General features: G+C 44.7%; 1 protein-coding gene across 4 annotated transcripts; it reads right to left on the reverse strand.

Annotated features, from left to right (window-relative positions):
- Positions 1-3303: 3303 nt before the first annotated feature.
- On the reverse strand, positions 3304-208561 carry LOC138582147 (zinc finger protein interacting with ribonucleoprotein K-like). 4 transcript variants are annotated; one of them, XM_069653174.1, is made up of 9 exons: positions 208417-208561; positions 157122-157248; positions 156633-156653; positions 137353-137463; positions 101987-102091; positions 59883-59993; positions 38935-39027; positions 25444-25548; positions 3304-8345 (listed from the first exon to the last, which is right to left on the reverse strand). In XM_069653174.1, exons 1-9 carry the CDS (start codon positions 208438-208440, stop codon positions 7309-7311), a joined length of 1734 nt encoding a protein of 577 aa, XP_069509275.1. In that variant the 5' UTR covers positions 208441-208561; the 3' UTR covers positions 3304-7308. The 4 variants fall into 4 exon arrangements, with proteins under 4 accessions (XP_069509275.1, XP_069509273.1, XP_069509274.1 ...); XM_069653172.1 differs by having other exon boundaries at positions 38935-39030; XM_069653173.1 differs by lacking the exon at positions 208417-208561 and adding an exon at positions 177110-177258 and having other exon boundaries at positions 38935-39030.
- Between the last annotated feature and the right edge of the window lie 1557 nt (positions 208562-210118).

A 210118-nucleotide genomic window follows, 5' to 3' on the forward strand; every position in this document is an offset into this window, starting at 1 on the left:
TCATTATCTGAGTCCTCATTCTAGCCTTGTAGCCTCATTTTATGTGCTGTCAGTATCTTCATGTTATAAGTCTTCCCAGTGCTGTCATTCTTTCCCCTATGCTGTCATTCTTTCCCCTATGCTGTCATTCTTCTGCTGTATTGTAATTATTTCCCAATGTGCTATCATTTCTGCCCCCGCGCTATCATTCTTTCCCTCCCATGCTGTCATTCTTTTCCCCATGCTGTCATTCTTCTCTCATGCTGCCATACTTATCTTGTGTTTTCATTATTTGCCCAACCTGTCATTCACCCCCTTCCCATGTTGTCATTCACCCCCTTCCCGCACTGTCATTCACCCCTTCCCGTGCTGTCATTCACCCCCTTCAGCTGCTGTCTTTCTCCTCCTTAGCTGTCATTCTCCACGCAATACGCTCCCATTCGCCAACCCCACATGCTGTCATTCTCTCCACCCTGCACTGTCATTCTTCCCACCCTGTGCTGTCATTCTTCCCCCCCGCACTGTCATTCTTCCCCCACGCCGTCATTTTTCCCCTGCACTGTCTGTCATTCTTTCCCCTGTGCTGTTAGTCTTATCCCACAATTGTCATGCCGCCATGCTGTCATTTTCCCACAGCTGTCACCCACCACACTGTCTTGCAATTAATAATACAAACGCCATAACTATTAGCTATGTCAATGCTTGTTATACATTGGGATTGCATTGAACAATGGTTTTAAGAACTTGGCCCACCAGAACGGATTTGATTTTAATAACATGTTGTATAGCCCATCAGGTCCCAGTGCCCTTTTCATGTCGACAATAACGTTCGCTATTTCTTCTTAAAAATTCGGATTTTCTCTGTGTTTTTACAGGTTTGTGTTTCCTCGAATTTCAAGCAATCTGGGGACCAAATTCTTTCGCTATGGAATCCCGCCAGCTCTTCTCCCCAACAGGCGTGTCTTGGATCTTCATTCTCTCCTCTTGTCTTTCATTAATTCAAAAGTTATGGGTGTCTTTAGACAGAACACCCTTTATCATCTTCTCATTTCCCAGCTGCCTACCTACTACCTTGTACGAGATTAGCCAGTTGTTGCATTTCTGGACTCATTTCTTTGTTTTAAATATAAAGTTATCTGGTGGTAGATTTTCAGAGTGCAGTTTCCTTATTTCTTTTCGCTGCTGCAATTTTTGTTTATTCATTGCGGGATCCCATTGCTGATAAGAGGCACTCAGCAAAATTCTAAAAACCTGTCTCTTTCCGTAACGCTGATTATGACCATCTAAGACTGCTGAGACCTTGCAACCTGATAACAAATGTTCAGAGAGACCCGAGCAATAACGCCACTGAATGCGGCTATTGAGTTACAAATACATTTTGCAGCAAATGCGGACCTGAAATCCGCAACAGCAAGCTTGTTAGACCAAATCCTCCTCACAGACACTCGCCTCTCTTATCGCCACGCTCACTCTCTACTCTACACCAACGCACAATTAGAGAGCAGCTACATCCCTCGATCAACTTCGGCCTAGCTGCTCACATACGAACAATACTTCATAAACATCTGAACACTCTGATAAAACGCAGCTATTCCACTTGAAATCGGCCTAGCTGCACACATAAGCGTCCTACACAGGCCTAACGCAGTCTGAACCCAGTCCTGGTAACTATCCTCCGGACTGCACACATTCAACTGATTTCAAATACCACCTCACCTAATGCTAGGATGAAGCCACCATAAGACAATCGCTCCAGCTGCACACATAAACGGCGCACCCAAGCACCCTATGACACCTTACTCAGTCAACTGATCAGGACTACGGCCCCGAGGGGTTGCTACCACCGCTTTGAGGTCATACCAATGATACATAGAGTGCTATATAAATGCCAAATAATAAATAACAAAACCAATTTTACCATGTTTAGCATGAAATAGTGACACCAAATGTCTTCTTGAAACCCCTTTCTGCAGATCAGGGGCATGTTTGAGCATTTCAAAGTGCATCCCGTATTCACTAATGGGATGTTGTTTAACATGCAAAGAAAACAGAGACATACCTCTACATCTTTTAAGAAAAGTCGCCTGGGGATGCAGAGTGCATGACAATGCCATGTATGACCATGCCATGCATTATTTCAATGGAATAGCAGTGGTATGAGCCACTGCAGCGCCACTTGAATTCCTAGAAATGTTAGCATTTCATAGTGAGAAGCCCTCTAAGGGACTCTGGTCCGCATTATAAGTATGGCAGTCCCCCGTCAGGCCTGACCTGCTGGGTTTCGAGGTCCCTGCCGGTATTGTCGTCACTGAAGCACTGGCACCAGTCCTATGGGACTCCACAGGAATGCAGATTTACCATTTCTGCTGCCTGCCGTAATGTCCTGGTGGCACAGGAAGTCAGGTGGCGGAAATGGTTTTATAGGGTTGCCGGTAACCCCCCGCCTACCAGCAACCCCATATTGAAGCCCTATGACAGTAAACTGTGCACTGGGAGCCATGTGGGTGCTGGAAGCCAGTCATCAGGCTCAAGTGCACGCTACTGACAATAACGTATGCAAAGCGGTTGGCCATTTCATCTTTTGCACGGCTGTCCACATTCCGTTTGCAGGTCATTTTGAGAATAATGTGACCTGCATATTTCTAAAACGAACACAATTTTTTTTTTTAAAGTGCATCCTCTCATTTGATTTAGTTTTTGAGAATGGCTCCCTGATTGCTTTTCTTGCAGGTCCTTTGATACAGGTTTTTGTGACAGCCTACAGTTTACAATGCTGAACACATTACCTTTTTAAAATTGCATTGTCACTCGTTGCATTTGCTTATTCAAATGTTAGTTGCTGTTTGATTGATCTGAGATTTGATTTGAGATGTTTGTTTTGCTATTCTGCGGCGCCATTGTGTTCCAGTGTGGCACTGTGGTCCTGTTCCAGGCTCTCAACCAGTGTGCTGGTTTTCCCACCAGATGAGATATGTGAATGTGCTTGATGTGAGTGGCATGCTTATGTTGGTTTATGAAAAACAGGAGTTGTGTGGTATCTTGAGTGTGCCATGTCATAGCTGGGAAGATGTGTGGAGCATGTTAAGTGTGAGTGGTTGGCGTATATGAGTTGCCCCTGAATTCCTGGTCTGGTGGGGGCTCCCTTCTTGATGACTTTCATGATGTAAGTGACGCACTTGAAGTAATAAGGAAGACTTACCTGTGTCAGCTGCCTCACCTGTGTGCATCATGCTCTTACACGGGTACATCAACACACTTGCTACAAAGCGTCTATGGTTAGGGCTGGCGCCTTACACAAGCACAGTGAAGAAAGAACTACATACATTTTGTTGGGCCTTTCCTCTGCTTTTAATACATATGGTTCTCCACACCAATGAAATGATTCCTATATGAGTCAGATTGCCATTTTCATATATGACATCCTTTCATGCAATGGCCCCCAACAGGGAATGCTTAAAAAGTAAGAATGGCTTTCTGGCTGTTATCATCAAAGTATACAATGAAGAAGTATACAGGTGATGCTTAAATACAGCTTGAGGGGGCATATAGAAGTGGATCCATTACAGACTTCCATTGTTTCGATGAGATGCATGCTTGGGCAAGGGTTTGATACTCCTTCAGGTAGATGTATAGCTTCTGCTTCCAAGGTCATAGGTTCAGTACCCCAAATTCCGGTAATAACGAATCTAACGCATAACACTTATTAGCAAGTTCCCTGAAACTGGAATTTCCCATATGTGCTGCTATATACACATCACATATTAGTATGATGTGAAAGGCATTCTTTCCATTCTGGACAAAACATTCGCCTTCCAGCTCTTTGGATGATCACATCATGGGTAGACATAGAGAAGGCGAGAGTATGAACATTCTACTTGAGGAAAGAAACTCATAACATTGACATTTTCAAAAGAAAGTATGATTATTGATGGCAGGACTAAATGTAACATTCCTATATCTAGATAATTTAAACATAAATTAAGTCCTTGGTTAGCAATAGTCAATGCTGCAACATTCTGCCTGACAGTCATGTTCCTACAATATTCATATCAACAACAACACTTCCCCAGTTTTCGAAGAACTATGCAGGAGCAATGAAGGATTGGAATCTCTTTAATAGCTGTCAGGAGACTGAATACTAGAATGATAAGGAGCCTATACCCCCATGCCCTGAGAAAACTGAAAACACGGCTGTTTATCTAATTCACATGGGCAGTTTAGTTTGAGGAGGTTCCACGTCAGAAAGTGTTTCTTTCTTTGTTCAGTGTTTTCAGTCTTCTCTGCGCCCTAATGCCCAAGGGTCCATGGTTGCGCGATATAAATGTCTTAATGTAAAGCCACAAGAGAGTAAAGTGAAGAGTATGGCATGCTAAGGGCTGTTGGTGCAACGGCACATGTGCAAAAAGCAGAAGAGAAGAGGAAGACACACACATACACACACTCTACATGCACACTCGTCCCTGAGGGGTTGCCAGAGTATCACCTCTAGACAACAGCAGTATAACATTGCAATAACTGGAGGTGTGGTTTGGAAGAGACCGCAAACGCACTCAGCAGTGTGTGGGCAGTGTGAATGCACAATGGTGTACAGTCTGGAAGAAAATATGCCCAAGTATTAATGAAAAGGCTGTGCTTCTGCACGCTTGCACAGCAATGCAGAGGGAAAGATTGGGAATGGCACTATGGTTGCCTGAAGAGAAATTGGGAACTAATGTCCATGGCATTTGTTTGCACAAAAATAGTGTGTGCAGTGGAGTAGATTTAGACTCTGTTCATGAGTGCTTCTTGGAAGAGATCTATGAACAAGCTGTGGAGTAAGAATCTGAGGTCCTGCGTTGCCCCGAACTTAAAGTTCAGCGAGAAAATTGCTTAAGGAAGGAGAGGAGTCGAGTCCTGTCGTATGGTCTGGAAGAATGGTGGATACATCTTCACATTGGCGAAAGTAAATCCCTGCTGATTGCAACGATGCGATAGCTTGCTCAAATGCAAATTCGGTTGGGGGAGACTTCTCCATATTGTGAGGATAAGACAATCGCAAACGATTGACTTGGTGAACAGTGAAGACACTGAACAAGAAAGCCACTTATTATATACGTATAGTTCTGAAAACGGAAGGTGTACAGAGCACAGAAATAAACGAGAACTAGAGAAATCTCCCGAATGGAGATATACTAAGGTCCATTTGCGCTAAGCCAAGAGAAAGTTTGCCATTTAGTTGAACTTCCTATTTTTGTTTTTGGACTCAATTTATGTATTTTAAACGTGTTTTTTTAATAAGTTAAAGTGTTTAAAAAGTTTTCAAAAAGTTTGTAAAAACTGAACGAAAATAAAAGAATAAAAAAAATTTAAAAAAAGAATCTGAGGTCTTCATTACAGCCCTGGCAGTAGTGGTAAAACAGGCAGAACGATACAAATAAAGCCTGTTTTACCACCAATAAAAACTTGGCAATAACATGAGCTGTAAAAAATGTCTGATTACAGTTGGAACACTGCCTGGGAAAGGTGGAGGTAAAAAGTACAGGTAGGCTCCTGAAGATGATTATGCTTTTTCTCTGAAGTAAAGGGAAGCGCAGGCACTTTTCAAATGAGCTTGTAACATGGACACACCTGTGGTGAGCTGGTGTTACGTTCAGGGAGGGCCGCTGGTGAATCCCTGCTGCAGTTAATGAAGTTTGATGTTTGTGGCCAGGCTGGCCCTTTGCAGAAAAGTAATTGGTCAATTTGCACGCTATAAGAACCGGTATAGCTCACAGTTTCATTATAGCCTGCAAATTTGCCCTTTGCTTTCCACAGCTCAGAAAGTTTTGCATTAACAGTGATTCGCCCTCCTCTAGTGGCCAACAATTACATTTTCCTACAAATACCGTCCTTTTCCGTTTAATAGTTTGTTGGTGAAAAGAACAGCTTACTATAAATAAGCATGACATGTTTTTGTCATGCTATTTTTCATGTTTTTTTTTTACACTTAAATATTCCACAAGGAATATTTAAATCCCCTAAAAACAATATAATAATTTTACATGAACTTTTTTTCTCTTTGGCCATGGGTACTAATAGCTTTTTGTAATGTTATTTTTCATGTTTTTTTTTAAACTTAAATATTCCATAGGGAATATTCAAGGCCCCCAAAAAACAATGTAATAAAAAATATATTTTTAAATGAACTTTTTTCTCTTAGGCCATGGTTCTAATAGATTTTTGTAATGTTATTTTTTTCGTGTTTTAAAAAAAATCAAATATTCCATACGGAATATTCAAGGCCCACAAAAAACAATGCAATAATAAAAAAATATTCTTTTTAAATGAACTTCTTTCACTTTGCCAATGGGTTCTAATAGCTTTATTGACCTTGCCCTCGGACCTACTCTCGTTATGGGCCTTCATATCTCGTTAAACTCTGTCTTCAGGGCCCATAATGCCCGGTACGGCCCTCGGGCGAGGTCTATAAAGCTATATCCAAGGACACTAGTTTAGGGGTTTTATTGACTATCAACTTGCCAGTCAACTAGGTCTAATTCCATTGGAGGCCTTATTAGGTTTAAGGCATCTTCCTGGGTTGATAGAGGTATAGTTACACCCTGAAACCTTTACTGGAGATGTGTGCTTATTCCAATGTATGTGTGTTGTTAATGAGGGAGTTAGTAATTGTTGAAGCTTTCTCTTTACAGAAGGTAGTGTGAAGATGGATCTGGGTCCATAAATCCCATGGCATTTCTCTGGCCAGTAATCTAAACTGACATAGGCCACTCCCTGATTTGATGAGGATTCAATCATGTTCTCTGTCTATTTGCTCTCTTGACATTAGCTTTCTGCGGTAGAGCACACTGTTTTACAAATGGCGTGCTTTATACACGCACACTTATTGGGTTTGCGGAATTACTGCCATTATTGCTTAGGCTCTCCAATTTTTGAATTCTTCGATCCAAATTTTGTTATCACTCCACACAATTATTGAGCAAATACTTAATGGAGTGTTCTTCGTCCAGATGTAAATTTAACATAAAAGAGGTAAATGAAAGTGTTTGTGCAAAATATATACTTATATATTTGCAAACAAATGCAAAGCATCATTGCTTCATATCCCATTCTCCTTTCTGTGAATATTTCAGATTTCCAATGTAGTGAGTATGTCAGTCAAGCACGGCATTTACAAACATCATACAACACATTATAATGCAACATGACAGCAACGGTTTCAATATTTTTAAAAACACGTTGCATCTATTACCGCATGGCCTTATATATTCTAAAACCATTTGCCTCTTCATGTGGAGGACGGAATATTCACCAATATGCACATTCAAACTTATACAATGAATAACATTTTACTCACTTCCCATGCATTAATACGAATTCTCGTTCATGTATTCTTTTGTGTTGTGTTAGATGGTACTTACGACTGAAACCTTTCTCACACTTTGTACATCGAAAAGGTTTCTCCCCAGTGTGTGTCCTCTTATGTCGAATCAAACTTACTTTTCTACTGAAGCTTTTCTCACATTCAGTGCACTGGTAGGGTCTTTCACCAGTGTGTGTTCTCTCGTGGATAGTTAAATCTCCCTTTTGGCTAAAGCCCCTCTCACAATTGTTGCACTGATAAGGTTTTTCTATCATGTGTATTCTTTTATGTATAATTAGACTTCCCTTCTGACTGAATCGTTTCCCACATTGATTACACTGGTAAGGTTTTTCTCCGGTGTGTATTCTCACATGTATAATTAGACTCCCTCTTTGACCAAAGCTTTTACCACATTCAGTACATTGAAAGGGCTTTGCACTCTCTCCCTTATGTATTCTTTGTCCTCTAGTGATTAAACCTCCATCAATAAATCTTTCCGCATGTTCAGTAGATGGGTAAGGTCGCTTGTCTGTGAATGCCCTTTGTGGTGTGCCAATCGGTCTTCTCTCATAGAAATTGGAGTCCCATTCCAAACACTGATACAATCTTTCTCCCATATGTATCTGTTCATGAATTCTAAGATCTCTCTTCAGCATGAAGGTTTTGTCACATTTGGTACATGTGTATCGCCTCCAGTTTTGCTGTGTGTTTTGTTTATATTCGAGAAGCTTCATGTTTCTCGCATTAATATCACACTCACTGTATTTATCTTCTCCCTTTGGATTGGGTGCTCGTTCAGGACAGTCATAAGCAGGATGACTGAAACCACTTTCGAGGTAATTGAGTTTCTCTCGGTCTGAGTTTTGATTAATGTGTGCTCCCAGTTGGTTGTTACAAAAAGTTCCAATCTCCGATTTCTGAAGTATATTCTCTTTGACCTTTCCCAGTGAAATATCACATGCCATAGTTTTCTCTGGACATTTCACATACACCTTTTCTCTCTTTTTTCTGCTCATAGTTACATCATCTGTAGGAATTAAATGACATATACATCATTAACTTTCTTGGAAGGAAATATGCACAGTACATTACATGTATTAAAAGAGCAATAAATGGTTCTACAAAGTGCATAAAGTGATAATACTGCCATCAGGCCCATGTTTCAGAACAATGGGTCATGCAAATAACTGAATATTGCTTAGATTTCACCCAGCACATTCTCTTTCCATATCATATCAGTCTTTGCTTTAATGTGCATTGTTTACCTGCAATGTATTGTATTGACTTATATCTGTAAGAGTTTCTCCCCCTAGTTCCTCCTGGCAATATACTCTTATGGTTTTTTCTACAACAATACTGACTCTGCCGCTTAAAAATGACTTGGCATAGTGTGGATTTCCCCTCTTTTTCCCCAACTGACCTCCTTGCTCTCTGGGCTGGTATGGGTCCTCATCCGACTCGTTTGGCTGGTTCTGGGTCTCCCTAACCCTTGATCTCTGGACTGGTTCTGACTCCCCCTTGCACCATTGGCTGGTTCTGGGTAATTCCCTTGCTCCCTGGGCTAGACTGTGTCCTCACCTAACATCCTTGCTCCCTGGGCTGTATATGGGTTCCCACCTGAATGCCTTGCTTCCTGGGATGGGGCTGGGTTCCTATCTGACTCCATGGGCTCCATCTGGACACCCCCTAACCCTTGCTCTCTGCACATTTTCTGGGTCCCCAGCGGACCCCCCCTTGCTCCTTGGACTGGTTGTGGGTCCTCATCTGACTACCTTACTCTGACACTGGGGGTGGCGGTTTGAGGGTTTACCATGTAGGGGAGGGCAAACTTCTGAGAGGCAGCAAAATGCTAGAACAATGCTGACCCTTCAAATATACTTCTGAATGAGACTCCTATAGCTTTACAACATGCCTATATGGCTTAATGCAATGCAGATGAAGAATTCCCAAGTTTACTTGATCAACAACCTTATTTTCTTCCCCCTCCCCTTTTTAGTACTGAGACAAGGAATGGAACACTGAGGATGATTAGAAGTGGGAAGCAAACACTGCGCTCTAGTCTTTCGAAAGTATTAATGAAGGCCGGGAAGTTTTAAACACACACAGCTGAACAAACAGAGAGAGACAGAGGCTGCAAGGAAACGTGGCTTGTGCGGATGCTCTTTGGGACGCTGAGCACGAACATTCAACACAAGGCTTCAAGGAGGCCGATGATAGTGGCACAAGAAGAGAGTGGATAAAGGGAAACTGACTGCCTTGGTGCGACCAACAGCTAGAGCTGTCCGAAGCAACTGAGAATAAAGCGGGAGCCGAACGATTGACGGGACCCACCGCCCAGTCAGTGCGTAGAAGGAAAAGGAGGGGGAAGGATGCGAAGAAAGCCAGAGCTGCCTGGTAAATCCAGAGAGGGAGCACGGGTTGACGGAGCGCTTGAAGACTGGTGTTGCATGTCCTTGACAGTAGAAAAAGGAACAATTGAAAGAAGTGGAGAAACAAATGGAAATACTGATAAGAAAGGGGCGGGGAACCGATGTTTGGGAATAGAGCCTGATACATATACTGACAATGTTAAAAAAGGGTCAGAGACCCGAAATTTGAGAAAAGAATCTAATAACAACACAAATAGTGTGCATGAAGGGTCAGTGTTTGAAAAAGATGATTAATTCAAATACAAATTTTGTTAAGAAAGGGTCAGTGACCCAGTATTGAAAAGAAATTATCTTGTGGTTCGAAACAAGAGTGATTGGAGACTCGAAAAGCCCTAGAAGGTTAGTGAACTAGGCAAAGAGTGAGTCTAGGACTCGCACAAAGGAGAGAAGTGAACTTTCATTTGTGAAACAATAGTGTGACATCCTGGCAGGAGAGTAAGCCAGGAGTGAGAAGTAAAGTGATAGCCTGTCAAGGGAGTAAATCAGTAATGAGAAGTAAATTGATATCCTGGCAAGAGAGTAAACCAGGAGTAAGAACTGAAGTCCTGCCAAGGCAGTAGACCAGGAGTGGGAAGGCAAACAAACCTGAAGTTGTGGATACAAAAGGGAAGACAAACCCCTTTTATGGATCGGCGACGAAATCACAAATACCGTGGCAGGAGAGTACACCAGGGGTAGACAAGTGGACAGAGTGTGAGGAATTGAATGCTATAAAGAACTGCATGCTTGAAGGAAACTCAGAGGAAGACCCATGCCCAGTTGAATCGTGATTAAGAGACATTTTTGAACTACCAGAAGGACTGTAGGGGAAGTCCCTTGGCTGGGGCTGCATCTCCACCTGGCTCCCTTGGTCCCTGGGCTAGTTATGTATCCCCATAATTTGCTCGCTGAGCTAGATCTGGGTCCCCATCTGACCCCACCCTCACACTTGCTCTCTGGACTGGTCCTGAGTCCTGAGTCCCCACACTCCCCCTTAGTCTCTGTGCGTATTCTAGGTCACTCACTTGCTCCCTGAGTTCTGGCTGGGTACCGGCTCACCTTTGCTCCCTGGGCTGGCTCCCCACCTGAACTCCTTGCTCCCTGGGTGGGTTTGGGTTCACTCTATTGCTCCCTTGACTGGGGCTCCAACCCCACCTGACTCCCCTGCTCCCTGGACTGGGTCTGGCTCACCCTCCCTCTCACCTTCCTCCTTGCTCCCTGAGATGGTTCCCGGTCACTGCCTTGCTCCCTTGGCTGAGGCAACATCCCCACCTGACTCTCGGGGCTCGTTCTTGGTCACTCACTTGGTCACTGGGTTGTGGCTGTGTCCCGCCTCACCTTTGCTCCCTGTGCTGACTCCCCACCTGACCTCCTTGCTCCCTGGTCTAGTTCGGTTTCACTCCATTTCGCCCTGGACTGGGGCTGCATCACCATCTGATGTCATTGCTCCCTGGGCTGGTTCTGGGACCTCATGTGAATCCCTTTATCCCTGGGCCCCCACCTGACTCCTTTGCGGTGTCTGGATCCACATCTGACTCCTTGGTATGGTGCTGGGTTACCGTTGCAGTGTGGGCCCCACCTGACTAACTTGCTCTCTGGATTGGTTCAGATCTATGGGCTGGTTCTGGGCCACTTACCTGCTCCCTGGGCTGAGGCTGGGTCCCGACTCACCCTTGCTCCCTGGGCTGGGTGCCCACCTGACTCCCTTGATCCCTCGGCTGGTTCTGAGGCCCCCATCCCACTTGCTCCCTGAGCTGGTAACGGGGTCTCAACTCCCCCTTGCTCCATGGCCAGGGTCTGGAACCTGCCTGACTCACTCCTTGGGTTGGCTCTGGGTTCTCCCATTCTCCCAGCTCTTGCTGCGACCTTCTGTTACCACTAGCTGTCCCATTCGTCAGTAGGCTCTGGGCTTCCTTCCTCCCAACCCTTCTCATCCCTGGGTGGGATTCTCCTTTCCTTCAACCCTTTGTAATTGTCTACCTGCTTACCACACTTTCTAACCATCAGTTATTATTTTCCTTTCATTCCTTCGTATCTACAAATTATAAAGCACCCCGTTCTGAGATTGCTACAGACATGCTTTTGTGCTTTGCATACAGTTTCAGGTTGAACCTTCTGATGCGTCTTTTAAGAAATACAAATTAAAATACAGTTTGTTCATTCTTTTTTAATTTAGATAATTACTAGACTTTCATGGCCATTTTACCTAAATGACTGCAGGTATACTAAGACCCAATCAGTGTAATCACTATTATTCTAATAGAAGACATTGGCCCTTATGGCGAGTTTGCCGGTCCGGATACTACGGTACCGGTAACCTTGCCGGTACCATTGTATCCGGAACAGCAAACTCTGAGTTGTGTTTGCGGGTGCCTTTCATTCTGCCAGGTCTGACCCCTAATGATTGGTGCCGGTGCTACAGGCATCCTCATTCCCATTGAGCCCTATGGGAATGGGGCTCAAATGGGAATGGGGATCACCCGATTCCGGCACCCGTGAATGGGCAATTACCGGGTCTGGCGGGGCCGGGATACCCCGGTAATTGCCCATTCGTGGATGCCGGATTTGTTTCGCAAGTTTGGAGGTAGCCTGCCTGTATTACAGGCATGGCTACCTCCATACTTGTAATGAGGCCCATTAATCTAAAAGGAGTATTTAAAATGCAACTCTCTGAAACGCAGCAAGCCACAGTAATCCCATCCAAAACATTTGGCTCATTTTCAAGCCCAATTCAACAAGGTGCAGTTGCAACCATACTATTTGCATTTTAAGGCATCCTTATCGGGGTGTCCGGTCAATTGGTCGACAACAAACTGGTCGACTGCAATTTGGTCGACAGCATTTGGTCGAATGCCAAATGGTCAAATTTTTTTTTATTTTTTATATATGTGTTTTGTGGGTTTTCGTGTGGGGAAAAAAAAAAAGAAAAAAAGGGGGTTGGGGGGGACCCCCCCAAAAAAAACCAAAAAAGGGGTAAAAAAAAAAAAAAAATTCGACCATTTGGCATTCGACCAAATGGTGTCGACCAATTGTCCTGTCGACCAAATGTTTTCGACCAATTGACTGGTAACCCCTTATCGGGATCATAATTAACATTGTTTTGGGATTTAAACCCCTAAAAAAATGGATGATTCAAATAATTAGGACAAAACAATGCCTATTCCTAAATCCCTAAAGTATTATTTGGGGATTGCATTGCTTTTCGATTTTTTTAGCCTTTTTTTAGAGATTTCACTGTTTCCGGATTTTTAAAAGATTACTTAGGTATTGCATTGCTTTTGGATTTAGTAAACCAAATGCAATAAACTGAATACAGTATGCAGTTCTGCATTTAGTGGGTTTAAATACGATATGATATGATATGGCATTTGTAACGCGCCTATACACAAGTGTTTCAAGGCGCGACGAGGCAGGGAGGGGGGAACAAGGGGAAGACAGACAACGTTCCTACTAGGCCAGGTGTCATTCAGACTGCACAAGTGCAGGGGTAGGGGGAAGGGAAAAAGTGCAAGGGGAAGGGGAGGGGGAAGTGCAGTACAAAGTAAGTAGAATAAAAAATAAATAAACAGGGCCAGCTGGTGGCAAGTGCAAGGTAAGTGCAGGCAAGTGCTGGGAAGGGGGGGCTGTAGGGATACAGAGACAGCCCCGTAGTGCAGGGGTTGCCAGGGAGGCAGTGCAAGTGGAGAGTGGCTGGGCCCAGGACCGAGGTCGGTGAGGGTGGCCCAGTTGCAGATTCAGTGCAGTTTCAGTGAAGAATTTAGCAGGGGAGAGGGAGAGAGAAAGCAGAAGCAAAGAGGAAGGTTTTGAGGTGCTTCCGGAACCGGAGATGGTTCTCCTCAAGTTTCAGGGAGGCAGGAAGGCTGTTCCAGAGGGAGGCCCCTGCCGCGGAGAGAGATCTACCCCCAGATCGTTGCTTCGAGAAGCGGCTGACCCTGAGGGAGTTGGAGACGGATGAGCGAAGGGCTCGGAAAGGAAGATATTTAGGAAGAGAGAGTTGAAGGTATTTACCATTTAAATGATTGGAAAATACAGTAATAATGTACTTTCATTACAGACTTTTGGTGGAAAATGGTGTGGCTTTGGTTCACTTTAGCCCATGGAGGGAGACAACGCTTCAGAGAATTCCCTGGTGATGGTTAAACATACGTCACACTTAATTTTAATGAAAAAAGAACAACAACAAAAAATCCTTCTTGCCTCACTGAACACAAGAAGTCACAGAACAGAGGAATTATGTTTCAGCAACCCGTGGATTCTCACTGTTCAATTGCATCCTTAGCGCTCATTCAAAGCGCGGCCTTGAGCCCCCTGCTTTTTTGTCTTCCACTTAATAGTAACTAATAAAGAATTACAACACAACACAATACGGTAAACCTGTAAACAACTGGGAAAGAACGTGTTGGGGTCACTGATGAAATATATATCAATCCAAGCTCATTTGTACAGAGTCTACACTAATCATTGCATTCATGCTGCCACAGTCCAACTGTATGACAAGGCAGGATTAGAAACAAGGCAAATCATTTCTGTAACTTGTCACGGATTTGAATATCCATACAAATAAATATTGGTCACCACGACTTTCTGAAAGAAGCACATGGTGTGGAATTGTATCGAATCACAATTTCTATGTCCCGTCCTTTTATTCCTTCCCCCTCTCCCGCTACTCCTATGTTCATCCGTTTTGCCAAATACAAAGTAGCCCAGCATTGCCACATTTAATTGAACACTTACTACAACCCCCTCTCTCTTTCCACAACTGTATATGCCTTGTACAATGGAATCATGTATTATAGCAATTTCTATATCTTACTCATTAAAGTCCAAATGCTTATTTTATATGGATTTACTGTTGAGCTGCTTTGCTTGCCAACAACTTTCATAATATTCTACTGCTTAGGGTTTAACAATTACTCAATTAATGTGTTAAGCTTATGCATTTTGTACTTTAGCAGTTCTTTTGCGCTTCTTGTTCCCCTAATGCTTATTTTATTAAATCACCGCTTGACAATGACTTTATTCATTAAATTAGTGAATGAATAATTTCATTAAATTAAGAGCTTTTTTTTAGTTCATTAAAAGTTAACCGAATTTCTCTACATAATATTGTGGTTCCTCCAGGGACCTCATTTGGGGGTCGCCACGGTTCGCACTTGTGACCCCTGAGGTCTCCCTTGCTACCACTGTGGTCTCCCTTGCTACCACTGTGGTCTCCCTTGCTACCACTGAGGTCTCCCTTGCTACCACTGTGGTCTTCCTTGCTACCGTTAAAAAAAAAAGTTTCTTTTTTGAAGCTCCTGGTCTGTGGCCAGCACCATGTGGCTCTTTGTTTCTGGAGAGACTGGCTTTGTTGTTCAGGCCTCTAAAAAAAAGGGGTGGGGGCGTCCACAAGTGTAACACTGAGCAGTGGCCCTAAATGAGAAAGAATAGGAATAACAAATAATTTGTCTTTATGGAATTCTATATTTATTTCAGGCACACTCCAGGGAGTGAGTCACTGATTTAGTCTGTTAATAAACACCTCAAATTCACAATGCAGACACACGTCAAATAACTATTTGGAGTAGGATAAGCATCCATTTAGAAAGTTTCAGTTATAGCATGTTTTGTTCTGTCGTTGTCTCTGTTACGATCATCACAAGACATTCCATCTCAGTGTTCTCAGTCACTTGACAAAATCCTTGTGCCTAAAAGCTTGTGTACAGTGTAGTCATTTTTGACCATAGCACATCAAGTGGCCATTCATTTCATTGTGCCACAATTAATGTTTTGTTGTAATGTGTCTATCTTTCCTATCTGCATGGAATTCTGTTCAGGAGGTTTGTTTGCATGTATGAGGTAATGAGTGCCCAGAGTATGGGATGCTGTGTGAGTGCGCTGCTTTCCCTGTGCTACTCTACATTTTTTAAGACAGAGTTATGAACCCTTCCAATGGTATGTATGTTGTCAACCTCTGAAGCCTGAAAAGTAGATCCACGGAGGCTTGACACGTGGCCAAATTTGCACCAGACCTGCAGATGAACTGGCCTGCTGTTACCAGTTTAATGGTATCCACTACAGGGTGTAATTTGCTTTCTGACTTTGAGAGCATTCAGACATGTAATTGCTAATTTTACTATGCCTGGTAAAATAGCTCAGAGGGTTGAGCGCTCGCTGCTGCGATGTGTGTGTGTGATCTGCAGGTTGCAGGTTCGAATTACGGCAAGGCAACCTCAGCCTTTTGTCCGTCTAAGGTTGATAAATGAGTACCAATACAGGTTGGGTTATATTGTACGTGTATTTGTTCTAAATAAAGCACTTAAGCGTAAGTGCTATATAATAACACACCATTATCATTTGGCCTTGCATGTCTGCTTGCATTTACAGTAATTTGGTAATAGAATATGGGCCTATACACACTGATATTAACGATACATACGGTGATCTATTCTTGTATGAAATGTATATCACGTTATAGTGATATCGTAACTATATTTTTCGTAGTGTACTTAGGAACAATGCTATGTGATGCCACTTCCTGTTTCATCAAGGGGTGAAAGGTTGTGTTCCATTGCTTCCCGTGATGTCACTTTGGGTGGGGTCAAATGACATCACTTCCTATAATGTCATCAGAGGTCAAGGGTCATGTGATGTCACTGCCACAACCCATGGCATTGTGCTGAAATTATGTCCCTGGGTTCCACTGCTTTTAATAAAACATTACTTGCAATTTACATGCTTCCTGATATTTTTCAATAGCTATTCTTCCCCAATTTGTCTGGCGATTTACTCGAAACACACAAGTAAACATTGTGCTGTAGTTTATGTCAAACACATACAGACACCTGGTCTCCAGTTACTCTCAGGCCCACGGGTATGTGGGCAACATTTAATTTCATGCCTCCTGAGCACCCTATTTTCACTCCGGTGCCAATGGCAATACTATCCTCAGAGGTGAGCCGACTGTGCAGGGTAAGGTGGTGTTTCCTGTGTTAAGGGACTCTTGCTTTGCTCTGGTCCTTCACTTGATCAAGTTAGTATAAGCAAGAGCCAGATCAGTAACCATTTGATAAACACTGTTAATAAAAACATTAGTTAGATGGGAGGGTGGACGATAAACCAGCAAGATATGCACATAAATATTGCTTGATGACTGTATCCTAATGAGCAATGATTCACGGGGGATATCATAATCAAATAATCAAACGGAATCGGAGTCGTGCAGCACTTCAAAGATGCTAAATATATAAAAGCCACCCCTCCCCCCGAACCCCATCTTTTGTATGACTAGGCCAATCAGCTAGAAATATTAAATAAGAGGGGGGGTAGAAGCTGCACATCATCGGGACCTGAAACATCGGAAAATCATGTTTCCCAAAGACAAAGCAGTTCAGGCGGATTCTCCATTAGTAGATCATAGATCTCCTGACAAAGCAGAGCGGGCATTAACCAAAAATCCTGACTGCAGCCAGTCTTGGAACACCTTATCAACAGGCTGTTCAGACAGTATGTCAGCTGCCCCATGTGGCTCGCGTGGCCAGCTAAAAGGCAGGTATGTATCCGCAGGTGCACGTTTGATCAGCTCCACCCGAGAGTAGTCGATGATATTATTTTTTCGGGATCTAAAACTATCTGGTAGGCAACGACGCGGGGACCACTCGGAAGCCTTGTTCTGAGCACGATCAGCACCCCATGACCCAGTCGGGACCAGAATGGGCTCAGACGGTCTTGCCTTTTGCACGCTTTTGGCGAGCATCCGGTATGCCTACTGCGCCCGCCTGCCTGCTGCACTGGCGAGTCTCCCGGCACATAAGTGCTCAGGGGAGGATCACGTGGCCCGCCTTGTGGGTGGTATAGCAGCCACTAAGGAAAGACTGCGGTGTACAAGGCAGAACAACTAATAAGAACCAACATTAGCAGCAAAGAGGACATTGAGGGGTCAGGGTAGATAAAAAAAAATGCACACAATCAATGGAGAAAATAAACTAAACCATCCAATTTCGAGCATGTAAATTCCCCTCACAGAGAGAAAATAAACAGATAGCCCTCCTTACTACCCCGCCTTGCTTTGCTTCCTCTGCAAACCGAGGCCAAGGTTACTGACATCATCTGATTATTTCAGCATTTATTCGGCTGCGGCTCTAGTCTTCATCAATGGATGGCTAGTTTGTGAATATCGTTTACTTCACTAAGTAATATCTTTTCATGCGAAGAAGGAAAGGCTCAGGAGACCATTACATGGGAAAGTTGTAGGTTCAAGAGTAGGCTTCCTTGAGACTGGCAACATCTTTTTACAGAATAGGAACGCATATTATGGTGGCACACGAGAAGGCCATCTGCAATCTTTGTGATGTCCATGGAAGGTGTCTCAGATTTGGCAGGTAAGGTTGGGGGGGGCGACAAAAAAGCCGTCTAAAAGAACACCATGTTCCTATGCTATGATGGAAGGCCTAGGTGTTCAGTAAGCAGGCTAAGGTGAAGGCGTGTATGTCTGTTGAGTACCATCGTGGATTGGTGATTGAGTGGAGCACCGAGATGGAGGTCCGCTGTGACTTCCAGGCTGGCGAGCTGAACTGGGGCTGCACTTGCCACGTGGAGGGACCCTTTACACTGTTCCCTCTAAATGCAATGCCTGCTCACAATTATTACCCAGACGTTATCATGGCAATACAATGAGGAGCACTGCTTAGCATGTAGTATCTACTAATTGTGCATGCAGTTTGAAGGTAGGTAAAACGACTCTTTATAATAATGTAATGTTTTATTATGTTTCATAATTGATTGTAAGACCCGTCATATATTAATTATAGTGAATAACCATTATTTGATGTAATGCAAGCTGGGACTTTGTAGTCCATCGTCACTAGTTAACTTTGACATTTCTGCTAATATCTACGTTTTAATGCTATTCGGTTGCCGTTTATGTGCCATTGTTTCATATTCTTATATTGAGGCTGTCATCACTGCTCCCCTCTAGATCCTTGGACCCCATTTAGAATAACAGCTGTGCAAATTTGAATATTGGGTTGCTCGGGCACATTGGGAATACCTCCTTTGTATCGTGGCACGCCTCTAGGAGCTTTGCCGTGGTCTTATTTTTGGTGGTCGGGTCAGGTAGCAATGTCCTCCCTTTATTCTTGAACACAGTAGAATGGACCACGTGTAGCTACGTCTCCGGGGGTGACTGTGGAAACGATGTTTAGGTTCCTCTGGCAAATGGGTGGAGTTCACGACCTCCACTGGATGGGGAGTGCAGGGTCTATTCCCCTCGTACGGATTGGTACATATCTGTAAAATGTGATAACCCACCTCCACTACGGCACTGCATTTTATTAACAGCTCCCAACACTGATAACACAATATCATCCCTCATGAAGTAGCCAAGCAGATATGGCTCTTGGAGAGCAGAGATGATATCTTCCTCCCTTTCTCACTTTCTCCTTTTGTGAACCTCATATTCGCCTTTACCCTGCTACCTCTTTGTTTTGGCACCTGCCAGTTCACTTGGCACCCTATTGCTATACTCCTTTTTTATAGGGGGTACGTTTAACATTTTTATTTTTACTTCTTTGTTTCATTGGTATTTTATAACGCGCCTAATACCATACCCAAGTTTGATTTCCAAGCGCGGATCCAGGATTCAAACCTCTGTTGCTCTGCTTGGTCTTGCTTGCAAGACCAGCGCATTGCCCTTGTGCTATCCTCCGTTCACCCTGCTATCCTCTGTTTACCGTGTTAGAGGGTGAAGAAGCTGCCGCATTTCTAGGATCTGCTTGAGCACATCTGAAATCCATCACACAACTTTGCGCTGACCAATTCTAGTACCATGCTATCAATGTAATAGAATCTACCTTCAAGAAAAAATCCTTGGCATCACCAAAAGGTTGCATTCCTTATTAACATTTCTTTGATCCACTACCAGCAATTACACACACTCCCCTACTGTCACAAGCATACACCTTTCACCTAAATCCCATTGTGCCTTTTCAATTAGTCGCTTTGTCTCTATTCTGTTCTCACTTCTCTTCTGCTTTAACCTTTTCCTGGCAGGGGCACAATAGGCCACTCTCCAGACAAGCCTCTCGGCCATAAAACCACTATGGTGGTGATGGACATAGTGTACATGATTATTAACATCAAATGCTTTGTTTATGTTCTATTCTTTCTTGGTGTTGCATGTACAGATTAGGCATCTCCTGCTACTGTTTGCAGGGTAAAACTTTAATTAAATGTCCAGCAATCTAAATGCCTGAAGTAGAACATCCTTCTGCCATTTTGTCTGTTTCTTAATTAATAAACACATCCTCCTTAAAGACAATGCTACATGGTAGAATCACAGCCATGTTTATTTCATAAGAATGTAAAATTATAAATGATTGAAGTCATTAAATGACATTAATGGAATATTTTGGTAAACTGAGCGTGTTACATCTACAACATGGGGGGCCTTAACTGAATGGCTCAAAGATGGCTGTTCTTTCTTTACGCTGCGTGGTTCCTGCCACCGTGCTGTGGTCCTAAAATGCACTGGGGAGAAATCAAGCACTAGGAAATTAGCCATGGACCCCGGAGGGATGAGTGAGCTGCTTGCAGCAGGTTTCATTTGGCGTTTCTCCCCGGTGCGTCCTGTTGAAGGGAAGAGTCTGTGTGAAGAGTCGTTGCGCCTTGAAACACCATATGCTGTATAGGCGCATTATAATACACAATAAATAAATAAATACAAATATCAGGCCCGGCAACTGAAGTGAACAAGCATGGCGTTGGGGGCTAGGGCTGCATACAGCTGAAAGAGCTGCTGAAGAGGATGGGGGAGTTCCATCCTCGGAGATAGCGGGGAGGAGGCGAGAGCACTTCCCCTGCTATAAGACTTACTGGGAAGCTTCTGTATTTTTAGTGGTGCTGCTGCACCAGGGCTGTTGCATAACACATAAGCCCATGGTGACTGCTGAGCCGGTGTGAGTGGTGGGAATCTTGGTGGATGGACCGTGGGAATCGATCTTCCACAGTACAACTTGGCTGTGCTTGGCAGTTAAAAAGGAGTCGCACCTGAGAGAAGAAGAATTATGCTATGGTTGGCGGTTCTTGCTGTGGATATAGCTAAGGGCTCCCAGCATGTTATGGGAGCCATTAAGACCCTCTAGCAAACTTTGAACAAATTGGAGAAATCTGAAGTGCAGCAGGGCCATGTAGTTGGTTAGCAACGGAAACTGCAAGCTTTGCGACCGTAATTGGATGCTGTCAAATAGAAGGTTGCCCAGGTTGTGGCAGAGCATTCAGAAATAGCAGAGGGTAAAGATGCAATAGTGTATTCTGTGATAATACTGGATATGAAACTTGAGGCGGCTGAGAACTTTTGGAGGACTGAGAATGTGAGGGTTTGGGGGTGCATGGCACCATTCTTCTGGAACAGTTTGTGTCAACTTTTCAATCACTCTGGCATTCCACAGTGGGCCCTCGGGAAGATGGGCAAGTTTCAGGGTAAAACAAGTGAATTGAATGCCTAGTCAAAAAGTAGTGTCACCAAATGGGATCACAGGTGGTGATGTCATGGAAGATAAAGATGTGGGTGAGGAATGAGGTTAAAAGGATTACCTCCCCCAACTTTCATGGGCCCTGTCCTTGTAATGAGACCAGGCAGGGTCAGGCATGTAGCTCGAACAATGTACACCTGCTACTTATTTACACTCCCTGTGAAGATAAAAGGTGGCACGCACAGGCACACATTGGGCGAGCCTGGGTACGAGAAGTAACAGCTCTTCTGAGGCTGATGCAAACCAGGCTGTGGAAGGCCAATGGGCTGATCGACATCTGAGAGGATCAAGAGAAAGCCAGGCAAGATTTCCATGCTTTCAGGAGTCTGTGAGCGTATGAAGAGCAAAGCCGAGCAAGCAGAGGAAAGAAACCTTCACGTTGCCAGGAAGCAGCCTGTGATCTTTGCGGGTGAACGGCAGAGTTGGGGAGGAGTATAAGAGGCATTTGTAACGACCTTGAGCTGCAGAAAAGAGATTAAAGAAATCCAATTAACGTAGCCGGTGAGTTATCGAGGGAAACAAAAGTCTGGTTGATGTTAAATTCAAAGTGACTGTAATTTGAAAGTTGAAGGTTGCGCGTGTGCCGATAAAACGTGGACGAAGACTAAGTGTTGAAAGACAAGGATACAGAGTAGCAGAGTGGTCTCACGAGAGGAAGTCGCACATTCGAAAGTGTCTGTGAAATGTTATGAATTTTGAAAGAGTACAGGTGGAGATCAAAGGAAACAGAAAGCTGAATAAAATGACGTCCAACCAGACCGAAACACGTGTCTGGGGTTGCTGTTGGTACTCTTGTTCAGAGGACAATTGCCTACAATTTTGGTGCTGGACAGCCCTAGGGCAGGACAAAGACTGATATGTTTGCAATATTTCTCCTCTGTAAAAGATAGTGAGCTAAAGACTCTGGGTAAGGTTCTCATAACCAGGACTAATGTCTGGCAGAGCGACTCCCAGGACCCCCCCTGTTATTTGCATAGTTTAAGTAACTTTGGGTCTCACCTTGAGTTACTAGGGGAATCCAGGCGTGTACCCTTGCTCACTATTCTTAGAGAGGCACAGCTCCGCCCTACTGATTAGGTCCAACCAGACCGAAACACGTGTTTGGGGTTGCTTTTGGTACTCTTGTTCAGAGGACAATTGCATTTTGGACAAAGACTGATATGTTTGGGACTCTGGGTAAAGGCTCTCGTAACCAGGACTAATGTCTGACAGAGGCATTCCCAGGACCCCCCCTGTTATTTGAATAAGAGGAAAGTGACATTTGTGAACTGTGAAATATGCCAAGAGGGCAAAAGTAAAATATAAGAACTTTGGAAAAGTGCCAAGAAGGCAAGTGAAAAAAAATAAGAACTACAAGTACCAAGAGGTATTAGTGCTGCAAGAGAAGATTGTGAATTTGAAGGATTGTTTAAAGAGGGGTCAAAGGTCTATGTAAATTCTTTGCAGTCTCGCAAATGTTCAACAGTGAAAAGAGATATGAGATAAAACGTGGGGAAGGGAACGTCTACAAATGAGAGACAGGCTCGAGCCCGGCAGAGGGAAGCCTGTGCAGAACTGTTACAAATTGCGAATATATGAACTGAGTATTGATGGCAAGGCGGGCAAAGCCTAAAGAAGGGAATGAACTACCAGAAGTTGAAAGCCTAATATTGAATTGTACCAGGAAGGCAAAGTGTGCAATACTGACAGAACTGTGCCATCCATGAATCCTTTGTTTTTTGAGAGACTCTCTATACCCTGTGGGGTTGAACCTGGGGAAGGGAGTTGGTGCTGAAGCCTTTCTAACATTTCCTTTTGAGACACTATTTTCATTTTCTATTCCCTTAACATATTTGATATTTTAAGAAGGAGGGCAAGGTTAGGTTTTCTTAGTATATGCCTTTTTATTTTGACCAGACTGACTTGGACGTATTTGTTATTTTTTAATGGTCGAGATTACTCCCATTTTAGAGCTAGGACCAGTTAGGAATTCTACCATCCCAATCAACAGTGTAAATAAAGGTTTTCAAAACTTGTATTCATTGTGTCTGTGTCTACGGCTCGATACCATGCCTTCCTCACAGTGAGATGATGTTATTATGGGAAGTGGTGAAGGTGACATCTCTACAACTGCAGTGTCGCCACAGTCTCTTTTTTCCAGACTTGAGCAAGTCTTTGAAGGAAATGCTGTAGAGGCTGTTGGAGATTAGGAAGGAGTTGGTGACCTCATCAGTGAATTGAGAGTGGTGTAGCAAAATAAAAGCCCGATACTGGTGAACACCTGCAGCTTAGGAACTGTTGCAGAAGATGAGATCTGGGCTGCAGATGTGTGGTGCTGCTGATCCTTCTCGCTGATACTGTTCCCGACTCTTGATTGTGGTAGTAAAAACCGAGCTTTATTGTATTGAGGGTTTATTCCCAAATGCTACTGCAGAAATGGCAGGGAGTGGTTTGGTGACCGAGACAATCAACACTATAAGCATTCAATGGCCTTGTTCAGTTGCCCTCTCTTCCCTCCCTCTCGCTTACTCACTGGTCTATATATTGGTCATGATTTCTCCTTATGCGCATAGCTTCCTTTTGACACTCCTTTTGTTTTTCCTTAACCTACGTTTGTAGCAGATATTTTTCTTTGAGTTTTGATGGCACTTCACTGACGGGGTTGCTTTGTTATTCTAAAATCGTGCTTTAAAAATTGTTTTGGAAGTTCTGTGTGCAACTTGATAACCAAGAGATGTAGACAAAAAAAAACGTAACATAGAAAGGTGACATGTTCGTTAATTTACACATTTTGTGTTGCAATGTTGATGAGTGATGTTCAGGATAACATTTTTCTTTACGGTACTGAAAGTGACGTGTTTTTTACAGGAAGCATGCATTATGTTTTCACAAGATGTATTAATTTGTTGCTAGAGGCATTCATGGTTTCATTGTGTGGGAAGCACACATACACACACCTGCTAGAGGAATGTTAAGAATGGACTATTTCCATCACTGAACATTAACAATTGCATCAGCATTCTATACTAGGAATTGAACCAGTGATGGTGAAAAGGGGGAACATTCCACGTGAAGGGAAACTTCAATTTTAATTTCGAGCAGTGCACATTATTCATTGCAGTGCTGCGGGATGACAGGTGTTTCTCACACAATAAGCACATCCGTAGGCCTTGTTGCTACAAACACTAAAACATGGTGGAAATACCAGCCATGTTTCTAAAAAGAATAATTCATTAAAGACACGAATACTTAACACTTCTAATTTACAGCAAAGGTATTGTTCCTCTTTCTCTTAAGCTCTCCGAGAACCTGCATGCTTCAGCCAATGAACTCAGTATTGGTTCATACTCTAAAGAGGCAACAGCAAAGTGGCACATCTTTGAGTGACAAATCCATTTCTTGTTTCCTTGGATATATACAACACTTACAGAGTTGGTGTAAAAAAAAAAGGACTCTCTGATCAATGTAATGTTTGAATAGAAACGTAATTGCCGTCCCACGAGCAAGCGCAGAGCAAATCGTAGACATTCACGGCCAATGATGATTCCACCGGACCATTGGTTTGCAACAGGTGGCTAATGGCGTGCATAAAATGGCAGCACCTATCAATTGCCTGTCCAACAACTGTACAAAACAGTTGCCATTACTTAGATTTACGTTGGCCAGGAATAGTAAGGTAACGATAAACCGCCACCCTCTGCTCAGGGTTGTACAGAGCATTGGCTAGGAGAGGACCTTTAATGCCTTGTCCTCATGCTGCATTTTGTGCATTTCATAAAAGTGACAAGGTCATGTAAGGCTCAATATACCTGGAATCACTCTGTTTTCAAGTGTGCTGACATGCCTAGGATCATACCATTTTCTCCAAACAGCGCAGCATGCAAAGGATCATACCATTTTCTCCAAGCAGCGCAGCATGCAAAGGATCATACCATTTTCTCCAAACAGCGCAGCATGCCCAGGATCATACCATTCTCTCCAGGTAGCATAGCAGAGGTTAGAAGCCATTCCACCTTTTGACAGCGCTGACACTTTAACCATTGTATCATATCTTCAACAAATAGGGAAGTGTAAAAAAAGGCCAACACTTTGAAACATGTTGATGCATTATTAAATATGTCTAATTTTTCTGTACAAGGCAGTTTCTCTATTATGCAAAATCCACAGTACACCTCAGTGAAGAAGACGTGAAGGCGGGCTAATGGAGTAGACTGTACCATCAACTTACCGGCGATGCAATGGTCTGTTCTCTCAGATTCACGATGGAGCATGGAAAAGTTGCCTGCCTCTTCCTTGAAGCTCACTGCATCTGTCAACGGGCTCATCAAATGCCCTGGAACCAAACCGAGGGATAAAGAGCTACAATCATTCCTACAGAATTAGATCATACTTGCAAAAGCCGAGCCATGTCCATATATAGTGATCCTTTTGGCAGTACTTCTTCTATACATACATAGATGCACAGTAATAACTGCCCCATCACATTGTAACACTGTGGTATGTATGGGGACACACACAGACTTATATATGCTGAAAATTGTTGTATTTTTTCCAGATATATCATGCACTATGTAGACACAGTGACGGCCAGAGTGTCACCCAGTAGCACATAGGAAACTTGTTTCTTTTCTTGATTTGGATTCGTCCTACCTGTAGATGTAGTCTCCCTCCTCACCTCAGACTTGTGCCGGACCTTCTTAAATTCCAGAAACTTCTCAAGACCTTCCTTTTCTTCTTCTCCTCCTTCCCTCTCCCCATCCCGTGCTAAACTGTCCACCTGCCACTATGACTAGGGCCTGGTCCCTTCAGAGTCATATAGGGACCAGACCACCCCACACCCATCCCTCCCAGCATCCTTTGCCAGCACTTGCCCTCAGGCGCCCTTTCCTGGAATATCCCAACCCAGTCCTCCTGTCCACTGCACTCTCCACCCCTTTCTTCTCCCTGGCACTTGCCACCATGGTCTAACCAGCACTTACCTGCACCTCACCCGTGGGGGTAGCCCACTCTTGGACTCCTCCCTGTTCCCCCGCCCCCTTTCACTTATCACCTTGCCATGCACTTGAACGGTAGGATTGTCACAAAGCCAATATAACCGATTCTCTGTTCTTTGTTGTTGTATTCTTATGATTCCCATGTTCCCCTCCCCCATCCAGCCTTGTGGCATGTGGAAACACCTGTGTATAGGCGCCTTACAAATATCCAATAAAATAAAAAAATAAAAAATAGGTCCTGACAATCATTTATAATATGGTGGCCTGACAAAACCACCTTGGGAATGTCTGCTTCTTCGTTATCTTCAAAGTGTCAATCCTTTCCCAGTTATCACTGATACACCATTTGCAAGACAGTGAGAGTTTGCTGCTCTACCATGTGCCCTCGCTTCCACTGCCATGGACACAACGCCACACATCCATGGCAACTGTTGTTAAGCGCTTTAGCGTGCCTGCAATATATTCCATTCCTATACTGTAGGCGTGTGCAACCTATGCCTCTCCAGATGTTTTGGATTACAGCTCCTATCAGCCATAATCTGCAAAGTCCATGGTGAGGGATCACGGGAGTCACAGTCAAAATCAGGCGGAGAGCTAAATGGTGCAGACCCATGCTGTACAGCATGCACACGTATGCACTGTATGTGCGACATCTCTCTGCACATGTACCTCGTGTGCTCAGGGCCCCAAAGATGTCTTTCTGGGGAGCCACTCTCAGAAATAGGATGTTGTGTATCAATGGGGCCAAGTGGGGAGTAACAATGAGCAGTGCCGTCCTTCCTTCTGTATAGGGACGCACAAACGATGAACCTTCTCTCTTCTCACTGCCACACTACTTCCCAATGGATGGACTGATCTGGTGCAGTAGTGCACATTAAGACCAACAGCTTTCTAAACTATGCTTCATTTTTCAGAACTGGGCAAGCCACTGTGATATTCGGCCCATGTACCCAGTGTAATGTATAGTGCAGTGTTTCTCGCAATACCTGCATCCTTGCTGCTAGCATGACTGTCACCTACAGGGTCGTGTGTCTGCCAGGGTTCCGCCTTATTTTCATCCTCTTTTCTGAATCTGTGCATTGCTGCATCTCGTGTATCTTCTGCCTGTCATTGGAGGCTTAGATGATTCTGCAGGCTGGGGACTAAATATTCGCCTATGTTTAAAGACTAGCCTCTGCGCTTCACTTGGAAAGCCGTCAATCATCCTGCACTGGCATGACCTGCGATACTGCTAAACACCACTGCTAATGGTATCTTTGTATTTCCTCCTCCCCCCTGTGAGCACACTTTTATCTCATCTTCTCCATCCTCCTCCCCATCTACCACTGTGGCACCACGAAGCAGCTTTTGTTCTGCAAAGTTGTACTTTTAAATTACAAATAAAGTAAAATTACAAGGAAAATGCTGTGGACCGTGGTCCACGGCAAATGACATCTATAGTGGTACAGCCCAGGACAGGAAGGACAGAGCTTGGTCCTCATGTGGTTAATCCTACTTCATGGACCTTACATAATCCGTCTCCATTCAGTCCCTGTGTTGATGACCAATTCACTTCCCTGCCGAAACCAATGTATGCAAGAGGGTGGGCTGACGCATCATTTGCGCTGCTGCTCAGTCCCCTTGAAATGCGCAGGTCACCTTTGTGGATAAGACAAGCTGTGTATTTCGTAAATTAACGCAAATGGACAAAATGCGGCCACAGCACTTATTTCCATCCATTTGCGTTCATTGTTATGTCCCTGTTGCAATATTTCCTCGGCTACAAGTATTATCAAATTGTAGGAAAGTGGTCCAGTATCCTTGAATTCTTTGCATACTGATGAGAAACACTACCCTGCTGGTGGCTCCACCAAATCACTGGCGGAATGTGCACTCCTGCCTATGACTCGCCTGTGCAGAGCTCATGCAAAAGACACAACGTTCATATTATCAGACTATGGGGCACCTTACGGGGTCCCAGTAAAATCCGCCACCAGGTGGTGGGTTATCAGCAACCTCCTAACACCCTTACTGCCGCCTGATATCCCGCTGCCACCGGGATATCAGAAATGGCGGCGGTAACGGTTACTCCCCGACTCCATGGAAATTGGGTCATTGAAGCACCCGCACTGCTGCTAACGTAACAGTGTCGTTGCTTCAGTGAGAGACATGCCGGTAGGGGCCTGAAAACCCAGCAGGTCAGGCCTGCCGGGAGGATCCGTGGCCCCATGGCGATCCGGAAAGGGTGGCGGTACGTTGGTATTTCCGGACCGCCATACTTGGAATGAGGGCCAATGTAACTCTTTTTTACACAGTGTGCGTGCCTTTAGCGCTGCCTTCATATTATCAGAAAGCAGTGCACAGTAGCCATGGCTGTTTTGTTGAGGGGGGGTTTCGTTCTTTTGTGCGGATTGCGTTAGCATCACCTTGGCTCTTTTCAGTGCAAGCTGGCAGTGCAGTGCTTTTTGGCCACCATGATTGATAAATTAGCCTGAAAAGCCATTATGGTATGACCTTGGAATACAGAGGTGGCGCATTGACCGGGCTCACCTTTGCAATCGCCTCCTTTGTAGCATTTGACACGGGTTATGTAGTTGCTCATTCACACACCCCTCAATTATTTGCAATGAGAAGCAATGATGGGGTTTACATCGCCCTCTTTGGCCATCCCAGCTGTACCCGCCTTACCAGCCCTCTCGAGTCCGTTTCCTTGCACTTCCACAGAGCTTTCTGAATGACGTGTTTTCGATAGAAAAGGCACGTGTGAAATAGGTTGTGAAGGCTTTTATTCTTCAGCAGGCCAACGTGACATCAATCATTGCTGCGAGGCTGCCCTAAAGGTTTAACCCATATTTGTATGCACTTGAAGGAAGCACGTGCAGCTCGTAGTCTACTGTTTACAGGGAGAACACACGTTTTTCCAAAGCATGCCGATGTGTGTGCGGAAGGCAACTCACTGTGCACTGCACTGTATGCATCAGGGCACAAGGCTTAACAAAACAAGCGGGTGCTCTGCTCTTTCAAATATGCTGCGAGGTGTGATCACATTGCAAGTGAGCAGATCTTAAATGGACATGTTTATACATTCAATTGGTCTTTCCCAATCAAAGAAAGTGCCTTTAAACATCAACACCCAAAAAATAATCCTAGTGAAGAGATTTACCTTGAATGTTGCTGGCAATGTTTAAAATGTCTACATCTTTTAAACCTAAAAATGGGTAGCTCCACGCACAGCCGAGTCTCAAAATGGGGCATTTCACACAAGTTATCTGCCCTTTCAGTGGTCTTGTGGTTATGTATTGCCCTCATCCTGGGGATGAATGCTGGTGTTCCCACTATGTCTAGCAACAAAAAAAAGAGAATCCTGTTTTTCAGTAATAGTGAAGGTTTATTCTTTTAAAACACTGTACGGAGTCCCCTGGAAAAGGCAAGGGCACCCACTAAGCATTTTTGGTTTTGGCGCATTTGGTGGCGCTACCGCCACTTAATGCCTAAAACATTGGTACTGAACAAGAGAAAGGAGAAAGGGGAGTTCAGGAGCAGTCTATGGAGTTGGCATGGCAACTTGCCGTAGCTTGGCGATGAAATAGCAGAAGCACCAGCGGGGCCTTATTTTTTCAAGGAGGGCTGTGCTTCCGCACAGCTGCAGGCAACACTTGTGCTGAGCTACTGATAATGTTACTAGAGCCCCGCTAAGCCGGAGTCAGTGACTTCCTGATATTTTCTAATGCATTTGAACAAACGCAGCAGCATATACTTTACTGCAAAAATACAAAGAGCAAAGTACAAGATTTTCTTTTTTTTTAATTGTTGTTGAACAATGTTTTGCGTTCTCTTCTAGGTTTACATGCAGACGGATGCTTTTGAAAAGTATGTGGCCTTGTCTGTCTGGGGAGCCAGCACTCCTCATGCAGACCATCGTTTGTGAGGACCTGAGCGCGCAGGGACCTCCCGGCGCTCAGCTGATATGCTAGCTCTCACCTCCGGTGAGAAGGAGACACAGAGCTGCATATCACCACGACCTTCGTCATTCTACGCGTGACATGAAACTGTAACTGTACGGAACTTCCCCTCAATCCCCGCCCCCCACTCCCAACGTCACTTCACCTGCGCCCAAACGCGGGCCAGCCCACATAAAGGTGGAGACCGACTGGGTCAGCCGCATGCGCAACATGACAGCGTTATCCTGTCCCGCGGCCCGCTACCCTCCAGAGACGAGATTTCACACGGATTGCCTACTCCAGCTTGTCTAAGCAGCAATGATAGCCATATGCGAGGCGGTTTTTCCATTAGTGAAATCAAGCTGTTGGAAAGTAGTCAGGTTTTCTGTCGCTGAGAGTCCATATGATCTCCCCTCAGAAAGAGTTTGAGCTTTTCCAGAAATATTTGACAATATTTCCATTGTTGCTGACTAGAAATGTATGTAATTATGGAACGACAAAGATGCATCTAACAGTATACGGGTCCGTGTTAACCACGCTGGCTTTCTTCGGGAGGAACTGAAGCGGCCATCTGCATAATGAAGAGGGGCATATAAATCAGCTGGTGCCACACTGCTGTGAGGCAGAGAGCATGTGTGCTGTGCTGCATGTGAATAGCCAGATAGTTTTTGCAAGTTTTTGCAAATGTGTTGGACCTTTGTCAACAGGTAAACAAATCTGGGAATTACAACGAATTCGACAAACATTGGCTCTCATTCAAGTTCGGCGTTAGCCTTGCAGGTAAAACCGGTAGGCTACCGCCGAACTTGCGAATTTTACCGGCACCCGGGAATGTGTAATTACCGGGTCATTACGGCCCCACTGGACCCGGTATTTGCCCATACCTGGGCGCCGGTAAAAAATGCTCCCCATTCCCATTGAGCTCAAAGGGAGTGGGGAAGCCGGATGCACCGGCACCATTCAGAATGGTGCCGGCGCATCCGACATGCTCTGCTTGCGGGTGCCGGCAAGCAGAACTCGTAGTTTGCCAGTACCGTAGTTACCGGAATGGCAAACTTGTAATGAGGCCCATTATCCTTTTCCACTGCTTTTTGCTTGGGAGCTGTTGTCAATACCATATTACCTAGGGTGATAGATGCAATGGCTGCAATACCTAGGCCTGAAAAGAGTTCAGGGAATTTAAAATATTCCACCATTTTATCAAGTACCTCCAAACAAGCCTTGATTGGTGCCAAACCTACCATATGCCCAATGTGCTTACGATTCCATCAGCTCTAAATTGTCTTTGACAACATAGAATATGGTGATATTCTGCATAGGGAAATGCCGCCTATCATATGTGTGCCCGAAGCTGCGGTTATTGCAAAAATTACAAGCTATTTATCAACTGGCAAACCCAGACTTCTGTTGTGTTGCGCTGGGCCATGTGGGTGGACATTGGCCCTGGCGCCTTCATTCAGTGATGGATGACTTGAGAAATGCCAATTAACATGCTTGTATTCTGTACGGTGTGCGGAGGCAATAAAGGATGACCAATCAAGAACATACGTGTAGATGAATGCACCCCCATGCGTTTTTAGCTATGTGGTGTACATAACAATATTATAAAATGTTTATTTTCAGCAACAAAATGAAGGGCACTCTCCTAGCTGTTGCTGCGGCAAAGGCTTGTATTGCTGCTGCATCACCTATTTTTCCTACAATTGTGCTCTCTCCGCACATTGTTGCTCTCTCTCTCTGCATGCTGTCACTCTCTCTCTCTGCATGCAATCACTCTCTCTCGCCTCACATGCTATCTCCCTTTGCTTGTGCTGTCATTCTCTCTCTCTCTCCGCATGCGCTGTCGCTCTCTCTCTGGCACACTTGCACTTATCCCCTTATTCTGTCTTCTCCAACTCTCACCTTTGCTCTCTGCCGTTACTTTTTCTCTCATCCTTCCTCTGACACTAACTTTTTCTCTTCCTCAATCTTACTCGCTCATATTTCCTCTTGCTCATCATCGCACCCTCTATCAATGGATTACTCCCTTGCTCTATTCCCCTTCTCACTCCATTGCACACCTGCACCAATTATCGCATCCTCCTTTAAAATGTTGCACTCGCCTCCTTGAACCCTGGTGCCTATAAATGCAAAATGCAAAGAACAACAGTAAACGCCAAAACTATTGGCACTGTCAATGCTTGTTAATATGTCTATCACTTTGGAAAATAAATACATCACTGATTGGCCAAAGGTCTGCTAGGACCGGCACATTATTGTGATCTATCAGCGATTCACAGGACATTGTGCTGCCAGCAAGGTTAACCCCCCGTTACTTAGCATATCAAAGAGGTGATAAGGTGACCAATTATCACAACAGGGCGTAGCGCCTCTTTGATAATTGCAGCTCTCTTGCAGACCACCAACCTACCCCTTGGCCATCCTTCCTAGGCCATCCTCCCGCCGCATCCAACTCTGTAGAACCTTGAATGCACCATGGACGCAGACCTGACACTTTCACACCACATCAACTCTGTGTCTAAATCTTGATATCTACACTGCTGCATTCTCACACGCATCTTCCCTTACCTCTCCTACCCTCACAGAGTCACTGCAATCATGGCTATCGTCCACTCCCGCCTACACTACGTTAATATCAAGCATCAACACTGCAGCTAGGCTCCTCCTGCCCTTGGCTCCAGAGAGCACATCACACCCACCCTCTGTGTCCTCCACTTACTCCGCGTCGGGCGATGGGCCACTTACAAAGCCATGTGCATCGCCCACCGTGCCCTCCATAAGACAGTCCCAGAATACATTCAACAGAAACTCAACCGATACCAACCAAACAGAAACCTGCAATCAGGCCCTGCAGTCCTTGTGATCCTTCCCTTCAAATCGAAAAGAATAGGGGATCCTCCTTCTCCGTCCAAGCCTCTTCAATCTGGACCACAATTCCCCTTAGCTTGCATAGAGGAGGATCACCTTGCCTGCTGTAGGGCCCTCAAGACCTGCCTCCTCCCCCGCATCCTGACAACCCCATGCCACTCTTCAGGCAATTTACCACCTCTCAGGTAGGCCGGAGCAGCAATGAACCTGCCATGAAATGTACTAAGCGATGGAGAGAATAAATGTCATGATGCCTACCTCCAAGGAGCCGAGTCCGACCCAGCAACCCCAGAGGCAGGCATCATTCCCCCCAGGGAAGTGCCAGCAGGCCGAAGCTGGGGCCCTTTGGACACAGTCCTGGCGCCTTATGCGCCAGGCTCATGTTGGACCCCTGTCCTGGCGCCTTAGGCGCCAGGCTCATAAAGCTAGACATGTGTTCAAGTGTTTCAATGTGCACTTACCTGATGCAGGCCATGCTGCTACATCCAGGCCCTCTTGAGGCCTGAATGGAACTACTTTACCTGTGGGACTACTTTCCACCTGGGTGTGGTCAGGGAAGGATACATACCTGATCGGTGGAAGGATACATACCTGGAACTTCTTCCAAAGCTATTTAAACCACGCCCGATCAGCAACTCACGCTTCGCGTTGTTCTGCTCCTCGCAGCTGGACGCTCACCGTGTCAGCTCCTGCATCTGGACTTCAGCCACGCCTGTCAGCATCCTGGGTCACCTGCTAAGAGAGAATTGGGGAGAAAGAAGACCTTACCTGCTAAAGCTGCATCACGGAGACTTCACACCGACGATCCTGAAAGGGAAGACATCATTTTTAAAAGCATTTCGCTTCGATCGCTGCAGCACTGCATTTCACTCACCTTTCCTGGGCACCTCCATCTTCAGCAGCGATCATCTGGATCCGCAGCCACTCCTAGAGCCTAGAGATAAAAAGACAAGAATAAAGGTGAGGGAAGGAAGGGAATAGGAAAAGCTCAGTTTCTAAGACTTACCTGTTGGGTCATACCCATTTCATTTCGGGTCCTGCCGCTTCCTGGCATTCCGGACCCCGGCCCCTATGGGGAAAAAAGACAAAGACATTGAATGAGCGAATGCAAAGACATTACCCGAACGCTCATCCAGAACTTACCTGTCATTTACTGGAACTGCACGTTTCACTTCGGGTCGGCGCCATATCTCCGGCATTCCGACCCCGGCCCCTAAGAGGAAAAAAAGACATAAGCGTTAGCGCTTGCTGCAATAAGACATTATTATTAAGCTTGAACTTTTGAACTTGCTACAGAACTCTTACAGCGCCTTACCTGAACAGTCAAGCTTATTTGAACTCCCATCAAACCTCAATCCAGTGAAGTAACTGGGTTTCAACGCGCCCCTGCATCAGAAGCAGGATGGAGAACTCATCCTTCCAGACCCTAAGGTGAGACTTCACGGGGAATCGTGGAAGGGAGCGGGAGGCTTGAGCATTATTCCGTCAGTAGGTAATACTCCCTTTTCACGCACAGGGGAATATTCCTGCGAGCCAGAGAAGCCAGAGTAGAGGGCCCCTACCTGTCCATCCTCAGAGTCCTGCGCTCACCATTGAAGAAGCATCAGCACTCGAAGCCAGACCTGCACCTCCGTGGGAATCAGGTGAGCGTGACAATAAACTCTAGCAGACCACAGGACAGAATCCACGCCACATCTACGAAACCAGGAAACGAGCCAGTAAACACAGGCATGTATCACACTCCATGCTTATGGAAGATAGCCGAAGGCACGACCACCCACCCGCACGCATCTGCTATAATGCACTACTTTAAGACACTTCGCACAACACCTCTGCCATAAGAATGCAGCTATCCCCCACAACAAAAATGTGGTCTAGCTGGACAAACAATGACTCTCCTGCACTCCCATACTCCTACCTTACAGAACCCATCCACATGCAAGCTCAACATGGGTAGCTAATAGGGAGTTGGCCACCCCTACATACTTCTGTATTGGCTAAAATACACACACATTCTAAACTCATTTGATGAATTTCCCATACCTTGGACTTCGGTCCCTAGAGGGTGTTCACCTACAGCGCTTTGAGGCCATACCAATTGGAAAAGGTGCTATACAAATGACAAATGATATTTACAAAATGTGCTTCAATACAGCACACTTCATGGTAATAGCAAAAAGGTGACCGTTTTGAAATCTGCTCTAAGTAAAGCTGGCACGGAGCGCTCAGCATATGGTCTTTGATAAACTGCCTCTTGGCGTAAAACTGCTTCCTTACCAGGCCTGAAAAATTCTTAGGGGGAATATAAATGAAGTAACACTAACAGATGTTTTGCATCGCTAGAAAGAACCACAAAGTAATGAAGTAAAAAAGAAATTAGGCGCTGCGAAAATCTACAAGAGGCTTACAAGGTACTTAAGGGCAAATCATGAAACGGTAAATAATCATACATCAAATATGAAAGTAAAATCGAAATAAGCTCAACAAAGATAAAACAGCCTAGCCAGCCTAAATGGTACAAGAATTTAGCAAAAAGGATCATAATAAAAGGACACCGCAGAGTGGGGGTAAACCCATGCCTACTGACAAGCTTTGTGAAAACAAAATAAAGAATTGAGGTCAATATGTGATTTTTTTTATGTGGTGGAACCCTAATTCTTTATTTTTGTTCACCATAGCTTCATTGGATTTTATCCATGACTCAATTAATCAAATTGAAAAATGGCACCTAAATTATACTTATCAGGATCCTTCGGACAATTCATTAAACACTCACGATCCCTACCTATATCACAATGTCTAATCCCAACCTCAAGGTGCATTACTTTCCATAAATCAAGGAAAAGGGGTCCAGGGGAGAGTTTCTCCCCACAGCAGTGATTGTGGGTTGCCATTGGAGAGGAAATTGAGTTGGTGTTTTTTAATGCGCCACGTGCAAAGTTGATGCTTCAAAGAGAGGTGAGCACAGGTTTGGTTTGACTGCAACCATCACCAAAATGTAAGTCTGCCATACATGCCCAATGCTTGCAACCTTCATCAACACACATGTGAGCAATTGGGTACTGCATGAATGAATAGATTGACTGACATGTGGATAACTCCAATATATTTAAGCCAAACCAATTGTTCTCTCCTTTCAATGATATTTGACACTTTATGCATAAACATATGTGCGGAAACTTTGTTTGTGTTTCTTAGCTGTATGCGAGTCCTGTCATGTTGGTTACATTAGCTATTGAGATAGGTTCCTAAGTTTAGAAAGTTGGTCTCTAGGTGGACACCCCACATTTTCATAGTAGGCCAAGAGCCAATTTTAATAGGGGCAGCTAGCAAGTTTGTAAGGAAGGGGAGTTGACTAAAATTGATATGCGTTTTGGCCATAGCCTATAGTAGTAGTGGATTTGATGAATAGTCCTTTTGTATCTACTTATAGCAATTATTTTGGACTACGTGAGAAGGTCACCCGAGATGGTCTATTTTTAATAGTGCAAGGCTGACTATTCTAAGATTACATATGAATTTAGCAATATAGCAGGCCCATTAACAGGGGTCCCTGAGGTTTTAATACCTAGTACAGCTCCAGGAAGCCGGGTATTATTGCAATTAGCACCCCTGGGAAATGTCCTGGGAAACTAATAGCAATGTATTTGTTTCAAATAATGAGCCGCAACAAGCATGCAACCCATCATGTGAAACAAGCATGCGACCCGTCATTTGAGATAAATACTCAACCAACATGGCCACCATGGAAATAGAAGCAAGTCTCTGACCGTTGCGGGTCAGGGTGTGAGAGGTGCGACGGGTGGCGCTGCAAAGCTTACTGGTAAGTAGGAAGTGGTGGGGAATGGTGGAAGGTGCAGGGACGCTGGGGAGAGGCATGAAGGTAGCGGGAAGATAGCGGGTGGGCGCAAGCAGCTCTGGGCTTGCTCAGAACGTGTATTATGAGATTCAGCCAGTGTTCCAAACTACTTTATTGGCTACCACGCCCACCCACGGCATCATTAAACTTTCAGTAGCAACAGTTAAAGGACCAATAGAGTGGATGACAAATGTAATTGTGTTTGTGATGATGTGACTATTGACTTATTCAAACACTTTGGTCAACTGAGCGGCGATATTCCTTTATTGCAGTTGTCTGCAATCTGCTGGTCTCCAGATGTTTTGGACTACAACCATTGATTATGCTGGCTATGTCTAGTGCAGTTTTATTCCAAAACATCTGGAGAACCAAAGGTTGCTGACCCCTGCTCTGTTGAAAACAAGCTATGCAGCCAATGTCAGCATTACATTTCCCATCCCATCTTACAGATTCATCATAACATATGAACGAAATAAGGTAGTGTAATTGTACATTTAAATTGCACTATGCTATGTATAGATATATATAGTGTTATTTTATGTTTCAGTATGCTATTATTTTTAGGAACATTTGTACATTGTTTTACTTTTATGGAAAGTGTTTATACTTTTGCAAAAACAAGTATAATAAACATTTTACTCATTTGATGAATTCTGAATGACAAATCCAACTTTGAGGAATTTTCTTAGTGATTAAGCAGGAAGGAAAAACAAAAAAATTAAAAAAGAATATATCACTCTATATAAGACGAGTGGTGGATGTGGGTGTGAAAGGCTGTGGGTATGGCTGCGCTCCTCGCATCCCAAGAACAAAGAATAATAGAAATACATATTTGATCAAATAAAGGGTAATTATAACCAATTAATCAGAATCATTAAAAAGAGAAAATGGTCTTTCTGAATCAAAACCATTGTATTCTCTACAATTACACTACCCGAAACCTACTTTTTAGGCACACTAATCTAAAATGATTTTCCCGGAATACCATGACGCCAGAATTGCCATCAAGCTGATATTATACTACAACCTTTTGCAATCACAGATGTGATGGTAAACACATTTAGTTCATGCACTTGCCCTTTGTGATTTGCTGTTTGATATGCTAGGTATTATAGAAAGGATTTCGACGACTAAAACATATATAGTAAAAAAACATATTTTTATGATAACCCCTAATGGACCTCCGTTACTGGTATACTGCATGCAATAGTTCCGCCCTGTTTAAATGGAAAAACTAAGCCCCAGTATTTAACTGGCTATGACTAAGATCTGCTTTAGATACTGTGCTTAACCGGCACACGGCAATGGGGATGTACCGGGGCATTCCGTCCCCGGCAGACCTGGTAATTCCCCTTTGCCAGGTGCCGGCAAAAATGACTCCCCATTCCCATTGAGTCCCATAGAACTCAATGGGAATGGGGAGGCCGGTAGCACCAGCGCCGTTAATAACGGTGCTGGCGCTACCGTGTAGGGCTGCTCGTGGGTCCGGTTCCGCCAGGCAGGTCAGGCCTGCCGGGCTGACCGGCACTTGCGAGCAGACCTTGTAGTTTGCCAGTCCGGTAACAACGGTACCAGCAAGCTAACCGGTACCATTGTTATTGCACCGGCAACATTTTAATGAGGCCCTGTGACTGTGTAAATGTGCGCAAATAATTGTGTTTTACCATATATTGCTATACTGAATTCAAATCCAGTCTCTAACCTATATGATACGATTTAAGTAGAAAAACTGTCTACTTCCAGGATAGAGTATTGTTGGTGTGGGTTACAATGACCATAATCATTATTTTCATCAAATGTCCTGGCTGTACAACATAATAATGGCAACAACTTAACTCCAGTTAATTCCTTTATAATTTGGAGCATTGCTAGTTTACCAAGTCCTGTCCCAAGTTATCTTTTCACACCAAGCTTTAAGCTGGAAGTGGAGAGAGTTGGACGGGATGGGATGAGAGTGATTTATTCCAGTGTTTGGTGAAGGGGCTGGAGGGTGAACCCGGAATAGATTAAGGGGACATGTCTTGGTTGATACGGTGTGCAATGATGTCCGCATTGTATGCTGTATGATTGTCACTGACCTTGGGCTCTTCCTGCAGGTTCTGGCTCTTGCGTGGAACGTGCATCGTCTTTATTCTTGGCCTCGGGAGCAGGTGGGCATGTTGCAACCAGTCCTGCTGCCAACACAAGAACATGTCAAGAAAGCATGAAAGAGATAATTGCGCATCTACACACACAATGAATGCATGATTTCTCTCAAGTCTGGCACAGCACATGGTTTAAAACACAGCTCCAAATTAAATGTAATGTGTGTTATTGTGACGTGTTTAAACTTCAGTGCAGCAAATCACACATGGTGTTGTTCTTGGAAATACCCCAAGGGGAAATTGGCTCGTTTAACATAGCTCTTAACTACTGGCAGATACAAATATTGTCTGTTACATTTTAATGGGCAGTAAGCAATGTCCCAAGTCAATCATGGGCTTTTCAAATGACTCATTGCCAGCTGAAATTCAATTAGAGCACTGAATTCAGGGAACATGCCTCAAAAGCGCCCGGACCATGTGACATGAAATGGAGGCTTCATGGCGTACTGCCTGAAGTCTGTGCCTTTCACATACAGAACGAGCCACTTACCGTAACATTCATTTTGAAGAGAGGTCCCGGTTACATTTTTACATTCTGTGTATGCTTATAAAATATGATGTTTTGCTACAGGAAAAAAATTGTAGAAAATAACTTTTGGAGATCAACCGAGACAAGGACTGAAAGCAACCGTCATAATGAGCCAGAAAACTACATACATTCTCTGGTGGCTCTTATGAACGTTTATACGTCGAGGCCAGCACGTTTGTCCCATGTGATCACCAAACAGAGGGCTCTTGAATCGTGTGAAGCAAGCTGCAAAACCAGCGGTAGAATGAAGCAGTGTCTTCCTGTGCATCATTCATCTGCAATAGAGTGACCCGTGTTTCACTGTTTAGCAAGTGGTTCCGTGCAGAGGATGTACCAAGCATGTACTCCCTCGGGCCTGCCTGTGCATCTTGGTAGGCATCGGATTCCGAGCAGCAGTGTGCTGCTGTGCACTCGAAAATAGGATTGGATGACATGCATTACTTACCGTAAAAGCATTTCTGATGGTTGTATCTGCTTAGATTCACATGCTGTGCATAGTCCGACATCCAGCGGTCTCTGCAGAGTATTGCATCTTGTTTTTCGAAAGTCAAAAAGGGGACGTCAACATAGGTGTGTCTGTAATACTATCCCTATAGTTACGTGTAGTGTACCCAAAATCCCTCACGCATCGAGGTCCCTCTGTTTGTATTTTTTCTGCCATGAGGGAACCTTATGACTAACGTGAGTGAGTATAGAAAAAAGAGAAATGAAGAAGTGTTAAAACGTCTATATTCCTACCATCCGAGCGGGGAGGAAGGGTGGGCGCATGTGAATCTAAGCAGATACAACCATCAGAAATGCTTTTACGGTAAGTAATGCATGTCTTCTGATGTTTGTTAATCTGCTTAGCAGAGGCGTTGCTAGGGGGGGGCTAAGGTGGCTATAGCCAGGGTCTTTTGGTTGTAGCCCCGGATAGAAGCTCAGGCGCTACAACCAAAATGCTAGCTAGCCCCCAGTCCCGCCCGTCCCGACATTATCTTAGCCCCTGATCTTTTCCAGACCTAGCAACACCCCTGCTGCTTAGAATCACATGCTGTGCATAGACTAGCGAGCAGTACCCGGAGTTGGAGGTGGGTTGTGAGAAGGAAAAGTAGAGAAAAGATGTCTTAGTACTGCTTGTCCCACCTGGGAATCAGATCTAGAATGGGCATCTAGACAATAGTGTTTTGTAAAGGTGTGTACAGAACTCCAGGTTGCAGCCTTGCAAATGGACTCAAGGGGAACATTTGCAATGAATTCTATGGATGCCCCAGTGCCTCGAGTAGAGTGTGCTCTAGGCTTGAAGGGCAGTTCTCTCTTAGCAAGAGTGTAACAGAGAGTGATGCACTGGACAATCCATCTAGATATAGTGGATTTGGAAACTGCATCTCCTTCTCTTCCTGCCAACACTGAGACAAAGAACTGATTAGTCTTTCTCAATGGTCTAGTTCTTTCCATATAGAACATGACCGCTCTGCGCACATCAAGAGTGTGCAGGCTCTTTATTCCCAAGTTTGATGGGTTCTGAAAGAACGTTGGTAGTTCTATAGACTGGTTGACATGAAATTTTGAAATGAACTTCGGTTCAAACCTAGGGTTTGTGCGTAGAACCGCCTTATCTTTGTGAACTGTTACAAAGGGATCTATTATAGAGAGCGTTTGTAGTTCACTCACTCTCCTAATGGAGGCGATAGCTATCAAGAAAGCAGTCTTAAGAGTGAGATCTTTAAGGGTTGCTTTATGCAGGGGCTCGAAGGGGGAGCCCATTAGCCTGGTTAGTACAACATTCAGGTCCCATCCGGGAGCTTGGTTAGATACAGGAGGGTGAATTCTTTTCACTCCCTCCAGGAAGGCTTTAATAACTGGAACTTTCCACCATGACACCTTATGTTGAGAAGTAGTGTAGGCGGAGAGTGCAACTAGGTGAACTTTAATAGAATTAAATACCAAACCTGAGTCCAACAAGTGAGTCAGGTTTAGAACAATTTGTGTGGGAGAGCAGTCAACGGGGTTGATGCTCTTTGATTTACATCAGATGACGAACCGTTTCCACTTGCTAGAGTAGCAGTAACGAGTGTTCAGTTTCCTTGCCTCTCTGAGAATGTCCATGCATCTCTGTGGGAGCTGCAAATGTCCAAATTATATGACCTCAGGAGCCAGGCTGCCAGGTTCAGGGTCTGTGGGCATGAGTGCAGCGTTGGCCCCTGTCCTGTGACAACATGGTACGGGCAGGGTAGTTTCACTGGAGGAGACAGTGACATCTCCATCAGATGAGCGAACCAGGGTTGGCGGGCCCACATGGGGGCAACCAGTATCATGGTAACTGGTTCCCGGTGCATCTTGTGCACTATCTTGTTGAGGGAAGTCTCTGCTGAGTCCGTCTGCCAGAAGATTGAGTTCCCCTGGTACATGTTGAGATAACAGGAACATGTTGTGTTTGAGAGCCCACTTCCAGATGTTCTGGGACAGCTTGGACAGTCCTGGACAGTGAGTGCCCCCTTGCTTGTTCAGGTAGTACATGGCCGTGGTGCTGTCTGTAAGGATCAGCACTGTTTTCCTTTGTATTTGTCTGGAAAGCCTTCAGTACTTTGAAGACCGCCAGCAGTTCCAGCAGGTTTATGTGTTTGGACGCCACACTCAGAGTCCAAACTCTGTGTGCAGTCTGATGGGACAGGTGAGCCCCCCCCATCCTGTGAGGGATGCGTCTGTGGTTAGAGTGGCTTCCACTGTGGGGGTGGCGAATGGTTTCCCCAACACAAGGTTTTCCTTTGACCACCATCGCAGCGAGAGAACCAAGGCCTGCAAGACCACCACTAGATCGTCCCATTGTCCGCTTGCCTGACACCACTGGCTGTTGAGCCACACTTGCATCGGACGCATGCGCAGGCGCGCATGAGGTACCAAATAAATACATGACGCCATCATTCTTAGCAATGGCATGGCTTTGAATACCGTCACCTCTCGACCGGCTACATATTGAGGGATCTGAAACAGCATGTTTTGGACCCTCTCATTGGAGGGGAAGACGAGGCCGTCCTTTGTTCGAATTAGAGCCCCTAGGAATTGCTTGACTTGGCTGGGGGCTAGACTGGACTTCTTCTCATTGATGGAGGAGCCCAGGGGGAACAAAAGGTCTACAGTCTTTTGGGTATTTGAGAAGCATGTTTCGTAAGAATCCCCTGTTATGAGCCTGTCGTCGAGGTAAGGGTAGACCGGAATGGACAACCTGCGCAGGTGTGCCACTGTGTCGGGGTTCCATTAGGTTCCTCTTTGTCTGGTCATGCAGCGGTCTCACACAGGAAGAAATGTTCCCGAATTCCCAGTAGATATGACCATTTACGTTCACCTCAGAACCCTGGTTCATCATTGTGTACGCATCCCTTCTGAGAACGCTATATGTTGCCTTGGAGGCGCTGGCACCCTTTGCATTCACATAGGTGCGCAGGCCTATGGCAGCGTGTTGTGCGTGCAGTCAGCTGATCTGTATTTAAGCTCTGCCCCCGCGCACAGCGGTGCTTCTGAATTTGTAATTTCAAAGCTATGAATCTTGCTATCTTGTTCTCAAGTCCTTTGAACCTCTGGTCTGCTCTGTCTTCTTTCTTGCCTCGTTCTTGCTACTTACCTGCTCATTGCTAAACTCGGAACGGCCACAGACTGCATTCACCTCATCCCTGCACGTCTTACCTGCTTGCTGCCAACCCGGAACGTCCACGGACTGCATTTGTCTCATCCCTCACGTCTTACCTGCCTGCTGCCAACCCAGAACGTCCACGGACTGCATTCGTCTCATCCGTCACATCTTACCTGCTTGCTGCCAACCCGGAACGTCCACGGATTGCATTTGCCTCATCTCTGCACGTCTTACCTGCTTATTGCCAAACCGGAACGTCCACAGACTGCATTTGTCTTATTCCTCACGTCTTACCTGCTTGCTGCAAACCCGGAATGTCCGCAGACTGCATTTGTCTCATTTCTCACGTCTTACCTGCTGGTTGCCAAAACAGGCCGGCTATTGGACTGCTTCAACTCCAACCATGGCTTACAGCTCAAAGACTCTAAGGAACTTAAAGGACAATAGCGCATTGGCGCAAGGATCAAAGGACTTAGCGCAACCGTACAAGGATCAGAGACTCGTTAGGCGTCCTCGTGCCGTCGGGAATAGGAAACAAGACATTGTGTTCCCAGGACTACCACTCCATTCCTACAATTTCATCTACAGAATCCATCCAGACCACTTATTGGTAAGCACACTACTATCTGGTTCTTCCTTTGTTTTGCTATCCTCTGCTCATGGTAATAGTTACCTCTCTTGTTTCAGGCTACTCACCAATCTAGCTTGGAACTATTCAGTCCTAGTCTACTTTTCTTGCTTGTGAGTATCTGCTCATCACCTTGCTTAGATATTTCATTGTCTTGAGTCACATGTTAATACTGGGTTAATTTCTCTTGCAGCCAGCTGTCTGTGTACCAGGGTGTACCAATATTTTCGGGCAATACCCACCTCAATCTGTCCTTTTGTACTCTTGAGGGGTATATTGTCAGAAAGACTTAATTGCATCACAATGTGTCAAGCCACCACTGCTGATTCTAGCCCTTGGGCCCTAACACGCTGCCACTGCCAGTACCTTCATGAATACCCTTGGCGCTGAGGCTATGCCGAAGGGTAGCACTTTGAACTGATACCGTTTGCCTTCTATCATGAACCTTAGGTATTTCCTGTGCGCTGGCAACATTGAAATATGAAAGTATGCATCTTGTGTGAGCAGGGGGATTACCTCCTGCAAAGTCACCATACGAAACTTCTGAGGTTTTACGAATTTGTTTGCTGGGCGCAGATCTAGTACAGGGCGCATGGTTAAATCCTTTTTGGGTACAAGGAAGTACACTGAATAAATACCCTCCTTTGCCTGGGATAGAGGCATGACCTCTATTGCTCCTTTTTCCAGCAGCAGTTCGACTTCCTGAAGAAGGATGGAGAGGTGTTCCGGTGATAGGCGTCTTCCCCTTGGGGGTCTGAATGTAGGGGACCGACTGAATTTGATGCAGTAACCGTGGGCTATTGTTGACAGTACGCAGTGGTCTGTGGTAATTCCCTCCCATGCTTGTAGGAATGATGTTAACCGGCCCCGACCGGAGATGCATGGCAGGGGACCCGAACTTTCGGGTCATTTGGTGTTGGTAGCCGGGGAGCCTCTGGGAGTGGAGCCCGACCTCTTCCCTTGCCACAATGTTGTGCTCTCTGAGCATACTGTCCACTGGTTCCCTGAGGGGAGGACCAGTTGCCGGCTGAGGAGTATTGTTGTTGATTTTGTCGTTGGCCACGAAAAAAGCACCTGTTGCTGTAACTTCGCTTATTAGGAGGTCTTGTAATTTGGTCCAGATTCCTTAGAGTTTTGTGTTCCTTCTTAGCTGTTTCCAGTGCGCCATCAACCGCCTTGCCAAACAAGTTTGAGTCTTCAAGGGGTTTGTTGATGAGGTACGCCTGGGTTTCTGACTTGAAACCTGTGTTTCTGAGCCAAGCATGACGCTTAAGAAGTACACCCTGGACTAGTGACCGGCCAGCCGTTTCCGCAGCATCTAAGGTGGTCTTGATGACGCTTTGGTTTACCTGAGTACCTTCTGTCACAATGGCTAACAAGCGGGTTTGCAAGGGCTCAGGGGCTTCTTGTAGGCCTTCGCGCAACAATCCCCATTAGGCATCAACTTAGCTTGCCAACAAAGTATTGTTGTTGGCAATCCGCTTGGAGAAAGCTGCCGAGGATATAATCCTTTTTCCCAAGGCATAAAGTTTCTTTCCCTCCTTGTCTGGGGGTGCTTCGCTAGTAGATAGAGGAACCCCCGCCCTTTTCCTCGTGGTGGTTACTACCAGGGAATCAGGTATGGCGTGACCCCTGATATATAAGGGATCCGACAGTGAGGGGCTAAAAAGCTTCTCTATTCTTGGTTTGACCCCTCTAACCAATGCAGGTGTGGATAAAGAGGGAACGAGGCGTCTCTTGACTGAGGCAAGAAGGGGTATGGCTTGGCTAGTAGGTGGTTTGCCTTAATTATTATCTCCAAAAAATCTACTTTTGGGGTAATTTTCACTGTCTCAATTTCAAAATATACTGCCGCTTTGCATTGCATTGCATTGAAAGTGGGTTGATCATCCACAGGTGATGGGTTCCTGACCGGTGTGGTCTGAGGAGAGGGCAGATCCAAAACATCAGGGTCTGTTGACGCCCCTGGAGACTGCCAGGGCTGTGGTTCACATATGTCTGGGTCTTCTTCAAAGTCCCCTACAGGGTCTTGTAGATCCTCAGTATTTAGGAATTCTTCATCTTCCTGAAAATGTGGGTCCTCTTCAGTGAGGTCATATGTATCAATTTCCTCCTCAAGTGGGCCCAAGAGTCTTGGATATTTGGCCCTAGGGTCTTCATGGAGTACCTCTCTTGGCCTTTTTGGGTATAACGTGTTCAGAGGTGGACACAAACCTATCTAGTCTGTCCATGCACGATTCAAATCTTTCCCTAGTCCACTGGGATAACCCTGAACGGTCTAGTGGTGGAAAGGTCTGCTCCTCCACCTCTAGGCGTCGAGATCTCTCCCATAGCATGGAGGATATGCTCACGTCGCCCTCTGAGAACCCTTCTTGTGGGCCCGACACTGGGGATGTATCTCTAGGTCTTCCTTTTGACGTGGGGAGAGGTTCTGGCGTACCCTCTGTAGATTTTGGCATCTCTCGGACCTTGTGAGCGGGTATCGCCGTCCGTTTCTGAGCATCAGAGGAGACTATTCTAGATATGCTCTCCATGTCTAGTTTGTCCGTCGAGGACTGGTCGTGAATGGTTTTCGGCGGTGCCGGAACCTTATCGTCGACGGACGCTCTCTTATGAGGCATTTCGCCAGAGGTTTTGGTGGTAGCGCTCTTAGTTGCAGACGGCCCAGTCGCTAGGCGCGCATGCAGCTGCGGGGAGGGCTGGCGACCCTTACGGTCGGCGGATGCTGCCGGTAGATTCGGCGTCTCCGTTGGCGCCTTCTTCGACTTACTCGAGGAATGGGCGTGGGTTGTGTGTTTAGATTTTACTTTTTCAAGTGCGTCAGCGTTGCCGGGGTGTACATCCCCATAAGTAGGACGTGAGCTGAACTTTTCGGGGCCGGGGACTGACGCAGAGGAGCGGGAGCGCTCCTTAGAGAGGTCGACAACCTCCGATACGGAGGTAGCGATATCACTATCCCCCTCGTCACATTCGGCGGCAGCCGCTGCGGGTGAGGAATCAGCCTTCGACATAGTGTAGGCTGGCCACCGCTTGACCCTGCGGTCCTTCAAAGTTTGTGGTTGAGGGGTAAGCAGCGGTTACACCGCTTATGCTTATCCTTTCACGTGAATTTGCCGTTACAACGAGGGCAAAATCTAAAAGGAGTCCTCTCCATAGCTGAGGATGTAATAAGTGATAACGACCCCGAAGGAAAAGGGGGAGAAAGGGAAAGGCATTCTAGAATAAAGCAGAAATGTCCACACCAACCCCCACTCTCCCTACTGTGTAGTCCGGCGAGGCCGGGCCACGTGTTCGGCAGCGCCGATAGAATCGCCTCAGTCGAAACCACCGACGTCGAAGATCTTGACTCGGCGGGGAAGTTGCTTAGCCGTCAAAAGAGGGCTGAAGGCGGTTGGATTAACGATAACTGACAAATTGACCAAGGGTCGAATAAATGGTAATGGCAATGTCTCTTACGAGCTCCGCATAAGGCGACCAGTATTCTGGGCGGAAAAAAAAGCAATCTGAGGGACCTCGACACGTGAGCAATTTTGGGTACGCTACATGTCACTATAGGCATAGTATTACAGACACGCCTATGTCGATGTCCCCTTTTCGCCTTTCGAAAAACAAGATGTAATACTCCGCAGTGACCACTGGATGTCGGACTATGCACAACATGTGATTCTAAGCAGATTAACAAACATCAGAAATTGGGATTTCTTCTGATTTCATCTATTTAGCAGGCACGTACTTACTCGCCTTAGAAGCAAGACAACACGGAACAGCACAGGTTTGATCCCCGCGTCCGCGCTTAGAAACCTCTGGGTATTAAGCACATTATAAATAACCTATCATATCATATCAATATTTGCAATTAAAAACCTTCCCTTGAACCAGGCATCAAAAAACAATTAGATAGAATTAGGCAGAACCCAGAGCCTATGCGTGGATTGCACGGCAGCCACTGACTGAGATGGGGAGGTGTTCAGGTGAAACCCCCTCTTTGAAGACAGAGGGCTTATTCCAACATGGGGCAGCAACAATCTCTAGCACATCTGATCTTTTCCCCCTTCCAGTAGGTAACCCGAGTGCAGATGCCAAAATTAAGATTTCTTTATGATATTGAACTAAATAAACAGTGAGATTCTTTAGTTAATTTAAATTCCTTAGGCCTACAGAAAGTGCCCTCCTGCTGATCAAACAGGATAAAATAGTTCCCTTAGATGACACTTAGTATCTACACCTTAATATATGTGTGCATTGATGTAACAGATTAACCCACATACACAAAATGAATGGAACAGTTTTTATGCTGATCCTGTGAGCAGGATGCCCAACTATTACATTGTTTTGATGAGGATTCTTCGACAGCTTTGTATGTAAGGCCATCAAAGATAAAATACAGCTGATCTTCGTATTAGCTATGTTAAGAGTTTCACTGAGTGAAACATTTACTAGATTTATTTCTGAAAGATTAAAGTGTGCTTTATCAAGCTATACTTTCTACACAGTTGCAGAGGACCATACGCATTTGTCATGTTTCGGACAGTGGGGAAAAAATGACAAAGCCATATATTTTTGTTCAAGGGTTTATCAAGGATTAGATACAGAATATGAGCTAAGGAGTACATTGAAAGTTCCCCTACCCAGGAAAACACAATCAAAAACCACCAAAGTCAAGATAGACTTCACCAGGTAGGTGTCATTTCCACTGGCTGTGACAGCCTGGTTACCAGCACTGGTGACAATGTCTTAGTTATTAAAGCACCCAGGACGTTACACAACCTCCCTTGTTCGAGCTTTACAGGATCCTGGAGTGCCTCAACCTTCTTGTTCCTTGATGGTTGAAGTCCCAGGGAGGTGGCAACCCTTCTTTCCTCCCTAGCATTGCAGGCTCATAGTATTCCAAGCCCTCTTACCTTATCTCTAGACACAGGCTTTAAGTCCTTTATCCCTTGACTACTACCACTCCTCCTCCTACTACAACTGTTTTTGAAAGTCCAAAATGACAAGCTTCTCAATTGTACCTGTCAGTGAAAGCTAGAAGGTCGACCCTTGGGCACCCAGACCAAAGCTGGGAGACCAGACCTGTGATGCTGGAAATGGATCGGAGGGACAGGGCCTCCGTATCCTTGTCCTTTAGTGCTTTTATCACGTATATTCTGTCGTGTTTTCCACGCAGGAGTTCATGTGGGACACCTGGTGGTGCAGCTCTCTCTTTTGGTTTGGTGAACCGACCCTAGGGATACCCTTATGGCACCCTTGGGTGGGAGTACAACTCTGTACTCGTAGTGTATGTTTTTGGGCACCTGTGGGTGGTCCACAGAGCAGGGGATGGGCTGGTGGAAGCTCTGTGCTGAATTGACAGGTGCCCTGAGCGTCCTCCATTTTGGGATGCCCAGGCTCTGTCATTGGAATCAGTGGATTCCTGATGGAGACAAGATGCCCGTAGCCTCTTGCCATCCATTGCTTGTTACCTTGGTTTTCCCGAAGTCCTGGGAAGCCCTGACTCTGTCCCTTCCCCCTGACTGGCTGTTGGGTGGAAGTTCCATGTATGGTAGTGTGGGGAAGTGCTGACCAGACGGGCTGGAGCCTTCCCAACGACTGTATGTTGCTGGTACAACCAAGGGGTGGGACCTGGGTGAATGGAGTGTGTGATGAATACGTATTCTGTGTTATGGGTGTCTAGTATCTGGTGTTTGACACAATGACTGAGACAGCCCTGCCCGAAACTGGTATGAATGCAGTGTGTAGTGCTGAATGGCAGAGTACTTGTCCGAATCCACATTCTGTTTTGTGAGTGTCTGGATGGAGAAGAATGGCCTAAGTGCACTGTGCGCTTGATTGGCTGACTGACTGCCTGAATGCCCTTCTGAGTGACTCGTTGCCTGAGTGTGACCCAGCAGAATGAATGGAAGATCAACTAGTATATCTGGGGGCCTCTCACTGCTAGAAATCGTTCAGAAGCGGAAGTTGATACTTGATGCTTACTCTCGAAGCCGAGCCGGAAGAAGAAGGTGAACCGCTGTTCCCTATCCGTGTAATCTGAAAGCTGCTGTGTCTTCAAGAACTGATCCAGGAGAGGACCTGGTAAGGAGACCTCTCCCCGAGCTACGAGGGGCCATCGTGCAACAGCTAATCTTTGACAAAAGCTTCATGGTAGACAGACCTACAAAAGGCTGCCGATCTGAGAAGGGGACCCCCGAGGAGAACAAAGAGAAGCACCAGACAGCCGTCCACCATCACCGACCACTGTCACCGACCGGAGCCGCCGTGTTTTTGTTTGCCTAAGAAACATTTGAACCAAGGACTTCCTTGTTCATCATCGTCGACCACTTTCTTCCTGCTGAAGAAAGTCAAGGCCGCCGACCACCAAGGAGAATCCGCCGGTGGGTTTCCCGCCACCCGAAGACCTCAGAGTCGCCGATGAATCTACTGAATCCAGCCGTGGTCATGTCCCGTTCGCGCCGACGACTCAACGCCTTTGCTGGCCCAAAGTTCTTCATTCACTCTTTGCGGCAACGAACACTCATTGTAGAGGCACACCGCATGGCTCTTCTTCCCAGGACGTTCACAAGCTTTCATCAACGAGCACCGTGAAGATCGAAGCTGCTCCCTCGACGACCACCGTTCACCTTTTTCTTCATCTCAGAAGTTCAACGACCCGTGGCTCCTGCCTGAAAGGGAGCGCACTCAAGGAGGGCCTGTCGATTCCCCGACGAAGAACTCTCCAACACAAGGTACATTTGGGTTGCAGAATTATAGAAGAAGATAAGACTTTAATAAGACAATATATGTGGACTGGGCTTGTAGTGCATCTTCATTTACAGGTTGCCCAGGTGGGGGGATCCTCATATAGAACTGTGTCTAGGTATCAGGGCCAGTATTCTGCCAATTCTCTAACCAACTTGTCTTCCTCCTAAATCTATGGTTGATACCGTTTTGCTGTGTTGATTCGTATGCTATTTGAACTGAGTACAGTTGATGCACTTTAATGGAATCAGAGTAATCATGTTACCACCTAGAACTGTATATATTTACCATTTTAGAATTGTCAGAGCACAAAGTGTATTATCGTGATTGTGTATATAACCTCGAACCTTATTTATGTAAAGAATGTGTTTTAACTAATACAGTGTGGGGACATTCGTTTGTGGGTGCTTGGGGACTACACTGTACTTAAGAACCAGCCCGCATCACCTCCTGAGAAGCTAGGCCTTGATTACTCGTCCATTGCCACCAACAATAGAGAATCTTGGCTGGGGTCCTCTGTGCCTCTCCTCTGCCGTATAGAGAGCAGGAGTACAGACACCCCCCTGCGGTCCTTTACAAGACCTTTCTCCTCTCTAAACATGCCCTGCTATCCTTGACTCCATTTCGTTCAAGCTGCCACCATCTGGGCCTGCCACAGGCCGTTCTGGCCCACTGGAAGCTGCCTACTCTGACTGGCTAAGTCCTGACCCTACTCTTGCATGCACTTGTTCTTTCATTTGCTTCCCACTTCCTCTATACAGTTCTTCACTGATCTCAACAGTGGGTCAGTTTCACTCCCAGATCTGTTGTTATTCCCTCCACCCCCTTCAATCCTGTTATAACCACCTCTTTCCCCCTTCTACTTTTATTAACGCTCCCTTCAATCTTCGCTCTGTTGTCAATATCTTCCTCTTTCCCTCTGATGTTATTCCCGACTAAAGGACAGTCAAGGTTTTACCTTGTACCGCCTACCCTCTGATATTATTGTTCCATCCAAAACTGCTGCAGGTTTTACCTCCTTCCCCCTTTCCTCTGATGCCAGTGCCTCCTTTCACTCCACGCCAGGTTTTACCTCCTTCCTCGTCTTCACTCCTCTATCCCTCACAACATCCTCCTCTTCTGCCACCTTTCCAGTCTCCTCTGCTCCATCCATATCCTGGCCTTCTTCCTCCTTCCAGTCTCCAGCCTTCACTAAAACATAGGGCCTCATTACGAGAATGGAGGTAGCCATGCCGTACTTACCGGCATGGCTACCTCCATTCCGGGTACCGGGTTCCCTGAATGGGGAAATACTGGGCCATTCCGACCTAGGAGGGCCTGGTATTTCCCCATTCAAGGAACCCGGACCCCGTACATCCCCATCGAGCCCTGAGAGGGCTCAATGGGAATGGGGAGCATGCTAACAAGGGGCCTGTTAATGACAGGCCCATTGTTAGCATGCTGGGCCGCTCGCGGGACCCGCTAAGGACGTCTGGTAATACAGACCTCGTAATGAGGCGGTAGGGGGTTAACGGTGCCGGCAGCTCTACCGGCGCCGTTAACCACCTACCGCCAGGGTCGTAATGAGACCCATAGGGCCTCATTACGACCCTGGCGGTAAGGGGTTTACGCCAGCGTTAGCTGCGCCGACCCCTTACCGCCAATTACGAGGTCCCTTAGCGCCATGGAGGTTTTAACACCCGCTTTTGGCGGGTGTTAAAATCCATGGCGCTAAGGGACCATGGAGTTAATTACGCCACCGTAATTTACGGTGGCGTACTTAACGCCTTCCCCACTCCCATTATGCCCTATGGGGCAAAAATGGGAATGGGGAAGGGTAAATGGGGATTGGGGACTTACCGCCCCGCCAAGGTCGGAATGGGGCGGTAAGTCCGCCAACCACCATGGCGTAAACGTAGTTTACGCCATGGTGGTAAAGTCACGGCCCAGGCGGTAACTTACCGCCTGGGTCGTAATGAGGCCCATAGTCTCCGTCTCCACAAACCAGCACTTTCAGGCTGGGCTATCTGGCTTACAAAAGTCTCTCCTTTCCATCCTTGGTTGGGACTTCCAATGAGGGCATGTACCAGGGAATGGTTAGGGACTCATGTCTGTGACTGGCTGTGGTCTTTGACTGCCTGTAACTACATTTCCACCAGATAAGGTTATTTTGGAAGGGCTATGGGTGTTTTATTTTTATTTTCCCACAACTTTCATACACTTTCCATTGGACCCATGGTTCCACGAAATAAGTGGATGGGTTACAAACTGAATTGGGCCTGTCAACCTCATTGAAAATGCACCTGCTGTGTTCTGCGCTGGCAGGGGCCTGAATAGGCACCTCTCCATGCTATTTAGGGCCAGGGTTGGGTTGTTCTGTGGGATTGGTGTGTGCAAGGGACCCCATAATATTTGGTCCACATTGAAAAGGGTTATGCTATCCCCAATGTGACTGTCTCCTGCTAAGCAGACCGGATAGAGGGAGAGTGCCCTATGGATCCTCCACATTTTGTCAACTGACCCCCAGGGCCACTCTCCCACCCGTTTGCAGAGCCAGGCATGAGGCAGATAGTTTACACCTATCAATATGCTCATTTTTAACATGCATTGCATATCTATGTTACTGCATGCTTTGCCATTGTATGCATTTATTTATTTATTTATTTGTATTTGTATAGCGCACAGCAGACCGAAGGCATCGTGGCCTTGTTACAGTGTTGCTTATACTTAGTTACATACATTTCAAATAATCCATCGGGGTGGTTGTTACAGTATTGCTTGTACTTAGTTACATACAGTTCAGGTCTGTAGGTGTTACATTGGACAATGTTATACATTTGTTACATACATGCATTGTGGAACAGGTGACTAGGAGAACAGATTAGTTGAAGAGGGCAGTTTTGAGTTTCCTGCGGAAGGAAAATAGAGATGTTTCAGCTCTGAGGTCGGTGGGGAGGGAGTTCCAGAGCTTCGGGGCGAGGAAGGGGAAGCCTATACCTCCTGCCTTTGTCCTGTTGATGCGAGGTATCGTTAGTTGATTTGTGTATTGTAATCTGGTCGGTCTGGTGGATTGAGATCTACATGTGACAGATAGGTATGAAGGTGCTGAGAGGTTGATGCATTTATGCATAGTCGTGAGAATTTTGAAGGAGATACGGACCTTGACTGGGAGCCAGTGAGCTGTCTTCCTCGCTTGAGTGATGTGGTCTCTTTTCGGTATGCTGAGGGCTGCCCTAAGAACGTTGTTTTGAGTTGTTTGGAGTATTGATAGTTTTTTTTGGATGTGCCGGCTAGGAGCGCATTACAGTAATCTAGTTTGGCTCCTATGGTAGCTCTGGCGATTGAGAGGCAGTTATCTTTTGTTAGGAATGGTTTTATTGTGTTGATAAGTTTGGTACTTAGTGCGGAGGCCGAGACTATGGTGCTGACTTGTTTGTCCATTGATAGGGTAGCGTCTATGTGAACCCCCAGTGTTTTGACTGAGGATAACACTGGGATGACACAGTTATCTATGTTGAAGTTAAGGTACAGCGGGTTGAGGTTGGAGAGTGTGGATTTCTGGCCTAGAATGAGAATTTCTGTCTTGTCCTCGTTCAAGCAGAGGCCGTTGGTGGCCATCCATGCTTGTATGGTGGAGTAGATTTGCTGTAGGGTAGTGGCATCTTGATGGTAATGCCCTGTCAGGGGAAGGAGAACCTGAGTGTCATCGGCGTAATTTGTGTATGTGACACCTAGTGCGTCCAGTTTGTAAAAGAGAGGCTTGGTAAAAAGATTATAGAGCGTGGGGGCAGTACATGAACCTTGTGGGACACCGCAGTGGATGATGGAGGGTGCTGCATGAGCTGTGTTAGAGAACACTTTCATGGCTCTGACCTCTAGGAAAGAGGTTACCCAGGATGCTGCGTCCTTAGAGAAGTGCGCAGCCTGCGTCAGATGACTGGTGAGTGTGGTGTGATCTACCAGATCAAATGCTGCGGAAAGGTGCAGGAGAAGAAGGAGTGCAGGCTTGCCTTTGTCAAGGATGTTAGTGATTTCATTTTTTAAGTCTAGAAGGGCGGTTTCAGTTCCGTGCCCTTTGCGGAACCCAGATTGTCTTTTTCCTAGGATTGCGTTCGATTTAAGGTATAGTTGAATCTGTTTGTGGGCTGCCTTTTCTAATATTTTCAGGAGGAATGGGACTGTTGTTATGGGTCGGTAGTTATTGGGATTAGCTCGGTCTAGCGTTGGTTTTTTTAAGAGAGGGCCCACCCATGCCTCTTTAAGGCTGTCTGGGACTATGCCTTTTTTGAATGAAGCATTGATGAATGCCGTGAGAAGAGGGGCTAGCGGTTCTGCGCAGTCCTTGATAATTTTGGGGTGGCACACATCACCCTTACATTGTGAAGGTTTGAGGTGTCTGAGGATGTCAAATGACATCTGCTTCAGAGATTTCTGTGAATGCGAATTTGGGCATGTTGCCAGGTTTGACATTAGGATGAGTCTGTATATGAGGGCTTTGCTTAGGTAAGGTATTGTAATGGTGAGATATCTTATTTTGGAGGAGGTTTATCTTTGCAAGCATGGCTGATTGAATGCTTGTGCACCATGCTTCGTCTTTGACGATCTCATCAGGGCATGTGGGTGGTACTGTTAATTCTTTAAAGATACTGAAGAGTTCTTTAGAGTGGGAGTTGGCAGCGGAGATACAGTGGTTGTAGGCTTCAGATTTAGCAATGAAGATGGCGTCTTTGTATTTTTTGGCTATGGATTTGAAGTTGCCTGTTGTGGTGTTGCAGGGATTACACTGCCAGTTTTTGAGTGCTTGGCGTTTGTCTTTGCGCAGAGTCTGGAGTTCCTCTGTGAACCAGGAGTTGGAGTGGAAGGATTTTTTTTCTTTTTTGTTTTCTAATGGTGCGACGGCGTTGACAGCTTTAGTAATGGTATATTTGAATATTTCTGCAAGGATATTTGGGTCAGAGAAGAAGGGAGGCGCTAGGCATGGCAGGTTAAGGTGTGCACTGAGGTTGTCCGCGGTGAGTTTTTTGGCACTTCTAGCTAAGGTCGCCGGTGCTGTGGTAGGCACTTTAGTGCATATAGAAACTGGGATGTCGAATTGGAGAAGGTTGTGGTCTGTCCAAAGGAGGCTAGTATTGGATGTGATGGCTGTGTTACAATTATGGTCTATGATCCAGTCTAGGATGCGTCCTTTTGCGTGAGTAGACGCAGTGATTTTTTTTTAGAAGCCTATGTCGTGGAGGTCTTTGGCTAGCGAGGTAGCAGTTTTGTCCTTGGGGTCATTGAATCCTAGATTAAGGTCTCCTATGAGTAATGATTTAGTGGATTTCTTAATATTGTTTCCTAGGAGGTGATTGACTTGACCTATGAAATTGGCGGTGGGGCCAGGTGGTCGGTATATGATATGAATATTTATTGTGCTGTTAGGTGAGAGTGCTAATTTGACTGATAGAATGTCAACATTCCCTTCCTCTTGGTAGGGTATGGTTCTAATAGATAGTGTTTCTTTGTGACTAAGGGCTACTCCCCCTCCTGTTTTGGCAGTCCTGTCTTGTCTAAGGATGGCGTACCCTTGAGGTACTGCTAGTGTGATGGCTGGGCCGGAAGCTTCGTTGAGCCAGGTCTCTGTGATAGCAAGTATATCTAAGTCTTGAGTGGTTATTAGGTCGTTTATTTCTAGGGCGTGGGCATTGAGGGAGCGTACATTAATTAGAGCGCCCTTGTATAGCGTGGAGCACAAGTTCTTTGTGGCTAGGGGCGGAGAGTCTGACATGGGTGCGGCTGTATGTTGAGAGTAAGAGTTGCCGCTGGGTGTGGTGTGTGTAGGCTTGGTGTTGTAGCGTGTAGCGGTAATGTCACGGTGGTGGTGTTTGTTCACTTTGATGGTGCGTGAGCTAAGTCGGCAGTTTCTGTGTGGTGTGAGTGTAGGTGTGGCCTGTCGGTGGATGTGGAGGGTGCGGGATCGGAGTCTGACCAATCTCAGGCTGAGGTTCGGCACCGGTGTGGTTATGTTTTGAGGAGTGTGTGAGGTCTTAGGCAAGAAGTCCATAGTGTGATGACGACTGGAGGCGTTGTGATAGTGGTAGTTAGGCTCTGGGCTGGGGAGGTGCGGTATGAGTATTTGAGTGAGTAGTGTGCATAGTAGACATGCGTGGAAGAGCAGGGAGTACATGCTGTAGGTGAGTTCGCTTGGCCACTAGAATGTGGGCTATAGAGGTGCCTATGTTACTCATAGGAAGGGAGTATATGCCACAGGGTGGGCTAGGAACAGTCAATACAGTATTCAGCAGCGTGGGCTGGGAGCAATCAATACAGTATTCAGCAGCGTGGGCTTAGAACAGTCAATACAGTATTCAGCAGCGTGGGCTGGGAACAGTCAATACAGTATTCAGCAGCGTGGGCTGGGAGCAATCAATACAGTATTCAGCAGCGTGGGCTAGGAACAGTCAATACAGTATTCAGCAGCGTGGGCTGGGAGCAATCAATACAGTATTCAGCAGCGTGGGCTCGGAACAGTCAATGCAGTATTCAGCAGCGTGGGCTAGGTACAGTCAATACAGTATTCAGCAGCGTGGGCCATATGCAGCTAACGCTGGCTGGGAGCATTTAGCATTGGCTGACAAGCTTGGTAGACAGGCGGAAGTGACTTACGGTTATCGTGCCTTCAGTATGGTAAGACTGTGCGCATCTGAGTCCATAGTCATGGGGTCAGGTGCAGGTGTTCATTCGTGAGTGCCTCCGTTAGATGGTGAGCAGGACAAGCAGGGGGATCAAGGATTCCACTAGTGGTAGTGGGGGAGGTGTGCCGGGCTTGGGGGGAGAGGAGGCGACAGGGCAGCATCCCGCGCCGTAGCGCAGTGGCGGACAGGGGCAGACAGGAGGGGCCTTAGGCTCACGGGCCTTCGGCTGCTTAGGGCTGGCTTCTGCCTCCAGTCCTTGTCACTCGTCAATGTTGCACATTGAGCTGCCTATAATCAATGCATTTTAGTTTTACGTTTGTGTTTTTCTGCTGTGTGGCTAGAACTGCACACTGCATTTTTAACAATTTCATGTAAAATGCAATGTGAACAGTTCAGTTGCTTTTCGAAAAGCATTTTCTGAAATTGCGGTGTTACTATTTGTAAGATCGCTTTGATGGCATGGGGTAGATGTGCCCTTAAAAGTGATGAAAGCAATTCCATTCATCATTTAAATGCTATATACAGATATATATGTCAGGCATATACAATGAGTATACGCGTGGCATTCTTTCAAAATAGTTTTACAGTAGAATCTCAACATACAAAAACAACCTGTGTCATTTCCAGAGTTCCGGGTGAAGATGTTGTCATGCTGCCATTTGGCCAGGTATTGCCTGTGGTTTGATCCACAAATAATCAAATAGAATATGTTGATTGGGCGATTGTTTGTTAGGGCATGCTGTAAAAGTACATTGATTGGGCTGTGCCGGATTGATTATCCGACAAGAAATCAGTCGCCAAACTGAGACTCTTTACATAGAATTGCAGAATATTGTTTCTGTTCATGAAATTAAAAGAGTGTTGTTCGGCATATTCTGCTCGTAAATGATAAAAACGTATGATTACCAGCTTGTTGTGAGACACAGGTAGGCAGTGTTAAGTATTAACTGATTATGGCACATGCGCCCTATCAGTTTTCGTAGTGTACAAAAAGAAGTAGTGGAACTATGTTCCCTGCTGGCCTGCCCCCGACCACGCCCCCACGAACCCCATCGCCAGGCCACCTCCCACGCGCATTCCAAACCCCAAACACACCCGCTGTTTAAGGGAGCGTTCTGAACTGCAAGTTTCAACTTCTTCCTACACCTATTTTAAAACTAAACGATTCTGGAGCAGTTTCTTTTCAAAATAAAAGTATTGGAACAGTAAAACTTAAAAAATAGAAGTAGAGGAGCACCGCTCCCAACCGCTCGCGCCCACTTCGAGCACTGCCCCTTCTACTTAATATTTGTATCCCACATCTTGGCATGTTGATCAACCCACTGCGTTGGAACATGTTATCTGCTGGGAGAGAAACGCGTTGTATAATTCGCAATGGCTGTCCAAGTGTAGAGGGTGCAGTCACAAGCAGCAGGTGAACCTGGGCAGACATCAGGCGAACGGACCAGTTCAGGGTGACAGCGATGGATGGCTTGGAGAATGTCAATGGCCTTCAGGAAGCTACATGTGAACGACAAGACCTCGAGAAGACTGACCTCACAGCTTAGGTAGATGAGGAGCGAGAGTAGGGGCCAGAGATGTGACAATTGTGGAAGTTAGGGGAGACATATTACATGGTGAAAGGGGTACTAGAGTGAGGCAGGACATCTGATCGAGTATGGGGCCTGAATACTTGCAAGAACGTGGGGCCTCAGTGAGCTAGAACATGCAGCAGGTGCTGGAAAGCAGAACAAGAGGGCAGCAGTTAATGGGGGCATTGGATAAGGAGAAACAGAATGCAGGGGTTAACCCTTTTCCTAATTGACTTGGGAAAACAAATCATGTGCATCAAATCACACATATTCCATAATCCTATGGTATTTGGCTTCTTTGATTTATTGAATTTGCTGCTAGCATACTGACAGGGGGTGCTGGAAACAGGAAGGGCATATAGAACAAATGAAATAGCTCACTGAACCTGGTCGTTGGAAGCATGTAGTGCTAAAAACATAGAACAAAACACATATCCCAATGATGGGAGGGGGAAGTTACACAGCAGCATGTTGTCATGAGGGATATTGAAAACGGTGCCGTAGGCTGAGGCGTTGCGCATGGTAGAAGGGTTAGCATACATTGGGCCTCATTACACGGTAGGCGGTAACCATGGCGCTATTAGCGCCATGGTTGCTGCCGGTATTTTACCGTGTCCGCCTTGGTGGATGGCAGAATTACCACCCTACTCCAAGGTGAGCGGGGGCGGTAATTCCCCATTCACCAAGGCTCTTCCCCATTCCCATTTTTGCCCCCATAGGGCATAATGGGAATGGGGAAGGAGCTCCGAGGTCCCTTTGCGGCACCCTACTTTAACGGCTGGTAAAACCAGCCGTTAAAGTCGGGTCCTGCAAAGGGAACTCGTAGTAAGGCGGTAGGGGTTTACCGGTACCGGTGCCCTTACCGGTACCGGTAAACCCCTACCGCCTACCGTGGAATGAGGCCAATTTAGTTATTTGAAATAGGTAAGACTGATGCTATCAAACTTACAGATAAAATGAGGAGCACTTACATGACCATAGTGGAGGGCTGAGGGTTGTATGAGTTAGTAGGAGGAATTACAAGGCAGTCCTTAAAGATTATTTTTTAAGTGAGCTGAATATAAAATTCACTATAATCTGGGGTACCAAAAAACACACACTGATGTTTGGGTAAACTTTGTATATATTATAAGTACTGTGAATGACATGTATTCACCTGTGTCAAAATTGGTGCTTTTCCTTCTCTCAGCATCCTGATCATCAATAAAGTACATCTCATCTTCTTCTTTAATGCGGAACGAAACAACTGACAACATAGCAGCATTTCCTGTGGATGAAAAAAGATAACATGTGTGTACTCGTAATCTCAAAGAGCTAAACATTGGACATTTAGGAGTACAGTACCACTGGCAAAAGGACATTTTATCTGCGCAATAACGCTGGCACAGATATTTTAGCAAAGAATGTTGACGATAATAGCTGCTGTGGTGTGGTGGAGTAAGGAGTCAGACAAAGAGGTGGCATGTTTCAACAAGTTGCATTTGAAATACCAAGAAAAGGGTCCTACCTCGCCCTTTGTCTAAGGGGTTATCCCTGCCTAATCAAATATAACTCGGGTGCTCGACGTTAGGGTGGTTGTCCAAACGAAAAGTGTCTGTCCTCTGCCCAAAACCTATTCTAGCCCTACCACTAGTCTACACAGGGGTTCATCATTCAAATGAAAATAGGGCCAGGAGAATGGCTCCCTTCTCCTGGTGGACTGGCACAGTCTTCATCTCTTTCACATCAACGTTTTGCTCGGGATTCAGATTCAACAAAGAGAGTATGGTCAGGAGAATGACTCTTCTCCTGACCCACCTCGCACAGCCTTGAGAGCTGTCTTGGGATATTCTTTAATAATAGTCTTCAAAAGTCTCTTCACTTCTTCCAAAGGACTTCTGAAGCTTGCTTTACAGTTCCAGCAATTCTTACCTGTCTTGCAATGTTAAGAGGATCATCTCCAGATATCTGTCTTTGTCCAGGACCCTCTTTAGTCCTATTTGGATTGTCTCTGTGATGAGGGAGATTCCTCCCGATGCACTGTTATCTCTTAGAACTTTGAATATCTCTATTCTGACAAGGGGGATCACTCCCGATAACCTCTTGACTCTTGGTTCATCGGGTATCACTACCGCAAAGAAGGAGATTATTCTCAAGTCTTTCTTGACCCCTATTTCTCTGAGTATCACTTCTGTGATGAGGAAAGTTACTACACAGGCTTTCTTGATGCTTGGCTCGCTGGGTATCACTACTGTGACGAGGGCGATTACTCCCAAAGCTTTTTTGACTTTTGGTTCTCTGGGTATGACTACTGTGATGAGGGAGATGGTTCCAGAGGCTTTCTTGACTCTTGGTTCTCTGGGTATCACTACTGTGATGAGGGAGATTACTCCAGAGGCGTTCTTGACTCTTGGTTCTCGGGGTATCAGTACTGTCATGAGAGAGATTACTCCTGATGCTGCTTTCACTCTCTGTTCTCCACAGACCCCACCTGGGTATCCTGCAGTTCTGTTACCTTGTTTGTGTTGGGAACATATGTCTGGTTATTACCGCGGTCCTTGGCGGTTCGTTGTTCGCTTGTTGCTTCTTTCTGGTTTGCCTGCGAGACTCAGTGAAGGCTTTGGGCTGGCAGGTCTTATCGTCGGCGTTGGACCGAGTGGTCCACCTCCCAGAGGCCACACCACCACCTCAAATGCACCGCCACTGAAGTGAGTCGGCTCCCTGCTGGCTCATGAGATTCTGCTGCTGCGTCCACTCTCCTGTGTCCTCTCTTGTGAGGACCAGCTTCTCTGCACAGATGACAGGTTCCTGGGCTTGAACTTCCCGGGGCTTGGCTGGCTCCTTGCCGGCTTCTCTCCCTTTCCTTCAGTCCTTTCTCAGTATTTATCTCTCCTAGCTGGGCCCACCTGTTAAGGATTTCACTCGGGAACACACCCAGGTCTCGCTTAGAATGTAGTGCGCAATGAAACCCTTATTTATTTGTGTCTATAAGTTCAATATTCTGAATGATATACCACTCATATCACACCCTTCTCAAAATACCCCCAGGTCACACTGGATCAGGAATCAGGCTAGTTTTTAAAGGTAAATATTTATTTATTTATTTAAACATTCAAATCACACATACATTTTAATATATATATATAATATATATATATATATATTATATATATATATATGGGGCAGCAATCACCAGGTGGTGACAATACAATTCAAAAATAAGTAAAGCAATTGAATTCACTTATGGTAATGCAGAATGTAAAACACAGGAAAAAGAACAGTTTTGGGTTGTGAGCAGATAGCGTTTAGGTTAATATTTCCCCCTGAAAAGTTCTCAAGGTACAAATGAGCAATCCTACACATATGTCATTAATCAGCAGGTATTCAGGAATGAAAGACAATGGGCCTCATCACGAGTTTGTCGGTAACCCTTAAATCCGGCGGTCGCGCTATTACCGCCGGATTTAAGAGTCCTCCAAATCAGGGCTTCGGCGGGTTTCTCCCCAGCTCTGAGCTGGGGGGAAATCCGCCGAAAATTTGCGCTATTACCGCTGGCGGGAAATCCCCATTGAGCCCAATGGGGCATTGCCAAATGGGCTCAGTGGGGAATGGGGAATTCCATTACCGCCAAACCAATGATCCGGCGCTAATAGCACTGGGGGGTTTGGCGGTAGGGCTAATACCGCCGGCGGTAATACTGCCAGTGTTACCGCCCAACTCGTGATGAGGCCCAATGTCTAGAGTTTACATGCAATCTTCCCTCCCCCAACAAGAGAGAAAACCATTTCTGGAAGTTGACACTTTTAAAATGACAGGTGAAAAATGGCTTTGTAAAATAATGCAAAATGAGCAAAAATGCATAAATGGATAACATTCTTAGGAAAGCAACACTAAACAGGTCCTAGCAAACATGAGGTACAATATCAACAACAGTACACACTTTAGATCAGGATGGGAGTTGAGAAACACTTTAAATGGGTCAAAGGCATGTGTAAACTTTGGAAAACTGCAAATTTGCGGCAAAATTTCACTATGCGATATTTGGAAAAAACGGGTCAAATACACTGTTCCATTGAGGATGTAGCTAAGGGTCTTAGGTATCAGGGAGAGTTGACATTTCGTTTCTATCTATACATTTGAAGAAGTTATGGAGGTTTTAGTGAGAGGCGTTTTTGCAAAATAGGCGCTAAAATGAAAACAGAAATTCGGTTTTAAAAATGACAGATTGGTTTCATTACAATATATTAATGACTATGAACAAGAGAATGCCACACATGAATCTTCACAGTTATGTGGCCAGCGTAACCCTTCACGTGGTGGATACTCAATTCCTTTCTGGGATCTACTTTAGTTACTCAAAATCACTAATGACTTAGGGTATGGTAAAACAAATCAGGAAAATCAGTGCAACAATGGTTTTGACAATACTAGGGTTCTGAAAGTAAAGATGGGATGGGTTGAGATTGGAATAAGACAAGGTAAATATACAATGGGTCACTGTTCTTCCTATTAATACTTACAGTCCCTTGTAATTAAAATGGACCGTCAAAGTTCTGCTCATCGGATCGGGTCAGGTCTACCGGCAGCAGGGCACCTCTGGAGGGATTGGATCAGTGGTGCGGTTCGGTTCAATTTTGGACTGCACCTCACACTGGATTTTGGATGGGCCCTTCTGGACCTGGCAGATTAACAGGACACAAGTTTCAGCGGGCAAGCCTTTATGGTAGCAAGCCAAACTGAATCAGAATTATTCTTTTGATTTTTGGGATGGTTGAATTTGGACCAAGCTAAAAAGAGTTCAGCAATGCTAAGGCCTGGAATCTGCAAAGAAATCTGGAGTCAGCTGCAAGGTGAAGAGTTCTGGACAAGATGAAGAAGTCGGGAACAAGAGCTGCGCGGAAATCTGGATGTGTTCTGAAAGCAGTGTGTCCTATGTGTTGTGAAGTTCCTATATTTATACTACCAAATGACATCACCAAGTTTATGGTGTGGGCAGAATTTAAAAACACACCCCCACGGCTGCGAGTGTCCACAGGCACTTGCCTTGTTTGATGGAATTTAGGATCTCCCACATTGATTTTGACCAAAATTTAACTTTTGCACAAATGTGCATTTCTAAAATTATGTACCTTAATAAAATCGGACATATACATTTCATATTTGACGTGCTATATTCACATTCAATCCCCATCTCTGTGCAAGCTGTCTTTCTTATTCTATGGAATTTAATCAATTTTAATCATAACAGTTTGGATTATTAATTTCTAATTCGGTACATCTCTGGGCGCCTATCAGTGGATCTTGTACATACAATCTTAGGCTTGCAACATTAATAGTTCTGCTACCATGAGGGTTTTTTCGTAACTTTGGTTCCTTAAGTGATGCAGGTTTCATCAATGTCTTCAAAGCAAAAGCCTGAAATTAGGTTAACATCTACCCATTTTCAGATTTATCCTTCTTTAGGTTGCACAGTTAAAGAGTTTCAAACTTAACCACAAGTACAGATTTAAACACCAAAAAGTTCCTTTGAACAGAGTTGTTTTCTTTTTCTCTCCTTTCAACAAACAACAGCTATCAGATCCCTTTGATCAGGATACGGTCTAGAGGGAAGAATCCTGTACCTCCCAAGCAGAGCCTGTCCTTTGTTCTTGGCTCAGACACAAGACGAATGTCTAATGAAGTCCATTGTGCTCCATATGCGAAAACCTCCAGCAGCCATTAGCCTTCCTGTAGCAAGGGGGTGTCAAACTTTCCCAGGCTGGCCACTGTCCAATCAGAATTAAGCAGTTACTTAACTCCAATACTGGGTTGCTTTAAACTCACAATAAAGTCTTTTCTTTAACACTTATAAAAATGAGCACAGTTTATAAGGGATTTGGACATTTAAAAGAATTAAGGCCTTTACAAACATGCTTTAAATAGGTGAATTTTGCAATTTCTTCAGGAAAAAGAAACACATTTAATCTGGGTTTGACATCTAATTTTCTTATGCAGTTGTCAGGCAGTGAGGCCTGGATTTCGCTGACTGTACTGGATGATCTATGGTTTCAGCACACTTTAACTTCAATAGTTAACTTGGAAAATGCCTGAAATTAGCGCCAAAACAGCACTTTGAGGTTGCAATTGATTAAGAAAAATTTATTTTAATGGCATTTTCGGATTTTAACCCACTTGTGTGGCCTTGATTCATGTGACAGGTAACAGCACCCACTGGCATTCTCCTGCAGGGAGTTTTTGTTTTGACATCAACTTTACCTGTGTGGGGCAAGGTGGTTCAGGCTTTTTGTGATTTACGAACCATGCACAGTTTTGCACATTTGGCGCCCACAGGGGTTAGCGCTTCCATTTTTGGCAGTTTCTTTCCCCCATTGGCAAAGGGGTGTAGGGTGGAGTATTGGCCTGGGTTGAAATATCCCACACACCACAGCGCACTGCCATAGTCTGTTGGTTGTTTCCATGATGTACTCTTCATTCCTACTCATGACCACCACTTCCCAGTAGTCTTAGAAAAAGGTGTGCTATCAGTCTTGTTCTTCCTCGTCTCCATGGTGTCAGGTCTCAAGGAAGGAAGAGAGGGAATGTTACAGTAGCACACAGTAGTATTTTCAGTGGCACTCTCGGCAGACTTTAGAGGTTTTGTAGGTTCAAGGACAAGAGGGTTAGAGAATTTCTCCTTATCCATAGGAGGGGAGTCTCTGCCTGGAGGTCCTGCATTCTACCACGCCTAAGGGGACTATTGGGTAGCGGCCTCACCTATGTAGCCTCACAGGGAAGGGCTCCCCCCTGTTGAGAAGTGACGAGATCATGTGAATCATCACGTTGCAAAGTGTGAAGCAATGATTCTGTAAGAAGTCAGTTTTGTTTCCAGAACTTCTTTCTCAGGGCTGTGCAGCAGCGGAGTCTACAGCTTGCTCTCTGGAGGTGCTGATTAGATAATGTGTATGTCAGTTTACTCACCATTTTTCTGGCCTCCGACGCCCCTCTCATCATACCATTCCCTCCCTGTGCCTCCTGTTGTTCCACTCTTTCACACTACTCGCCATGTTTCACCGGAACCCACTGCCCATAACAATCAAAGCCAACCCAACTGTGCATCTCTTCAAAGCTCTAGCAAAGAGGACACCAAAATTGAATGCCTTGGGTGAGGGAGCAATAAGGTCAGGTTGGAAGTTCAGTATAAATCATCAGAGAGAGCTCCAGTGACGGATTGCAGTGAGGCAGTTGGCAAAAGATTCCAAGATGGCTGAGGTGAAGGAGGGACATGCGAAGAGATGAATGAAGTCTTCCTAGGGCAGAGGTATAGAAGATCAGAGGTCCAAAGACTGACCCCTGGGAATGCAGACGGGGAGAGGGGTGGGATCAAGGTTTATTAGTTCCAAGAGATTTTAGAGGATAGATGGTCAAGGCAGGAGGTGATCCAGGCAAGAGCAGAAAGTGGAGAATGTGGAGGAGAGAGGAGTGCACAACAGTGTCGAAAGTTCCAAAAGGATGAGTATAGAAGGGAGTTTAGAGTGGTGGTGGTGGATAAATGCATGAGTGCAGCCTTGGTGGAGTGTTTACTATGAAAGATAGCTTGAAGTGGATCTCCAAGGCCATTATCCTCAAGGTACTTAGTGATCCAGCTGAAGAGCACCCACTCACAGACCTTTGAATAATGGGGAAGGTTATAAACTCAGCAATTATTTTCTGGGACGTTTGGGTTAGTAGAGAGTTTCTTTAATAGGGGTAAGACAGTTGCAGATTTTAAGGAGGCAGGGAAGAGACCAATGGAGAGAGAGAGAGGTTAAAGAGCTCACAGAAATATGGGCAAGTGATTGAGACTAAGTGGCTCATTATATGTTTGGGGGTGCAGGAAAAGTGGCAGTAAAAGTGGCAGTAATTTCCACCACTTTCCCGCACCACCAAACTACATGTTTGCCAGTGGGGGTTGAATTATTTACCTCCAGACAACAGCTGGAGGTAAATCAGTCCCCCACCAGCAGAAAAAAGCTGATATTACCAGTGCGGGTAATACTGACAATGGACCCCATGGAATTGGGATTTACCTACGGTTGCCGACACCTGCAATATCCCAGAAATTCCGGGATATCAGGCGCCAGTAATGGTAGGTCCATTTGCCGATATCCCGCCAGAATTACCGGCAGGATACTGGCAAACATATAATGACCCCTTAAGTCTTTGACCATTTGAGAATCAAAGGGGCTGATAGGAGCACACGATTTGTTGGCACTGCAAAGGATGGTTGCTAATTGAATAGGACAGCTTGGGAAGAAATAGTCAAGTAGAAGAGGTAGGTGGAGAGGTGGTGGACAGAGGGAAAGTTTGGGTGTGAGAGAGTGGAGGGCTGTGAGAGTGTCACACATTTTTTAAGATTTTAGAGGAAAGGTAGTGAGCATTAGCAGAAAGGCAGGTAATGGATATTGGCTTGGGAGGTGTGTGAAAAGATTGGAAGGAAAATTAAAGTTTGAGGGGATTATTGTGAAGGCAGGAGATTAGGTTTGTTATTTGGAAGTCCAGTGCAGAGTTTAGGGCAAGAAGGGCATTTTTGTGTTTGAGCATCATAGGTGACGATGCATGTTTTTTTTGAGGGTCTGACTGTCAGAGGTAACCCAAGGCTGAGGGCGGGGAAAGGAAGGTGTGAATGTGCAAGCAAGATAGTGTTGGTGAAATGGAGACATAAGTACATATTGAAAGTCAGGGAACGCATGGTCAATGTAAGAGAGATGGGGAAAGACACAGGAGAGAGGTCCTCACATTATTAAGGTAAGGGGCAAGAGAGTCCTACTGAATTTCATCTTAGTCAGTGAAGAGAGGAGATTAACAGAAAAGGAGGAGGGACCAAGATGCTGAGATGAACGATTGAGTGATCATCGGGGGGGATGGGGTGGGGTGGTGAGTGAATTACAGAGAAAGACAAGGTCAAGAAAGTTCCCACCAAAGTGGGTAATCTGGTCATGGAGAAAGTAGACTAAATGGTTAGATAATAGGTTGTCACGTTTAAGGTAAGTGGCTGCAATGGGCTTGGGGAAGTCCCCTAGCATGACTATGGGGATGTCAGTAGGAAGTGATTAAGAAGAAGGGTCGGATCAGATAAGAAGAAAATAGAGAGCCAGAACAGTGAGAGGAGTAGGCGGGAGCAGTTGAATAGTGGCATATCCAAAGGAGGAAGAGTTGATATAGATGAGGTTGAGGAGCAGTGTTAAGGGCTTAGTGATGAGGAATCCCACAATGCTACCCTTCCCAACAGGCTGAAGAGAGTGGGAAAACATAATAGAGTCAGTGTGATGACCTTCGAGTGAAGCATCATGTGGGGGGATCCAGGTTTCTGTGATAGCAAGAAGTGAAGGTTGCGGGTGATAATAGTCACAGTGGTCAGTTATGTAGGCAGTCTTTTTGCAGAGGCAATGTACATTCCAGATACCAAGTGATAGGAGGAGGGGGAGAGGAGCAGGTGCTGTGCCATAGGCAGGAGGGATTGATGAAGTTGGAGCTCCAGGGTGCACAGGAGCTTCTTATTTGAGGGGTGCAGCTGCAGGTGGGAAGGAGGGAGATTGGGAGGCAGGCGAGTGATTCAGGAGTTACACTAAGCTGATGCTGAAGGCTATCAGAGAATGGAAGGACAAGAGTGAATAGAAGGAGGAATAGAGCGAAGTCAAGATGAATGATGAAGGGTAGAAATACACAAGTGAAGACAATGGGCCTCATTACGAGGTAGGAGGTAGGTAGCCATGGTGCTATTAGCTACCCCTTACCGCATTCCGTGTCCGGGTTCGGAAATAGGGACTTACTGGGTCATTCCAACCTTGGAGGACCCGGTAAGTCCCCATTCCGGGAACCATTCCCCATTCCCATTCGAGCCCCCATAAGGCTCAGTGGGAATGGGGATGGAGCTAATGACGGTACTGCAATTTGCAATTTGCGGTACCGTTATTAGCTCTGAAGTCCCTTAACGGGTCCATCCATAACACCTGGTAAAACCAGGCGTTAAGGAAGGGACCCGCTAAGAGACCTCGGAATAGGGTGGTAAGGGATTACCGGCACTGGTGTCCTTACCGGTGCCGGTAATCCCTTACCACCTACCTCGTAATGAGGCCCAATGAAGCTAGTGTGAAGTACGAGAGAGAGACAGAGAGAGAGAGAGAGAGAGATAGAGAGAGAGAGAGAGAGAAAGAAAGAGAGAGAGAGAGAGAGAGAGAGAGAGAGAGAGAGGGTAGGTGGGTGAGTGGAAATGGAATGGGTGGATGGTTGGCCCAGGTGTAAGTTCTGAGTTGGGCTAGAATTGGAATATAGGTAACGAAAAGAGAGCTAGCAGGCCCAAAGCAGCATTTTCTTTTGGACCTGTGAGGTAACAGAAGCTTTGCAGGGAATGGATGATCTTGGCGAAGTCCTGGCATGGTCAGGGGTTCTGGCTCTCAGAGTTTACCAGCCCCAATGGGAAGCTGCCCTTTGCTGCTTTTGGAGCTTAGCCAAAGGGGAGACTGAATAACGGATGCAGTGTGTCACATGTCCCTTGAGTAGCCACTCACAGTGCTCCAGGTGGCTTCCACACTTGCAGTGAGCTGGGTGTTTTAGGCCCAGATCGCTTCGTTTTTCAGACAGGACTCTCAGATGGTGCACAGTGAGCATGATTATTAGATCCTGCAGATCCTCTTCAATCACTTTTTGACATTCATTTACATTGGCTCCAATCCTGCTCTGCACCTATTCTAACTGGAGCAGCTGTGTCTCAAACCTGGCACTGGATCTTTATTAGGGGGTCATTTCTGGTGTCCCTTGGGGTCAGCTATCTTTTCTGTGCCTGTGCATTAGCAATGGGTCCGATTTGGCCTTTTGCCACAACTGTAGACCTACCTACTGACTTTGGCCTGTAATTCCCACAACAAACTTTTAAAATGTACCTGAAACACCCCTAAAGTGACTTTTACAGGTTACTACCGGGACATTAATATCTTTCCTGGCCTTCCCTTGGTCCCTAAAGTGTTAGGCCAAAAGACTAGAATTTTAGCTGGTACTCCTGATTATGTGCATTTTTTATGTCCTGCATTACACTCAGGATTATGAAAATGCATTATTACTTTTCTGCACTTGTGCTGCTTTTGTATCATTGTCCTTTCTATGGGTGTCATGAGTCCATCTGCCTAGCACTATACGTTTAACCTAATCTAGTATTCCATCTTCCATATGGCTTTGGTAATTAAAGTGTATTCCCCTTTTTCCAGGCACCTCTCTCTCTCTACACACAATGTAAGGGTGTCGAAGAAGGAAGCTCACACAAAGGTGGCACAGACTTTACTATCCCTAACCTCTAAGAGGGGTTTCCCTGCCTCAAAACTAATACTAAAAGGGTCTGTAAAAATGTCAGTCAACGTAAATTCCACCGTCCTCCTCTGTCAAAACATACTTCTATCCCTCACACTTTATAACTAAAAGGTAAACTAACAAAAAGTTCCTTCTTTAAGGAGAATGGCTTTCTTCTTCTTCTTGGGTAAAGTTCAAAAGAGTGTTCTCTCAAACCAAAATTACCAGGGGCGATGATCTCTTGTGGGTTTCACCCAGTCCTTGCATAACGTTGCATCCAGGAGAAGGGCTTCCTTCTCCTTGTTTGGCTTCTTATACTATTCAATAGAACCGGGTGGAATGACCCCATTGCCCTGGTATGATTTGGTACACTTCACAAACATTGTCTCTTTTCTCAGTTCAGGACCAAGAGGATGCCTCCCTTTCCTTGGTATGCTGTGGCACAGTTCAACACAAGACCAGGGGGAAATACTCCCTTTTGTCTGATGTCTCTGGCTCAATTCTCAGTTTACAACCAAGAGAAGGGCTCCCGTCTCTTGGTATATTTTGGCACAGTTCAACACAGGGCCAGGGGGAATGACTTCCGTCCCCTGGCGACTTTATCAAAATGCCTGATGTGGTACCAGGAGAATGGATTCCTTCTCCTGGTATAGCTTGATATATTTGGTTCTCAATGCTTTCAATTTCATACACACTTTGCCACTTTGACTTGTTCTCAACAAAGTCTCGAATCCTGTTAGGGTCCCAGACCTTTCTCTGGTGGTCAGTAGTTTGCTCTGTCACGCTGTGAGGATGAAGATTTCCTCTGATGCTTCCTGTCCCTAATTTTGGGTCCCAGACCCTTCTCTGGTGGCCAGTGGTTTTCCTTCTCCCACTGTAACTAGGAAGATTTCCTCTGATGCTTTCAATCTCTAGGTGTGGGTCCCAGACCCTTCTCGGGTGTCCAATGGTCTTTTGTACACCACTGGGACGAGTAAGCATTCTGTGGATGCTTTCCGCATCAGCGATTCCCTTTGTGTTCCCCCGGGCCTCCTGTGATATGATATGATAAGTTATTTATAACGTGCTAAATACCCAGAGGTTTGTAAGCGCGGACCCGGGGATCAAACCTGTGTTGCTCCATGCCGTCTTGTTTCCAAGGCTCGCGTGTTGCACCTGAGCTATCCTCCCGAGACTGTGCCCCCCTTTACCTTGACACAGGGTCATGCACTGCTCCATTTCTTCCAGGGAGGATTTTTCCGCTATGGTGCTTCCAGATGCATTCTTCTTCGGCCGGGGGATCCACAGTGTTCTCTCGAATCTCCCACCTTTGCGGTCTCAGCATCTCTGTGGGACCAGTCTGTCAATTTGGCCAAGGTTACGCTACTGCTCTTCTTTCTGGGACAGCCAGAGGGGCCTGCTCCTACAGGGTACCCAATAGACTCTCTCAGCATCTCGCCAGCGTCTGCTGCTTTACCTGCTTCTGTTGGGATTCAAATCTCCCGGTCTCCGCACTCCTCGAAGACAACCTTCAGTCCATATTCAGTTTTCTTTATGTAGGACTGGTCCCGCCTCTGCCTATCATCAACACCTGCAGTGATCGCGGGGTGTGTGTGGGTGATAGGATTGCCAGGGCTGCACCCCAGGTGGCTGTCCTTGTCCCCAGAGGGGGAGTTCCTCCCCAGGAGGTCCTCCCACATCCCACATTAAACCACCCCTAAGGGGAATACTGGGTAGCTGCCTCACCTCCCCAACCTTATGAAAAGGAGCTCCCCCTTGGGGAGAACTGAGAACACCTTGTGAATCGTCACAACAATATATATATATATATATATATATATATATATATATATATATATATATATATTTTTTTTTTTTTTTTTTTTGCAGGGCCTGCGGTAGCAGCCTTGTATTTATGGTTAAGTTGTTCAACCCATCGAAAGACCAGTTTTTGGCCGGTTTATTACTTTTCCAACATTCGACGAATCCTCACCAAACTTTGCTAAAAAAGCATATGGCCACCTCCAAATGATTTTGCAAAGTTTGGTGCAGTTTCATCAAGAAGGGGGAAAGTTCATAGAGTGGGGGGGTCACAAAACATTTGAAATCTGAATATACATTGAAACAAATGTTCCTCATGCCTACAGCCCAAACCGCTGGATGGATTTGGACCAGATTTGCGCGAGGAACAGCGTCTTAGTCTAAAAAGCATGCATTTGCAAATTTGGTGTAGTCTAGTTATTTATTTTTTAAATGGCCAAAGAGTAGGTTGACAAAAATGTGTGATATCTGCATCCGGTCCACTGACTTAATTCCTGATTCGGTGTCCACGGACGCCGCAGGGTCTATTAGGGGGCGACTTGTTGTTCACGGAAAACAAACGCACACGCTGATTGGTCATTGAAAAACATGAGCTGCGTCAAACCTTTTGAAACAGTCACCATATTAGATCTGCTGACCCCCAGCTTTGTCTGCAGACATCGCAGCAAGAAAACACTCTGGAACATACATTTTGGGTTATTTTGTGGCTGGAAGGGTGGAGGACTGGAAAAAAGTTAAGATGGAGGCGTTGCCATAGGTGGAAAATGGCTGTGTGGGTGCCACCGAGTTGGCGGTCAATTTAACTGTTTGCGGCAGTATTCTGAGCTGCGAACACGGACATCTGTCTGTGGCCACCATTTGGCCTGGGAGGTGTTCTGTGTGTTGGTATATTCGTACGTATGTTATGAAAGTAGTGAGTGTGACTAATATATATGTGTTTGGAAGAAAAACACATATGTCAGTTGTTACTGAAGTGTCTAAAGTGTTTATACCATGGGTAAAGTGTATAGTTGTGGCCATGATATGATATGATATGGCATTTGTAACGCGCCTATACACAAGTGTTTCAAGGCACGACAGGGTTATAGCATGTTAGCCGTAGGGCATGTCTCAAATCATCTGAACACTGGCTATGGCCACAGTAATATGTGCATAATATTTATGTAATGAATATTAATATTGTTTATTGAATAATGTGGTTATTGGGTTTACAAAGTGCAATAAGTATCATATTAGGTATAGACACTTAGATTGTCATGGTGCAGGCACCCAAAACCCTGAAACTGGTGGGGCCATCCTGGACTTTGGCCCCCTTGGGGGCTTATCAGGCCCCAGCCAGACTCACCTGGACTTAGTCCTGGCGCCGCTGGCACCATGCTCATGGAGGTGTTAGTTACATGGTCCATTGACTTGGCTCTGAGAGGCTGAGCCATTCAGTTCAGGGTGTGGCCTGGAACTACTTTACCTGAGAGAAAGGATACGGAGAAGAGGACTATTTTCTTGGAACTACTTGCAAGGCTATTTAAACCGCACCCAACAATCTGAACACGCTTCGCGTTATTCTGCACTCCTGCAGCGTAACGCTCACCGTGTCAGATCAGTTCTTGCTTCCTTCTTCCAGGCCCGTCCAGAGTCTTCCATCCATCGGCACCTGCGAACAGAGAATAACAAAGTTATTTAAGCATTGAAGGCCTTACCTGCAGTACATCCAGATCTCATCTCCTGCTTTCCCACGGACCGCCGCATCTGCAGAACAGAACGAAAAGCACCCTCTCAGGTAGCTACTCACCTGATCGGCCCACTCCAGGAACTTCATCGGACAGTTCTTCACTCAGCAGCACGCCGCAGCTCGACACCGCCACACAGATCTTCTATTCTTCTTCCTGGACTTGCGCCGTACCGTCCTGAACAGAAAAGGACAAACAGGTTAGTCGCACATAGCAAAGGAAAGCTACAGAGGTGAACATTTGTGCGCCCAGCACAGCGCTATACTTACCGGCAGGAATCCTGAGCAACATTGTCAGGAGGGTCATCCATCATCCGAAGGTCGATTAACGCCGCACCTGTAAGACAATAACGGACATTAGTTATCTTGAACAGAAAGACTTAAAGGCAGTCGTTCCAAGCAGTTATTGGACTTACCTACTTACTCCCGGGCCTTCTACTTCAGCAACTTCCTTCGGATCAGTGACATAACTCGATCCAGGAAAGACTGTGAACCGCGCCCCTGCCAGAGTGTGCAGTACGGAGAGCTCGCCCATTAAAAAACAGAGGTGAGCCAGAAGAAGTGAAGGATAGACCGGAAGGAGGTGAAACCACTAACCAGCTCCCTTCGGTAGCTAATATCTCGTTTTGACTTGCAGGCTAACATATCCTGAAGGAAGGACTAAGGGGAGACGCAAGCTAGCATCACCAGCCAAGCAGAGCAGCATCAGGACAGACAGCAACCTACGCACACGAGCACGCCCCCGTGGAGACCAGGTGAGCGTGACATAGATATGGTGAAAAGGGTATATTTTGCGCTTTCCTGTCTGTAAAGAAAAGAAAATATAGTTTTAGAACACACTTTATGAAATACATTTAGTTACAGTTGAACACATATATTTAATGTTTGTGACCCTCATAAGTAGTACATCATATGTATTATGTTTGATAGAACATTTGTTTATGGTACAATGTTGCCTTCACAAATAGTAATCACCGGGTCATTGGGAAAAAAATCAAAGGTGGATACAAAAACCCATACAGTTGTTTTGCTTGTGACGAACTGAAGGAAGAATCTGCCTATTGCAACTGCTCTTTCTTTTCATGTGTAAGTCTGGTCCTTTAGCGTACTTGATGGTCCTTTTGTAATTACTCTACTTTCAATTTGAAAGTCTGATCCTTTAGAGTACTTTAAAGTTCTCTTTTTTATTGGAAAGGGACCTGTGTACAAAAATGGTAATAGTTTAATATGAATACTCTTGTTTAAAAACTGCATTTTTTAGCAGCATTTGATTGAAAGTTAAAAAAAATGCACATGTGAATTAGGATACCCACAATGTGTACCTTTTTTATAAGTAAGGAAAAAGCATGTGCAAACAATTTCTACAATATTAGTAAGTGGAAGCTTAGTGTGAGCAGGTGTAATATGTTGGCACTAAATGTAATCTGGTAGAAGTTCTTGTAAAATTGTGTAGGTATATATGTAGGGAAATGTGATGCATTTTAGGGATGGCTATTTTTAATAGCATCTGAGTAAAACACTGACAATGCATAGTTGTATGAGCAGGGATGGCTATTTTGAATAGTACTTGATAAAACACTGACAATGCATATGTGTATGAGGCGCAGTAAAATATGTAAGTTTCTAAAGTTAAGAAGAATGCACTTTGTGAACATTTTTATGGTAGAATGAATTTGTACTTAATGTGAGAAGGTGGAACATGTATGGTATCTGATAGCAATGGTTAAAAAAGACGATATTGCTATCGAGATGTATATATATATATATATATATATATATATATATATATATATATATATATATATATATATATATTCAGTAAAAAAACTTTGTTAAAGGGACGTTATGGTTAAGTTGCGCTACTAAACACCTATGAAATTCAGTGAAAAAACTTTGTTAAAGGGACGTTATGGTTAAGTTGCGCTACTAAAAACCTATGAAATCCAGTAAAAAAAGTTTGTTAAAGGGACGTTATGGTTAAGTTGCGCTACTAAAAACCTATGAAATTCAGTAAAAAAACTACAACAGGGCAGACACGGGGCATGAGCGGGAGGTGGGGAGGAAGGAAGACACGGGGCATGAGCGGGGGGTGGGAGGGAAGAAGGGAGACATGGGGCATGAGCGAGGGGTGGGGGGGAAAGAAGGGAGACACGGGGCATGAGCGGGGGGTGGGGGGAAAGAAGGGAGACACGGGGCATGAGCGGGGGAAAGAATGGATGGGGCATGAGCGGGGGGTGGGGTGGGAAGAAGGGAGACACGAGGCATGAGCGGGGGGTGGGGGGAAGAAGGGAGACACGGGGCATGAGCGAGGGGTGGGGGGTAAGAAGGGAGACACGGGGCATGAGCGGGGGGTTGGGTGAAAGAAGTGAGACACGGGCCATGAGCGGGGGGGGAGAAGGGAGACACGGGGAATGAGGTTTTTAATAGCGCAACTTAACCATAACGTCCCTTTAACAAAGTTTTTTTAATGAATTTCATAGGTTTTTAGTAGCGCAACTTAACCATAATGTCCCTTTAACAACGTTTTTTTACTGAATTTCATAGGTTTTTATTAGTGCAACGTAACCATAACATCCTTTTCAATGGAGGAAGACCACTAGCATCCTAGGTTCTCAGAGTGGGAACCCGGGGTGGTAAAAAAAAGATTTTTCTTCCCAAACCGGGACGCCACAGGCAGGCGTCCCGGTGTAGGAAGGAAAATCTTTTACCAAGATGGACACCAGGGCAAGGGAAGGCAGGGTGTATAAAGAGAACACAACAGGGCATCGGCGGGGGGTCGGGAAGAACAGGAGAGAGACACGGGGCATGAGTGGGGGGTAACATGAGGGAGACACGGGGCATGAGCAGGGGTGGGGGGTAACACGAGGGAGACATGGGGCATGAGCGGGGGGTGGGGGGAAAGAAGGAAGACACGGGGCATGAGTGGGGGGGAGAAGGGAGACACGGGGCATGAGCGGGGGGTGGGGAGGAGAAGGGAGACACGGGGCATGAGTGGGGGGTGGGGGGTACAGGAGGGAGACACGGGGCAAGAGTGGGGGGTGGGGGTAACACAAGGGAGACACGGGGCATGAGCAGGGGGTGGGGGGAAAGAAGGAAGACACGGGGCATGAGCGGGGGTGGGGGAGAAGGGAGACACAGAGCATGAGCGGGGGGTGGGGGGTACAGGAGGGAGACATGGGGCAAGAGCGGGGGCTGGGGGGGTACAGGAGGGAGACACGTGGTATGAGCAGGGGTGGAGGGAGAAGGGAGACATGGGGCATAAGCAAGGGGTGGGGGGAAGAAGGGAGACACGGGGCATGAGCGGGGAGTGGGGGTGGAAGAAGGGAGACACGGGGCATGAGTGGGGGTGGGGGGAAGAAGGGAGACACAGGGCATGAACGGGGGCTGGGGGGGCATGAATGGTTCGGCAGCGTTTGCGGGAGAACCGCCTTTACGCCGAGATCAAGAAGTGTTTGTTCCATGTTAAGGAGGTTGAATTCCTCGGTTACGACATCACCAGTAGGGGCATTAAGATGAGTGATATCAAGGTTAAGGCCATTTTGGAATGGCCCACTCCGACCACCGTTAAGGCCTTTCAGTCATTTCTTGGCTTTGCGAATTTTTATCGGTGGATTATCCAATCTTTTTCGGAAACAGTCGCCCCTTTGTCTGCATTGACCAGTAACAAATGTCAGTTCATTTGGAATGATCAGGCCCAACAAGCTTTTGATGCCTTGAAAGTGGCCTTTCTTACTGCACCTGTACTTCAACGTCCTGATCCCGGACATCCATTTTATGTAGAGGTCGATGACACGGAAGTCGCGGTAGGTGCAGCACTATCACAGTTATGCAAAGATTCTGTTTTTTTACATCCAGTGGCTTATCACTCACGTAAACTCACCCAGTACGAACAAAACTATACGGTCATGGAACGTGAACTTGTAGCCGTCAGAGACGCCTTCACAGTTTGGAGACACCACCTACTAGGTACTGCGTCTCCCGTACAGGTGTACACGGACCATAGGAATCTACTCGCCCTGCAATCATTAAAATGCACTAATGGACGTCATGCCAGGTGGCACAAATTTTCTCCATGTACAACTTTGTGTTATCATATCGTCCTGGTCAGTTGAATTTGAAAGCAGATGCTTTGTGACGGCTCCATGTTTCTCCTTCTCGAACCTGGGATGGTACTATCCTCTTAGATAACCAGGTAGTCTGCTCCTGTACACTACGACCTTCAATGAGGTCGTTAATCCAGGAGTGGGTAGCAAAAGAACTAAGCGAAATCAAAGACTACAACATGGATGTTATTAAAGCATTGTCATACGTTCAAGGCTGCGTCTTCATTCCTGATCAGGCTACGAGGCGTGTCGCCTTACAATGGTGCCACAATTCACTAATGGAGGCACACCCCGGTAAACGCAAGGCTATGGAACTATTACGATGTTGGTGCTGGTGGCTGTCTATGCATCAGGAAGTATCATCGCATCTATCCTCTTGTTCCATATGTGCACAATGTGAGGGAACTACTGCCAAACCTATGAGGCTCTTGCCGCCTCTTCCGGTTCCCGAAAGTCCATGGTCCATGATTTCAATGGATTTCATTGTGGAGCTTCCGCCGGTCATGCGCTATGATACTATATGGGTGGTAGTCGATTTCTTTTCTAAATTAGCCTTGTTTGTCCCCTGCAAGGGACAACCTACCGCTCCTGCTCTCGATGAACTTTTTTTGCACAATGTCTTCCATTTCTATGGTCTACCAGACATTACTGTTTCAGATCGGGCTACACAGTTCACCTCCTGTTTCTGGAAAATCCTCACTATCTCCATTGGAATTGAAGATCAGTATTCCAGCGCTTATCATCCCCAAACAGATGGTCAGACTGAACGCCTTAATGCTACTTGGAGCAGTATTTGTGTTGTCTCACTCTACAATACCAGGAAACATGGTTTTCAGTCCTTGTTCATGCCGAGTTTGCTTACAATAACTCCATCCATACCTCTACGTGTACCACGCCATTCTATGCTATGTTCGGCAAAAATCTGCGTGCGCATCCTATGGATTTAACTCCAGATATGACCAACACTGCGGTACACGCTTGCCTTCGAGATCTCTCTGCTGTGCATAAAGCAGTTAGACTCCATTTGACGGAGGCGCAAGAAAAAACGAAGACATATGCTGACGGCACCGTCAGGAGGCCCCTCAGTACTCTACTGGTACCAAGGTATGGTTGTCCACCAAGAACCTCTGCCTTCTGGGTAGTAGGTGTCTGTTACCTCGCTTTGTGGGTCCATTTTTGGTGAAGACGATTGTAAACCCTGTGGCTGTCAAGTTGGAATTGCCTTTGTCATGGAAAATACATCCTATATTCCATGTGTCCATACTTAAAGCTTGTGTTGAGGATACCATACTGCCGGTTTGACCTCCCCCTCTTATGGTCCAGGGTACTGAAGAGTATGAAGTAAATGCCATCCTTGACACCAGGGTCTCCAGGGGTACCAGGTTGTTTCTGTTGGTTTGGAAGGGCTATGGCCCGGCGGATTGGACTTGGCAACCTGCCTCTAACATCCATGCCCCGTTGCTTATGTCACGTTTTATGTCATCAGGGAGGGGGTGGCACCATTGGGGGAGGATGCTGTCAAGAAACTACAGCGGGCCAGGAATTCTGTGGGGTCGAAAACGCATCTCTCAGCAGGAGGTTCTTTTTCTACATCTGCCTCCCGTTTACCCAATAAGGCATCTGACCGGCATTGCCTTTGTATTCCCAAGTGCAAAACAACACGCTGTGTCTCTGTTCGGCAGCGTTAGGGGTTGCTGTGGAAACGCAGTCATTCCACGTTCCTTAGGTCACGTGTTTTTTCACGTTAGACCCGTTTCCACAGTGTCACATGGTCTCAGTTCCTTCTTAATTATGCCCCGCCTGTTTTTGAATTCACTGCTTCTGAAATTGTTTTCTGCAGCCCTTATTGAACCTTGTGTCTTTTCGCTCTGCTGATTTATGACCCGGCTACGTCTCATGGTTATCCGATTGTCTTGCTCCTTGTCTGCCCGGTATTCAAGAAAGCCCTGTTACGACTACTGCAACGTTTTTTGACCTGCCTTCTCTTCTGAATTTGTACTCCATTCTGTCTGCACTGTTACCGACCTGGGAATTCACTTCACCACGTATTCTGGTATTCAGGACCTCTGACGAGCAACCATTTGTCCTTAAACTCTGTGATTCGCCCAGCGTTTTTCCTTGCAACTCCACTCACACTGCATCCTCCTGATTCAGCTCAACTCACCTATATTGGAACTTCTTCACATCACTTCAACTCGGACTGCCTTATGGAACACTGTTAGGCGTCCTCATGCCGGTGGGTGTTAGGAGGACCATTTTCTTGTCATCACCAACCTCCCTCTGGACATTCACGTTTTCTAAGGAACTCTACAACGAATTCATTGGTAAGCTTGTTTTGTGTTTACTAAGTTACTGTTCATGCTATGGCTATAGTCATTTATTAGACAACCCACATTCCTTACTCATTGTGTTGTCCTTTTCATAGGATACGCCAGTTAGCATTCAAACAGGATTACTAAACCAGTTACAGGGAAACCCTGCTAGGCACAAGGTACAAACCCTATTGTCTTAATTATTGTTTTCTCAATTTACATTGTGGTGTTACCCTTGACTTTCCTTTGCAGGTCACCAGGATTCTGTGGCGTCCATCCATCTTTGGGTCAATAGGCTTCTCAGGCATTTTTTTCTTTATCCCTGAGAGGTACATTGGCAGAAAGAACTCGTCAGCTACACGGCGGGTTTAACTGCCGGAGCAGAACTCTACCTAGGAATATACAGAGAGTTCTGACAGATACTAAGATTGGATTTCCCTACCTAAACGAAACTAAGGATAGTCTATGTCAGGAAGTAAATGTATGTCTGTGTCCAAAACCTATACTTGCCTTCACATCTATTTGTATACAATGTGTAGGGATGTCAGCTTCAAAATCATAAGTGTTCAAATAACAGTTACAAACTTCTTCCAGCTCTGGGTTGGAAAGGATCTCCCTTCCCCACGATTCAAGAAAGTTTACAAAGCCCCAAGAGGGCGGGGGTGCCGGGTCGCTTCTCTGAGGTTTCAGAATAGTTTGCAAGATACCAAGAGGTTTCCCTTCCCCAAGGCTTCAGGATAGTTCACAAAGCTCAAAGGGGTTTCCCTTCCCCAAGGCTTGAAGTCTTTCAACAATTTCACAAAGTTCAATTCCTCAGTTCCAGTTCACATTGGGTTTCCTTCAGATTCACCCACAAGCTCTGTTGCATGTATTTTAAGTGGCTCTTTCAAAGGTGGGTGTCCTCGGTCTAGGCACAGGTGTTGGAACACACAGTCCACCCATTACATGTCACGTAACCGACACACCTGACTGGTTTCTTCTTCACCGGTATGTTGCCACTGTTTCAGTTTTAAAGTGGGATTCAGTTCAGGCTCCTTTCACATCCTCTTGATACTTTAGCTTTACTTGATTGCCACTATTCACATGTTGCACTTTCCCATATTCTTGTGGCTCTTGACAATACATGTTTCTCTCAAAACACACAATTCTGTGATATAGTTCATATGGCTCTTGCCAATGCTTATTCTTTCAAAACACACAATTCCTTGATATTCATATGGCTATGGACAATACTTGTTCTCTCTAAATACCCAGTTCCTTGATATTCATAAGTTTCCACAAAAACCGCTTTCATTCAGATCAGTATTCAAAATGCTTACTTTCATTTGGATCAGTATTAAAAAAGTGCTTCTACTTGAAATTTCATTTGCATTTTTACTTTGCATTTGTTTGTCGGGATATGGCTCTCCCAAATTAACCTGGTTTCTTTCCCTGCCAGGTTAAGGCTTTTCTACTTTCTGCTATTTCTTTACACAGGCTGCCTCCAATATGCCTTGACGCCCCTTCCCCACTTCAATGGACTCATCGGTCTCTTCTGATGCCTTTGGTTTCTCTCGCGGTTGACTGTAGCAATGGCTATGGTGAAACCTGCTTTGCTTTTGCTTCCTTCAGCTCCCTCTGGCTTCTGCGGTCTTCACTTGTCCCAGCGTCTCGGGTAAGAGCTCTGGTGAGCCTCATCTGGCTTGCCTGCACCTGCGAACACCCCAAAGCTTCTCCTTTGCTCTCGGCGTCCCTACAGCCTGCGGCTTTCTTGCTTCAGCTCTCGCCGGTGAGGCCCTCACTCCACCACACCAGCACTCACTCTTCCCTCTGCATGGCTTCCCCGAGAGGTTTGGTCCTTTCACGTCCACAGCCATAACCGACACCGTACTCCTTCCTGTATTGCGGGCATTTAAACATCCCGCTGAACTGATTGGCTCTCTGACAACTAGACAGCACATTGTTAGTTCTAGAGCCTTTTGTCTCTTTTTGTTGCTTCTTCCTCATCCCAGTACCAAAGTGGTGTGTGAAAGAGTGAATGTCAATGGGAAAATGGGGTTATGACCTACAGTAGCCCACAAAGGTCTGGGGGATTGAGGGGACTTTTTAAGAGGGAAAAGGGGATAACATGTATCATCGAAGGGTACCTCATCTCCTCCCTCCAAGTCTCCTCCAACCAGGTGATCCTCACTTGCATATCCACCCCCAGTGTCAGTATCCGATAGTGACAGCCTTTTCCTGGCCACCTAGGGGAGGATATCCTGGGGAAAGAAGAGAGGACACTCTCAGATTCCTCACACATCCGTCTGGAATGGCCTTGCCGCCCCTCTCAGACTTGCTTCTCAAATGTCCCCTTTTATCTTCTTCCTTCCCTCTCCTGCTCCCCAGCTAATGTCCCCCTCACCCACATTTTAATTGGCTGCCTGGTTCCTTCTGATTCATACAGGGCACCAGGCCCTCGTCGTCCAGTCCACCCCAGCTTTTTCAGTCTCCACTAAACCCCCCAACCTGCACTTGCCCTACCAGGCTGCCACCCCATGCCTTAGCCTGGCTGGGCCTACATCTCTATTGAGCCTCTCCAGCCCCTTCCTCGCACTTAGCATGTGGACCTTCATTCCCCATCACTCTGTGCCTTCCCCTGTCACTTGTACACCTGGCCCCCCTTAGTACTCCTCTAGCCCAGGGGCCCTCTTCTCCCCTTCCTCCTTCCCCCAGCACTTACATGCTCTGCACTCCGACCTGCACTTCCTTTCCCTCCTTAGCATTAGTGCATTCCTCTCTGACCAGCACTTCCGACTTTCCCACTCCTCTGTACTTTTGTTACTTCACTTGCACGTTGCGAATGACACAAGGCCTAGTAGGACAGTTTTTTTGTTACTCTTCATCGCTTCCCCCCCCACCTCTTTTGTCTTGTTGCACCTCAAAGCACCTTTTGCTGTATAGGTGCATTATAAATACCCAATAAATAAATAAAGAGATACTTGGTCGTGTGTAAAGCCAGTGAGTTTACAGTTATTTTTGGTACCATCTGCATTATACCTTAAAATCATTAGTATCACATATTGGTCATGTGAATGTATTTGTTTGACGATAGTCTGAATTGCAAAAGAACATAATATGCCATGATTTGCGTTTTGCAGAAGCTGTTGAAATAGAATGGATTCAGAATTTGGTACGGATACATACACAAATCATTCATTAGGGATGAAACATGGTTGCAGAGAGTGCATGTATGTTTCCACATGTATGAAATATGGAAGATTTCATTCAGAAGGTGGTAGCGATACTTACCTATGGAAGTGAAACAATACTCCCATGGCAGATCTGGCACCGCCTGGAAGGTATCTTCTGGAGAAAAATCTTGTCCCTCCCAAAGTCATACCGTGTTCAACGAATATGCTTTGAACTAGCCCTACAATCCATGCACTCCATCATAGCATGGAAATCATTGGATCTATTCAGGAAAACCTTATCTGATGAAAATCTTCCACCGAACAACGTATTAAGATCAAGAACAAAATCATTACATGACGCAATACTCAAAATATGGAAAGAGGCCTGTAAACAGATGATGGATAAAATGGAAGCTACATCGGAAATGCTGCTGCGGCGACCCCATGAAGTGAAAAAACAAATGCAGCACAGTGATTGGATCAAGACCATGAACAAGAAAACTCAATGCCAACTGACGATAAACTGTAAGTACGAAAGCAGAGCCCTTAATAAACTAAATAAACTACTATCATATCTGAACCTTTTTCCTTGTCAACAGACCCGTGATTTAGTCCTCCGTATACGCTTGAATTTGCTGCCAACAAGAGATGTATTATCGCAAACAAAGCAAATACCGGCTAGCTCTAATGTTTGTCACTTCTGTGAAAGGACTGGTCAATCAGAATCGCTGTACCATCTCATCATGGAATGCCCAGCCCTCGACAACGAAAGAAGAACCTACTTTGCTATGCTTCCTCCTGAAGCTTCCTCATTATCTAGCGAAGAGCGCTGGGCAACTTTGATGTTACAAAAGTCTTATATTCAGACTACTTGTAAAGAAAGGACAGCGTACCTAATTTATGTGTATGTATTATTCTTTTTCAAGCTCTCTGGCTCTGGACCTAGTTATCCTTGGCTGTGGTTCTTCTTCCCTGTCTTTGTCTTCTCTTGCATCAAATCGTCTTGTAGAGGAGAAGCCAAGTAGCTCTACCGGACGTTCGGCCCCTATTCTGCCTATATGTTGGCAGCCAGAAATTGCGACATGTGCAATACCAGTAAAAGTGCGTATAGCGCAAAAAGTCCTTGAAACAAGGTATCCATTGAGGAAACCCTATATGTATCCACAAAGAAATGATGATCTTCTGAAGGAAGTTCCGTAAGAAGTGTGAAAATGAATGAAGAAAGTACTGGTGACGTCATATGAAGTTGAGGTGACGCACACAGAAGAGATATAAATGAAGTAAGAATATAGAATCTATAGAAACCCGATGGCGAAGTAATGAAGAATGTAACATTTCACCCCTGAGATGATGATTGTATGTGCGGTGAGGCACTGAAGAAAATGCAAAACCAGTTTACAATTGTACAGACGCAGTAATGCAAGTAGACAAAGTAATCATAAGGCTGGCTATGTAGTGAATAGATTGGGGCGATGCGCCAATGTATGTACATAGGAATATATGGAATCTGGATGTTCCACAAATGTACTTTAGCAAACTTGGACACTGTGAATGGAAGAATTGGAAGTTTGGCACAGCAGCATAATAACTGACAGTGATGGAAGATTCAAGAAAGGCTTGCCTGGCCCAGAGTCAAGAATAGGGCCGCCGACAGCCTTGCCATGTACTCTCAAGAGGATACAATACGTGAGAAGCAAGCTCAGCTTTTGTTTGAGGTGTGCCAAGATTTCTTCATTTCTTCATTTAATGGTATTAAAATACAATGAAGAGCTCGAAAACGTGGTCTCCAGTCACATGATCGGATGAGAATAGATTTTGGGGCGAGCTACACTGAGGGCAGAAGATAAGACCATACTTCACTCCCTTTTATTCCCAGGCATAGTGAGCCTCTACAAGGTCAAGTTCAAAGGTATTAATTGAATGGCAGACCGCAGGAGTGATGATGGATGTTGGGCTAATTGGGTGGGGAGGCACCACCAGGCCAAACCCCCCAGCATGTGGAGTCCCAGTTGCGTGCTGCTAGCATATGGAATCTTTCAGAAGGGTACAAGTGTGCCAGCCAATAATAGAGGGCCACGTAGCAGAGAGCCCTATAGTTTGATAAGCAAATAGTATGTTGTATATTTTCATGACACGGAAGATGACTTGCACTTGGGATGGGCTTAGTTACCCACCTGATTTTAGAGATCCAATCACGTCCCTGTATTCTATTGAGAGTATATGTAGATGTTCCCTGTTACCCAATCACAACCCCCCATAGGTTTTTGTAGTTTGCCACATATCCTGACGTCACTCATGACAAATATTTAGTATAAAGGTAATGTTATTTATGAATTATGTTGAGATAAGTCTGTGTGGCTTCCGTTTCATGTCCGTTGTACTGCCTGTTTTAAAACAGCTTTGACTTGTGCCAACTTCTTGAGTCGGTCTGATTATTGATGTTTGAGTAAAATCTTCATCCCCATCCATATCAGATACTGTTACCTCGTCTTAAAGGACCCGTTGCACAGGTTCAGTCTTCTTTTAGACAGGAAGAGGTCTCACCTGGCCAGACATTGACCTCTCCAATATAGCTCCAAATGTTTTTACCATGCAGATGTACTGCTCTGTCCGTTGCCTTCTCGACAATGTATGGACCATCGAACCGCAGTTTGTACCATGCCGCACAACATTTCTAAGTAATACAGTATCTCATGGGTACAAAAATGGCTGTTTCAAAAGTCTCTCAGTTTTGTTGGTGCTGGTGTCGTCTTCACTGTTCTTCGACCTCTCGCCCTGCACCTGCATTTGACGAGAAATAAAAGACGCACTAGCCATCAAAGAAGCCACACATTCATACATTTAATCTCCACAAACACTGGATTTTGCATTACCACCTGCCAGAGCTGTAGTGGGAGGAGCCAGCGGAAGTTGCATGCGTCGTCCTGTTGCCACCTCATGGGGTGTTAAATGGTGGTCAGATGCGGGCTGATTGCGCAGTGCGAACAGTGCGAAAGGCAGGCAATGAAGTCATCCTTTTTTCAAAGTTACCTTTATCTTGGCAATTTTCTCCTTGAGCAGGCCATTCAGGTGCTCACACATCCAGTTCTCTTGCAGGTGATAGGCACAGGAAAATGTGTGCTGTATTTCCAGTAGGGTTGTGATATGCTCAAAGGTATCATTAACAAAATGAGGTGCATTGTCAGACCACAGGACCTCACAAACCCCCATCGTGCGAACACCTTTCTAATGAGGAATTTTGCAGTGCTGAGGGCGTCAGTTGTGAACAGGGACCTGCTTCGATCCATCGTGAAAACTGGCACACAACCACTATCATGCAGCGGTATCCCTGGCACACCTGGATCCAATCAACATAGTCTATATAGAGGTGTTGAAGGGATCAGTAGGGTGTGGTGTGGCTCCTCTCACTACACATAATGTATGTCCTGCAGCAAATGTTTTACCCGTCACACAGTTCTGCATAAATGCGGCTACATGCTCCGCCATATTAGGACCGAACCATTCTTCCCCCATGTTTGCAGCAAGTACCTCTTTACCAATGTGAGTAGGGTAATGCAATTGCGTGAGCGCAATCTGCAATAATGCTGTTGGGAGTACTAGTTTTCCTGTGCTTTCTTGTCGCCACAAGGCATCGGTGGGGGAAATTGAACACCCCTTTCTCATCCATAACTGTTTCTCCTCTGCCGGAGCCCTCCCTTAAAATTCCATCATTTGCGTAGCTGGTAATGTGTTTTGACCTTCTTTTAAAATCATGTTGCGCACACAAATACATTTGTTTTGCTGGGGTATTAAAGTCTGTTATTTCTGAAAAATATACTGCGCGCTTTGCTTCTGCATTTGCTCCTTCATTGCCCTCAGAGACTGCGTCCTCCACCCTTGTGTGGGCTTGGTATTTCACGACTACTAGGGCTACTGGGAGTTTAAGTGCCTCTGTGAGTCTGCCCAATATGTGCACGTGCTGCACTGGTGTGCCGTCAGCATGTCGGAAGTCCCTCCTCAGCCCTCGTGAAAGAGTGGATAGTAGACGTCACGTACACAGAGTCGGAATACACTGTAATGTCCTGGCCCTTGCACACTTCTAATGCTCTTATGAGTGCTACTAATGGTGCTGCCTGCGCTGAAAAATGTGAATACAATTTTACGCTTACTATCACTTCTGTTGTACCATCTGCTTTTAATGTCACTACTGCAGTTCCCGTATATCTTTCCCCTGTTGTCTGGTCTATTGTCGATGACCCATCAATATAAAGCACTTCTCCCCCCTCAAGAGGCTTCTTCCCCACCTTGGGAATGTCATCATACTGTTCCATGTATGTAGTACAGTCATGTACATAGTCTCCTTCCTCCACTGGTCCTGCTACAAATATTGCTGGGTTTATAGTCCTGCATCTTACTATTTTTATTGCTGGATTCGAGATAATCACCTCGTATCCATAGGCCCTTTGTGTGGTCAACGTACTCTTGGGGCTTTCGAGAATAGCAAAGAGGGTGTGCTCCACGTAAATTGAGGCTCTGCACCCCATAGTAATACTCACTGACTTTTCTACTGCAAATGCGAAAGGGGTAATGTCAACTCATCACAGGGTCCAAACCTCCACCATAGTAAGCCAACAGCTTGTGTCCTAGGGTAGTCCTCTGAGCAAGTACTGCAGTCATCAACACTCTGTTGGTGTCAGGAAAAATGTGTCACAGTAGTCTGGAATCCCTTACACTGGAGCTGTGCATATTGCTTTCTTCAGCTCTTCAAATACATCAGTCATTTTGTGTGTCCATAACAACTTGACATTCCCTTTCTGCGCTTCCTTGAGTCCACTTAACAGAGGTCTCGTGTATATGCTATAGTCAAACACCCACACTCTGCAATAATTACAGAGGCCTAGAAACTGCTGCATCTCCCTCATTGTCTTTCGCATCAGTGTTCTGCGAATCGACTCAGCCCTTTCTGGAGTCACCCTTCATCCGTCCTGGGATATCAATTGTCCTATGCATAGCACTTCCTTTTGGTAATATTGTAATTTCGTCTTGTCCACCTTGTATCAGTTTCTGATAATACTGTCAGTAAATACACTGCTCTTATGTATTGTATGGCAATGCTCTCTCTATGTTGCTTAGATCCATTTGAAGGAAGCTATTGAAAACAGACAGTGATAAGCAATACCCTTGTGGTAATCTTGTATGTTTCCACTTCCTATTTCAATATAGAAATTATGTCAAGTCTTTTGATTCTTCATGAAGTGGTATAGAAAAGAAGGCATTCTTCAAGTCTATAACCGTGAAGTGCGTAGCTTCGATTGGGACACTGCACGAATTGTTGCTGGATTTGGAACTAATTGAAATTCTGCCTATATTATCTGGTTCAGAGGGTGCAAGTCCTGGATAAAACGCCAAGACCCCGTCACCTTTTAGCCGTGTTACACTGCGATTATGAAGGGACCCATATTCCCTGCTTCACCAATGCAATGATTGTCTCATAAATGCCCTCATTTGCTTCCCTTGATATGGGATACTGTCTTGCCCTTGGTAGAATGGCTCCTGGTTTGAGCTTTATCTTTACTGATTCAACCCCTTTAAATAAACCAACGTCATGGGGACTAGTGGTCCATCAGACACTGGGCACTCGCCCTAGGTCTTGTTCGAGAAATGGTGGAGGTTGCTTTCACAACACTGCCATTCTCTGTGTTACTTCCCTATAATGTATTCCCACCCAATGTGCAATACACATGTCAAATATCACCTCACTGTCTGATTTATCATTGTGGAATAATTCCTCATCTGTCATGTCGGTCAGTCTGTATCCTTCCCCTACCGCAATCTGTGCCCTCCACGATCGTCCTGTGTCGTCAGTCCCATGCAATATTATCATCTTGTGTTTCACTATGACCTCGATTTCTATTGGGTTCACCTTTCCTTCCTTCTCGTCTAAGGGAATCTCTGGTCTAAATAAGAACTTGTTCAGTATTTGTAGCAACCTCCCCTATATCTCTGGAAGACATGCAATTAATAATTCCACCCCTTATGAAAACAGTTCAATGTCTACTGGCACCCCCCTCTTTGCCATCTGATGACAATAAGCTTGCATGAGTTTGCTCACATTCATGTAATTAATTCCTGGTGTTGACCACACTATGACAGTCACCCCTCCCACTCTTGGCATGGGAGTCTGCATCTGCATTGTGGAGTCTGCATGTGTTGTTGCTTGTTGTTCTGTTGAATTGGTACTTGTTGCATTGGTTGTGATTGCTGCACATGCCCCTGTGACTCTAATGCATCCATCATGTGCTGATATTGTTTGATTTGCATGTCCTGGGTTTGCATCTGTTGTGGTGCGTATGCCTGTGCTTGCATGTCTTGCATGCACATCTGTTGTGGCGCATACGTCTGCGCGGACATGTGGGCTTGAGTGTGTTGTCTGTTCTGCTCAGGCTGGTACATGGGTCGTTGTTGCATTGCCCCATTTTGATATATAGGTCCTCTATCCCTGCACACTCTAGCTATGCGTCCTTGTCCGCAAAACCAACATACTATGGGACCCCCATTGGCCTTTGCTGTCCCCCTTGAAACCCTCCCATGTTCTGCTGGATAGATTGTCTGAACACTCTTTCCCAAGTCATCCCTCCTCGTCCTCTTGACCACTGGTGCATATCCAACTGTCCTGCGTAACCCCCTGCCAACTGTGGCCTGTTCTGCACGTGCTGTGTAACTACTCCTTCTCTGTTTGTTAACACCGCCCTTTCCATAGTATATTTTGATCATTTTTTCTGCACTCATTTTGCTTCCTCTTATTTCCTCTCCTGCTTTTTTCTCTCACACTCTTGCATTAATCTACAATAGTACACTATGGTTAGCTGGATCTCTGACCATGGTTTAACCTCCATCCCTACTAGCTTCTTAAGCTGCTTTTGCACTTGGTGTGGTAGCCCCTGACATAATATATTATAAAATAATCCCACCATTTTGTCCCACGGTTCCCTCGTCTCATGACGCCATCTCTCTTGAATATGCTGAATGTATTGAAGTGGGTCTTCGTCCTCACGCATGTTGCGTGCAATAATCGTGCTTATGCCTTTGTCCATTTGCTGCCATGGAATATATTGAGGTCGCCCACCTCCCTTCTCCAGTAATGGGAATTGTGTTAGTCTCCCTCCTCCGTCTTGTCCCCCTATGTCTTTAGTGGCTGTGAATGACCTTGCCATCCCTATGCTTTTCCGTCCGGGCGAGCCCTAAGCCTCTGCGCATATGGAGTGATACGAATATGTCCCGCGGTCACCTCGTGGGACGCGACAGTCACTCTTCGACATCTCCCTCTTCTATGCCTATATCTTCCTCGGATCCCCATACCATGTCAGGCTCACCACCCTGGAGCGGCGAGATTATTTTTCCTCCTCATCATCCTTACTCCCATGTAAATCTTCATCTGACCCCATGGTTCCAATCCAGCGTCATTCTCCTGTAGTTTCGCTTGCATCTCGCTGCGCTCCTTGCGATCACTGCTATTGTCTTGTGCTGCCTTACTTGCTTGTGTTGCTCTATCGAGTCCGTCTCTGCTGGTATACGCTGGTGGTGCAAAGTGGTATTTGTGTATCCTGCCGCTGCTTTTAATTCTTCATGGGCTAAAATCCCTTGCTCTCCATTGCTGTGTCAGCATCTACTGTTTGAGGAGGAGGAGGGGGAGCTGAGGGCTGTTCGCTCTCTGCATCCCGTTGGCTCAGTATCCAATGTCGCTGAATCAAATCCCTTTCCTCACCCTGAAACATTTTCCACAACTCTAGTATGGCCAATCTGTTGCTTAACTTACTCCGCTTATATGCTGCCTGTAAAAAGGTGACCATTTGTTGCTGCATAAATTTGGAAAAACTTCTGTCTTTGGGCCATGGCTTCACCAACTTGCCCTCTGTGTCGCGAGTTCATTCCTCGCTATACTTGCGTATTTTGTCTTGATACCATGGAAGGGACCTGAATAAGTGTTGGAGAGGCGTATCCCCCATTGTTTTACTTTAAACAATAATTTGTCAAATACTTACTTGATCTCAAATCAAGGTTTTCAACACATCCGATTTTAATCAATACAGCATATCTTTTCTCAGCCTCTCTGGCTAAACACCATACACATAGGCGTGCTCCGCACACCACCCATTTTGTGGCTCTCCTCCCTGAAGGATTAACTTACAATTGCTCTTGCGTACTCCTCACACTACGCGCCAAAGGCAAATCACTGATTTTCAACCGCAATCGACAAATTGGCTACTGAATTTCACCACGTTTTGAATCTTCAATTCCTAGTAAACAACCTCATCAGTGAGGCCACCACTACCATAAAGGAAGAATTGTCGCAACACAATACACAACATAACATATACACGGCCACCTTCCTGCTTCTTCTAACAGGGTAAACCAACCAATCTTGTGGTTCCTCTTCTGTAGCATAGCCTTACAGGTTTACATCTCAGAGAGAAACCTAGGAGACCACCTTCCATAATATAAGGTAGCCTTTTCCGCTAACCAAAATACCCAGGTAAACTACCATGAACCTTTTTTTAATCAAAGTTTTCTTCTTCCGGAAGCTAAGCTCACTATCTGCGCATACTGCCCAAACTGACTGCCAAAAAAACTGGCATAATTACACCAGCCAAAAAACCGTAACCTGAACCACTAAACAAATCTGTTCTCCCCACATTTGCTGTATAGCTGAGTCTATACTTACATTCCGTGATCCGCTGAGGTCCCTCAGGCAATGGGCTCTCCAACAACCTGCCATCCTGCCGTCCGGTCTGATGGCTGTCCCACAGGAAGTGGGCAGGAATTTTCCAAAGGCGAGTTGGGTCAACCTCTTTGCGTTCACGCGTGACTATGGATGTCGTTTTCTGCAGGTCACCACATAGCCCCTCGGGCATGTGGTGGGACGAGGCGGTTTCTTGCCGAAAGAACCTAGCGACCTCCTTTACTACCACTTTGTATGGTGTGGCCGGGTTCCTCTAGCAGTCACCCTGATTATTTGCATAGTACACTTCGGCCCCTCAGAAACTCCCAGCCACAAGAACAGAGGACTCAGCCATGGGGCAAAGTTACTGTTATTTATTAGCAAATAAGCATAACAGCGATCACACCAGAAAAACAAGGTTCATCCAGAGGTCTCAGCTTCTACGCATGTGCCACCCGGTTTTATTCCGGTTTGACGTCACAAATCTAGGTTCCCTCCTAGAAACCTATCAGACACACACATTGGTCAGTTTGGGTAAAGTTACATATATAACATCCATAGGTTGGTCCTCTAATTGGCTACCAATATCTAGTAGCTCCTCCTAGGACCACCTCTACTGCACCCGTCTACAATGTTGCAGGGTCGCCGCAAAACCATTGGCCCGTCCAATAAATGATATCCCCCTGAGAAAGTTGAATTTGCAACATGTGCTCCCAGCCCTGGGATTCTAGACAGTTCTCAGACTGAAAGGAACCTCTTCAAGGTAATGGGAAAGAACATGGAGGTGCAAAGCGTTCCTTAATGTTGCTATTCTCTGATTACCCAAGCCTGTGAGAGTGCATTCAGTTAACAAAATGTTGGCAACATTTGTATCTTCTTCTCTCTGTTTCTCTGAGAACAGTCTTCTCTGTCTGGTTCATGCGTGTCGAGACCACGAAATGAAGCCCTCTCGTCTGTAATTATAAGGATTTTAGCCTGCATTTCTGCAGGTGGCTTACTATCTTGATAGCTTGAATTGTCCTGCTTCCCCTTCGTTATTGGATAGGTGCCCTGTTTCTGCTTGCTTCGAGCTGCAGCAATCGCGTCAGCTTGTCTGTACAGTCAAAATCTGTGTCTCTTGGTATCCACAGAAAAATTAGCACAAAAAAACACATGCACAAAAAGCAGGGGTTGCAGAGGTGTCACCCGCACACCTTCATCAGCATTATGGGTATCGGGGGTGGCAGGGGTGTCCCCCGCTTCCATACAAAGGACAGCACGGGACAAATCGTTTTTTAATAAAAATGAAAAAGAAAATGAAAAGGACCATGCAGCGGAAGTTCCGCCTCCCCATTTTGAGGCAGAACTCACATTGCAGGGCCCACATAGCAGTGAAGGAGCGCAGGTAAGTCGACGCGGGAGGTAAATATGGGTGTTTTAAGGGTTAGGCAGCAGGGATGGAGGGTGGTAGTAAAGTGCGTGATTATTTCCTTTCCGAAAATTTCAATCCATAATTTTCAGATTCTAAATTTTCATAATCGAAATATTTATGTATATCCATCTCTCCTTTCTTGTTAGTTTCAGAGGCCTACAGCTTCTATAGTATTCCTCATGGATTCTCCATGTGAGTAGTAGTTTATCATGTGCAAGCTAGATATATGAATTCTGTGCATCTTGCGGTTTCGGCTTTGGCAGAAAGATACAAATATAGAGATATGTATGTGTGTTCGTCCCCTGCCTAAGTGGGTCATAAACATGTGCTTCATGTCTATATGCAATAAACCAGCGCAGGTTTTTGTAGCTTCATGAATGGATGAATATGTACTTCCTGTATAAACGTGGCTATGTCGTGACATCAGTGATGAAGTCATTGTTTCTGATTTCCCAGACAGTCGACCTGATCGATTGATGCCAATTCCATATCGTCCAAATCATCAATTGGGTATACATTAGTGATTATGATGATGGGCCTAAGAGCGAGGCGCATCTATCATTTTGTCTATTTGTCGAGAGGGTCAGATTTGGCCCCTTGTCCACAATTTATTTGTTCAACATTGCATTGTTGAATTGGCAACAGCTTGCAAGCATTGGCATTAACAACATGCATTTTAGATTTTGCTGAGTTAATTGTTCCATAAAATCAGCGGCAGATGTGTTTTGTCCATAGAGATCATGATTACTCTAGTTTTAAGGTGGATTGTGCATCTTTAGTAAGCAGACCAGTTATATTGCTTTTTTAAAATGTTAGCATAGGTTACATCTGCAGACTGATGCATGTTTTGAGTTAGTTCTCTGTAGCGAAAATGTCACCACAGATTTACACTCCCAATGCTGTATTACGGCATTCTTTGTGTCCTAATGTTTTGAATATGTGTTGGTCTTTTACTGGTGTTGACTGTAGGAGGTCTCTGAAAACAATATCGTGTTTTTTTGCAAACAGTTCTCCGTAGTCGTTTTTTAGGACTTTGTGCATTCTCAAGTGAATTAAAGCCAGCATGAGGTTGGAAACCATGCTCACTTCATCAAGAAGGAGGATTTTAATTTGTCGCAGAATTTTGCATACTTCAGTAGCAGCTTCTGCTGACAATTTGTAGTATTCTAATTTGTTTTGGCGTTCTTCTCAGAGGAGAAGTAGCTGGCGTAAAGTTACACCTACTATGTTGTAGGCAGCTAGACCTGTGCGGACTGTTACAACAGATGGAAGGTTCTTTGTTGACTCTTCTACAAATGTTCTGATTACTTTCATTATGAAGGTTTTGCCACAACAAGCTTCACCACTTACATACAGGAACAGAGGTTTATAATGTTTACAGATACAAGTTTTAGTTTCATGTTTTAGTGCATGTTCAATTTCTTCAGTGACTTCTAGGTAAATTAGTTGTTCATCATTTATCTGTGACTTGAGCACTGACAAGTTTTCTTCAGATTGTTTAGATTGATACATGGTATTTTCTACCTCAGTCATGGCTATTTCTGCTTTATTTTGAATGAGTGGTTCTCGAAGTGGTTCTTGGCTTCCTGTAAGAGAAGGTTGACTGCCTTCAGGAGTTTCTTTATCTAGTTGAGCTTCAATTTCTTCCTCTTGTTGGCGTTCATTGTCCAACATTTGTATTGTTTAAAATTGATTTTTTTTATACTTCTTTCATTTAGCTTAAATGCAGCTTCAAATGTGTCATGGTCACCTAACAATTCTTCCTCACTTCTCCAAGGTTTGAATAGTTTCAGTAGGGTCATGTAATAAAGTTCCCTATGCTGTTGATATTTAAAGGATAACATTATGTGATTAATTAGGCTTGGGTTGCTGAGGTTTACTAGGCTCCCGTCACAAGTTGAGACTGAATATTTGCCAGTTCTCTCATCTGGCATAACATTATTTTTGTAGGAGTAGTTTTGAGCTATGTTGTACAGGCAGATGTTTTCCAAAGCAGTACTTGTGTCTGGATAATATGTGTTAATTAAATAGGTTTTTAAAATATCCTGGCTGTTGGGATCATTTGTGGCTATTGTTTCTATTGCTTGGTAAGATTTTAGTATCCTTTTTTGTCATGAAGCTGGACCAAGGTTTAGCCAAGGAATGTTTTCAGATTTCCCATATAAGGTTGTACCTGATAAATGATCTGCAACTTGGTAGGACCAGCATTCTCTATGTGACAGCATTTGGATACCAAAGCTGTACAATTTTTGTCACAGGGTTTTGCCAGATGAAATGTCATCCCAAAGATCTTTTAGCTGAGTCTTGTCAGTTTGGGTGAGATAGGCTGTGACATATCTTGCAACTGCAGTGGAATTGTCTGCAATGTACCGAATGTCTATATTTGCATTCCACAAGATGGCAATGATCGCATTGTAATCATTGATGTACTTTTAATGTTGTAAGTGTTTTTAGTTAAGGCCTGGCCGGCAGACAATTGCTGTAATCACAGGTGGAAGACTGTAAGGTAGTTACTCGGAATCCCACCAATACCTGGGAACTTATAATGAGCCCCATGTTTTCTGAAGGGATGTCACAGGTAATGTATTTTTGAATACATTGTAAAACAGTAGCATCAAGGTAATGGGCAAATTTGGGAGCATCTTTTATCCACAAAAGCATGTGGATGTCTGGTGCCCCTCTGGATTGAAATTCTTTTCTTCAAAAGATGTGTTCTACTTCTCCGAGTGGAGGGCTAGATTTATTGCAGATGAAGTGTAGCGTGGGAATGAAGGAATGAAGGAATGGAGAAAGTATCTTGAAATATTGACAGGATCTAGAGAACAAAGTTCTCCTGGAGTTTTCATGTCTATTCCCTCTTTAATTTGGTTTGCAGTGTGTAGGAAGTCATGCACGCCTTCCCATGCATATTCTGCACAACTTAAATCAACAAACCATGTGGGCGTGCCTAGGTTCCTTAGCATACAATGTACATCAGAGTGACGTCTGGACCAATATTCTTTTGTACCATGCATGTCTGACAAGAGATTTCTGATACCTGACTGCAAAACTTCATCTTTGTCTTTAATCTTTTGAAGGAATTGGGTAGCAGACATGTTTAAGAAATGAGAGCCAGTTTTAATGTGTGTGCAACTCCGTAACATAGAGAAGTTAGTTTGCTTTCGAACAAGAGGTGGAAAATGTATTTTACATTTTTATTTGAATCTTGGGTCTTCAGAATACATTCGTAAAGAACGATATTCTGATGCACCCATTTGTGTGGCTCTTTCTTATACCTGAAATGAGCTTTAGAAGGATAATCTGTGTTACAAATCCAGGACAAAGCCCAAGAGCTAAACTTTGTTCTCTATGAGAATTAATGTGATATGGATGTGACTATACAGGGCCATGGCCTCAGGCCTGCCTTGGACAGTGAGGACTGCAGTGGGCAAAACCAAATCAGGCTGATTTCTGAGTAGGTGTCTGGAAAACTAGCCAAATTCATATTCTGGATGCAAGCCCAGGACAAACCTTCGGAAAGCTTATGTGTGCCAGCTGCCTGGGATTGGGTGACCACCACCTTTTTTGAAGGGATGCACATTATGATTTCCCAGGTTTCGTGTTTAATGCAGAGTGTCTGAATACTTAAATCCCCCAAGGTTGGAGAGCGTAAACTGTCAGTCTTGCCCTGGAACTGAAAAGATGACACCAACTTGAAGGAGATGGTGGAGAATCTCTGCTGGATTGCACCTTGCAAAGATTGTTCCTACGATGAAGCTCTGCCAGTATCGTGGTACGTTGAACTTCATGATCAACCAGAGGGAAACGGGGAACCAGTTCTCAGTTTCCTTCACCTTTACAGCACAGTCAAGCACAATATCTCAAGAATCTGCTGCTCCAAAAAGCTTTGATGCTCGTCCCTGCATGAAGGTAGAACTACTGCATTGACTCCCCACCCCTTAACATTGGGCCTATCTTTATTTATTTATTTATTTATTTATTTATTTAATTTATAACACACACAAAGTGCAAAGGCAACTAGGTGCAAATGCAAGCTTAGAGGATGGTTACAGATTTGAGGAGCACAGCATCATCATTGCGTAGTTACAAATGTACACATTACACAGTAATCATACTTACACATTACTAAGTATACATTATATACACAGGAAGAGCTGTCATAGATCCATATCTGAGAAGCTACTATGGTGGATCTGTCATGAAGAGTAGGGTTTTTAGATTTTTTCAGAATGACCAGAAAGAGGTGTCATTTCTAAGGTGGGTAGGGAGGGCGTTCCACAGTTTAGGTGCTATTGTGGGGAAACTTGAGCCTCCTGCTTTTTGTCATCTGACTATTCTTAATATTGTGAATACTGTAACATCATGACTAGTATCTCACTCGACCAAAGGCCAATCCGTCTCTCCCACTAAGTCCTGGTCCAGTGGGTACAGACCATACAGAGCCCATGGTGAATCACCAATTGCAAATGACCAAACATTTGGGAGGGCTTTAATCATTACAGCCTGAAAAGTCTCTTTCTGCAAAGTTCACTTAACCTGTAACGTCACAGCCTTTATTTACATTGACAGAGAGCTAAATTATTTTCCTGCAATCTTTGTGTTGAGATTACCTTTTTAAATTATATACTTTGCACACAGTATCTTAAAACCACCATCATCCGCTCCTAAGACTTGACCTTGAATGGTCAGTCACCACCATCACCACAAAGGGAGAGAGGGAAAGCCTGCAGGAAACACAGTAGCCAATCTGAGGCTCACTGCCTCTCACGTTCTGAACATAGGGTTGAAAGAAACACGTGTTGCCTTGGTAATTCATGGGTGCCCAGTGCTCTCAACATGAGAAGATGGGCATTTAAAGCCCAGCCAGATGTCTTCTTAGGTCCTCAATTTAACTCCTTAAGGTGTAGTTGGGTTGGGCTTCTAGCAAGACGTTATTTGGCTGTACAGAAGGCTTTCAGCATCCCAGGCTTAGAGCCCGTAAAAGCTGCTCTGTGCGTTTGTGGACTGTCGGTGCCTGTGAAAGAGGAAGACTCAGGACTTGGTGCCATCCTGTAGTAATCCTAGCAAAGTAGCCCTCAATGTGGTGCAGACAGACTTGAGATCTTTACAAACAATAGTGATGGTTTCGTTTGCTTCGGGCTGTTACCCCAACCTCCCACACCATAGTCTGTATCACATCCTCTAATGGGAGTTGTACAGTGGGCTCTGGGCCTGATTACGAGCCCGGCGGTAACCCTGCCCGTGCTATCGTCGGGTTGCCGCCGGACTCGTAACATTTTCCCGGTGACACCGAGAGATTCCAAGTCCAGAAGCCAGGGAAGTCAGGCGCCGGTAAAATATAAGTCTCCATTCCCATAGAGTCCCACAGAACTCTATGGGTGTCGGGACACGGAAGCACTGGCACCATTGCTAATGGTGTCAGTGCTTCCGCGCCCGGCAGGGTTTGACCTGTTGGGCACAGCGGTAATGGCTGGCAGACTCAGAGTTTGCTGATTCGGAATCAAGGGTGCCAGTGAGCTTACCGGCACCCTTGCTTCCAGACCGGCGAACTTATATTGAGGCCCTATGTTTAATTCACTTAAAGATATCTGTTTTCCCCGCAATACATTAGCAGACACCAAAACCAAGCAGACATAAAACAGAACCTTGACAGACGTAGCTAGGACCTACTGATTATTGTTTAATGTATAGGTCTATCCATGGCATCTTAATGACTGGAATAAATCATGCACACCCTGCTACCTCTAGTAAAACAAATTGTTCTACTGTTTGTTATTGTTTGTTACACAAATTCCAATAAGGATTCTACTGGCAAGCACCACAGTTGTGTTCCGGAGCGAAACACTTCTCACAAGACACTAAGATGTGTCCGGTCAAACCAGGGGTATATTTAACACATTCTCAAATCAGTGAACCATCACCAACACGGGCAACGCCAAATATTTAAGGGGATGATTATTATTAAAATTCAAAAGTATGCATTCATTTACACCATAGCTTGAATGACGTCCATGCATCTATATGTAGGTATGGTTTTAATAAAATGACACATCACCTTTGCACTGTCCTTCAGCAGATCACGTGCGATTTTAGGACTTCAAGTTACACATTAAATTGACAACTGGTATTGAAAAGGTTCAGCAACCACTTCTTGGTTTATAGTTATAAAATATGTGTTAAAAACATATGCCATAGTCCTATACATATATACTGTTAAATATACAATCAGTGTTGCTTAGTTTTAACTGTGTAATATTTACATTGTGTTTCAACTGTCTAGGACAACATTATAATTCTTCAGAATAATTCTGCTTCTACAATGTGCCCATACTTAGGTTGGCTTGTGGAGTTTCACTAAAAGCCTTCACCTTCTAGACATAATATTGCTTAAAAAAGGTTTAAGCTAAGCATGTTCAGCGACCGTTCATTTAATGGAGCATGGTTACCAATCCATGCTCTTTCTATTCTAAATAGTCTGGTCGAAATAGCATTCTATTTAAAAACACAGGACATGTCTTTTCTAGCTGTCTCTGAAACCTAATTAATTTTAAAAACATGATCAATGTAACTAAACTGTGTAGTCTATTAATCCTACTTGTTACCTTGTGCAAGCTCACTAAAATCAAGTTCTGTTTCTCACAGCTGACTTTTTAAATCAGAAAATCAGAATCTCAGCACTGTGCATACCTAGGTGTCTTGCATTGCTGCATCCTCATCCCACGCGGGGTCTCACTATCTTGGCTCCTGCCCCGTCATTCAGCTGTCTGCCGTGGCTTCTCCCTGCCTGCCTGGTTTCACATCAGTCTGTTTCGTCCCCAAACGTAGTGTGTGAACCGTGCCTTCCTGTATTTCTAATCGAAGTTTGGCTCAGTTGCAAAGAATGTGGATTTAAATAGTAACTGATTTATAAGATTAATACTTTGTTCCTGTGGTCGAACAGAAGTGAGCAATTGCTAGGCCCTGCAGACTTAATGAATAGGTCCATTTTTCTTGAATGGAAGCCTGGAGCAGATTTCATAAAACTAAATCGTTTAATTATGAGAAATAAATAATAAAGAAACATTGCTACAATAATGGTCAAATGGACACTCTGCACAGCACACTTAAGATGCAAAAAGTAATTAATCGATAAGCAGCAATCATTTTCATTGCCTCTATATCTATTCAGGAATAGAAACTGATCAACCTTCTCCAAGATATCATAGTCATCTCAAGAAAAAATTACGTGCCTCAACAGGTCCTACTAGGCAACCTCACCAATCTTGCTAGGCAATCTTAATAGAAGCACCTAAAAGCACCTCCCCTTTCAATAACTCAATACTTCAATATCTTTCTCAATCTGATATCAATGAAGGGTAAAAAAACTCCCATATTCACTATCTGTAATAGGCAGGTAGATGAGACCTCGAGAACAATGGTGCCTGAAGTGATTTACACAGTCCAAGAAAAATGCCCAAAAATGCCAAAACATATAAAAAACCATCAATAAAAATGACCATGGTCTTTTCATCAAAAAGCATATAAATTAAGGAAAAATGCTCCAAAAAGAATTAATGTCAATTGGGATGGACCATGGTGTCAGCATGCAGCCAATTAGAATTGAGGTTGTGAGCTGCCTTGCCCTCGGTGGAAAAGTAACAAATATTCCCCATACAGCTCAATCAAAATCAAAAGTTCTGCTCAAAGTCAGTTGACTCAAAATGTCTCAGAAAGGCCAACAATTCTATTTAGTGGCTTTAAAATCCAACCAGGTAAAAAGAGGGACTTGAACCCTCCCATCTGCTCCGGTACTGCTCTCTTGCAAGCCTTTTTTGCCTCTTGTCTTCTTGCCAACTCTCGGTCTGTGCACAGCAAAACCTCCTTTTGTGGGACTCAAATGCAGCCCTTTTTATATTCTTTGAACTCTCACTGCTAATGCCTCCTATTAGCATTTCTATTTGTCAGCACCTTGACGTTAGTCAGCAGCTTGAACTTGGGCAGCAGCTTGAAGGTGGCTAAACAAGCTAATTATCAGTGTTAATCATCTTTCCTGTGATGACAGAGAAGATTGTTCGTGCTAAGAACAAGGCTAATGCACCTTTCACCCACTTTAAAAAGCTGCCGGACAGCAAAAGTCTACACAGGAAGTTCTGTAGTCTTTCTGTAATTTTGTGTTTCTTTCATATTGCTGTCACAGTTTTGTTTACCATTTACCCGAACACTTGGGGCTCATCCCAGAAAGCCTGGAGAGCAGTCAACGCGTTGTTTACACTACGCGCAGCACAGTATTCTAATACCAAGGTCGCTTGGTGCCCGTTCCAGACTGTCGAATGAAAGCACTATTTTCTGTTCAATGTACAATTATAAACACTTTCGCTTAGCCCTACTTAAGTGTGATGTGCATTTCTCACGTTTACTAAATATTAATCTGCACATGCGTCGAGGGTTGGGCCCGTGGCTCAAATATGCGGCTTTATGCCTGGTTAGATATGAAATTACATGTCACCTTTACTCACATTTGCCCCGGCACATGTCCGCCATTATATTGATGAGAAATGTTATGACATCCATCTTATGTCAGTGTAATTAGAATAATCAACTCATGCATACTTCAAAGCTCTAAAGTTGCTGTGCAAGCTATATCATGGCAGCTCAAAACCTTGAAAACCAGCCATGCTACCCGTTTGCTAACATAAAATTCACATCTTACTCGGTGCTAAGGAATTCATGACATTTGTTTGTCTTCCATTTTTCTACTGAACAATTGAAAAGAGCAACAGCCTAGGGGAAAGTGTAACTTACCGGCATGACGATCAGTGCATCCTTCTCCTCCCTTCATGTATGGGTGATCCTCTGAACTTGTTTCCCAGTCTTGCTCGATCCTCAGAACATTGTCAGAATCAAAACCTGTCAGATACAAGAAAGAAACTAATGTTCCATTTATACCCCACCTTCCTGTTTTGAATGTTCAGAAAAGATTATTTGAGGTTTTCCCTCTCCATAATGCATTAAAAACCTGGCCAAGAGCATGCTTAAACATGACAACGTTTAGGTACTGAACCGGAGAGTAATGAGTTTAAAGTGCATCTCTCTTCTAAGTAACATGTTTGCTATTGAGGAGGGGCCGTAAGGTTCAGGCTGAGCTTGAAAACATAATTGGTTTACTGAATACTGCTGCTGTGTTACACCCTCTTTAAGGTGAGGGCGCAGTCTCTGTTTCTTCTTTAATCAGGACTAAGTTCATAGGCCCCTTTTGTCTCTGTACAGACGGTGCAGCATAAGCCATTTTTTGTCAATGTTGCCATATGGCCCGTTTTGCAAAATAAAGGCACTTGGCTGCCTCATAGTGGATCCAACTTGAATATAGGATTTCTTCAGCCGGCTGGATATTTCATGGCCTCCTTTCCCATCCACTACTTCCTTCTGTATAATATTTGGATGTGTGGGTGTGTGTACATCATAAACACACCTGAGCTGTGTGCAAGTCTAAGTGTTGTAAAAGCCATTATTACCCAATCTGATGCTACTCATTTTATCGTCCCCAGAAGGATAAAGTGATGAGTCTGCCATCCCGGTATATTCGATCCTGAAGTCGCAGGTTTAACGCGATGTTCTGCAGCAAGCCTTAAACCTTTTGTCTACCTTGCAAAGAACATTCTTAGACCGGTGTCTGAAGAGTGCAAAACTCAAAAGCACATTTACAACTTAGAGAGGCCAGAGTTTTTCCTGAGAATGTGGCTTTTTTTGGTTACCAGCAGACCATTTAAACAGGAAGCTATTTAGTAGTGGTGCTTGGTTGAAGTAACCACTGTTTCTGACAAGACCCTAACAATGATTATGTTCAGGGTGAGTGACATGGTACTCCCCCATTGGCCACATGCCATGCCATATGAGCGGGAAATTGACAATGACTGGGTGAGCCTTGTGCATACTCAATGCCTGGGAGCTGAAAGGATATTTGGCGTGTTACAGCACAGAGTACAGCACTACTGCACAGGTAGCAATTTTTTTTTTGATGCAGCACCACCACATGGGTGTGGTGCATTGCTATATGTGTTGCCAGAGTAACATGGACATATAAGTAAAGACAGGCTATTCAGTCAAAAACGATTTTTACATATAAAATGCAAATCTATTTTTACAGTTAAAAGCACACATGTGCACATTCAAAAATGCACACTATTTTTCACCTGAAATGCCTATGTTGCAAGAGACACATTTGAAAATTAATAACTAACCTTATTAATAGATAACTACAGGAAGCAAAGAGCTCGAAGGAACAGGAAATCAGTTTGTTACAATTTTTACTGTAGAAATGAGCCATTGTGTAGTGAGGGAGGAGATGACATGATTGATTCTGATTGGAGCAGTGTCATAGTATCATGCTAGAGGCTGTGATTAGAGTTTTGCTGGGGAAGCTTGAGGAGAGGGGGAGAACAATCGAGATCTTGCAGAGCTGGGAGAAGGACCTGTTTCCTGGCTGAAGTATTCCTGCTGCAAAAGCTGAGAATTCCAGGCAATAACCCCGGTTTGAGAACGGCAGACGCTTGTTTTCACTGGGGTTAATCTTCAAGGGAGCCAAATTCAGAAAGAGAATAGCCGGAGAAAACTCATGCTGAACAGATAAGGTAATTACAGAAGTGTGGGAGCTGTGCGAAAGTGTGCGAAACTGTTCAGTCAGTGTATTCGAGGGAGTCCCAGTCCCTTATCAGCATATTTAATGTTACCATTTGAATATATTCTCGCAGTTCTCTGTTCATTTTATCACAAATAATGTTGTACCATTTCATTTATTTCTGTAAAAAAGGGTTAAACTGTGTTTAAAGGAAATTTCTATAATACAAAAATATCTGAAAACAGATAGCTAGTGTGTATTATTTCTCTCTTTCATTTTGCATGGGAAAAGGTTTAAACGTGGGTAGATTTTTAAACAGTGCAATTGTCATTTTAAAACAGATGTGTGCATGATTATATTCAGTATGGACAGTTGTGAGTGACTGTAGCATAGCTTGTTGGAGGTACATGAGCCAACGGGAAGAGAGACTCTCTGGACATAGTTCCATACCGTATATAAGGTAGTGGAAATTACCACAAAAATACCACAATAGCCCATGGTGGCACACAACACTAACACTGAAAATGTGATATCCCTAACATGTAGGCCTGAGGTCTCTCTAGTGATCAAGAACAATCTAGATAAAAAACAAGGGATGTTGGATATTGGGGCCACAAATAAACCAACCACGCAAATTATCGCGCACATTATCTAAATAGGTCTGAATTCTGAAATAATGCAATGTATTATTGTTATGTGTGATCCAATATGAATAAAGAGAGTGATTATTGGTAAAGGTATTTTGGCAGTAAGAAAATAACGCAAAGCCCCAAATATCCACAAAATACCCAAAATATTTATGGTGCGTTGCAGGCCGGGAAAGTGATCATAGAGTACCTAATGGGCGTGGCAAGCGTGTCTCACACTGCCATTTGCACATTAAAGGGAACCCACTAAAAACTAATTTCAGAATGGCACAAAGGGAAACCACATTTTCAGACCTAGTGCAATATTTAGAGGTAAAGTTGTTTGCACATGGGACGTGGTCGTCGAACAGCACCTTAGAATGGCGTGACCTCATTCAGGGTGAGGTGCAGAAAGAAAAACTAGACAATATTTTTGCAGAAGGCAGCATAATTCAGGTCTGCCTTACAAGGTTATTGAATGCAACTGATAAAAGTGCAGAGAAAGACTGTTTAATACGGCTATGCGGCAAAATATGGTTTATTTTGAATAAGTCCCTGCGAATGGAGGAGAATGATACCCAGCTAATTAACAGGTTAAAGACTGAATTAGATGGGGCAAGTAAAAATCAGGAAATGTTAAGAGCAGAATTGGATGTATGCCAAAAAGACATGCAATTAAAATGCAGAGACTTTGATGCTCAGTTATCCAAAAGCAAGAAACAATTTGAGGATAGTGAGCAATAATTGGTACACTTAAAAGCCTTAGTGGACCACATTAGACAGGATAAAGATGAGGTTGTTTCAGAAATGCAGATTTTACAAAAAGAACATTGTGAAAAAGAATGTGATCTCCAGAGTGCAGAACAAGAAATGATTAAAATGATTCAAGAAAGAGACAAGAGAAATAAAGAGTTCAATGAATGCCAAATGCAAATGTGCGACATGCAGGAGGTGATTAATAAGATGAGTGATGAAAACAACTATTTGCAAAATGAAGCAAACAGACTCCTTAAAAAGTGTAAGGACTTAGAAAAGCAAATGTGCATCCCCAGGTCCCAGGAGAGGCGGCAGGGTACCACATTCAATGGAGTGGAGGTGAATTCTAGCTCTGCCCAAAGAGCTAGTGCTCCAGTGACTGGGCCGGTGACTGAACTTGGTTGCAGCGCCCTTGGGAGATTTGATACTCCCTTTGGGGGCAGCCACCAATCTCATACACCTGAAAACAGGATTGAATCACAAAATAGTGCAATTCCATGCATTGCAACAAGTAGTCCCATAAAAATAATGAAATCCATTAAAGCCCTGATCAAACCATTTAAAAAGGGAGGTGAATGCTGCATTGAGGATCACTTAGAAGCGGTGCATGACATTTTTAAAGCACTCCAGACACCTAAGGAACAGTACAGACAATATTTTCATTTAACTTTAGATGCCCCGACGGCCAGCATCATAAGGGGATTAAATGAACAGCAGAATATGACCTGGTTGGAGTTTGAAAAAGAAATTAGGCGTCATTTTTCTCCTTTTCAGTCATTACAGGAGGCAAAGAAAGTCGCTTATACAATTACTGCTGGACCTAATACATCCCCTCGCCAATTTTTACAAGACTTAAAAAGAGCATTTTCTCGCTTTGATGTATCTTTTGACCCAAATTCCAATGAGTTTAAAACTGCATACTTCTATGGGCTACAGAAAGACATCATATCCCAATTGGTCCGTGAATTTGACCGTGACAAGTCCCTTGAATGGATTGTACATCAAAGCACAAAACTATATGAGGTACTCTATTGTCAGGGTAGAGAAAGTGATAAAATGAAAGATACTAGACCTAAATCTAAAGAACCCTCAGCCACAGTAATGGAAATCAGGTCAGCCAAAATGTCCCTTGAGTCTGCTCAAAGCCAAGGTAAAAATAATGTGACACCTGAACAAAGGGGTAATCAACAAAGATCGCCATTTCCTGTACCAATGTTCCAATCACATGATCCTAGTAATAGAGAGAGCTACATCAGCCCTAGGTATTTAGGGGACAGACCCCGGGTAGGATATCGGCCTGATATGGCAGGTATGAACAATAACCAGAGACAAAATCAAGATCAAAGAAATGATGGTCCCTACCAATCATTGGGGACACAGAGCAGATTTGATCCCAACACCATGATATATGGTAATCAGGATAGACCCCGATATGTGGATCGATTTACTGATAATGGAAATCAACATAGGGGCCAGTACCCACAATCTGAGAGACAGGACAGGAGGCAAAACGTGAACTACAATCCACGTCAGTACAATGATTCCCCACCAGGGGACTATAATCAAAGGATGGGTGCAACCTGCTCCCCTCCACAAATGAATCAAGAGTTCAGAAACCATCGCAACCGACATCAATCACCTGAGAGGTATCAGAATAGATCCAATCAGGGGGAAAACAACCAATATCGACCTAGGCCACAGAAAGAGGATCCTAGAGAGATGGAAAGGTTCCAGTGCCTTGAGGCCCAAGTGAAAATGTTAGCTGAGCAAATAGGAAAGCTCTATACAGCGCAAAAACAACCTTCCAAAGAGGGGGCTGATGGCCATAGCAATGACCGGGGGGCTTCCGAAAAGTGACTAAGTACTCATGATAACTGCAGTGCCAAAATGACAGATTGCTCTGACATAATTTTGCATAACGACTCTGAGATGCCTAATGGATTAAAAATGAACTTGTGACAGGAAGTGCAAATACTTCTAAAAAAGAGGTACGGTTTAACCTAGAGCTAAATAAAACAGTAAAGATTTGCACAAATGAAAAAGAAACATTAGGAATTCCAAAAGAACAAAGGGACAGATTTAAGAAAAATGACTCATGCATGGGGAATACCAGTGAACAGGGAGTAAGTGGGGATGCTATAGCTCCTTCCCTGGCCAAGCAAAACAATGACCAAACGCAGACAGAAAAAGGAAATACTCAAAAGGAGGGTACAAGTCAATCACCTGAAGAATTCTTTGAGCCACATATTTTTGAAGAGGCTGAAAGGGCTGGTATCACACTAAATGATCACAAATGCACAGAATTAAAAAATGACAAATTGCTGAATGATGTTGTTACACATGTTCAGTTGGAAGGTTGTAATGTGGTCTCTGATGTTACCCAGATGGATGGGCGAACAGTGGCCACACTCCAAAAAACCTCTGATCATGGAGAAATGAATAAAGTCTCTCGCGCAGAAATGGGTAAAAAGGAGGGAAAAATGTCTTTCCATTTACCAATGTGCTTAGCCAAAAGTGAAAAAGACCTGAGAAAGGTGAGCCCTGAAATCAGTAAGAATTCACACTTCTTATGTGTATTAGAGGAAGTTGAGGACAGATATTATGCACCCATCACTGTAGAAGAAAAATGCCACACCTTTGCTATGATTGACACTGGCGCACAGGCCACAATTATGTCCAAGGAGCTGGTAAAGGGAGACCCCCACAGAGTCAGATCACAGTGAAGGAAAATCAAGGTCCAGTGCATAACTTTAATGGGGAGGAGGTGCCCATCATAGGTGGAACTGAGGTTGACATAAAAATAGGAAAGCACAGAATGAAACAAGAGGTATTGATCACATCTATTTGTGAAATTCCATTTCTGATGGGGACAGATTGCCTGAAAAGATTGTCTCCTTTCATAGATGGGGTGAATGGAGTGCTGTGGTCCTTAACCAAAAAACCATTGAGGCCTAAGAAACTAAAATCACAAAACAGCAATATAAATGAATGTCACACCGTTGCCAAAACAAATGATGCTGTGGAGGTATATCTCCAGAATAGCTGCATACCGAGTGTCACTGTTATATTAATGTGTCAAGACAAAATGCAGAGCGACAATGAAAAACTACCTGTACAAATATACTTGGACCCAAGGAAAAATTGGCAGACTGCCATAGATGAGCACACATTACGTCTTTATTTAAAAGAGAAAACATGCAAACAGAATATTGCTCCTAAAACAGATTCCGAAAAACACATTGCCACTCTGGCAGAAATACACATGGAAGATGAGCAGCCATGGGTTCATGTTGGTACAAATGACTATTTTAAAACAATAAAAGCCACTTTAGTGCTTGGACATGAAAGGAGTTTCATTAATGAGAAATTGTTGCAAAAAATAATGGAGAGGGAAGAAATCCCGAAATTTAGGATTAAAAACCAATATGTTTCTGGGTTGGACAGTCCAGACTTTGAAACCCGAATTGCAGGCAGATGCATGCTTAAAATTAGCATTGGGCAGAAAACAATTTACCATAATGATGGATAGTGAGTGGAGCACAAAATGAATTTTACATGGGCAATGACATCATGCACAGAATGTGTATGGTGTTAGATTTCCTTAATCAAAAAATATGGTCACGCCTAGGTGGTCCGGCACCTGAATTTGAAGACAAAAGAAGGGCTTATCATTGTGCACAACTGGTTCCTTATCCAATCGAATTACAAATGAGGAAAGATACTATTATTCCTGCATTTACAAAACAGTTTGCAATAACACTGAAATGCAAAAATGGACAGCAGATGAAAGGCTCTGATGCATTTGTATGCCTGAATGAATCCATAAAACAGCAAGGCCTGTATTATGAATACATTCCATTGGTAGACATTGGTGAAGGATCTGTAAAAATTATGGTAAATAATAAAGGTTGTCAGGATATTCATTTAGAGGAAAACTCCCCATTAGGAATGGCCATACAAAAATCACATTATACGGCAGATTTAAATAACATGGTGATTGGAAATATCCCTGAAAAGTATGTAGATGCCAAGGGTGAGTTGCCAGAACACCTGGACTCTCACCCCAAAGGAATATTTAAAATTCATTCTGTGTATCCTTATGATTCAAATGAGACAGTGTGCTGCCATCAAGAGGATTGCATAATATTTAATTTAAATGAAAATGAAACAGAAATTCAGCCCATTGAAGTGGAAGCTGATATGCCAAAATATTTAAAAGTGGCAGCTTTACAAAAAGACACAGCCACACAGTTAGAGGAAAGCGCTGAGATTCCCTTACCAGAAGATTTTCCAGAATTTTCCAAAATGGTAGAAGAGCAGATCTCCTTAGCGGATGCGTGTGAAAGCAATGAGGATAGGGACAATCTGAGGGAGATATTTATGGAGTTTAAGGATGTATTTGCAAAAGATGCTTATGATTGTGGTTTAACTGATTTACATGTGGCCACACTACCAGAAGGGTGTAGCAGAAATCCAGTGTTTGTACGCCAGTATAGACTACCGCTGGCATGTTTAGAATCATTGGCAGAGATTATTAAAAATTTGGAATCGCGGGGAATCATCAGGCCCATTCATAGCACATCCAATACACCTATTTTAGGTGTGTTAAAGCCAAATGGTCAATGGCGGCTATGTGCAGACTTGAGAGAGTTAAATAAAAGAGTACCAGTATATAGATGGCCACTGCCATTCATTGGTCAGGGCCTAGCTCAGGTACATGGTTCAAATGTATTTACCACATTAGATCTCACCTCTGGATATTGGTGCGTGCCATTGGCAGAGGAGATACAACATGTATTTTCCTTTACATTTGACAGGACTCAATACGCCTGGCTTAGAGCTCCGTTCGGGTACATCAATAGTGGGAGTGAATTTGGCATATTTTTGAGAAAGGCCATGCTGGATGCAGCGGAAAGAGGAACAATAGTTTACGTGGACGATGTCCTGATAAAAAATGAAAGCCTGAAAAGCCATTTTGATGAAATAAGCCATGTGCTTGGCCAATTGCAGAAAGCAGGCGCCAAAGTATCTTTGCAAAAAGCACAATGGTGCAAGAAAAAAGTGAACTTTCTAGGGCATGAAGTGACTGAACATGGGCTAAATCCACAAAAGAAGAAAATAGAGGCCATACAAAGATTAAAAGATCCTAAAAATGTGAAAGGAGTAAACAGTTTATTAGGGATGACAGGCTATAACAGAAAGTTCATTGAAAATTATGCAGAAATCACTCAACCATTGACTAAACTGCTTAAACTGAATACTCCCTGGAAATGGGAAAAAGAGCAGTCTGATGCAGTGGCTAAATTAAAGGAATGTCTTGTAAAGGCACCATGTTTAGCATACCCCATAAAGGACAGGGATTTCTTTATAGAAATAGGTTTTTCTGAACATTGTATGTCAACAGTGTTATCACAAAAACACGATTTGAATCACAAAACCATTGCCTATGCAAGTAAGGCATTTTCCCAAGTTGAAATGAAATTTAATGAATGTGAAAAGGCCCTATTAACCACTGTGTGGGCGCTACAACATTTCCGCCCCATTGTTCAGGGAGAAAAGGTGATTATTGAAACAAATCATCAACCTTTGCAATTTTTAGAGAGTAAAAGAATTAGATCAGGTAATCTAGCGCAGTCCAGAATCACTTCATGGACGCTGGCATTACAAGGTTTTCCTGTAGAAGTGAGATATGGACAAAATAAAAAGAACCCAATTGCTCAAGGGTTAGCTGACTTACATGACTGCGCAGCTGAACAAATACCAAATGAAATGGAAGTGGAAACTAGTTTGCAGGAATTTGAACAATCACCACACAAAGCTTTTGATGAAAAAAACATGCAAGGATTTGCCAACTGTATATGTGGATGGTTGTGCTTTTCACATTGAAAATGACAGTAATAAACAATTAGTGGCAGGAATAGGAAATGTCTGGTTGAAATGTGAAGGCGTCCCCAGTATAGGGATGAGGATTGGCGATAGGAGCAGTCAGGTGGCGGAATTGGCAGCCATTTATAAAGCAATTGCTACTGCAGTTGATAAAAAGTTCAGTGAAATTGTCCTGGTGACTGATTCTGACTATGCACGGAATAGCTTTGTGGAGTATTTGCCTGGTTGGAAAGCAAGAGGCATGGTTACATACAACAAAAAGCCACTTAAACATGGAAAAATGATACAACCCATAGACAAATTGGTGTCAGAGAATAATTTAACAATATACTGGAGAAAAATGTGTGGGCATTTAAAAACACCAGGAGAGGATAAGGAGGGAAATGATAAGGCAGACCACCTGGCTAAGATTGGGGCTGTGATGGGAGAATTGCTACCTATTGATTATTTAATGGGTGAAATACAAATTGATGCATTGACACATTCTAAAGCACCAAAGGAGGTAGATCAACCGGTGGTGCAGTGGAGTCATGACACGCCAGACCAAGATTTGATTGAGGCACAAAAGAATGATCGAATTTTGGGAATCTATTATAATCATTTGATAGATCCTGAACAAAATTCTTTAACAGAAAATGATTGAATGTGAAAAGAAGAGTTGAGGGTGCTATTAAAGAACAAAACACGAATTAGATTACAGGATGGACTCATGATTAGAGAGTCCATAACAGGACAAATACAGTGGGTAGTACCCCTTTCATTCAGAGGGCTAATGCTACACCAGGCACATGATGCCATAACTGCAGGCCATAGAGGTTCACAAAAAACATTAGAAATACTAAAAGATTATGCTTACTGGCCACATATGTCCCAAGATGTGGAATTATATACTAGAGGATGTCTAGTATGCGCCCAATTTAAACCTGCTTCACCAATGCATAGAGCACCATTGATGAAAAGAGGCCTAACTCTCCCATGGTCAGATTTGCAAATAGACTATGTAGGTCCTTTAAAAAGGTCGAGCAGGGGAAACCGTTATATTTTAAGTGTGGTATGTTTGATGTCAAAGTGGATTGAATGCATTCCTGCACCAGATTGTAGTGCACAAACAGCAGCCACATTGCTGGTGAACCATGTGTTCTCAAGGTTTTGGGTTGCCACAAAGAATTGAGTCAGACAGAGGAAGTCATTTCACAAGTACTCTAATGAGTAAGGTATGGCAAATACTAGGTGTGAAAAGGAAACTACATATCGCATATCGGGCAGCGTCTTCAGGTACAGTTGAAAGGAGCAATAGGTCTGTTGTGGATATTTTAAAGAAATTTGTGGCAGAAGCAGGTTCCAGCTGGGATTTACGTTTACCGTTGGTTTTGATGGCAATCAGATCAACTCCTGCCAAAGCAACAGGTGTTAGCCCCCATGAGGTCTTGACAGGTAGGAAAATGGTGTTACCACAACACCTACTATACAGAACACATGAGTGTATCCACAGTTCATGAATATATTGATGAACTGAGGAGGCATTTGCAACATGCATTTGCTTTTGTGCAGAGAAATCTGGAAAGAGCTGCTGACAGTGCAAAGTCTTATTATGACAAGAAGACATCAGTAAAGGAATTCAGTGTAGGGGATCAGGTGTACAAGTTTCATTTTGGAAAAAGTAAACAGAAAAATTCTAAATTTCTAGCAGCCTGGCAAGGGCCATTTCGAATTATAGATAAGGTCTCTCCTGTAGTTTATAAAATTTTGAAAAATGAAGGTGAAACGGCAATAGAGAAGTTCATCCATGTAAATCAAATCAAACCATGCCATCCCAGACATGAGATCAGGCAGCTTGAGCATGTAGAAACAGAAAAAGTCCCTTGAACACAAAAAGAGAAAATAAATGGGTACAATCAGGAGGCAGTGACAGAGAAGTTAAAAAGTTGATTGTTATAATGGCACATAAACACTGTAATATATGTAAAAATATATAATATAAAATAAGTAAATAAATATATATAATGGAAGCTCATGGTTGATGTGCAGAGGCAGAGAGAAAATGTATTAAATATTGAATGCTGTTTTATATATGCTTGCTTTCTTTTTAACTTGTGTTTAATTTCAGAAAAAAAAAAGAAAAAAAAAAAACGAAATGTTTTACCAAGCATGTTTTATTTTTGGCAAAAGGGTGAAGTTAGTTTTGTGCTATGTACTTAATTTGTTTCTTTTCTATTTGATTTAGAAAATTAACATTATTTGGTCAGAGGTTCCGGGATCAGAGCCCACGGGAGACGATGGAGTCCTGGAGCCCACGTGGACGGATTCCGGGAAAGCCCCAAAGAGGGGTGAAGACCAAGGCTGCAAAGCGATCAGCATTGAAGATGATACCGATGATATGGTTAATGATGATGATATTTGGAGGGATCTTCAAGAATTCAGAAGCACAGGTTGTCATTGAACCTGGACCAGCATCTGGTATCGGGGTGGAAGAGGCACCAGGATTCATCATGAGTGATAGAAGGATGATTTTCCAAAATATATACATACCATTGAATCCTGAGATTTTGATTGAAAAACATTTGAACAATACCGGAATTAAGATTGAACAGACTAAAGAGTGGCTGGAAATAAGAAAAGAGGACACTAAGCAGTCAATAAGAGATATATTAATGCAGTTGGAAAAAACATTTGTGAATTCAGCAGACATTAAGGAGAGGAGAGGAAAGAGAGGTGCGGTGATGCTCGCGATATCATTGGTAATGTCTATAGTTGGAGCCATAATAGGTACCACAATATCAACAGCCAATTCTATTTCGGTAGGAACACTGAGTACTAAAGCGCAACAACTGAGTATTGACCTAGAAATAATACAAAAAACTTTAGATGGAATTAGAGGGGGACTGGATGAACAAGTAAGATTCATAAATGAAACTGCAATCATTCTAAATGAACAAGCGGATGTAATGCAACGGGCGACTAAAATAATACTTAAGCATGACAGAACTTTAAATGAAATATTGAACATAATGAGTCCTGTTGATAGACTATTAACGAATTATATGAGAGAAGTTCAAACTGCAGTTTCACAATTGATTCAAGGACATATTCCCTTGTATTTTGTTTCGCAGGATATTATTCGTCAAATGATAGAAAGATTGACCAGGAGGGAAATTGATATAATACAGGTAAAAATTGCATTCGAAATGGGTAATGCAATGCCGTTATATGTGGACTTGGAAAGACTAGAGATCGGATTTTTGCTATGCATCCCATATGTAGCCCCTGAACTTATTTATCAAACGAAGAGGGTACACAACGTGGGATTTTGGCAAGAGGACAAATTTATTAAGATTAAGACTCCAGAAGTGGTGGCATTTCAGTCATGGGAACCTGAAGTTTATTTAATACCAAACCTGGAAACATGTGTCAAATTTAAAGAACAAAATTATATGTGTCCAGGTAAACCGTTTGTTCCTGATGCCACAGATGCTATTTGTGGTTTGAAATCTGACCCAAGTATATCAGAAGGATGTGAAGTGATTATTAGCAATATGGGGAGTGAAGAACTGGCACAGGCTAAGATGGTCAGAGGTAAATGGTTGGTCAGCACCTGTTTAAAGAACATGACGATAGTACATTTAAACCATGGAACATACGTGGTTAAACAGGTGAAATATATTTTTTTTATTTACAGGTTCCAAAGGATACAATTGTGTCAATTGGGGGGTTAACATTGTTTCATGTAACAAATGATGTTTGGGAAAGCCAAGTGGAAAATATCGATTTTTTTCAAAGGGATACTTTTCCAATAGATCCGGATGTGGAATATTTATTGAATCACAAAGAAAGACATGTTATAAAAATGAATTTGAGAAAAAAACAATATTACAATTAGTAATCTGGGGATAATAGAAGTGGAAAGATTTAATTGGGGAACCTGGGGGGAACGCTCAATAGTGGGTTTGGCTGTCCTGGTGCTAATCATGGGTGGATGGTTGATTGTGCTATCAGTAAAAATGAAAATGTTACTGATTTTAGTAGCTACGTCAGGAAGAGAAAGATATCCCAATACACATGCATTTTAAAAGAAAAAAAAAGAACAAGTTGTTTTTAGGAATTGGCTTGGATCGTAGCCAAGTTCTAAAAACAAAAGGAGGGTATGCAAGGATATTTGGCGTGTTACAGCACAGAGTACAGCACTACTGCACAGGTAGCAATTTTTTTTGATGCAGCACCACCACATGGGTGTGGTGCATTGCTATATGTGTTGCCAGAGTAACATGGACATATAAGTAAAGACAGGCTATTAAGTCTAAAACGATTTTTACATATAAGATGCAAATCTATTTTTACAGTTAAAAGCACACATGTGCACATTCAAAAATGCACACTATTTTTCACCTGAAATGCCTATGTTGCAAGAGACACATTTGAAAATTAATAACTAACCTTATTAATAGCTAACCTGACTAATAAAACTTCATTTAACATAACCCACTAATAAAAATGTGTCTCCACTGCACAATTAGGCCTACTCTGAAAGTGAACATTTAAACGCACATTCATTTTTTCTCTGCTGCCCTGTCCACATAACTACAGGAAGCAAAGAGCTCGAAGGAACAGGAAATCAGTTTGTTACAATTTTTACTGTAGAAATGAGCCATTGTGTAGTGAGGGAGGAGATGACATGATTGATTCTGATTGGAGCAGCATCATAGCAAATATCATGCTAGAGGCTGTGATTAGAGTTTTGCTGGGGAAGCTTGAGGAGGGGGGAGAACAATCGAGATCTTGCAGAGCTGGGAGAAGGACCTGTTTCCTGGCTGAAGCATTCCTGCTGCAAAAGCTGAGAATTCCAGGCAATAACCCCGGTTTGAGAACGGCAGACGCTTGTTTTCACTGGGGTTAATCTTCAAGGGAGCCAAATTCAGAAAGAGAATAGCCGGAGAAAACTCATGCTGAACAGATAAGGTAATTACAGAAGTGTGGGAGCTGTGCGAAAGTGTGCGAAACTGTTCAGTCAGTGTATTCGAGGGAGTCCGAGTCCCTTATCAGCATATTTAATGTTACCAATTGAATATATTCTCGCAGTTCTCTGTTCATTTTATCACAAATAATGTTGTACCATTTCATTTATTTCTGTAAAATAGGGTTAAACTGTGTTTAAAGGAAATTTCTATAATACAAAAATATCTGAAAACAGATAGCTAGTGTGTATTATTTCTCTCTTTCATTTTGCATGGGAAAAGGTTTAAACGTGGGTAGATTTTTAAAAAGTGCAATTGTCATTTTAAAACAGATGTGTGCATGATTATATTCAGTATGGACAGTTGTGAGTGACTGTAGCATAGCTTGTTGGAGGTACATGAGCCAACGGGAAGAGAGACTCTCTGGACATAGTTCCATACCGTATATAAGGTAGTGGAAATTACCACAAAAATACCACAATAGCCCATGGTGGCACACAACACTAACACTGAAAATGTGGTATCCCGTAGGCCTGAGGTCTCTCTATTGATCAAGAACAATCTAGATAAAAAACAAGGGATGTTGGATATTGGGGCCACAAATAAACCAACCACGCAAATTATCGTGCACATTATCTAAATAGGTCTGAATTCTGAAATAATGCAATGTATTATTGTTATGTGTGATCCAATATGAATACAGAGAGTGATTATTGCTAAAGGTATTTTGGCGGTAAGAAAATACCGCAAAGCCCCAAATATCCACAAAATACCCAACAGAGCATGGCAGGCTTTCAGCTGTGTTCTGGTTTGACACTGGTTGTCATCATGTGGCCAGGCACTGGCAGTTATGCCATTTGCCAGGTTTTGGCATCAAATAACCAGGGACTCACACCATTGGCAGGTAGTATTTACTCACACCATTGGCAGGTAGTATTTACTCACACCATTGGCAGGTAGTTTAATGTTCAATTCACTAACAACGCTCAACCCCACTTCTCCCCCTCCGGAGCTCTCATCGCCTCGTCTCACTGTGCACTCCAACTCATGCTACGCCTGCTCCCTACCTGATAACCCCTGGCTGCATCTCCCATGTGAACAGTGTTCTGTGTCTTCCCAGCTAGGTCTGTGCTTTATGAATCCTACGCATACATTACACAAATAGATACATGGATACATACATACATATAAGTATTGTAGTCACATCATTGCAAGGGTTGCTATCAAATGTGCCCACTCATCGCTACGGACTCGCAATCAAATGTCCATTGTCTCACACCACTTGCAGGGTTTGCCATCAATCACCCAGGTATGGCCACTAGCGAGCTTCTCCATTCTGACTTTGTTTTGGTGGTAGCCATAACGGATCTATGTTAAAATATCGATTTTTTTTAATAGCAAATCAAAAAATACCAATTGGTATTTTTTTACTTTTTTGCACATTTCATCGAAAATAAATGCGGGCGAGTCACCCAACAGCCCCCCAACCCTCGCTCTCCCGGATACCCCCACCTTAATTAATACTCAAACCCAAACTCCATCTATAATTTCGATGAAATGTGCAAAAATCCGATTACAAAAAAATCATTGTTTTGGGACTCGCAGTATTCGTGCTCGATATTTTGAACTGACGCCGCCGTAACTAAGCTTGGACCAGCTTCTCTAAAACAGAACGTATATTGAAAATGTGTCAGTACCAATGGAACTGAACTGGTTCTTAACACCAACAAAATCCTTACAAACTCGTGGTGGTCTTCCAGGTCCCGCACAATGATTTGTTGTTAAACCAGGTGCATGGGATCACGTGATGAGTAACAGGTTTATTTGTCGCACTCGTTCAGACAATCAGGGCCCTGTTGGGAGATTCGTCGACTGTGACCAGCTAATCTGAGCTCATTAATCTCCTAACGGAAGCTTGTACGCCCTCTAAAAGGCCCAGCTCACTTCCTGTTCCTTTATGGATTTTGTTATGCTGTGAGGGTAGGTGTTGCACATGGCATGCCCTCACTTAGAGGGTGGCTGCTGCATTTCAGAGCTTTTGAGAGGTCTTTTAAGGAGTGTGTTAGTTGTTTGTTGCTGGTCCTTTGTGTAGCTTCTTGTTTGGTGTGTTTTTGACGACTTTTCGGTTCCCCTTTGTCTTTATACACTGTATTCACTGTGTGATAGTGTCTTGTGTTAGTATTGTGTTAGTATCCTTACATGAAAAATAAAAACCGTTTGTGCCTTTTTCCTTTTGTGTCTCTTTCTAAAAAGGTTTCCTACACCTATTCGTATTCTCTTAAAAAACACAAATAAAAGTTGTTTTCCTGTCCCCCTCTGTGTGTAGTCTTTTGTATTGTAGTAGTAGTCTTTTTTTAGTAGTGTGTAGGATTGTTTGTTCCATTGTGTCTTCACTTCGGTTGTGCTCTGGTTTTCTCTGGTTATGAAGCTCCACACATTAGGGCTCTCATTTCGAGCAGTGGGCACAAAAACATGATTCTCTGATTTCTCATTTTTGGCAGTTGAAATGGCATGCCAGCAGTGGTACTGGGGTGGGGGGAAGGGAATCAGGCTGGGAATGAGACGAAGAGCTGCATTTTACTCGCAAAATGAGGATTCCCCCGCAAGGAATAAGGACAGCGCGAACTCCTGCTATTGATGGGCACTAGTTTGTTGGCTTGGGCCACACAGCACCACTGATCCACTGAGTTGGTGGGGAAGGTATAGCCATTGGGCGAGGCCTCAGAATTGGGAGAAAAAGAAGGGAGTTCACCACACAGGCAGTAGGGGCAGAGACTCATGTGGATACCCCCAAAGAGGCATGTGAATGCCCCCACGGAGCATTAGAGGAGCAGGAGAGCACGTTCCTCACGTGGAATGAGGGGTGGCTGCAGCAAGCACCCTGCAGGTGGAGTATGGGATGGGTCCAGACGCTTCAGGGGTTAGAGAACAAAGTGGACTCCAGCCAGCAGGGTGAGGATGCTGCTGCCGATGGAGGGGATGATTTTCTGTAGGAGGCTCAGGGGGAGGAACAGCCTGTAGAGATGCTACAGCAGGACCTGTACCTATTTGAGGGGGCGTGGCAAAGGCAGGTAGAGGAAGTGGGTGTGAAGGAGCCTTTCCTGCTCTGCCATAGCAGAGAGGGAAAGACCTGCCCAGGAGGAACCACAGGGCCCGTCAACCTCATCCACCGCTGCATGCCCAGAGGGTCCTCGTGTGGTACGTTTTCATCCTGCCACCTGTTGGGTGTCTTGACCCACGTGCAAGCTATCATGCTACAACAATTGGTGCTGTGGGCTTAGAAAGTTCAAGATGGCGGAAAACCCACATGTGCGCCGAAATCCAGGAAAGCTGCGCAGTTTGTGCGCACACCAAAATGGTTGCCTCACTTGCCACCCACCAGTGCGAGAATGATAGGCCGGGTTGCCATGAGGGAAATGGGTTGCCAAAGGAAAAACAGTAGCGCCGGTTAGCTTCAAAGCACTTTAAAACCACGCTGTGTTTCTCTGAAGGCAGGCTCAAAATGTCTATTTTAAACATTGCAACACATCTAAAAACTCACTGGACACCAGCAGACATTTGGTAGAATGGAGTGTTGTGTGCCTACAAAATCTGGGAAATGAAGAGCCCAAAACAATGCTTATAACAAAACTGCTATGGAGTCAGCAGTTTAAGTTGCACTGGATTTAAAGACACTAAAATCGAAAATGTTTAGATTAAATGAGTGACCTATGTTTGGTGTCACATGCCTTTGTAACTGTTGAAATGTCATAGTTTGGCACTTATAATCAGCATTCTAGCTGCATGTGTAAAATTGCAAGTTAATTTAAAAAGCAAAAAAAAAACATGACAGTTAGCTGAAAGTCTGTCTTAAGGAACTTGATTTTGCTTGACAGCTACCCCCATCAGGAGTGAAACTTGAGTCACAACTGTGTTCCCAGGCCTATCTGCCTTTTGCTGGCCAAACTAAGGATATGCCATCTCTCTCATAATTGAATTAAGGGGAGCCCTACAGAATACAGGAGCTCTGAACAATGTAACCCCCTTCACCCAGGCAGATGGTTTATGGCAGGAGTCGTAAATGGTCGTAAAAAGTGGCTTCCTCCTGAAGGAAAGGGGAGGAGCACTGCCTGTGAGAGCAAGCTGGCTTGGCAGAACTGGAAAAACCAGAAATTCAACCTTGTGCTGAGGGTAAACCACACCCCTTTGGAGCCAGAACATAACTTTAAAAAGATGGATCATTCATAGAGCGGACATGTGAAAATTTTATAAATTATACCATGATTCTTGTGATTTTTCTGCCCACAGTTTAAGAGGTTTTTAGAACCGGTGGTATGTTCAGGGGGGTTTTAGCGGAAAAGTGGATATTACTCTAAATGTATGCATGTTAAAAATCTGAAACTTCATCAATTAATGTCCCTACTCCCTGCGCACATGTATGTAAAGTGGGGTCAATGTCAGAAATGGCAAAATCAGTTAAAAAGTGAAATATGTGCCATTTCTGAATGCAAGCTCCTAGAAACAGCAGATTTGGGACAGAGTATACCTCATGTGATATGTGACATGGGTATGTAATTTCAAACAACTGTGTAACTGTGAAATATGTGTTTTGATCATATATAGATTTGGGTGCACAGATGACAGGGGAGTTTTTTCAAGAGATCATAAATGGCTGACATCACTCTGACACAACTTAGCTCCCCCAATCAGGGGAGAAATGAAAGCTGGACCAATGACAAGTGAGAGGGGCAGGTTTAGTTATGACCAACACACACACCCACTTGCAGAACATATAAATGGACTACTGAAACTTAGGTAGAGACCTTCATTTCCATCTGCAGCTGGAAGCTCTGCCGGAAAAATCCACACTTTACCTCCATCAAACCTCCAGAGAGACAAACTAGAGACTTCAAATCCATCAATCTCCAGAATCCAGAAGCAGTGCTGTACCCAGAGAGAGAGCAGAGCTGACCCAGACCTATGTTAGCAGTTCCAGAGACCAGACGCTGTGCCCAGAGACCGTCCGAAGTCCAGACCTGTTGACCAGATCGTGACAAAGCCGCCTTCCTGTTTAAAATCTCTTGTGAGTACTCAGCAAAACTCAGCACACATCTCTTAGTTAAAATCATATAATTCAATCCATTTTTAATCTAAGTAGAACTGCAGCTTAGCAATTGTGTTATCCTGCCATCATTTTTAAAACTGAAAAAGTGCTGCGTTTAAAATTTGCAAAACCAAAAACGACCTTTACTAAATCGCTCATATCTCCGCGACCGTTTGTCTTAGAGACTTGCAGTAACTTTCATCTGGAAGCTGAGATCCTAGGCTTTCTTAGGACCCCAAAACGATAGTGATAGTCCTTGTAGTTCCTCTGTAATAGCGCTCGGCGCATTCGCAAATTTTACCGCGATTTGCAAATTTCTCCACGTGTAAAAAAATCTGCTGCTGCTTGCCTTCCATTTGCAGAAAATCGTTTGCCTCATAAAAACTATCCCTGAATCATTGCAAGAGTGAGCCTGAGCTAATATTAACTAGATATCACTCACCCTGAACCTCTGAAAGGGAATTAAAAGCATTTCCAGCATATTTCTCATCCATTGCTAGCACATATAAAAGTATTTGGGCCTGTGTTTTCAAAACTCCTATCTGTTTTCTTTAAGCGTGCTTGGGGGGGATTGAACTGAATTACATTGATTGCATTTCTGAGAACTGTGTGCTTTCCTCCCATTTCCTTGCATCCCATAAAGGGGGGGGGGAGTGAATAGCCAGAGAAAAGTGATTACATTGTTTGGTTGAAATCATATTGAGTATTTTCTGTACTGCATTCATTGAATAGTGCATCCACCTGAGCTTACATAAAGCATTCTTTACCACCTTCTTCTTTTGTTCCTATTTACCAGTGTGCTATCTTATCCATTTCATGTCAACTCATTAGTGATTATAAAGAAGTGTGCTAGTGCCAGATTCTCCGTTGTTAATATTTATCATATCAGATTAAGTGTGATATTCAATTATTAATTTACTATAAAGCGTGATATCTATATCTATTGTTTAAATTATCAAATAAACCTTTTAACTTGCAAAACAGAACTACTTCTTGGCTCAGTGGGGTCAGGAGGATTCCAAGAGAGGGGTGTTATATAGGGGTAGTCATCCAGAACGCATGAACTGGACATAGAGATATATCAATAAGGGTTTTCATTCAGTATTATAGACTAGGCGTTGATTTAGCTGTAGTGTTGAATTGAATCCTCTTACAAATTGGGGGCTCGGGCCGGACGTTTGGGTTAGAATACCACTTGTGCAGCTTAATACAGTGTGCTAACTGACGGGATACATACATCCAGTCGGATCACCACGCTGCATTACGCTGTGAAGCATTCCTCAAAAGGGACACTCCAAGAAAAGTTCTGTTCTGCAAAAATAAAATACTAACTTCTGTAAGTCAGGACAGAGACCAATCTCTAGAATGACGACCTTAGTAGACATGAAAATAGCCAGAGAGCACCTCTTGCATAAGCTATTTGTGAGAGGTGAATGGACCGAAGAGGGCCAGGATGCGTGGTTGCAGGCCATCACACAACAGGTCACTGAAACAGGGTCAGATATATATAGAGATCAGGGTCCCTTACATGTGGCCCTGAGTGAACTATATATGGCTACTAAAGCCAAAGAGGAACACAATAAGATTGCCAGGATAGCAGCATACCTGTACCTATATATGGGAGACATGCAGGATAGATGTGCTGAAAGCCAAAATCTGGCAAATAGGCAACAGATGGCATTACAGAAGGCCCAATCTGATCTGGACTCTTCTGAGCAGAGGCTGCAGAGGAGCCAGGAGTCAGAAGATGATAGTAGGCAGTACATCATTAAAATAAAAGAGGATATGGGCATCCTACAACAGGAAAAGACAGACCAGGATACCAGATTTCTGGCCCTGCAGAAGGAGCACCAAGACAGTTTGGACTCCTTACTGCAGAGCCAGAAAAAGCTGGAGCAACAATTAGACTTTAACAGGGCATGCACGGAGCAGGTAGCCACCCTGCAAAGTCATCTAGATAGAGTGAAGGTAGAGAGCAACAAGCTGATTTTGAAAGACCTGGATACCCAGGCAGATGAAGAACGGCAGAAAGCTGGTGCCTTTCAAAGGCAGAGGGACGACCTGGCGGCACAAATGCAGGCTCTTAGTCAGGAAAGAGACGCCTTAGGCCAGGAAGTCTGCCATTTAAAAAGGAAAATGGAAGAAAATCATCTGGCCCACCAGGGACTGGGTGATCTCCAAAAAGAACACCAGAACTTGTTAGAGCACACCAGGAGGGTGGAGGATGCTCTAGCAAGAAAGGAGCAGGCCAATAGGGACACAGCTCATGAGGTAACCCTCCTGCAGCAAAGACTGGCCCAGTTCTCCAGGACCAACCAGGAAGCACGGAGGGAAAATGAGGCTCTCTGCCAGCACAATGAGAGGCTCTAGCAACAGGTAGCGATGCAGGAGAAACTGATAGAGTCGAGTAAGGCCTTAACAGAGGAACTGAAAGCACAAATGCAGGCTCTTGCATTGCAACAGGGAGCAGGGGCGGATAGAGATGAGGTCCGCTGGGAAAGAGAGATTCCTGACCATAACCGCAGGAGCCCTAACACCAGGGGCCTTCATCTCCCCCAGTCCCTGGACTCTACCACCCGCATGTCCCCTGGCGCACATGAGCACAGGGCCACAGGGATGGCAGATTACTATCCAGCTAAGAGTATGGGGCTCAGAGGCCAGTACCACTCAGGAATGGAGGGGTGGGCATCCGGGTATGGGCACCCAAGTACAGTACAGTTCAATGGGGAACCCCAGGAGAGTAGGCCCATTAAGGGCATCCTGAAAACCTCTGCCCAGTTAGGTCAGTGGAGGGGGTACCCATAAAATCCTGGCAGCAAGGAGGAATCTGAAGACTCCTCTGAACTGCGCAGGACACAGGAGACCAGGTCCCCACATTCTGCCAGCCATTCCCAGGCTCGCAGAATCCGGGAAAACCTGGAAGAACAGACGGGAGCCTCTGGGAGCAGTGCCTCTGAGTCCGAGGACGAATGGACAAGGGTTACCCGAACCAAAAAGGCCAATAAGGCAAAAAGGGCCTTGCTTAAGGACCCTTTAAAGCAGATTAAGGCAATCAGGAGCGTCATCACGCCTTACCATAAGAACGCTAAGTATTCTGTTTGGGAGCACTTAGAGTTGTTTGAGCAAATGATGGAGACTTTCCATATGAAGGACAGCCAAAGCTGTATTCAATATGTAAAGTGGACCTTCTCCCCGGAATACTCCAGTTTCTTTGCGGGGCTGGAGGACCAAAATCATTTAAGATGGTCCACCTATAAGGCGGCCATCTTCAAACATTTTTCCATTCATAGAAATCCTCAAGAGGCTCGCAAGGCAGCCTACAATTTACAATGTGGGGAGGATCAGGCCCCACAAGAATTTGTGCAGGAGTTAAAGCGTGCTTTTGCACAGACCACAAGAAGGGTGCGCACGGATAGCAGAGAATTTATTAATACGTTTTTCCATGCCTTGCCCAAATACATAATGACCCAGCTCGTGAGGGATTTTCACGAGAAAAGATCTTTAGACTGGGTCATTGAACAGGCTACCCGGATCTATGAGGTGCAGAAACCGGTAGATAGCAAAAGTAATGCCCAGAAAAACCCCAAAGCCAACAGCACCCCTGCTGCTGCCAAGGTGGCAGAGGTAAAGGTCACCCCCGTTTTGGATTTGGAGATGGGGGGGCCTAAAAACCTACCTGCACCTAATAATGCTAGGCCCAGGAGGTCCTCGGGTCAGTCACAGACAGGGAGCCAAGGAGGCAGCCCCACAAATGGGGTCCCTCGCTCTCCTGATTATGTAAGTCCCCGTTACAAGGGAAATCGACCCATCCTGGGTTATGTGTGGACTCCTCCAGCCCAAGGGGGGGGATCCAGCCAAGCACCAAACCCAGGGAACTTCCCTCCAAACTTCCCACAGGAAGGCAAAAATTTACCAAACCCTGGGCAGAACTTTTTCCCCAGATATCCACCCGACTTTCAGCCCCAAAACCATCCATCCTTCTTTCCCCAATTCCCTGAGCCCAGACCACTGAATCCGGGAGAGGGGAGGCCAAGGGTGGAGGGGTACCCAAATCTTCCCAACCAGGGGTACTACCAAAGAAGGGATAGCTACCCATCCCGGGATCAGCCCAGGGGAGAAAACAGGGCCCCGTATCAGCCTGAGCGGGTTTCCCAGTTAGAGCGCCAGGTTCAAAACATGGCGCGGGATATGGGTCACATACTGAGGGCTCAGCAGAACCCTCAGATCAGCATGCCGGCGCAGAACGCACCCAACTCTGGACCTGGTGCTCCAGAACAATGACGGGGGCAGCACCCCGATAACTCACCGGTTCCCAGGGAGGAGGCACGAAGGGAAGGGGGGTGTAAAGCCTTGGAGGAAGCTTCCTTCCTCACTTGTAAACAGCCCCTGGAAACCCAGGAACCGGAAACAAAATCTCTTGCCCCTGAAAGTCTGCCTCCTCAGGAGCAGAGGGGGAGTAGGAGAAACAAAAGACCCAAACAGACTCGGTTTGAGGAGGAGGTACAGATCTTCCAATTTGAGGGAGAGGGATCCTCAGAGGATCCTGGGAAAAGGATCTTCTCCTTCAGAGAGGGGGGAACTCCTCCCAAAGAAAAATGGGTCCCTAGGGATGCAAATCCAGACTGGGGAGATGTGGAGACTGAGCTACCGCCGCCCACCATCTCATCCCAGAACCAACAGCAAGAAAATCCCCTGGTTCAAACCCATCCTGGTGACTGCCTCCAAAAAGGGGGGGGACGGCCCGGAACCGGAGCCAGGGGAACCCACAATGGCTCTGATATCCAGTTGCCAACTTTTTCTTTCAGATTCCCAAGGCTCTCCACAGAATTCTGTCCAAATTTCTTCTTTTGCAATGTCCAAAACCAGAAAATTAGCCCACCAGTTGTCCAAAAATGTACATTATCTGTGCCCCCTTGAGGAGAAGGAGGGAAGATATTATGCCCCGGTACAAGTACAGGGGCAGGGTACAATCTCGGCACTGGTGGACACTGGATCTCAAGCTACCCTTCTGTCCAGAAGGGCCTTCGACGAACTGAATGCAGGAAGTGGAGAGAATTACCAAATTCCTCTCACCTCTCTTCCTGGACAACTGCAGAACTTTGACGGGAAGGAAATTCCCGTCGAGGGGACGGCAGATTTGGACATTAAGATCGGGCGACACAAGGTGAAACACCCGGTCATAGTTGTGACCCCAGAGGGTACCCCTTGTTTACTAGGGAATGACCTCCTGAGAAGGTTGTCACCCCTAATAGATTGCGTAAACAAGGTCCTCTGGACCCAGACTAGCCGACCCATAAAATTAAAACAGAGTGTCAACCATGTTAGTTTAAACGGCACCTGCCACATGGTTGAACAAAAACCTGACCAAGTAGAATTTCACTTCCAGAATAGCCAAATTCCAGACGTGACAGTAATAGCGGTAGGACAACAGACTGGTGATGGGGGGTCCTCTCTATTTCTGAAAATCAACCTTCCTTCCAATCTAAAGTGGTATTCCACGCTGGAAGGAAACACTCTGAAATTCTATACCAATCCACAATCTGAAACTCCCACTCCTATAGTCCAGAAAGATGTGAAATCAGCTCAGAGCCTGGCTGATATTCAGCAAATTGGAGAGCAGTTGTTCATCCCTGTTCAGTTAAATGATGGGAAGGACTCTGTTCTCGCTCGAGTGTGTGTGAACAACGGTAAGAGCTTCATCAGCGAAGCCATGTTTCGCCAACTCCCAAAAGATCCAGCCATTCCCACCTTCAAACTGATAGACAAATGGGAAATGGACCTGGAAGCACCTAATTCCAAACATCTCCTGCCAAGCAGGTGTATGCTCAAAATCTCCATTGGCAACAAGAGCATAGTCCATAATTGTTGGGTCGTGCGAGACGTCACTGCCGCCTTTTACTTAGGCAGTGACATTCTCAATCGCTTTGCCATTAGTTTGGACCTAATAAACTTCAAAGCTTGGTCCCGATTAGCGGATAATCCCATGGGCTTTGATGATCCAGAAAAAGCATTTAGGTCAGCTCAATTGCTACCTTATGCAGTTGAAATTCAGATCAAAGAGGAAGTCACCATCCCAGAAAGGACCCGACAATTCTCCCTGGAAGTGAAAGCTAAAAGAGGACAATATTTGCAAAACCCTGATGCTTACATACATCTAAATGCTTCTCTCCAACACCAAGGGTTGGGGGTAAACCCAACTCCATTAGTCAACATAGAACATGACACCATTCCAATAGAGGTGGATAACAGCGACTTAAAGAGTATTACTCTAGCCGCAGGCACCATTGTTGGAATGGCGGTTGATGACCGACATTTTTCCATTGATTTAGGTAATGAACTGTTAGGACCAATCCCCAAGGACTGTTTTGACAGTGACAGTGAGGACCATACAACACCAGACAGGATTTTTATCCGGCATGGGGGGAACTTCCTGGTGTACACTTCTTGCCCCTATGGTAAGGAAGATGTGACTTGTGACTTCAGGAGGGATGAGGTGATTTTCCAGGTCCATGAGGGCTGCCTTTCCCACCTGAAGCCTCCGGTCCAAATCAGCACTCTGACCAGGGACTTCTCCACCCAGCTGGAGGAGGCCGCGGAGATAGCCAGACCAGAAGTCTTTCCAGGCTTCAGGCAGATGGTGGAAGAGAGAGTCAACCTAGCTGATGCCTGTATGACTCTGGAACAAAAGCAAAAGTTGAAACAAGTTTTCGTGGATTTCCAAGATCTCTTTGCGGTAGACTCATATGACTGTGGTCGCACCGACATCCACACAACCACAATCCCCATGGACCCTGGCATGACTCCTGTGTTTGTGAAGCAATATCGCTTGCCTCTCGCATCAATGGAGTCCCTTACTGAAATAATTAAGAACCTTGAGTCCCGGGGAATAATCCGTCCAGTCCACAGCACCTTCAATAATCCGGTGCTGGGAATATTGAAGCCGAACGGCCAGTGGAGACTCTGTGCTGACCTTAGGGAGCTCAACAAACGGGTCCATACTTCCCGATGGCCTCTGCCCTACATTGACCAAGGGCTGGCCCAGATCCAGGGGTCACAGATATTCACTGCAATAGACCTGACCAATGGGTACTGGACCGTGCCTGTCAGTAGGGAGGACCAATACAAACTGGCTTTTACCTTTGGGGGCCAGCAGTACACATGGACCCGGACTCCCTTCGGATACCTCAACTCCGGCAATGAATTCAACATTTTTCTACATAAGGCCATGCCCGACCTGGGTGCGAGGGGTAACCTGGCTTATGTAGGTGATGTCCTCATCAAAAGTTCATCTGTGGAGGAACATATAGCGGAGATCCGTTATGTTCTGACACAGTTGAGGGCCGCCGGAGCAAAACTTTCCTTTCAGAAAGCACAGTGGTGTAGAACCCGTGTTAATTTCTTGGGGCATGAGATTACTCCTCAGGGTCTCTGTCCCCAGGAAAAGAAAGTGGAAGCACTTCAGAAACTGAAAGACCCCACAACTCTGCGGGAACTAAGGAGCCTCCTTGGACTGACTAATTACAGCAGAAAGTTCATTGAGGGATACGCAGAGATCACCAGACCCCTGATTCATCTCCTGAAGGGGGGGTCAAGTGGGAATGGGGTCCAGAACAATCCGAGGCGGTGAAACAACTCAAAAGAAGCCTCTCACAAGCGCCTTGCCTAGCTTACCCTGTCAGAAACAAGGAGTTCTTCCTGGAGACGGGGTTCTCTAATATGTGCTTGACGGCAGTATTATACCAAAAGCATGACAAGGTCAATAAAGTAATCTCCTATGCGAGCAAAACTTTATCCTCTGTGGAGGAAAAATTCAACGATTGTGAGAAGGCACTCCTGGCAACGGTGTGGGCATTGAAGAATTACCGCCCGTTTATCCAGGGGGAACACATCATAGTGGAGACTCCACACCAGCCTCTGCAATATCTCCAAAGTGACAGAATCCGGGCCGGAAATGTGAGTAATTCCCGAATTACTTCCTGGATTCTGTCAATGCAAGGCTTTCCTGTGGAGGTCAGATATGGCCAAAACAAGAAGAGTCCCCTCGCGCAAGGTCTGGCTGACTTGCATGATTGTGCCAGAGAAAACTGTCTCGAGGACGAAAGTCTAAAAATAAAGGACAACATGGAGGCATACCTTAATTCCCCACACAAAGTCTTTGAAGAAGACAAGTGTGAGGGAATGCCCACTGTCTATGTGGATGGATGCTCTTACCATGTTGACAACGACGGGGAGAAAGAACTGGTGGCCGGCGTAGGGAATGCATGGGCGAATGAGTCCCCAGAACCCTCTGCTGGATACAAAATTGGTCCCCGAAGTAGTCAGGTGGCAGAATTGATGGCTGTGCATCAAGCCATCCTCACTGCTGTCCAGCATCAACTCCACGAACTGGTCATAATCACAGATTCGGATTATGTACGGAATGGGTTAGTGGAGCACCTGGTTAATTGGAAAACCAGAGGCATGTTATGTGCTAACAACAAACCCTTGAAACATGGGAAGTTGATCCAAAACATTGATGATCTGGTCACCGCGAATGAGATGACCATCTATTGGAAAAAGATCAAGGGTCATTCCAAAGTAGAGGGACCAGACAAAACTGGAAATGACTTAGCTGATCAGCTGGCCAAAACCGGGGCCATCCAAGGGGATCTAATTGAGATTGAGTCCCTGTTGGGGGAAATCCAGGTCACTGCTATCACTAGGTCCCAGACAAATGCTCACAACGACCTCTCAATTGCACAGTGGAGTAAGGAGACGCCTGATGCTGATTTGATTACTGCTCAGAAGGGGGATCCAATAATTGGTAAATTTTACCAGCACCTTGAGGACCCTGAGAACTTTCCCCTGACGGATACCGATTACATTGGGAAAGAGGACCTAAGAGTGTTGATGAAATGTCCAAAAATGTTCCGGATCCAAGACGGGTTGTTGGTAAGGAAATCCAAAGCTGGCCACGATCAGTGGGTGGTTCCTACCTCATTCCGCTGCCTGATGTTAAGTCACGCCCATGATGCGGCCACTGCCGGTCACAGGGGGTTTCACACAATATTGGAAATCTTAAGAGAGGTTGCATACTGGCCACACATGGGGCAGGACCTCGACCAATATTTGAAGGGTTGTCTTGTGTGTGCACAATTTCAGCCGACATCCCTCACACACCGGGCACCTTTACAAAAGAGGGGGATGACCCTCCCATGGTCAGATTTACAAATCGACTTTGTATGCCCTGTGATTCGCTCGGCTAGGGGGAATAAGTACATGTTGACTGTGACATGCTTGTTTACCAAGTGGGTGGAATGTCTCCCAGCCCCAAATTGCAAGGCAGAAACTGCAGCTGCCTTGATGATTAACCACATCTTTTCCCGTTTTGGTCTACCTCAAAGGATTGAGTCAGACAGAGGTAGCCACTTCACCAGTGAAGTAATGACAAAGATGTGGGAGATACTGGGGGTCAAGAGAAAGCTGCATATTGCTTATAGACCAGCTTCTTCTGGGGCAGTAGAGAGATATAACCGGACAATTGTGAGCATATTAAAAAAGTTTGTGGCAGATTCTGGGCCAAGTTGGGATATCCGATTACCTCTGGTCCTAATGGCCATCAGATCTACCCCTTCATCTGCAACCAAAATGTCACCATTTGAGTTGATGACTGGACGCAAGATGGTGCTTCCTCAGCATTTGCTCTACAGGACCCAAGAGCAGACACTGATAAATGCCTCCACTACTCATGAGTATGTGGAGAATTTAAGGAAACACCTCCAACATGCTTTTGCTTATGCTCAGCGGAATCTAGAAAGATCAGCTGATAGCATGAAGACCCATTATGACCTGAAAACTTCCAGGAAGGAATATCAGGTGGGAGACCGGGTCTATCTATACAACTTCCAAAGGAACCAGGCCAAGCAGCGCAAATTTTTGCCTACATGGAAGGGACCCTTTGAGATCATCGACAAGATCTCCCCTGTGGCCTACAAAATCCACATCCCCAAAGGTCCTTCGGCAGAGGGGGAAGACAAGTGGGTCCACATAAACCAGTTGAAGTGTTGCCATCCCAGGCACGCTCTGCAACAACTGGAGGAATCCTCTGGAATCCTAGCGGGTACTGTCTCGGACTAATTCAGTTCCAATCATAAAACATACCACATCTAGTCTCTAAAATATTGTGATTTGCATGAAACTGTCTCTTAGTTATACTGTTTTTTTTTTCAAAATAAGAATGTAATGTTTCGTGATGATGAAATGCATATGCTGCCCCACTATCTCAACAGTGGTGGAAAAACGTCTATGAGTAGGTATTGCCGCTCTTCCTTTGTTGTCCTAGGAGAAAGAAAACCTAGAGACGGGCCAAGGAGGACGATCCGGAGACCGGGAGCAGAGACGCGATGGGCCCTGTGTACCGCCCAATACTCCCATCAGGACCGGCGAGGAGAACCGATCGATCAGTACCGGATGGAGGAAAAGATGCTGAACTGTGCCATCTACAGAATTGGAAGAAGATTATGCGGACAGACCGGTGCGTGGGTCAAAACCCTTGTGCACCCGACTCCCCATCGACTCAAATTCAAAGTGCAGTCGGGCGGGGGGGCTTGTTGGGTGTCTTGACCCACGTGCAAGCTATCATGCTACAACAATTGGTGCTGTGGGCTTAGAAAGTTCAAGATGGCGGAAAACCCACATGTGCGCCGAAATCCAGGAAAGCTGCGCAGTTTGTGCGCACACCAAAATGGTTGCCTCACTTGCCACCCACCAGTGCGAGAATGATAGGCCGGGTTGCCATGAGGGAAATGGGTTGCCAAAGGAAAAACAGTAGCGCTGGTTAGCTTCAAAGCGCTTTAAAACCACCCTGTGTTTCTCTGAAGGCAGGCTCAAAATGTCTATTTTAAACATTGCAACACATCTAAAAACTCACTGGACACCAGCAGACATTTGGTAGAATGGAGTGTTGTGTGCCTACAAAATCTGGGAAATGAAGAGCCCAAAACAATGCTTATAACAAAACTGCTATGGAGTCAGCAGTTTAAGTTGCACTGGATTTAAAGACACTAAAGTCGAAAATGTTTAGATTAAATGAGTGACCTATGTTTGGTGTCACATGCCTTTGTAACTGTTGAAATGTCATAGTTTGGCACTTAGAATCAGCATTCTAGCTGCATGTGTAAAATTGCAAGTTAATTTAAAAAGCAAAAAAAAAACATGACAGTTAGCTGAAAGTCTGGCTTAAGGAACTTGATTTTGCTTGACAGCTACCCCCATCAGGAGTGAAACTTGAGTCACAACTGTGTTCCCAGGCCTATCTGCCTTTTGCTGGCCACACTAAGGATATGCCATCTCTCTGATAATTGAATTAAGGGGAGCCCTACAGAATACAGGAGCTCTGAACAATGTAACCCCCTTCACCCAGGCAGATGGTTTATGGCAGGAGTCGTAAATGGTCGTAAAAAGTGGCTTCCTCCTGAAGGAAAGGGGAGGAGCACTGCCTGTGAGAGCAAGCTGGCTTGGCAGAACTGGAAAAACCAGAAATTCAACCTTGTGCTGAGGGTAAACCACACCCCTTTGGAGCCAGAACATAACTTTAAAAAGATGGATCATTCATAGAGCGGACATGTGAAAATTTTATAAATGATACCATAATTCTTGTGATTTTTCTGCCCACAGTTTAAGAGGTTTTTAGAACCGGTGGTATGTTCAGGGGGGTTTTAGCGGAAAAGTGGATATTACTCTAAATGTATGCATGTTAAAAATCTGAAACTTCATCAATTAATGTCCCTACTCCCTGCGCACATGTATGTAAAGTGGGGTCAATGTCAGAAATGGCAAAATCAGTTAAAAAGTGAAATATGTGCCATTTCTGAATGCAAGCTCCTAGAAACAGCAGATTTGGGACAGAGTATACCTCATGTGATATGTGACATGGGTATGTAATTTCAAACAACTGTGTAACTGTGAAATATGTGTTTTGATCATATATAGATTTGGGTGCACAGATGACAGGGGAGTTTTTTCAAGAGATCATAAATGGCTGACATCACTCTGACACAACTTAGCTCCCCCAATCAGGGGAGAAATGAAAGCTGGACCAATGACAAGTGAGAGGGGCAGGTTTAGTTATGACCAACACACACACCCACTTGCAGAACATATAAATGGACTACTGAAACTTAGGTAGAGACCTTCATTTCCATCTGCAGCTGGAAGCTCTGCCGGAAAAATCCACACTTTACCTCCATCAAACCTCCAGAGAGACAAACTAGAGACTTCAAATCCATCAATCTCCAGAATCCAGAAGCAGTGCTGTACCCAGAGAGAGAGCAGAGCTGACCCAGACCTATGTTAGCAGTTCCAGAGACCAGACGCTGTGCCCAGAGACCGTCCGAAGTCCAGACCTGTTGACCAGATCGTGACAAAGCCGCCTTCCTGTTTAAAATCTCTTGTGAGTACTCAGCAAAACTCAGCACACATCTCTTAGTTAAAATCATATAATTCAATCCATTTTTAATCTAAGTAGAACTGCAGCTTAGCAATTGTGTTATCCTGCCATCATTTTTAAAACTGAAAAAGTGCTGCGTTTAAAATTTGCAAAACCAAAAACGACCTTTAGTAAATCGCTCATATCTCCGCGACCGTTTGTCTTAGAGACTTGCAGTAACTTTCATCTGGAAGCTGAGATCCTAGGCTTTCTTAGGACCCCAAAACGGTAGTGATAGTCCTTGTAGTTCCTCTGTAATAGCGCTCTGCGCATTCACGAATTTTACCGCGATTTGCAAATTTCTCCACGTGTAAAAAAATCTGCTGCTGCTTGCCTTCCATTTGCCAGAAAATCGTTTGCCTTATAAAAACTATCCCTGAATCATTGCAAGAGTGAGCCTGAGCTAATATTAACTAGATATCACTCACCCTGAACCTCTGAAAGGGAATTAAAAGCATTTCCAGCATATTTCTCATCCATTGCTAGCACATATAAAAGTATTTGGGCCTGTGTTTTCAAAACTCCTATCTGTTTTCTTTAAGCGTGCTTGGGGGGGATTGAACTGAATTACATTGATTGCATTTCTGAGAACTGTGTGCTTTCCTCCCATTTCCTTGCATCCCATAAAGGGGGGGGGAGTGAATAGCCAGAGAAAAGTGATTACATTGTTTGGTTGAAATCATATTGAGTATTTTCTGTACTGCATTCATTGAATAGTGCATCCACCTGAGCTTACATAAAGCATTCTTTACCACCTTCTTCTTTTGTTCCTATTTACCAGTGTGCTATCTTATCCATTTCATGTCAACTCATTAGTGATTATAAAGAAGTGTGCTAGTGCCAGATTCTCCGTTGTTAATATTTATCATATCAGATTAAGTGTGATATTCAATTATTAATTTACTATAAAGCGTGATATCTATATCTATTGTTTAAATTATCAAATAAACCTTTTAACTTGCAAAACAGAACTACTTCTTGGCTCAGTGGGGTCAGGAGGATTCCAAGAGAGGGGTGTTATATAGGGGTAGTCATCCAGAACGCATGAACTGGACATAGAGATATATCAATAAGGGTTTTCATTCAGTATTATAGACTAGGCGTTGACTTAGCTGTAGTGTTGAATTGAATCCTCTTACACACCTGGGTATATTATGGTGGGGAGCCAGAGTTCTCCTGTACATTGGAGTGCTGTAGGAAGAGAGTTAATTGGGGGATGAAGCCAAGGGGCAAGTGCTGTGACGTAGGAACGACAGAGCAGAAAAACCATGTGTGCCAGGTGCACAGGAAGGTGTATCAGGGGCACATGACCTCAGAGGCGGCTAGCGAGCATGCAGTCACCACTGACCATTCCAACAGTAGAGGGTAGGAGGGTCCTGGTATATCCCAGAGCTGTTATGGTGCAAGACAGTGACAGCAGGCTTGTAGTGTGTGTCCAAACCCCTGCACCCATCCAACCTGCCCAGCTGCATCAGTGGCTCCAGCAACTGTGACCAGCGGCACACTACTTTTACCAGCGTCAATCCCACAAATGGTTGGGGGTGGTGTGCCACTGGCTGTGCGCATATCTGGGCAGGGCCCCCTGCACTACAACATGTCACAAGGGAACACCTACAGACTTTATTACAGGCAGTCAGTTAGTTGTGGGGAGTTGGACCACATAGTGGTGGCTGTTGTGCAGGGGAAATTAATGAGGCAGTCATGAGTGCGGGCCTGTCCCGACAGGGATACTCCTCCACCTGCAAGAGTGGCAGCAGTCCGTGGCAGAGCTGGAGAACTTTATGAAATGCTCTGTTGGAATGCTTTAGAATTTTAGTGGGTGATGTTCTGTGAGATGAGAATGAGAACCTACTGGGTGGCTATACCCTGTCAACAATACCCAAAACGTTGAGGTGTGGCTGTGTCGTGTGGGAGAAACTGAGAACCTTAGAATATGACTGTGCTCAGTGAAAACCTCCAAGAACCTTAAGGGGTGGTGGCATCCTGTGGGAGAACCTGAAGACACCTTAAGGCGTGGCCATACCATTGACAGAGCCTGAGAAACGTAAAGGTTGGCTACACCCAGGAAAAGAGACCAAGAAACTTAGTGGGTGGGCGCGTCCTGTGGAACAACATGAAATGTGCAAGACAACTGTTTATGGCCTCTCAGTCACAGTCACTAAAACAGCTATACATTTACAAGCCACATGCACCAAGAAACAATTCTGCTCCACTTTTCAGAGCTTGTAATGTACCAGGTCACAAATAATCATCATCATTATCATCATCTGAGCTGGTATGTTGACTGTGAGTAGATGCCATTCCAGTGTCCTCCACAACAAAGTGGACATTCTTTTTTTTTTACAAATATCATATAGTTCAACATGAGGCACTGCAAGACTTCTCCTGCGGTTAGGGACAATTGCCCTGACTGGGCTCAAACTCTCTCGGGATGCAACCCTGCAAGGGGGACAGCGTACGGATTTCACAGCCACTTCCACAAATGCCGCTGGCCAGATGGATGGCTTACTGCACCAATACTGTAATGGGCCATCATCCCTTCCCACGGGTCCAATAGAATGTCATGAAGCATTTGTGCGGCTGACAGCCCGCTGTCTCTTCCTATCGATGACCTGTCTGTATTCAAGACATCACTGAGGAGGGAGCCCCAAGGATTCTCCTCCCCGAAGGCTGCACCCGCACTGCCCTCCAAGCTTTCAAGAGGTATTATTGATGTACTGTCCATTGAAGACCCACCTCTTCTATGAGTTTAACATGGCCAATGAACATGGTAGAATTTTGGCTGGCTGATGTTCTTCCTGTTGCATGCGTTCTTTCTCAAAGTGAATTTGCAAGAATCCTTGCACATTCACACAGTGCTTCCTCCTTGTGATGCTTGCTGCAAGCACCCCCCCCCCCCGCAAACACCACCCCATACTCTGAGACATGTGGATGAGATGCATTCCTTTTTACATTGAGAGTTGGGTACACAAAAGAAGCCAGCATGCTATCCTAAAATCCAACCACCCATCGATCACAATGCACAGCTAAAGGCAGGTCCCTAGTCGGCCCCCACTTGGGTCAGTGCTGCCAAAACCCTTGTCAATGGGGCAGCGAACAATCTGAGGTATCCAGCCATCTCAGAGGACTGGCGCCATTCACTTCCCGAAAACATTGGGTAGCACAAGCACACCGTAGGGACACAACTAGAGCAACGTTGCACCATTGCAAGTGCAAGTAGAGCTAGCGCAAAACTGGGTCTGGTGCAAAATGCATTTCGCCGCGAGAAAAATGTTTGCTCTGGCCCTGGTCCTTTGCCCTGATTCAAAAATGCAATGAATGTGTTTCTGGCACTAGGACCGTTTTTGCCCCATTGTTAATTCCACTTTCACTGGCACAAGGTGTCTGTGATGCCACCACCGGAGTTAAGTGTTACTCACCACACCATGCTCAGACCCTCTGTTCTGCTCCACTGCAATGGCTTCTGCCTCTCCGCGTGCAAGCATTTTTACAGAGTACTTGCCTACAACTTTGAAGGCAGAAATCAGGTTATATTGGTGTGGCTGGATCAGAGGTCCCAGGAGAGCCAGGTCATGTAGTGCTGTACAGATGTTTAATTTCCCCTCTTTTCACCGAAACACTCATCCACCGCTTTGTTTTGGGTCAATGCTGCACGCGCCTCTCATAACCTTTGGTTCACAAACAGATCGATGGGTAGGAGAGTATTTAAATGACAGAGTATACAGGCTGCAGTCTCTGGTGGCTTTCTGGGATCCACATGTACTGTCCCAAACACTTGGTCACTTACTTGTGGATTCACGGCTCTGGTGTTTCCTCTCATAGTTCTGGTGGTTCCCGCCACACCTGGCCTCCTTCTCGGTGGCCCTCAATGAAAAGACAGACGTGGCAATAAGTGGACCTGTTCAAAGGGAAGCAGGATGCAACCATTAATCCACAACCCAATGTGCCTCACCATTAAAACAAGTGACAACGAATACCGGATCTAGCACATTTGTAATATTTGCAAACATTTTGGGGTGAGACAATACGCCAATGCTGTAGATGCTCCATTGTTAACCAGATATTGCCCGTGAGCCAATGTGCTCCATTTCTGGGATACGGATCTGTAGCCCTACAGAGGTTGGTCCTAAATAATGAAGTCCTGCGGTGTTTCTAACGTAGAACGTACCACAGTTCATGTTCTGTATGGGAAAACTACCGCTGTATGTCTGAGGTGACTTACATGCATTTACACATGTTTCACAGTAGTGATACGTGTGTTGCAGTCTACTTAAGCATTGCTTTTGCATGTGCGGCCAGACAGTGAGACTTTAAAATGTCTTGCCCAACAGATTTCAAGGTGATGTGATGCCTTAACTTAAACTCCTGTTTTAAGCCCCCACCTGCTTCAGCGCCAACACTTACTGATACATAAGCGCCTAAATCATAGTGGTAGCCAAGCGCTCAGTACTTCTAGTTTGGTGAATATGTTCCTGCAACAATTTGAAAAGAACAACATTCTAAACTCGTCACAATAGAGGCAGCTTGCCAACCTACATACTGAGGAAGATGAAAGGGGGAGCATGAGGGCTACATAGCTCAAGCAGCTGTTTCTCTGAACCAACTGTTCTTGCCTTCCAGAACCTTCAGCGTCTAACTTATGGCAACGAGTGGAGTCACTAAACTGTCCCCTGCCCCATCTGCCAATCCCCAACTTCTTTTGGAACATAAGGAAAATTGAATCAAAGAGAGAGAGAAGAGAGAGAGAGAGAGAGAGAGAGAGAGAGAGAGAGAGAGAGAGAGAGAGAGAGAGAGAGAGAGAATTAGACTTTGGCAATGTGAGAAAATAAAATCTCATCTTTTAAAATTGGATTTAAGTGCCTCTGCTCAGCATTTTACCTTTTACACTATAAAATGTAAAACCATATAGGTTTATCAATATTAAAATACAATACATCATAGAAATAAAATTGCATTAAAACAATATATAGCAGATAACTTCACATCACATACAATTCATAAAAGAAGTTCTTACAAAATGCATATGAGTATGTTCCATACAATCAATGCTTGTAATATTATGCAAAGTCTCTCACGATCCATGTAACATATTTCAACAAAAGTTGTCCATTAACATATCTAATCTCTTTTTCACAAACAGCCAAATGTGGTACGCGGCAGCAGTCACTGCCAAGGACTGCGCACCGTAAATTATGCTCCAAAACTGGTCAGAGGTATATGTAGAAAGTTTGTGAAAGCCCTTCTCATATAAACTAGTGAATGCAGCGCATTGGGTTAATAGATGTTTCAAGGTTTCAACAGCTAGTTCACAAAAACGACACATAAACGCTCTTCTCTTTTGAGGCCAACCCATGCCCCTGTGTTTTCATAAACCGATAGGATTTCTAAGCACAAACATAAGACAAAACATATCAAAGGAGGGGTGTATAATTTAATTAAATAATCACACAGAGTATTTAAGTTCATTTCCTAAGAAGAATAGAGGACATATTTGTGTTTTTAGCCAGATAATCAATAGACTGAATTCGATCACAGTCATTGGACTTTCTCTCTATAACAAAAGCATAAAATTCCTCTGTAGTCTCAGGCCATTCTTTGATGTCAATATTCATGCAGTGATTAATACCAAGTTGTCCATGTTCTTAAACCAAAAACTTTGTGAACAGCTTTGCATATGGCGCATAGTAAGGCTCTAAAGTTTACCTTTCACAGGATCAATAAAGCGGGTGGTGGCCCAGAATTTACAAAATGCTACCATCCATAATATATATAAGGAAGGTAGACCAAGTTCCAATCGAATAACCTCTACAGGGACGACACCAGCTAGGCCCAGCAAAGATCTCATGAGTTTTGCCTCAAGATTCTTCAACCAGTGGACCGACCCTTCTGGTAATGTCTCAAGAGCATAGAGAATACCCAGAACAACCAATACTCGATATGGATTTAGTTTCACTTCAATAGTACTTCCAACGTGTCTGTCAATTAACTTTTTTAAGGACAACCATGTTGTCCAAGCCATGGTGGCAACCGCATTAGCGTGACAGATATTGGTGGAATTAGGAGTTATCTGCATGCCTACATATTTATAAACCTCAACTTGTTCCAAACTGGAGCCACCCAGACGCCATGTAAACCTTGTCCCCCGGTAAGCCCTCCTTCCAATAGACCTAATCTTTGTCTTACTTATATTTATGCAAAGACCGTTAAGATCAGCGTATTCTTTCAAAGCATCGATGGAACGTTGAAGTCTCAATAGTGTGCGGTCAAGAATAATAGTATCATCGGCGTAAGTGATGCATTGTATCTCCTCATCACCATACCTGGGAGGATGATTGTGTACACATTTTAGAACAGAAGCAAAATCTGCACCATAGACGTTGAAGAGCAGGGGCACAAGTGCGCAGCCCTACTTCAAACCAACGTTAGTGCAAATGGCTTCTGAGAGGTCTCCGTCTTGAGACAACCTAACCCTTACTACTGTATCACTGTGCAGCAACTTGATAAAATATAAGAGAGAGGAATCCAAACTCCAATCCTCCCACTTATTCCACAATCTCGCTCTAACAACGGAATCAAAAGCAGAACTATAGTCCACGAAACACAGATATAGAGTGGATGCAGGATTTTGGAGAGTATCAGATGTAAGAGTAAGGAGCACCCAAATGGAGTGGGTGGTACTGTGGCCCCTCCTAAAGCCAGTCTGTGTGATGTTTAAGATAGAATTAGAATCAGACCAGGAAGACAGCAGCTCCAATAATAAACCTGAAAAGATCTTAGAGCGACTGTCTAACATGGCCAATAATCTACCATTATTTGGATCGGTGCATGGGCTTTTCGTGTAGACGGGAATCAAAATAGACTCCTGCCATGTGGGAGGAAAGCGACCAGTCTCACACAGACACAAGAACAGAATTCTTAACAATTCAGCCCAGTGTTGAGGATCACCTTTAAGTACTACAAGCATTACAAAGACCATTGGGCCCAATGGCCCTGGATAATTTAAATTTCAATATTATTAACCTCCTTTATATGGCGCCATACCAATGAACCAGTCTTAGTGAGACCCTGCAATCAAGTTTGGAAATCGAAATTTACCCAATATGGCTTTGCAATATGGGTGGCCCAAGTCGTCTCTGTAATACCACATATATCCAGATCAGATTTAGCATTTCTAAAAGTGCGTAATAAAAAATAAAAAAATGTCTTGGTGTTGCGAGTCCTAAGTGATATATTTGTAAAGCACCAATTAAATGAATCTTCCTTGTATCTATACGCCCGCAACCAACATTTATAATGAGATCTTGCTAAGGCTTTAGGTTTTCTTTTCAATTCAAGGGATGAAAGCCCATTTCTTCTAATTGAATGAAGGGAAACATTCAGCTCTTTCTTTCTCTTACATATGCCCTGATCCTTGTTGCCTTTTCCTACAAACGTGTTGCGATGCAAATACACAGTACTTATCCAGCAAATGTTTCAAGTCCCAATCACATTGCTTCGGTAGGTTAACATTAGTCACAGTGGTATATCTAAAATTTGAATTAAAATGGTTAATGTTGTAAGAGGACCACCGTAATATGTTGCCCTGCAAATTTACTAAAGGATTTTCACTTAGGCGTTTGCAATGCTGCTTTTTAGTAAGCTGACATGTTATACTCAGAACAGCATGGCCACTTATGCGAAAAGGACTAACATGAAGTTCAGGAAAATACTGGCAGAATTAATCAAAATAAAATCGATGCCGCTGCTGTGTGTTTCATTTGACCAGGTCGATATTAATTCCATGTTGCTCGTGGTGACCATCTATAAATCATACTCTAACAGAACCCCACGCCACGCCTGCCCCTTCAACACATCAGCAATACTTTTTCCTCCCGTAGAAGCTCTTTAGAAGGAGCGAGTATAGTCAACATTAAAGTCGCCAGCAAGTATAAAACCAGCACAGGGATGGCAAGTACACCATGACTGCAGGGTCTCAATAACTGCAGACATAAGACTCTTGGTAAGGTCATCAACCAGAAGATAATATAGTGTTAACAAAAACAGATACTCTAGTCCTAAAAGTGATTTAGACAGTGTGGCGCATAACACCTTTTTAAGCACAGGAGTATCCCGGAATTCAACCAAGTCATATGCAGACTTCGCTCTGATACAAAGTCCACCTTTTGGGAGGCCCTTAGGTACAGGGGCTGATAATTTAAAGACCATACTGGAGCCATTTAGATCAAATGGAGAGGTCAGCCAGGTATTCTGCAACATGAACACCTGTGCATCAATTCATCGAGCTAAACCACTCTGATTGCAAGGAAATGAATTTAAACCCCTTGTGTTCCAGGAAACCACCTCAGAGGAAGCACTGACTTGGTATGGGGAAATTCAACAGGACCTGTGCACTTGTAACCAGCTACCCGCTATCCCCTGAGCATCTAACCTCTAGCCATCACTGTTGCTTTCTAAGAGCTGTCTAGGGTAAGTGCTGTGAGCCATTTGACCCTGAAAGCATGTATTCTGCACAACAGCACGAAATACAGCAAGCTCAAATCCCACGGCCTTAAAAGCTTGGAGATGTTTACAAATTCACTCTACAACAAAAGATGCAATCACCCAATTTGTGATACTGGACAATCGTGGCAATTCTTGAGACACAATTTCTTTGGTGCTAATTGTACAAAGATCAGGAATGATGTGTAGTAATTCCAGAAGCCATGTTCAGTTCAAAAATGGAGAAACTTCAACCAACTTGTTATGCCCGATGTCAGCAAACCACAGAGGATCGGGAAATTGTGGAGCATTAGGACTCAAGGTTTTTGGGAAGGATTCCACTCGTGTATACCGGGCTTCAGACGTATATATTGTGCCAGTATCAATGGTGAATGGGCGGCTAGGAAGTTTGGTAGCTGTGGCTCGTCGTAGCTTGATGAATCTATTAGAATGTGCAATAGATGTAATAGCAGTTTGAGAAGTGGTTTCAGCAGGGCTCCTGAGGGAACTAGATACTAGGGCACAAGAGGGCTATTCCTCGGGACGACCCATTTATCCAAAGGGCTTTGCAAATTGCCCGTGTCATTTGTAACCATATAGGGACCAGCCATGGTAGAAACCGAACTAGTAGTGGAAGGTTTGGCCAATATAGGCGGCAAACCTCCTTTGGAACATGACATCTGTTTCACAGTTGGCAGTCTACTTTTACAAATGTTTTTCCTGGTAAAAATGTTTCTGATAAACTCGAGTGACGGAGGATAGTTTAACATGGACTGTTCTGTCCACAGGACCTCCAATTCCTGCTCCTGACTCTCAGCCGCCACTCTGACAGTGCCAATCCATGCAACGCCAAACTCAAAAGGAAATGGAGGATTAGCGATAACGGCCACGGGTCGGGAAGGAGGAGGATGCAAGCAGTTAGAGGCCTCTGTACCACTGCAAGTAGCATCATAAATATGCAAGGCTAAATTAGCTTCAGTTAAGGAATCAGCCATGGACGGCTTGTCTAAATTCTTGTTAATAATCACCCCCGGGGTGGAACAGTACACACATTGTGTCTTTTGTTAAAAGTAGCACTTCCAATGATAATTACGTCCATCACTTTTGCCAAGATGGACTTCAAACCTCTTTGTTCCTCAGCTATGTTTGAACATAGTCGGAACAAGGCATCGATTTTAGATTCCAGGGTATTGAATTTGTCAAATGAACAGGAGTAGATTTTCCCTGATGAACAGAATCATAGTGTTAAATGTCTTCCTTTGTGTCACTATCAATTGAGGAGAACTCTGAGGAGGAAAGCAGATTCGCTAAATACAGGTTGGCCTAGAGATTGGAGCCAATTATATTGTTGTAGTTTCCATTAGCAAGGCCTAGAGAATTCCATCTCAGGTTAAGGTACCGATTCAAAAGCGAGCCATTATTGTCTATGGTAAAAAAAACTCTGAAACATTTGTCACTGAATTCTGCGGTTCACTACTGCTGACAATTTCATTGGGCACAAGTCGATCAGATAGGGAGAGTCCGCCCTCTGACTCTGAGCCCACGGGTTCCAAGAAATGTATTATCTTATGTTGAGTAGAATCCTCGAAACCCGATTGATCCCTTTTGTCCTTTTTCGGGCAAGGGCGGCCACGAAATCTCGCTGTCCGAGTAAATGATTGCGGAGACGTTTGCCTTTACATTGCGGTATGCTGCGCAGGCCATAGGTGTGCTGCTTCAAGTTAGTCATAGTATTAGATGTGAAAAGAAGTGCAGCTTGACAAGGATCTGAAAGAAAGTATGGAGGCGGGATAGTATGAACTCACGTAAGATACACACCCTCTTCAGCCATGAAGCTGCAAAACTGCAGAACTGTATCCAGCCAACACTTGAGCTTTCTCTTCAGCCTTCGCGTGAGCATTTGTGCTATCTGAAGCTTTTTGAAGGAGGAGTTAGTCAGTGGGAGTAAGCCGAGCACCGAGCTCCCAGGCCAGCTCCCAGCCCAAAGCAAATAATAGTAGGGAGATAGCAATCCCTTTCAGCTCTGTGCAGTGAATGTTGCAAAACGCTGCATAACTGTATCCAGCCAACACGTGCGCCTTCACTTCAGCTTTCTCCCTTATGATTTTTTCTTTCATGAATTACTGGAGAGAAGGCCTCATTTTAAATGAGTACATGAAATAGAGGCGTAAAAGCGAGGCATAATGCTTTTACGCTGTGTCCCAATTTGCACTTTGACCCATTTTGCTGCATTGAAAATACAGGGGTAAGATCTCCACCGTATTCCTCCTTCATCCTGTGAGTGTGTTTCGTTTTACACCTGCATGCCATTTTCATACAGGTGTAAAACAAATGGATTCCACTGGAATCCGCCTGGGTTTTGCATCTGCTAAAGAGCGGGCAGATTACATAGGAGTTCAATAGTAAATGCCGTCTGCAAAGCATACTTTTCAGGCAGTGGGCCTCACTATGAGACAGGCGGTAGCCATGCTGGTAAAACCGGCACCGCTGCCACCGGTATCTTTTTTTTCCAGCGCACAGGAATAGGTAATTACCAGGTCATTACAGCAAAACCAGACCCGGTTATTGCCCATTCCCGGGCCCCGGAAAATATGACTCCCCATTCCCATTTTAGTCCCATTGGACTCAATGGGGAGGCCGGAGTCAGACCTGGCGGGCGTAAAGGCACCCGCGAGCAGATCTCAGAGTTTGCCGGTCCGGTAACAATGGTACCGGCAAGCTTACCGGTACCGTTGTTACTATACCGGCAAACTCATAATGAGGCCCAGTGTCTACTTTTTCACAAGACGGAGAGAAAAATGAAAGAGTCAAAGGGAGTTTGCCTTGTTTCTACTCTTTCCTTTCTCTTCCGCCTTGTGAATGTTCATAATTTTATGCAGTGAACCCACATCACGAATGTGTAAACGTTGGTGGTTCCCTGAATGAAATTCACATGTATTACATAATTAGGTGACACTGTTTTAAGATTTATCTCTGAATGTTTTCGATTTTGTTTTATAAGCCTCATATTTGTTTGTACGATATGTTTATTTTCTTCCCGATGTATATTTATGGCAAACTTGATAAAATAAAGGATTTGATGATGATGACGCATAGAGGGCTGCACTGGAATCAGTTGCTTTGGGGTAGATAGTGACCTCTCATGAATAGTCAAACCCACTATGCTCCCCATCCAGCACATGTTACAGATAATGTTCCTCTCCAGGGCTGGTTCTGGAGCTAGGCAACCTATGCAGCCGCCCAGAGGGGGAAAGCCATGGAAACAGATTGGATAGCCCTTGTGTATTGTGAGTACAGCCACTTTGCAAGAAGGAATCATAAAGGAAGAGGCGGCGCTAATAAATCTCAAAATGCTGACAGTGTTGAGGTTTCTCTGTGGGAAGAGCTGTTGGGGACTTACGTGTGGGGTAGTGACCTTCTGGGCAGGCCGTGTGTGTGCCACAGACACTGGGGCATGCAGAGTATGTGTAACTTTATATAATTATTATACTACACTGGTTCTATGTCTTCTTGAGAATAACTTTTACTATTTTGCTGTAATTGTACTTTAAACATGGTTTAGTGTTGTTGTTTTACTTCTAATGGCTAGTTCTGCATAATCACGGAGCATTGCCCAGGATTACGAAAGGGGGCCTTTGATGAAATGGTTGCACTGGATTGTCTGATTTCACTTTTCTCTCCACGCCGATGATGCTGTATCTTTGTGGGTTGAGCACTGTGTATCCTTCCGGTTATAGGCCATTAATCCTGGTAGTCCTTAACTCAGACATTTCTCCATTGTGCAGGGCCCTATTCAGCTTTTCATACTTTTGTGGTTGATAAAATGAATACCACCAAAGAGTTTTGTTTATTTATGAGCCACTTCCATTTGGCCAGAGTTAGTTCATAATGTTAATGGCTGACCACGGTGATGGGCACAAAGTTATACTAAGGAGGTTTCGTTTGCTTTTTATTGGTTAGGTTTTCAAACACATTTGGCCTCATTACGACCCTGGCGGAATGGGTTAACGGGTGCCGCTAATGGAGGCGGACCCGTTAAACACATTCTGCCTCATTACGTAAAAAGTAAGTAAAACCAGGCGTCCTTACCGGGTCCCGTTAGGGGACCAGGGAGCTAACAACGGGCCGGTCGTAATCGGCCCGTTGTTAGCTCCCTGCATCCATTCCCATTGAGCCCTATGGGGGCTCAAATGGGAATGGGGAAGGTTGGGGCCCGGGTTCCCTGAAGGAGGAATTACCGGGCCCTCCAAACTTGGAATGGCCCGGTAATTCCCCACCCGGTTTTGGTGGCAGCCATGCCCTTATTAAGGGCATGGCTACCGCCAAAGCCGTAATGAGGCCCATTCTCTTTTTTTGTTGTTGTTGTTAATCATATTCTTTTGTGTTACTTGTTCTTTGTATAATGGTTTCACTTCACCACTATATTATGATAGCTAAATGTCGATGAAAGGAACTGAGGAGCTCGCCTTATCTGTGCTAATTCTGAATTGTCTGCCTGCGCTGATTAATTGATTTAGCAAGAAGGGTTACTCTGCCAACAAGAAAATAAGGAAAGTAGGAAGCCCCCACGGGAATGTAGTCTAGAGAATGGGTTATCTTTCATTTCTCCTGCAAAACCGTAGATGCAGGTGTCTATAGCAACAGCACTGTTATAAATGCTGCCTGGGATTATTGACTTGATTTTGGTTTCCTCTTTAGTTCCACTTATAATTTCCTTTAATGCATTTATTAAATGCACATTTTCATAAAATCTACCAATTCATCTTCATAACCTTTCAAATCAAGCTACTCATATAACATCTTACAAACTACCAAAACTAGTGAAGACATTCTCACTTAGTAATTTTTTAATCGATTACATTTTGTAATGTCATAATTGATGCAAATGTCCATTCCCTGTGTTGAAGTAATGAGCATGCATACTCGTGCTTGTGCCTTTTAATGGTGATGCTAGAGGTTTAGGGAGTCGATACCATCTCTCAACCAGGCAGCAATGATTTAGGGGAGTAGGCATTGCAGCCACAGAGTCAGCATCACTGACGAATAGGAGTGTGGACGCAGTAGACCTATATGCCCCCGATTGCGATTGCCAAACTCCGCTACTATCTGAGATGTTAGAGAGATAGAAACTTTACTGGTGATGTACCCACACCTGCTAACTATTTACATAGCAATATTTTAATATTGAGAAAAACAGATTTATACACCCACTACTGAAACATACAGAATGCAGAGAAAAACCAGGACTGGATGAATAAACCCAGATTATTGGCCACCTTGGCATGTTATGTTATCTTGCATTTCTATCGCATCTATTGCCATAGTTCGTGCATGTCAGGGAGGCAAAGGAGGTGTATGATAGAACATTCAGTAGGGGTAGGTGCGCAAAGTAGGATAGATAGTTGGTATGAGGGCGGTGGATAGATTAGATACTAAGGAAGGTATAAGAAGGAAAAGGTGCAAGAGCTGTGTGTACAACTGCATCACATTTATTGTGGAGGCGAGTATTCTATGGGGCGCAGCGTAGAAAGGAGAGATAGCTGGGAAGAGGTGTTCAGTGAATGTACTCACTGCATGGTGGGCTGGGGCATTTAGAAGCAATGGGCTAGAAAACGCAGGTTTCAACGCCCTTCTACTTGCTTCCCTAGGGCCACCACAACATTCGGCAGGGGTTGTATGTCAAAAATCCGAATCTGCCAATTTTGCAACAAATCCCTGAAAAGCAAGCAAAAACAACCTCACTTTTTTTGGTTTCCACATTTATTTATGTCATGGTTTCCAGAACCGTGGGCTTGTGCGCAAAATGCTTAAGAACATTGAGACTGTCTACAACTCAGCCGTGTTCAGACTTCTGAGCCATGCTCAGTGTCATGGTGAGCCAAGGCATGTATAAAGCATGGATAAGAAAACACTGCACGCAAAGCCCCTCTATTCACTCCCCTGAGCCATGCACGGCCAGGTTCTATATTTGGGAAAGCTTGAAGGAAATATGGGCACATTTAACCAGGCGTGGGATTTCAGCTTCCTTCGGAGCAGAAGCCCCAGTCCGGCTTTCCGAAAGGTTCCTGAGTCCTTCTAGGGCCTTTAAGGTAATGGTTATATTGTGCTTCTGTGCAAAGTGCATAAGGACACAAAGCAGGTCATTGGCTCCGCATTGGTCATACGTGTGACTGCCACGGTGTGCCTGAACATCTTGTAGCCCTACCAGGAAAGCACGCAGGGCACAGCCCTTCCCTTTACTTCCCTCGGACCCCCAACAACATTGAGGAGGGGTTGTAGGTCAGAAATCCGAATTTGCCAATTTTGTATATGCATTTCCACTGTACAATAAAAAAGGTCTTTTAGAAAAAAGGCCACTTTGTTTGATAGATAAAGCGCCTTTGCAGTAGGTGATACATCAGGTACAATGCGTCTTGTGCTCGTTTCTTGCAGCCTTTTCATCTTTCCCCACTGTGCATAAACGAAGGGATGTGTAGAGGTGGTCCGCGGGGTCTACAGACCTGTTTCATCGATTTTTTGTTGAAGATGTAGTTATGTAAATCTGGTTTTAAAATGTATCAATGAACACGATTATTCAAACTGTAGCACGTAGGGAAAGAAACACCTGCGCCCTCCTCTGGCACCCCCGACCTCCACTCTGATAGGGAAGCACATTGCCCTCTTGAAGAGAGGTTCAAATGATGGCATGCATGCACTATGGGTCACACTCCCGAAAGCCACGTGGCTCGCAGCATGTTGTGCTCCTCTTCCCCATTCCACTTGAAAAGGGAAGCGAAGAGCCTCAGACACGAGAACTACTGTTCCGCTACCTACAAAGGAAAGAAATGCTGAGGCAGAACTTTAGGTGTAGCAGGAGCTTCACTTTCGAAAGACTTTCCAGCCTCCATTAGAGAACTAGAGACTTTTCTCTTTAAAAAAAAAAAAGAAAACGTGCCCGAACTCTTGAATTGCATAGTTTCTACTTGACCAGACTGGAGTTTGAGCCTTGTTGTGCACTTAACTCCTGTCTGCACTCATTATTGCACTCGGTTCTGTAATGGTACTCACTGATTCCACTTACCTGTGGAAAGGGCCCACTGAATACCAACAGCACTCACAACGCACATGTATTCACGTGGCTGCAACCTGTCTCGTCAATGCGTTGTTAGCACACGCACTCCCACCCCACAACAACACATTGTGGGGTCAATCGAAGGACTAGCTCCAGAGCTCTTGGCGACTAATCCCTTTGGCTAACTTATGCTAAGAAATGTTTTTATTAATACAAAAAATGATAGTAATGCAAATAATAACAATACCACAATAATGCAAAATATGATGTGCTTCTAGGCTTATGTTTTAGGACATGAAATAAGTAGTTGATAATATATGAAATGACCTCCAAAACAGAATCAGGGGTGTGATGGTGCCCAGCAGGTGCAGACCTTCTGTGCCAATAATAATAAGATATCATGAGTGCGGAGGATCGATTCCACATCTAGTGGGCCTGCTTGCTTCCTAGGGAATGGTTCTAACCTGTGGTCCACCTATGCTCTGGCCACGGCACGTGCCTTTGAGTAAGTGTATTGTATTTATGTTATGGCCATTGCTGCTCACATCCCCAACTGAAATGCAAACAGGCCTTCATGGCTGGTGAAAGGCCACTTTTATGGAGAGCATTGACCCTGAAGTCCCCCACAACTTGGAACGCAAATGCAGGCACACAGTGTGGGGCAGAGGAGGGATGAGCAGCGGTTACCCACACATTAAGATGCAGTTTTTACACTGGAGAAAATTGAAAGAGCCATACCAACCACAACATAAGGACACCATCTGCTGGAGAAGTCTGAGCAAAAAAAAACTATTTTGAGAATATCGACTTTAATAGTGGTTTTGGCGGATCTCTTCTGCAGAATAAACAGCGTGTAAAACAGCATTCACTGATCAAAGGGGAAAGAAACAGAGATACTATATGGGAATTGGATCAAACGGGGCTCTACTACACTACGGGCCGCATTACAGGTTTGTGGTGCTGGCAAGAAAGTGGTGGTCCTGCTGTTACCCTCACTTTCTTGGGCGCTAATGGAATTTCTGCAATTTTTTTACTACAAAGCTGAATTCTGAGTTTGGAGGTGAAGGCGAACATTTATCGCCAGAAAAAAGCTTCAGGTAAATCCTCAACTTTACCTCCAACAATCGTCAAAATTACTGCAGCGAATTACTGCTCACTGTAATTCCACCAAAATCCCCATGGAGTTCTACAATTTTGGTGATCATTCAGCGGACTAACTATTGAATTACTGCGAAACTCGCAATGAGGGCAGCATTGGCCATCTAGGGGGGATTGAACTGGGTACATCTTTGTGCCTGGAAAATGCCATCATTAGTCTGGATTCAACCAGCTAGGCCAACCTTCCTGTCCAGAAAATGCACAATGTGTTTAAGTAGTCACCAGATCCGCCAGCAATAGCATGTCGAGGTGCTGCTCTTGTGTCCCTCGCCTATAGCAATCTCCAAGGAAGCAAATCAAGAGATTGGTGGAATTACTGTCAATGGATTCGAGGGCACAGTGATGTACAATGCTGTGCTTAAGCTGGCATATTCATGTTTGCACTACATAAGCACAACATTAGTAGTATAGAGGGTCACACACTCAACATTGTAATAAGTGAGCATCCTTGTGAGCTAGGTTTGAGCCGCTCGGGCAGTGCCTTTTCAATTGTTACAGCCTGAAAACTACCAACAATTAAAACAAAATAATAATAATATGAAGAGTTGTACAATATATCATTTTCAATCTCCACCAAGGAACAAGGTCCACCAACGCTAAGGTAAATTACCCGTGCTACCACCCTGCTTGAAATAGGCAAATAGGTGATAATGGCTGGGGAGGGGCAATTTCTACTGAGCCTGCTAGGGCTATTGATAAACACTTGTCCTACTTGAAATTCAAATGAAGGCAACACTGCTTGGACAGCAGCCAGCCACACACTTAGGCAAAATTTTGTATACTGTACTCAGGAAAAGTGCAGGAGTTGAGGGATGCATACAGTAAAGTGACCATCTACAGGAGGCTATACACAACAATAATTAAAGGAGAGCACTGGTGTAGTGATATTATATTAGGAGCCTTTGTGTGGCTTATATGGCTTACCATTGTGACAAAGTCCCCTGCTTAGCCTAGGGACCGTCAGTTGGGTGGCCAAAAGGGTCAGGATCAGCCCTGAGCTAGTGGATGCAGGGTGTGCAAGAGGTAAACAGGAATCTTCAGACCACTCCAACTAAGTACCCACACTAAGGGAAGGGGGAAGTCAAAGGAGCACTGGCAATAAAACCATCCCTATCGTCACCACTGGCCACCAAGAAGTTAGTCACAGAACCCCTCACACCTCCACACTGATACAGATATACATGACCACCAAAGGTTAAAGGGGGAATCAAAGATCCATAAAGCAATCCTTCATCATATGGTTGGCTCACTCAGACAGCCAGTCCATTCCAACAACCTAACCAGACCCACAAACCCAGCATAGGAAATAAAGGTTGCCCTTTTAAGGAAACAAAGTGGCAACATTTAAACATAATTAGCGAGTGGGGGAATAGATGTATTCTTCTACATCAATGCCAAATGAAACACTTCCTATTATGAGTCATACTTGCATAGACCAACCAAGACCTATGGATGCAGAGCTCTATGTGGGCAATGAGAAACTGGCTTTCATTGTACGCGAGAGAAAGACTATATACAAATCTGTTCTCCTGCTTGTGTGAATACCACTCGAGTTACAATACTGATATTTTCCAATGGCAAAGAAGTACAAAGGTGCAACAATGATACCAGACAACTTTACATGCTCGCTAGCGGGCTTTCTGACTTTTAATTCATATACCAGGGCACAGCAGCCAATGGAAGCAGAGGTCCCAGTCGGAGAGTACCGCACACGTCAAAGGAAGTTTGAGAATCCAAGATGGTGGCAGGCCTTGATGTAAGCTTTGGCCAATCTCCTTATAGCCCACATGACCCCAAACACATGGCCCAACCACAGAAGAACCTAGCAGACACCACCCAAGTGGAAGCAATTGCCTTCAATCACGCTCAAGGGGAGGCAGCCTGTGTTTGTGAAAAAGATGGAGGAAGATGTTGGGAGGAGGATGGCAAATTAGAGGTCTTTGGAGAGGGGACTTGGAAGAGAGAGCTGTAGGTTGTGGAGCAGGAGTGATACCATCTGGAGGGGAAATCTAGAGATAGAGATAGGGAGAACAAGAGATAGAGAGAGAGAGAGAGAGAGAGAGAGAGAGAGAGAGAGAGAGAGAAAGAGAAAGAGAGTCAGAGAAACAAGGGGACATGAGGGAAACCAGGGCAGACTTCAGAGGTGGGAGTTATTAAGAGAATTATACAATATCACTGAGGGTCAGGAGCCTTAAGCCAGGAGCCATCACTAGAGGAGTGCACAGCAGATCAGGACTATAGAGCAGAGATGTGGTCTGGTGAGAGTTAGGACCCATTCCTGTTTCCAGACCCTGCAGAGAAAAGCCCCATGGAAGATGTTCCAACTGTACTTAAATGTATGTGAGAGACCATCAGACTGCTGCCAACTTGGGATGGCTGAATCATATATGGTGTGTACACAGGCATAGAAAAGAGGTTCCGGCAGCCACAAAAACAAAGATAAAGACATGGGCAAACTATCAGGCTGTGGATTGTTGACAGTTAGAGCCCAAATCAAGACTTTGTGAGACTGTGGGCCTCATTACAACCCTGCTGGTCCGGTAACAACGGTGCCGGTAGGCTTACCGGCACCGTTGTTACCGGACCGGCAAAGTACAAGTTTGCGGGTCGGGTGCCTTTCCGCATGCCAGGTCTGAACTTGCAGGCGGAAAGCCACCCGCTAGCAGACTTTGACGGTGCTAACACCTTCCAAATTCCCATTTAGTCCTATGGGAATGGGGAGAAATGTTTTCCGACACGACTACCGCCGGAGTTGTAATGAGGCCCTGTATCTCTTTACGATTTTGTTTTGGACATTTCACCTAGTATTTCAGAAATCTTTTTTTCTCTGAGAGACTTTGTTACATCCTTGCTGGACACTCTTCCTCTCGCAACTGACGTAAGACTATCTCAGTGGTGGCTGGTGAATTGTTTAACTGGAGGGGCGTAAATATTTGTCAAAAATATGTAAGAGCAACCAAGTTCGACGAGGTAGCTCGAATCAAGCAAGCAGGGTTCAAGGAGGTTGTCCCCCGAGAACTTTATTTTGAATAATGGGATCAAATGGTGCATTATACAGCACACTTTCTGTGAAAACACGGGTGAAAAGCTAGAGAGTCATGCTAAAACCCAATACATGCAAGTCACCAACAATGCACAGGAGCATTTCCCAATGGATTTTCATGATGCCTTTCCCAACAATATATGCCAGTATAAAAACATTTTCACACTGGCTGTGCCCATACATTTCCATGATGGCTATGTATGCCAGTAGTTCCATTAAAGAAAAATACTCATGTTTGCTTTGCACATAATGCCAGCAATGATACTATAAGAAAATATGTTGGAGCTGGCTCTGCCAATATATGCCGGTTCCTGCACGCAAGAACATACTACTGTTGGCTTTGCATTAAAAATGCCACGCCACAAATAGAAAACATGTTCATACTGGCTGCTCAATGTAGGCCAGTCTAGACATCTAATAACACTTATCATGCTTGCTTTTTCATAGACGCCCAGTAATAAATGTCATGCAACCATAAGAAATATGTATAGTGACTGCAACGAAATGCCTGTCTAGACGTAATAACACTTTGCATGCATGATTTATAATAGATGCCCAGTAAAACATTCTGTGCCGAAGTAAAAAAAAAAGGCTCGAGTTGCTGCACAAAAATGTAAGTCTGCCATGTAATAACCCATATTATGCTTGCTTTATCATAGATAGAGGCTATGCAAAAAAAAATGTAATGCCACAGTAAGCAATTGCTTGTCTGGCTGCATCAAAATGCCAGTATAGCCATGTATTAACACTTATCATGCTTGCTGTTTCACAGATGACCAGTAAAAATCCCCCACCCAGAAATCATTAGGCTCCCGGGCCAGTACAAACCCAACACATGCACATTTGCTTTCCCATTCAATTACTCATTCACACAGCATGCAAATAGAATTCACTCAAACATTCAGCACACATGCATGCAGCATTCACAGTATTCATTTCAAACAGCATTCACACAGTATGCAGTCACTCATTCAAACAAAGAGTCATGCAGCATTTAGTCACTCATTCACATAGCATTAACTCACTCATTCACTTGCTCATTAACTCAGTCATTCAAACACAAATTCAAGCAGGATTCACTCGCTCTTTCACACAGCAAACAAACAGCATTCAGTTGCTCATGCACACGGACACCCAACCACCCACACATCATATACTCGCTCATTCACACACCTATATATACACATAACAATATACACATCATACATATAAAGTAAAATTCTGCAGCCTTGGTTGTATCCTGCTCCTCTCCGCCGTGCTGCCTCCTGTGACAAGTGCCCTCCGGCTCCATTGCACAAGGACAGGAACCAGGAAGCACCGAGTGCTTCCTCGTTCCTGCACATACGTGCGGGAGCTAGAGCACCACATTATCAGCACCCTATTCAGTCTCAATGAATGGGGAGGTGCACCCCCTCACATAGTCAGACGCCTGAAGCCTTCCATGGTCCATTGAACATGCGCGCTGGGGAACATAAGCTGTCAAAGGGAAACAGTGTTTCTCTTTGACAGTTTAAGCCGTAGCTCCTCCATAATGGACGAGGGTACTGGCGGGTCGGCACCCTCTTGCCTATTATGGACGAGCCGCCCCTGCCCTAGCATGGTTGTTAACTCTGACACCTTAAAACCTCTAGCTCTCCCAGCATTCTCTCCTATCTGAAACACATTATCTTCTTGTGTTATTCAATAAAACACTGGTTGTATCTCAATAATTGATGTGGTTAGTGCCCACTCCATGACACTCTATTAAAAGCACATTGCTTGACCAAAGGGGACTAAACTGAGCAAATATCTACGAATTTCAACGGATAATGATATCCTTCTGCGTACCAGCATTGGTTATCTAGGATTGATGGAACTGGGGACATACCTGAATGCAGGCTAATGATCTACTCCAGAATCAACCAGGTATCCCAGCTAACCATGCCCTGCCAGAATATGTGTCAAGTTCTTTGTACTTTCTATACAATACATGAATACAGCATATTAAGATCTGCTATTAATAATGAGTGAGCAGAGTAAGAATCAAATAGGTATAAGTACCTTTGTTAAATGACCGAAATAAAAAAGTGTATCAGTGATGAGGGTTGAACTTATCACTCTTAGTTGCTCACTTCCACATGGGCAATCGTTCTAATCTTTAATCCACCAATGCTCTGGCTATGACATGCAACAGAATATTTGTGTGCCCGAGAATGGTGCACACCTGCGCATTGGGGACAGGTCCTGCATGTGCAGGCTTTTAGAACCCTTGAATAACATGGGAACACCTATTTGCGAAAATATAGACAATTGTGGCTCATTACGGATCCGGCGGTAACCTGCAAAAAATTACTGGTACCTGACTTCCCGGTGCCACCGGGCTATTCCAAGTCCAGCCGGTCCAGAAACAAGGGTGCCGGTGAGCTTACCGGACCGGCAAACTCAGCATGATGCCCAATGTCTCACACATAAGTATCCAGGGATTTCGGTCAGAAATGAAAGAGAAATATGTGAAGTTGTCCCTCTCAAGAACAGTATAGTCAGCAAGCCAACATCCAAAACATTTTGTCAAACCCCGACAGACCCTCCCGATCCTCCTCCTCACCTGTATCCTCAATAGTGCTGTCGTATGTCTCTGACTCCTTCTTACGATGAGGCCTTCCTAGTTCCTTGGACCTTCTGTCTTTCTTGTGATGTAGATAGGAGCGAGCTCCTTTGGAGGCCACCTTGACCTGAAAGGTAACCAGGACCAGGGGAATCCCGAGGAGCAGGCTCCCAAAATTCAGGGAAAAAGCCGCTTTGGCGTAAAAAACCCTGAGTTGGCCAAGTCCTGAGAAAGTCTGGTTGAGCTTTATAAATGGAGGAAGATGCTTGAACTTGAGTCTTCAAATTACTAGCAAAAGTCCCTATTGTGGATGGAGGAAGTTGAAGTATGAGCTGGACGGAGGATATTCAGGTAGAACAACTGAACTTGGCTACGCAGAACAAGAGGGAGGACCAGGGAGCAGAAGGCAGAAGAGTACTAATTGCATAAAGTACTAAAGGAGTAATATTCTTGGAGAGAGAGAACGGAATAAACAGGAAGACGGAAAAGCCTGCTGAAGGCACGGGAGAGGAAAGGAAGAAAAGGGGTGAAACATACGAGCGGCAGGTAAGTGTACCGGTAAGAAGGTACCGGAAAATAATAACCGGCGAAAGAACAGATGTACAGCAAGTTAAGGCAAGGGAAAAAAGTAGAACGAAAGCGAGGACAGCGAAAGTGCAAAGGCGGAGTCACAGAGAAAGGAAAGGTAAGATTGGAATCACCGAGGTAACAAACTGTGAAAAAAAGAAATATTTACGAGTGCATAACACTTACCCAACACCGTAGATATGAGCGCTGCAGGAGGAAAAAAAAAGATATGCCGAGCGTAAGTAAGCTAAGGGAAAGGACAGAGGAGGGACCGGGCGAGACCGGTATGGCAGGAGCAAACACGGAAGGGAAGCGAAAACCGCTAGGAACAAACAGGAAGAGCATAGGAGCGTCAACTAGGAAACGGATACAACGCTCAGAGCAAGGGAATCCACACAGGATATAGCACTGGTGGCCATTTTGGAAAAACACTAGATCGTCAAGGCGGAACATTGGCCACCATATTACAAGTATTTCCATCTTCGCCAAACTCTCCACGAGTGTAGCATGACACATTTGCAGCAAAGGTAATAAATGATAGTTCAAGCACTACTGCATACTGTAAGGTAGCACAAAGCAATCCCATTGCTACACTTCCTTAGATTATAAAACTTAAACCAGTGCAGAATGTTACACATTTTGCAGCTCTTGGAGACACACACAGTATAATCTTACCCAGTGAGGCCAAGACATGTTGAATTTCCTTCATCACATTCTTATAAAGTTCCTTCTGCCATTCGTGCAAAAGCTTCCACTCCTCCTCTGAGAAATAGGCAGCAACATCGTGGAATGTAACAGGTGCCTGGTGAAGAAAAGCATAGGTGGAACAGTCAGCAAATACATTCCATGTGATATTGCACCTTCCCCAGCTCCTGGTTGGTATTGATAGTACTTTAGGCAAATGTTGGAAAATAAGTCCTAGCATGGTAATTGCTGGAGTAATTTCCGGGCTCAATGAGAATATTTCAACAATACAAACATTGAAGACTTTGATAGTATACTTAGTTCAACATGATCCCCCCGACCCCCCTTTAATGGTGGCTCATTACTAGCACCTTCACATCTACTATTGAACCAGAATAATTCTGTAGTGCAAAAAGCATTCAGGAGTCAGCAGCTGGAGGTTTGGCTATTAAAGGCGTTTCCCCTTGTTTAGGGCTCTCTTTAGTTTATAGTCTGATTTTTTATCCTTTTAAGTATTAACTTTTGTATAATGTAATCGATTCAATCTGTTTTTGCATGGCATATTGATTATAATATGAAAGTGTTGTAATTGTTTTGCTTTTATGGTCTGTAGACTGAAATAAAGCTAAATGAACTGGACTGAAAGTTCTATTTAGATGATGTTCTGGTGCCTCTTGTGACAAGGTCAGTGACCTAACCCTATCAATAGGGGATGGGGACCCCTCTAATTCTGATCCAGGGGGACTACCAGGGTACTACAGAGGAGAGGGGAGAGTAGTAGAGCAGAGGGTAGAGGTAAGGAGTGGAGAGTAGAGTGCAAGCATCGGAGGCACAGAAGAGGGAGTGAGAGAGAAGAGGGATATGTTGGGTCAAGAAGCAAGGATGGGAGTAAAAGGAATGGAAGGAGACAGAGAGAAGAACAGAGTGAGGAATCTGATTATGGCAGAGGGAAGAACAAGAGGCACCTGGGCAATTGGAAGGTACCTATTCCAATTTTGAAGACCATTGTTATTCGTGTGGCACCCCTGAATAGGATACACCTAGGAGCTCCCAGAGGGAGACAGCTAAAGAAGGCATCAGAGCCAGCCAGCTGTTAGATAGTAGGGGTTACTGATCACTAGTGACCATATTGGGAGTTAGAAAGGTCTGGGCTAGGGAGGGAAAGACCCACTGGAGATGAGAGACAGGGGGATGGCCTTAGTGAAGCCCTTCTCCAAAATGTAAATAAAAACCCTTGAACTGTCAGTAACAGTGAGTGTGCCCTGAGGTCATCTGTAATATTCTTCAAAGACTAGACCGCAATTTCACCCAGACGTGCTGAATCAAAATGAAGCTCAATGAAAGTTCAGAGTCACTATGACATTGAGCTATATCGTTTAACAGACCTAAACCAGAGTTTCTTGCCTGCCGGTGACAGTGTGTAAGAAAGTGAGGGGGTGCAGTTGGGCTTGCGGTTCTGTGGAATTGACTAATTCATTTTAAACTTAGGTGTGAACATGTTTTCCCCAAACTGGTGAAAGCGCAGGGGGCAACATCAGAATCCAAGGGAGGGGAGTTTCTACAATTAGAAAAATGTATATATGAAGAGTTTAAATTATTACTTCTTACAGAACAACATTCGAAAAGATGTGTAAAAAGCCACTCCCTTTCAAATGGGGTATGCAGAGGAACATATGAAAAACTACAATATATGCAAGGTTATTAACATTACACAGGAGCATTCTGCAGAAAAATCTTTATGCTGGCTGAGTCTAAAGAACAATCAAGAAGTATGTCGGAACAGGCTGTGTCTGTGCTGCCCCAGTGTCATGCTGCGTAAGTCTAAAGCAGATCATGACGCCTTTGAGCACAACATGCTCTCCTTTCATGCTGCCAGTACAGTGCCCAACAATTCAAGATAGCATTGCTCATAGAATCCATTTCATTCGGGCTCAGTATATGATGGTGTTGCCACTGTTAAACCACACATTTGTAGGCAGTCTTTTTAAAGTAGATTAGGAGGCCCATTGACACAAAATTCCATTGATTCCCCCTTTCATGCCGGTTGTGACCAAAGAAAGTCTTGACAATGATTATTTCGAAATTTTGGGGGGATGCCTTAGGATGCCTGTTCCTGGGTGTGCGCACCGGTTTGTGGAACAGTGATAATATCAGAGGTGACACATTTTTTTTTAAAATCTCTATCCATCACCTTCTCCATATATTCCAGGACTGGAATGTGCCATGTAATAATGCAAGCCCTAGAATATGTTGCGAAGACTGTTTAGTATATCGACCCTCACAATGTTTTTTGCTATTATCATCAGCATAGAGCAACCTGCTGCCCACTTGGCCTCTACGCCAGCTCTTTGGACACTTGTGTTGTTAATGTTGATAAATCTTTCACTAAGCCAGGGGTTTGTCCCAGTTGCTTTGAAAAGAGCCCTTGTTACGCCTTTGTTGAAAAACCCCAGGAGACATTTATTCTTTTGACTGCAGGATTTTTAACAACTACCAACATATTGCTAGATTGCCATGAATTGACAAAGTTTTAGAAAAAACTTAGACTTACCTGGAGGAATTTGAGATTTTAAATATCCTGCAATCTGGATTTTGCTCCGAACATGGGACAGAAAGCACCGTAGGACAATATTCTGGGATATGCACTGGGGGCTCTAATCCGCGTTTCCTGTGTAGTTCTGCATTGGTCCCCTCTATTTCTCCTTTTGTTTAACATATATTTTCAGCCCTTCTTCTCGCGTTTTGTAAAAATCAGATCTACAATTCCATTCTTTGTGATGATACCCAAGTGTACTGCAATCTTTGTGGCCGTGACAAAATATGCAAATTGACAAGGGGGGTCCTGGGAGTACCTCTGCCAGACATTAGTCCTGGTTACGAGGGATTTACCCAGAGTCTTTAGCTCACTATCTTTCACAGAGAAGAAATATCCTAAACATATCAGTCTTTGTCCTGCCCTGCCACCCTGTTTCACCCAGGCAGCTAAGCCATCTGAAGGGATGATAAATTTGCTTCGAGTCCATGAGATTGATTGCACATATTGAAATAAGATGGCCCTCACCCTTCCCAGATCGCACACGAAACCATGAAGTTTATGATCAAGCCTTTCATTACTAATCAAGGATTACTGTTGCTGCACAATACACAAAGTAATATATGATATCCATACACACACGATGATGTCCTAAAAATGTACGATTTCAAATGTATTCAATTAAGTATTGCAATATGTATGGTTTTAATGAAATGGGTGCCGACTGTATAATAGTGTGTCTCTTGTAGCATTTGTTTACCCTCTGAGCATTGAGTTACGCACAACATATTATAAGCAGAACGCTGCAGACTTTTCACTGTACCAATGCACACACTAACTTATTTCTACCTCATTTGAATGTAAGCTCTATGTGTGCCCCTAGCAAAGTAGCAAATGTACAGCCCCACATGCTACTGGGCTGTTAATCCCCTTACCCCTCTCAGCTACCACTGCATGCACAGCCCCCACCTACCCCACCCTCTGGCCGGGCCAGGATTCGAAGCCTCAGCCCTGTGAATGATGTGATGCTACCACTATAACCTCTCACCCCTATCGTTGAGCCTGCACCAAGCATGTACCCTCCCCTCAGCCCCCGTAACTCACGATGCTACCATGAATCTGTCTGGCACCCCCAGACTCTGGTTAATGAAATATGGGCGGTAAGCCCCTCATCTTAATCGTAATGCTTTTTGAAGTAAGAGTGCATGCCCCTCATGAAGTGTACCGCCCCAGCTCACCCCTAACCCCCTGTGTGGCAATATATTCTTCTCACACAAACAAACAATAAATAATTGCCTTAGGCGATCTAACAGAATGATTGACGAATGTGACAACATAATCTTATGAGTATCTTTGCCACTTGGACCCACGTGTTCTCACTTTTATTGTTCTGGTCAAATCTTTAAGAGTGTGTCTCTCATGTGTTGACTTAGATAGAGGAGGGTCAAAGTATGTGTGGTCACAAGGGCAACAGTTATGTAGCATAAATTGTAACAGCTCGGACTTCCTCGGACCCAGCGCTCCACCCTGATGAGCCCAGCTGGCCCGAACACCCCGCACTGGCACCACATGGATCTGTGCCAATCATGGAGCACCGCCCTTGTACAATACTTAGTATCTAGTCTTCGCCACCCAGTCCCCACGATTATGTGGCCCCTACAGCTTACCTCACTGATGACGTTATTTTGTAATAAATATGAATGTCTATCTATTGTCCAGCAGAGCACTCTCGGCGTTTGCAGAGTTCTCTGCTTCCCCTATACTTGTTTAGATAAATGTTTACCTTTTTACTTCACCTGCACTTGGTCTTGGTCTCATTCCCATTTGAGGTGTGTCCATTATTGCTCACTTTCAAGTGGTGACCCCTAGGACATGATTGGCCCTTTTGTTCCTTTTGGCACAAGACGTCCCCGGCCACAGCGAAGACCCACGGCGCGCCCCCTCAAGAGAGCTGCCCACCTACGGCAACTGGTATGCTTAGACGTGCGCACGCAGTAGGGCGATAGGGTACGGGTCCCACTTCACAAAACCCATAGTACCGCTTGCGGGAGCCAGGGGCGGCCATTGAGTGTGGGGCAGCACCTGGACGGACCGGGTCCAGAGGGTCTCAGATCAAGACAGACACGTGAGTATCAAGTGCGAGCCACATTAAAAGTAGTTGGATGTAGAACGTAGTATACGAGGTCAGACCAAGTTAAGGGGGCTCTTGGGGTATAATAGATACTTTTTCTATTCTTTTTCTTTCTTTGCATATGGCCATTAGGTGTGTCACGGTATTAGTTTTATGACGGTACAATAACCTTCTTGCCAAATGACTGTATATCATGGTTATCGCGGTATAGCAGGTGGAGTTAACTAATCTCAACAAATATTTTCTAAAAGGTCATAAATTGTCAGATTCATCATCACAAACAAAACCAGGCACCCAGGGCCAGAATTGGGCTTTTCAACATACTTTCCACTGAAATGCCACCCCTTGCTTCCACCAAACACAAACACGTGTGGAGAGGAGGAGGGGGGGAGCCCGGCTGCGACTGGCAAAGCAAACTGAATAGACTTTCTTAAGTGGTCAAAAGGCTTTTAGCTCCCCCACTGGCTACTGGTGAAGAAGAACATGTTGCCATCTTGATAACCTGCTTGCCACAGATCAATGGAGTCTGATGGTAGTATACACTTGTGTGCATACAGACACACATGCACACGCACTCTCTTTACGTTACAGCCTTTAGTTTACTTCCGGGCCAAAAGGTGTTCAGTAATCACGGACATGTTACCCTTTGGTATGGCAGCAGGGAATACCCACAGAGATGAGTAAATTTCGCAGTGTGACTTATTATATGTAAATTCAATGATAGAACCAGGGAAATCACCCATTGTCATATGTTTAGAAAACATTATCCATTATAAATATATAAACCCCAAAGCCGCCAACCCAAAGTCCCGGGAGGATAGCTCAGCGGCAATGTGCGCGCCTTGGAAGCAAAACGACACGAAGCAACACAGGTTCGATCCCCGGGTCCGCGCTTAGAAACCTCTGGGTGTTTAAGCACGTTATAAATACGCAACTAAGACAAAAACAATTACGCAACTAAATAAACAAAAACAATTTCTTTAACAGCGCCTCGATGCCCGCGGGCTGTGTGAGCGCTTTAAGAAACAATGTAAATTAAAAAAGTAAACCCTTTTCCTTCTTGGCACTTTATTCTTCCTATTGCTAACATATTGATTTTGTGTCTGGCACGTGTGGTTTATGGAATGGCATTAAAAACTGCTCAAACTGAAACTACTTGGCAGACGGCACATCCAACAGTTCAAGACCAAGACTGCGCATCACTTTCTTACTGCAGCCTTTGCAAATCAGATTGAAAAACACATTTAACGGTATGAGCGGTATACCGGTATAAACAATGTGACGGTTATTATTGTTCAATCAATTGGTTCACGGTATCTTTAACGGTATACCGTAATACCGTTACATCCCTAATGGCCATTAGTATGAGTTAAGGCGATTACAAGGTGAAAAGGGAAGACGGGAACCTAGAACTGCAAGAGGGTTGAAGGCGGCGCCGCATAGTGCTATCTTGACTAGTACTGGGAATAAGTGGAAAATAGAAGAAATCAATGGGAGACTCGCATAAAAGGAAGACTCTGAGTACAATTTAGAAACGCTTTATTCTTTTCCTTTTCTGATCTACGGGAAGATATTAAGACAACCTAAGGGATAAGGGGTGTAAAGTGCTGAGGTACGGGAGATCCTTATTAATAAGAACATTGAGAGAAGACAGGGAGGGTATGTGTTATGTGAACTGTCTATTGGTCAATGTTGTGTACTGAATTAGTTATGTCTTTTGTGATGATTGCATTTTGATAATGGCTAAAATAACTGTAGTGATGTCTTATGAATAAGTGGTCATTGTAAGTGTGACACGCTTTAAGATTCGGTGTAGGTGTATAGAAGTGGTATATCAACAACACAATACTGGTATAGTTAGCATTGTAACTACATAACACACACACACCAGCAAGTGGTACAATGGGGGGGAGAACTTAACATGGGTGCCGAAACATCACTGGCCCATATTTGCCAGAGTCTACCAGGTTATGTGGATAGAATAACTAAATACCATGATCAATGGATCACGGAATTAAAAGGAGAAGGGCTACCACAGGTATGGCCCCAAGGAGGATCATTTCATAAGAACATACTAGATATGGTGGCCACATGCCTATTTGTAAAATATAAAGGAAAACAATTACAGAATAGAAGGGAGATATTAGACTTATGGAGGTTGTTTGAAGAGGTGCCTCCAATAAAAAGGAAAGAGCAAGTAAAGGAACAGATTGCACCTCCCCTGGCAATAGAGTGTAACGGAAAGGAGGGCGAAGAAAAGGAAGGGCCAGTAGAGGTTGTACAAATATACTCCCTCTTAAACAAACCAGTGCCAGGTGAGGGATACAGTGATTCGGTGTATGTGTCAAAACCCACCTCCCCAACCACACCACCCACAGCACCCCCACCATATGAGTGCCCAAGAGCAAGTGGACAGGTGCGTAGCCCGGCAAGAGATATTGAAAAATTCACAGAAGATTTAGACTCGAGGTTATCGTTAGCCCGGAGTGAATTATCAAGGCTAAGAGATATGTGCGAAAAGAGTGGATCAGGTAGTTCCAGGGTTGATCAGACACAGAGATCACGGACACCTGGCAGATCCATAGAAGAAGGGTGGAAGAAGGGGGAGATATTATTTCGGATAAACGTTGAACCAACAAGGATAATAGAGTTAGAGCAGCACACACCTGAGGGAGAAACAATAGAACAATGGGAGAGGGCATGGCATCGCGTGGAGCGGAAGACTGTGGTGTGATATAGAGGAAGGGGAGTTAGAAGGAAGTAGAATAGGGATTGCAGTGGGTGGAGAACCGGTGAGACTAGATGAAACACCTCTGGGGAGGGCAATGGAAGAAGAATGGAATGAGAGGCTAAGAAACAGAGTGGGGAGGAGGGCCGTGTTGGAAAAACGAGGGACAAAGGTGAGCATGGGGAAAGGAACAAAAGGAAGGTTGCAGCTGCCCCTGATACATCGGGGAGGAGGGAGGCAAACTGATATACCCTGGGCACAGATGGATAAGGCAAATTTGTTGAAATGACTGCCCCCGCTGTCAGGATGTACGAGAAAATGGATATATGCATTTGAGAAAAACACTGCAGGGGTTCCTTTGGCAGTAGGTGACGTTAAAAGTTTGCTGGTGTCCACAATGGGTGATCGGGCTGATCGGGTTTGGGCGAAAGCAGGCTTCCCAGGAATAACATTAGATTGTGACCGACATGATGGTGCTTCCTTTAACATAGTAAGAGCAAGAATCTGGGACGCAATGAGGGACACATTCCCAGACACACCTGACTTACAGTCAGTAATGCAATGCACAATGAATGACGAGAGAGAGATGCAATGGCCTTCATTTTATGGGTACAGGAGATGTTAAGAGCGGAAACGGGCACGGCCTGGGATCAGTCAACCTCCGTGTTCTACTTTATAATAAAGAGAGGGCTCCCGAAGGAAGTTCAGAAAGCGCTCGATAAAATAGCTGGGATTGAAGCCAAAGGCTGGCCCGAGATACAAAGCATTATAGTACACTATTGCAAAAGGATCAAAGAAAGGGAGAAGAAGATAGCACAGACAAGGCAAAATTAATTCAGACGAAACTAGTGAAGGTTACAGCAGCTGTAGCCGCGCTCCCCACAGACAGGGACAGAGAGGAGGAGGAAGGGTCAGCAGTAATACAAGCAAGAATGGCAGCCATTTGGGCAGGAAATGGACAGGAGCAGTGGAAGGGTGAGGAACAATACGGAGGGCCACAGTGGCAAGTGAGGAGCGCCCGTGGAGGAAGAGGTGGGTACAGAGGCCAAAGAGGGGATGGTCCAGGGTATAGAGGGTATGGCGGGTACGGAGCTCCAGGTCCAACGGGAGGACAAGGGAATTGTTGGAATTGCGGAAGGTGGGGATATTTTTCATGGGAGTGTAGAAGCAGACCCATGAATAATTATCAAAATGAACAGCAGTATGTCCACCCCCACCCAGGGAGCCCATTTGGGCTGCCAATGGGAGGTGTAGGGAGAGAAGAACAGCAGGATCAGAGATACACAGATGAGCGCAGAGCACCGCCGCGTAATGTTCAACAACACCCACAATACTGCGAACACATGACACATGTAGAAGGTAGCTCTTTCGTCACAACGGCAAATGGTGCACCCACACCCTTTGGCGGAGTGGCAGTGGTCTCAGGGAATGTCTTTGACAATGGGGGAATGACAAGGCATCCAGCATAGGACAGCCCACAGAGAGCACTTGCGTGTCTAGTACTATCAACAACCCTCGATGCAGCTGAGGAACCATTGGTGGAGGCGGAGATAGGGAATAAACAATTAATTTTTATGGTAGATTCGGGAGCCGATAAATCATGCCTACGAGAAGGCAGGTTTCTGTTATCTAATCGGAAATTGGAAACACAAGGGTTCTCTGGGGCGGTGGTCGAAGTTCCTTACACAGAAGTTTTGGATGTAACAGTAGGAGGGAAGATAGTACGAGCACCTTTACTGTACTATGAAGAATCACCAATTAACTTGCTGGGGAGGGACCTCCTGAGCAAGCTCAATATGACTATATCGTTCACTGAAAGAGGGATTGTATGCTCGACCCCGGGGATGTGCTCATTGTAAGTGATGTTGGTAGTACACACACGAGCCACAGCACCGGAGGTACGCTGTATACCAGTTGACCCACAGATCATTCAGGGACTAAAAACGCTAGCACGAGTGGTCCCTGAGTTAAAGTACCAAGAATGGAGAGTGCCCTCAGAGTTTGTTTTCCATCCTATAGCACGGCCAGAAATAATGCCAGGAATAGTGATGTCCTTAGATTTGCATGCACTACAGGTGTCAACGCAAAGAATAGCACTTATAGGAATGGACATACATGGGTGCCAGTGGCGAACAGTATTGTGCATTAATGCTAACATTGTACTACGAGACTTGTCGGACGAGGACCTTTTTACTGATTCACGCAGCGATGGGGAAATAGTAATGGAGATTGCAATCCCCTGCGATATCATGATAGAAACAGGTGCCAGTACAGTTAATGGCAGTGTTAGGGGCGCCACCTTCCTTTTTCAATGATGATATGCAACTGGTGCCACACGAACTGTGGACCACAGGACCACATGATGTGGGTCTGCTGCGCGAGCTGACACCAGTACAAATAAAACTCAAACCAGGGGCGTTGCTGCCCCAAGTAAAACAATACCCCCTGTCCTGAGAAGCAGAATAAGGGATAAAAGAAACAATATATGCACTGCTAGTGCAAGGAATAATAGTGCCCTCAAATTCACCATGTAATACTTGCATCTACCCCATCAAGAAAGCAAAGGATGGGGCATGGAGGATGATCCAGGATCTACGCCCCCTTAATGACATCATACAAAAAGAATTTCCTTTGGTCCCAAATCCTGCAACAATTTTGTGTAGTATACCAAAAGATGCATCATACTTTACAGTGGTAGACTTAGAAGAACGCATTCTTCTCAGTCCCACTGGACCCTGAGTCACAATATTTGACAGCCTTCACCCTGGGAGGGAAAAGATATGAGCATTGTAAACTACCTCAGGGATATTGTGAGAGTCCAAGTATATTCAATATCGTCACAAAAAGCACGATCATTCAATATGTGGATGATCGCCTGATTTGCGGGAAAGATGAAGATGAGTGCAGGAAAGACTCTATTACACTTTTGACATTACGGGTCCACAAAGGTTACAAGGTGGACAAGGAGAAATTACAATACTGTCAGGAACGAGTGTTGTATCTGGGTCAGTTGATATCAAAGGATGGTAAAAGAATCATACCAGACAGGGAGGCTGCAGTACGTGCTGTAAATGAGCCAAAGACAGTGAAAGAAATGCAGAAATTTCTCGGCATGTGCAATTACTGCAATTACTGCCGTGCCTGGATCTCAGAATATTTTGGATATACAAAACCATTACTGCAGGGACTTAAAGAAGCACAGAGGGAAACACAGAAATACAATGGACAGCAGAAATGCATGATGCATTCAGCACATTAAAAGAACTGATCTCAACAGCACCAGTACTCGCAAAACTAGATTGTTAAAGCGAGTTCTACTTATTTTCACATTGTAATGGGACACTCATGACAGCAGTGCTAACACAAAAAACCTCTTTGGGTCACAAGCCTCTAGCGTACTACAGTGACACGCTAGACGCAGTAATGCAAGGACACTTCGCTTGCGAGCAGTCTCTTGCAGCTGCAGCGCTCGCAATAGAGAAAAGTGCAACAACTGTGATGGGATGTTCTGTGACGCTGTTTGTGGAACATTCACTATTCGCAATATTAGAAAGATCAAAAAGCACACTGACAACACAAAGAGCAACAGCTTACGAGATTATCCTATCCGGCGCCAACATACACATAGTGAGATGTAAAACAGTTAACCTTGCAACATTCATCACAGAAGCATGCACAGTGGAAGACATGCAAACACATGATGTGCTACATACAGAGGAGAAGATGGAGACACACCCACAGCAAGCGAAAAATGCCTTATCTGAAGGAGAAATATATTTTATAGATGGGTCAGCATCAATAAATTCAGAGACAGGAGAGAAATGTGTGGGGGTGGCTGTTGTGCGATTAGAGGAAGTTGAATTTGAAGTACTTGTCCAACAAAGGCTACCTGCCCACTACTCAGCACAAGCAGCAGAGTTAGTAGCACTCATCGAAGCACTACATGCTGCAAAGGGATGAGCACTAACAATCTATACTGACTCTGCATACATGACCACATCAGTACATGGGGGATTGCCTAGATGGGGGAGAAGAGGATTCCACAGAGCAGACGGATCCCCAGTGCAGCATGCTGAGTTACTAAAAGAGTTGATAGAGTCACTAAAGGAACCTAGAGTTGTGGCCATAGTGAAATGCCAGGCCCATACAAACAACAATGACATCATCTCTTTAGGAAACGCGACATCGGACGCTGCCGCAAAAGAAGCATCATATTTAGCCAAGGGAAAAGCAGGTGAGTACATATTACAGAAACACGTGGAAAAGGATCGCCCTGATGGGTATAATTCAATGCCCATTTCCCAGATATTAGAATTGCAAGAAGGGGCGACAGTTGAGGAGGAGTTGTGGGAAAAAAAGATGGTGTAGCCAGTCATCCACAGACCTCCTTTGGCGTCAAAACAATACAGGTAAAGTAGTGATGCCCCATAAGCTACTAGAAATAGCATTCCAACAGCTTCACTTTCGAGCTCATAATGCCAAACAACACATTGCCGCAGAGATACAAGACAATTGGTTTGCGCCAGGGCTGCAGGAGCAAATATCAAAAATGGCCATGGAATGTACAACATGTCAGATATATAATTCAGGGATGACACTCAGAACACTGCGAGGAACACTGCCCAAACCAACCGACCCATTTAGAGAGCTGCATATTGATTACGCCGACATGGGAGAAAGATTAAATGGGTCACGCTACATGATAGTGGTGGTTTGCCCGTTTTCAAGGTGGGTGGAGGCAGGGCCGTGCACCCACCCGGATGCAAAGTGCGCTGCAAAGTTCCTAGTGCAGGAAGTGTTTCCGCGCTGGGGAATGTGCGACTTAATATGCTCAGATAATGGGACACATTTTGTCAATGATCTGTTCAAAGAAGTAACAGCAGTGCTGGGAATAACACATAAACGGTGCACTATTTATCATCCGCAATAGAATGGCGTGGTTGAGAAAAGAAACGTCCTCCTGAAAAGGAGGTTGTCGAAATTGTGTTTTACGCTAAAGAAGTGTACTGCTTACCCCTGGCCTTGTTTGAACTGTGAAATCAACCCTGCAAAGACCACCATTTGTCCATTTGTCTCCCCATGAAATTGTGACAGGAAGACGCATGCATACAGCCCACTCCCCACTACGCAGACATTCGGATGCTCACAGAAGTGCGACAGTACTAGGGGAAGAATTCAATGAATACTTGACTAAGCTCACAAAAGTGGCCTGTATGATTAACAGATAGATAGCACCCCCGTTCACACAAGAAGCAGCAGGTGCCACAATAACACCAGCGGCAGACAGTCCAACGGGTCAGCTAATGCCAGGGGAGATGGTGTATGTGAGAAGTTTCATACTTCGGTGGAACTCTCCAAGATTTCATGGCCCATATGAAGTGGTGTATTGCACACCCACTGCCGTAAAGGTGAAGGGGCTGAGATATTGGATACAATTGACAGATGTACAAAAAGCTTATGAGAGTGTAACGCAGGAAACAGAAACGGGAATGGCATAAAAAGAAACACACACTTAATAGGAGAAAGGTGTAGATTCAGAGGTACAAACGTGACAGAAAGAAGAAGCATTAAATGAAGAAATATAATGATGTATATAACAACGTTAATGGAACAAAGAAATATTATTGTCTCTCTCTCTCTTTCTCTCTCTTTTTCGGTCTCACAGCTCTAAGTTATAATATGCTAACGATAATTGAATCAAAAAATTATTATGACAAGAAAATGAAACGTACAAAAATGAAAATAAGAAAAAAATGTTATGTATATGAGTTGCTTAATACACTTTTATGTCTCATTATGTAGGAGAAACCATGGTAACGGGGGGGGGCCCAATTTAAACAACATTAGAATAGATTGAAATGGAAATAGTAACTTTGACTTGCGTAGATACAGTTATGAATGTGGTCTGTTTGTGTGTGCTGTGATATTCTTCTCAATGATGTTTGGACTAGTAATATATTGGGCAGTAGCATTTATATCAACTGATATAAATGAGGGGGGAGGGAATGGATAGCACAAGGGACCCACCTCATATGGGATGTTTTAAACTGATATGGGGACATGGTACACACCACAGTGCACACGGCATACAAATAGTACAAGTGATGAACAGGTATCACCACGCCCTTCTGCCCCGTACAATGCCTCTGAATATAACATTTATGAGTTGAACGACCCAAATTCTTCTGAATTACCTTGGTTATATTGTGACACCACCACTACTGTAACACCACTGTTTGAAACTTCTATATATAATCCATCCCCCACAAGTGTAAAGCAAGAAGATGCAGAGACAACCGAGAGGTTTCTTGCCCTATACAATGAATTGGAAAAGGGGGGAGCTGGGGGAACACCTTTGATGCAACATAATGTAGAGAAATAAAGAGTAGATCCTAAAGGTAATAAAAGACGAAGAAGGGAGGCTCGGAGGAGGAAATATGATGAGTATTCTGGTTTAGGGCTTGACACAGTAGAAGATCCACAACACCCACACCAGTCCAACAAATGGTATGCTGACATGAGTTCCACTGCAAAGCAAACAACTAACGAGAGCTGTTACATGTGCTTTCTTATCCCCCACGCCTCGGGTACCCCAAAGTGCTCCTGCCACAAGAATCACCTGTAGCAGATGCCCAGTGTCTCCTTCATCTCACATTATGCAGAATAAAGAACACCTTCCAGGCACACACCATCTCTTTTAAAATGTTACAGAACGAAAAAACTTGCTATTCAAGAACCAAAGGGGTGGTGTGCCTGAAGGAGCCATTCTTAGTGATTAAAGGAACATTGTATTCAGACAATAAATGGAAAAATGCGCAAATTACATGCAAAGCAGAGGCACTATGAGGGTTGGCAGTCGAAAAGTTGCAGTGGATCCAGAAAACATGAGCTCCGATATGGCCCAACACATCACAAAGCTCACTTGGGTCACAGCCCTGGAAAAGCCCTTCAAACTACAGAAAGAAATTACCTACAAACTGTGCTTTCTCTGCGAAGGAAAAATAAATATGGCACAAATAAGAACTGTGACAAAACGCTCATCATCCCAGACAGGAAGAAGGGGACGGCTGCATTGATGGATACGTACTGGGTTTGCGGTAAGCAGGCATACTTGCACCTCCCAAAGTCATGGAGGGGTAAGTGTTCTCTGGCAGCGCTGCATTCCGTGCTGATGGTGGTCCCGGAGAGTCATATTCAAGAGGGGAGGGGGCTGCCGGCTGTCCAAGAACCAGAGACTCCACAATCAACTGAGGAAGCCCCAGTGTATGACTTATCCGCAGAGAACAGCAAAAGCCCAGTATCCAGAAAAAGAAGGTTATCCAATTACATATCTAAGGCATCCGCAGAGCTCTTGGCACAAATCCCAGACAGGTTCTGGTTGTTCAATTCCACGGATTTTTTTTCGCCTCCCTCGTCCCAAGTATCCAGGCACAAGCCAACGCAAAATGGCTCCAATTTACACGCTGGGAGCTGATCCAACTGGCCAACGACACAGAAGAAGGATTCAACGTGATCAAGGTGGAGCTAAGGGCCCTACGGCTAATGGCAATGCAGAACAGGTATGTCCTAGACGTGTTAACGCTATGGATGGAGGTGTTTGCCGAAAAATCGGGAGCACATGTTGTACTTTCGTACCTTCTGCAGACACGGACAATGGGACCCTGTCCCATGTTATCACAGCCATGCACAACCTTGGTGAATGGATGAAGGCAGAAGGAGGGGTGTAGCCAAGCTCGTGGTTTGATGACAATTTTTCATGGGTACCTTCCTAGCTCAGGATGATGGTCAAACTATTGGTACCCATCATCGTCTTTTTGCTCCTGATTTTTTGTGTGTACCAGCTAGGTCTTCGGTGCTGCACAAACGCAGTCCCTAATGGTGGAATGATGATGTTGACAATGGGTACCACTAGAGGAGTGGCACAGATGACACAAGAAGCACAAGTATAAACAGGTGAGGATCCGGGGCCCAAATAAGGAGGTGTGGGTGGACTTGGAGGGATATGTGGGGTGTATATATATGACCTGCACTCCTGATGAATATGCTAGAGTGGGGCAGAGCTTCAGGGGAGTGTGTAGGGTTTGGATGCCACGAAAGGGAACACCGGCCTGGGACGAAGCGGTAGCTGATGAGGAGGAATGGAGGAGGTTGGGTGAACTGCAATATTCGTTACTTAAGTAACGAAAGGGGGGAATCTATGCAAGGAAAGGTCTTTATGGCCCCCCCTACCGTCCATTCTCTCCAGGCATTCACACTATGACTCGTCCAGCAGCCTCCCGTGCGCCGGTGGCTAGGGATGCAGGATGACTGCGGGCCCACACATGTGGCTGCAATGCTCATCTGTTAGGATGGTACCAGGCTCCATTTTGTGATACACTCAGACTCCATTTTGAACATGATAATTTAGGCCTCACTGGCACAACCAGTCTGCAGGCCTGCAGCTCTCCCCTCCTGACCGCACACAGCGAGCCCGGCCCTTCCCTCACCCTCCTCTCCTTGGCACCTCTGCTGCAGGCCTGTTCTCACGGGAGACTAGGCGCGAACAAGCTACATTACAAACACTGTATCTTTCACCTTCACCAGTCCATCATTGACCTGCAGATGATCGGGCTGAAGCTGGGGTCTGAGAAAAACAAACTACCTCCATAAAACTTATCCTGTCCTCTCGCAGACCCCACCTTCATGACATATGCTGTGGATAACCCCCAACCCTGTTTCCCGTTTCAAGTGCCAGACATGTATGCTAAGCCTGTGTGCCAGCCTGTTTCACCCATGCAGCTAAGCCATCTGAAGGGACGATAAATTTGCTTCGAGTCCATGAGATTGATAGTATATATTGAAATAAGATGGCCCTCACCCTTCCCAGATCACACACAAAACCATGAAGTGTATGATCAAGACTTTCATTACTAATCAAGGATTACTGTTGCTGCACAATACACAAAGTAATGTATGATATCCATATATACATGATAATGTCCTAAAAATGTATGATTTCAAATGTATTCAATTAAGTATTGCAATATGTATGGTTTTAATGAAATGGGTGCCAGCTGTATAATAGAGTGTCTTTTGTAGCATTTGTTTACCCTCTGAGCATTGAGTTACACACGTCATATTATTAGCAGAAAGTTGCAGACTTTTCACTGTACCAATGCACACACTAACTTATGTCTACCTCATTTTGAATGTAAGTTCTATGTGTGCCCCTCACAACGTAGCAAATGTACAGCCCAACATGCTACTGGGCCATTTCTCCCCTCACCCCTCGAGATGCCACTGCGTGCACAACCCCGACCTACCCTCCCCCTCTGGCCAGGCCAGGATTCGAAGCCTCAGCCCTGTGAATGATGTGATGCTACAACTATAACCTCTCACCACTTTCGTTGAGCCTGCACCAAGCATGCACCCTCCCCTCAGCCCCCGTAACTCACGATGCTACCATAAATCTACCTGGGACCCCCAGACACTGGTTAATGAAATATGGGCAGTAAGCCCCTCATCTTAATCATAATGCTTTTTAAAGTAAGAGTGCATGCCCCTCCTGAAGTGTACCGCCCCAGCTCAACCCTGTCCCCCTGTGAGGGAATATATTCTTCTCACACAAACAAACAATAAATAATTGTCTTAGGAGATCTAACAGAATGATTGACAAATGTGACAACATAATCTTATGAGTAATTTTGCCACTTGGACCCATGTGTTCTCACTTTTATTGTTCTGGTCCAACGTTTAAGAGTATGTCTCTCATGTGTTGACTTCGATAGATGAGGGTCAAAGTATGTGTGGCCAGAAGGGCAACTGTTATGTAGCATAAATTGTAACAGCTCGGACTTCCTCTGACCCGGCGCTCCACCCAGATGAGCCCAGCTGACTCGAGCACCCCGCACTGGCACCACGTGTATCTCTGCCAATCATGGAGCACCGCCCTCGTACAATACTTAGTATCTAGTCTTCACCACCCAATCCCCACGACTATGTGCCCCCTACAACTTACCTCACTGATGACGTTATTTTGTAATAAATATGAATGTCTTTCTATTGTCCGACAGAGAGCTCTCAGAGTTTGCAGAGTTCTCTGCTTGCCCTATATTGGTTTAAATAAACATTTACCTTTTTACTTCACCCGCACTTGGTCTCGGTCTCATTCCCATTTGGGGTGTGTCCATTATTGAATTTCACTGGGGAGTTCTAAATGCCTTATTGGGGGACGCTCACTTTCAATAGTGAGCTAAAGAATCTGGGTAAATCTCTCGTAACCACCACTAATGTCTAGCAGAGGGACTACCAGGACACCCCCCTTGTTAATTTGCATAATTTAAGTAACTTTGGGTCTCACCCTAAGTTACATGGGGAATCCAGAAGTGGACCCCTTGCTCACAATTCTTAGAGAGGCACAGCTCCACCTTACTGATGAGGTACAACCAGACAGAAACACGTGTCTGGCTTGCTGTTGGTACTCTTGTTCAGTGGAGAATTGCCTAGCATTTCGGTGCTGGACTGCCCCAGGGCAGGACAAAGACTCATATGTTTTGGATATTTCTCCTCTGTGAAAGAGAGTGAGCTAAATAATCTGGGTAAGTCTCTCGTAACCAGGACTAATGTCTGGCAGAGGGACTCCCAGGACCCCCCTTGTTACTTTACCAAATCTCTCAGTCCTGGCCCTCCTACCATGGATGGTGTGTACTGCAGATGTGGGGCTACAACACTCAGCACTGCCCATGCCACTCACAATCCACCACATTATTCACACCTGCATTTGACATTCACAACCTGGACTAGTGTAGCAACCAGGGGTGTTGCTAGGTCTGGAAAAGATCTGGGGCTACACCAATGTCACGACTGTCGGGACTCTGGGCTGGCTAGCCTTTTGGTTGTAGCACCTGAGCTTCAATCTGGGGCTACAACCAAAAGACCTTGTGCTATGTCTCCCTCAGTCCCCAAAACACCAGCAACGCATCGGGTGGCAACATGCAAACCTCTCATGCTAAGAAGAGTAAACAATGAAATTACAAGCATGTTTAGGGGAACTTAAAATATAAAGCATTTTGGGTAAGAAATTGGGCTTTCCTTAACTCACCTGCTTTGCTGTTTGGTGAGGAACACATGACCTGAGTAACTGCAAGGGCCACCAAGGTAGTACAGTTCAATTCTTTTTGCTTGTGTATTTCCCTTGATAGTAGATCGGTGCTGTAAAATGGTTATTATATAATGTTTTTGTTCTTAACCCACATATGGTCATTGGAGAGACAGTACTGGCTAACTTGCATTGGTATGTTTGTAAAGGAAGGATTTCCACGCTGAGTGCGGTTGGTACAATGTAAGTTTATTTTAGTGCAGGTCTATCTGGATAGCAACCGCTCCACCGGGACTGTATACACAGCCACAGGCCCATCCAGGACCCAAGACTGGGACCATACAGGACCAGTACAACCTCAAAAGGGGACCCCAGCCAGGGTCACACACCCCCACGCCACATTTCAGACCTTAGACGTGATAAAGTCCCTCGATATCGAAACACGTGTCGGCTGACCACCACTAAGACTATGAGTCTACACTAAAATAAACGTACACTGTACCGACCGCACTCAGTGTGGAAATCCATCCTTTCCAAACATACCAATGCACAGTAGCCAGGACTGTCTCTCCAACCTTACCAAGAGGTGTGGGCTTCACCTCCACCAACCTGTGACCTTGCATATATAATTAAGACAGTACCAAGAAGTTACAGCTTAGCGCAGGAGTGTTCACAAACTAGGGCCCGCTTCTCTTTTCTCACTTACGGTCATTGTCTCAAGAAGATTGTCTAAAACGCCAAAGCATCGAAACGTATAAATAACAAGAATATCTGAATGCTCATTTTGCAAATTAATCTGTCTGCTAGGCATTTGTGTTGTCCTCAAAGGGACTTGCTGGGGTGGGACAAAGCCTTATTTGCATATGGTCTTTAGGCGAAGAGCCAAGGTCTGGAGGGTTGCCAAGAGAATAAGATCAATTCTAAACCGTTCAGCCATCCCCTCTTTTCTTTTTCTAATGGAATTACCAACCGTTTTCTTCTGCACCACCAAACTTGTAATGAGGCTAGTTTGACAGTAAAATAAACAATAGCATTGTTTTAACATTTAGCACTAACTGCACACCTAAACCATCATTTTAATTATTTTAAATATGCGTGGTCATAAAATGTACATCTGTAAAACCATCAGATTGTTCTTAAAACATGACTCATGTTTTATGTGCTCTCATCCCCGTGAAAAAAACATTCGTTTTCGTCACTTCTTCACTGAAGTGTAACACATTCCCAGCATCTCTCTCTCTTCACCCAACAAATATATGATAAACTGTGTCTAATAATCTTTGTGCGTTAAGGGAACTATGTGAATTCCTGGCCACCTTGCTCTGCAGTTTCCAGTGCTATTGGTTAGTAACTTGACAGGGCCTTTGTGTGTTGTCCCACACTTTGTTTATTGTTTTGTTTTGGTTTAAGAAAAAGCAACAGGTTAATCATGCCATCACACTCCGTTTTAAGGCAGCGTCCAGCGAAACCCCACAGAAAGCCTGCATCCCCACGGCATGACAAGCCTCACCTTATCCGAAGGCTGACGTGACATTTCTCTGCAGATTGGTAATGTCCAGGTGACCAGTGTCTGCGCTGTAATGAGCAACAGGTTCGGATGGGGGATTACACCCTAAAGATCAGCTCTCTCCCTTTGTCCCGAACGTCAAGAATAGAGACACCCCGACATTTAACCTACTGCGCACGCTCGACATGCGAGACACTACTCACTTGCAGCTTTGCTCCAGTGAGGCCACAGACGTGAAGTATTTTTTTATGTCAAATAATGCTGGTAATGTTTTGAAGCCCGTATTTATTATTTATAAAGGGAACACTACTAATACTATTGCGAAGTATAGACGGGAAACGTCAGGACTTGGTGAGGGTCTAAACCGAAACGCCAGTTTTGACAGTCACATCTGCTCTCAGGAATCCGGGTTTTGCAACGGCCGTTACTTGCATACCTCCCAACCGTAAGGCACCAGGGAGGGTAAGCGCAAGCATTTTGATATGAGCGTGCGCAAGCCCGTAGAATTATATGGGCGGGTTGCCGGGTTCGATGCTTGGCGGGTGGTTTCACTTTTTCCAACGCGGGTTACGCCCGCCCAAATCGTCTGAGTTGAGAGCTATGTACTTTCACTTGAGCCCTTGCAGCGAGGGATAGAGACGAGAGAGTGTTAGGGGACGTTGACCGTCTGCATCTTTCCCTCAATTCAATTCAATGGACGCAGCAGCATAAGTGCCAAGGAAGAGCCTTTTTGCATAGACTTGCATAATACCATTACTTGGGCGAATATATAAAAAATAACAAAAGAATGTGGTAATTGAATATATTGAAAATAATTGGATACAATATACACCATTTTCAGAACAGAGTTGATGCATGACTAGAAATACCAGTTAGCATCCAATAGTCGAGATCGACTGGTTGGTCTTCCATTTTAGAACAAATGGTAGAATGTATTTCGTTTTGCACAAGTATGAATGATATTGGTTTGAATGGATATGAAAGGGTATGAGATGAATGTTTTTGATATTTATGGTTATTAGTTGATGTGGAATTTTTTATATATACATCATGTTTTTAAAAATGGTGAATTATCTTTTGTAATGGTGGTTGTACAGATATATTTATAAAGACATTGATGAGTTTACAGCAATAAGAAAATAAAATAAAATAGATTTATAAATGTCTTTGTATAGAGTTATATCTTTTTAAGTAATCGCTTTGCAGCGGAAGGGATTGTTGTGTCTATGGTTGTGTCTATGGTTAGGTGTTTTTTGTTTTTTTTTACACCAGAAATGCTAAGAGGGCTGGTAATTGTCAATTGATGGTTATACCTATTTGTATAGACTTGCATAATAGCCTGGCAGTTAAAGGAATGGTGTCAGAAATATTATTGTCCCTATGGTTCGGCCATGTGTTTTTAACCATAAGTCGATCGATTGTACAAACATTTCCTATGCACCTTACCCGAGTTTTCGTCTCTTGAACACAAGCAAAATCAGGCAGCAGGGCGCAGCCATTTTGTGATAATCTTATCACTTGCCGCATCGCCCTGGGTGACCTGCCTTTGCGACACTAAATCATAGCCCCCGAGCCTGACATCACTAGACGCGTACCGCCCATTTCACAACGCCAAAGCACGTCCCGTGTCAACATTCTCTGGGCTTCAGCTAATGATGTGTCGCCATGGAAATGGCAGGAAGCCTCTTTCCTCGATAAGTATAAACAGACCGTTTCACAAAACACAACAGCAGATTTTCTTTTCCATTCCTCTCACTGTATTTCTTTGAGTATTCTGTGACTCGTTTCTGTGCTCTGGTCTGCTACCTTCGTAGTTTATAGCCCGTGTGAACAGATACCAGTACCATAGCTATAAATTATTTTCGTTTGTTTACCACACAATGGCAACAATAATGCCCTACCAGTACGACCCCGAGTATCCCGAGGAGGAATTACTGGAAAGATAAAGATGTAGAAACGATGGGGCTTCGGACAACAGTTGGGAGGACGATTCAACAGATGAAGAGCCTGGGCCCAGTCGCATGGACGGTGTTTCCACCTGGTGTACCTGCAATCGGTGTGCGCTAATGCCAACCGAGGAGGAGAACTGCTGCTGCCGAGAAAACTCTGGATACTTGTCCTACATATCGGAAGAGGAGACATGGCCGCAATGCGTTACCGAGCTGCCAGACTTCAGGGCAGCCTGCCTTACACGGTCAGTGTTGAGGATTTTGATGGTGCTTATGCACGAACTTCACGCAGGTAATTCAAGTAACGATTAAGTATACTGTGGTTGTGATGTCAGTTATGCCACTATTTCATGGTTGTGTACTACATTCTCGTAACTTCAATATACCAATGTCATATCAATGTAGTAGTGCAATTCACTAGTAATAGTCGTATAAAAGTTGTTCAATATTGTGCAGTGTCTAGTTAGCATTTGTTCTGGCAAAAATGCCATTGGATACAAGAATTGTCATTAACAAATAAGGGTTATTACACTTATCTTGCTCATTTAAAAACATTTTGCATCTTTCTCTTTCACAGGTGGTACCGGCTGGTGGCCTATCGTTCTTTTACATGGTGGCTTCATGGGAGGCTTGGACACCATGTTCGACGAGTAATACCTGCCTGTGTCGTTGGTGCCATTAGAGAAACTTTCCCCAGTGACAGCGGTCAGTACAGGGTATTGTCCCTCGCTGAGCTGCAACCAGACCTTTACAATGTGTAGTTTTGTGCCATCAAAATAAGAAACAAAATGAAACACAACATATTTTTTATCAATGGTTTCAGTTTTTAAGTGAATCAAGTGTGTCTCCATTCAACAGAGTTCCGGTGCCTTGTCTGCATGCCCCCGGCCCATCCATCCCCCCCTCCACTATCAAAGGCATTTCGCACCAGTGGATGTGCGCTGCCAAGGGGAGCTGTCAGGGGCGCGAACGGCCAAGGTGCCAAAGACCATGTACACATCAAAGCTATCTTTCGCAGAGGGGTCATTGTTCACATGGCCTCCTCAGACCCCGTGTCTCCAGGCAGGCTCCCCTTGAAGCAGGCCGAGCCCCTGCAATACACATAAGTGTGCCTCCATTCAGCAGAGTTCCGGTGCCTTGTCTGCACACCGCCGGTCCATCCATCCCCCTCCACTATCAAAGGCAGTTCACACCAGTGGATGTGCGCTGCCAAGGGGTGCTGTCAGGGGCGTGAACGGCCAAGGTGCCAAAGACCATGTACACTTCAAAGCTATATTTCGCGCAGGGGTCATTGTTCACATGGCCTCCTCAGACCCTGTGTCTCTAGGCAGGCTCCCCCTGAAGCAGGCCGCACCCCTGCAATACACATAATACCACGACATATACACTTCATTCATTCACAAACACACCTCTTTTTTGAAATTCTTTATAAACCACTTGATATTTATCATGAGAACTTCTTCGAGCACTGCAAGTCAACTCACGAACGTGCTACCTGAGAACCCTGGTGACCGATGCTAATCTGCTCGTCGTCGTGCTATCTGTGAACTTTTGTGACCGCTTCAAGTCAATTCGTCAGTGTGCCACCTGTGAACATCTCCCTGTTCTCTTGCCACTAAGTACTCTGCTTGTTGAATCTAACTGTTTTACAGCAATGCCTGCATGTTCGATTTTCGGTTGCCCTTCAAAGACCCATGCCAAATCTGAAAGCACTACAATGCGTGTATTCCCTAAGACTGTAAATCGAATAAGAGAATGGGTCAGATATTGCGGATATCCACCTGAAGAGCTTAAAAGTAGAGTAAAAAAAGTCTTGGAGGACAAGAGGGGTGATCGATATCGCATCTGCATCCGGCACTTTACTCCGAATATGTACGACACATCCTTGTACACAAAGAAGAATCGACTGGGAACGACTCCAAAAGTGCTCCCAAACGCTATTCCGACTTTATTCGTTCACATGCCGCCACAGGTGAGTCACACTTCCGGATTTAGCTTTAGGCCTAGCGGTAGTGTGCAGGTAACTAAATTGATTTGTTGGTATTTTAGGTGTAAATGTCACTTATAATACTTTTGATATTTATAAGATTGTATAGCTTTTTAAATAATTACCATTTTGCTAAACATCAGTCCTTGTTTTTGATTTATGGGCACAGACAACTATGCTATATTAGGCATTTGCATAAGCATAATTTTCGGGTATTCAGTCTCCTTACATGCCAACTTTTAATATTAGCATTTCTAAATCAAATAATACTTTCCCTTTACAACGCCATGACAATCCAGCGAATATTAAGCAACAAGATTCTACATCCATGTCTTGCCTGGAGTCATCAACCACTTCGAGTGCGTATCAGGTAATCTTACTTAGCTATTCTGTTCCAGACTTGTTTTATGCATGGAATTAGAGATAATGTAATCATATGTACGTATCGTGTAATTCTTTTACACAATGGTTGATTTGTGGTTTGCTATTTATATGTACCTTTGTCGTCTTTCTAAAAGTGTGTGTTCAATTTCCAATATTTTCATCCTTACTAATGCATGTACTGTGTTTCAGGGAGATGCTGAAGCGTCCACAACAATTACAAACTCCCTTGTGGTTGATCTGGAGCCAGTGGTATGGGTACTGACAGTTCCATCAAATGAGATAATATGATCATATTAAGATATCGTGTAATTCTTTTACACAATGGTTGATTTGTGGTTTGCTATTTATATGTACCTTTGTCGTCTTTCTAAAAGTGTGTGTTCAATTTCCAATATTTACATCCTTACTAATGCAAGTACTGTGTTTCAGGGAGATGCTGAAGCATCCACAACAATTACAACATCCCTTGTGGTTGATCCGGAGCCAGTAGTATGGGTACTGACAGTTCCATCGAATGAGATAATATGATCATATTTAGATATCGTGTAATTCTTTTACACAATGTTTGATTTGTGGTTGGCTATTTATATGTACCTTTGTCGTCTTTCTAAAAGTGTGTGTTCAATTTACAATATTTTCATCCTTACTAATGCAAGTCGGTCTAATTTTTGGTGTAATGCAAATGACTTATTTAAATGGATACACTTTTCTACGGATGTACACAAGGTCCGTATATTGAACGGGAGGCATGCGGATCCGAGTTGGTGCACCAGCTTGCTGATGGTGATGTCACAGTAAAGAAGGTTTCAAAGAAAAGAAAACTAAGATTAGTTATAAACAGTTTATATTGTTAGCAATTGTTTTGTGCTGAGGCCTTCATTATATGTTTTATTTATGTAATATACAATACTGTATGTTGGATTTACACTGAACATCCTTTTGCCTATCTGTCCTGTAGTTGCCTGATGGAGTATGGACTATGCAGACACAGACAGCGACACAAATGAGAGATGCTGCTAGCCAAACTGTTTTTACCATGGAGGAACTATTAATTGAGGTGTGGCGTGTTGAGACTCGAGATGCCTTTGTCCAATGGCCAGAAAATGAATTTAATGAGACCGGCGAATACAGCAAAGTGTTTTTGGACCATTGCTACAATGCAACAGCTCCACCAGACGAAGATGAAACTGAATGTATAGAAGATAGTTTTACATTACTCGCAGAGCACTTGACACAATCAACACCCGCCAAAAAAATGCCACCCAAAAAGCAGTCGACATTGATGTTTTCTTCTATCCATGGTAAAGTAACAGATGTTGAAATGGCAGAGACTGAAGCATCAATGCTATTGACCCACAAACTAGACAAAGATATCAACTATAGTATGTCCAGTTTGGCTGATATGTCCACAACTGTTCAGTCGGAAACAACAGTGATGCAGGATGACAGCATAATAAAAGAGGCCAAATACATAGTATTCAACAGCAGCTTGATGGAGATTATAAAGATGCTGAAATGTGTACATTCAGTAGAAGGGGAAGTATGTGGGAAGCCATTGGTGAATGTGACTCGTCTAACACAAGGCAGTAACCTCAGAATACATGCCACGTGTGAAAAGTTACATAAAACATTTTCATGGTCCGCTCAACCGATGCTGGGAAAAATGCCAGCTGGCAAGCTACTGTGTGCAGCAGCTTTACTTTTCAGTGGCTCTAGTTTCAGGAAGTTATCCAGTTTCTTTCAGTTTGTGGGAATCCATTTCATTTCTAAAATGCAGTACTACAAATACCAATGTGAATATCTATTCCCTGCCATTAGTGAAGCTTGGAAGATTGAACAATTGTCTATTCAAAGTACATTCTCCGACAAATGGTTCCGGCTAGCCGGCGATGGCCAGTGTGACAGCCCCGGATTTTCTGCTAAGTACTGCAGATACCATTTTCAGGACATGGAAAAAGAAAATTGTGAGTTTGGTGGTCGTGCAGGTGTCCGAATGTAAATCCCCAGTGGCCATGGAGAAACTTGGTTTTATAAAATCACTGGACTATCTGCAATCGAGGGGAATGCAAATCGACCTCATAGCCATGGACAGACACAAATGAGAGAGCAGTTTCCAAATATTAAACATCAATTTGATGTATGGCATGTTGCCAAATCAATCAATAAAAAAATCTCGGCTGGAGGGAAAAAAAAAGGTTTGGAAAGTAGTTCACAGTGGTCCCAGTCTTTCAACAACCATCTTTGGTGGAGCTCCAAAACATATGAAGGGTCTGTGGAAATTCTACTTGAAAAATGGCAGTCACTAATGCACCACTGTTCCAACGTTCACCACTGGACAGAAAACCAACTTTTCCACCAATGTGAACATGGCCCTCTGTCCCCAGAGCAGGCACGGAAGAAGAAGTGGTTGATTCCATCTTCCCCTCCACACAAAGCCCTTGAGAAGATTGTGTTTGATAAAACTCTATCAAGAGATCTGAAGGGACTCACAGTATTCTATCACACAGGAGATTTGTAGGTGTTCCACAATATGTGCCTAAATTACAGGCCAAAGAGAATGCATTTTGGCATCGGAGACATGAAATATAGGACATTACTAGCGGTACTAGCGCATAACAAGAATGTAGGTTGTGAACAATCTAGGACTGCAGGAAACTTATGGATGCTTCGCTACACTATGGCCTTTACGAAAAGAAGCAAAAAATGGGTGGTCAAACCAGTATATGAGGAAATGGAATTCGATTTTGTGAAAGATCTTACTATTAATGCCGTAGAGATGCATACTCATGGAATTGCGCACAAATCTGTTCAGAGCACACATACATTGCCACAAAACATTGCCAACGTGCCATGTCCACCCAAAGCAGAGCTCGTTGAAAAGTTCAAATCCTGGTACAAATGATTACCATCTGTTTTTATTTTTGCCAAAAATGTTTTCATAAAGTGTCCAAATAAAGTGTGCAATTTTTCTTTTGAAATCTATCCTCTTAGCCTTTTTTTGAAAAAATAGTACAATTATTAGGATTGACATACAATGTAACACTGCTTTCACATTTCACAGTTTAGTGGAGCTACTGTGGGACCTTCATTTATCGTGTTAGTGCCCGATGGATAACAATGTGTAAGAATCTTTGGGTTTTGTCAGTTGCCTTGCCATACAGTTCCCCAAACAGCTGAATATCTGCTCGTCACACAAAAGGGATGAGACCTAGGCTACATAAGATACTAGGCACGCAAGAAGTACTGTCTGTGAAAACATGCCATAAAGTAGGAGGCCGTGAGATAAGCAGAGGTGGGCCTATTATTAGACACACTTTGGCTCATTTTTTGTGTTTCATCGACTATAATTTTGGAGTAGGGTGCATTCTGTCATTGGCAAGTTTGCCCTACCCCTCAGCAGCGCCACGAACAGCGAGCAGTGATAGCCCACAATTTCTTCCTCCAGGGCCCGTGCTTTACAATTCAAGTTCTCATGAATGAGTTGACATGGGATGTTGCAAACTAGGAATGTATGTTCATGGTGAGTGAAGGTCACCAGCTTTGAATTTTTGCTTGGGAGCTGGGGAGGCCCACGTGTCGCTCGCACAATATAAGGTTCTATTGTTTTTATACCTTGAGAGACAGGGACCATTCCGAAAGGGATTGAATTAAAGTAGGGGAGCAATAATGTAAGATATGATAAGGTTGTCCATTCCGAAACTGGACATAGTTACATGTAAGTTCAGTTTATGAAAAATCATTGACAAGAACGGAGTGTGCATTACGGTCTGCATTACGCCAAGAGAATGGAAATGCTGAATATAATGTAAGTTTCTCTTTAGATGATTTTATACCAGAACTGGTCCAAATACGAATAGCTGACCGTTTTTGCTGGGTCACATTGTATTCATTCGTTTTGTGTGGCATATTGAATTGGAGTGCTAGTACTATCTTTGTATGCTGGTCTTTCTACCGGGCACATCGGCAGTCCAGCATCGACACGCATGTAGACCGCCGCTCATTTCCCCCTGGTTCAACGCTAATAAAACACTACATTGTGTGTGCACCTTCGAATTGTTGCCTCCGTTTACACATTACGTTTAGAGCTGAATATACTCCATTGCACTATACTCGGAAGTAAATAGCGGAGTACTTTGATATTACACGTTGTATTCTCTCGGTTCACATTGCATCACTTCTGCGCTAATAAATAAAATGATTAATTGTAATAAAGATCGGCTACTGAGACACATTTCTAATTTTATGTTTTGCAAACAGGTACATCATGCCATTTTGCAATTGTCATATATTCCAGACCCCAACCGAGGGATTCTTCAACCGCCAGCTGCAGCTACATGTCAATCACTGGATTTTTTTTACTCTGTTTTTGGACGCTCGACTAGGGCCAATATGCCCTAATGCTGTACCAGCGATTAGGAGCAACATAACAACCTTTACGGTGGTCTAGAGCCAAGTTGATACACCAGTCTTGCAATTTCCTGTGCGACCAAAGTGCTTCATTTACCCAAAACAAACACCCTGTGTACCAAAAAGGAACAGCGCGTGACTCACGATAAACATTTGCGGATCGAGAGCAAAGAATATGTCAGACGCCGAATGTTCTCGAAACATTTAATGTGAAATAAATGTACTTTACCAATTGTACAGTCTTGCTGTTTCCTTTTAAAGTACAGTTTCATATTACGAATTGTGATGCGCTGTGTTGTGGGACCATGTGTGTTGTTTTCCGGGTTCTGTGTCAAGTCGCGAGGTGACGACTGGGCGCATTTGGCTACACTGCCCAGTAACGTCACGGAGAGAGGCAGAGAATATCAAAGATTTGGTGATGTCAGGCTCAGGGGTGGGGGCTATGATTTAGTGCCGCAAATGCAGGTCACCCAGGGCGATGATAAGATTATCACAAAATGGCCGCGCCCTGCTGCCTGATTTCGCTTGTGTTCAAGAGACGAAAACTCGGGTAAGGTGCATAGGAAATGTTTGTATGATCGATCGACTTATGGTTAAAAACACATGGCCGAACCATAGGGACAATAATATTTCTGACCGCACCATTCCTTTAAGGGGCTAGAATATGGACTTCTTTTGGTTTTTAGGGTGAGTGGGTACTGTTTAGCCTCCCCCACCTGCTGTACTCATTTTGTTTGGTCTACACTGGGCATTCCTTTTAGCCTGCAGTGAAGGGAGAGCTTCTTACATTTCTTTTCAGCTTTGCCCTTTTTACTGTAGCACAGCCAATTGTACTGAATGACACCTCATGCCCCTTCTCTTTTTTTGTAATGTAATGTTATGTTATGTTGATTCATACCACGCACAGCTACCAACCGGGGTGCAGTCTCCAGGTGTTGGTGTAGCTCTGGAAGAAAGGGGGTCAGGAGATTAGTGAGGATAGGATGAGAGAATAGGTTCAGATCCAGAAGGAACTCACATCTGTGAGTGTTGTTTTGCATGTGGGATTTGGTGCGGAAGGCCCTGTGCGTTTTTGCCATATGAGTAGGACTCAGTGCCTCTGTGTGTGCTAGTGTTTGTGTTGGTGTTGTGTGGTGTAGGGGTGGATTGTTGTTGTGCGCACTGGTTAGATAGTGTCCATAAGGGATCAGGAGTCGTGGCCAGGCATAGCTGTAGGACTATCTGTTGTCGATTTTATGGACTATGTGGGGTGGTTCACTCGAGGTGTGCCTCCAGCATCTCAGAGATGGTGGTTGTGAACATAGAATTGATTCTTGATTTGTTTATGTGTAGTGTGGCTAGCCCGAGGTCTGGAGTAGTGGCGCTGGTTATGTCGGAGGAGCAGGAAGGGGAAGTGGGTTAGTAAGTCTGACGTTTTGTTGGAGCTTCTGATGATTCTCATTGGTTGCGCCGGATGGTATCTACCCAGGTTCTTGGTTGTGGTTCATCAGCCCATCCCACCTCCTCTCTAGTTTATCTGTGATATTATTGCTGCCGGTGTCCCTTTGCGGCTGTCATTGTCTGTTGAATAACCAGGTTTTTAGTCATTTCCTGAAGGTGATGTGGTCTTCTGTGGTTCTAATTTCTTTGGGCATGGTGTTCAAGAGGTTAGCAATTAGACGTAAGAATGCTGTTCCATTGAACTTCCCTTTTTGTACTGTTTTGTCTCTATTTGTAGGTCGTTGATGGATCTTAGGCCCCTTCTTGGGTGGTACTGGATAATCGTCTCTTGGAGGAATTTGGCTCCAGGTCTGTCCAAGGCTTTGATGGCGATGCAGAGTGCTTTGAATATGATTTTTTTTTAACTGGTAACGAGTGTAGGCTTTTCATTGCTGACGTGATGTGGTCTTTTCTGTTTAGTCTTAATAGGATCCTGGCTGCTGTATTTTGCACCCTTTGGAGTTTCTTGGTAAGTATTTCCGGCATTCTTAGGGAGAGGCTGTTTGTATAGTCAATTCTTGTGAATTTCAGGGATATGATTGTGAGGGTTCTGCGAGAGAAGGAGAAGTAAGGAACTAATCCGCTGAGTAGTCTTAGGAGGTAGAAGCATTTTTTGGTGATTGTTTTAACTTGCGGTTCCAGGGATAGTCCGTTGTCCATTAGTATTCCTAGGTTATTTACTACATCGGTAGTCTCCGGTTGAATTCCCATGCCAGCCGGCCAGTCCAGTTGTGGGTTCCCTCCATCGACTCCTGCGGGTGAGAATATTATTTCCTTATTCCCTTTGTTTTCACAATCAGTTGTGTATCGTCTGCGTAGTTGTAGGCGGTAAGTCTGTGGGCTTTAATGATTTTCATCAGTGGGCACATGTAGATGCTGAAAAGCAGAGGAGAGAGGTTCAATCCCTGAGGGACTGTGCAGAATATATTTTTGCTGTTTTCAAGTAAACAGTCGTAGGTAGGTTCTTTCGGTTCAGTCTGTTAGGAATGAGGTAAGCCACTTTAGTGCGGATTCCTGATGGCCACAGTCCATCAATCTTTTTATTAGTGTTGCATGACTGATTGAGTCAAATGCCGGTGATATGTCCAGTAGTATGAGGGCTGATTGGGCGTTGTCTGCGTTTATCTTCAGGTCCTCTCATATTGATAGGAGTGCTGATTCTGTTCCTCTCATTGGTCTGAAGCCGACTTGTGATTGGTCTACTGTTCTGTTTGTTTCAATGTATTTAAGTAGGATCTTGCATACATGGTTCTCCAGGATCTTTGCCGGGTAGGGCAAGTTGGATACAAGTCTGTAGTTGCTCGGGTCATCTGCGCTTTCTGATTCTTTTTTTATCAGTGGTTTGATGTATGCTGATTTGAAGGCGGATGGTACGATTCCTCTTTTGAGTGATAGATTCATTAGGTTCCGGAAATGAGTCGGCGGGGTTGATGGTTGCGGATTCCTTTGAAGATGTCAGGGGTCCTTTGGGGATCCTGCAAGGTTGGTGTCTTTGATCAGTGTGGCGAATGTTTCTTCTGTGATTGGTTCTAGGCAGGTGATTTTTGCTGTAGTCTGTGTTTCACCCAGTGTCTGTGGTCCTGCAGTTGTAGGTGTATTTGCCCGGGCTGTGTTGATTGTCTCTTGGAGTGTACCTATTTGTGATCTCAGGTTGTTGGGGATGCTGCCACAAAGTGCTTGTGTTGGGTTGGTGGAATTCTTGCAGGGTCAGTTTTTTTTGTTAATCTCTTTGATGATTTTGAAGAGTTCTTTCTGTGGATTGTTTGTCGATTCTATTATTTCAGCATAATAGTATTTCTTTGCTTTGAGGACTGTTGATTTGTATAGTTTAAGCTGTCTTTGGTATTTTATTTTGCCTTGTCGGGTGTATTGTCTTCTCCATTTATTTCTATTTTGCTGTTGTTTTTTGAGTTCTTCGAGTTCTTCTGTGAACCATTTAGCTGGCAGTTTTTTTGGTGTAGATTGAACTGTTGAGTGTGTTTTCTGCTGTGTCTATGGTTGTTTTGGTGGGTTCTGTTCTGCTTAGGAGGGTCAAGAAGGTTTGTTAGAGCCTCTATCTAGGTCTAGGTTCTCCCAGTTTCCTTTCTTGCTGGTATGGAGGGAGTCCTTTCGGACCGGTAGGCGGGTTTGGGATTTGATGTAGAATGGTATCAAGTAGTGGTCGCTCCATACAATCGGTGTCTGTGGCGCAGATGCGGTCCTTCTCTCCAGAGAATTGCATCCAGGATGTGTCCAGCGTTGTGATTGGATCCATTCACTATTTGCTTGAAATGCAAAGTTTCCAGGAGTGTGCAGAGTGAGTTTGCTGTGGATTTGTTTTCTTTTTGAGACCGAATGTTGAAGTCTCCCAGTATGATTAGGTAGTCATGGTAGGTTGATAAAATGGCACCCGCATCCGCTAATTATGTTGTGAAGTTGCTGTTGTATGATGGTGGTCTGTAGATCAGGAGGAATACCATGTTGGTTTGGTCGTTGAGTTCTTTCTTGATGAGGGGGAATTCACAGTCTACGTCGATTGTGATGATTTGAGATGTTTGGATGTGTTCTTTGTATATGATTGCAATTCCGCCTCCCCTTTGGTTTTCTCTGTTGGCCTGTATTAGTTTAAAGTTGTCCAATATGGCTTTCTTCGCAATGGCTTTGTAGTTGATCGATAGCCAGGTTTCTGTAAGAAAAAGCACATCTGTGCCTCATTTGCTTAAAAGGTCATGGATTTCTATTGATTGTTTTGTCATGGGTCTAACGTTGAGAAGGCTGCAATGTAGTTTGTTTGACTTTCTTTTTGGGTTGTTGTTCGTATTGTTGGTTCGGTTTGGTGTGTTGTTGGTTGGATTTCCATTGCTGGTGGTTCTCCCCTGATTGTGCCTGTTGGGAGGTGGAGTTCTTTGGTGGTCGGTCTCTTCGTCAAGTAGACTGATACGGTTGATGCCAGGGTCAGTTGGTTTTGGTTCGTTCTGGCTAGTGGGTTGTTTTCCTTTGAGTGGGCATCCTCTTTGGTGCGTTTCCTGGTTCTTGGGGTTAGTCTTCGCTGTTTGTGGTTAGTTGTTGCTTGTAATTGGTGAGGTTGTGGTCGTTCAACCACGGGTTGTAGATCCTTACAGTTCGGTCATTTACTTCTATTTCATTTGTGGTTATCTTGGGGTTCTTTCGGTTGTGGTTGTTGAACCAATGATACTAAACCCTTGCGGTTTGGTTGTTTTCAGGTATTTCCTTTCTGGCTTCAGTGTGTTTTTTTCCCTTTTTTTTGGTGTTCATCTTGGGGCTCCTATGTTGTAGAAAGACAGCAGGCTGTGCGGCTACCTGGCTGTTGAGGTGGCAAAGACCTGGTGGTTTATGTGCAGCGGGGGAGGGCACTGGGATGTGGGCACTGCCGATGGGTTGGGGAAAACCTAGATTTGGGGCTTTGTGCTAGATGAGAGAGCTGGGTCATATGAAACCCCCGGTGGGTGGAGGTGTCTGGTTTGGAGACACAGTGATTACTTAAAAAGGCACCTGTATCTTAGCTACTAGGGTTTGTGGGGGCCTCAAACTGGGACACAGTAGCAGTACTTAGTTTGGTGATGCCTGGTAAGTGGGGGGAGGCACTGGCGTAACAGGGGCCCTCGAGGTGTGGGGGTCTCCGTGACCCCATGGCCTGGGAGGGGGCCCCACATGCAGTAAAAAAAAGTTTTCTTTTTTTTTATGTTTCCTTTTGCATTCACTCTGCATTTATAAAGAAAGTATTTCTCTAACAGAAATAATGTCTTTATGAAGGCAGAGTGAATACAAAAAGAAACTTTATTTTTGAAGTCCGGTGGATGCCCACACCCCATGACATGAAGATGGGGTGGGGGAAGCCCTATGACTTCAAAAATAAATAGTTTATTTTTTAAGTCACTCTGCCTTCATAAATACATTATTTCCATGATGGTTCAGTCCTTAACAGAAATAATTTCTTTATGAAGTCAGAGTGTATTATGGCTCCACTCAACCCCACGATGTGTGCGTGTGTGAGTGTATGGTGAAAGAGTCTACACAAATGTATGGGTGGCTGGGTATGCGTGTGTGCCTGTACGGTGAAAGGATGAACACCTAAATGTAAGGTTGGCTGCCTGGGTGTGCCTGTATGGTGAAATAATGCACACTTAAATGTATGGATGGCTGGGTGTGCGTGTGTATATATGGTGAATGGTGTGTGTGCTTGTGTTCAGGGGGGCAACACAACCTACATTTCAAGGGGGCTAACCCTTCAAATGTTGGGAGAGGTGCTAAATTCACGTGTGGTGTGGAGGAGAAAACCTATTTGTGTGGGGGCATTTAACTTCTTTATGCATTTTAATGAGACTATTCTAGTGCATCTTCAATGTTGCAAGCAGTTTACTCTCTCCTTTAAGTCTGAAAACACCCACTTATGGACTGCTATGTAAATTACTGGTCTACTGTTCCCTCTCTGCCCTTCCAATTACTCCCCTGGCATACAAGTACTAAACCCACATCACAATTTCAATTGCATAAAATAAATAAATGTGGCATTTGAATGCACATACTAACAGCGAAATGCTGTACATTAGTAATTGCTGGGCCAGGCCCTTGTTAACAGCGAAACCCAGGTGCCGTTTAACATCTGTGTCCTTTTCTGTCCGGCAACTGCTCTGTAAATCAGCCAGGTCAAGTCAACATAGCCTACAATTTCAGGGAGGGAGTGCTGAAGCCAAGTCAGCTCAATGATGTTGCACCACTACTTGTGTTTAATGCCTTGATTACTTATAGGTAATCTTCATTACTCCTAGCTCTATTTTTCCTCATCCCAGTACTTGTGTATGAGGCAGTACTTGTGTATGAGGCACTATGTCCTATGCACTATGCCTCATACACAAGTACTAGGTCGAGGTAGTGGTACATGAAGGCAATGCCTGACTTAGCTACCTGCAATCTTCATTACTCCTAGTCCCACTCTTCCTCATCCCAGTACTTACCTATGAGGCAAGGAGCCTCATACGTAAGCACTGGGACAAGGAAGACGTACGTGAAGGTAATTCTGGGCCAATGAGCTGATTTTGGAGGTTTGGGTAGGTGATGGGAGGGAGGGAAGGGGGTTTGATTGTGAAAGAAATCATAATGGTCTTCCATGTCCATGCTAAGCAGGCAAGATATGTGGTAATAGTGGCTAGAGAGGCATTTTGGTGCAGCCAGTTTAGTCATTCCTCAGTCTGGTATGACTTTTTTTAACTGGGCATTTCTGATAAAGCAGTCCTGCTAAGTGTAATTACCTGGCTAGTCTGGCAGTTGGGTTCTGCCAGTCTAGCCGTTTCTTACTGCGGCACTGTATATTTTTCTGGGCATCTGTGATAAAATGATATGATATGATAAATCATATATAACGCACTTGTACACAAGTGTTTTCGGGGAGGGAAAAAAGATGGAGGACAAGACAAATGATCTTACTAAGCCTTGTGTTATTCAGATTGTGCAAGTGCGAGAACGAGGAGTGCAAGGGGAAAGGGAGGGGGGAAGTGCAACGGAGAGGGCAGGGGAAAACGGGGCATCAATGTTCTGAGTGAGTGCAGCCAGGGCAGCGCTGCTCTGGGTAGTGCAAGGAGAACAAGGGAGTGTAGGGTTACAGTTACAGCCCCTTACTGCGTGGTAGGCCCGGAGGCAGTGCAAGGGTGACTGATCAAGAAAGAGCCTGGACTCGGTGAGACTGAGGGTAGCCAAGCAACCGGTTAGTACAGCAGACAGGTAGGCCAGGTAGGTCAGCAGGGGAAGTAGAGAGAGAAATCAAAGGAGAAGAGGAACATTTTGAGCTGCTTCAAGAACTTCAGATGGTACGGCTCAAGTTTGGGAGGGGCAGGGAGGCACCTGCAGAGGAGAGAGATCTACCCCCCACCCACTGCCTGGAGGAGCATCTAACCCTTAGGGCTCGAGAAGGAAGGTATTTGTGAAGAGAGCGTTGGATGTAGTGCGGATATCAACCCCAGAAAGCCTTATGCACAATGCAAAAGGTCTTGAACTTGATCCTTGCAGCCACCAGGAGCCAGTGGAGAGATTTCATGGCTGGAGAGAAACAGTCCCTTGGCTTGAGTCCAAGGATAAGTCTCGCAGTCCTGATCTGGATTAGTTGCAGAGGCCTGATAGTAGAGGAAGGCAGATTGAGAAAGTGGCTGTTGCAGTAGTCCAGTCTAGAGAGAACCAGGGCAATGGAAACATTGAGCTTTTGGGGGAAAGTGAGAAAGGGAAGAGTCCCTTTGAGGTGGTACAGCTGGTAGGAGGACTTCTTGGCGATGTCCGAGATGTGAGGAGAGAAAGAGAGAGTGGAGTTGAAGATGACACCATGAATGAGCGAGAGGAGAGTAGGCTGAGGGGAGCCTGAAGGAAAGCTGAGTGTCATCCGCATAACACTGAAAGTTAGAGGCGAAGGTAGAGATCAGGTGGGCCAAAGGGGCCAAGTAGAGGTTGAAAAACTAGGGTGAGAGGATAGAGCCCTGTGGAATGCCACAGGTAGAGAGAGGTGGTGGAGTGAAAGGGGCCAAGTTGGACCTGGGAGGGGCGGTCAAAGAGGAAGGAGGTAAGCCACTCCCTGGCGTGATCCATGATGTCCAGGTTCTCACAGAGTCGATTGATCAGGATGGCGTGGTTGACCGTGTCGAAAGCAGAGGAAAGTTCAAGGAGGATGAGGACAGAAGGAATGCTGGGATCAAGGTTAGATATCAGATCTTCACAGGTGTTCAGGAGATCTCTGGCAGCTCTTAAACCAGACTGATGGTCATGGAGACAACCACCAGATTCAGTGTGGAGAGTAAGCTGGGAGATGGCCAGCCTTTCCAAGAGTTTGGGAGTGGGGAAAGTTCTAGTGGCAAAAGAATGATTACCAAAATCGGCCAAGGCTGGAGCAAGGGTTTCAATATAGTCCTTCATGGTTCTGGAGGAGCGGGCAAGCACCTGTTTCGACGACACTTCCACAGATGGGACTTGTCTAGAAACCTCGTCAGGTGTTAGAGAGAAAAAGGAGAAAGGAGGAGGAGAGGGAGACATGGCCAGAGGGGGGCCGAGAGAGGAACGGGGAGAGGAAGAGGCGATAGTGTCCTAAGTTTTAGTGGAGAAGCGAGAGGCCATAGCTGTACAGAGGGCCTGTTGAGGGAACAGGAGAGGTAGAGACCGCAAAAAGATTGTCCAGTTCCTTGCAGATTTTAAAGAGTTTGGCTGTGTTGTTAGAGGCTGCAGAAACGCAGGCTTGAATGTGTGCTCTCTTCTTGATTAGTCTTATTGCTTCGACTGGCATTTTGGTGCAACCAGTCTAGGTATGTCTAAATGTGGCCTGGCATGCTTTACTGTAACGTTATTACGTGTCTACACTGGTCTACATTGTGCAGCCAGTTGGACATGTTTTCATTGTGGCATTGCATTTCTAATAGCAAAGCATTCATGATCATGTGCAGTGTTGGTGACTTGCATGTATTGGATTGGTGTTACCCTACAAAACAATAGCAAACACTGTGACTTTTTAGCCTATCTTTCTCAGAAAGTGTGCTGTATATTGCATTAAAACACATATTTATATCTTTCTCCTTGTACAGTTTGTCAGCAGCACGTTGATGCGTATTGCACAAGCGTGGTAATCTAGGCCGGCCCAGTGTGTGGCGCGACCCGTGATTTGTTGCCGAGTTGGCGGGGGCCCTCAGCATGGCTCGCAGGGGGGAGGGGGCCCGATCTTGTGTTACGCCACTGGGGGGAGGACTACGATTGTGGTAACAACCGTAAAAGTGTTGATACCTAGCTTTGGGATACCTAGCAGGTGCGAGAGAGGCCCAGACTGAGGACGCAGCAGAGAATGTGGTAGCACCTAGATTTGGGATGCACGGCAAGAGGGAGAGAAGCTGAGACTGAGGACACAGCAGCAATGCCAGGAATAGCTAAGAAACACAGTTGACCTAAATGACAGGTATGGCTGACTGCAATGTGGCTATATTGAATCTAGTAAAACCTAGATTTGGGACACCTGGATAGAGGTGGAAGGTGCAACGGCAATGCAGTAACCCTCAGATCTGGGATACCTGGACCTAAAATAGGGGCAGAACAGTAGATGCAGTAACACTTTGATTTGGGATGCCGGATAGAGGGAGAATGGCCTAAAATGGGGTACAATAGTAAATGCAGTAACACCTAGACTTCGGACACCTGAATAGAAGGAGAATGGCCTAAAATGAGGACACAACAGTAAATGCAGTAACACCTAGATTTGGGGAACATGGTTAGGGGAGAATGGCCTAAAATGGGGGCACAACAGTAATGGCCTAAAGTGGGGGCACAACAGTAAATGACCCTCGACCCCTGCTATGCTCTGACCCCCCCCTTCTTGTCCCTGCCCTCATGGTTCTCTTCATCTCCCCTGTCTTTTCTAACTGCTTCTCTATCTCCTATTTGCCCTTTCTCACAAAGTCTGGAAGGAAGAAACTAAAAAAAGGCACTCCTGAGATCAAAACCTGGTCTGCCCATCGCAGACTTCTACATCAATGCTGCCTCCTGACGGACTATTAGTGGCATCATCTTTGCTGTTCCTTCAACTAACCTTTGAACCCCCATAAGGTCTCTGCCCTCTCCCCTTTCTCCTCTTCACCCATTACTGGCAGCACTATATGGGAAGTGCTCTTGGCTCACTTTGCGTCTTCCAAATGCACAATTAATGTCTATCACAATGGCACTGTCATGGCTCAGGGCTCTCAGCCCAACATTCTCCTTCTTGACAGGCGTCTTCCTTCCCTCTTCAGCTTCCCACCCTGACCTTCCACCCTTCCTTCCCTCATCCCCCCTCTCCCCTCCGCCAGTGGTGGCACTGCACCCCTCTAGCCACCCCCGATGCAAATATTTTCAAGCGGGCTACCAGCTTTACTTAGCTACCCTCAATTCTCGCTCTGCTATCAAACACTCCTCTGACATCGGTCACCTCTTTGAAGAACTTGACCTTGACGTCCTTGCCCTCACTGAGACATGGCTCAAGGCCAGTTCTGTCACTGCTTTTCACACTCTTCTTTGTGAGGGCTATAAGATTGTGTCCAACCACAGACCCTCCCGTTCTGGTGGTGGAGTGGCTCTGAGCTTCTCTGAGTGGGTTCCTGCCTCTGTCATCCCCACTCAAACCTACTCATCCTTTGAAAGCCTAGGCTGCAGGCTGTCTGTCTCTCCTTCTTTCTCTGTGAATCTCACTACCATCTCCAGACCACCGGACCTATCTCCCTCTTCCTCTCTGAATGGGCCGCCCTCTCCTCCTATCTTCTTGCCTCCTACCCCAAACTTATCTTCCTTGGGGAATTCAATGTCCATCTCAATTCCCCTGATGCAGCCGTTGTTCTCTTCTGTGACCTCTCCAACACTCTCTTCTTCACTATCCTTCCCTCTGGTCCAACCCACTCTGCGGGGCACAGCTTGGTTGCTCTCATCTCAGCAGACATTGCTCTCTCCAACTCTCTTACTACCCCTCTCTCCTGATCTGACTACTCTCTCCTCTCTTCCTTCCTTGACCTGCCTTGTCCCCAGACTCCTCCCCCCACACTGCTAGTCTCTTTCTTTGTCATTCGACCAATGAAAAGCGTGTGTCAGTCGCTGCTTTTGCTTCCTCCTTCATCCCTCCACCAGCACCCTGATTGGACTCTCCTTCTGACTCTGTCCTGACAAACCTCCATCACTCTATCTCTAACACCCTGCCCACCCTTGCCCCTGTCATGAGGATCCACATGAAGTCTGCCTCCAAATGCAACTCTTGGTATGACTCCAACTTAGCCTCTTTGAAACAAAAGTGCAAAGTGGCACAGCGGAAGTGGCTGACATCTAGCTCATCCCCCGACAAACTGGCCTGCCGTCTACTCCAAAGGCAATACCGTCTCTCCATCTGCTCCAAGAAGAGAGCTCATGTACAAGCCTGCATCTCTGGATCCACCAATAACACTGCAGAACTCTTTAAAATCTGCAAGGAACTTGCCAACCCTACCGCAGTCTCCTCTTCTTCTCCTCCCTCCAAGGCCTTATGCTCTGCACTGGCTGCCCACTTTTCCTCCAAAATTCTTGACATCCCCTTAACCACTTGTGTATAGGCACGTTATAAATGTCATATCATATCATACTGTCCGCTCTGTCATCTGTGCCCTCACCCCCACCTTCTCTCGTCCGCCCCCCTCCTCCACCATACTCTCCTCATCTCCCATTGCACCAGATGAGATCTCCATCTGGATCCGCTCTATGAAGGACTGACTAAGATACAGAGAGAGCAGACAAGCAGCTGTTAATGCACAGGAGTTTGCTGATAAGCAGGAGGGGAGGGCCCATCCATGTTAGTTGAAAAGACTTGAAGCAGAAATGTCTAAAACTACTGATCATAGAAGCTGTAGTGGTGCTATTGGCTCTGGATCCTCTTCTATTCTAGATTCCCCAAAGGATCTGCTGAATGTGTATGATGTGAAAGAGTATATGCTTTTAAGTTCCAGAAGGTGAGTGCTGAAGATCAGATGGCCTGGCTTACCAATGTATGTACACCGAGTGGATACAATGCCCATAGGGACATCGATGTGAATGATAGGATAGATTATGCCACATTGAAAGGTGCACTCTTTATAAAGCTTTGAAAGACAACTTCCCAATACTTACATTGATTTAGAGACCTCATAAACAAAGATCATGTGGCATGGGTGACATTTGTGAATGTATGGGTGGCATGATGGCCAGAAAACGACCACTATTCAAGACATGATCCATTTGCTCATGTTGCAACATATATTTGATTATTGTGTCCCTGATTTAAAGCACCACTTGGCTTATTACTAGGATCTAGATCCAAGAAGTGGACAATAGTAACTGACGTGCGTGTGGCCACAGAGTATCCCACAAGGACAAAGGGGTTTCTCACAAGAATGAGGCCGAGCAGAAACAAAAACACAAGAGTAATAATAAACATCAATCCAAACAGGCCCACAAACTAGAAAGGGGTAAATCAAATGGGCGCCATGGTAAGGGTAGTGGGGCTCCTATGACCAAACACATCTGATCACAGTAAGCCGCCATTATGTTTGTCCTTTGTTACTTGTACGGCTTGTGGAACAAGTGATCACGTGAAGTGGGTCCCCAGATGTAAAGCTAAGACCTTGGGGGTCCACTCTGAACACAGCCTTCTCTGAAAAAGAAGGAAATGTCATCTCAGAGGTATCCTTCTCTTCTGTTAATGAGCCTTTGGGCATTCAAGGTGAGTTTGTGGTAGTATCCCCTGGGTCCTGTGAACAACAGGTATCTGAAACCTATGCCTCCAACCGTGAGAACCAAATATCTTACTTTAGGGAGGGTGTCATGTGTATCCCAGGCACTGGGGCCAGTAGGACAGTGGTAGACTCCAGCATTGGAGACACAGCGAATGCTGCTAAGGCTCCTCTCCTTCCTACTAAACTGGTAGATGGTTCTCCACAAATGTTCCATGTCATGACTGTTACTCTCACAGGCCACAAAATGTGTATCTTCTCTGCCTACGAGAAAATAACTTGATAATTTGATGGCATAATATTTTTATGGGGAAAAACATAGTGACCCATGAAGAAGCATTAGCACCATTGTAAATGTGCATTTCAATATTGTTCCCCTCCTGGACCCATTGGAACATAAATAAAGGGGTAGAATAAGTCTAAAAGTTAAGATTTGAGTTATGCGAAGGATAAATGATCCCATTCACTATCGACCACATGCCAATGCCCAGTAAAGGGTTAGAGTGTGAGCCAGTGTTTGGACTTATTAAACATAAGGAACACTAAATAGAGCAGTATGTTAACTGAAAACATACAGCTGGCTACAAACCGATGCAAAATTATATTACTAGGAGTAACAATGCTTGTCTTTATTTATAAAGTAAATCCTTTGAGCCCACAATGCAGCTGATCACTTATGATCTGTAGCTTACTCCACAACAGTTGTGGCAGAGGCACACAAAAAGAGTCTTCAGACAGCTGCCTAATATTGGCTTAATATAAAGTCAGGAAATGGATGAGCATAAATGATCTTGGTGTTAGCTATGTCCAAGCCAAATGTACTCAAAGGGCAACAATTTGCGCATCTGCTTTGAGGCTCAACATTAGGTAACTCGTCTGCCCACTTCCTAGGGGAGGTCTTGGGTGTATTGTGGCAGCAAAAGCCAGGGTTAACATAGGCACTGGACTCCAATGCAGTTGCCCCTCCTCCTCCTCACACCCCATATTGATCTTTCCTGTCTGGAATGCACAACATAGAGCCCATATTTATGATGTATGTGTCAAAATTGCATTGTTCTTACCACGTCCTCAGATTTCATCTATTCCTGCTATGACGCATCACTACACTGCTGCCGGCAGCTGGATTCAGCAAGCCTTTGTCCTCCATGAACACATGCAGCCTCACCATGCAGGCCCCATTCGGACCGTAACACTCTCCCAGATCTGTGCGTTAGCATCAGAAGGCCTTAAACCACTCTATTACAGACAATGGGCCTCATTACACGGACGGCGGTAACCATGGCGCTATTAGCGCCATGGTTGCCGCCGGTATTTTACCGAGTCCGCCATGGTGAATGGCGGAATTACCGCCCTATTCCAAGGTGTGTGGGGGCAGTAATTCCCCATTCACTGTGGCCCTTCCCCATTCCCATTTTTGCCCCTTTAGGGCTCAATGGGAATGGGGAAGGCGGTAATTACGGTACCGCAAATTGCGGAACCGTAATTACCTCCTAGGTCCCTTTGCGGGTCCCGTCCTTAACGGCTGGTAAAACCAGACGTTAAGGTAGGGTCCCACAAAGGGACCTCGTAGTAAGGCGGTAAGGGTTTACCGGCACTGGTACCCTTACCGGTACCGGTAAACCCTTACCGCCGTCCGTGTAATGAGGCCCAATATGTTCATTTTTCAAACCACTGGCAATGCTTCTCTTCCTCAACACCAGAGCTTGGACTACCCATTTTTCCGGCTAATTATTAATGCTATGAAAAGACACACTTACAAAATCTAATTAATCCCATGTAGGCCTGGATCATGTAGCGAAAAACTACATCCAGCAGGTTCTAGTGTTGCCATTGGGGGGTTTGGTGTGGAGTATTTTGACATACTTGCTGGTGTGATGTGAGATATTTATTCTACCACACCAGTTAATGTTCACATGGACAACTTTTTCGAACTAACTACTTACAGGTCTCAGTGACCACTCCTCTGTGATCTCTTCTTAGAGAAAGAAGAAGCAGGCTTACCCCCAGGCAGGCAGACCCCTTCGTTCTCTGTATGCATGCACCTCAGTGCTGCTCCAGAGCCCACCACCCGGAGCACTTTCTTCAACAGGCTTGAATGGCAGACGGATACACAGGGGTCTTCCATGTAACTGATAGTAACCTGGTACACTGCTGCCATCTAGAGAGCAGCGGCGCACAGTGCAATTAGTGCATACGAACATTTCAGAAGGAATACTCAATGACAAACTGGTAAACAAAGAAGGCTGACTCTGTAGCCAACACTAAACTCAAGCCAAAGGCAAAGGAGAAACCAAAGGCCAACACGCATTGACAAAGTCAACCCAAAGACAAAGGGGAAACACAAGCCCAACAAGCACTGGCAAAGCCAATAGGGCCGCCACTGCAAATTGGCTTTCCCAATGCTTGTGTAAAGATTTGACACAACATTACTGACTAACCATTATTTCAAGGCATCCTCTCAGCTAAAGTGTGTTTGTGAATAGAAGAGCCTGTATGTTGCTCTACTACTGAGAATGTTATATGAATACAGCATAATCTTATTCGAACCAAGTGTAGTAATGGAGATGAGAGTTGCACCGGGTCAGGCCACGCCCCCCACGTATTCCCAAGTATGAACGAAGACACAATGAACTGTTCAGTGAACCATCAGTGAAACACTAAGGATCATGTAGCCACCATTATGAGTAGAAATGTTGTGTGGCACAAGCAGTTTACACATATAGAAGTAGGAGGTTCCAGGATATGTAGCTAGCATACACATGCAATAGACACAAAGTACATACACCAGAAAGGAAGAACACTAACATGGCAGTGAGGGAACAAAAGTGTTGTGTTTGCTCTGACCTAAAATATGTAAAGCCTCAATTCCGAAATACTGCATCCTGACATAGAATTGATTAGCACACAGTGTTCCAGGCCTCACAAGGCTCAGACATTAGCACAACACCAAGGTCAGTGCACCGAAGGGAGGGTTGCCCAAGAAGCTGAAACCGCACCAGATAACATTTCCCAGAGCACGAGCAGACAATTATAAGGTTAATTCGTTTCATTTGGTAACAGTGAGAAATACACGCATCTTGTCCTTTGAGTCTCGAAGGAATGACCAGGCACTCCTGCGGAGAACCCCCAATCATTATACAAGTACTTAAAATATATTCAAGAAAATTCTAGAAACATTGTTATATGAAATTAAATTTGTTTATATACCCACAAAATTAGTGAATCAAAGAAACAAATTAATGTTCATATATTGTATTTTCAGTCATGAATTGAATAACTCTTTCAATCACTGAACATCATTTTATAACGATGCAAGTTCAAATGCACCAACAAAAGAAATAATTAATGTGTACAATCCCAGGAAAACAAGTATTGAGAAACATTCTTCATGATCCCCTAATTTACGACAGCATGTTACACAAGAGAAATCTATGTATATATATATATATATATATATATATATATATATATATATATATATATATATATATATATATATATATATATATATATATATGTGATGAATCTTCATTGATTCTCTTGTAGTCATTATGTATATATAGAATTCAATTTGATTTGTAATGGATAGTTTATTGGATAATCAATTCATCATGGGGAGTGTAATTTACTTACCTTAATATTCAATTAAAGTCCTGACTGCAACTGCTGTATAAATACTATATAAAAGTAAAATAAAAATAACGTTGAGCACCTATTAGAGCCAACTACCCAACTTGATAATTTACAAACGATCGTATGGTAAATTTGGCCGAATTCAGCCAGTTTATTTGATCGTTTGTAAACGATCACGTTTCGGTAATCACTACCAAATATGGGGAGCGGGAGTTGCAGGGGTGTCCCCTGCTCCCCATGTTTGGTAGTGATGGCTTTTGGAGGTGGGGGACGAGGAAAAAAAAAGAAAAGCAGACCCTTAGATCTGACCTGCCTCAGAGGAATGATCTGATGTAGCATTGTCAGTGTGAAAGCGGCCATCATTGAGTTAATTAGGGGGTTGGTGGGTGAGTGTTTTGGGGGTGGGTTTTTTTTTTTTGTTTTTGCAGATTTGGCCGCTGCAAAATTAGCATAGTGGGCACATTGACCAATGTCAATTTGGCCACCACCAATTGTGCCACGGCCAAACCGTATACAACCATAGAAATCACAAATGGAAGGGGACCACTATTGAAGCAACGTATTCGGCATATGCCAGGGGGGTAATCACTTGGATCGCACCAAACATACCCTTTCAGTTATTGCTGTCCACAGTGGAGTCGGACGGGAGAATGGTGGCGATACAGGGAATGGTTGAAAACAGAGAGTTGTGTATTATTAACACATACGCCCCGAATCAGGATACAGTAGCCTATTTTAAGGCCCTGTATGGAAAAGTCAGTCCGTACCTGGGGGGCGCGGTCATATGGGGAGGAGACTTTAATTGCACGCTAGACCCCAGGGTGGACAGATCAGACAAAAAACTAGACAAGCCTAGCCATGCAGCCAAAACTCTGAAGACCCTGCTAAGCAACTTCCAGTAAGAAGATATTTGGAGACTGCACCACCCACATGATAGACACTATTCACATTACTCTGCCCTACAAAATCAGTACACACGGTTAGATTACATGTTCGCCAACCCGAAACTTACCGGGGAGATAGTGAAGTCGGAATGTAAAGCAAGGGTCCTATCGGACCACTCACCCTTGATCTTAACGTGGCAACATCAGCCCCCTAGAGCCAAGATCCCAACGTGGTGGCTCAGAGCTGAAGCACTGTTCAGGGAGGACCTGAGGGAGGAGATGATAGAATATTTTGAAAATAACACTGGAAGCGTAGCATCGGAAAACACTCTGTGGGAGGCATCTAAGGTAGTGGAGAGGGGTGCAGCAATATCAAAATCCAAAGCGTTCCAAGGGGATATAATAAGAGAGTTGCAAGGAACAGAAAGGAAACTAGAAGCAATCATGAATAAAGGGGACACCTCACAGGAAGATGCCAAAGCCGGTGGTCGGTCAAAATACCGAAAATAAAATTTCGAATTGCAAAAAGCACGAAACAAAAATCTCGAAAAAAAAAATATCGAATTTTTTATTTATATGTGTTTTTGGGATCAGGTAAGTAAAAAAAAGGGGTAAAATAAAAAAAAAATGAAAAAAGGGGGGTTGGGGGCGAACCCCCCCATTTTGAAAAAAAACACATTGAAAAAAAAATTAGATATTTTTTTTTTGAGATTTTAAATTCGTGCTTTTTTTTCGAGATTTTACTTTTCGAGATTTTGTCTATAAACCGCCGAAGCCATGAGCCATTACAACAAGAATGTGGAGGCTATTGGGAGAGGCTATGCAACTTAAACTATAAGAAATACATAGAATGGCAACACGCAAGTGGAGATAAGCCGGGGAGGCTGTTGGCATGGCTATACAAACATGAGACCTCAGACCAGCGATAAGAGCGATAAAGGGAGAGAATAGCCAAATATTGGATACCCAGGAGAGTGTAAACGGGGATTATCTTAAATTCTACCGACACCTATATGAAGACGCTAGAGGGGCGAACGAGAACGAGATGAGAGAGATATTAGAAGACATCAGGTTACCTAAACTAAGTACAGAAGAGAAAGAGAACTGAGAAGTCCCCCTTACACTAGAGCAGTTAGAAATAGTGGTCAGACATTTACCAACTAGGAAAGCCCCAGGGACGGATGGGCTCCCCAGTGAGTTCTACAAAACATACAGGTTGGAGGTGTTCCCCCCATTATTGGCGATGCTAAATGAGGCCTTCGAGATAGGGAGACTACCGGAAGAGAGGCAATAATTCACCGTCATCAGTACTGTCTGGCAGATGGCTTACTGGAACTGTGTATCTTCTGAGAGACTGGAATTGCCACTAGACAGACCCAAACCTGACACTGAAAACGACCACAGCACCTGTCAACCTTGGACCTTCTATAACTGAACCAAAGGCATGAGTAGTTGTCTCCAATGGTCCCTACTTACCTATCGTGGTTTTTCTTCAAGTCAGAGTTCAGGGGTCACGATTGCATACCATGGTTGGTGCCCCCACTTCCCACGGGGAATTCAATGGGCATAAAGTACTATACCTACAACTACTCTTACCTTACTGTGAGCAATGGTGTTCAGGTCTAGGATTCCTTCCCAAGACCCCTCAGTACTGTCACTTTCCAAAGAACGTTCCTTTTACCTTTGCTCCAAGCTTCTTTTAGGTGGTCCTTGTGACTGCTTGAATCCCTTTCTATGTACTTTCCTCTGAACTAGCCCCAGTGGAACACTGATGATTCGACTGGTCAGGTAGGGAAGGACTATTGCCCCCCCCCGACTGCTTTAGCTAGAACAGCATTTATTATTTTGTATACTCTGTATGCTAATAAAGTGGAGAGTAGACCATTAACTGTGCATGTATATATGTGGATTCTGGTTGGCATAGTGAGTAGAACTGTTGACTTTTAATGCTTGTCTGTTATTGAATAAATAGTATATTTTCATACATCTATATGGACATTCTGATGTGTGTCAACTTAATTTGTTGTTACCCCGGATCGCCTAAGCCTCAGCCTTATTGGCCACTCAGTGAGAGTTGGGTTAGGTGAAAGTGTGAACAGTCCTTGCAGGTCCTCTAGGTTGGGTTCCCAGAAACACACACCAGTGTAGGATCTGGACTCCAATTTTAACAGGAGCCAGATAATTCTTGATTAGAGATGAGTGAGAGCACAGGTCTGGTTTGGACTTAAGAGCAAAAAGAATCCTGGCGTCTCTCTCCTCCTCATGCCCCACATGCAGTGGTGGTCTGGCCTACTGGGAACTCTGGAGACTTTCCAGTGGGTCTCCCCTGTTTGTCTGCTCTCCTTACCCTTTCTCTCAGTTCTCCCATGCCATTTCCTTCCATGGGTCTCATTCCGAGTTGGACGGTAGGGGATACCAGGCACCGGTAAGGAGACCGGTGCCGGTAATCCCCTACCGCCTGATTCCGAGGTCCCCTAACGGGAACCGCTAGGGACGTGTGGTCGGACCACACATCCCTTACGGGTCCCGTTAGGGGACCAGGCCGCTAATTACGGGCCTGCCATTAGCAGGCCCGTAAATAGCGCCTTCCCCATTCCCATTGAGCCCTATAAAGGGGGAAAGGTTGGTGCAATGGGGACTTACCGGTCCCGCCAGGGTCCGACTAGACCGGTAAGTCCCTATTGTACCACACCGGACTCGGTCCCATTATCAGTGGCAGTCATGGCGGAAATACCACCAATCTCGGAATGAGGCCCCATGTCTCCTAATCGTCCCCATCCTTTTTGTGCAAAGAACTTGTTATAAAGCTTACAGTATGTTATTCCTTGGTCTTAACAAATGTTTAATGTAATTTTTTGTGTAATAAAACTACTTTTTAATCCCTATGCAGGAACAAAAGTGGTTTGAAATTCACTATTTTGACCCATTTTTCAAGGTTTTTTGGGCAGAAAGCCCCCCCCCCCCCCAAAGCGTACATTGGAGGGTTGGGGTTGCTTGCTACATCGGCTCACATGGTGTAATATAGAGACACATTGAAAAACATTCCCAGGGCCACTTTTGGTTCTGAGTCCACTCCTGTCCACAGTACTCATACCGCCACCATATGCTGACCAGACACATCCCACACCTGGCATCTTGCCTTTTCATGCCCCCAATGCAAAACCCAAATGCCGAAGCCAAATGGTTGAATTGTTTATTTACAACATACAATGTATCATTATTTCAAAATGTGCCCTCGTTGTTATTTCTCAACACAGTTAAAAGAGAAGGCCCATTTTGTTCCTGCCAACTTGGGAAGAGTGTAGGGACACCGTTATGTTTTTTTAAATTATGTTATTTTTAGAATGTATGTCTTATTTCGCCAATTTTCTTCCTGCCCTACCAATTTAAATCCCAGTTAGAAGGAATGCCTACCAGAGAAACCCCCATTACTATAGATAGGCAAGCAGAAAATAAACATAATTGTATCATTATCATATATATGAAGGTTGCACAGTCAGAGGGACTTAGAATGTGTGGGGCTTCAGCCCCACTTTTCTCCCTTTGTCTTGGTATCCACCTACTATTGACTGGTACTAAAGATAAAACACTACCTCTTGGAGGGCTATATAATTACTATCCACACCCCCATGCCTGACCAGTCATCCAATCATGTAAGGGGTGTTTGGTAACCCCCCCAACCCGACACCTCTCCACAACCTATTGGTTAGATTATTCTGGGCTCTAAGGTACTACCCATTACATTCTTTATCGGGGCATATTTAATTATGTCCAATTTGAGTCTGATTACTTTGGGCCTCATTACGAGGTCGGCGGTAAGGGGTTAATGGCAACAGTAAGGGTGCCGTTGCCGTTAACCCCTTACCGTCCTATTACGAGGTCCTTTAGTGGGTCCCGCTAAGGGCGCCTGGTAAAACCAGCAGGAGCCGCTAAAGGATCAGGGAGCTGAGGGATCAGAGAGCTTCTGCCACATGCCTCAGTCGAAGGGGTCCTATTTATGGACACCCTAGGATCCTCCATATTGGATGCCCAGTGAGATTCAAAAGACGCCCTCCGATGAGGGGGCAGGATGCCCTGAGTGCAGCCATCTTACCCCTTCGTGCCAAACTTTACCCCTTTTGTAGGCTTGAGGAAATGGCAGAGCCGGCATTTCCGGGTCACTGCCTGTTTATTCGCCTGGCCTTCCTAATGGCAAGCCTGTGGCTGGCCATCAGCCGTTGCCCTTTCATTTGGAACCGCTCCATCACTGTGGCAACTGACTAAACACTTGTGCCTACGAAATGCTGCTAACAAAAGAAAGACTTTACAACAGTAATTGAGAGGCTGTTGTTAAGGTTCTTTGACGATGTGAAGGAGAGCAGCTTCTTTCAACAAAGGCCCAAAATGGGAAAGGGTGGCTTCAGCCATTAAGTTAAACGGTTGCCCATTAGCAGGGCATTGCTAGAAACAAAGAAGTGTGAAAACCTTGCCACACAGGTCTACAGAGAATGAGCACCCAGGACATTTTACAATCCGCACAGCTCTCCTGAGGATGCTACAGCCAGGGAAAAATCCTTGAACCACTTTCCCATGTGCCAATGTTCTGCTCTGGAGCCCTGTGGGTGGGATATAAACAGCGCCTCCCCCCACCACTCCCCCACCATGCTTGATACACTATTCCATATTCTGCATTTGCCAGCCCTGCAAGTTGCATAGACTGCGTTCTGCACATGTGGAGTCATGATATTCAACACTCGTGTTCCCCACCTTGCTCTTCATCTTGCTGACAGCTTTGCTCTGTCAGTGGTGTTGTTGGATACCAACGCTGAGCCACATTTGTCCAACTTTTCTGGTTGAAAGTGTAGTCATGGTTTGGGTTTCTTCTTGGTCTGTGTTATCTAGCCACAGTAGAGTTAGTTTCACAGGGTCAGTGCTGAGAAGCACCACAGACCGTGCGTTGTACTCGGAGAGGAAGAAAGTGCCATTTTATTGGGTGGCCATTGAAGCACACCACCACAATGTGATAACACTAGCATCACATTGTTGAAGCTGTTTGAGACCCCTTGCGTCAGGAAGAGATGCACTCAGGGATGCAGTGAAGGTGATGTGAGGAGTCTGAAGAGTCAACCCGCCCCCCCCAACCCCAAGCTGTGCCACACTCTGGTCTCACTCTGAGGATGTGGAGTTGCATTATTCAGCCACTGTGTGCCCATCTGGGCTGTCTCCAATTGCAGGAAGACTGTTGAGGTTCTGTCACAAACAAGAGCTCAACTGAAGAATACCCAATTATCAAAGCCCCCCCTTCCCCCACAAACCTATGCATCCAATGTTTTCACCGAAATCCCCACAGAAAGCCTGCATCCCCACGCCCAGGCGGCGTGAGGCGCCTCACCTTATCCGAGGGCTGACGTGACATTTCTCTGCGGAGTGGTAATTTCCAGGTGAAGGGTCGGCGTCGGAGCTGAAAGTGAGCGGCGGGTTTGGGTGAGGGAGTACACTCTGATGCTCAGCTCCCTTCCTATGTCCCGAACGGCAGGAACACATACAGCACTACATCTAACCCATTGCCCACGCCCGCAGCACGAGACACTAATCACTTCAAGGTGTCCAGAGGCAGCATTGCTACAGCCAGACCCCAGATGTAAAGCAACCCAGTATGACACCTTCCATTCCATGGATGCCAATTTTTGACTATCAGTATGGCTGCAGAAATGTCGTCCCTCTCCCTGTGGCCCCACCTGACTTGAATATGAACAAATGGTTCAAACTCTCCTGTAGTCGAAACGGTGCATTTCAAAGCACAATTCTTCAGAGAGAGCTGTATAAGGTCCTAGGATGTACAGGCAGTTCTGAATATATTACAACCGAGCAAGCGTCGCCAAACCGGCTGAACCATCTTTGCAGCTTTCTACTTTAGAACTTGTCACTCAACTTTGAAAGAATTCAACATGGAATGTTTGGATCCCTTATACTGTACAACCGCACTGCATTGCGCGTGCATGCTTTCAAGGCTAATCTCATTTTGGATGTACAGTCAAAACGAAAAACTGTGATCTATACGGGGCTAACCCTTCTGCCCCATTGCTAAAGAACTAAGGGTCAGCTACCGGTTTTGCCCCCCCCCCTCTCCCCACCTCGCACTCGGCACCTACGTTCCAGTCCAGGCTGTATTGATTTCACCATTATTTCTGCTGGAAGTACTTCCAAGCCCATACTTATGAAGGGAAAATTAAAACTTCTACTCTTAAAAAATAAGACCTGGGGGTAGGGAGGAGTGGGGGGGGGCCGTCGGTTGGGGCATCAGCTTTGAAATCCACAGTCTGCCCTTAGTAATGGAAGGATTGGAAAAACAGGGACTCTGCATCTGAACGCTTGAAGTGGGGGCTAAAGGTGGGGGAGCATAGGGGTTTCTCTTAGCTCTAAGAAGCAAATACTGGGAAACCCCCATACCTGATTCCGCGCCTCCAGCACCCCACAAGACTCCTATCTGCTTTTGTAGCCCCAAATCCTATAACTGGCATCCATCCTTTCATGCCCACAACACAAACCACATACCTTGCATTTCAGTGTTTATTTATTTAAATTTATATAGCCCGTAAACAGCCCTTGGGCATCAAGGCACTGTTACATGTGATGAGCTTAGTTACATGAGACTTTTGAGCGTCAAGGTTGGATACATACATACATTATATTTTACATCAGATAGTGTTCAGAGCATTGTATACAAATCGTGTGCAGTGGTAGCTAGGTGAAGAGTAAGGTCTTGAGAGTTTTGCGGGAGCCCATGTGTGAGTTTTCGGCTCTTAGAGAAGTTGGAAGGGTGTTCCATTGCCGGGCTGTCAGGTAAGGAAAGCTGGCTCCTCCTGCTCTGACTCGCTTGATTTTAGCAACTGTGAGCAAGTTGGAGTTCGGAGTTCTGATTGGTCGTGTGGAAATGGATATGTGTATTCTTTGTGACAGGTAGGAGGGGGCCGTTTGGTGAGCACATTTGTGGGTTAGCGCGAGGGTTTTGAAGAGGACGTGCTCTTTAATGGGTAGCCAGTGCGCCTGTTTGAATCGATAAACATGACTTGCTCAGGATCACACACACATTA

The sequence above is a fragment of the Ambystoma mexicanum genome, chromosome 3q (assembly GCF_040938575.1).
Source record: "Ambystoma mexicanum isolate Mex_15411 chromosome 3q, UKY_AmexF1_1, whole genome shotgun sequence".
Lineage (NCBI taxonomy): Eukaryota > Metazoa > Chordata > Amphibia > Caudata > Ambystomatidae > Ambystoma > Ambystoma mexicanum.

Bases quoted from the DNA above. Each gene is read 5' to 3' on its own strand.
- LOC138582147 (XM_069653172.1), bottom strand. From the start codon at position 208,440: ATGTCACGTCAGCCCTCGGATAAG. The intron at 102,092-137,352 runs GTAAGTGACCAA...TGTATCTGACAG, and splicing joins CCAGAGCCGTGAATCCACAA to GTTTTGATTCTGACAATGTT. The intron at 59,994-101,986 runs GTAAGTTACACT...TTTCATCCACAG, and splicing joins ATGCACTGATCGTCATGCCG to GAAATGCTGCTATGTTGTCA.